At 43.7% G+C, this 288358-nt stretch overlaps 2 protein-coding genes and 1 long non-coding RNA gene across 4 annotated transcripts; 1 reads left to right on the top strand and 2 right to left on the bottom strand.

Annotated features, from left to right (window-relative positions):
• Positions 1 to 55920: 55920 nt before the first annotated feature.
• LOC144379113 (uncharacterized) lies at positions 55921 to 58895 on the bottom strand. Its single transcript, XR_013441390.1, has 2 exons — positions 58353 to 58895; positions 55921 to 56191 (listed from the first exon to the last, which is right to left on the bottom strand). It is a non-coding gene; the product is annotated as an uncharacterized LOC144379113 (long non-coding RNA).
• Positions 58896 to 58977: 82 nt separating this feature from the next.
• On the top strand, positions 58978 to 83717 carry TXNDC5 (thioredoxin domain containing 5). The gene is made up of 10 exons (XM_036120647.2): positions 58978 to 59286; positions 63133 to 63282; positions 67949 to 68054; positions 72361 to 72457; positions 74729 to 74844; positions 76735 to 76821; positions 77404 to 77544; positions 80451 to 80533; positions 82061 to 82190; positions 83472 to 83717. The coding sequence occupies exons 1-10, from the start codon at positions 59018 to 59020 to the stop codon at positions 83592 to 83594; spliced, it is 1302 nt and encodes a 433-aa protein (XP_035976540.2). The 5' UTR covers positions 58978 to 59017; the 3' UTR covers positions 83595 to 83717.
• Positions 83718 to 84950: 1233 nt separating this feature from the next.
• Positions 84951 to 244961, bottom strand: BMP6 (bone morphogenetic protein 6). Of its 2 annotated transcripts, XM_078055683.1 has the most exons (7): positions 243457 to 244961; positions 112757 to 112949; positions 98612 to 98760; positions 97778 to 97975; positions 87505 to 87581; positions 86587 to 86697; positions 84951 to 86490 (listed from the first exon to the last, which is right to left on the bottom strand). In XM_078055683.1, exons 1-7 carry the CDS (start codon positions 244088 to 244090, stop codon positions 86341 to 86343), a joined length of 1512 nt encoding a protein of 503 aa, XP_077911809.1. In that variant the 5' UTR covers positions 244091 to 244961; the 3' UTR covers positions 84951 to 86340. The 2 variants fall into 2 exon arrangements, with proteins under 2 accessions (XP_077911809.1, XP_077911810.1); XM_078055684.1 differs by lacking the exon at positions 97778 to 97975.
• Positions 244962 to 288358: the final 43397 nt, after the last annotated feature.

The following is a 288358-nucleotide window of genomic DNA, read 5'->3' as shown; positions in this document are numbered from 1 at the left end:
AGAAGCAGGCCCCCCGCAGAGCAGGAAGCCGGATTCGGGACTAGATCCCAGGACCCTGGGATCGTGACCTGAGCTGAAGGCAAATCCCTTAACGGATTGAGCCACCCAGGCGTCCCAAGAAACACTCAAAGTATTCTGAAGTCCATTCCCTGGATAATGATCTGAGGATTTGGCTCTTTTAGGACATGTGATTATTTCCTCATGCTTGTTCTCTTAACAAGGTTTGCAGCATAACTATCCCAAACACATGAAAATTATGTAAATGTCTTTTCCTACTAGATCAACTGTAACCAAATGACTGCATTTTTGTGTGTTTTTTTAAATAAACTTTATTGAGGTTTACATTGTGTACACTTAATAGTTCTATGAGTATTAACAAATATATAAATCCACGTGATACCACCTGAATCAAGGTACAGGACATTTCTGTTAATCCAGAAAGTTACCCTGTGCCCCTTTTTGCAATTGCTCTCCCCTCCGCCCACCCAAAAGCAACCAGCCATCTCGTTTTATCACTAGATCTGATTTCTATCACTGCACCATCACGAAGTAGAATCCTACATACCAACATGAGCTCTTTTATTCCTGGCTTCTTTCACTCAGCCTGAGGTTTTTGAGAACCATTTCTGTTGTTCTATGTATAGTAGTTCATTCCTTTGTATCAGTGAGTGGCTTTGTGTATTTGTATGAACATCCCACAGTGTTCATCCATTTGCTCATTTGAGTTGTTTCTATTTTGTGGCTAATATGAATAAAGTTGCTTTAAACAGAGACAAATCTTATGTGGGCATGTAATTTCTTTACCTTTTTGTAAAAACCTAGGTTGCAAGTGAAGTGTATACCTAACTCAAGAGTGGTTGTGCGAGAGTTTCTGTTGTCCCCCGTGTTTACCAACCCTTGGTGTTGGTAGATTTTTTATTTTTAGCCTTTCTAGGGGGTGAGTACTGGTATCGCTCTGTGGTTTTAAGTTGTGTTTCCCAGATGACTAAATGTGTTGAGTATCTTTTCATGTATTTTTGGCCATCTGGTTATTTTGGGTCATTTTTGGTTATTTTTGTATGCCTTTTTTGGGAAGTACCTGTTCCTTTAGTTTTAGCTCATTGTTTTTGGTGGGGTTTATCTCATTAGTGAGTAATAAGAGGTCTTTATATATCCCAGATATAAGTCCTTTGTCAGATTCATTTATTACAATGATTTTCTCTTGGTTTGTGGCTTGCCTTTTTTGCTTATTTCAAATTTTTATTTAAATTCTAGTTAATTAACATATAACGTAATATTGGTTTCAGGAGTAGAATTTAGTGATTCATCACTTACATATGACACCCCGTGCTCAACATGACAAGTACATGGCTTGCCTTTTTATCTTCTCAACAATGTATTTTATTTTTAATTTAATTTAATTTTTGCATTAACATATTTTTATTTGAATTAAAAAACAAAGTCAGACTTTTAAAAACAAAGGAAGCCTCATTGGCAAGCCTTTTTTTTTTTTTTTTTTTTTGATAAATAGGACTCGGCTGATTGGATTATATGGTGGGCATTTTCCGTAAATTCAATGAACTTAAATCAGCAGCTTAAGAGTTTGTTTTTTTGTTTTTTTTTTTTTTCAGCTTTAGGATATAATTAACACATAATATTATATAAGTTTAAGGTGTACAAAGTGCTGATTTGATACATTTATAAATTGTAAAATGATTATCACTATAGTATTACTTCTGTCACATAGTAACCAGTTTTGGGGGGCAATGAGAACATTTAAGATCTTTTGTCTTAGCAACATTCAGGTATATGATACAGTGTTATTAGCTATAATTACTATGCTGTACATTAGATCCCCAAACTTGTTAATCTTAAAACTGAAAGTTTATACCCTTTGACCAACATCTCCCCATTTCCACCACCCCCCAACTCTTGGTAACCACCATTCTGTTGATTTCTTCAAGTTTGTCTTTTTTAGATCCAACATACAAGTGATACCAATACGGTATTTGTCTTTTTCTGTCTGACTTAACTTCACTTAGCATGGTGTCCTCAAGTTCCATCCAAGTTGTTATAAACTGCAGGATTTCCTTCTTTCTCGTGGCTGAATAATATTCCATTGTGTGTATATATATACTGTATCTTCATTATCCAGTCATCTGTTGATAGGCACTTGGGTTGTTTCCATATCTTGGCTATTGTGAGTAATGTTACAATATACATGGGAGTGCAGAGATCTCTATGAGATCCTGATTTCACTTCCTTTGGATATATACCCAGGAGTGGGACTGCTAGACCATATAGTGGTTTTATTTTTAATTGTTTTTGAGGGATGTCCATACTGTTTTCCACAGTGGCTGCACCGATTTACATTCACCAACAGTGCACGAGTGTTCCCTTTTCTCTACATCTTTGCCATCACTTGTCATCTCTTGTTTTTTTTTTTTTTTTTTTTGATAATAGCCATTCTAGCAGGTGTGAGGTGATAATCTCATTGTGGTTTTGATTTGCATTTTCCTGATGATTTGGTGATGTTGAACATCTTTTCATGTGCCTGATGGTCTTTTGTATCTTCTTTGTGAAACTCTACTCAGTTCCTCTGCCCCCTTTTAAAAAGAACTGTTAGGGGCACCTGGGTGGCTCAGTCAGTTAAGCCTCTGACTCTTGGTTTCAGCTCAGATCGTGATCTCATGGCTCGTGGGATCAAGCCCCACCGAGTCTGACTCTTCACTCAGGGAGGGGGTTCTGCTTAAGATTCTCTCCCTTTGCCCCTCCCCCTACTCATGCTCACTCACTCATGCTCTCTCTCTCTAAAATAAATCTTTGAAAAAAATTTTAAAAAAAAAGAATTGTTCATTTTTTTGCTACTGAGTTGTATGAATTCTTTTTATTTTTTGGATATTAATCCCCTACCAGATATATGATTTGCAAATATTATAAAGTTCTACAGTTTCAGGTCTTAAACTAACGTTTTTAATCCATTTTGAGTTCATTTTTCTGAGTGGTATAAAATAGGTGTTGAAGTATAATTGATGTTAAATAAACCACATATGTTTAAACTGTACAATTTGATGAGTTTTGACATATATACACCATTGAAACCATCATCACAATCAAAATAATGAACATTTCCATCAGCCCTTAAAAGAAAAGTTTCTTTTGAAGAAAAATAATTTTTAATTTTGCAGTTCAGTTTATCAAATATTTCTTTTATGGTGATTTATATTTTACTTATTTTTTTTTTACTTATTTTTTTAATAAAATCTGTGAAAATTTTTACCTAAGAGAGTAAAAGTTCTAGCCCATGTTTTCTTCTAGAAATTTGTATTTTTTAGCCCATACACTTAGGTCAAAGAACCATCTTAGATTAATTTTTGTGAATAGAGAAGTAGGATTCAAGGTTCATTTTTCCCTGTGTGGATATCTAATTGTTCAAATGCCCATTTGTTGAAAATGCTGTCTTTTCCCCCATTGAACTACCTTTGTGACTTTGTCAAAATTGACCATATATGTGTATCTACACATTTCTGGACTCTCTATTTTATTCCATTGATCTACATGTCTACCCTGATAGCAATACCACACTGTCTTAACTACAGTAGCTTTATAGTATGTTTTGAGATCAGTTAGTGTAAATTCCTCAACTTTTTCAAAATTATTTTAGCTCTTCATTCTTTCATTTCTACATAAATTTTAGAATTAGCCCATCGATTTTGCAAAAAACCATCTGCCAGAATTTTGTTTGGTATTGTGTTGACTCTATAGATAAATAGGGGGAGGATTGACATCTTAACAATATCCTATGAGCATGGTAGATTTATTTAAACTTTCCCATTTATTTATTTAAATCTTTTATTTCTACCTTAGTAGTGTTTTTTGGATTTCAGAGGTCTTACATACCTTTTGTTAAATTTATTCTTATTTTTATGGTTTTGATGTAATTTTAAATGGTATTGTTTAAAAATTCAGTTTCTAATTATTTTTTGCTAGTGTATAGAAAGATAATTCATGTTTATATATTGACCTTGTATCTTGTGACCTTGCTAAATTTACTTATTAATTCTAGTATTGTTTTTAGATTTGTTAGGATTTAAAAAATTTTATCATCTGCAAATACAGATAGTTTTACTTCTTCCTGTCTAATCTGTATGCTTCCTATGTATTTATTTATTTAGCCTTCCACTGGCTAGTACCTCCTATCCAATATTGAGAAGTGGTGATATTGGGCATCCTTGCTCAGTAACTGATATTTGGAGAAATGTATTCGATATTTCACCATTAAATATGATGCTTGCTATAGGTTTCTCCCCAATGCCCTTTATAAAAATGAGGAAGTTTTTTCAATTCCTTGTTTGCTTAGAGTTTGTGTGTGTTGTTTTAATCATTAATGGATGTTAACATTTGTAAATGCCTTTTCTGTGTATCTTGAGATCATATGATTTTTCCCCTTTATTTTATAATGTGTTGAATTTCATTGACTGATTTTTTGGATGTAAAATCTTGCATCCCTGGAAAAACCCTCACTTCATCGTGATGCAATACCCTTTTTATATATTTCTGGATTTTATTTGTTAATTTTTTGAGAGAATATTTGCATCTGTTTATGAGAGATAGTGGGTATTATCTTTGTATGTGCTACTAAACTTTCCTCCTTTTGTATTTCCTGGAAAAATTTGTTTAAGATTATTATTATTTCTCCTTTAATTGTTTGCTAGAATCCACCGGTGATACATCTAGGCCTCAAGTTGTCTTTGTGGGATGGTGATGGTGGCGATGATTAAATTTCTTTGATAGGTATAGGACTATTTAGAGTTTCTGTTTTATCGTTGAGTCAGTTTTGGTAAGTTGTGTTGTTCAACCATATAGCAGCTATTCTCCGCTAAGTCCTGTGTAGTATAACCCTATACATGTGCAGCCCAGCATTTGGCAAAGGACTCGAAGGGAACTTCACACAGATTTTTGCCCACATCCATCTCCCAACTCCTAAGCAGCTCCCTCTTCTCTTGTACTCTTCCACATAAATCCCAGCAACTTTAACAGCTCTAAACTCTGATCTCTGCCTCCTCAGCTCAAGGGGACTATCATACACTGTTGGGGCTCCAGCTCCCTGCACCATGATCAGGAAATTGTCCCCGGAAAACAGCCAGACTAATCGAAAGACACATTCCATGAGTTTTCCTTCTTTCAGCGTTCACAATCTTGTATTACCTTGTGTCCACTACCAGAAAACATTTCTTCATATATTTTGTCCAGTTTTACAATTGTTTATAGTGGGGAGGCTAGTCGGATACTAGGCATTCTATTAGGGCCACAAATAGAAATCCTTTTTTGTGTTTATAAAAACAAAAATTATTAGTGAGGATGTCCAAACTTCTATATGTAACCTCTGTGGCCTCTTGTGACCCAGCTTGTCTACCCTGCCTATCCATCTAATCTTTTCTGTTGCCACACTGCCAAGCAGAAAAACTATGCTTCAGAAAAACTATGCTACTTAGCATTACTCTTTGCCACACATACACACCAATGAGGCTGATGTGATGTGGTTGTTCCTCTGGACTCTTGGGTGTTTGGTATACGCTGCCCTTTTTGCCTCAAATGTTTCCTTCTCCTTCTCCCACTTGACTTATGTTTTTCCTTCAGAACTTATTCCAACCCATATGGCTGGATCACAGGGCCCGCTTTTTCTTCTCTATGTTTGTTCCTATCCTAGCACTCAGGATAGCAAATTAGACTTGTCTGTCCATCTTGTTTCTGCCTGTCCCACTTGTGGACAGCAACTATTTCTTATTTGTCTCTAGATGAATAAACAAATAAAAATTTGTCTCTAGAAGAAAATAAGGACCCAGAAGGTCCTTAATAAATAAATATTTATAAATATTTGCAGAATGACTAATGCAATACCATTAATAGGTACTTTAATTTAAGGCATGTGTTTTAGTGCTTCACTGCTTAAAATAATCAGCTTTATTAACCTACCTTAGTGTGCCAAACTAGAAATAAATTACAGTCTTTCAAGCCCAGCTCCTGCCTTCAACCTTTCTTTAGGAAGTAGGGGGATGGTGGTATCCCATAGGCCAGACTCCATGGCAGTCTAGAATGAGACATTTTGTGACTTTTCACTTTTATATTCTTGGCTCATTTGATATCTTGATTCATGATCTTGGGCCTGGTGGCTCTTTGCTCTGACAGGTCACCTGAGAATCTGGCCACCGTTACTTCTTCAGGACTCCTGGTGCTCCAGGTTCCAAGGCAGTCCCACACTGTGTTTTCCATTGCTTCAGGCATTCTGCAATGGCTGGTTTCCTTTGCTAGAGGTTAGATATCTGACATCTGAACACCAGGCTTTCATTTTCTGGGGACTTCTTCTGTTTGCATTCCATTTTAATGTGCCCTAGTTTTTCCTTGCTCTTTTATCTAAGAGGAGATGATTTCTTTCTTGGGTGCATGACTTTCTTATTTTCAAGAACATTCTACAAAGGATTGGAGTGTCTTCTGTCTTAGAATTGCTCTAAGTATGACATTCTGAATATAGACTCTGATACTGAAACTAAAACTTTCTTAGAAGTGTGACTTCTCCCTCAAAAGAATGACTGGTCAGGGCGCCTGGGTGGCTCGGTTGGTTAAGCGACTGCTCAGGTCATGATCCTCGAGTCCTGGGATCAAGTCCCACATCGGGCTCCCTGCTCAGCAGGGAGTCTGCTTCTCCCTCTGACCCTCTTCCCTCTTGTGCTCTCTATCTCTCATTCTCTCTCTCTCAAATAAATAAATAAAATCTTAAAAAAATAAAAGAATGACTGGTCAAAACCTCTACTTGCTGAGAGATCTTGACTTTCTAGAGCTTCAAAGGTGGGTCCTTACTACTTATAATCAATGCTAGCCAGCTTCTGCCCTTATTCTAAGGACCATGATGCCTTCTTTTGTACCTTAAAACCGCCGGCATTTATATGGGCAAACACAGCCATCTAGGAAAGAGCCCATGACTTAACTACTACTTAGGACTAAACTTATGGAAATTGAAGTTGATTCCATTAGCAATAGACAGATCAGTCTGTTTCTTTACTATTTTCCCATAATAACAGTAATTTTATATTTGCTTTATGAACATAAACATGCTTTATAACTTTCTGCCTTCCATATTTGAGAACAGTTGGATGAAATCCACCACTAGAAATGTCAGAACCTATTGGAAAGATTATTTGATGACTTTCTACATTTTTTTTCTTGGTATTCAGTCTATTCAGAATTTCATCAATTTTGTTCACCATTTCTTCCAGAATTTTTTTCTATCTCTGGGGTACCTGGGTGGCTCAGTTGGTTAAGCGTCCAACTCTTGATTTCAGCTCAGGTCATGATCTCGGGGTCCTGGGATCAAGCCCCACATAGGGCTCCCTGCTCAGAGGGGAGCCTGCTTCTCCCTCTCCTTTTGCCCCAGCCCCTGCTCGTGCTCTCTCTCTAAAATAAATAAATAAATCTTTTTTTAAAAAAGGATTTTTTCCTATCTCAACAAGTTTGTTGAACCTGTAAGCATGCACTTATATAGACTCCTCTTATAATTTTAGTGAATTTTCTGGTTATTTTTAGAAATTGAGAAAAGACCAAGGCGTTGGTTTTTCTGATTGTTTTAATATGTTATTTAGCCAGGAAATCCAGAAATCTCCAAATCCGGCCTTGGCTCAGCCGGTCTTCTTTTCTGAAGGGACTCCAAGAAAAATAAAAGAACAGGGAACAATAGCAAAGTGACACAAAGGAATGCAAAGTTGAGGTTCAGCTGGGACTCTGCCTTGGCACTGCAGAGTCGAATGGCAGTAGGCTGCACTGGGTCCGTGTTGCCCAGCCAGGTCTTCTGTATAACTGAGAGTGGGTTGAACTGGAGCAAGTATCTCATCATCCCACTCCAGTGATCCAGAAGACACAGGATTTGCCCCCATAGCTAGCATTGCCCTAGGACATTTCTGCTAAGCCAGTAGTTTCCTGCCCAATTGCCACATTGGAGAAAAGATAGAGGAGAAGATAAGAAAAGAGATGACCAGCCACAGAAAGGGACCGTGTCTTGGGGGTAGGGGAGGGGACAGTGGAAGGAGTGTACAAGTAATCAATGGGGGGAGGTAAGAATACCTGAACTGTCCATTTTATTTTAAGATTTTCATTTAGTACAACTTTATTATGATGTATTTTAGTGTTTTAATGTTGACATTATAGTGGAAACACAATTACTTCTCAGCCTTGTCAGCCAGTTTGCTCCTGAGTCATTGTAATGTGCATTTTGGTTACAAAATGGGCACTCACTTTCAAATGAGGCCAGAGAAGGGCTATAGAGTTAGGGGTTGCTTCATTTTTGTTTAATACTTCCTTCTTCTTTTCATTTTTTATATTCTTTAATGTCTGGTTAAAATATGATTTATCATGGATGATATTTTACAGGATTTAGGTGTCTTCCCTCCTTGTGAAATTTTGAGGTGGCACAGTGGACATTCTGCTTTGAATTGCTCTTCACAAGATGTGAAGAATTGCCAAATAGGGTTTTTCTCTCGACTTATGACCTAAACTGAATGAAATATATATATTCTACTTTCTGTCTCTGTGAGTTTAATATCATCAATACTAATACAACAAACAATTCTGCAAAAATAGGTTTATGATCTAATCTCCGTTATTCTGCCTTATATTGTTACTGAAAATTTTAGAAAATGAGTTAGCTAAACAAGAATTAACACTTTTCCTAAAATTATCTACCTAATACACCGTCTTACACAGTTGTTTCAATTGTCAGTCTTGTTCGCTATTTAACTGTTGAGAGTTCTGTTGTTTTTGTACATAAATTGTTTTTGCAGTCGTTTATTCTTGCATTGCAAATATTCATCTATATTTTAACTGACTGATAGAATTTCAAGCTGTAAGGTATATAAAAAGTTTCATCTAAGTTTCCTTAAGTGAGCATTCAGAATGTCTTTGCTGCTTAGGAATTTTGGTCACATGGTCATCGATCATTCTTAAGGAAGACTGAAAATGAAATAGAATTCAGCTATTTGACGTTCCATATGACCATGAGCAAAACTGAAGCATGTTTATACCTAGTTGAAAGTTGCAGCAGAAATTTGGTGCATCTTAATATTTACTTACATTTTTTCCAAATAATTATAATTATGATGTTATATTCTGTTTAACCATGTTATTTGGGAGACTTATTTTGGAATTTCTCAGTACTTATTTCTTTTAACCAAACTTTTCTTATTAGTTTTAAATTTTATTATATTATGATCAAATAATGTATACTTTTACCATATGATTCATTTTTATATTTTATTCATTTCTTATGTACTTAGTCTGTTTCACACGTTGAGCGGTGAAGGTTAAAATGGTCTTACGGTGATTGGTTTTATAAAATGTTCTGTGAATTTTTTAAAACAGATTTTCCTCTGTATGTTTTGATACCGTGTTATTCATGTGTCAAAAGTTCACGCTAGGGGGTGCCTGGCTGTCTCAGTCGGTGGAGTGTGTGACTCTTGATCTTGGGGTTGTAAATTCGAGCCCCACGTTGGGTGTAGAGGTTACTTAAAAATAAGAACTTTAAAAAAAAAAAGTTCACTCTGCTGTTTTCTACCTATGTGACCATGGCAAGTTGCTTAAATTTTCTGAGCTTCTGTTCTCTCTTTTGTAACCTAGGGTGGTAAGACTTAATTTTCTGTAATATTTACTGGAGGACTAAGTGAAATAATTTGCACAAAGGGAAGGTGCACATTTAGTAGTAGTTATTGTATGTTCTTTGTGTTTTATGCATTTTATCAATGGAATTTTTTATTCTGTTTGATGCATTTTTCAGTTCTGCCTGGTGTCAAATTAATATTGTTGTACTTGTTTTCTTTTGGTTTCAGTATGCCTGAAATATCATTCCCTATTGTTTTATTTTTTTTTATTGTGATAAGATATACATAACATAAAACTTACCATTTTAGCCATTTAGAAGTGTACAGTTTGTTGGCATTAAGTACATTCACAGTGTGATGCAACCTCTACCACTATCCCTTTCTAGAACTTTTTCATCATCCCAAGCAGAAAGTCTATACCCATTAAACGGCTCCCTATTCTCTCCCTCCAGCCCCTGGTAATCTCTATTCTACTTTCTGTCTCTATGAATTTGCTTTTTCTAGGTATCTCCTGTAAGTGGAATCATGAAATATTTATCCTTTTGTGTCTAGTTCATTTAGTGTCATGTTCTGTCTTCAGAGGTCATTCATGATGTGACCTATATCAAAATTCCATATATTTTTATTGCTGAATAATATTCCCTTGTATGTATATTTGTGTTTTGTTTATCCATGTATCTGTCAGCGGACCCTTGGATTGTTTCCTCCTTTTGACTGTTGTGAATAACGCTGCTATGAATATTGGTTTATAAGTATGTGCTTGAGTTCCCTGCTTTCAATTCTTTGAGTATGTACCTAGAAATGGACTTGCTGTGATAATTCTATGTTTAACTTTTTGAGGAACTGCCAAACTGTTTTCCATAGTGCTGTCCTATTTTTTTTTTTTTTATTTTTTATTTTTAAGTGTTCTGTGTTAGGTGTATCTGTTTTAGGTGTATCTCTTGTGAGCAGTAGATAGTTGGTTTCTATTTTTTTCAAAATTTTACATATACTTTCATTTCATCCTCACTTAATACACATGAGATATGTGTGATTATTTTTAACTTACAAAGAAATAAACTTTCCCTGATAGAATATAATTTCCTCAAGCCACACAACTGATGAATTTCAGAGAGTTTAAGTGATTCCAGACCTCTGATTCTAACTAGATGGTGCTCTTTTTATATGATGGTTCCCATTTCTCTCTCAACAGATTTTAAGTTACTAAAAAATGGGCCTGTGTCTGATGCATTTTTATGATTCTCTGCACTTTGATGAATACTTTGCAAACAAGAGAAACAAACACATACTTGTTGGTTGTCAAATTCATCATGCAGCTCTCCCTCCTAGAATATCCACATTTCTGACCAACCTTTAACTAAATCCTATGCATCCGCCAAAGGAAATATCATATTTCACCTAATTCATTAGACCATGGCTGTATACAACATTTCTCTGAGTCTCTGTCCTCCTAATATACTTGCTTTCTGTTGGGCACCTGATCCTATGACACCTTATTACCTGCTTCGTATTTCATATGTCAAATATTTTATAAGTTTGTTATTCTATCATTCTTTCCTGTGCCCGGTCTAAGATACTTAATACCTGCAAAGAGGCACAATTCTTCTTCTTTAAGGTTTTCTCTTAGTCTTTGATTCTCTGCAGTTTGCGTGTGATCTGCCTAGGTATAGATGTTTTTAGTGTTTATTATGCCTAGTGTTTTCTGAGCTTTCTGCCTCTGTGGTTTAGAGGCTGCCATTAGCTCTGGAAAATTCTCAGTCATTATTTCTTCAAATATTTCTTCTGTTCCTTTCTTATTTTTTCTTCCTGTGCTTCCCATTATAGTTTTAGGATATTCTGTTCCATCTGTTTCATTCTTTTTTCTCTTTACATTTCAAGTTTGGAAGTTTCTACTGACATATCATTGAACCAACAATGATTCTTTCACTGGCCATATCCAGTCTACTGATGACCTCATCAACTACATTTTTTCATTTATGTTACAGTGTTTTTTATTTCTAATATTTCCTTTTCTTTATTGGAGTTCCCATTGCTCTATTTCTATTACCTATCTGTTTTTGCGTGTCATCTACTTTTTCATTAGAGCCCTTAGCATATTAATCATAGTTATTTTAAATCACTGGTCTTATAATTCTAAACTCTTCCATCTATGAATCTAGTCCTCAGGCTTGATTTGTCTCATCACATTTTGTTTGTTGCCTTTTAGCATGCCTTGTAATTTTTGGTTGAAACCAGGCATGAAGCATCAGTTAAAAAGAACTGATGTTGGTAGAGCTTTAGTGTCAAGTTTTATTTTTATCTGATTAGGAGGCAGGCTGTTTTTATTCTGCTGTAGCCTTGGTCTTAGACACTAACCTTCTCTCTCATATCCTTATTTTGGTCTCTTTTGTTGTTTTGGGGTGGCCCTAAAACTTCTCAAGTCAGATCTGAAGCTCACAGTTTTGTTTTTGTTTGCTTGTTTGTTTTTAAGCTGTAATCCCCTACTTTTTATAGGAACTCTATCAATGTGGTGGTAAGGTGAGGAGGGAGGGGAAGCATTCTATAGTCCTATGATTAGGTCTCTGTCTTTTAGTGAACTTGAATTGAGTATCTCCCTTCCCCCACATGAAAGGCTAGAGGGGGCTGAAGTTGGGTGTTTTCTACCGCCCAGGGCAGTCTGGCTTTGGTGTAACCCCAGTGGGTTAGGCTCTGATAAAATAGTTTCCTTTCAAGGCAGGCCTTGTTAAAAAGAACAGAAAGCTCTGGGCATATTTCAAAATGGTTATATTTCCTCACTTTCTGCTGGAAGCACTAGGGGATTATTCTATTATCTTCACAGTAAGAACTGATAGGGCAAAATGTGGGCGCTCTTCAAAGACTGGGCCCCCTCGGAGATTTTAACTCTCTAGAGAGTCTACAGTGGGCCTCCAGCTATCAGTCAGTTGTAGTTTTAAATGATCCTACAGGGGCACCTGGGTGGCTTAGTCGTTGAGCATCTGCCTTCGGCTCAGGTCATGATCCCAGGGTCCTGGGATCGAGCCCCACATCCGGCTCCCTGCTCCGCGGGAAGCCTGCTTCTCCCTCTCCCACTCCCCCTGCTTGTGTTCCCTCTCTCACTGTGTCTGTCTCTGTCAAATAAATAAATAAAATCTTTAAAAAAAAAATAAAATAAAACGTTCCTACTGATTTTTGTCTCCACCTGTGGGCTTCTGCCTCTGTTTTGCTCCTGATATGCTGTGATTATCTGTATCCATCTGTCAGATGAGTGTTCAGGGCAGTTTGCCCTTTGACCTCAATCCTGATGGATCTAAGAAAAGTTGTTGGTTTCCAGTTTGTTCAGTTTTTTTTTTCCCTTGTAATGAGTATGGAAGCATTGACTTCCCAGCTATTTCCATGTCAGACTGGAAACCAGAAGTCATATTTATAAATATTTTCCCAGGGGATTGGATCTTCATTGCTTTCCCATTCACCTGCGATGTCTCTAGAGCAACCAAGACCGAAGAGAATGGGTGAGAACTTTGTATGTTTTTATGATGTTAATTAGCATTCTTTTACTTCCACTCAAACAATTCCCTTTAGCACTTCTTGTTAGACAGGTTGGTGGTAATGAAATCCCTCCACTTTTGTTCATTCAGGAAAGTCTTTATCCCCACCCCCCATCCCGCCCGCCCCTTTTTGTTTCCTGAAGGATGGCTTCACTGAGGATGGAAGTCTTGGTTGACAGTCATTTTCTCTTACTCTTTCGAACATGTCATCCCATTCTCTCCTGGCCTGAAAAGTTTCTGTTGAGAAATGTGTCACTAGTTCCCTTGTGTGCAACTTCTCTTTTCTCTTGGTGCCCTTAAAATTCTTTGTCTTTGTCTTTGACTTTCGACAATTTAATTATAGTGTGTCTCAGTGTAGCCCTATTCAGGTTCAACAGAATGGGGGCATTTGGGGCGTCATGAACTTGGACATCCATTTCTCTTCCTAGGTTTGGCAAGTTTTCAGCCATTATTATTTTAAACATACTTTCTGTCCCTTTCTCTTTCTCTTCTCCCTCTGGAATTCTCATAATGTGAATATTGTTTCTTTTCATTGTGTCCTATAATTCCTGTAGGCTTTCTTTACTCTTTCATTCTTTTTTTCATTTTGTTCCCCTGACTGAGTAATTTCCAACATCCTGTCCTCCAGATCACTGATTCTTTTGTCTGCATGATCGAGTCTACTCTTGAAACTCTTGAATTCTTCAGTTCAGTTATTGTATTTTTCAACTCAAGGATTTCTGTTGAGTTTTTCTGGTTTGTTTTTGGTGGTTGCTATTTCTTTGTCAAACTTCTCATTTTGTTCATGTATTATTTTCCTAATTTCATTTAGTTGTCTGTGTTTTCTTGTAGTTCATTAAACTTCCTTATTAGGATGGTTCTGAATTCTTTTTCTGACAGTTCATAGATCTCCATTTCTTTGGAGTCAGTTATTGGAGCTTTATTAGTTTCCTTTGGTGGTCTCCCATTTACCTCATTTTTCATGACCCTTGATTCCTTACGCTGGTAGTATCTGCACATTTGAGTAACAGGGCTCCTCTGCCAGACTTTACAGGTTTGTTTTGGCAGACGTAGTTCTTCACCAGTCAGCTCAGTTTGGATTTCTGGGTGGGTCTGCTGGTAATGTTCTTGGGCACATGGGACCTACTAATATGGTCTACTGGGGGCAAGACAACTCTCTGAGCTCTGAGGATAGGGATAGGGGAGTGTGCTACTGGCTAAGAATAGTGGGGTAGAACTACTGCCTTGGTTCCCTACCCAAGTGAGGCTATTGGATTGGCTCAGCAGTTGCTTGGATTTTCTGGTCCTGCTTACTAGATGGTCAGGACTGGGTACTATATTCAGTAGTAGTTGGGGCTCTGAATTAGGTTTCCTGCCCTGGCAGGGCAGCAGGATAGGACCCTGGGCCCATATAGCTTTGGGGATCTGAATCAAGCCAGAGTGTGCACTGAATTCCCTGATTAGGTGAGGCGACCAGTTTCACTCTGCAGATGGGGGGAGCCATGGGCTGTACTCTCTGTTCAAGTGCCACTGGACATAGGGATGTTGAATGGGCTACAGAGCTTCTCATGGGCTCTGGTTAGGTTCCCTGTGTGGACGGGCTGATGGCTGTGTTCTACAAGGAGCAAGATGGTTAATAAGATCCCCTATCTGGGCACAATGGGGAAAATAGCTCTAAAGCCAGTAAGGCTGTTTGTTTATTGCCTTAACTCAAGCCAACCTGCAGCACAAATTCCACGACCAAACAGGGCCACTGGCTTTTCTCTGCAAACCATCAACTCTGCTTACCACCCCTCAGCATAGGTACCATTGGGCTGCGCAGCTTCTAGGACTTATCTCCAGCCCTTCTGGTCAGATGAGGCCTGAAAACACCCTCCACGGTGGGTGGGGCTGTGTCTCAGCTCCATGGCCTGGGTGAGAGGGTAGGGGCCACTCCAGGCTACTCTCTGTTTCCCAAATGGGATCTCCAGTTTGGAGGGGACAAGGGCTACCCTCAGCCTTGCCTATGAATGAATCCTCCATGGGAATGCTGCACAGCTGGTATTGGCTTTGCTCTGGGGGCAATCAGCTCTGCCTGCCCACCTCTTGGTTCAGGCATCATGGCCCACACAGCCTCCTGGAGTTGTTGCCAGCCCTTTTGCTCAGATGGGGCTGGAAAACAGTCTCCACAGTGAGTGGGGTAAGATTCAGTTCCTTGCCTGGGTGTGGACAAATCATGCTCTAGGGCCGACAAAACTCCTTGTTTGAGGATCAAAATCAGCAGATCTGGACCCCACTGAGTTCCCTGGTCAGAGTGTACCCCTGACTTGGTTCTGCAGATGAGCAAAGCTGCTGGTTGGGATTACTATTTGGTCACTACAGGCATGAACTCAGTCTGCCATGATTCATGTGCTGGTTCTTGCCAGCCCTCCCCCACTTCTCTATCACCGTCAGATTTCCAATGGTTGAACTCCCCAGATTCCCCTACAGTCCTGGTAGTGCAAGATCAGAATAGGGCCTCCTACAAAGCAACCCACAATGCTGGGGTTGGGGGTGGCCCTGGTTGACTTTTCCCACTGGAGGAACCAGAGGCTCGGGGGAGACCTCTCCACATGGTGCTGCACTGTCCTGGGGGAGGGGCAATGTGGTCAATGTGTAGCCACCTCTCTTATCCATCTAATGCAGTCTTCTCGGTCTCTGTGGTGCAGGCATGCTTCAGCCTTATACCCATGCTTTAGGATTCTCACAGTGCTGTCTTGTTCTTGAATAGTTGTTGTTCTTATGAAGGGATCTGAATTCAGAAACAGCCCATGTCACCGTCTTGGTGATGTCACTTAGCTTTACTTTTAACCCCAAACTATCTTCGATTTTAACGATACCAGTCTTTTATTAGAGGTTGCTTTTACTGTTTTCAAAAATATTCTCCAATCTCCATTTTCTGACTCAAAAATTATAAAGATGCTTTCTGACCTACCCTCCTACCCACAACTCCCATGGAAGGTCTGAAATTTAAATCGTTTCTGCTTCTTTGTTATTACTGTGCACTAATCTCAGTCTTCATTAATATAATCAGGAATTTGAAACTCAGGTTATTGTTATTATTTTATATTTTGTAAATATATGCATGTTAATTTTCAAATGTTATATCTCACATTTGCCTTGAGTTTGGCAACCCTATTTGTGATAGTGTTCTTTCCTGTCTTTAACTGCCTCTAGTGTTCACAGCTAATGCTTTTAGTCCCAACTTTCCAGCCTCGTGTTTATTTATTATCTTAGTCAACTAAGTAGACTATACCTTCAAGTAATTTTTTCAAGAGGGAATGAATGCAGTTCAGACCAGAGGTGGCTTTACCATGTGCTCCGGAAGGGTAAGCCACAGGTCTTCTCCCTTGTAGTGCCCTGGCCCCTGGAGCATCTCCAGAGCTGCATTTGTAATGCTACAGATTTTTTTTTGTAATGCTATATATTTTTAAAGAAGTTCCCCCAATTGTATTAGTTTTAGAATCCTCAAAGGCTGAATCTGCCTTTGATTCTTATTCATCAACCTCTGAATATTTGCACCTGTTACTTTCACATGGGAAAGATTTGTCAAGCTAAAGTTCAAAACCAATCAGATTTTTAGGGGTGCCTGGCTGGCTCAGTGTTAAGCTTCTGCCTTCAGCTCAAGTCATGATCCCAGGATCCTGGGATCGAGCCCTGCACTGGGCTCCCTGCTCAGCAAGGGAGTCTGTCCCTCTCCCTCTGCCCACCCCACCCCTCACCCCAGCTCATGCTCTCTCTCTCTCTTTCTCTCAAATAAATAAATAAAATATGTTTTAAAGAAAAAAATCAGATTTTTAAGTCTTTCTAGGAAATACCCTATCTGAAATTCATGTGAGATCTTTTTTTATTCTTAGAATTCAAAAATGTTGCTAGACTATGCCTCCCCCCCCCCCCTTTCCTGTCCTGGGTATTTTCTTGCAGTTGTTCTTTTTTTTTTTTTTTTAATGTTATGTTAGTCACCATACAATACATCATTAGTCTTTGATGTAGTGGTCCACGATTCATTGTTTTCATTTAACACACAGTGCTCCATGCAGTACGTGCCCTCCTTAATATCGATCACCGGGCTAACCCATCCCCCTACCCCCCTCTCCTCTAAAACCCTCAGTTTGTTTCTCAGAGTCCATAGTCTCTCATGGTTCATCTCTCCTTCTGATTTCCGCCCCCCTTCATTTTTCCCTTCCTTCTCCTAAAGTCCTCCATGCTATTCCTTATGTTCCATAAATAAGTGAAACCATATGATAATTGACTTTCTCTGCTTGACTTATTTCACTGAGCATAATCTCCTCCAGTCCCATCCATGTTGATGTAAAAGTTGGGTATTCATCCTTTCTGATGGCTGAGTAATATTCCATTGTATATATGGACCACATCTTCTTTATCCATTTGTCTGTTGAAGGGCATCTCGGCTCTTTCCACAGTTTGGCTATTGCGGACATTGCTGCTATGAACATTGGGGTGCATATGGCCCTTCTTTTCACTACATCTGTGTCTTTGGGGTAAATACCCAGTAGTGCAATTGCTGGGTCATAGGGTAGCTCTATTTTTAATTTTTTGAGGCACCTCCACACTGTTTTCCAAAGTGGCTGTACCAGCTTGCATTCCCACCAACCGTGTACGAATGAGGGTTCCCCTTTCTCCACAACCTCTCCAACATTTGTTGTTTCTTGCCTTGTCAATTTTTGCCATTCTAACTGGTGTAAGGTGGTATCTCGATGTGGTTTTGATTTGAATTTCCCTGATGGCTAATGATGATGAACATTTTTTCATGTGTCTGTTAGCCATTTGTATGTCTTCTCTGGAGAAGTGTCTGTTCATGTCTTCTGCCCATTTTTTGACTTGATTATTTGTTTTTTGGGTGTTGAGTTTGAGAAGTTCTTTATAGATCTTGGATACCAGCCCTTTATCTGTAGTGTCATTTGCAAATATCTTCTCCCATTCTGTGGGTTGCCTCTTTGTTTTGTTGACTGTTTCCTTTGCTGTGCAGAAGCTTTTTATCTTGATGAAGTCCCAAAAGTTCATTTTTGCTTTTGTTTCACTAGCCTTTGGAGATGTATCTTGAAAGAAGTTGCTGTGGCCGATGTCAGAGATTACAGCCTATATTCTCCTCTAGGATTTTGTTGGATTCCTGTCTCACATTGAGGTCTTTCAACCATTTTGAGTTTATCTTTGTGTATGGTGTTAGAGAATGGTCGAGTTTCATTCTTCTGTATGTAGCTGTCCAATTTTCCCAGCACCATTTATTGAAGAGACTGTCTTTGTTCCATTGAATATTTTTTTCCTGTTTTGTCGAAGATTATTTGACCATAGAGTTGAGGGTCCATATCTGGGCTCTGTATTCTGTTCCATTGGTCTATATGTCTGTTTTTGTGCCAGTACCATGCTGTCTTGGTGATCACTGCTTTGTAATATAGTTTGAAATTGGGCAACGTGATGCCCCCAGCTTTGTTTTTATTTTTCAACATTTCCTTGTGATTTGGGGTCTTTTCTGATTCCATACAAATTTTAGGATTGTTTGTTCCAGCACTTTGAAAAATGTCATTGGAATTTTGATCGGGATGGCATTGAAGGTATAGATTGCTCTGGGTAGCATAGACATTTTAACAATGTTTATTCTTCCGATCCATGAGCATGGAATGTTTTTCCATCTTTTTGTGTCTTCTTCAATTTCTTCCATGAGTGTTCTGTAGTTCCTAGAGTATAGATCCTTTACCTCTTTGGTTAGGTTTATTCCAAGGTATCTTATGGTTTTTGGTAGTATTGTAAATGGAATCGTTTCTCTAATTTCTCTTTCTACAGTTGCATTGTTAGTGTATAAGAAAGCAACTAATTTCTGCGTGTTGATTTTGTATCCTGCCACATTACTGAATTGCTGTATGAGTTCTAGTAATTTGGGGGTGGAGTCTTTTGGGTTTTCCACATAAAGTATCATGTCATCTGCGAAGAGAGAGAGTTTGACTTCTTCTTTGCCAAGAAGTTTTGCAGTTGTTCTTGTCTCGAATAATGGTAGAAAGAGAGCAGTGGCCTGGGATGTGGATGGAGGGCTTTATTCTGGTTGTCTGAGGTAGAATAACCAAAGCATAGATGGCCAGTTTGAGTCCAGGTTTTGGTGCCAGGTTTCAGACAGTTGGGTAGGGGATATTTTGGCCTATCTCTTTCCAAACACAGTAGGGCTGCCATAATTTGTAAGAAGTGTGGGCTGTTTTTCTAGTCCAGTCCCACTAGACTTGTAATTTGTGGCAAGATCAGCCTGACTATTTTTTTAAGTAACAGTTTTATTGACATATAATTCATATACCTGATGACTCACACTTTCAAAGTGTACAATTCGGTGGCTTGTTGTATATTCACAGATATGTGTGAAGTCCATGACAATCAATTTTAGAACATTTTCATCACCTCAGAAAGAAAGCCCATACCCCTTAGCTACCACATTCATCTCCCCTGTCCCTAAGCAACCACTAATCTACTTTCTAAATCTATAGATTTGTCTATTTTGCACATTTTATTTATTTATTTATTTATTTATTTATTTATTTATTTATTTATTTTTAAAGATTTTATTTATTTCTTTATTTGAGACAGAGCAGAGCAAGAGAGAGAGCATGAGCGGGGGTGAGGGCCAGAGGGAAAGGGTCAAGCAGGCTCTCCACTGAGCAGGGAGCCCAATGCGGGGCACGATCCCAGGACCCTGAGATCATGACCTGAGCCAAAGGCAGACACTTAACTGACAGAGCCGTCCAGGTGCCCCTGTAACTATGTAATTTTTGAAATCAGGAAGTGTTAGTCTACTAACTTTCTTCTTCTTTTTTTAAGATTGTTCTGGCTATTTGTAGTCCCTTCCAGTTTCAAATGAATTTTAGGACCAGCTTGTCTATTTCTGCAGAAAAGCCAACTGCAGTTTTAATGGGGATTGCATTGAGTTTGTAGGTAATTTAAGGTAATTTAAAATTGCCATTTACCAATGTTAATTTTTCCAATCCATGAATGCCTATGTTTGTCCATACATTTAGGTCTTTTTAAATTTCTTTCAGCAATGTGTTGTGGTTTTCAGTGTACAAGTCTTGCACTTCTTTTGTAAAATTTATTCCTAAGTATTTTAGTCTTTTTTTATGCTTTTGTAAACTACTTAATTTTATTTTCAGTTTTTTCATTGCTAGTGTATAGAAATACAGTAGGTTTTTGTATATCAATTGTGTATCCTGCAACCTTGCTGAACTTGTTTATTCTATTTTTAAAAAATATTATTTAGGATTTTCTATTTGGGCAATCATACCATCTGCAAGTAGAGTAGTTTTACTCCTTCCTTTCTGTCTAAATGCCTGTTATTCCTTTTTCTTGCCTAGTTGCCCTGTCTAGAACCTTCAGTTCAATACTGAATACACGTGGCGAGAGCAGACATCCTTGTTTTGTTCCTGATGTTAGGGGCAAGTTTTCAATCTTTTACCATTAAGTGTGATGTTTGCTGTGGGTTTTTCACAGATGCCCTTTATTAGATTTCAGAAGTTTCCATCTGTTCCTAGGTGGTTGAGCGTTATTATCACGAAAAGGTGTTGGAATTTGTCAGGTGCCTTTTCTGGATCAGCCAAAATGATCATGTGTTTTTGTTCTTTTTTTTTTTTTTTTTTTTAAAGATTTTATTTGTTTGACAGAGAGATACACAGCAAGAGAGGGGACACAAGCAGGGGGAGCGGGAGAGGGAGAAGCAGGCTTCCTGCTGAGCAGGGAGCCGGATGCGGGGCTTGATCCCAGGACCCCAGGATCATGACCCGAGCCGAAGGCAGTCGCCTAACCACTGAGCCACCCAGGCGCCCCTGTGTTTTTTGCTCTTTGTTCTGTTAATACGGTGTACGGCATTGATTGATATTTATATGTTGAAACCATCTTTCATCACTGGGATAAATCCCACCTTATTATGGTATATAATATGATTTATATGTTACTGGATTTGGTGTGCTAGTATTTTGAATATTTATGTGTCCATATTCATAAGAGATATTGGTCTGTAGTTTTCCTTTCTTGTGATATTATTATCGAGGTCATATTCTTAGAATGAATTGAAAAGAACTCTCATCTATATTTCGAAGTGTCTGTGAAGGGTTGGTATTAATTATTTAAACATTTGGCAGAATTCACCAGTGAAGACATCTCATCCTGAGCTTTTATTTGATGGTAGTTTTTGATTACTAATTCAATCTCTTTACTTGTTATCAAACTATTCAGATTTTCTATTTCTTCTTGAGTTGGTTTCAATAGTTTGTATCTTTCTAGGAATTTGTGCATTTCATCTAAGCATACAATTGTTTATAGTATTCCCTTATAATCCTTTTTATTACTGTAAGGTCAATAGTAATGTCTCTTCTTTCATTTCTGATTTAATAATTTGAGTCTACTCATTTTTTTTTTTTTTTTTTTTTGGTTAATCTTTCTAAAGGCTTCACAATTTAGTTGATCTTTTCAATGAAACAACTTTTGGCTTTAAAAGTTTTGTCTGATGTTTTCTATTCTTTATTTCATTAATTTTTACTCTCATTTTTATTAGCTCCTTTTTTTTCCTGTTTTCCTTAGATTTAATTTGCTCTTCTTTTTCTAGTCACTTAAAGTGGAAGTTTAAGTTATTGTTTTGAGATCTTTCTTCTTTTTTAATGGAGACACTTACAACTATAAATTTCCCTCTACACATGGCTCTATCTATATCCCATAAATTTTGGTATGTCTTCATTTTCATTTATAACAAAGTATCCCTTAATTTCCTTTGTAATTTCCTGGGTAATAGACATTGGGGAGGGTATGTGTTATGGTGAGCATTGTGAATTGTGCAAGACTGTTGAATCACAGATCTGTACCTCTGAAAAAAATAATACATTATATGTTAAAAAGAAGAAGAAGAAGAAGAAGAGAGCAGGAGGGGAAGAATGAAGGGGGGGAATCGGAGGGGGAGATGAACCATGAGAGACGATGGACTCTGAAAAACAAACTGAGGGTTCTAGAGGGGGGGTGGGTGGGAGGATGGGTTGGCCTGGTGATGGGCATTGGGTGATGGGCACGTTCTGCATGGAGCACTGGGTGTTATACGCAAATAATGAATCATGGAACACTACATCAAAAACTAATGATGTAATGTATGGTGATTAACATAACATAATAATTTTTAAAAAAAGAAGAAGAAAGAAAAAAAATTCCCTCGTAATTTCTTCTTTGGCTCATTCCTTATTTAGAAGTGTGATGTTTAATTTTCACATATTTGTGAGTTTCCTAATTTTTTTGTTACGATTTCTACTTTTATTTCACTGTGGTCAGAGAACATACTTTGATAACAATTCTTTTAAATTTACTGAGACTTGTTTTATGACCTAATGTATTGTTTATCCTGAATAATGTTCCATGTGCGAGAAGAAAGTGTATTCTGCTATTATTGGGTATAGCTATCCATTAGGTCTAGTTGGTTTACAGTGTTGTTCAAATCTTCTGTTTCCTAGTTAATGTATTTTATTTTATTCATTATTTAAAGTGGGGTATCAAAGTCTTCAAGTATTAATTGTTGGAATGTCTCTTTCTTTAGTTCTGTCAGTTTTTGCTTCATGTATTTTGGGCCTCTGTTATTAGGTACATACATGTTTATATTATTATATCTTCTTAATACCTTGACCCTTTTATATTTATTATATGTCCTTCTTTGTCTCTGTCCTTAATGTCTATTTTTTTGTGATAGTAGGATAGTCATACCAGGTTTTTTTGTGTTTACTATTTGCATAATATATCTTTCTCCACCCTTTTTCTTACAACTGATTTATACCTTTGAATCTAAAGGATGTTTCTTATAGACAGCACATAGTTCCGTCATTTTTTAAAAATTCTTATCCATCCTGTCAGTCTCTGTATTTTGATTGAAGAATTTAATTCATTTAATGTAATTGTCAATAAGGTGAAATTTAGGTATACCATTTTCTATTTGTCTTATGTCTTTTCTGTTCCTCTGTTCTTCCATTACTGCCTCCTTTTCTGTTAAATAGATGTTTTCTAGTGTACCATTTGTAGTCTTTTTCCTCATCTTTTACTACATAAATTTTAGTCATTCATTTTAGTGGTTGCTTTGGTAGTTACAATTAACATCTTAACATAACAATTTTATTTAAATTAATACCAATTGAATTTCAGTAGTATACAAAACTTTGCTCCTCCATAACTCCATTTGTTTTATTATTTTCATATAAGTTCATCTTTATACATTTTATGCCCATCCACACAGTAGTTAAGAGGAAAAGAAAGGGGGGGGGTTGCAAAAAATACATTTATCCTGTCTTTTATGTTCATCTATGTAGTACTTTTACTGATACTCTATTTCTTCATGTGGATTCAAGTTACAGTCTATAATCTTTTCATTTCAACCTGAAAGAATTTCTAATTAATTTCTGGTAGAGCAGTCCTGCTAGTGACAATTCTGTTTTCATTTATCTAAGAGTGTCTTAACATTTTCCTTTTGAATGGATAGTTTTGCTGGATATAGAATTCTTTGTTGACTATCTTTTTCTTTCAATGCCTTGAATATGGTATCCCACTGCCTTTTTGCTTCCATGGTTTCTGATAAAAAATCTTCTCTTAATCTTATTGAGGATCACTTGTACATGATGAGTTATTTCTTTCTTGGAACTTCCAAGTCTCCTTTTGGCTTTAATTTCAACAGCTCTGTTATGAAATGTGTAAGTGTTCGTTTTACTTAGTGTTTGTTGAGCTTCTTGGATGTGTGTATTAATGTCTTTCATTGAATTTGGGAAGTTTGGGGCCATTATTTCTTCAGTTACTCTTTCTGCCCCCCTCTTTCCTCCTTGGATTCCCATTATGCATGTGTTGATGTACTTGATGGTGTCCTAGTAGTCTCTGAGACTCTGTTCATTTTTTTTTCATTCTTTTATTTTTTTTTTTTCTGTTCAGCAGACTGGATGATCTCAATGGAACTCAGTTGACCTTGGAATTCTCAAGTTGGCCTCATGAATTCTTTCTTATGCCTGCTCAAATTTCCTGTCGAACCATCTAGACTTTTAAAAATTTCATTTAATGTGGGGTGCCTGGGTGGCTCAGTCATTAAGCATCTGCCTTTGGCTCAGGTCATGATCCTGGAGTCCTGGGATCGAGTCCTGCATTGGGCTCCCGGCTCCGCGGGCGGCCTGGTTCTCCCTCTCCCACTCCCCCTGCTTGTGTTCCCTCTCTCGCTGTGTCTCTCTCTGTCAAATAAATAAAAATTAAAAAAATAAATAAAAAATAAAAATTTCATTTAATGTACTTTTAAGTTTTAGAATTTCTATTTGGTTCTTTTAATAATTTCTATCTCTTTATTGATATATTCTATTTGGTGAGACAGTGAAACATCATTCTCATACTTTTGTTTAGTTTCTCTTCTTTGATATATTCAAAATAGCTGACTTAAAGTCCTTGTCTGGTAAGTCCAATATCTAGGCTTCTTCAGGGACAGTTTCTATTGATTGCTTTTTTCCCTATATAGGCCACTTTCTTCTTCCTCTTTACGTTTTAATATTTTTGTTGAATATCAGGCATTTTAAATAATATAATATTGCAAACCTGGAAAGGAAATTCTCCTCCTCCCCAGGGTTTGTTGTTTTTGATGTTTGTTGTGGTGGTGGTGGTTGTTCTTTTAGTGACTTCTCTGAACTGATTCTGCAAAGTCTATAATCTTGTGTGTGGTCACTGAAGTTTCTTTTCAGTTATTTTAGTGATCAACTAAATGATTGGAGAAATATTTCCTTAAACATGAAAAATAAGTCTCTCAGTCTTTGCTGAGAATCTCTGTGTGCATGTTGGGCATGCCTTCAACACTCGGTCAGGCAGTTGACAACTGCCTTAGGCTTCAATTACTGCTTGCACGGAGCTTCAAGGTCAAGAGGTAGAGCCTAGGACCTTCCCAGGTCTTTTCTGAGCATGCACACAGTCTTCTAGAGCCCCAGGAATTTGTTAGAGATTTTCAACCACCCCCCACCCCGACATGGACATTTCATTCCCAGCTTTTCTTTCTTAAGTGTTTTTGTCAACCTGTTTTTTGGCCCCAACTGTTATTTCCACCTCAGGCAGCTGTAATATTAAATAGCCACTGATTTTTTTTTTTCAACAAATACCCTCAGAGGAAAAGCTGTTTGTATTCAGTGATCTCTGAGTCGCATCAAATGAAGACAAGTTCTCTGAGTGAGGTTTTCCAAAGAACTTCCAAGTAGGTCACATAATGGCCATTCTTTAGGTATGGGGATTTGGAGGTACTCCAACCTCATGTGCCCCCTATAGCAGCTGCTGGTCTTCTAATATTTACTGAGATTGTGGGACTGGTTGGTTACAAGGCTACCCCAGAGGCTGGTAGAGAGGGGTGGGTACAAAGCAAGTTTAAAAACACCTGAAAGTTGCTCTTATAACTAGAATTCAGGCTTTTTTTTTTTTTTTAAGAACTGTTCCCCAGATTGTTGCAAGCCTTTCGTTAATTTCCAGAGTTTGAAAAAAGTTGATTTGGACAAATTTTGAGTCCTCTCTTTGCTTTTATGGAGGGAGATGATTTTCAGAGGTTTTTACTTGACCATTCCCACCCATGTCACCCTTTTAAAAATCTTTAATCAGATTGTATCACTGCATCCTTATAATCTTCCAAAGGCTACTCTTTATAGTTCAAATCCCAGTCCCTTAGCAGAGCCTGTTAGTTCCTGCATGAGTCTGCTCCTGCTGCCCCTCTGCCTATTGCTCTGTTCCTCTCACTCTACAGCCTCTCTGTCCTTCTTTCCATTCCTTAAATACGCCAGGCTCTTTCCTTCTGGTCACTCATGTCTCAGCTCATTGCCACATCCTCACAGAGGTTATGCCTCCCCCACCCCCTCTCCGTCTCTTTATCACCTTTCCCTGGTTTATTTTATTTATAACATCTAACACTACCTGAAAAGATCGTGTCTTTATTTCTTTATTGTATATGAGCTCTCTCCTTCATGAGACTGTAAACCCTATAAGAGCAAAGGCCTTGTCTGTCTTCTTCTCTGCCACATCTTCATCGCTTGGAGTGCTTTTTTGGCATATAATTAGATATTCATTGTTGAGTGAATTAAAAGCTAAGTTCATAGTTTCACAGGCCCCCTAAAGAGACCCACTCCAGTTCATGAAGAGGGTTATAACTTTGTTTTTCTCCCCTAAAATTTCTCAAATCTGTATTCTAGCTGTTAAAGTGTAGTTAATAAACTTTCTCTTTAAAGACAGTTAGTTGTTACAGTTGTTTTATGAAACTAGTTATAGTCTATATTAGTCATGCCCAGTATACATTCTTAACCTCTTCTCACTCCTGGCTTTGTATCTTAAGACCTATGTTTATTTTAGAATTCAACTTCATATGTTATATAACCCTTCCTTCCCTTAACACTAGAAAAAAAAAAAAAAAAATCACAGAAAATTCTGAAGAATTTCAGTCCCTAAAGTGAGAGACCATGAGATCTGAAAGGAAATTGAGCTATAATAACCTGTCAAGGGTAAGACCTGTGGAAGTTTTGGTTGTAAGTTAGGCTCCTCAGCAGACAAGTCTATTCTTCATGCTATCACATAATACACTTAGTGCTACATTATTCCCACAGAGTAAACAAACCAAATCTGTATTTGATATAAGAACATTTTCCATCATTCCCCTGCCACTCATGTCTAAGAACCATTTTTCCTCTTATGGCACTCTTTGCGGAGATGAAATCTATGAAATTATTGTGAGCCCTTTATTAGTGTCCTAGTGTTGAGCACACTGAGGTGTGGCATGATGACTCATTCTGTGTAACTAGCTCCACTCTATCCAGGAACTGAGCCGTATCCATAAATATAAGAGATCCAACACCAGATGTCAAAAAGTCAATGTTTATTTAGGAAAGGAAATATGTCATTTTGTGATTAACTCCTAAAAGCAATAGTTAAACTTTTGAATCATTTGAGTTTATTTTAAAGTGGCACTTTTCTTCTTTACGTGGTAGTTGGGATTATGTACCAAACACTAGGTTTTCAATGAGAAAACAACATGAGCCCTTGTCAGCATCACGAGTTTCCTTTTGATGGTTAGTCCATCAAATTAGCCTGCGAATTTCAGAAGTTAATAATTTCTTGCTTTGAGAGAAGCTTTTGAACCTTATCAAGATTGTACCAGGGTGGATTCCACTGAGGTATATACTCTTAGAGTCAGGGAGTAACTTGTATGCATGGAAGGAGGCTGGAAACCAGAGCCATGTGGCAGTGAATGGCACAGGCAGGTTATAAGAAAAGGGTCATTCAAGGAACATGTGATCCCCAAAGTCCTTCCATTGTAGACGAGTTGCAGACATCTCATTGATTCGGCACGTACCAGGCTGAGAGGCACTAGCAAGCTTGCTCAGTTGGTTAAGTGGGTTACAGCATGATATTAACAGTGTCCAAGGACCCCCTCTCTGATTCCTCTCAGGTCAATTTGCTTGGTTCAGGGGAAGACAGTCTAACCCAAGGCCATAAACATTACCCTTGGTTATTCACCTAAACCCAAGCCATTTAAAATTCTGTTACACAATTATGATCTTGGTTCTATAGGAGATAATGGTAAACAGCCTGTAGAAGTCATTTTCTAAATGCTATCCTCTTGGTTTGTCCACGTTCCAAGTTTTTTTCTAGAGAAATGTTTCTTAATGTGAATGAATAGCTACATATGGGAGAATTATACGGATTGTACAAAACATATCTAGACATTTGTTAGCCTATTCATTCAGTATAGAGTATGTGTTTAGGACGAGGTTCTAAGAATACAAAGCTAGTAAGAAATAATTCCTGTTGTCAAAAAACTTACAATAGGGGCACCTGGGTGCCTCAGTCAGATAAGTGTCTGCCTTTGGCTCAGGTCATGATCCAAGGCTGGGCTCCCTGCTCAGAGGGAAGTCTGCTTCTCCCTCTGCCCCTTCCCCCGACTTGTGCATTCTCTTTCTTTCTCATTCTCAAATAAATAAATAAAATCTAAAAAAAAAAAACTTACAATATAATTAATACCCAGTTTTGATTATTTGGAATATACAAACTTTTGTGGAGGAAAACAATCATATGAGGTCACATGAAAGTCAGATATTCTCACACAGTTCTACAAGTAAGCTTTTTATTTTTTGCCTCTTATTAAAAATATCAAATCTGTTTTTCTTGATGTTGCAAAATAAATGGTTAATATTTTTTAAAAAACTGTATTTCTGATAAACATAATATATACGTATTATATATTATATATATTTATATATATTATATATACATAAACATATACATATATTAACATACATAAATTAGTTTCAGGTGCTTTAAAAAAGGAATTTAAATTGAGTATTCTATTTAAGAATATAGTTCTGAGATGGATAAAATCAGCAACATAAGAAACAAAAGGTGGGACACCTGGGTGGCTCAGTCGGTTGGGCATCTGCCTTTGGCTCAGGTCATGATCCCAGGGTCCTGGGATTGAGTCGGGCTCCCTGCTCTGTGGGGAGCCTCCTTTTCCCTCTGCCTCTGCCTCTCTGTCTCTCTGTCTCTCATGAATAAATAAATAAAATCTTTAAAAAGAAAAAAAAAAGAAACAAAAGGCATTGGCAAGGATGTGGAGAAAGAGGAACCCTCATGCACTGTTGGTGGGAAAGCAAACTGGTGCATCCACTCTTGAAACTAGTATGGAGGTTCCTCAAAAATTTACAAATAGAACTACCCTATGATCCAGCAATTGCACTACTAGGTATTTACCCAAAGAATACAAAAATTCTAATTCAAAGGGATACATGCACCCCAATGTCTATAGCAGCATTTTCTACGATAGCCAAATCATGGAAACAGCCCAGGTGTCCATCGACTGATGAGTGGATAAAGAAGATGTGGTATCTATATACAATGGATTATTACTCAGCCATAAAAAAGAATGAAATCTTACCATTTGCAACAACACAGATGGACCTTGAAAGCATTATGCTAAGTGAAGTAAGTCAGTCAGAGAAAGACAAATCCCATATGATTTCACTCATATGTGGTATTTAAGAAACAAAACGTATGAGCAAAGGAGGGAAAAAGAGAGAGAGGCAAACCAAGAAACAGACTCTTAACTCTAGAGAACAAACTGATGGTCACTAGAAGGGAGGTGGGGAGGTGATGGAGGGAATAGGTGATGGGGATTTAGGAGTGCACTTGTGATGAGCACCAGGTGTTGTATGGAAGTGTTGAATCACTATACTGTACACCTGAAACTAATATTATACTGTGTGTTAACTAACTGGAATTTAAATAAGAACTTAAAAAAAAGAATACAGTTCTGGGGAGTAGTAATTTTTATTAGTTTTTTTTTCTTACATAGTTCTTGTAGGAAATTTAGAATGCACAAATCAAAAAGAAGAAAATAAAATCATCCATACTCCTATCACTCGGATACAATCAAATGTCACTCAGATGTATGTTTCAGAGTATGTTTTCTAGCCTTTTATTATGTATATAATGATAATTACCACTTACTGTATATATATCAATAATTTAAATCTTGGCATACTGCTAATCTTATCACATGCAGTATCTCATGTAATAAATAGCTTCAGGTTCTGCATGGTTTTTTTCTTTTGATTTTTTAAGTTGAAGTATAATTAACATACAGTGTTATATTAGTTTCAGGCGTACAACATATTGATTCAACAATTCCATACATTACTCAATGCTCACCACGGTAAGTATAGTCACCATTCAATATTATTACAATATTATTGACTATATTCCTTATGCTGTACTTTTAATCTCTGTGACTTATTTACTTCATAACTGGAAGTTTATACCTCTTAATCCCCTTTGTCCATCCCCACCCATCTCCCCTCTGGCAACCACCAGTTTTTCTCTGTACTAAAGAGTATATTTGTTTTATTTTTTGGATTACACACAGAAGAAAAATCATATGGTATTTGTCTTTCTCTGTCTGATATTTTACTTAGCAAAATACTCTCTAGCTCCATCCATATTGTCACAAATGGCAAGACAACATTCTTTTTTATGGCTGAGTAATATTCCATTATATATCTATATATACCACATCTTCTTTATTCATCTATTGATGGACACTTGGGTTGCTTCCACATCCTGGCTATTGTAGATAATGCTGCAGTAAACGTAGGGGTGCATGTATCTTTGAATTACTGGTTTTTTTTCCTTTGGGTAAATATCCAGTATTGGAATTACTGGATCATACAGTAGTTCTATTTCGAATTTTTTGAAGAGCCTCCATACTGTGTTTCCCAGTGGTTGCATCAATTTACATTCCCACCCTCAGTGCACAAGGGTCTCCTTTTCTTCACATCCTCACCAACACTTGATATTTTTGTCTTTTTGGTACTAGCCATTCTGACTGGTATGAGATGATATCTCATTGCGGTTTTGGTTTGTATTTCCCTGAGATGATGAGTGATGTTGAGCATCTTTTCATGTGTCTGTTGGCCCTCTGGATGTCTTTTTTTTAGAAAAATGTCTATTCAGGTCCTGTGCCCATTTTTTAATTGCATTGTTTGTTTTTTTAATGTTGAGTTGTATAAGTTCTTTGTATTTTTTGGATATTAACCCCTTATCAGATATATCATTTGCAGGTATATTCTCCCATTCATTAGGTTGCCTTTTTGTTTTCATGTTGGTTTCCTTCACTGTGCCTTTTATTTTGGTATAGTCCCAATAGTTTATTTTTGCTTTTGTTTTCTTTACCTGAAGAGATATAAACATGTGGCTAAGGGCAATATTCAAGAGATTATTGTCAATGTTTCTTTTAGGAATTTTATGGTTTCAAATCTCACATTTAGGTCTTTAATCCATTTTGAATTTATTTTTGTGTATGATGTAATAAAGTGGTCTAGTTTCATTCTTTTGCATGTAGCTGTCTAGTTTTCCAAACATCGTTTACGGAAAAGACTGTCTTTTCCCCATTGTATAATTCTTACCTCCTCTGTCGTAGATTAATTGACCATATAGGTGTGGGTTTATTTCTGGGATCTCTATTCAGTTTCATTGATCTATATGTCTGTTTTTGTGCCAGTACCAAATTGTTTTGATTACTATAGCTTGGTAGTATATCATGAAATCTGGAACTGTGATACCTCCAGCCTTGTTCTTCTTTCTCAACATTGCTTTGGCTGTTTTGTGGTTCCATACCAATTTTAAGATTATTTGTTCTAGTTCTGTGAAAAAAATACTACTGGTATTTTGATAGGGATAGCATTGAATCTGTAGATTACTTTCAGTAATGTGGACATTTGAACAATATTAATTCCTGCAGTCTGTGAGCATGATATATCTTTCCCTTTGTTGGTGTCCTCTTCCTCTGCATGTGTTTTATGGCAGTTTTTAATTTAACATATTGTGTGACATTTTCCTTTTCATTAAATATTCTACCACGGCATCATTTTAAGGGGCTACGTGGTGTTTTATTTATTTATTTTTTTTTTAAAAAGATTTATCTATTTATTTGAAAGAGAGAGCGTGTGCATGTGGGGGGAGTGGCAGAGAGAGTCTTAAGCAGATTCTGTGCTGCTTACAGAGCCCGAGGCAGGACTTGACCTCATGACCCTGAGAACAGGACCTGAATCAAAACCAAGAGTCAGCTGCTTAACCAACTGCGCCACCTAGGCACCCCCATGCACTGTGTTTTAACCATAGACATATTTAATCAAATTTTTAAATTTTTTGGACTTTTTTATGTTATTATGTAAGTGCTAATGATGACCATGTGTTGTTTATAATAGCAAATAAAACAAAACCCAACAAGCAAGAAAATATTTTGTAACCTCCAAGTTTATTTCCTTAGGATGAATTCTTAGAAATAGTTCTGAAAACAAGTACTTGAACAATTTTGCGACTTTTAATAGAAATGCCGAGAGCATATCCTTTTTGCATTCAGTGTCTATATTTCCAGAACATAATGGACATAATGACGATCTGATATTTTTCCATTTCAGTCCATTCATTTAGTACACAAAGTGAACCAGCTACTCCTCTTGGGTTGTCCCTTTAGCAGCTGCAGCTTTTGAGTTGCCAGGAACTCACCCAACTGGCAAAACCTGGGAACACTTTATTGGGCTCAGGGTACCTACTTATAGCACTGGGGGAGGTGATGCATTTTTTTCAGCTCAAAGAAATGAATTCAAATAAGTTTGTATAAGTTTAAATGCCAAATGAAGGTTTTTATAGGTTAAAACCTACCCTGCAACTTTTTTTTTTTTTCCATAGCCCCCTCCTATCACCATAACATCTAGGTTCTAAGACATATGACTGAGGAATTATCAAGAAAAATTAGAAGGAGGAATAAGTCTAGTCCAGGAATGTGGGGATATTTAAACTTGGAGATCACATCTGAGGATCTTACAGCCTTCTGGGCTTGGGCATCTTGAGACATACAGCATTTACCATCAGCCCTCGAAAAGTCCCTGGAAAGTTTTGGAAGCTCTCAACATTGTCACCTAGGAGATTTAAGTAATATCCTTGCCAGTGTCCTGCAACTATTGATAAAATAAATACAAAGATCGTATGTAATGTGCTTATCAAATAGTGAGGACATTAAGAAGTCAACTCTAGGTCGCCTGGGTGGCTCAGTCATTAAGCATCTGCCTTCAGCTCAGGTCATGATCCCAGGGTCCTGGGATCGAGCCCCGCATCGGGCTCCCTGCTCCGCGGGAAGCCTGCTTCTCCCTCTGCCACTCCCCCTGCTTGTGTTCCCTCTCTCTCTGTGTCTCTCTCTCTGTTAAATAAATAAATAAATAAATAAATAAATAAATAAATAAATAAAATCTTAAAAAAAAAAAAAAGAAGTCAACTCTAATATACCCATAACACAAAAGGAGATTCTATTTGTTATTTAAGACCAAAGAAAATGCCGGTCTTGGCTAACTATTGGAGAACTGTAAAGATTCCCTCTAGGGAGACAAAATAATAATAATGATGACGATGATGATGATAGTGGTCAAGGCAAATTTGACCTCAAACCTCTCCCTTACTCATAATCTTTCCAGTTCCCTCATTGCTTTGGATTTTATTCTAAAACTTTTCTTTCTGGAATCATTTGGTCCTATATTTGTGCATTTGTTTTGCCCCTTAGAGAAGATGGTGTAATGTAATTGGAAACTTAAAAACTATTTTCTCACAAAAATACTAAGCACATAGGTTAAAACAAAACAAAACCCTAACTAATTATTTGAGTCTCCTCAACTCCAGCCATACTTGAGTCTCAAGTCTCATGTATGGATTCTACAGAAAAGGAGTTAATGCACATTGGTGGGCTTATCGGTATTTTGAAACATTCAATCATATTTCCTGTGTTAGCTTAGAAGGTGGGGAAGCAGTTGCATATTTACTTTGGTCTGCTGTGGGTGCTAGTTGCGAGTTCTAGCAACTCATTGTGTCCCTCATTATATTGCCGACGAGTCATTCATAATGGGCTTTCTGACTTCATACTCTACCTACACATTTCAGAGAAGCACTTAGAGTCAGTCTGGAATAGTTTCTAAGGTAATAGCATTTTTAAGGCTAAAAACCTTCTTGTACCATCCATGGTACATGCTATAAATATCCTTTGATAAGCTTGTGGTTTAAAAATGAACTTTTTGCCTTGAGGTGGAAATAAAATCATGGATTTAGTTTAAAGCAGGACACTTTTCTGGCTTCTGTAGGTTTAGCTAGACACCAGGGAATATAATTCCTGGTATAATATTTTAAGTCTCAATATCATACATTGAGTTATAAATGTTGACGTTGCTTTTTAAATAGGTTTTCCATTAAAAGCATGACTTTTAAAAATTTGCCTACACCTTCATCATGATTTTTGTTGCTTGACTGTATCACATGTTGGAATATACCTTCAATTTTGTAAGGAAAGTTAATGGTGATAGAATAAGCATAAATTTACTTTCACAAAAGATCTCTATTCCATAAAGTGAGGTATGACTTGGCTGGTGTGAAACCTATCAACTTGTAATGTAGATTAAATGGTTATATTTAGTATTTAGCAATATCTTTTACTTTATTCAGTACTCCTAAATTTAGTACTACTGTTGTTTATGGCATACATATTTATGTGTGTGTGTGTGTATACATATATATGTATATATGTAATTCTTCTTAAAATTGGAAATGATACCTTTTAAAGAAAACATGACTCATACATTCAACAAGAACATTTGTTAGTCATGTATCAAACACTGATTATATCCCAAGTCCTTACAAATAATTTCTGGTTAGAGATGATAGTAACTGTGAAAAGTCTTCATCATGCCCTTTTCAAGGGCAATTGAGCATTCAACTTTAACATAGTACTTAAGCTGCTCTAGTTATTTAGGGATGCTTCTATTTTTAAAGACATCTTTACTAACAGTTTTCCAGATACACGGGAATGCTTAATATAGGATTTCCAAATTGCTAATGATGTCCTCTTATGATTATTATTGCGGCTGCCTGCGCATGTGTGTGATTGTGTGTGTGTGTGTGTGTGTGTGTGTGTGTGGTCATTCCTTCAGCTCCTTCATTCTCCCTCAAGTTCCCACTGTGTGGTTGGATTATGAGAAATTATATGCCTTTGATATACCCAGTGGTGTTGCAAGCTACCTCTTTGTGACAGTTCTCCCTTCTTGGATGGATTTTCCTTTTAGGTTCTCTCCTTAAAAGATGCTTGTGCTTGCCTATATTAAAACTAGGACTTCCAAGAAACATTTGGGTAATTGAAAGAAGATGGAACTTAAAATGGAGCCGGGGTGACTAGCTTCCTGGCCCCCATCTCTTCCCCGAGTACACCTCTTGCTTGTAGCACATTCACATAAAAGCTGCTTGTCTCCCATGTGATATTCCACAAGCAGGAGAGATGGGCGGGCATCCTCCCTGCCCCCCCTTGCTGTTCTTCACAAGGAAAAGGAAAAGCAGTAAACTAGAAGCAGGCTTTCCACCCTTAAGCAAAAGCCCTTTTCTCCTTTGGAATGGAAGAAATGCCACCTTTGTGGCAGATCTTTATTGAGGGTGCCAGGATGGGGTTAGGCCTTGGGGAAACAAGATTGAAGAAAGCAATCTGACATGGCAGAGCTTCTGGGATAGACAGTCCACAGATAATGATGGGGGGATGCTCCCCAAGAGGGGTGAAGAGGTAGAATTAGAGGACAGAGAAGTGTCTGCTTGACTTGGGGGTCAGAAAGTCAGGGAATGTTCCTGGAGGGAGTCAACGCCTGAGTCTCACGGAAGGATCTGGCCTTACCGAAGGGGGGATTATAGACGCAGCACACAGCCTGGGCAAAGAACCGGACAGGAAAGAGAGAACCCATGTACCCTCAGGGACTGAGAGCCTTCAGTGTCTTGGGAATGAGGCTGGGAGGCTAGGAACAGCAAGAAATGAACGAGGCGGAGGCTGGGGATCGGGAATTTGGATCTTACCTTAGCCATCATCAGTTTGCAGCGAGGCTGGGAGGCACTATAATTTGCACTGGAATTTAAAGGATTGGCTGTGGGCAAGACTGAATGGTGGGACATTGGTGAGGGGAAGCATGCAGCTATAACACTAGCAGGCCACAGAGGCTGAAGGGCCCAACTGAAGTACTGGGCTAAAGGGCGGGAGAGAAGAGCAAGCACACTGAAAAGAAGCAAAGAGGAGGTCAGATGGGGGAGCTCGGAGCTGACTGGGCCAGACTGGTTCACTGTGTTCTCTGCTTGTGCAAAACAGTGGTCCCTTCTGATCCACTGGGGGTATGTGCTAAGACCCCCAGTGGGTGCCTGAAACCACGGATAGTACCGAGCTCTATACATACGATGTTTTTCCTATACATACGTACCTATGATCAAGCTTCATGTATAAATTCGGTAAGAGAGTAACAACAACAACAATAATAAAATAGAACAATTATAACAGTAGACTGTAATCGAAGTTATGTGAATGTGGTCTCTCTCTCTCTCAAAATATCTTCCTGGACCGCACTCACCTTCTTGTGATGATGTGAGGTGATAAAATGCCTACGGGATGAGAGGAAGGAAGTGAGGGGAAGGATGCCGGCTTTGTGACCCGGGATCAGGCTACTACTAACCTTCGACAGATTGTGATGACTTGAGGATCATCTGCTTCTGGATGGAAAGTGGAACTGTGGAGAAGGGCTCACTGCTGTATGGGTGGCTCCCTGGACCAGAGTGCCCTCTCTCCCTCCCTCCCTCAGTCCCTCAGCTCAGCCTCACCACTTCCCTTCCCTCTTGCCCTTTCTCCTCCTTCTCCTCATCTCCCAGAATAAAGCCAAGGTATTCTGTCAGAGTGGCTTGCAATCTAGAAACTTCAGATTCCCGCTTACCTTCTCCCTCTCGCACAACCCCGTCTCCCTCCTAGGCACCAAACTTTATGGATGCTACTGAGAGTTTCCCAGTCGGGCTCCTCTCAAGCCCTGTCTGGTGCTACTCTGAGGGAGGCTTCCCTCTGCTTCTTCATCCCTCCCTGCTCCCTGCCATCTACCATTGAAACCCTTGTCAGCACTGATTAGCATGAAGAACAATCAGAGAGGTGAGGAAATACAACTCATTCCAGGAAATAGCCAATTTCAATTTCTGGAAGATTTAAGCAAAGGGCTAATGACCTTTGGGGAGGTTTTTTGTTTTGTTTTGTTTTTTTTAAATCACAATTTAATCTGCCTTTTCAGTTCTATAAAAGTTGATCGAATAAAAGAATTAGAATTAGAACAACTTTTTTCCCAAAACACAATGAATTATATAAACAGTAGGTCTTTTTTATGTGGCTCGGTCGGTTGAGCGTTTGCCTTCGGCTCAGGTCATGATCCCAGAGGCTTCTCCCTCTCCTCCCCACTGGTGCTCCCTCTCACTATCTCTGTCTCTCTCAAATAAATAAATAAATAAATAAATAAAATCTTTAAAAAAAAAAGAGTGAGATCATTTGGGTTCTAGTACCATTGTTTCCATTCATAGGCTCTTTGTCACACACAGCAAATATCTTAATGTCTTTCACTCTGATTTTTCTCATCTCTAGGCATGGGGACAAGAGAGCATTGCTTATGTATCACCAAAAATGTGGCAAGGAAGGGTCAAGGGAAAAGCTGGAAATGAGGGTATGTTGGGAGCGGACTTTATAAAGGTGATGTGTTGCTCTGTGCTTTGGTGTGTGCCTGCAGAGCTTCCCGAAGTCAGGGACTCCTGTGAAAGTAAAACTGAGATGAGAAGGGGAGTCACTCCAGGCTTTTGCTTTATCTCTGTCATTGGCATTTTAAGGAGAGAACGTGTATTAGTAGATTATTTGTAAAAGTTTAAAAACTGAGAGTTATGGAAATAATACTAGCATTTTTTAAAAGAAATATTTTATCAGTTATAGAAATTTAATGTAAAAGAAGTAATTCATTTGTTTTTCTCCTTGAATATAGGTCTTTGGTCCTTCATTGTTCTGAAATCCAGAAAGCTTTAAAGACAAAGAGTTTTAACAGAAGTTTTCAGCAAACTTATTTGATGGTGAAACATAACCTGAACTAAGGTTAGTCTTTATTCCTTTTCTTAAACTTTTTGTAAGTGTACACACTGAGATCATGCTACATAATACATGAGCCATTTTAACCTGTGACAATCCAAAAAATTCTGATATATCTTGAAGTTTTCATATAAGGAATGGTGTCCCTGAATATGTATATTAAATGCATGAATAGAACAAATACTCTAGTGGCTCTCTTTCTCGAGATTTAGTCAGTAGAAATCCAGGTGCCTCAGATCTGGTAGCTTTCCTGAGGGCATAATTCAGTACAACAAACATTTACTGAGTTGGTACTTTGAGGAGAATATCAAGATTAACAAGAGGTGATTGTTGGGGCACCTGAACGTCTCCATTGGTTAAGCGACTGACTCTTGATTTTGGCTCAGGTCATGATCTCAGGGTTGTGAGATCCAGGCCTGCATGGGACTCTGGACTGGGGGAGGAGCCTGCTTAAGATTCTCTCTCTCTCTTTCTCTCTGCCCCTCCCCTGCTAAAAAAAGCCCCAGAAAACAAGAGGTGATTGTTGTCCCCAAGGAATCTGCATTATAGTGAAGAGCACACTTCCACATAAATTTAATATAAATTACATCGAAATCAGTGCTGTAACAGGACTATAATCAGAAAGCAAAGATGGGTGAGAGCCCAGGACTCCTGGGGGAAGAGGATGGGTCTAGACTGGGGGACACTGAGAGAGAAGACAGTTTAAAATTTTGATAACTTAATTCCTTTTTTCTTTCTAAGTAACACGTTGTGTTGTTGACATCCTTTCTGCAAGATCTAAGAGGCCCTATGGAAGCAGTATTCCCAAAACGTCCCCCAGAGTTATGAAACCCATTGAAAGCATAAACACTGGGGAATGCTGGCCCAGTCATTCAGAATTCTGCAGAGTAGGAGTCAAGAGTCTTCCGAACCAGAGGTGGCGCTGTAACACAGGGGCCGTCTCACCCAGGTTCAGGAATTCCCGTTGTCCCCGAATGGGTAACGCTAGAGCCTCACGTTTTTGGTGGTTGGTATTGAAACGCATTGGATGTAAAGCCACCGAAAGAGTAGTAGATAGTAAAGAAAGAAACTGATGATTAAAACATGATTATAGGGGCGCCTGGGTGGCTCAGTCAGTTAAGCGTCTGCCTTCGGCTCAGGTCATGATCCCAGGGTCCTGGGATCGAGCCCTGCATGGGGCTCCCTGCTCCGCGGGAAGCCTGCTTCTCCCTCTGCCTCTGCTTGTGTCCCCTCTCTCGCTGTCTCTCTCTCTGTCAAATAAATACAATCTTTAAAAATAAATAAATAAATAAAACATGATTATAACCAGTTTTTGCAACAAAGCCTAAACGGGCTACACCAAGCCCTGAGAGTGAGCAAATGAGAGACTTACAGATATTTTTCCCCCCAAAAGCCTCATTTGTGTCGAGGGCGCCTTATGACTTTAGTGCCATCTGTTCCTTTCAAAGCGCTTCCTTTTATTTTATTTCCATGTTCATGATTCCCAGCATACATAGTTCCATAATGGGGGTTTCCCATACCCAGAACGCCGGTGCCAGGGATAATGCAGGTGGAAGCATCGCCAGGTGTTGTAAAGAAGGTGTGTGGCCTTTCACGGAAGAGAACTTGAGCATAGGTGCGAATGTGCCCAGCCGTCCAGCAAACACACGAGAGCAGATGCAAAATGAGCAGGCGGGAAACACTCGCTTTGGGACCGAGGACAACCCCAGCGTAGGCGTGGCAAGCCGGAAGGTTGGGTACCAGCCTTAGGGGCGGGGAAACTGCACCACGACTAACAGCACCGCAGCACCTACACCCCTGCAAAGTCAGCCTCGGAGCCCCATGTTGCGAAAGCTCTCTGGGAAAGGGCTCTAGACTCGTGTAACTCCACGCAGGGGGAGCTGTTGGTCGTGGCTCTGGGGACGCTCATGGCTGTTGTCACGGTCGTCATTTTACTGTGGTGGCGGTTGCCAAACCAAAACAGAAAACGAAGAAGAGAACAACTTCTATGAAAATATTTCCTCTCCAGCACACAGAACTTGTTGACTGAGTTGGAGTTGTATTCTCTCTAGGCCTCTGCCATCCTCTGGGCTGTCAAACGCGTAAGATTTGTGGGTGGCAAGATGATGTCATCTGTATTCGGCAGCTTGTAGTAATTTCCACTCCCGGCCCTGCTCAGAGGTTGAGATTCTTGCAGGAAATGGGATCTGAGCTTACAGACGAAAGCCTCACTTTTCTTTTCCATTGAGATCCCAATACTGTCCCCTTTTGCGGATGACAATTGTGCTGTCACCAACATTATGTCATACTATCTCCCTTGAAATGGCGTCATCGAAGCGTGTGAGCGCAGCTGTGAAAACAAAACCGATGTTACCGTGAGCTCTGTAAATCCTCGAGGCACATATTAATGAGTTTGCCGTTTTAAAGTACTGTCAAAAATGTAATGGCAGAGGCGTGGCCACTGCGAGTGAGTCGAAAGCAGGATTCAAGAGGTCGGGAGGCGGTGAGACATCAGGCCTGGCCGCTGGGCTCCTGTCATGTGCGTCCCCAGTGCGGCAAAGTGGGGGCTCCACGGCAGCTTCGGGAAACGTGCCCCCGGACAGCCCGCGGAGAAACTGCCCCTCTGCCTTGCTGAGTCACGCTTAGACCAGGGGGTGGGGGGCCGCTTGTATAACCAGGTCATCACCAGTGGATGACCAAGGGCAGATCAAGGGATGCTATCATATTCGGGACACAGCACTGACCCTAGCGCTCTCCAGAGCTGAAAGGTGGAGTCCCAGCTACAACCTGGGATCCCAAATCTGGAGAAGCATCAACAAGCAAATAGACCAAATGTACAAGGACCAGATACTGTCAGCTGGCGGGGCAAAGCAACAGAAGGCTCCTGGTGTTGGGAAGGAGCTTCAGCTGACAGGAGGTGGTGTTGAGGGACAGGAGAGGATGACGCATGACTAAATGTGGATCGAAACATCAGCCAAAGGAAGGTTCGCTTCCTGTATTCCACAGACGGCAGACACCGGCGAACTCACAGAACTGCGTCCTTCGGGGACCCCGGCAGTGATGTCATCCGTACGTGCTGTGTGAAGTGCCCCTTCCGAGAACCGGGGGCACATACCCGTACGGCCGCAGGCGGGCTGGGCTGTGGGCAGCTGGGGCCGCAGGCTGCCCTGCTTCACGGAGAGCTAGCATTGTGCCGGGAGCTCTCCTAGCAGCTTCGCTTGCTCTCTTGCTCTTTGGTCTCATCGTTTGCAGTGTTAAAATGGGCAGAGAGGACAATAAGGAAAGGAAGGTCACCATGTCGTCAGACAAGGGTGCCTCCTTCAGAGAGCTGCGTCTGGCAGCAGCCGTCTGGTCAGCGGGCATCTCTTCCCAGGACGCATCTGTCCTCCCAAAATGGAAGGCCGTTCTGAGGTGCATTCTCACCCAGTGAAGGAACGACGTGCGTGGTGTTTCACTTTGCTGGGGCTGTGTGACAAGCACCACACACTGGGTAGCTTGAACACCAGAAATTTATATTCTGACAGTTCTGGAATCTGGAAGTCTAAGATCAACGTGTCGGCAGGACTGGTTTCTTCTGAGGCCTCTCTCCTTGGCTTGTAGACGGCTGTGTTCTCCCTGGGTCCTCACGTGGTCTTTCCTCTGTGCACATCTGTGTCCTCACCTCCTCTTCTTTTAAGGACACCCATCCTATTAGATTAGGGCCCACCCTCCATGATCTCATTTAACTCAATTACCTCTGTAAAGTTCTCGTTAACTTACACACAGTCACATTTTGAGGTTCTGGGGGTTGCAACTTCAACATGTGAATTTGGGGGGCACACAATTCAGCCCATCCATAACACATAGAACCCTCAGGGTCTGTGCGCCCCCCAGCTAAATTCAGGCATGCTTACTGCGCTGACGAGACAGAATTGCAGGGGTGCAACCAGGGGGACCACTCAAGAACCTCGAACCCTGGACCATTTGGACCTGGCTTCAGAGCTCTAGTGTAAAATTCTGTCACTAGTCCTTTTTTTGCATTTCAAAACAGCTCTTCATATCTTATGCAAGGGACAAAGTTTCAAGCTGCTGTGGAAATTTTTTTCTGGGGGGAAAGAGTGGATTTCTTCCTTTACTTCATCCAAAAGAAGTTTCCAGGGTGTAGGGCATTTCTTAAAATCCATATGAGGTCTTCATTATTGTGTCTGTTTTGCAGACAAAACACTTTGCCAGGAAGTCTTTGGCAGAGGCAGCCCTGGAGCTCAGAAATTCCAGACTCCTCAAGCCTCAGTGAGACAGATGTGAGCGGTTAGCAGTGCCCACACGCACAGCCTGACTGCACGTAGTGACGAGACGCACCTAAGAAGGCCCTGGGCCGCTTCCTGTGATAGGAGAGGGAGGACGCCACTGCACGTGGAGGGGTTTGGCTGGAACAAAAGGAATAAGACCGCTGTGTTCTGAAAAATGCAAAGAGATTTTTAATGGAGCAGAGAAGTTATAGTTACATCACTGGGGCTTGCCCATCATTAAATGCATTTGGTTTATTTTATATTATGTCTGACCTACGTGTGTGAGGCTGTAGATTCTTCCATGTTTAGTAAAAACACTGAGCAAGAAGGCACAACTGAATAAATATCAGATATTCAAGACCTGATTTTTAATGTTGGTCAAAAGGTACACGCCTTCACAGCTGTCTCATTATTTCGAAGCATGAAGACTGAAGACCTGATTTTGTTGCCTTCATGCAATCAGTTATTGAAGTGTTTTCAACTTCAGTCTTCTTTATACTCATGGGATTTATTTTTTTTTTAAAGAGGGAAAAAATAGACAGTAATGACTTAGGCAGAAAAAAAACTGATTTGGACTAAAACTCCTTAAACCGATATTTTTATTTCTATGGAGACATAAGTTTACTGACAATTTAAAAAGAGATGAAAATGTATGGTGTAAGTTTTTTTTTGAAAACATCTCTCAAAGTTTCCATAAGGGTCTCTGTTTATAAACAACTTTAAAATTAATTTCATTGCCTTAGGTGCCAGGAATTTAGACTCAAACAAGGGACATCTGGATATACTCATTAAATGAAATGGACACTGAATGAGGCATCATTCTATGGAAGTTAAGAGGAATACACTGATGCTTTCTTAAATGCTTGAATATACCAGCGCTAAGTTTTTGTTGTTTTTTTTTTCAGAGATGAATGCTAATTCACTCTGAAATAGTGTACATAGAATAAGTGTTACAATATTTCTAAATTAGCTGTTTATAAAATAAAGTACCGTAGGGGATGAGGAGTCTTCCGTTGGAGAGTGAGGGCATTCGCTTTCACTAGAACTTCTCAACTCAAAGCAAACAAACTCATGCATAGGCTCCCTTTAATCATGAAGGCACTGTCTAACTTACAGGCTATTTAATCTACAATGCAAAAAGGAAATGCAAGTTCTAATTTCTCAAGTTTAGAATGTGCAATTTTGGAAAGGCCGTGTTGTTTCAAAGCAAAGGAAGAGGAAGAAAACCCTGCTGTAATCACTGTGCCTGAGCTAATTCTGCTCTCATTTAAAAAAATGTTCTGAGACTGCTATGCACTGAATATTCATATCCCCCCAGATTTCATCTGTTGAAATCCTAACCCCCAAGGTGGTGGTGTTGGGAGGCGGGGCCTTTGGGAGGTGATGAGGTCATGAGGGTGGAGCCCTTGTGAATGGGAGGGGTGCCCCCCAGAGAGTGCCCTCGCCCCTTCTGCTGTGTGGGGACACAGCAAGAGGGGGCCATCTATGAACCAGGAAGTGGGGCCTCCTCACCACACCCCAAATGTACTACGCCTCGATCTTGGACTCCCCGGCCTCCAGAACTTCGAGATAAACATCTGCTGGTTATAAGCCATCCAGCCTGTGGTGTTCTGTCGGAGCGGCTTGAATGAGGTAAGACAGGCACTTTGGGGTAAAGAGGCTTGGCTTTTGGACACATTTTATTTCTGAACACTCATCACCCACCAAGTCCTAAATTAATAACTTGGAAAAATTGGGGAAAACACCTATGTACACAGAACGCTGAGGAAACAAATCTCAAAATGGCAGAAATAAACTTGTCCCCCGACGCATGGCATGGCTCCCGGGAAGTAAATGGTCAAGTCCTGGCCCCCGTGGTGGTGTCTCTGGGCTGGGAGGGCTGAGTTCTGGAGGAAAGAGTGGGCCGTGAGGCTAGCCTGGAAGGTGCCCTGTGAGGTCTGGCTGGGCAGATCCCCCCAGCCACAGTGCCTGCGCAGGACTCGGAGACCCAGGCTGCTGGGATGAGTGAGGAGCTGTGGTTTCTAGCTCGGGAGAGGACGTAAGTGTGAAGGTGATTGTAACCGTGGTAAGCAGCCTGGTGAAGCTGAACAAGAGGCTGCCGGGAGTGGTGGGAGCAGCGGCCCTGGATGGTGGCCCATCTTTGGGGACACAGCAACAGCTATAGAGAGAGATGGGGCTGAAGTGGCAAGTATGCAGATGCCAGCTAGGAGGCCTCCCCATCATCCCGGTGCCAGGCAGAGTGGTTCCACTATAGATAGAGACCAAACCCCCTCGTCAGCAGAGCCTGTTGCTCTCGGGCTCTCCCTGCTACCCTCAGGCTGGCTCACTGATTAGCAACAATCAGCAAGCAAGAATAGAACTAATAGGCCGTCCACGGAAAGATTCTTCCTCATGAAATCCGACCGGTCAGATTCAGAGAAAGTGTATATTTTTGAAAAACATTTGAGGCAAAAAATACGAATTCCAGACAGCATCTACTCTTCACTGTCAACATTAAAAAAATATGGTCTCCATAAAATTAGATGAACTGTAAAATGAGGTGACAGTGGAAAGATTATGCTGAGATATAGACAGAACCATACAGAGAATTAAATGAGGTTTTGAATAAATGTTTTAAAACCAAGCAGATAATATCAGAGTGTCATAATGCATTCAAAGCAATGAAGAGCAGAATTATGCCAAAAATGCCAGAAATTATTTCAGTGATAGAGAATATAGCCTAGGAAATATATATATATGTGTAATGCAAAAAATAATGAAAAAAAGGAAAAAGAATATGCGGTATTTCATAGATATACCATGGAGATCCAATATGTGGATAACTGTATTTCTGAAGAAGATACCAGAACAAATGGACCAAAGCAATATTCAAACACATATAAAACTTCCTAAAGACCTCAATCTCCCAATCAAAATAGCTCACTGGGTACCAGGCAAAATGAAGAGATTCAAACTCTTAATTAACCCTGGTGAAAGTTCCAAAATGTATGTAAAATTAAGAACTCTATTAATGCCCTGAAAGAAGATTACATACAAAAAAAAAAAAAGGAAATGCAAACTGGTCTCAGAGTTCCTTTTTATTTTTTTAAGATTTTATTTATTTATGAGAGAGACAGACAGAGTGAGGGGAGGAGCAGACAGAGAGGGACAAGCAGACTCCCCACTGAGCGTGGAGCCCAACATGGGGCTCTGTCTCAGGACCCATGAGATCATGACCTGAGCGGAAACCAAGTGTCAAGACACTTAACCGACTGAGCCACCCAGGCGCCCCCAGAATTCCTTTTTTTTTTTTTTTTTTAAATATAGATCCTAAAATCAGTGACACAATCCATGTCTATAGAGTTTTGAGGGAGAAAATTTGTGACCCCAAATTCCTTATGTAGCCAAGCTGTCTGTCACTCTCAAGAACATAAAAACATTTTCAGAGATTCCAGGGCTCAAAATATACAATCTGTGTACTTTTCATGGGGGGAACCACTCAGATGTGGTCCACAGTCTGGCACCATCATGTCACCTGGGACCTTGTTGAGAATGCAGAATCTCAGAACCAGGCTCTACCCCAGATCTACTGAATCAGAATCTGCATTTTAACAAGATCACCATGTAATTTATATGCACATTAAAGTTCAAGAAGTACTGCTTTAATAAACCAAGTAATTGATCAAAATGTAACCCCCCCTCCAAACAGTAAAGTCACAGCTAAGGACTGCAGTGACATTTAAATTAAATACCATAGACTCAAATCTTAATAAATGTATATTGAAAGTTTACACATACATTTATATAACATAAAATCATAACCTGAAAATTAATGTCTAAAATTTAACATAAATAGGGAAAAGGAGTAGATGACAGGAAATAAAATGAGCCTATTGTGTCTTATGGTTCAAAGATATTCAATTGAATTCTTAATTTGGGACGTTTTATCCTTGAATTGGTAGACAAGTAGGTCTTCAAATATGTTCTTGAAACTCTTAAAGATAAATGATGACCAAAATATAAAGTAGCTATGTAACAAACTATTTGAGAGGGAAAAATTCATAATTCATAATGTAAAAGAAAAAATAAAAAATTTAAAAATTGAAGAATGAACCAGAATACATTCTTTGTGAAAATAAAGGTAAATGGGATTAGCTCCCTTATTGAAAGAATTAGTCAGATTTTTGTCAATGAAAATAGTTTTATTGCTTATCTTCAATTCAAAGAAAATGGGAAGTACAAAGCAGACACAAAAATTCACCTGAGGTGCCATTATACACAAATAATCATTATAAGTGTTCTGATGATCATCTTTCTAGAAAACGATTCAGTTTTTAGAAATGGGACAGTACTATGCATGTAGTTTTTAAACCTACCCATTGGATATGATGTGTGTAGGTGTATTTGTTATTGTTATTTGTTTGGTATTTTCACAGTTAGATTCCCTTAGATCTGTGGTTTGGGGTAGTTCATTAATTTTGAGAATTTTGTTTTAAATATTTTTTTCTACACAGTTACCTTTCTCTTCTCTTTGAAGGTATTTTTCATCCAAATTACCATGGTTTTCTTCCCCCTGGTATTTCTATTTGACTTTCCCTAATAGTTCCCATTTATCTGCTGAAATTTCCCATCTCTTTATGCATTTCATATACTTTTTTCCCCTAGAGCATCTAACATATGAATTATAGCTATTGTAAATTCCTTTTCTGATAGCTCCAATATATGTGTTGCCTCTGAATCTGGTTATATTTATTGCTTTGTCTCTTGACTTTGGTTTTTGAATTTATTATTATTATTATTATTATTATTTGATCTTGTGCATGTGTCTTGTAATTTTTGGTTGAATGTTGAATTGAACTGAATTGAATTCATTTTGTTTGAATATCATGTATAGAATAGTCAACACTGAGGCAAATAGTATTTATACCTGTAAATGGGCACACCTCTTCTGTTAGATCATTAATATTGAGGAAGTGTGCTCAGGAGTTCAGGGAGCTTTGACTTGTACTGTTGTTACAGTTACCTTTTATACCCCACTGGCTTCAATTACCCTAGGATTACCTTGTGCTGAGGTGGGGCTGGGGTTCCAGAGGGTTTTTCTCAGTGTTCCTGCTCCACCTTCAACTTTCAGTCTTCCTTGTTTGCCTGCTCTCACTGTGCTCTTGTCCCCTCCCCAGAAGTTCTTGCTTATTGCGTGGTGCCTGTTTGCCTGGTGGTGGGGAGAGGGAAGGAGCAGCTCTCTGTTGTGCTGGTCCAGCATCCGTCTTAGGCTCGGCCTATCTGCCTGGGTCTCAGGAGTGGGGCTTTCTCAGTGACCCTGCTTCTCTTCTGGAGAGCCCAACTTCCCTGTATCTGTGGTGAATCTCGAATGGGCCAGTTCCCTGCCCCTCCTTTGGATGTGGGAAACCTCTCTTCATACTGGTATGTGATCCTGGACCCAGAATTGCTTCCTGCTCCTTCTTCAAGGGTAGAGGATGTTGCTTTTTCTTTTACCTTTCCCCTAGCTGCTCCAGTTTCCCATCCTGCCCCAACCACTTTCTCATGAGCATCTGGTTGAGGTCCAGGTGCAAGATCCCATGTGTGAGTGCAAATCCCCTTCGTGTCTCTGCTCCGGGGTTTGTATTCTCATGCTAGCCCACACTTGGCCTTTGCAATTCATTTTAAAATCTAGCTGAATTCTTCTTACCCACACGTACAGTCCCAGCATTTCTTCCCCCTGTGCTCTGGCCAGAGCTGAGTCCATGCTTGCGACCCATCTTTCCTTGGAGGAGCCTGATTTGAGTTGGATTGAAGGATACTTGTTGGCCCTGCGTCCTCAGCTCTCTGATAAGCTCATGAAAAGTTACACTGTTACAGTTTATCTGGTTTTCTTTTGTTGTTAGGATGGGGAAATACTTTTTCCTGCTTTTGACATCCTTGGTGGAACGAGGCATGGTTTGGAATGCTTTACACGTAACAACTCACCACTGCCTTACAGCAAATCTATAAGGTAGATATTATTGTAGTCCCCATTTAGCAGATGAAGGAATTGATGCACAGAAAATTTTCATTACCCCAAAGTCACATAGCCACAAGGGTGAGAGCTGAAATTCAAATCTAAATTGTCCTATGCAGTGGCTGCAGCATTAACCACTAAAATGTACTGTCATGCACATTGTGAATGGTGTGAATATACCTTTTTTTTTTTTAACTCAGTCCCCTCCTAAGGGATATAGGGTTGTTTGCTATTGTAAACAATGCTGCAATGAACTTGTGAAGTTTTCTCCCAAAGATGAGGTCCTCAACCAATTGCTCAGTCAAGGGGTGTGCTTATTTAGATTTAAACTACCTATTGACAAATTACAACTAAGAAGCATTTTTTAAAATGAAATTTAAACTGTTTCCAATTACAAAATTACAGAAGTGATATGAAGACAGTCTCATTGCAAAAAATTCAAATGAAAACTGTTAACTGTGTATGTATGTGCACACACACACGCACACACACACACGGCCCACTCTAATCCCACCCCTCTCCTTGTGTCAGCCAGGATCACAGTTTAGTATGTATAGCAGATAGGATTTCGAAAGGCAGAGAGAGCACTTCATGCAGAAAGCGTAGCATGAGCAACATCTGGCAGGGCAATAAGGAGACCAGCCTGTCTGGAGCAGAGTTACACAAGGCAAGACATAAGTTTGCAAAAGCAGAGGGATCTGTGAACCCCAGGCAAAGGATGTGTGGTGTCATGTCATAGGAAATATAGAGCTGTTCTTTATTTGGGGGCAAAGCAGTGACATGACAAAGCTGCTTCTTAGATTCTTTTAGACTATCCCTTTATTAATGTTTATTATTTATTAATTATTAATTTATTGGCCATTAATCATCAATTAGATTATCGTGGCCAAAATTGTTGTGCATGGAACTGGTAGTAATAGCCAAGATCCTGGGGAGAGAATCCGGGCAGGAAGTGGTGAAGGCCAGAGCCAAAGAGTGGTAGGAAAACTAGAGGAAGACATGTGGAAGGAGACTTCTCCATAAGCTGACAGGTGACCTACTGGAAATTATCAACATGTCAAAGAAGTAATGAGCTTGCGTACTGTATGGATACATGGCTGAACATGACAGCTTCTTAAGATAATTGTTCTCTTCGTTTACCCAGCTTCCATTCCATTGTCAAGTGCTATCATATCCTCCCTACTCTGACGCTGTACCTCTCTCTGCCTTTGCTCCCTCGTGACTAAACCACCAGCCTGGCCAAATCCAACACCTTGTCTACCCTGTGGCTGCACTACCCAGCAGATTCACTGCGGAGCTGTGGCCAGAGAATATTCCGGCATGTCACATTGACTTCAAATGGGTCCTCAAGGCCACCAGGCAATCATACCAACCTGCCCTGGTCCCTCACTTTCCCATCCTTTTCTAGACCTCTATTTCAGACTTCTCTTCCCTCCCCAAACCTCTAGTACTTCTTCCCCCATCTTGGGTTTCGGCTCCTGACCTTGCTTCCCGTTACCATGACAAAGGAGAAGCAATCGGAAGAGAGTAAATGCAGGTTCCCACCACAACCACAGCTCCCCACCTCTCTGGACCATTGCTCACCCCTGTGCTTGCCTCCTCTTATCACAGGCAACTGGCCATGCTCCTTGGGCCAGCCCACCTCTCCCCTGTGCAGCTTGTGACATCCCCCCACACTCCCCCGGGAATAGCGCCCCACAAATCCTCCCCTCTCTCTCCCACACCATCACTGCTTCCTTCTTTTCTGGACCAGCCTACAAACATGCTGAATTTTCTTCCATATTAAAGAAACAACTCACTCTCCCTTCCTGTTGTGTTCCTTTTTTTTTTTACAAGAGAAGTTCTTAAACTTTATATATACTCATTTCTCTGCTTCCTGTCTTCCTGCCCCTCTTGAGGGCACCCAATCTGATTTTTGCTGCCACCTCTCCACCCAGACTTACCACGATCAAGGTCACTGTGACCTAAACATTGCCCCATTCAGAGCCAAGCGTTCATGCCCATCACACCTGACCTATCAGTCGGATGACATGTGAATGCACTGTCCACCCTGGCACATATTTGAGAGGGAAAGGGGTTCTCGTGATGATTACACCTGGTCCCCAGGTGCAAACGGGGATTATCCAGGGCAAGTGAAGACATATTAGCAGATTTGCAGCGTCTATGCACTCCTTCCTCGTTGAAACATTTCCACTCTTGCCCTTCAGGGCAATGGTTATCAGCTGTCCTCCCACTGTGCTGGCAGCTCCCATCAGTCTTTTTTTCAGGATCCTCCTCATCTGCCGGTCTTCTCAACAGTGAGGGGTCCCAGGGCTCAGCCCTTGAACCTCTTCTCTTGTCTAGACTCTCTCACACAGGGATGTCGTCCTGTCTCATAGCCTTAAATTTCACCTACATGCTAATGATCCTCAAATTCCAATCTGGCCCCATCTCTCCCCTGAACTCGAATATCCAACTGCCTACTTCGTGTCTCTACAGACATCTCCAATTTCACATGTTCAGTTCTGAGTGACTATTTCCCCCCAGACCTGTTTCCCATCAAAGTGAATGACATCTTGATCCTCCCGGTTCCTTGAGCTACAAACCTCCACGTCCTCCTTAACTCCTGTCTTTGTCATACAACCCTCATCGGCTCAAGCAGCAAATCCTATTGGCGTTTACATAAAAAAATGTGACTCACCAGCTGGGATGCCCGTAACCGTGCCCTAAACCGGTCACATCACTTCCACGCTGCCCTCCTCCTGTTCCTCAACACAGTTCTCCTCACGATGCTGTGGAAACCCTCCAGTGACTTCCCTTCTCATTCATAAAAGCCAGCCTTCCTTCTCCCTCTGAACTGCCTGACTCTGGCTGTCACTTCTCTGACCGCCTCTGCTGAGACTCTCCCCTTCAGCCCTTCCGCTCCAAGTCCCCTGCTGCCGTGCCCTCTGCTGGGATGCTCTTCCTCCAAATAGTCACTTCTGTTACTCCCTCGCTGCCCTGATGTCTTTACTCAAAAACCACCTCCCCAGTGCACCCTTCTTAAAATGTCAGTCCCAACCGAACGCTAACACTTCACATCCCCCTTCCCTGCCTTCTGTTTGCTCCTTGCCACTTACCCCGGACTAACAGTCTATATCTCCCTGATCTGGAAGTTCTATGAAGGCAGGGTTTTTGTCTATTTTAGCCATTGCTGACTCCCCAGCACATAGAAATGTGCCTGACACAAACTACACACTGATACATGTTCGAGTGAATTTTCCTGCAACTGGGTACCCGACGTGGAGGAAGACATGCAGCTGTTACAGCAAGTCAAGGAAACCAGACATTTATCTTTGCACGTGAAATACTACCTAACCTTAATAAAGCTGTTCACGAAGACTTCTGCAAAGCATTAATGGCACAAGATATACCACAAATAAAAAGCAGTCTGTGAGCAAATAAGTTAGGGAAACACTGCATTGGATACTGTTGGGGATTCACAGGATGTGTTTTCATATTCAGATCGCTGAGAAATCCTTTGGTGAGCACACTTGTATCTTCTCATTTCTTCCCCATTCTCACTTCGTCTGGCCATTCTTTTACTCTTCCCGGCTTCTTGGCACACCTTCCCTGGGTTTGTAGTCACATCCCCAAGTTTGAATGAGAGTGCGGGGCACTCAGCCCTAATGCAGGGAGACCTCTGTAGGAAGCTAGCTTAGTGAAGAAGCAGGTGTCATGCAGAAGCCATTCCTGCAAGGGTGATGGCAGGGTGGCAGCTGCAGAGGTTGAATCCAGTGTCCTGAACCCAGGGTGGGATAAGCAGAGTGTGCACCCAGAGGTGGTAGCAGGGGCGGCTCCATCTGAGCAGCACTGTGGTGTGATCTGGGCATTGTTCCTGGTTGTTTGTTGAAACCCAGTGTTCTGCAAACATGGTGGGGTCAGAAGGTCAGAACACTTTTCTTTCTTTCTTTCTTTTTTAAAGATTTTATTTATTTGAGAGAGAGTGAGAGAGAGAATGCAAGTAGGGGGAGGGGTAGAAGAAGAGGGACAAGCAGACTCCATGCTGAGCTCAGAGCCCGATGATGCAGGGCTGGATCCCAGGACCCTGAGATCATGACCTGAGCCAAAATCAAGAGTTGCACGCTTAACCCACTGAGCCACCCAGGTGCCCCTAGAAACCTTTTCTCAAGAACCCCCCCTATTAACTTCCAGCAAATACCAGAATCCCTTTGGTGGTCTGTTCCCCGCCTGTATTCTCGGGGTCCACCAGGACCCCCTCCAGGAGCCCAGAGCCAGAGAGCCCAACTGTGCATCATCTAATCCCAGGGCTTCTCAACACTGGGTGCAGGGCCAGGGTATCGGTACTCTTTTCAAGACCCAGCTGATTACAGTTTGCAGCCAGAGTCGAGAACCACTAGTTTAGGTAAACCATTTTCATGGATTCTGACTTTGGAATCGTGTTCTGGGACTCAAGTGGCCTCGAAGAGCTGCTTTCTAAGCACCATGAGTGTAGTATGTCCCCCTGCTCATATGAAACATCACAGACCACAGCCAAGGCCACCGCTGCCAGCTAGCCCAACCAAGAGAAGAGTGGAACTGCTGAGAAGACCTCGGTGAGAAGTCCACTCTCCTGCTCCCAAGCCCAGGCGCTGACGTGCGAGTCTCTGCATCAGCCTGTCGGCCTTCCACCCCGGGAGTGTGTGGGAGAATGTGGGAGAATGGCAGGATTGCTGCCACAATCACACCCACCGGATGAGGAGCTGGGAGCATGACCGGTCAAAAGGAGCAGAAGGAGCAGCAGGTGCAAGGACTAAAGGGAGCCATGGTGAAGAGCCCGAGTCAGATGCCCGTGGACTTGCACAATGGCACAGTTATTTCCGCTTAGTGGTCACGAGCCGTTCAAGAACGTTTACAGTGTTCCCCCTGGCGTGGATCCCACGTGGATTGTGATCTGAATCTATTATGTTACAACGTGTTTCTCCGTGCTCATTGACTGTCCAGGAGGAGGTGGGCCGTGTGGCCCAAGGAGGTTATGTGGGCAGCGAGTAAATATCACACTTTCAAACACTGAAAATAGCTCTTCTTCTCCGGGTGAGTCCAGCCTGGGACATTGCTTCAGTCTTTAGACTGCTTCTGTAGACATTCCCTGATGCAAGCAGTCCTCTAGCTCTGCCCTCCTCCTCAACCATCACATTTGAACAGTCACATAGGCTCATTGAGAAAAATGGTTTCTCCTCTTTAGATGCACCTTCCAGAATGTTCTGACCAACAGAACAACAGGATGTAAACGCTTTGAGTACCTGCCTAAAAGTATCATTTTCAGCCCAATAATAACTCAGGATGCACCTGTTAAAGTGGTTCCAATGGTGGCATTTTCGTTTCTGTATTAACAATGTTCTGTGGGGTCCTCTTCCCAAAGTAACAACACACTGGGGTTTCATTTTACTCTCAGGAGGTGGAAAGTGCAAGCTGTAGTTTCCCTCAGCAGCAGCTCCTCCCATTTCAGCTCTGATTGCACTCACTGGGATGAGGACAGCTTTACAAACAAGAGGCTTTGCACACCGCGTGGGCTGCCCGTTGGGATGAGGGCACAGCCTTTGAAGGCTAAAGATTTACAGTAAAAGGGACGTGTAACACCACCATTTGTTCACAGTGGTAATACTTGATACTAGCCTCCATACCTCCAGCCTCCTCTGCTTGGGACAAGGCTGTGATCGTAAGGGTCCTTCCTGAAGGACGCCCTCATCTGAGAGCCAACAACTCTGACTTTTCATTTAGTCCTTCATGCATTCATTCAACAAACACATCTAAGCGGCTGCACCAGACATCATGCTCACAACCCGTACCCCGTGAAGCCTACAGGGGAAGCCGGACCCTAAGCAAACAGTCACACAAACCAATAATGACTGTTAATGACTGTTCTGTTCAGGGGAATGGAGAGAAAGGATAGTTATGATGAGAGCATAGCCGAGGTAAGGGCTGAGCCCTGGCACTCAGCAAAGTCTTCCCTGAGAAAGTTGTATTCACTTCCTGGTGTAAAAACTCCATGTTTCCACCCACTCTTAGGCTTCCTTGAGCTGGAAGTCAGGCTGCTCAGAAGTGGGATTCTAAGCTGGGGCACTCACAACTGCCACCCTATGAAGTAGCACCTCCATTCTTCATGAGGGCTGGGAGCTCAGAGGAAGGGGCCAGTGATGCCGAGCCACTCAGGGGGAAGGGGTGCTGGATGGCTCGTGCAGGAAACGCAAGGCTGTGATTGGCCTGGATAAGGGAGAGTCCTTCCAGACACAGGGAATAGCCTGATGTATATTTGGAAAAGAGTAAGTCATTTAGTCTTCCTGGAGCCTGGGAGAGAGACGTGGGTGGAAAGATGGGCTCCTTCACCCAACACTTGCTGAATGTCCACTATGTGCCAGGCGTTTGGGTTCTAGGGAGTGGTGACCGTGACAGATAGGGCTATCCTTCACGGGGCTTACTGATGGACAGGAGGGCCAATGAACTAACTTAACACATGCATCTGCAACAGAAGGACATCAGATTGTGCAAAGGGCCATGCGGAAACCACGCCACAGTGACGGTGACAATGGAGTGAGCAGAGAGGGGCTGCGCCAGAGGGATGCTTGGGGACGGTGTCCCTGAGGAGGCGATGTGGGGGCTGAGAGAGCTGAGGGGGCCACGAGGCCAGTCACAGGAAGGGAGAGGAAACAAGCCTGGGGCACTGTAAGTGGAAGGTGTTAAGAATCATCCAGAAGGGCTGGAGTCTAGGGGAGCAGAGGGCACAGGGGTATGGGAGGAGACCACGTCTTTCCTGAAGGCCCTTGGAAGCCAAGGCAAGGAGTTGGGACCGCATCCTAAGAAAAAAGGAAGCCACCCAAAGGAAGTTAAGTGACAGTGTAATGGTTCAATTCTAGCTGCTATATGAAAACCAGACTGGAGGGACTCAAGGGCGAGTTACATCAGGAGGCTCTCATAGCAAGAGAGTGGAAGGGAGTACGTTGTTGGAGATGTGTTTCAGAAATGGAAGGGACAGAGCCCGCTCGGGTGAGATGGGGGCTGGGGTGGGGCCCAAGACACAGCCATAAGGAAAAGGGAAAGGAAGGTGTGCAGCCTGTGAGCAAACCCCCCGGGAAGCAGCACTTACCAAGTGGAGACACTGAAGGATGAGCAGACAGCTATGGGGAGTCCTGAGTTTGGTTTCGACCATGCTGGTAAGAGAAACAAGCGGTGATATCAAATAGATAGCAAGAGCTTGGAGAAAGGTCTCAGCTGGTATATGCACTATGGAGTCATCATGGAGATAGTGTCTAAAGCCATGGCTCTGAGTGAGGTCACCTGGGGGTGGGGGGTGAGTGTAGCGAGAGGACAAGTGGGCTGGAGGCTAAGCCCTGAGAAACAAACACCTTAGGGGTTGAGATGAGGGGCCTGAGGAGTGGCGAGTAAGGTAGGAGGCAAATCAGAGAAGCTGCCACCAGTCTCGATCATGAGTGGATCCAGATGCAGCCGATGTTCTTGTAGGAAGCCCGGTAGGATGAGGAGAGCAAAGTGTTCCTCTGACTCGCCAATGTGGACACCTTTGGTGACTTTGGTGTGGTGGGTGTGGGAGCCACAGTGGCCTAGGCTCAAGAATGAGTGGAACATGAAATGCAGAGAATTCTTTTTTTTAAAGATTTTATTTATTTGAGAGAGAGAGAGAGAAAGCATGAGCCGGGGGAGGGGTAGAGGGAGAAAGACAAGGAGACTCCCTGCTGAGTGGGGAGCCTGAGATCATGACCTGAGCCAAAGTCAGACGCTTAACCAACTGAGTGACCCGGGCGCCCCGAATGCAGATACTTCTTGAAAGATTTTGCTACGAAAGAAAAGTAAGGAATTGGGATAGTAGCTGGGATATTGTGAGGTTAAGGGAGGTTTTTTATGTTTAAGTTGGGAGATCTAAAGTATTTTGTACATGCATGGAAATGTCTAGGAGAGACAGAGCAGTTCATAATCCATGCCAGAGAGAGAGAGAAGATCCTGGAAGGAGCAAAGCCCTTGGAAGGATGAGCTGAGATAATGTCAATTTCTTCTGGCTGCTCTGAGAAACCACCATGAACTTGGGGGCTTAAACAGCACACATTTATTCTCTTACAGTTCTGGAGGTCAGAAGTCCAAAATTAGTTTCACTGGACCCATTGTCAGTAGGGCCACAGATCCCTCTTGGAGCCCTAGGGGAGAAGTCATTTCTTTGCTTTTTTGTTTCTAGAGCTGCATTCCTCCACTCATTGTTGCTTCGTCCATCTTCAAAGCCAGCCGTGAAGCATCTTCAAATCTCTCTCTGCTCTGCTTGCCTCCTGTACTCCTCGTGTAGTCAAATTTCCCTCTGCCTTTCCCTTATAAAAACACTGTGATTACATTTCAGGCCTATGTAGATATTCCAGAATAATCTCCCCACCTCGAGATCCTTAATCTAATTACATCTGCAAAGTCTCACTTGTTCTATAGTAACGGTCAGAGGTCCCAGGGATTAGGACCTGGATATCTGGGGCAGGGGAGGGGGTGCATTATTCAGCCAGCCGTGGATGTGCTCTAGAGCACTATAGAGGACTGTCCTTTGCTAGGAGGGGGATACTTCTTTCACTCTTTTTTTTTTTTTTTTAAGATTTTATTTATTTATTTGACAGAGAGAGAGAGCATAAGCTGGCGAGTGGCAGGCAGAGGGAGAGGGAGAAGCAGATTCCTGCTGAGCAGAGAGCCTGATGCAGGGCTCAATCCCAGGACCCTGGGATCATGATCTGAGCCAAACGCAGACATTTAACCGACTGAGTCACCCAGGCGCCCTCCTTCACTCTTTTAACCAGAAGGAAGGAGAAAGGTCTCATGCAGGTTTGTGTAGATTTGGTGGTGCCTTGAGTGTTTTTTTACCATGCATGTGGGGGGCAGGGAGGGTATTGAGCAGAGAGGGTGAAGAGGGGAGTGCAGGGGGGTTGTTGGTAGAGCTATGGAAGCACGGCACAGAGTGGGAAACCAAACTCTCGCTCGGGCCTTGCCAGTATCACTGCAAGAGAACGTGGCAAGGCATCAAGTATGAGAATTCATGGGATCCAATTTGGTCAGGGGGCAAGGAGCACACAGCAATCTGGATTGTAGTGAGCAGATGGGATCAGGAGCTCAGAGGTCATGATGAGGGGACACTGAGCAAGTGGGCTCTAAGTACAAGAGGTGTTGGGCAGAGTGCGACGCCTTCAATTCAGATTTTGGAGACAGTGCAGTTTCAGGTTATAGCAAGTTCAAGGGTTTCCCTTTGGGAAGGAGTCACTGAGGGACAGAGAGGTGGGCCATCCACCTGGATGCTGAAAACACCAGGAATGAAGACACCAAAGGGGTGGCCAGGAACCAAATCTTCAGTGAACAGGAGAGAGGGCGGGGGGAGCCACCTGGTAGAAGTTAGATGACAGAAGTGGGTGGGTGACTAGGATCAGAAGAGCAGTGGATGGCATACCCAACAGCATCGCTTGAATGGCAGCTAGGGGTTTTGCAGGAGGAAGGGAAGAGATGGTTTGGAAGGAGCAATGGAGAGCAAGGAAGCCACCTGCTTTACTTCCTGGCTCTGAGGGATTCAAGGTGTGAAAGAAGAAGAGGCTCCTGTGGTGGGAGGCCTCCTGTGTTTCTGTTTGATTTAAGCTAAGGAAAGACGTGTGCTAATCTTGTGTTGGCCTCTCTTGGTAGCACAGGTGAAGAGTTTGGGGGGGTGAAGTTTGGGGGAGCATGGGGATAAAAGTCTGGCGATAATAGATTATTGGAGAGGATCCCTGGACTTCTAGTGGTGAGTGAGTTTCACAGGACACAAAGCACATGGAAGCTCCTCATGGAGGGCCTTGAGTGTTTTTTTACCATGCATGTGGGGGGCAGGGAGGGTATTGAGCAGCAAACTATCATGGTCAAAGGCAAGCTTTAGGAAAATGAATTGTCCAGGTATGTGAACAAAGGAGGCCCTTAGAAAACTACTGCAGTAGGCCAGGATTAAGGTCTAGTCAGAGTAGGAATACTCAGAATGGTGGAAGGAAATGATCATTGCAAGAAACGTGGTTGGTCTGAATTACAGATAAAGGAAATGAGGGAGCAAGTGAAAGGTGAGCCCCATTTTTCAAGCTTAAGTGGTTGGGAGAAAGGTTTTGAAGGGAAATTGACGGTTTGGTATTTGGCAAACCATGGTTCAAGATTTAGTAGTTGCTGACCCCAAGAGTGGAGCGGGATAATGACAGGTGAGTCAGTGGGAGCTTCCGCTGCCGTCAGGCCGAGTGTAACTGCCTGGAGTTTCCCAGATTGAGGATAATCAAGGACCAAGCAGGATCCCAGGAAGCAAGCCACTGATGCTCCCTAATTTATCTTCAGATCCCCAGGGTAGAGCCCGAAACGCAATCACCATATGCAGTAAGGCACGTGTGCAGGTATGAACGGTGAGGTGCCCAAGCCCAGGGGCTACCTCTCAGTCATTCCACAAGGGGGGGGGCGGGCAGCCAGAGTAGGGGCGTCCTCACTCGTCTTTGTTACCTTAATGCAGGGGGTGCGCAGGAGGCCACCAGCCGGTGTCTGGAGGATGAACCCCGCAGGACTTGTTTGAAAGAGGCCACTTGGACCTTCTCTCCTTTTCACCCCCAAGTGAAGGCGGGGCGGGGATAACAGGCCAGGGTCTCACTTGGAAAGCGCGTTTCATCACACCTCTGAGCACAGGCCCAGAATCAGAGCTGAGGTCTGGCCAAGCATTTGACTCATTCAGGTGCAAACCCCACCCACTTTTGCTCAAACGCTTCCATTCCGCTGACGGCAGCTCTTTTCTTCCTTTCGCCCGAAATCCCCGGGGTCTTTGTGTGTGTGGCTGAGCTTAACCGACGCCGGCATTCCTGTCTGTGGCTTCCCGGCCTGCCCTCTCCGGCCCTCCACCGGTCACCTTCCTCCGGGCTGAGCGGGCCCTGGGAGCGTGCTGGCGGCCGGGACCACTCACCGTTCCCCGCGCCCCCTAGGCAGCGGGGCGCAGCGGGCGCGCGCCGACTCGGCCTCCGCCGGGCAGCGGGCGCGCGCCGGGCGCGGGGCGGGGCGAGGAAGGGGCGCGGCCTCCGCGGGGCGGTGCAGGGGGCGGTGCGCGGGGCGGGCGGCAGCGGGCGGGCGCCGCCGAGGGGGACCAGCCGCCGCGGCGAGAGCGCGCCAGCCCCGCCGTGATGCCCGCGCGCCCCGGACGCCTCCTCCCGCCGCTGCCCCGGCCGCTGGCCCTGGCCGCGCTGCCGCTGCTCCTGCTGCTGGGCGATGGCGGCGGGGGCGGCCGCGGGGGCGCCTGGGCCCAGGAGCCGGGGGCGGCGGCGGCGGACGGGCCCTCGGCGGCCGACGGCGGGGACGGGCAGGACCCGCACGCCAAGCACCTGTACACGGCCGACATGTTCACGCACGGGATTCAGAGCGCCGCGCACTTCGTCATGTTCTTCGCGCCCTGGTAACTGGCCGCGCCGCGCTCCTCGGGGCCCCGCACCCTGCGCGCGGGGGGCGGCCGGACCGGGCCGGGCCGGGGGGCGCCGCGGCGGGCCGGGGGGGCGCCGGGCCGGGGCGCGGGGTGGGCGCGGGCTCGGACCGGGGGCGTGGGCGCTCGCGGCTGACGTGGCGCAGGGCGGCCGGGGCGGTGCAGGAGGGGGCGGGCCCCGAGGGGACAGCCGGGAAAAGGCCGTCCCGCCCCCCGCTCCCGGTCCTCCCGCCCCCGAATCCCCGGACCGGGGGAGGGGCAGGTGGCGGCGTCGCCCAGTGGGGCCACCCCGCCGGTCCCCAGCCCCCTCCTCCTCCGCAAACTTCCTGCGCCGGCCGGAGGCGGCGGCCTGCCGGTGCGGCCGGGACTCGTGGGCCACGTGCAGCGGCCGCCGGCCACCGGGGTCCGGCCGGGAACGCCCGGAGGTCTGATTCCGTGCACTCGCTGCAGGGCAGATCTCCTACACGGGGGATTAGTTGAAAAAAAAAAATAGGAACTCGCAAAGGTGGGATAACCCACTTTGTGTGTTCACTCGGTGGGAAGGGGTGGCCCAGGCAGAGGGGGGTTCCTATACTACCCCGGGAACCCGAGAGTAGTGCAAATGTTGGGGACCCCTAGGCAGCTCCGTATGGACGGGGAGGTGTGCTCTCGGGCCCCTCCACTCGAGGCTGCCCTCCGGCACCTCCACCCCTCTGCTCCCTTGGGGCCTGGTCTTCTGGTAAGTGTGAGCTGAACAGACGGTTCCTCCTGCCTTGGTTCTCCGGTGGAGGCGTCGCTGCGGGCCTCCGTGCCAACACCAGAGCCCCCTTCCCTGGGAGTTGTCCAACCGAAGGACTTCCTGACGTTCACATAAGCACAAGTAGTGCTTTCCTTCCACGGCCTAGATGCCCCGGGGAAGGGCAGTTCTCGTGGGGCAGAGCAGAAGGCCAGTTCTAGGGCACAAGGCAGTTTGCAGGCTTATGGCAGCATTTGGCATTCTTCCCCCGAGCAGGAGAGAGGCTCTCGGAGATGTGGGAAAGGGATGTAGGAAGGAAGAGAGAGAAGATGCCCAAGAAAAACGGCTTGTTCAGAAAATGTGCGGGCGGAAGTTGGAGGAAACTTTTTTTTTCTCTTTCCATATTGAGGCTGTTACTGTATTTCAGTTCGTTTGGAGTTAAGTTATCTTTGGGGGGGCAGGTCTGGGTCAGAGCTATCATTTATTAACAATGGATCTCTGGGGTTCATTGTGTTTCAACTTCCCAAGAAGCAGCCCGACTTGAAGTTTTGGAGCTACCAGTGGTCTAGAAATACTTTGTAGCATAAAATAATCTTTCATTATTAATAGTTATTCTGTGAAGGGATATTCTCAGAGTAACTATTCCAATTAAATACACTACTTAATTGGAGCCTATTTCAGTGGAATAAGTCCGTGGCTTTTTTCTTGTTTATTTTTTAAAGAAAAACTGACCTGTAGATATATAAAGTCCATGCAATGCCAATGGAGTTTTAATTTTGGAGTCTGTGTAGTACCAGCTAGTCCCAGACTGAGTGAGGGACAAGACTGGCAAATCTGGGCACTTGATATTAAGTAAATTCCTTTTTAGATGGATGTTCTCAGAAAAGTTACTTGTAAAGTTTTTGTTTGCTTCTTAATACTCTACTACAAAATACTTAAATAGAGGTGTGTGGGTTTCTCTGATGGCATTTAAGAACAGATTGGAGCTCAGATAGAATATGTTGTGGGCTACCTCTTTCCCCCCATCTCTTTCCAGTTTCCGTTCTCTGGGATATTGGAAGCCCACGTGTGGCTTGGGGGCAGGGGTGGTATGTAACAAAAATACTGCCCTGTATATTTTTGCTCTGAACTTGGTAGATGTAAGGTTGTCCTACTGCTGTGGATTTTCTGCTAACATCAGGCCACAGCTTCTGTCTGGCCAGTTGCAGGTCACACTGAATCTGGTGACGATGAGGTCAAGGCTGGGGCCACCTCCTTGGGAGGACCAGAGGCTTTGCTGTATTACATGGCCACCAAATGAATTCAGCTACTGTCTCAGAGGTTCGTACTATAACCACAGGGGTCCCAAACCAGAAGCTCTGACTACACGGCACCTGTGGGTCAATCCATCACTAAGAAATTGCCAAAACTGAGTCCCTGCCGAGCATGTGCTAGGTACTGGGAATACAGCTCTAAAAAAGAACAATGCTGGTCTTCGTGGCCCTTGCACCATTTAAATTATATAACTGAATATGTAACAGTATAACTTACATGTAGCACTACTCTTCCTTCACAGTTGTCTTCAGGAAAGAGGGAATCATCCTATATTCGAGTTTCTTATAAAGCAGGCATTCTCCTGGCTGCCCATGAAGTGGTGCACGGGGACCTGCAGGAGCGGGAAGCAAACCTGTCCAGTGCTGCCTTTCAGTGCTGATTACGCATGTCCCCTGTCAGAAGAGAAAAGAGGCAAAGAAATTTAACACTGATTTTGTTGAGAAGTTACTCTGAGGACAGATTGACAATTTTAAGTGTTGGGTGTTCTTAGAAGCAAGCATTTTAAAGATCACTTTGAAAAGCAATACAGCAACTTTGTTACTTTGTAGACATCATGAATACACACCAGGTGAATGAAAACAAACAAACAAGCAAAAAAAAAAACACAAAACAAAAGAAAAACCCTCCATGTGCCATAATTCTGTGTGAGCGTACTTGAAGCTTGAGACAAAGTCTCCAGTGCTGGCTCATGCAGACTTTAAATAGGGCCTTGCAGACGGCTGATAATTAAAGAAGATCAGTTAAATGACTGAAAAAGTGATTTAGTGATGGGAGAGATGCTGATGCTGTCAAGAAATGGGAAGAGTAGCAAGAAGCAAGAATTCTAAGTTAATGTATTATTTTAAGTAGGTGATTTAAAAATGTACTGTTAAATTCATACAGTCAGTACACTTGGTGACATCAAATTAAGAAGTTTGGGTAGCCATAGACTTTTTTTTTTTTAAGATTTTATTTATTTATTTGACAGAGACACAGCGAGAGAGGGAACACAAGCAGGGGGAGTGGGAGAGGGAGAAGCAGGCTTCCCGCGGAGCAGGGAGCCTGATTCGGGGCTCGATCCCAGGACCCCGGGATCATGACCTGAGCCGAAGGCAGATGCTTAACGACTGAGCCACCCAGGCGCCCCGCCATAGACTTTTCTAAATAAAGCTTCTCATTAGAGAAAGTGTAGAACTGCATGAAATTTGAGGTCGCCTTGCTGTTGCAGATACTTAGTTATTTAATAGTCCTGACTAAAAAGGAGCAATCATGGTGAGCAGGGTGATGTTGCTGCAGAAGACGGGGGAGCCAGGGAGCTTTCCAGAGGAAGCAGAGAAGGGCACCAAACAGCCTGGGGAGTCAGAGCTGACTTCTTGGAGGAAGTGACACCCAGACTAAACCTGAAGGGCAAACAGGAATTTGCCAGGTGGGTCTAGGGAGTGTCCGAGCAGGTACTGATCCCCGGAGGGCAAGCCACGCTGTAGCCCTTCCAGAAAGCCGCAGGTGGTCCCATTTGGCTCCGGCCCGACTGCCAGGGCAGGAGGGTGCAGGTGTACGGAGCGCAAATGGGAGGGCAGCCGGGGCCAGAGCCAGGCAGATGGTGGGCACAGGATCTTGCTGAGTTTCAGTTTCCTGCTGAGAACAATGCAGGGGCAATGGAGCGTGTGAGGCAGGGCAGTGAGGTTGTGACTTCGGTGGGGATGGTGAGCCGTCCTTCCCTGCGGGATCAGAGAGGTTCCCCCAGCTGTCGGGTCTGGAAGGGGCTGAAGAGGTGGGTCGGGCGCTCCCTGACCGGTCCCCACCCCCTGCTCCAGGTGCGGACACTGCCAGCGACTGCAGCCTACCTGGAACGACCTGGGAGACAAGTACAACAGCATGGAGGATGCCAAGGTCTATGTGGCCAAAGTGGACTGCACAGCCGACTCCGACGTGTGCTCTGCGCAGGGGGTTCGAGGATACCCCACGTAAGTGGGAAGGGCCCTTGTCTCCTGCCTCGCCCCGAGCTTCCCGCAGCCGTTTGTCAGCTGTGCTCGGCCAGAGGAGGTTCACGCCGAGCTTGTGGTAACTTGTTTGGTAGTTCCGAGGAGTGAGGAGATGATGAATTTAAGCGGGCCGTCCCTGTCGTTAGGGAAAGGGCGCCTTGAGCGCTGGGTCTTGTCTCTATCAGATGCCTCCTTGTGCTTTGTTTGGAAAAAGCCTTTCATTAGCCAGTGGTGGGTTTTCCTGTTTATTAGAGAATGTGTTCGTGTGACAAGAATGGCGGTCTCCATGGCGTCCTGTCAGGCGTGATGCTCACAAGAACCTGGACAAGACAGTGTAGCTCATCATCAGTTTTGAGTTTTTGGTCGCTCTGTTATTCTTCAGCATCCTTCCTGGAGCAATTTCCCACGCGCCGAGCACAAGGGCCGTTTCTGTTGGCAAGAAAGGTGACAAACTGGAATCCAGAAGTTCTGACAAGCGATGCTTCTTACTCCCTTGACAGTTAAATTTTTTAGTTTTAAGAGATAGGAGTTGAAACTGGCTTAAGTAGCAAAAGAGGGGATTAATTAGAAGGCCTGGAAGAAGCTCTGAGACTCCGCTCGCAGGGTTTGGGGGCCTGTCTTTCCTGCACTTCCCTTAAGGTGACTTACCTCTCCAGCTCTGCATCTCTTTGCTGTCATGCTGGGCTTGGGCTCCCCACTGACTGGCCCTGCTTGGATGGAGTGTTCATTCCAGAAACAGCCCTTGTGGCCGGAGAGGCAGGATATCGTAGGAGGGCAGCAGCATTCAAGTGAAGGGCCCTTCTCCAAAAAAGAGCAGGTGCTGTTTCCAAAAGCACTGGGGGTGGGGGGGGGGGGGGTTGGCCATGGCACTCCCAAACTTTTTGTTCAAATTGATGAATGAAGTAAATTCTTATAAAACCTGGGCCTGTCTGCAAACCCAAGAGGCAGCATGGAAAAGGGGAAGGAACTCTGGGCTGGAACCTAGAAGCCACGTCCGAATCCCAGCTCTACCATTTACTTATCATGCAGCCCTGGCCACACGGTTTAACCTCTGAGTCTAAGGTAGGATGTTGATACATGATTTCATGATACGTGAAATAACATGTTTGCAAACACTGATCTGAGCATACCCAATAAATGTTAAGGTTTTCCCTAACATTTGGATATTTGGCATTGTCATAAAGGACACTGGACTTCTTGGTCTTTGGTGACTGCCGCTAATCTAAGTGCCATCATGCAGATCAGATCAGTAGAGAGAAAATTTCCTACCATGTGTACCTGCCCTAGAGGCATCACTGTCCTGTGCTTCATAGCATCGTCTTTAAAGGGAACTCAGCTTAGACAAAGAGCGTTGCAAAGAAGCCATCCGGGAGTAGTGGGAGCAGGTGAGGAGATAGAGGTTTACCTGTTGAGAGCCTGTCGCCTTCAAGGTGCAGGGGCAACCAAGATGGTTGGCGGTGGTGTCCGCTCTTCAACAGGCAGCCGTGTGGGGCCATGGGGCCGTCCACCCCCAGCCACACCCCTGGGAAGTGACACCGGACTCGTGATAGGCTGAGAAGGGCAAGTGTTAGGGGCGTCAGAGGGTTCCACCTGGACCTGGTCGTAGGAGCTGTCTGGCTGCAACAGCAGTTACCCCATAGATGTTATGCACAGGTGTTAAAGATTTTATTTATTCATTTCTTGGAGAGAGAGAGCAAGCGAGCAAGCAGGGGGAGGAGCAGAGGAGAGGGACAAGCAGACAGACTCTGTGCTGAGCGCAGAGCCCGCCACAGGGCTCGATCTCATGACCCTGAGATCATGAACGGAGCCGAAATCAAGGGTGGGACGCTCCGCTGACTGAGCCCCCCAGGCGCCCTGTTAGTCACAGATTTTAAAAGAGCCACATTGGATCACGTGTCCTGATTTAGAAGATAGGGTTTCTCCAAGAACACCATGCACTGGTTTTGTGTCCTTAAGAAGAACTGGAAGTGAGCTCACACTACACTGAACACGTTGTTTGGGAAGGAACCTCTGTGTCCCTCACAGCCCCGCCCAAGTGCCTGAGGGCAGGTTTTTCTCCTAGAATGCGGGAGGCAGGGTGTGCCCCGGGAGGGCATTCGGGCATTGACCTGTGGGCATTGACCTGTGAGCGTCTGCTTCCTCTGACACGGTGTCCCCCCGCAGGCACCCGCAGCAGGGGACGAATGCAAATGCCTGAGCCGGTGGGTCAGTGCGGTCGTCTTTAGCCCTCCCAACCCTGGCACCTTTAACTGAAAGAAAGGATGGCACGGGCAGGGGGTTTGGGTTCCCATGCTCCCAGGGGTGGTTCCGTGTGCTTCGAAAAGTGTTTGGAGGTCATGCTGTTGAGCCGGTAAGGAGTCTGCATCCTCTGGGGAAACCGTGAGCCGGGCAGGGCTGGAGGGGGTTTGCTAGGGCTGCCGACGAGCGCCATGCCCCCGGCGGCTGAAGAGGACGGAAATTTATCCTCTCACGGTCCGGGAGGCCAGCAGCCCAGCTTCGAGGCATCCGCAGGGCCACGGTCCCTCTGAAACCCAGAGGGGAATCCCTTCCTGCCTCTCCCTGGTGTCTCTGGCAGCTGCACCCAGTCCTCCGTCCTCACAAGGCCTTTCTCCTCAGTGCGTGTCTCTCTCGCTCTGTCCAAGTTTCCCCCTTTTTATAAGGACCCCAGCCATACTGGATTAGGGCCCACCCTGATATGCCTCATTGTCACTTGCTGACGTCTGTAAAGATCCTATTTCCAAATAAGACTGCACCCTGAGGGACAGGAGGCTGGGACTTCAACAGATCTGCTTTGGGGGACACAAGTCAGCTGGTAACACGATCTCTTCTGTAGTTCTGGGACCTTGATCACAGGTTTCCAGAGTGACCCACATGTGGAGATTTTCTCCTTGAAAGAGAAACAGATCACCGGGAAAAGCAAATACCCATGTGGAAGTTTGGGGCTGTCCTTTGGGCTTGTACCCTGTGGCCGCCTCCCCATCACCTCCTTCAGCCCATCCACAGTGAAGATTGGGGCCAGATGCCCCGGCCAGGCTGGAAGGCCTGTGAAGGAAGCCCTAATTCTATCCCTAGGCTCTGTGAACTTAAGGAAGCACCTCAGGCTTGGGCAGGCTGGAAAGGTTGCCAATCCAACAAGAAGAGATTTTTAAAAAATTGTTTATTTGTGTGTTGCTCACTACACTCCAGATCAGAAAAAGTCACAGGTTAGTCACTGCATTTAAACGTTAGCAAAGAAATGGGGAATGGGTTTGATAGTGCTGGTCCTCCTAGTATTTTGAGGATCCACGCCTTTTCCACTCTGAGGAACTGTGGTGGGGGAGGCACCCACTGGAAGAGAGATGGGGGAAGGGGGGGGCGAAGGAGTGCATGAAGCATCTATTAGTTCTCTGTGGGCATAACTCATTTCCAGAGCTTCCTGAGGTCCCAGGGGTGGGTGCGGGCATTCATAATTGTGAGATCATACTTTGGAGTCACTCAAAGTGTTAAAGTTCGTGAAGTAACGGATATACTAGTCGGACTGGTTAGAGGTTGGCTTATTGTTAGGCTTGGAAAGGTAAAAGCTATGAGGAAGCAGGGCCTCTGTTCTTCACCGGAGGCCCATCAGGGACGTCCCCTAAGTCTGTCACAGGATCTCAGGGTGGCTGAGGCCTGGAAGCCTGTGGTGATTTATTCCAGCCAACGTGCTGGTTTTCGTGTACAGCTACGAACCTTCATTTTAAGGCCGTTGGGGAGTTCACTCCTCAAGCCCACAGTCCTGATCTCTGCATATCTTGGCTTTTGACACTCGGCTCCCGCACACCGAGCGTCCACTGCCGGAGTCCACGCTCGTGCCACAGAAGTGGAGGGGCAATATGGATGCATAGCTGGCCGAAAAATGCTCGTCTGTGTTTTGTTTCTTCTCTCACTAGCCACATACTCCCCTCCATGCTTGACACCTTCTATTCAGTTTTCTCTAGAGCATGTTTTTCCATTACCAGTGGGATGATACAGGATCTGGAAGTTTCGGCCTCTGGCAATGTCTTGCTCACCCACTAAAGGAAGTGCTACGCGTCCTATCCACAGATACCTTCAGAGGCTAATATATGTAGAAAAAGAAGATTCCTTCTCTGTGGGGAAGTGCATAGACCAACCAACCGATGTCAAGGCTGTTCTCATAGCTGGAAACGTGAATTCTCACAGAACCTGGACATTCATGCTTTACGAGAGTTGAAGAGCCGACAGGGTCGCCTGGGAATACATTGATTGCCCAACAGTGCTATTTCTAGTACAGTTTTGTTTTTTTAACAAATGCGGAATGTAAGAACTACTAAAGCCTAGGAGGGATGACAAACACCCAGCAGGGAGAAGCTTGAAAGGCCTGTCACCCTAATGCGCTTGGGGTTTCGTTCACAGTCTCGTAGGCTTGATGTGTTCCGCTCAGTCTTATTTTTCTTGAATAGATGAAGAAAGTTTTTAAAAGTGTGGGATTCAATGGATATGTGTTCTCCTAGGACATTATTTTCCTTTTTTTCCAAGTTCTAGCAGAGAGTGGCAGGTCTGTGCCAGGCTGAGGCCCACTGACCGCATCCCGACGGGACAGCGCCGTCTACGTGGAGCCCTCTGATGGGTTGAAAAATCTGCTCTGTCTTGTCCTCTTTCGCCCTTTCAGCTTGAAGTTTTTCAAGCCTGGCCAAGAAGCTGTGAAGTACCAGGGGCCTCGGGACTTCCAGGCGCTGGAAAACTGGATGCTGCAGACGCTGAACGAGGAGCCTGCGGTGAGTGCACGGGAGGCCTCCCTGCCTTCCACGCTCTCTCCCTTCCGACACTTCGGGGGCGATAAAGAAGCCAGTTCAGGGGAAAAATTAAGTCTCCCATTTCAAAGCAACTTTATAGCCTTTAGAACTAATTGACCTTTGTAAGTAAAAATGAACTTTTTTCCCTTCCCAATTTTTGTTTATTGTGGTAAAATACATATGATACAAAAGTTACCATCTTAGCCATTTTTAAGCATACAAATTCAGTGGCTTTAAGTGCGTTCACGCTGCTGAGCAGCCATCCCCAGGACTCTTCATCTTGTAGAACTGAAACCCTGTCCCCACTGAACACCAGCCCCCCGCAACCACCGCAGCTACTTTTGCTCTCTGTTTCCACTGCTCTGCGTACCTCAGTGGAAAAAGATGAACTTTTACAAGGCTTTTTATTATGGAAATATTCAAAGATGCACAAAAGTAGAAAGGGTAGTGAGTGGCTCTTGAACGAGGAGGACGGTAATGAAGATGGTCCCTTGTGCTGCTCCCCGACTTCGGCGGGTCTCCCGCCTTGCCGACCTTGCCGGTACTGTGTTAGCGGCCTTCCTGGCCCCCGTGCGGGGGCAGCGTCCGCCCTGGGAGACTGTCGTCTGTGACTCCTGCGGGGCGCGGCTCACACGTCCGCTGCCTTAACATCGGCCTCTGTGCCGCTCCCACGTGTATACGGTTGACACAGATTCTTTAGCGTCACAGGTTGACTTGGGGTCAGGAGCAGGCCTAAGCCCGAACCTCCCGTCCAGGCCAACCTCGGCCCTCTCTGGACACCACGGGCTGTCCCGCAAGGTGACCCCTCCTTTCCCTCTGGACTCTCAGTCCCTGAGGTGCTCACTGGCTCTGCCGATAATGTCATCGAATAAATACCTTCGCACTCTGAGTCTCCGTGGCCCTCCCTGCACTGAGGGTAACAATGTCAGGAAATTGTGGAGAGTTATGACTTCTGAAATATTATGTAAAGACGTGGCTGTGTGTAGAAGGCTACCAAGAAAATTTTATTACCCCCCCTCCACCTCCAGTTGATGTTGGGAGTCTTCGTTTTGTTACACGTCATTATGGTCATGAACCATTCATTCATCCCTCCATGTGTGGTACGTTCTGCTTCCCGCAGAGCGCGCAGGCCCACGGAGGCTGGGTTGGAGTTGACAGTTCGTGGCCGTGTGTTGGTGAGGGTCTGGAAAGATGGCCAGTGTCCGGTGCTGCATGAGTCTGATGACTCTGTAATTTCAGTGGAACAGTTCAGTAAGACTGCTTTATTGTGTGAGGTAGGGGCTCACTGCCTTGAAGGTGGTCCGTGCCCGTGTGTGGTTCCAGCAGGCTCTGGGGGGCTCTGCTGCTATTGGAGTCACTTCCCAGGGTGACTGTGTGGTCCTTTGCCCCCCCCCCCCCATTCTGTGTAGATGTCACGGTTCATCAGAAACCCACCTGCTACTCGGGTGCTGTTTTCCCTCCTGTTCTATAAAGTCTGTAATTGCATGGTACTGAATGAGTGTGGAACAGAGACTTACCTAATTTTAGGTAACAGGGAAAACCACAAACCTCTCAGAGAGTCAATTTGCATCTTTGTCATGGCAAGAGAGTTACATGAGCAGGTGGGACTTTCATATAGATTTAAACTTCAGATTGTTCCCTGTGTGAAAATGTTCTCTGATTGGAGGAAGCCAGTTTTAAAGAGGGGCTAATAGTCTCAAAGAAACTTTTCAAGGTATTTATTTTTTTGCCAATATTTTTTTCCACCAAAAAGCCAGTCTTCTGTGACGACTTTATTCGAGAAACTAATAGCCAGTAAGTATCAGGACGGCAGAAGGACTGCATCTGGTGCCCCAAGCTCCCCTTTCGGGCAGTGACAGCCCCAGCGCAGGTAGAAGGGGCGTGGCTGCGTGGGACCCACGTGTCAGCAGTAGAGACCTCCCATAATTGCTGGAAACAGTGATTGATTGTAGGAAAGTTCAAACACTAAAACCTGATACTGCAAACCGGAAATTCTTTCCAATTTAAACTTGTTTTTTATTGTACGTGAAAACTTTTTAAAAAGTTCTTCATCTGTGTTTATACCTAAGTAACTTGATGTATACATTTGCATATTGAAACAGGATAAATGTAGATACCCCTCCCCCCACCACCGTGTTGTGGCAATACTAAAGAAACTCAAAAGAAACCCACTGCTTCCAACTTTATTTATTTTTTTTAAGATTTTATTTATTGAGACACAGAGATAGAGAGAGAGAGCATGAGCAGGGGGAGAGGAGAGGGAGGGGGAGAAGCAGACTCCCCGCTGAGCCAGGATCCCGATGCGGGGCTCGATCCCAGAACCCTGGGATCATGGCCTGAGCCGAAGGCAGATGCTCAACCATCTGAGCCACCCAGGTGCCCCTACTTCCAACTTTTAGATTTCCCTATTTGCTTCTGTATTATTTTTTCTTAAAGAGTTATAATCATATAAACATGGTTTTTTCACGAGTGATATTTTTATATAGTTACATCTTTATATTGATCATATTTTATATTGTCATGTGGATTTGCCATAATTCAACTTTTCTCTGTCAATGAATATTTAGGTTATTTATAAATATCAGAAATGCATAAGGAACATGTTAATCTTTGTAAAAGACTTTTTTTTCTACTTTTGAATGATGTTTTTGGAATCTATTACCAGACATGAAATTACAAGGCAAAAGGAAAAAAAAAAAAAAGGTCACACTACAATGATGGCTGCTGATGACTATTGTCTGATCACTTTCTTAAGACTCTGTACGCTCACGTTGTCAGCGGGGGAGAGAGGGCCTGTGTCTGTGCCCGCGTGTGCCCGCGTGTGCCCGCGTGTGCGCTATGCCGTGTTGTTGCCACGGCGGGGGGCACTGCCCTGGTGCGTGCCACGGGGCCCAGGAAGTGACAGTGCCGTACGTGAGCATGTTAACACTGAAAAGTACTGGAAGCCCTTTGAACACCTTATAAAGGGGGACATAGAGTGTCCCAGCTTCCGGGAGCTCACTGTTCACCTCGCCACCGTTCTGCCGGGCGTCTCTCCGCGTGGGGGCTCAGTGGGCACGCCGAAAGTCTCGGCAGGCCCGCAGCCGCACGGACGCCTTCGTGGTGCTTTCTGATTACAGCTCTGCGCAGCTTTGAGCTGTCGGCACTTTTAGACTTTTAATGACTTAATTGGGATATTATTTGTCTTTTTTTTTTTTTAAGATTTTATTTATTTGAGAGAGAGATAACGAGAGAGAGAGATAACAAGAGAGAGCAGGAGCGGGGAGGAGAGCGAGAAGCAGGCTCCCCACCGAGCAGGCAGCCCGATGCGGGGCTCGATCCCAGGACCCTGAGATCATGACCTGAGCTGAAGGCAGATGCTTAACAACTGAGCCACCCAGGCGCCCCAGTATTCTTTTTAAAAGAAATATGAGCTGCCAGATAAAAATTGAGTAACGCACATCCATGTGTCTGTAGCAAAATGTGATTCTGTGATCTTTTTGTCACCTCTGGTCACTTTGGCTGGAGGCCACCACTGTGGAACCGAGAGATCGAGAGTCACGTGTACTGTGGTAACTGTCCAGTTGCACACAACGGTACCCGCTCAGATACTGGCAGAAGCATCCTTTAAAAAGCCACTTCTCACTCCCGCGTTGTGTGTTTCTGTCCCAGACTCTGTGCTGTGAGTTAGCGCAGCCCCGCGCTTCTCTCGCTGCCACCTGTCGGTCCCTGCCTTGTCCTCCCCGCCCCCTCTGTCCCTTTACCAGCCCTTCACGGTCTTTATCACCAGCTGTGTGCACGGAGCAGGGCCAGGCCTCCCGTTCTCTGATGGTCTCTCCTTCTCGCCCCGTCCGTTCTGCTGCCTTTGTACCTGGAGGTGCTCTGTCCTTCAGAGCCAGTCCGCCAGGGATTTCATCCTGAGCCCCACGTGGAGTGAGAGGTCACACTGCGAACAACAGGGCAGCGAGCCCGTTTGGCGTGGGCCTGTCCTTTCGGTTTGCCTGCTCTGTTCTGGGGCTTGGGGGCAGCAGAGGCAGGTTGGGGTGGGGACGGCTGTCACTGGCGGCCTTGAGTGACAGTCCTAGGGTGAGACTGACAAGGAGCTTCCCGCCCAAGGGTCCAGAGCCCTGAGAGTCGATTCCTGCCTTGCGTTCCCTCCACACAGCAGCATCCCACAAAGGTTTGACGTAGCCAGATGAGGGAGGAGATCTGTAGAAGGTTCTAGACAGACACAGGTCCCCTCCTCAATGGATTTCACTCTGCCTTCGCATACAGACCCAATGACTGTTGTTGTGTTTCTCTCCATTAGGTACCAGAGCCTGAAGCCGAGCCCCCCAGAGCCCCTGAGCACAAGCAGGGACTGTATGAGCTCTCAGCGAGCAACTTTGAGCTGCACGTCGCACAAGGTATGTTGCGTGCATCTCAGGGCTGTTCCCAGTGGGATACACACCTCTCAGAACCATCCACCGTTTGTCACTCCTCGATTTGCCGGGCTTTCCCTTCCTGGCACTCGAGGGCTCCCGGATGACCTCTGTGGCCCTGAGCCGTGGTGTCTCTCTTCGAGACCCGTGAACATCCTTGTGCAGGGCTCTTCCTCTTGGAAGGGATTTCTCCTTTCCTCTCTGTCCTTCTAGAAATGCCAGTTGTAATGCCAGCCGAAGCCTTAAGTTGTGGAAAGCTCACAAATCATGAACGGGCACACTTACTTTGTACACTAGCTGGACAGTGCATCCTTGGATACGAAAGGGTTTATTTATATTAATGTGAATCATACAATTATTGACCTGAGGGAGAAACAGAAGTTTCTCTTGTTTAAACCAGAATTTAGCAGGACCATTATAACTTGCGAATCAGAGTAGGTGTTCTTTACACTTAAAATATTTTTCTGTATCACATCTTTTTTGAAAATGGTCTCCTAAATATCAAAATGATCTATATACAGTCTCTAATATAAATGACACGTAAGTCCTTTATTCACACGTTTCTGAACCGTTGGCTCAGCATCGAATGACTTGAAAGCAAATTCAGCTTCCTTGCTGGTCTCCATTCTCAAATGCTGCCATGGAGAGAAATCCTCCCAAAAGACTGGGTTGGAAGCATCGAGAAAAGGGCTTAAAATTGTGCCTGGCCTTGTAACTTCATGCCCGCTGCGAGTCGAAACCCCACCACACTTAAGGTCTAAGAGAACTTTGCTGTGATGCCTTCAGCTATTTTCCCTGTGTGTTGAAGGTTGTTATTTGGACCAGGGCGCTGACAGTGGGATTTCAAGGTGTTTTCCCCAAAAGGGGATTCCCTTCAGTTCCCACGAGCCCAGTTGGGTCCCTCCCTAAGCAAGTCACGCCTAAAGGGCAGAACTGTAGAGGCACCACTTTGGGCTGCTCGCATGAGGATCTGTCCTCAGAAAGCGACAGTGGCCTCCTGCCCTCACAGCTGCCCCTGATGCTCTAGTAGGTTCCTTCCCGGACATCCCGTCCCCACCTCCCAGCACAGGGTTAGTGCCATACCTGTCTGGAGAGACAGGGCTTCAGCCTCGCAGGTCAGTTGCTAATTTTTTGAATCAAGTTTTTCACCATTTCCCTTAAACGTGTCCTCGCTGTGGTGATAAAGCCCTGCCACGAGCATGTGGCGTGGCAGTGTCCTTCTGTGAGCGTAGGTCACGTCTTGGTGCCCGTTGGTTTGTTCCCTCCCGAGGCACAGCCTGATTTTGGTCTGGTCTCAGCCTGACATCTTTTAGGCCTTTGGCTGGTCAAGGTAAAACAGCCTAGAAAAAAATCTTCAATATCCAAGTAATGATGTTGTGTGGGTTTGTTTTGTTTTGTTTTGTTTTCTTCTAGCCAAGGGAGTGTTACTCAGTTTCTAAAACCTTCTATTTTATTGTCAAATAAAACACAAATACAGAAAACAAATGTAGAGCTTAGTGAATTGTGATGGAGTGGTCGCTCTGTAACGTCCGGTTCAGGGAATAGAACCGCCAGTCTCCCTTCCTGTCCAGGTCCCAGCCCACCTGGCCTCGTGGAGGTGCTGTCCGGACTTTATGGGAGCCACTCCTCACTGTATCATCCGCCACCCGGATGTGCACTCCTAACCCTACAGTTTAGCTTGTTCTTTCTTTAACATACGTCCCTCTTGAGTCTCAGTCTGCGTGTTACTCCCCAGCGTCTCTTTCTCTGCATCCTGGTGGCTGAGCACATGGGTTATTGGGCCTGTAGAATCCTCCGGTCTGGACTTCGCCAGGCGTGTCCCCGTGGTGCGGTTAAACACGTTTCCCTCAGTCCGTTCATTTATTAGGGTTGCCAAATGCTGATGTTCTAATTAAAACATCCTTTCTTCATCGTTTTAAGGAGAGAAACTTGCCCTCATCTATCACCTGGTTACCCCCTGGCACGGTTCACATACGACAGATAGGATAATTGCCTGATTCTTCCCCTTTGTTGCCAGTTCTTCAAATAATGAGTTGGTTCCCTCCTGTCCTCTAGGGATGACAGATTAGATTTTGTTTTGAGGATCCCTGTGAACTCACAGATACAGACTTATTCGATGGAGTCACTTTTCACCAGTTAAAGGGCTCACACTGAAGCTAGCAAGAGGACAAAGATCACATACTTGCATTCAGTCTCTAGTAAGGGATGATGCCAGTCACCCTCCTTCTCCCTTCTCTGCCCGGCTCTCCACCGAAGGCGACCACTTTATCAAGTTCTTCGCTCCGTGGTGCGGTCACTGCAAAGCTCTGGCTCCGACCTGGGAGCAGCTAGCTCTGGGCCTTGAACATTCTGAGGCTGTCAAGATTGGCAAGGTAAGTGAGAGCCCTTATTAAACTGGAAATAGACCGCCTTTGGCTGGATTAATTAGCAGGGTAGCCCATTATTCATTCTGTGTGCAAAGTCGCAAACTTGATTTATTAATTCCATTTAGTGTGCCACTTGATAATTCATTTCACCTTCACAGATGGCAGCCTGGTTTCAAATGTGCTGGCTTTTCCACAGCCTAAAGATAAATTACGGCTTTGGCTCCTTTGTTTATTTTGAAGCGATGGCCAATTCTGAATTGGCAGCCCCAGAGCCCTTTCTGCAAAGATACGGGGCAGAGCCTGTGAATGTTCACTGGCCAGACTTGGAGGCCATCCACGCTTGACCTCACCCGAGAGCTGTCAGCTCCGTGCTCACAGAGGCCTGCAGAAGGCCCCCCCCCCGGTGAGCCCCAACTTTCACGGCTGTCTGGGAGTCTTTCCAGCGTTCCCCACTTTGCAGAGAGAAGCCAGAAGTGGTGTCTAACAACTTCTGTGTAAGTGGATTTTCTGGAAATATCCAGAGCAGCTCCTGGGCCATCAAACACTTTTAATCTCACCCAGCCTTTGGCACCCACCAGACATCCGGGCATGGGTTTCCTTTTATAAAAATCTCATTTTTCACTTTGCCAACGGACTGATTTGTATACAGAAGTAATGCTGCGTGTCCAGGAACTGCCGTTAGTGAGATGCTCTGCCCAGTGCAGTGAGACGGTCAAGAGCGTGAGCTCGGGAACCACGAAGACCCGGCCGGCCAGCCTTCGGCCACTTCGCCACACCCCGGTCTCCCCTTTTGCAAAATCACGATGAGACCTGACTGGTGGTGGGTGGTGTGGATGAACGTCAGGTGCTTAGTAGGATGCTTGGCACGGAGCAGAGCCCTGGTAAATTGTAATAGTTGTTGTGAGTTCAATGGATTTTCACTGTTGCCTGTTAAATGCTTCCAATTATATATTCTAGTTCTACATGTTATGCTTTTCTATTTATTGAACATTTCATGGAAGTAGTCATAATTTTCTTGTCCTCTTCTCAATTCCTCGTGTCTTTAAATTATTTTATGAATTTTTATGGGCGCTTATTTCCAGTTTATGTCAGTAGGGGTTTCTAGTAGAACCAGGCATGAGCGGACAGTCCACCCATCCGGGCTGTGGCCCTTCATCCCTGGACATGCATGTGGCCCCGTTAGACTGGACCCTGTAATGCCCCCTACCCAGACGTGAGGCTTCCGTTTAATACTTTAACTGCTGACTTCAGTCTTACATGTGAAAGTGTTATTTTTATCCTACTTTGTAGACACGGTGAAGAACAACTTAAGTGTCCCACATAGCTGATTTTAATGACCGTAGAAAATCAAAAAGAAGTGACTTAGGATAGACTGTTTCATGAAAATGTTGCACAGGCAGAATCTTGATAAGATTTAAATGAAATAAATTTAAAAAGCGGTGATAGTTGGTAAATTGAGCTTACAGAATTAAGAACATATTATAATCTTAATTTGGCATCTTTTCAGTTGTCTTTACACCAAATACTCCTATTTAAAATTGACTCCTTGCTCCTCCTTGATCCCAAAACGTCCCAGTTGGAGCATGAGAGTCAGTAGGCAGGCTGGCATTGGCGTGGACCTCGGTCACCGGCAGCCAGGCCTCCCCGCCCCAGACGTCAGGCCAGGCTCCTCTTCTCCAGCTGCTCACCCGCTCAGGTAGACTCTGGCTTCCTAAACATCAGCGTTTTTAGGTGAGCTGAGTGTGTCATTTCTCTGAAGGACATTTCGTCAGCTGCTCCCTTAGCTCAGGTGTTACTGGGCTGCAGACCAGGTACGTGAGGTATGGAGTGTCCAGTAATCCGTGTGTCAGGAAGGTTCCCGAAGAGACGGACTGTGAGTGTGGTCTTACTTTTTAGGTTGATTGTACACAGCACTATGAACTCTGTTCGGGAAACCAGGTTCGCGGCTATCCTACTCTTCTGTGGTTCCGAGGTGGGCGGAAGGTACGTCTTCAGGTCGTGGTATGGAGAGCGGGCGTTTCTCTAAATCCCAGCGGGCTGTGGCCCGGGGCTTCCTCAGATGTGGCGAGGAGCCCGTGTGGACTGTTTGGCGCTGGTTTAAAGGCATACGTAATGGGACAAAAGTGTCTTTCCCTTGATAAGATCTGGGTGGTTGACAAAAAGTGTCAGTCGTCCTACTATTTTGAAACATTTCGGTTGGCTCAAGTGGGTGCTAGACTAACCCAGAACTGCCTTGGAGCGGGGGTAACGCTGGCTGCCGGTAAGGGGCTCACGCACACCCTCGCGTCCGGCCCCGCCCCACGGTCGGCTGCTCCGTGGGCCGGAGCGGCTCCCAACTTCGTGACCAGATCCCCGCAGAAGGCAGGTGCTCTGGTTCTGTCACCAAAGCCGAAGCCCTCCCGTGTAAATCTGAGCGTGCAGACATTGCACAATTTGCACCAACACAGCGAAGATGTCCGATGGAGGGCTCACGTGGGCGAGTGGGGCCGGGACGAGGTTTGAGCGACTGAGAGCACTAAGTGTACTAACCTGACAGCATTTTTGTGTGGCCCTTCCCTCGGACAGATTGACCAGTACAAAGGAAAGCGGGATTTGGAGTCGCTGAGAGAGTACGTGGATTCGCAGCTGCAGAGCACGGAGCCGGAGGCCCCGGACACCGTCGAGCCTTCAGAGGCCCCGGCGCCGGCCCCTGAGCCCGTGGCCCAGGTGGGTGCGTGCTGCGGTCAGGAGGGCCAGCCGTGGCCCCCGGAGGGCACTCTCCTCCCGCGCTTCGGGCCACGTGACAGTTGGGGGTCACGTCAGAGGACTTCACATGGCCGGCTGTGGCTGACTCTTCCACATGAAAGGTTTTCTTCAGCCACTTTCACACGCTTGTAGGGCCTACACCTGGAAGCTTCTCTGAAAGAGACGTGAGACCGAGCCTAAGAGCATTTGGTGGCAAAAGCTCTGGAAAACTCATCCCTTTGATTCGGTCATCACTATACTCGAGAGCATTTGCTAGGAAAATTGACTGCTGCCAGGTAGGCCCCCCACTCCCGCTTCTGTTCTTTTCCTTCACCTACTGCAGTAGTTGGACTTGAACCCCGGGGTAGGGCCCTGGAAGAGCTGCAGCAGCGAAGACAGACACGCTGGAACTTGGCCTAGCGTGTTTCATTTGCTGAGGCAGGCGGTCTCTGACTGTGGCCTGTCTACCTTCCCAGCGTGGAATGTTCCAGATTCACTTGTGCATTTATTGAGCATATTTCAGGCACCGTCCCAGGCCACCAGGAAACAAAAGCAAATGAGACCACCTTCCTGTCTGTGAAGGGGGCCGAGTCTGGTGGGGCAGACAGAGGAGAACACATACAAGCAGGTGCCCCGTGTGCATGCCGGGCGGGTCACGGTGGTTTGAGAGAGCTGGGGACAGACGGGCAGGAAGTGTCGCAAAGAGCTGGAAGGTGAATTGGTATTTGCCGGAGAGACCTGGCGGGCACGGAGAGACCAGGCTTGTCCGATGGAGGAGAGAGTGAGCAGAAGCCCGTGGGCGTGAATCGGCCGGGCACGTTTGGGGCAGGGCCAGCAGTCGGCTGGAGGGAAGAGGGCGGAGAGGAGGGCGAGGGGTGCGGCGCAGGATGCCAGAGTGGAGACGTAGGGGCTGGGTCCTGGAGGACTTCGTCGGCCAGCCAAGGATTTCGAGCTTCACCCTGTATTTATTGGGAGCCAATGGAGGGTTTTGAGCAGATGTGAATTTTAGATGCCTGGTAGAAAGAGCTGGAAAACCAGTGTATTTGGCCAACAGGATGAGGAGACCCCCGAACGAAGGTTGTGGCGGGGGGCGGAGGGACGGAGGCAGGAAGCATAAGGAGCTCACTCTACTGAGCGCAGTGGGGAAGGTGGCGTCTGAGGGGACGCCCGGAGCCCTGGCGGACCTGGTGGGCGATGGGACACGTGTGAGAAGCACTGCGGTGGGGACGGAAGATGGGGAGTTCAGGTTTCCGGTTGTTGATTTTCAGGGCCGTGGTGGCGATCAGGTGGGGAGGTCCAGTGGACGGTAAACGGGGCTCTGGAGCTGACAGCGGCAGGTTGGTGTGTCTGCAGTGTTAGGGAGGGAGAGGCCAAGGCTGAAGCCATGGGTGAGAAGGACAGTGTCCAGAGAGAGTCAGAATGATGTCTTCCCGGGAAGACCGTGCTTGATGGCCTAGCTAAGAACCATAAGACCTGTTTGTCGACGTATTTCCAGAACAGAATATTCAAGCTGCTGCTTCAGTTTCTACAACTACACTGCATAGCATGCAGAGTTCTTAACTGGGACACCGGGACACAGTGGGCAAAGGAAGGGGCAGTGAGTGGGCAGATGTGTGCAAACACCCCCCACAATCCTTGAACCCTCCGCATATACTTACCACATCCTGACTTGCTGGGACCATCGCTCCCTGAGCCCTAGTTATTTGGGATTGGAAAAAACAGAGTCATCTACCCCATCCTCCTGGAGTGGGGACAGTAATGGGCCTCCTCGCCCCCACAGCCCATCCCTTAGTGGGATTCTTAGGTTGGGGACTACCTGGGTGTTGGTTCAAAGTTGAAGTTTTGGTTTAAGAAGCAAACAAACGATTCTGTAGTAGCTGCAACCACGTACGTTAGAGGGGTGTGTGTGTCAGCGTGGTTCTAAAGGTCATCCCAAACGGAATATAATTACATACTGTGGAGGGTTTCATCAAGCTCAGACCAGTTTCTATTTATAATCCAGTTTTCCAGCATGAAGTAGGTCTTTCAGTGAGCATGGCGTCATGTTTCTGGGCATAAAGAAAGATGGTGGGGCTCCGCAGCGGGCCCCTTGGCGGCTTCGCCTCCCGGTCACTGACGCGCGTTCCCCGATGCCAGACTCAAGGGGAGCAGCCCTGGTGCGTGTAGCCACATGATAAATCATCGCGGTCTTGCTCTCGTGAGACAGTCGCAGACCCGTTTTTGGAGAAGCACATGGACATAATTCTGTAAAGAACCGCCCAGACAAATTGCTTTAGCGCAGACCGCCCTGGGGCACCTTCCCCCGACATCCTCCGGCCAGGGCGGAGATGAACAGTTTGCACGTTCCCTCTGAACTTAGAGATGGAAAGCGGCCTGTGATAGGTCACACACACATCCTTGCGTGTGGTTTGGCGACTGTCAGCTGTGGGGACAGCACACAGAGACGGTACCTTTTACAAACCCACACGCCGGGAGAGCGAGGAAGAGCGCGTGGGCGCCCACATCGGGTGGGCCTCCCGTCGGTGTGCGAGGCTCCGAGCCTGGGAGCTGCAGGCCGGAGCCCGGGCCGCCCAGAGCCCACGGGTCCCCAGCCCAGGGTCCCGGATGGTAGCAGCTGCACCTGAGCCCGCTCGGGCTGGCCAAGGGCAGTGCCAGCCTGGGGCCTGCCACCTCCTCGAAGCAGCTCCTGGGCTCAGGACCTGGGGAGCCTGTGATGAATCACGGGCCCTTCTTGTGTGGCTTGTGATATGCGAGTTGTGTATTTCTGTGTCACCTTGCATGACAGCATTTTAAAAAACATGATTGCTCTGTATTTCTGCAACCCCAAAGCATGGCCCTGCTCTGCTCTAAGTGATGCATTTGAACCGCGGCTTTTCCCTCCCCTGCAGGGCACCGTGTTGGCACTCACGGAAAAGAACTTCGAGGACACCATTGCAGAAGGAATAACCTTCATCAAGTTTTATGCTCCGTGGTAAGTGGCTGTTTAATTAGAAACCGCTCGGCCGCAGCGCGCTCCAGCCCCGACCCCGTTTCCCCCTCGTTAGCCCGCGCTCTCGGCGCAGCGCTGGGCAGATGCTACGTTTCCGCATAGGTTCTGCTGTAGGAGGTAAGAAAAGGGGGGTGTCTGCGCCTCTGTTCAGCTTGGTTGAAGTTTGGTTTGGTGGTATTCATACACAGTTATTTATGGAGAACGAGGCCAGTTTATTTTAAAGTTGAATCTGTTTTGGGGAGAACATGAAAATGGAGTCAGGATGGCCGTAGAAAACTCCGGTTTTGTGGTATCTGTCCTTTCCTAAGTAGATTGATTTTTTTTGGTTAACTAAACCACGAACATCATGATGTAGCTTAGCTCCTTCGTCTCTTGGACGGTGTCGAGAAACGCAGCCGAGCTCTGGCGGGGCCGTTCTGTGTGTTACCCAGTTACCAGAAGCTTCCTGCTGCATGGCCCCCGGGTCTGGGGCACAGGAGGACACCCGGTCTGTGACCAGGGCTGCCTGGGGTGGGCGGACGGCAGGCGCCGAGGCTTTCCTGCGCAGCTGTCACTCTGCATGCCCTTCTTGCCTTTGAACCTCAGTTTTCTCAGCTGTAAAATGGGAAGAATGCTTTGTCTTCACAAACAATCCACTTAGAAAAGCAGAGTCTCAAGGAGAGTGTGAGATTCTGTTTCTGAAGAGACGTAAGTAGGCTCTTCTTCAGTTGGTGCACTCTGCGTGTTCAGGAGAAACCGTGGCGGCAGAGAGAAGTCAGGGAGCACGTGACCCCCATGCACTGTGCAGCGTTTATCCTTAAAGACCGGACACACGGGGCGCCTGGGTGGCGCAGTCGGTTAAGCGTCTGACTCTTGCTTTCTACTCAGGTCATGATCTCAGGGTCGTGAGATCGAGCCCCATATCAGGCTCACTCTCTCCCTCTGTCCCTCCCCCTGCTTGCTCGCTCTCTAAAATAAATAAATCTTAAAAAAAAAAATAGAAACACTAGTCAATGATGCCTTTAAATCTGTTATTTTCTATTTTTTTAAAAAAACAAAACCCTGAAGCTATATAGATCAAATAATGGTTAGGAGGGCAGGTGCTCAGGGAGGCTTTAACGCTGTCCTGAAACTTCGAGACCACAGTGATCAAATCTAAAATGAAGCATTTTTTAAAAAATGTGTGGAGTTGGTTTTGCTTCCTGTCCTTCACCTCGTGCTCGTGGTGCATCAGATTCATTCATAGGCCAGTTAGCTCCGGTCACCCCATCCTGGAAAGGGTCTTGGAATCTAAACTTGCTTCCAGACCAGCTTGCTTCCACTAGGCTATCCACACGTCTACTTGGGATTGACTTTGACTCCCTTGTCTGGGACGGATGAGGAGGAAAGGTTAGGGCGCCCAGCGGGAGAATTTGATGTTTTATAAATTTCTAGGCCATACAGAAGACGCTGGGCTGGGCTGGGCAGCAGACTGTAGGTGAGGGAGCGAGACCCAGGACTTCCACAGCGCTGTCGTTGTTCTCTTCCCAGGTGTGGTCATTGTAAGAATCTGGCTCCGACGTGGGAGGAACTCTCCAGAAAAGAATTCCCTGGTTTGGCAGAGGTCAAGATCGCGGAGGTGGACTGCACTGCAGAGCGGAATATTTGCAGCAAGTACTCGGTGGGTACATGTGGCTGGAAACCCTCCCGGGGGCCCCGAGTGCAGGGAGCGCACCCACATGGAGCCGTCCTCCGGCGCGCTGGGCTCCACCCGGCGACCCACACTGCCCGCATCTTCTCAACCAAGTGTTCCTCGTGTCCCGTTGAGGCTCTTGCTTTGTTCTCATTTTGAAAAGAGAAGTCTGGGCAGTAACGAGAGTCCAAGCTTGAGAATGGAGTGCCACCTCCACAGCCTCTTCGGCGGGCTCAGCAGTCAGCTGACCTTAGCCTTTGTCTCAAACCCCTAAGTGGCTTATTTTTCAGACATAAGCCTGTGTTCTAAGGTATGATGGTTGAATAAAGGAAGCAAGTGAACTTCCTCCTGAAAGGGCCATCCCAGCAAGCTAGTTTGTGCTTGGGTTTTTTTTAACTGTTTCCACTTTCTGAGCTGTTAGCACAATCTGAGTGCCCAGAAGATTTGTAATTTACGTTTTTGTTTTTGTGTTGTTTTCTTAAAGCACTTTGAGGCTCTGGAGCTTCATACCGCATTCATTTGAGAATAGACTTGGCGCCTGGGTGCTCAGTTGGTTGAGCGTCCAACTCTTGATTTCGGCTCAGGTCGTGATCTCAGGGTCGTGGGATGGAGCCCCACATCAGGGTCCACGCTCAGCGGGGAGTCAGCTTGAGATTCTCTCTCCCTCTCCCTGTGCCCCTCCCCTGCTTGCGAGTGCATGTTCTCTAAATAAATAAAATCTTTAGGGAAGAAAAAAAAAAGGATAGACGTAGCAGAGACATTTACTTCTCACTAGAAGATGCCATTTTTTTGGTTCCTTAACGTCTTAGGAAAGAAGTGCATTGCAGCTGTTGCAGCTGGAAAATGTGTATTCTCGAGGATGTTGCTGCCATGCGGTGTGGCCCGCAGAGTGGCTGGGTGTCACCAGGGGGCTTGTCAGAAATGCAGAGTCTTAGGCCCCAGCTGGACCTGCTTCATCAGGATGTGTGTGTTCCCGGGGTCCCAGGTGATGCCCTGCGCACAGAAGCTCCAGAAGCTCTCCTTTTGGGTCAAGTCCTTCCTTTGACACTAATCTTGAATGTACTTTTGGATGGGAAAGCGAGGAGCCCCAAGGCTTTGCTTGCTGGTACTTTTTAAATGGTCTGTACCTATTAAAAATTTAGCCACAAACTTTCCTGGTCACAACTTTAGGAGTTTTTCTGGTTTTATTTAAGAAGCAATCTGCGTGTGACCTGGACCACTCGTCTTCATACTTCTGTTTTTTTTTTTTGTTGTTGTTTTTTTTTTAAGGTACGAGGCTATCCCACATTGTTGCTCTTCCGCGGAGGGCGGAGAGTCAGCGAGCACAGCGGCGGCAGGGACCTCGACTCGCTGCACCGCTTCGTCCTCCGTCAGGCCAGGGACGAGCTGTAGGGCCCACTGGCCCGTTGCCCGGCCTCCCGCGCCCCTGCTATTGGAGCTGAATCATGCCGGTGTTGTGGACTCCCACCTGGTGGTTTTTCAGAGAGCTGAATGTACTAAACTTGTGGTATCTTCTTTGTGTGTGTGTTTTTTAAGCCAACACACTCTACAGATTCTTTACAAAGTTTCTCTAAGTAAACACATAACTCACGATCCCTCTACGAACTATTTTCCGTGGCGACCTGTCGTCCCCTTCACCCTTCTCTTGAGGAATCTCAATGGTTTCCTTTGAGACTAAAATAGAGTTGAGGAAAATCAAATTGCTGAACTATTTTTGGCTCCTGAGTGATTCTGGTGCATGATGCATCAGCTAAAGCATCGTTTGTGAGCTGCTCACGAGTTCTGGACGGTGGCAGTAGTGATACTCCTGGTCTGAAGGTCAAAACTGACTTCTTAATGACGTGTTGGTTGGTAGCTTGGAGCAGATCTAAAAACAGGAAGCCCACACCTCCGGAAGATACCTCCACGTCCTCCCCTGGCTTTGCTGTTTCTGTCAATGCTCCTCTCACAGCGAGAGGTCAGCCATAATGAACGCAATGGTACTTCTGACACGTGCCTGAGTAAGAGAATGCTGGGGCCGTAACCTCATGTGTGTGTGTCAATGCTTCTGTCTGTTACCCCATGGGTGGAAGTTTCTTTCTTCTTTAGTTAGGTCATCACGAAGACTTGACGTCTCCCACAGAAAATGTGGGCATGGGAAGTTCCACAAGGCTTGTCCTGACTATTCTGTTAACTCCTAGAACAATTCTGGTTGTTGTCACCTGGGGCGAGAGGGCTCAGGTGAGCCTTCCCAGGCCTGGGTATCGGAACTAACCAGGGAGGCCCCCCAGCTGGAAGCAGCTTCAGATCCTGCTTCTGGGTAGTTGTTCTAGAGGCTTACTGTACTTTGCCTCGGAGGAGGTCAACTGTGTGTGTGTGTGTGTGTGTGTGTGTGTGAAGAGTGGGATCCAGTTGGCCTCAAGACCAAAGACTGAGCTAGGCGGGGCTGGGTCAGGGCTGACTCGGGCCCCATTCCTGCCCCGGCCAGCACCCTTGTCGGCCACGCCATCCTCGTTGTTCAGTTTTACTGTCACACTGGAGAACAAGCACCCATCGGACTAGGCTCCCTGAAGATACGTACCTGTATGTTCTTGGCCATCAGGTTACTTCTCATCATAATCCCTCCCTTTCCAATGCTCTTCGCCCCACTTCCCATGCTCGGGGTGAGTGCGGCCACTGGACACACGGTCACTGGGGGTGGGACCCTGAGAAACAAGATCGCTTCTGCTGCCTGCGGCAGAAGACAACAGAGCAGGGTCTCGGCCAGTCTCTGCCTTAAAGGAAATCTTTATTAATTATGTATGGTTCACAGATGGTCTTTTAAAAACCCCAACTTTCTAAAGAAGCACAATCCTCATGAGTGGCTTCAGCTTTGCATCATGAGTCTTGTATTAAAAGAATATCCAAGTGGTACAATTTGTTTACACTATGATACTTTCTAAATAAACTCTTTTTAAAAAAAAAAAAAAAAGTCTGGTCTTTCCTTAAATGTTACAGCAAAACAGATATAAAATAGACAATAAATTATAGTTTATATTTACAAAAAAGCTGTAAGTGCAAACAGTTTTAGATCATAAATGTATTATTTAATCAGTTTAGTATGAAATTGGCTTCCTAGTACATGATCGTGAAAAAGACACTTTAAAAATATTCTACGATTTCATCTGAGTCTTCCTTTCTACAAGAGAAAACTGGGATTTGGGTTCATAAGGGCATGCCTATCCAGACCCTGTCCTGGCGGTCCTTCCCTGTTTTGTTTCCTTTGCTGGATCTAACCCCGCCACTTGGCATGCTGTCGAGGAAAAGGCAAAGAACCATTTTACTGAAATAGGTGAAATAGTAGAGCCGGCGTTCCTGGAGTGAATGTGCTTTTCGGAGAGCCATCCCAGAAGAGAAGAGGTGCAGCGCTGGTTTCCCGCGGCGCCCGGCTAACATGCCCCCCCCAGCCTCCCCAATGCCCGCTCGCTCTACTTTGGGTGCTAGCAAGGAGAACAGCTAATGGGGGGGTAGGGACTGAGGTGTGGAAATGACACGGTTGGTTTGACCGAAGTGAGTGTATTTTCACACGGACTGAACTCCAGCACAAACACTGAGGGCAGGGGCGGAGAGAAAAGGCACTTCACGCAGCCCCCGGGTCGGCCCGGGCTGCTGTCCCTGCTTGAACCTGCCCTGCGCCGAGGCCGTCTGTGAAGGGAGGCATTTCCGCCCAGTTCCAGTTGTCTATATAGATCTACCTCTGACGGACACTACTGAACCGGCTGGTACTTTAGCCAAGAGTACTCTTACTCCTTTAAGATTATTTTCCCTATTGACTCACTAACACCACAAATAGCTTGGTCTAAAGCTAAAACTAATTTTGGTGGGCTCTTCTTTTGGGGGGGGTTGGGGGGAACCCTTCAAAGTTACGTTTCCGTAGTTCCCAGACTTCATACTACAGACATCCGAACCCCGCTTCCTGCAGACCAGCAACTGCCCACGTTATCTACTGTGTGAGCAAATTCTTAACGAGGCCCTTCAAGTTCTTCCTTGGGCGGTAAGGCACCAGCCAGCCCGGGGCGGCTTCAAAGGCTTGCCTCCCCCTTCGCCGTGCTTCTGAATGTTTGTTAAGGCAGATGTCATCTGGGAACCCAAGGCCGTGTCCCCAGCAACTGGTTTCGAGTTAGTGGCACCCACAAGCTCTGACAACCATATTCCTGTATTTTTTCAAGATGACATTCGAGTTGTCATCAAAGTAAAGAACAGAGATGGCGTTTAGTTTGGTTGGCGCGCAGCAGGGTTTGGGGACATACTCAGGATTCATAAGGTGAACCTGTTACAAAACAGAAGGGGAAAGGCACCGTTAGAAGCCACACCTGGTCTCGGCTTACTCCTCCCTCTAAAGCGAAAGGGGTCCCCGGGAGCTCACCAGCGTCTGCACAATTGCGTGGTTCGTTGCGTTCATGTGCGCGTTGAGTGGGAAGGAGCATTCTCCATCACAGTAGTTGGCGGCGTAGCCCTTGGGTGCGATGATCCAGTCCTTAGGTGAAAGCAAAAGGACCCCACATGTGATCAGCATACACTCCTTACATCATCTGCGCTCCAGGAATCCTGTGACAATGGACTCCTCACATTGGACAGCTGGGCCGGCAGGCCCAGGGAGGCCACGTTCATGTTCCAGTGGCAAAAGCAAGGGGGTGAGCCTAGTTCATCTGGCTCCAGGGCACCCTCCCCCTTCACAGGCCCACAGGCCTTAGCTGCTACCCACCTGCTAGGCCCGGAAGCACAGGGGGCTGGCGTTATGCACCCGGACCCAAAGGAGCCTCGAGTACGCCCTGTCATCCTAACGCCATCTGCATATACAAACTCGATTTCCTATCACTTGTCACCTAGAATTCGCTTCTTATAAACTAGTGGTGGCTCTCAGGTGTGGGGCTAACCATTTGTGCTCTTCTAGATAATTTGGGTGAGTCAATGTATAGCCATTGGATAACTGTTAGATCAGTTTCTCCAACCCTTTCTCAAAACACAAACGCCAAAGTCCATGCCTCATGGATTCTGAAAGAATGGAAGAAGAGCCCTGGGAACCGTGGGACTGATTCTGAGGTACACGGAACTTGGGAACCTGGCTCCCCGGGAAGGTGTAGGGGTGGGGGGGAGGCGGTGCTGGTATACAAGGAGCCTGGCCCTTCCTCTGCCTTCCTCCAGAAGCCCAGGCATCCGGAAGAGCTCCCAAGTACCTTCACATGGGAATCACCTCGGCCCTAAAGCCCAAGTTCTTCGAGGACAGCCCCTGCCATGAAGATGGGAAAGGACATTTGTCCCTGTTGTTGTCCAGAGAACTCACCTGCCAGCCCAGGTCTTGGAAGCTCACATAAAGCTCATGCTTCCTGCAGGCCGTTTTCAACTCACTGCTGTTGTAATCTGTCGGTGGAGATAAGATGCGCCCGTTAACTCATTCATTCTTTCATTTAAATACTGACATGAGAGGCTTTGCCCTGGGCCAGGCCCTGTACTAGGCTCACGACAGCAGCGAACAAGGCCCCCGCTCAACACAAATGTGGGCACCAAACAGCTCCATCAGGTTCCGTGGCTCCCAGGTCCTCACTCACGCCATCTTGTTCACTCTGGGGTGCATGCTGGGCAGACTGGCACACAATGTCATCATGGACCTGAACGGACTCGTGAGCAACAGATGTGCACTGTGAGCCCCTGGTGTATGCAGGGCCTGTGGGAGAGGGTACACCAAGGGGCCCTAAAACACCCCTTGGGCTCCTGACTTGGAAGACATCGTGTTCACGGTACAAGACAACTATACCAGGCAGGATTTGCTATAATGCACACAGGACAGTCTTGAAGCTGCACAGGGGCCGTGAGGATAGCTGGGTCAGGAAAGCATCCTGAAGGAAGGGTAACGGAGCGGCGCCTACCTAAGAGGGAGTCAGAGACAGACGGAGACCCAGAGCAGAGCTGGCTCTCTCTCCAGCATTGGTCCCCAGGCTCACTTCCAGGGTTGAGCCTTTGACCTGCCCCAAAGCAACGAGTCCTAGGAGAGCGGTGTCCTGTGAACCCGCTAAAGCCCGTGTAACTCCCCTGTGTGAGGCAGGAGCCGCTAGCCTGGCCCAGCCTAGAGGAATGGGAGGGCCGCGGTTCATTTAGGCCAACTGGAGCAGCTCTTCTGGGAGCCGTCCTCTGCTAGGCAGCACGGAAACTGGAAAATAAGTGACACGAGGCTTGCAGCCTCCAGGGACTGAGAGACTCGAAGGGGTGGCGTGAGACATGGACACAACTAACGCAGGTACACAACAGTGCAGCTGCTATGCGCCAGCGTTATGGAGAAGGCCCGCTGGGAGTTCGGACAAGGGTCAGTTAAGGGTGGGGGCGAGAGGAAGAGTGAGCGGTTTGGGTGGAATGAATTTAAGGATATGTGAAGATGAATCAATCAGGTGAGATAAAGCTGGGGAAATGAACGGCCTAGAATGCCAACCAAAATGATGCGGACTTTCTACTAGAGGCATTAAAGTAAGCCTGTGAAGAAGGGGTTTGAGCCAGAGAGGGCCATGTTTGGAACGATGATTCCAAAGGATCAACCTGGTAGTGGTGTTTCAGACAGATGAAAAGGAAGACTCCAGAGAAAGGCTCTTAATCTACGATGCACTTTGACGGATACAGGAGCCTGAGGTCATGTGCGTGCCACCTCTGCCCTTTTAAATCCCATAGCCAATTACCTAATTGTTTAAAGCCTATTTGCACTAGGTTTCTGTTGCTTGTACTCCTGGGCCTCTTGGCACTGAAGTAAGACAAGACATGCAGATCTCACGAGTTTGTGAGGCAAAGAGACAAACAGTACTGACTCAGCTCAGTCACCTACCCTGGGAGGAGAAACAGGCTACCTTTTGAAGGTGATTTGCTCATCCTAAATTTGTTCATTCTCCCTTCTCGCCTTCTTCAGCTTGCAGAACAACCCGAGCTATAATTCCAAGTACCCAGAAGAAGTGACTGCAAAGCCACGCTGGAGGGAAGTTTTCACAATGGAGGGCACCGAAGACTCTCAGTAAAAAACAAAAACAAAAACAACCCATAAACCACCACCACCACAAAGCAAGACAAAAACCTTCTGCTAAAAATAATCCCTTAAGAAAACATCAAGCACACAAAGTAACTATCCCAAAAGGAAAGTTAGAATAAGAAAAAACACAGGGACCACAGGCAAGAGTAGTCTCTGAGTGCGATTACAAAAAAGAATACATAAAATAATGGAAGAGATAAAATAAGAAACAGAAACCCTAAAGCAAGGACATTACGGAGAAAAAAATATCATAAAAGAACAGGCGGACATGAAAGCGAACAAAATGGAACTTTATAAAGTTCTACTGAAGGTAAAAATGAAATGGATGGGTTAAACATCAGATTAGACACAAATGAAGAGAGGATTAGAGAACTGAACAACGAATTTGAAGAAATGTCCCCAACTATAGCCCAGAGTGCAGGCTCAAAAACAGGACTCTCTCTATATATAGAGACAATGGAAGACAGAATGAAAAGGCCAATGAATTTCTGAAGAGAATACTGGGTGAGTAATAATTGAATATAGGGATGTGTGGGAATTTTCTAGAAGTGAAGAAAAGCAAACATCTTTATTTTGGAAAGGCACAGTGAGTCCTAAGCAGAGTAAATAAATTCCTATCTAGCCACACGTGGTGGAACTGTAATATATTAAACGTAGGGGAATTCTTAAACGCTATCAGAAGATAAAAAGAAAATTCACCACAAAGGAACACAAGGCAGATGGACAGCAAACTTCTTTGCAACAAAAATCTACACCATATGAAGTTTAATACCGTAAGAATGATGCCATCAACTCAGAATTCCATACCTGGCTATGGTGGATATTTTCTCGTGTGGGCTACCCGGCTTCCAGGAACACCTCTCACGTGGAGAATTCCTAGACAGGAGGGAATCAAGTCCCCATCTCCCATCAGAGGGCTCTGGCCTTTGTCCCCTGGCCACTGAGTACAGGCTCTTGACTTCCCTAAAGCCATGTAGATGCCCCCACCTTTGAGGGAGTGACCCCAAGGGGAAACCAAGAATGGGTGGCATGGCAGCAAGTGTCCCGGGTGATGGCATCCAAACTACATTGTCCTTGTGACCAGGTCTGAGCTGGATCACTTGATTCCCTATGTTTGGTTCTCCAGCCTTCTTGTCAGTTAGATGGGTTCCTGATACGCTTATTTTTCATTTTAATTCGAGTCTGCTTCTCTTCCCATGTAGTCAAGAAGGGCCTTGATGGGCTAAGTTATCACTCAGTAGTTAGGGGATAGGGAGTACAGGGCGCAAGGGGAGGGGTCACCATCTATAGGGCTTGGTGGGCCCGTCTCTCTGGTAAGGTGTCTTCTAAGCAGAGACCTGCAGGAACGTCAGGGGCGAGGCAGGAGGCTCTCTGGGGGAAGAATAATCCGCATAGTGGGAATGGTAAATGTGAAGACCCTGGGGCGGCCTGTTGTAGAACAGCCTGGTGAAGGCCGCTCTGTGTTCATTAAAAAGCCCTATCTTCTGTCTACCCACTGGGCACATGGCTAGTGGACATTTGCCATTGCAGTTCGGTGTGGCTCAGCCCCACCATGCCCATGGGGACATGGGAGTTGTGCGCTCGCGGCCCTTCTGACCTCGCCCGCAGCCCTCTGGCCTTGCACCTCTTCCTCTCCTGCCAACAGCAAGTCTGAAGACTCCACGGCCCTGGTTCCTTGCACTCTTGAAGTGGTCCTGGGTTAGATGATAGGTTCTGTGATCCCCCTACTTATCGTCTCTATCTGGAATTTTCCCTGCCCGACCTCAGTTGGCTTGGGTCCCCACAAAGTAAACATCCCCCCAGATGCCTTCTCTGTGCTGGGGACCATGATCTCCCCAAAGTCCAGCTTGGAATCATTAGCCATGTGAAAGGCAGGGATTTCTGGGATACCTTTCCTTCCCAGGTCGGTGGACATGGGCAGTGTGATATAATAAGGTATATTATATCCTGGCAGAGCTAGAAAAACCACGAAATTGCCTGACACTTCCAACTCTCATTTCCCTCCATACGTTCAGGATGGGGGCTAGCCACCAGGAAGATCAACCAAGATGGCCCAGCAAAGGACTCGGCTTCTACCTTCACCAACAGTTCTAGCTGTCTGTGAGCCTCCTGTGAACTGGACTCTCTCAACGCTCATCAAAAAGAACTCTCTCGGTAAGAACAGCCATTTCTTTTAGAGCTACACACTGGAATTTTTGTTGTTAAGGAGAGATCGGGGCCAGAGAGAAGAAAGGCAGGGTGGGGATTCAACTCTCCTGGTTTTCCTCCTACAGACACTTTCAAGCCGCACTTAGGTTTCCTTATGACTCCATGTTACGTGCTGGCAGAGGGTGTATAAATATTTGTGAAGGTCAGTGCTCCTCAAAATACCTGTGTCTGCCACTCAGGGGTCGGTGCCCTGGGTTCTACAGTGGAATTACCCTGCCACACACTGTTTTGTTTGGTTTTTTAAGGACTGACAGATTGCAGAAAAACATTCTCCCACCCTGGCCCCTTGATATTTGTTTAGATGAATGGTCTGGATAGGGCCGGCGACAGGAACACATCCGCTTCAGTGGGGATAAAGGCAGGCAACACAGCTTTGTCCAGATGGGTTCACCCGTCAAGGGGAAGGCAGAAAGAAGAAGCCATATTGCTGGACATAGGCAACCAACCAACCAACCAACCAACCAAACGAGCAACAGGCCGGAGGCCAACACAAACATCCCAGAGGGCAACTGTCCTCCGTCTGACTCACGGAGTCAGACTGCAGTCTGCGGCTGCAGACACGGGGCACCGGCGTGGTGCCGTCGGTCATCCGGCTGGGAGCGCAGCACGGGCTCCGCGGATGGTGGTCCCGGCGGCGTCGCTCTCCCGGGCCCAGCGGGTCCCGAACCTGACACCCTGGCTAATGTCCGAGCAGGCGCACCTCACTGGTGTACGGAGGCAGGTTTACCTGGAGCCCAGCGGACGGGCAGGAGGGGAGGGTGACCACGCATCCTGTCCTTGCACTTCCGACACAACCTCCTTCCCACATCCGAGCGTCCCGCTGGGAGGGGACGGGGGTGGCTTTCCCATTCGGGGTGGGCCACTGGAGGCCGGTGCTGCGGGGCCCACTGCCCACGGCTCTTCGCTGACCCTCTTGCCAGTGCTCGGCCCCTTCTGCCTGCCCCTCGAGGCCCCCGCCTCACCTTCCAGGGCCTGTCTCACCTCCTCACGGCCTCCCCGTCCCCAGGCGGCGGCCCCGTGCCCCGCACGTCTGTTCTGTCCCGATCACGAGGGGCACATCCCATCCAGCATTCCTTGCAGGCGCCTCCTGAAACGCCGCGCACACAGTGAAGCACAAGGGAGCCATAGGCTAGCAGGGCTCGGGCCTGGCTGCGGGCTTACTTCTGCAGCCGAATGGCTACCGGGAATGAAACATGGCTTCCCGGGCACCAGGGCCCGGGAGAGTCCCAGGGGAATGAGTCCTGGAGGAGAAGGGACCGGCGCAGCACTGATGCTGACTTGCAGGGCAGGCAGCGAGCGGGAAGGCTGCATGGGCCTGCTCGAGGGGTCCATCGAGGGGAGAAAGGCCGACAAAGGACAAAGTCAAGGCAAGCACAAGAAACCAGGTGAGAGGGAAGGAGGCAAGAAGGGAAGGGGGCTTGTGGCCACCTTGCGGGCCAGGGTTTCTGCAGAGGGGCTGCGCAGCTGTGCTCGCCCGACCCCCGCAGGCTGGCGACCCTGCTCAGTAGGCCGCACAGGGGGCAGCTGCTGGGGACAGAGAGGCATGCTCCACACTGGGCTCCCAGTTTTTCTGAGCCCAGGCTATGGAGTCTTCCCAGAGGAAACTCGTTTCCCTTCTCTCCCAGAATGACAGGGCCAAGTACAACACCCAGCTATTAAAAGGGCACCTCCGTCTCCCCTGATCTCTCCACATCTCCCAGCCTCCTCAGCCCGTCTCATCCAAAACGAGTCTCTGGCTCCCCCTTAGCCCATGGAATCAACATGGCCGTTGGGCACATGCTGGAGAAAGCCCAGCTCCTTGGGCCCCAGACACTGTGGAACTACACTGAGATTTTGAGTTCTGGTGTCAATAATCTCATCGAATGCTGGGGGGCGGGGAGCTTGATTCTCAGAATCTAGATTTTGTTAACAACCAGGATGGTTAGACTGAGAGGCAACAGGGAGGTCCTGTTCTTTTGTGGGGCGGGGATTTCAAGATCTCCTGCTTCATTTAAGTTGGGTGGACTTTGGCCTCTTCTCAGCCTTTATCTTGATTATCAAAGAATACAGAGATTAAGTATCTTGAAAATAGACAAAGGCTTCTCTCAAAGACTGAACACTAAGACTCCCTGTACTTTAAGTACCTCTGCCCTCCCTGTTCCCTCCTGGACTGAGTCTCCTGGCCCCCAGCACCCTCTCGGGAGTTGGTGGTAGTTGGTGAATTATTCAGGCCTCTTAACAGCTCCTGTTTATGCCTCTCTCTTACTGCCTTTCAGCATTACTGGCCATTAGTACATTCATAAGGGGTAAACCGAGGGATGGGGTAGAAGGGAACCTATCACTCCTTGATAACTTTTATCCCAAAGGAGCTTAATGGCAAATGAGAGTCAAGTATTATAAATATGGAGTTTGAAATGATTCTAACTTTTGAATCACTAATGCCATGCCTGTCCTCCACAGCTGTGGAAAATTAAGATTTGATTTCATTTAGAAAGCCCTGAACAAGCCTCTACCTCTTGACCAAGACATCTGGAAGCCAAGCAGCAGGCCCTAAAATTTTAATTTAAGATCAAAACGACAAATGACAATTTCTAATTCCTTTGAAGAACCATAAACAGCTAACTCAAAACCCTGACCCAGATCCATTCTTCTCAAGCTTTGGATGTCCATGGAGGGTCAACTCACTCAGCATTGGCATGCCAACCCATGGACGCACACAATGACCTAGTGGGGACACCTGTCAGGAACTAAAAGGCCAAATAAACATTGATCTGTCAGGATTAACCCCCCAGCCTACTGACTGGAGCTCCCTGAAATCTACAGCAAGATTTCATAGTCATCATAAAGTTCCCAAACCACTGTCTGGCAAGCAATGAAGTCCAGTTACCTTTCTTACGCTGGAAGCATACTGAATGGTCCTGGGAAGTTCAAGAGACACACAGCTAAACTATCAACAAGGTCAAGAGCATATCTAAATGTACCAGAGCCACACTCCCCCCTCCCCCAGGATCCTTAAAGACACATGTTTGGGTGGGTTGGAAAGAGGTAGAAGGAGAAAGGACTCTGAAATGTTAACACACAGCATCGGAAGCAACAAAGGTCTCATTCCAAAGGACAGAGAGGGTCATAAGGACTCTCTGTTTTGCAGATGGTTGGCAGAGGTGCGTGGTGGCCACAAAAACATCAAGGATGAAAGAGGCCGGAAGGTCGTCTAATTCTACATGAACTGTTAAAAGTGGCAGAAAAGCTCCCAAACTGTCATCTGCCAAAACAAAGAGCAATTCCAAGTCACAGGGCTGGCAGCCAGCAGGTTGGCCTGGCAGAGAACCTCAGACTCCCCATCTGACTTGACATGGCATTAATGACTCCCTCCGCAGCAAGGTCTTGGGAAGATCCGAGAAATTAGCTCGATGGGCATCTCAAGCCCCCCCCCCCCCTCCCGATGGAACCATCCCTCAAGGCCATTTGTGCACAGCCCTGGTGATGAGCCAGCCAGGTGGTGTCACAGGTCCCCAGAAGATGAAGCAAAGGACCCCAAGAGAAAGCTACTCTAGAAGAGGGTGGACGGAAGCAACCAGAAAGACCAGCACGCGAGAGCTAATGGACCCGAGGGCAGGCTGTCCCAGGGCAATAGGCTGGTAGAAATGGAGGCCGAGAAAGAACTGCCGGATTCACTGGAATCCCCAACAGGGCTGCACAGCACGGCTTGGACCATGACTCCTAAAACATGTGCAAAAGCGATAAACAATACTGTCCAGATGATATCCGAGCCCACTGGAGAAGGGCGACACAGCCAACATCCATTATTCACTGGGAACAGACAGCTGCAGAGAAGCAAGGGCAAGTGAAAACCATCCAGGATGCCTTCGATCCAAACCCACACTTTCGTGCATGTGTTTGCAAAGTCCGGCTTGAAGGCCAAGTACAGATGTGAGAGCAGATTCTGGTGGGGAGGAGGAGGGGCAGGGGCTCTTGGCGACTCCCTCGTGGTGGACTTGCCCTGCCGGCCCAGGCATCTGCAGCTCGGTTCCAAAAATAGCCCCGTATTTCCCTGCCATGTTTCACCCTGATGACAGGCAACTTGATGGATTATGTTCACTTCTTTGCCCAGATGCAGGATGGTCTCTGATGGGCTTCCGGTGGTGGTGGTTTCAACGGAGAAATATTAATTCCCTGGGAGCACTCTGCGGAAGAAGGGGGGCAGCAGAGGCAAAGTAATCTCTTCCTTCAAACTTCCAGATGATTTGCAAAGGGAAAGTCCTGCCTGGAGTCACACCAGAGACCACAACGTTTTGTCTCGGCCGCATCTACCCGGTCCACAGAGGCCCGGCAACATCCGGTCCCAGAGTGGCCAGGAAAGAAAGCACAAACTGGATGACCCATTTCTCTAGGGAGTGGGCCGTCTCTCGGGAATTCCCTTCTCCAGGAGCAACCTCTTCCATTGTCCATCTGCTCCCATTAATGGCAAGGATAAATTAGGAAGAAAATGCCAAATATATAAAGTAGCACTTCAGTGGGCCGAACCTGACCAATTTCTCGGACCAGCCTGAGAGGGTCTCTGAAGCTAGTAAGAGGGAAGGAGGATCCTTCTTGGTAAATACTCTCTTGCTGGTAGTGGTGGGCGGGGAGGGGGTTCTGGGCCTTTGAACAGGTGAGGCTAGAGATACCTGTCATGAACCCTTTTGTCCTAGTACCACCGGAAGGAGCAAAGCATCTTTACAAGTACCAGGTTGGGAGGTGGGGGTGGGAAGACCAAGAAAAAGCAGATACACTTGCCTCTTACTACACATTCGATCAATTTTAATGCTCATGTTTAATTAGATTGAAAAAAGAAAAGTGGAAAGGGACTTGGAAGAGAATAATTGGATGACACGGGTAAAACCAAAATCAGAGACATGTTTTCCCAGTTAAAAAATCTGGTGTGTGTACTTGGGGGAGGGGGTGTTGAATAAATCAAGTGAAATTTCAACTTTAAAAAGCAATCCACATTTCAAGAGCTGCCTTCATGTCTGGGGCCCCAGCACCAAAGTGACCACAGTTCATTAATGAATTGAAGCCTACCACCAGCAGCCTCCATCATCATGCCCTGAAGGAAAACACGGGGCAGGCTTCCTCTGAAGTGAATAAAGGAAAGCAATCGTTTCTTCCTCTTCTTTTTTCTTTTTAAAGCCCAACTGTTTCCAGCGGTAAACACGGGAACACCCACACTGTGCCATGCTTCCAAGAAACACAAGGATGACAAAAGCAGCAAAATGTCACCTCACACTGGGTCCTCAAGCCCCACAGCTAAGTTACTCATAAGAGAAATGGCTTATTAAGTCAGAACCTAAAATGGAGACACTTCTTCCCAAAGAGAAACAGTATTCAGGGAAGTTGCATGAAGTCTTTCCGGCCACTGAAGACGACACTTTACAGTCACCTGGAAGAACCAATGCATCTTCCAGAAGCACTGTACATCCTTTCCAAGGGTCCTAACATATGCCCTCAGAACCTGCTTCCTTCAACTGGATGCAACTTGTCTGTGAGCATTATTAGGGACCGGATCAAATATTTCTCATTTAATTCCAGCAAATCTACCAAGTGTTAACCATCCCCACTTAACAGATGAGTAAACTGGAAGCTGAAATGGATTTGCTCAAAGTCACGAGTGCACGGCCTCAGCCTGGCTTTCTGCTAAAGCCACAACCATGACAGAGAGGTTCTCTTTGGAAGCTGAGGTTACCAAGAGGGATAAGATCCTGGGACGACCGCTGCCTTCCTTACCACCATGCAGACCTGGTCTTTCTGAGAATGCCACCAACAAGGGAAAATAGAAGAAGAGAAAGCGAGATTCCGAACACCATGTGAGCCCATGAATCTAGCCAGGCCTACAGCTAGAACCCTCGACTTCCCAGTTCAATGAACCAACGAAATCCATCAGAGACAGTTGTTTGAGCTGACTTCCCATCACTTTCAGCCAAGAACACTGACCGATATGAGTCCATCTTACACAAATAGACAAAATTTGTTTGTTTGTACACCACAACCTCCCAGGCCTAACACCACAGGAAGAAACTCTAGGTGTTCTCAGGATCTTTATGTGAATGAAAGAGGAGTTGGAGAAATCTTATCGAATGGAAGGACGCTCTTCCAGAAAACCAGACACCCAGGATGTCTTCAGCCTGCAGACTCAGTCCTTGGAGAACAAAGGTCCCCTCTGACGGCCCTAAGAACCCTTCTAGATAGTTGGTGACCAGGCACCTGTGAGCCTTTGTACTTCTGGGCAGAAGCCATGCAAAGCTGACACCATCAGCAGGTTCTTGTTCTCACTGAGGCCGACGCGCCCACCAGGCTTCCTGCAAACAGGGGCTCCACGCACACCTACCGGAAGCACTGGAGCCCCGCGACACGTCCTGGGACTGGGTGGAGCGGTTGCGGTTCTGCTGTCGGCGCCGCCCGGGGGCCGACCTGGTGGTGCGCACGTGGACCTCGCTGACCTTGAAGAAGGCCACCATGAAGGGCTGCTTGTCGTAAGGGCCGTCTCTGCCCACCAGGCCTGCCGCTCGAGGGTTGACGGTGAGTCCTTGAATGCAAAGCACAGCACAGCTGTGTTTATCGCATGGAAACTGGTTCCTACAGTTCCCTAGCCGCCCAAGCACCCGGCGCAGAGTGAGCGTGAGGGAAGAGCACTATGCATGCTCAGGGCAAAATCAAAACACTCCTTCCGAAGGTCTGTGAATCAAAGCAAGGCGTGGTGTGAACTCCCAGGCCTCCCAGTCCCGATGGACTTTTCCCTACACAACCATTCTTCCCGCTCATATGCCTCCCAACCAGCGAGGGAACAGACTTCACAGGCAGAATGCACCCCGTCTGAGGACCGGTGTGGGGACCCTGAGCTGTGGAGCTTTGGTGTTGCAGGAGGAGGGGGCGCTGGAAGGTTCTCGTGCAAACCTACCCCCCTACCCAACAGTCAGAACGTAGACTGGGCTCCCCCTGCCTCTGTGAGCCGTCTTCCCATGGTTGCCCCTGGAACTCAGACCACCTACTTATCTCCAAGTCCTTCTGGAGGCCTCCGGGAGAGATTTTGCTTTTCAGTAGCAGTTACGAGGGAACAGTAAGTGCGGTCATCCCAGAGCCGTGGTCTCCACCGGAAACCAGGGTTCCACCGTAACTTGCAAACCAAAGGGATGAACGCTGTTCGCCATGTTGGCAAACTTACCATCCCGAGTCACCACGCTCAGCTGAAGCCCCATGTTGTGCTGCGGGGTCACCACCCACAGATTGCTAGTGGCTGTGATGTCAAATTCCAACCAGCCTTCTTCTGAGGCCCACACCACGCGGGTGTCCAACAAAAATAGGTCAGAGTCTCTGAAAGAAAGAAAAGATGGTGTGGTGAGTCGCGCACCACCCTCTCGGCCCCTCCGCTCTGTCCCGCCTTGGCGTTAGAATGAAAATGCCACTATCAGATCAGGTCCACCCAGGAGGCATCACGCACAGTGCCCTGCCACGTCTCTGGCTCATGGGACACCCCGGACACATGCATGACACGATCTGGAGAGGCATATGTGCTAGGGAACTTCCCAGAAATGAATTTTCTCCCAAGCATAGGTGGATCCCTCAACTTCATCAAAGGCCTTGCCATGGCCGTGCATGCCGAGTCTTTCTTGGAAATAAGGAAGCAGGGAAGGGAGGGCAGGAGGAAGAAGGAAAGTCATATTGTTACTTTATGGCCAACTCTAAAAAGAGAGCAGGGGGTGGGGCATGAGGAAAAGCGTTAGGAAAATATTAAAATTAGGATTCATATGAACAACAACAAAAAAAGTGGCTTTGTTCATTTTTTTTCTTTTTGTAAAATGAGGACCCGATAATCTTCATATGTTAGTTCCTGTGAAATAAGGAGAAACAAGAAGCCACATGGTATTTGTGAGTAATCATCAGTTCCTTGCTTTTAATTAAGGCCTTTGAGCGGTCCACGCTGAGTGTGGGCTCCTTTCTCCTGTGGACGGGGTAGCTGTGGGTGGATGTTGAGTGATTTTAAAGTTCATCCCAGGGGCGCCTGGGTGGCTCAGTCGGTTGAGCATCTGCCTTCAGCTCAGGTCATGATTCCACGGTCCTGGGATCCAGCCCCACATCCTGCTCAGCGGGAAGCCGCTTCGCCCTCTCCCCTCACCCACCCCACATGTGCTCTCTCTCTCTCAAATTAATAAATAAAATCTTTAAGAGAATAAATAAAAATGTGCAGTGTTAGCACACGTGGAACTTTCTAAAAAAAAGTTCATCCCAGCACAGCCATGAGCCGTGGCTGGGCTTCTTGTAGGCAAACTTGGAATCCATTCCTTCCACTGGGCTCCACAGGGAGTAGTTTTATATACACACACACACACACACATTTATTTATTAATATATATTTATTTATATATATTTATATATAATTCATATTTTTTATTTTTATATATGTATAAAAGATATGTATATTTTTTACAGTTCTCAACTAACATAACCCTAAGAGCTGTAAGAAGATGGAGTGAGGGTTTCTTCCCACTCCTGCACACGTCGTGATAGAGCAGTGTTAGGGGATGCTCCCCTTTGTGTATTTTGGGGATACTCTGAATCTGAGTTGACATCCCAGGGTCACTGACATGAAAATGGCTGGGAATTCCCAGGACAGGGCAGGGCACCATTTTGGCCATGCAAAGATTCAAATCCCCTTTTATAGGATAGAAAAATTACTAGAACACTGCATTTTTTACAGGATAGAAAAATTACTAGAACACTGCATTTTTTACAGGATAGAAAAATTACTAGAACACTGCATTTAAGATGAGCATTACATACAGATACTGTACACTGAAATTGGTTATAGGGCGCCTGGGTGGCTCAGTCGGTTAAGCGTCTGCCTTCGGCTCAGGTTGTGATCCCAGGGTCCTGGGATCGAGTCCCACATCGGGCTCCCTGCTCAGCGGGGAGTTGCTTCTCCCTCTGCCTCCCCCCTCTGTCTCTCACGAATAAATGAATAAAATCTTTAAAAAAAAGAAATTGGTTATGAGGCGCTTTCATGCATTTTGCTTTCCTTAAAACAACCCCAAGAGCTGGTAGAATATCATGATCCCCATTGTACGGCTGGGGAATCAGACTCGAGGTTGCAGCCATGCGACCTCGATCCAACTAGTGAGAGCGCTAGCTAGCGGAGAGAAGCCCGCCGCCTCAGTTTCCCATTCCAGCATGCTGCCGCTTGAGTTTATTAAGAAAGACCACCTGTGGCAAGTGAATACAACTTCTCTCGACCCCATCAAATACTTGTGAGACCCGAGTTAAACGTCTCAGATGTCTGAGGGGAAACAATTTTTCCTGTTTACATGGCTTAGAGTTAGAAGGCCGCTCTAGTGTCATCTTTTCCAAGCTTCAAACAGTAGGTACAGCGAAAAGGAGTTTACTCAGCTGCTGACCAGAGTCCGCGGGGGGCCACGCGGAGGCCCGCCACGGGTAAAGCGCTCTCCGACGACGTGCATGCGTCATACCTCCTGGTGACAAATTACCCCCCGGCCCCGAGGTAACTGTGAGCAGGGAGGCAGGGGGTGTGCATGGAAAACAGCGAGAGGGGACTCCAAGTCCAAAGCTTTGAAGTGAAGATATAAAAAGACATAAATTCTGGAAATTCGGAGAAGACCCTCATCCAGGAATAACACAGACACTGTGGGAAAAGCGGCCCCGGTCCCGAAGGCAGCCCGGGCATGTCCACGGCCGAACGGCACCCTCCGGAATGAAGACGTGGGGAGACTCCCAAGGCGCCAAGCTGCACCTGAGGGAAGGGGGTCACTTGTCGCTGCTTCCAGAGCTTGGGTGACGCACCTGGCAGACGATTCTTGAAGACTTGTCACGAGGATGCAGAAAAATACAGTCCGAGATAGGAGTGTGGCAGAGCTGGTACAAAGAGCTAGAATGAGCTTTTATTTGGAAAAAGTAGTGTTGATGAAAAAGGAAATGGGAGTCTATTACAAGAGAAAGTGCGGGCTGGGACAGAAGTCTGTCATCCGAAAAAGGAGAGAAACAGAGAGAAGGAGAAAAGGGCATGAATTAATTTGGGAAAACGTGAATCCATTTTTTAAATTTTTTAATTTTTTTTGTTTTTAAAGATTTTATTTATTTATTTGACACAGAGAGAGAGTGAGCGAGAGAGGGAACACAAGCAGGGGGAGTGGGGGAGGGAGAAGCAGGCTTCCCGTGGAGCAGGGAGCCCGATGCGGGACTTGATCCCAGGACCCCGGGATCATGACCTGAGCCAAAGGCAGACGCTTAAAAACTGAGCCACCCAGGTGCCCCCCCCTTTTTTTCATTTTATATTTTTATTTTGGAAAACATGCATCCAAAACTAAACTTGGGATAAAAGTGGAAGGCGCTAAGGAGGGTACAATTGTGAGGTGGAAGGAATGAAATCCGCAGGGCAAGTGGGGACTCGTGGACGCGGGCAGCCTGGCTTTCTCTCCTGCCTGCTCCTCAGTCACGCTGGGTCCCTGGGCAGCTGAGTTGTTTCTCCACCACCTTCCCTGACTGTGCAACGAGGAGAACGCTGGCCCTCACCGCCTAAGAGACCAGGGGCATACACAAATGCAGGCAGACAGCTAAGCCCAGAAAGATGAAAAACAACTCTGTGGCTCACCCGCAGTGAGGCAGCCTCAAATTTTGATGTTTATGAAATCAAGGATGCTCAGGTCCATGGAAGGAAGAAGAGGTACAGCATGCACTTAAAATAACTGGACAAAATAGAGGAGGAGCAACAAATACATACCGTGTGCCTTCAATATGCGGGATGCACCAAGAGACTTTCCTTTATTCCTTGGGGACCCCAGAAAGGCAGGTCCTACTACTATCTCTCTTCTACAGCTGAGGGCATGGAGCCTACAGAGGTTAGGTGTAGGAAGGTCGCACAGGTATTAAGTGGGGTGACCAGAACTTACAATCAGAGCCCACACTCTTAGCCACCACCTATCTAAACAGCAGAGTCCAGAAAAGCACGGGGCACAGGTTGAAAATCCTGAACGAGGGCTCAGAATAAGGTAAATACTCAGAACTGGCACGTGATCGGAAATCATGAGCAGGTTCTCCTATCAAGGCCAGGGTCGGAAGGGGTGAAAGGTACATGCAGGAAGGGACCCAAGACGGCTGCTGCCTGCGGCTGGAACTCCCGTGACCTTCCCAGTCTTGCTCTACTCTTCCTCCCATGCAGAAGATTCTCTGTCTAGCCTGAGGAACTTAAAGAAACAAAAAAAGAATGACAGAATTACAGCTTTAGGGAGCAAACTCATTGGCTCACCCTTGGTGCTTCCTTCCAATACATGAAAGTCAGTGAAACGGGTCGGGTCTGACCCACATCTATTGACTTGGCGTCAATGACATATAGCCTGCGTAGTCTCTTGACGGTGAAAGTGTAGCCTCTAATAAGAGGCACCTGATTCTGCCATGTAAAAAAAAAAAGAACAAAAAAACAGAGGTTCCCTTCTAAATCGCACTTCAGCACAGTCAAGATCTGTTGCTCTTATCTAAAACATGTGTCACCAGTGGATAAAGAATCTTAAGTTCTGGCCAAAGTGACCACCATGACTGGATTATTTGGATCTTCCTATTGGGACGACTGACATGCTCAAGTTAACATACCATGAAAGAAAATCCTGAAGCCAGAGAGAGGATTTTGAAAGAATTTACTGCTTATTTTGTTCTCTATCAACTCACAGAACCCCATGTTTCATGATGAACATGCATTCTATCTTCAAGAATACAACAATTTTATGTTCGGTGTTATCCTACTTGAGGGCATGAGTTCCCTCCTACTGTTATCTTCCTGGGAAAATTAAGTTGTTAACAATTAATAAGTCTAACAAGAGATTTCTAGAAAACCTAGAAATTTCTAGCAAATTTCACAAATTCACCCTGGGGCTAGAGTTCACTGACCAGCAAGTCACTCGTAAGACCTGTAGAACTGGTGTGTGTGGGCAAAGTCACCCCATGTGGTCCCTCCCAATTCAAGCCTCCATCATGCTGAGAGGTAGAAAGCACCTTGGCAAACACAGTGGGTCTTTTTCTTTTTCGCCCTTGGAGAAGAGCAGGAAGTACCCAAGCTCCTAGTGGCCAGCTTTGGTCTTTCCTAACAAATGGCACCCATTAAGGTCACGCTGCCCTAAACAAAGTGCAGCTCTGCTTACTACTAAGCACTTTCCTAGCAAGAACTGTTCTTGATAAAGTGGAATTTATATGTTGGAAGCAAACAGATTTATGAGATATTTGATAAAGTGAGCCTGTGGTCTTGTTCCTTTATTTCTTTAGAACATCCCTTCACCATTAATGGTGCACTAAGATATAAAACAACATTCATAGAGTGATGAACTGATGTTATGCAATGAGGCAAACTGACATTTCAAAGAGAATGGAAGTCAATAGCCAATCATTTTAGAAAATTAGTAAAGCAAGTGTTTTTACTTTCTTCTTACATATTGTATCATATATGGAGGATTATGTTTAAACGTGTGCCACTAAAAGGATAGGAAAGAATAGGATATTTGAAAATAGAGCACCACAACTCAGGGTAAGCTGCTACCCACACATGGATTTGAGTAAAAAGGGCAAATGCACATTATTCTTAAATAATTAGCTAAGCTCTCGTTGATTTTATGCCACTGGATATTAACCAATTTCACCTCGGGGATTAGCAAGGTATACAGAGGTGTTTCAAATATCAAAGTCACCTTAGCTCTGTATGGAATATTTCATCTTCAACAAACAAATACAAATCACTCTGCTGACAGAATATGAACCTAGCTAGCCCTTACATGGTGTTTCCTACACAGATGCTTTTAATTATGCTAACTCCTCACAACCACCATACTCTTATGTGTAAATACTATTCATGCCATCACAGGCTTACAGATAGGGAAATTGAGGCACAAAGAAGATAAGTAGCTTGCTCACAGTCCTAGAGCCGGTAAGTGCAGAGGGGGGAACTGAACCCAGGCATCTCGGCTCCAGTGTTGCACCCGCTTTCATCATCATAGCAGTGGTTCTCAAGTTCAGCCTATGTTGGAGTCCCCTGGAGGACTTGTTAGCACAAAGACCGCTGGGCCCACCCCCAGAGTTTCTGGGGTGGGGGCTGAGAATTTGCAATTCTAAGGTTCCCCGGTGATGCTGCTGGTGGTCTGGGAACCACACTGTGAGAGCCACTGACCTACAGCATAGTCCTGCTCCCTTAAATATGACTAGTATTACCCTCACCTGGTTTTTAGACTTCAGGTTCAAAGCTAATTGCTCTCAAGATTTCTTGCTCCTCTCCCTCAAATAGTACAAAGCAAGTGTAGAATGCTCCACAAGTAAATGTTTGATTGTCTTACGGATTGGCCTTACCCTCAGGGAGTTATCAAGTTAGACTAATAATCAGAATCACAAGTAAGATCAAGTCCAAAGCAGCAGTATTATTAGAAGGCCTGCTTCTCGGTGTCCAAGACAGGGAGGGAGGGAGAGAGCAGGTTACTTTATGCAAATTCACGGCTACCTAACCTGACCTCTTTGGCCACATAAACAAAACAATGTTCTCCTTCACTGGGAAACATGCCCTAGTGATCAAGCACAGACTGAATGAGAAGTTCTGTCACATTTTAAACACGTTATGTGCAAACGTTATGTTTTATTTTCAGAAATCACCAGTCCTACATTTCCGTATCCTGTACAATATGGGGAAACAAAACAGGAAAAATGCTGTTCATCTGGGACTTTAAAAAAAAAAGAAGATGTCTCCCAAGATAATCTTAGCTACCACCATGGCCGGCCTCCCACAAGGCTGGACATCCTGGTAAGAAGATGCACGTAACTAAAGCAATGTGTTTCTGGGAAAGAATACAACAGAAGGCATAGTTTCCAGAAATAAAGACGGATTTTCTTTTCTCTTCCATGTTTACCAAGTGGGTAAACCGTCCCCAAACAACAGTTTCTCTTGCCCACCACACCCTGACTCCCCCTCTCCCCCAAATGCAGCATTCTTTTGAGTGTATACACCTCTTGTGTATGATAACCTTAATTCCTCTCTGCAATATTCTCTTCTACACTGTGCCTCTGCAAAGAACAGAACTTAGGCTAAGGAATAAGATTTGGTAGCTGCTTGCACTTTTTGCTTTAATTTCAGGTAGATCATTCTAGGTATAATAGGACTTGACTAAAGAGACAAGACTAACTAGTTACATAACCTGAGCTGTGGGTCAGTTGTATTACCCCTTTTTTCAGGGGCAAAGGAACAAATACAGAAACGCTCAATGCTTACTGGGGCCCACACTGAGCGTGCCAGAGATTATCAAATCAGCAAGTAAGATTTCAGGAGTCCCTGAGGATCAAACTTGTGAAAGGCAGGTACAGAAAGAGAAACAGGTGCGGCTGGGCACAGCGATAAAAGGCTCTGATTTCCCTCTGCCCCAACTACAATGAGGTTCTCCTGTCCTGGCTTTCTCAAATTTGCCCTTCTCTTCAAAAAAGAACACAGTGTCAGGTATCTCACTTATACCTCAGTGAAGATAAAGGTTCACGTCGCTTCACTTCAGCAAGCAGCACCAAAAATCCAACAGTATTCGTAGAGCAATCAATCCATAAGAAATGCTATTCTAAGGAAATTACTCTTCTAGATCCTGGAACGGGATCGACTGCCAGGTTCGGGTCTTGTTTCCCGAACTACACCATTTGGTTAATGAATCACATATCAACATTTGTGGGGATTCATTATAAAGATTTCAAAATAAAAATAATAAAAATCCTATGTTTCAAAGACATAGCCTTCTGGTTATGATGTATCACACTAACACTCCCGCTAAGGACAACTGAAAAAATAAACTTGTTTGTTGTCATCTTAGAGCAACCAAGACAGTCAACACTTGATGGGTCAAGATCACAGAGAGAAGAAAAATACATGGAGGTGAGCCCTGCATTTGTATCGTCTTTGCATTGCCTTTTCATTTCAGGGGATTTGATCTTTCTTGGCATGATGCATGAGTATCAAACAGAAAGGAGCAGCAGCCTAGAGCTTGGAGTAATATCACTGGCTAGGAACAAAAATTGGAGCTTCAGGAAGCTTGGACCTGAAGGACTAAGGTCCCAGGGGGAAAGGGGCTGCATAAAAATGAACTCAGAAGTTTGGGTTCACTTCCTATAAGACCTTGGCTCTTCAAGTCCTGGCTGCCTTGAACTCCAACATTTCCATCTGAGAGATTTGCCAAATATTAGGCTGTGCATGCATGGAGTAGGAAGCTGAGAAAACAAGCAGAAAGAAACTGCTTAGAGGGCAAAAAGCTAAGCAGAGTTTTTGGCAGTTTCTCAATGCTGGGGAGTTAAAAATTAGAGTTCAGAGCCCACCAAGGAAGAGAGAAGCTCTGGTAAACATCCTAGACCTTCAGCTGAGACCCCTAAAGGGCTAAACTCTAGGAGAAAGGGAGAAACCAGAAACAGATAATCCTTAACAGATCCTTAAATACCCCCAACTGGAACAAAAGAATGAGGCGATCACCCTGTATTTTGTCTGCCTTCCAGAAGAAAATGAAATCGACTCTGGAAAGAGATAACAGTATCTATAAATATTTTCCATAGATAATGACCAGAATTTAATTTAAAAAATTATCAGGCATTCAAAGAAATAAAACCAAATGAGGAAAAATCAAGGGAACAAATAGATAATGGGAACAGACCCATAGGTGATCCAGGCAATAGAGTTATCAGACATGATCCTTGAATCTAGCCTTATATAAAAAGGATAATAAATCACAAGTGGGCTTGTTCCAGAGATGGGAGGTTGGTTTAATCACTGGAATCACTGGAAATGATTTAATGTAGTATATCACATTAACACTTAGGGGAAAAGATCAGATATTTTTTTAATAAAATTCCACACCGATTTCTAATTTTAAAAACTCTTAGCAAGCTAGAAATAGAGAATTTCTTTATTCTAGTAAAGTATCTACAAAAACATTTTTAGCAAACATCATTAATGTTAAAATATTAAATCTTTCTCCTATTAGATTCAAAATCTGATACGGATTTCTAATCTGAGACAAAATTTTGAATCAAATTCAAAATTGTACTGGATGTCCAGTCAGCACAATAAAACAAAAATAGAGGAAGAAGAAATATAATAATTATAAAAGAAGAAATAAAACTGATATTTATAGATGACATGATTATATTTATAGAAATTCCAAAATTTTGTACAAAAATTTGTTAGAATGACTACGCGAATTTGCAAGGTTGCTGGATATAAGAGCAATATACAAAAATCAATTGTATTTCTATATGTGAGCAAAAACAGACACCGAAATTTTTAAAAGCTAATAATACTATTTACAATAGCATAAAAAACCTTCAAAACCTGGAATATTCTAATGCTCTATAAAAAAATAATTCTAATGATCTATAAGTTAAAATATTAAAGACACAAAAAATTATAAAATATTATTGAGAAAAGTGAAAGAAAGCCTAAATAAATGCCACAGTCTTAGACTGGAACATTCTATATTAGTAAGAGTCAATTCTTCCCAAATTGATCTCGAGATTTAATGCAATTCCAATCAGAAGCCCAGCAAATTTCTTTGCAGAAATTAAAATGCTGATTTTACAATTTATGTGGGAATGCAAGAAAGTCTCAAAATTTATACACCAGTTATCAAGCCTTCTTATAAAACTAAGAGAATGAAGAGTCTAAGATTGGTACAAGAAAAAGTCAACCCATGGAACAGAATACAGGTCTTAGAACCAGACCCACACATACATGGTCACCTGATTTATGACAAAGATGCCACTGAAGTGCATGGAAAAAGGATAGTATTTTCAATAAATGATACTAGGTCAATTATGTATTTCTATTCTTACACAACTAGGCTATTTAGTCTACTTCACTAGTTCACTTAGGATCTCAAATATCTACTACTCTCGTTAGCTCATTCTGCTGGGCTAAAAAGTTTCATATCTCACTGCCTCTTGGGCAACTACTCCTGTCTCAAACATGTCCAAACCTGAACTCATTCTCATTCCCCTTCCCTCACTTATTCCTGTGTTCTCTATCTCTGTGAATGGTTCAGAGGAACATGATCAAAAGAAAAATTCTGGAAAAATGTGTTTTTGCCCTTTGACAGTTATGTTCTCTCCTGAAACAATTACATTCTATCTGTAAAATAGGTCAGAAATGGTGAACTTTGTCAAAAATTTAGCTTAAGCAATAATTCAGTCTGGGATTGTTCCCAGGGACTCTACTAGCATGGCTTCTGGGTGACCTAAAGAAATCTTTCTCAGTTTCAAAATCCATCTCTAATGCAGCATTGCCCTGTTCCCTTGATTCAAAGATGCATTTCTTCCACATCCTAAGGATAATGAAGTTAAGATAAAACATGTGACCTAAAAAAAGAAAAAGAGAAAGAAAGCGAGAAAAGAAAACTTTGCCTGTTTCGAAACAGAGGAGTAGGTTGTGATATTGCTTACACCAGGAGGAAATGAATTTTAAATTTGGGAATTAATTCTCGCTCTACATGTCTTCCACAGACTGCACCATGATAGAACGCAGAAAAGTCATCATATACACGGAAGACAGACCATCACCACCAGCAATGCAAATGCCAAAACATATAGAGTAGAACATGGAATTTCAAAACTAGCAGGAGCAAGTGGGCTAATTCATGTACCAAATAGGGCCATCTTTCAGACACTGAAAACATTTCTGGCTGGCTTTCAAGAGGTGCTGTTTGACTTTGACTTCTAATTATACGAAATTCAATTAAGAACAGTAAAAGAGTGTCTTTAACCAAATAAGAAATGTAGATGAAAATGGTATTCTTGAAAGGCCTCAAAATTGCACTATTAATCTGAAAGGTGCTATAAAAGTAAAGATCATGAGTACATGTTCCGAAAAGCAACATGCTACCACCATAAATATAGGTCAAAGGTATTCAGAGCAGCCTTTACACTTCAAGCACGAAGACAGCTTAGTGTGTATGAATTGTGGGAGAACGTGGTAAAGTCAATGGACAAATAGATAACACTCAGAATAAGTACAAATACTTTCATATAAAATTTATTCTAGTCTTTTTTTTCGTCCACACCCTTCCTCTAGAAAAGTTGCTAACAGGTGAATGGTTGCTCAATAGATCAACAATAGAAAAGCCTGGTAAGTCAAAGAACCAGGGCCTGAATTCTAACTGACACATCTGCACCCCCAACAGAGCCATCTCACTGGACATCCACACAGAAGCATCCTTGGGATGTCTGCATCACAGCTAAGAGCCATCTCGTTGGACATCCACAGAGAAGCATCCTCGAGGTGTCTGCGTCACAGCTAAGCAGATGGAGATGAGAGACATGCCCTCAGGGGATTGCTTACCTCTTTCTGGCACTTCACCTTTATCTTGGGACTGACCCCATGTCACCGGGGTGACTTTTGGGAAACAGCAGACAACAATGCAGCCCTAATTTGGACTTGGCAAAATTCATATGTGCCATGTTTCATTCTCTAAAAGGTAACATGCCTGCCCTGCTTATCTGATGGCGTCAGTGGTTAAATCCTAGCAAGGGAAGAGGTGAGAAGACTCTTTCCAAACTCTAAGTGCTATGCAAATGCCAATTTTTACCAGTGTCATCATAAAAACATAATGATTTATTACACCAGATATTAACACCCCTGCTACTCTGATTTAACTGTACACGCTGTTGAGTTACTGATCCAACTCTGCTCTATTGGGGTGCTCCAGATCTTTTCAGGTCTTAGATTCTATCTCAGGGCTTATTCTCAGGTTTTGAATAAAGTATCAAATGTTTCCCTGTTCTTATTCAAAGCACCATCTATTCAGGTAGTCACTTTTTTGAACTTACCTGGTCCAGTGATTTCTTATCAGTAAGAGGAATATGTTTCTGCAGAATTCATAGCAATGGCCTATCATCCAAGAATCTTTTCTGACCATGCCCTGGGTTAGGCTTCTTAGCTGCCTTTTACATCAAGAGGCCCAACACATAACTTCTTCTGCCTTCGCTGAGGTATGACTCAGCATTGAAAAACCTGCCTTTTTGTATTTTTCTTTTTCAAGGAGGCCAACTATTTTTGCAAAACAAACATTTGTTATATTAAGTTAATCCATCAAATACTACAAATTTCACTTACACACAGATTAGACAAATACGTTTCTTCACAAGCCTGGAGGATCATTTTTAGCCAGGACACCCCAAGACGGTACAGATGGGGAGATCAAACCTTCCCCAGAAGGAGTCCTGCAGTTAAATCTGGAGGCCTCTGGAAGAACATCAGGAGACAGCAGGAGGCCTGGGCTCCTGGCCCACCGATAAGAAAAGAAAATCTCCTGTTGGCCAACCTGGAGCCCTTCAAAAGCATGAAATTCTCCCAATCCTCCCCGTATTCCCCCTTCCCTATGCACAGAAGTTAAACACACCCAATCGCCAAATACTCCTATCCTAGAAGGCAGAGAAATTACAAGTCTGCTTTGACAGAGTCATCAAAGGTTGGGACTGTTTGGGATTTTGTTTTCCAAACTCACTGCTGGCCTCGAGGAAGTATGACACCACCATCTTAAGCACAAGGCAGCTGTTCATCTTTGGCTGGAGTTCAATATAAACCTTACAAATGGTCTGCTAGCTCTATTTTTTAAATAATAATAATTTTGAAAAATCCCATAGTTACAGAAATCCCAATCTGGTGTTTTCACTATAAAGCCTTTCCTGCAGAACAGAGAAAACCATGTATTCCAAACAAATGTCTGAGCCAGAAAGGTACTAGTAGGTTATTTCCACCAGATAAATGCAGTGGACAGATAATTAGGCAGATTGAAAATCAATGGCTAAAGCAGGCCCAAGGAATCAACACTGAGTATCAATTCTCTCTGAAATATCAAAAGACAAAAATCTACCAGCGAATAATTTATTATTCCAAAAGAGGCCCTTAACGGTTAAGTCACTGATGATACTTTTATTTAGGGGTAAAACTCAGACATCAGAAAACCTTCCCTTCATTCTGAAATGTTGGTCTGTTATAGATACCACAGTGGCTATATTTTATTTATAACTATCCCTACTAAGAACTCACATACAACCATCAGTGCATATATTCAACACCATGACGTGTCCCCAAAGCCTGGCATGTGTCTCCTTCTTCTTTGTTTCCCTCATTACACACTGGAATATGCACAAGGGCCAAATGTTGGCAATGCGCTCAAAATAAGCCTTTTATGGGGCAAGTTAATGTTCGTTATTATTTTAGTGTGCATATTTGTGGCAGAGCTCTACGCACAAATCTGTAAGTCCAGGAGAAACCAAAGTCATTCCTAAACCTTTGGACATCCTTGGGAAATCAATAGACTTCCAAGACCAAAAGCAAGGATCTTGACTTGGTGTATGAAATGAAAGCTGACAAATCCCTTGCAGAGTGTGTAAATGTGGGGTTCCCTCCCTCTCTGTACTCTCTTCCTTTGATTGTTATCTGCCCATTTCCCATGTAATTGCCAGGCTGTCCCACCACATGCTGTGTTTATACGTTAAGTGCACTGAGTATGCAGTGGTGCTCATCTCTGCATCAGGCCCACCATTCTCACCTGACTACTGACTGACCCCCAAATACTAAGCACAAGTCAAGGTCACTGGCTTGCTTTCTGTGTGCTACAGGATTGAACTAGCTGTTGCAGTATTTCTTCCCTTGACCCTTCTAATCCTCCAGAAATCCCTCCATGGAAGTTCTTCCTCATTGGTGGACAGCCCCAAGAGCATACTCTGTTGAAGTTCTTTTGTAAAAAGAGTCTGGCCTCATTTTCAAAAAACAAAAATATTACAGACATGGGTGGGGGGGTAGTCTATTATTCCCTCATATCCAAATGAGAAGAGATACATTCGAGACACACACACATACACACACACAGATATACTATATATTTGTATATATTATATGCAAACACACAGCTTTCCACTAACTTGAATTAGTATCATTTGTAAGCACCCTTACATGACTTCCATGTACGAATTTATTTTCACCACCCTAACCCATTATTCAAAGTAGGCACTGAGCAACGGTGGGAAATGTTTTATCCCCAATCAGGTACATATTCTCTGATCACAAAGGATGCTTAGTTAATACTGTCCATTGGCTTGCTCAGGAAAAGAAAGCTATTTGGAAAATCTTCATTTTAATAACAAAACATTGTCTTGCTGGCTAAACACTACCATTCAGAACACATCCCTCGTCATGCTCATGTCCTGCCCCTGAACTCCAAATCACCTTCCACAGACATACTCGGGGTTAGATGGTGGCAGGGTGAGAAATGGGGGCCAGCCCCACCCGTTGGGGTTCCTTGAGCCTTCATACCTGTGCTGATGCTCCTGCAAGACTTGATAAATGCTGATAAGAAAAGTCTGGTTTTTAAAACTCCCCACAACACAGTCCTTGTAGATGCGGAATTCTGCAGCCGTCACCGCCTCACCCTCAGGAATCTGGGATAAGTTGAACTTGAACTCTTTGTGGTGTCGCTGGCCAGGGGAGAACTCCTTCTCGGACTCCACTATAAGATTAAACAAGAGAGAGTGACAACTATTGTTACTGGACTAAGTGCCACAGGCTCCCCTCACGAAAGCTGCCCCGTTTTCACTCAGAAATGGATTACCGGTTACCATTGGCTTAGGAGAGGGATTGGGGGCAGGGGGTGGCAAGAACCAACAGTGGCTGTGCTGTCAGATGGGCTGAGATTAAAATCGCTCATTTTACCCAAGGATTAAATAAAATTCTTAGATTTTTATTTGGTTTAAATACCTTACGTACTTGGTTGAAGTAAGTTGCATGAAAGCGAGTTACCTAGACTCTTGGCTTCAGTTTTCCTCACCTACAAAGGCAGGAATTAACAGGGCTTCCCAAGGAAGTTGTGAGAATGAAGAAAACGATGAATAAGAACGTCCCTGGTGATCCTGGCCCCGGCCACCCCTTCCCGGCTCCCTTTCCTTCCTGCTGCCTGGCCCCCTCCGGTCTGGTCATCTCCCCCCATCAAGCAGTTGGCATGACCCAGGGTAGCCCTGAGGCGAGCTCTGGGAGGGGTCCTCAGGGTGGGAGCGGGGTGAGCAGTGCATTCGGCCTCAGCCTGAAAGATCCAAGGGTCCTCGCATTTTGCCTGTTGTTCCGTAGAAAGTTTTGTGGAGGGGTTTAGGGTAAAGCTTCAGAGAAAATGCCGCTCTAACCCAGGTGCACTGCCCTCCCATCTCCCAGAACAAAGGGAGGGCTGCTGGCCTCTGAGGCCAGGGCCCCCCCACTCAGTCTGCATGCGGAACCCAAGTGTAAGGATAGACACGTGGAAGCGAATGACCAACAATATACCTTGCTATTTTTTCTAATGCTTTTCTAAAAACTGGGAAAGAATGGAGTCTGAAATCTTTTTTTTTTTTAATGAAATCTTTCCCCTGCACCAAGAGAAACTATAGAAAACTACAACCATTGATGATCATTTCTCAGTCAGCTTCCAGTTTTCTATGTAAAGTCCTGTGTGAGACAAGTGGTATCAACCTCAGATGCTTAACTCATAAACATTGTAAAAGAGAAAAAGGACTGCTCTGCTTCCCACCATAAATTCTTGACTCTTTTCTCCAGGGTTTGGAAATGTTTCTACCCTACTGTTCCTGCTAGTTTTTTTCTTAATGGCAACCGCGGTGAAGTCTCATGAGCAAATTAATCCTTTATGGCAGAGTGTTCCCAGGGCTGTGGGTGGGGGAAAAAAATCAAATTATTGGCCACCTCCAACTGCCCATTTTCTCCCACATATGTTGTTCTCCATAATCACCAGAGAAAAGCTTTGGAGATTTAGCTTCTTTAAAAAAAAAAAAGAAAAGCCAATAACTCTTTTTTTTTTTTTTTTTTTTTTTTTTTTTGTCTTTTTATTTAATTTTTTTTATTGTTATGTTAATCCCCATACATTACATCATTAGTTTTAGATATAGTGTTCCATGATTCATTGTTTGTGCATAACACCCAGTGCTCCATGCAGAACGTGCCCTCCTCAATACCCATCACCAGGCTAACCCATCCTCCCAACCCCCTCCCCTCTAGAACCCCCAGTTTGTTTTTCAGAGTCCATCGTCTCTCATGGTTCTTCTCCCCCTCCGATTTCCCCCCCTTCATTCTTCCCCTCCTGCTACATTCTTCTTCTTCTTTTCTTTCTTAACATATATTGCATTATTTGTTTCAGAGGTACAGATCTGAGATTCAACAGTCCTGCACAATTCACAGCGCTTACCAGAACACATACCCTCCCCAGTGTCCATCACCCAGTCACCCCATCCCTCCCACCCCACCCCCCACTCCAGCAACCCTCAGTTTGTTTCCTGAGATTAAGAATTCCTCATATCAGTGAGGTCATATGATACATGTCTTTCTCTGTTTGACTTATTTCGCTCAGCATAATACCCTCCAGTTCCATCCACGTCGTTGCAAATGGCAAGATCTTATTCCTTTTGATGGCTGCATAATATTCCATTGCATATATATACCACATCTTCTTTATCCATTCATCTGTTGATGGACATCTTGGCTCTTTCCACAGTTTGGCTATTGTGGACATTGCTGCTATAAACATCGGGGTGCACGTAGCCTTTCGGGTCCCTACTTTTGTATCTTTGGGGTAAATACCCAGTAGTGCAATTGCTGGATCATATGGTAGCTCTATTTTCAACTTTTTGAGGAACCTCCATACTGTTTTCCAGAGTGGCTGCACCAGCTTGCATTCCCACCAACAGTGTAGGAGGGTTCCCCTTTCTCCGCATCCCCGCCAACATCTGTCATTTCCTGACTTGTTAATTTTAGCCATTCTGACTGGTGTGAGGTGGTATCTCATTGAGGTTTTGATTTGGATTTCCCTGATGCCGAGCGATATTGAACACTTTTTCATGTGTCTGTTGGCCATTTGGATGTCTTCTTTGGAGAAATGTCTGTTCATGTCTTCTGCCCATTTCTTGATTGGATTCTTTGTTCTTTTGGTGTTGAGTTTGATGAGTTCTTTATAGATTTTGGATACTAGCCCTTTATCTGATATGTCATTTGCAAATATCTTCTCCCATTCTGTCAGTTGTCTTTTGGTTTTGTTGACTGTTTCCTTTGCTTTGCAAAAGCTTTTTATCTTGATGAAGTCCCAATAGTTCATTTTTGCCCTTGCTTCCCTTGCCTTTGGCGATGTTTCTAGGAAGAAGTTGCTGCGGCTGAGGTCAAAGAGGTTGCTGCCTGTGTTCTCCTTTAGGATTTTGATGGACTCCTGTCTCACATTGAGGTCTTTCAACCATTTGGAGTCTATTTTTGTGTGTGGTGTAAGGAAATGGTCCAGTTTCATTCTTCTGCATGTGGCTGTCCAATTTTCCCAACACCATTTGTTGAAGAGACTGTCTTTTTGCCATTGGACATTCTTTCCTGCTTTGTCGAAGATTAGTTGACCATAGAGTTGAGGGTCCATTTCTGGGCTCTCTATTCTGTTCCATTGATCTATGTGTCTGTTTTTGTGCCAGTACCATACTGTCTTGATGATGACAGCTTTGTAGTAGAGCTGGAAGTCTGGAATTGTGATGCCGCCGGCTTTGCTTTTCTTTTTCAACATTCCTCTGGCTATGCGGGGTCTTTTCTGGTTCCATACAAATTTTAGGATTATTTGTTCCATTTCTTTGAAGAAAGTGGATGGTATTTTGATGGGGATTGCATTGAATGTGTAGATTGCTCTAGGTAGGATTGACATCTTCACAATATTTGTTCTTCCAATCCATGAGCATGGAACGTTTTTCCATTTCTTTGTGTCTTCCTCAATTTCTTTCATGAGTATTTTATAGTTTTCTGAGTACAGATCCTTTGTCTCTTTGGTTAGATTTATTCCTAGGTATCTTATGGTTTTGGGTGCAATTGTAAATGGGATCGACTCCTTAATTTCTCTTTCTTCTGACTTGTTGTTGGTGTATAGGAATGCCACTGACTTCTGTGCATTGATTTTATATCCTGCCACTTGACTGAATTCCTGTATGAGTTCTAGCAGTTTTGGGGTGGAGTCTTTGGGATTTTCCACATAAAGTATCATATCATCTGCAAAGAGTGAGAGTTTGACTTCTTCTTTGCCAATTTGGATGCCTTTGATTTCTTTTTGTTGTCTGATTGCTGTGGCTAGGACTTCCAATACTATGTTGAATAGCAGTGGTGATAGTGGACATCCCTGCCGCGTTCCTGACCTTAGGGGGAAAGCTCTCAGTTTTTCCCCATTGAGAATGATATTCGCTGTAGGTTTTTCATAGATGGCTTTTATGATATTGAGGTATGTACCCTCTATCCCTATACTCTGAAGAGTTTTGATCAAGAAAGGATGCTGTACTTTGTCAAATGCTTTTTCTGCATCTATTGAGAGGATCATATGATTCTTGTTTTTTCTTTTGTTAATGTATTGTATCACGTTGATTGATTTGCGGATGTTGAACCAACCTTGCAGCCCAGGGATAAATCCGACTTGGTCGTGGTGAATAATCCTTTTAATGTACTGTTGGATCCTATTGGCTAGTATTTTGGTGAGAATTTTTGCATCCATGTTCATCAGGGATATTGGTCTGTAATTCTCCTTTTTAATGGGGTCTTTGTCTGGTTTTGGGATCAAGGTAATGCTGGCCTCATAAAATGAGTTTGGAAGTTTTCCTTCCATTTCTATTTTTTGGAACAGTTTCAGAAGGATAGGTATTAATTCTTCTTGAAATGTTTGGTAGAATTCCCCTGGGAAGCCATCTGGCCCTGGGCTTTTGTGTTTTGGGAGATTTTTGATGACTGCTTCTATTTCCTTAGTGGTTATAGGTCTGTTCAGGTGTTCTATTTCTTCCTGGTTCAGTTTTGGTAGTTGATACATCTCTAGGAATGCATCCATTACTTCCAGGTTATCTAATTTGTTGGCATAGAGTTGCTCATAATATGTTCTTATAATTGTTTGTATTTCTTTGGTGTTGGTTGTGATTTCTCCTCTTTCATTCATGATTTTGTTGATTTGGGTCATTTCTCTTTTCTTTTTGATAAGTCTGGCCAGGGGCTTATCAATCTTGTTAATTCTTTCAAAGAACCAGCTCCTAGTTTCGTTGATCTGTTCTACTGTTCTTTTGGTTTCTATTTCATTGATTTCTGCTCTGATCTTTATTATTTCTCTTCTCCTGCTGGGTTTAGGCTTTATTTGCTGTTCTTTCTCCAGCTCCTTTAGGTGTAGGGTTAGGTTGTGTACTTGAGACCTTTCTTGTTTCTTGAGAAAGGCTTGTATTGCTATATACTTTCCTCTTAGGACTGCCTTTGCTGTATCCCAAAGATTTTGAATAGTTGTGTTTTCATTTTCATTGGTTTCCATGAATTTTTTTAATTCTTCTTTAATTTCCTGGTTGACCCATTCATTCTTCAGTAGGATGCTCTTTAGCCTCCATGTATTTGAGTTCTTTCTGACTTTCCTCTTGTGATTGAGTTCTAGTTTCAAAGCATTGTGGTCTGAAAATAGGCAGGGGATGATCCCAATCTTCTGGTACCGGTTGAGACCTGATTTATGACCTAGGATGTGATCTATTCTGGAGAATGTTCCATGGGCACTAGAGAAGAATGTGTATTCCGTTGCTTTGGGATGGAATGTTCTGAATATGTCTGTGAAGTCCATTTGGTCCAGTGTGTCATTTAAAGTCTTTATTTCCTTGTTGATCTTTTGCTTAGACGATCTGTCCATTTCAGTGAGGGGGGTGTTAAAGTCCCCCACTATTATTGTATTGTTGTCAATGTGTTTCTTTGCTTTTGTTATTAATTGCCTTATATAATTGGCTGCTCCCATGTTAGGGGCATAGATATTTACAATTGTTAGATCTTCTTGTTGGATAGACCCTTTAAGTATGATATAGTGTCCTTCCTCATCTCTTATTACAGTCTTTGGTTTAAAATCTAATTTGTCTGATATAAGGATTGCCACCCCAGCTTTCTTTTGTTGTCCATTAGCATGGTAAATGGTTTTCCACCCCCTCACTTTCAATCTGGGGGTGTCTTTGGGTCTAAAATGAGTCTCTTGCAGACAGCATATCGATGGGTCTTGTTTTTTAATCCAATCTGATAGCCTGTGTCTTTTGATTGGGGCATTTAGCCCATTTACATTCAGGGTAACTATTGAAAGATAGGAGTTCAGTGCCATTGTATTGCCTGTAAAGTGACTGTTACTGTATATTGTTTGTGTTCCTTTCTGGTCTATGTTGCTTTTAGGCTCTCTCTTTGCTTAGAGGACCCCTTTCAATATTTGTTGTAGGGCTGGTTTCGTGTTTGCAAATTCCTTTAGTTTTTGTTTGTCCTGGAAGCTTTTTATCTCTCCTTCAATTTTCAATGACAGCCTAGCTGGATATAGTATTCTTGGCTGCATATTTTTCTCATTTAGTGCTCTGAATATGTCCTGCCAGTCCTTTCTGGCCTGCCAGGTCTCTGTGGATAAGTCTGTTGCCAATCTAATGTTTCTACCATTGTAGGTTACATATCTCTTCTCCCGAGCTGCTTTCAGGATTTTCTCTTTGTCTCTGAGACTCGTAAGTTTTACTATTAGATGTCGGGGTGTTGACCTATTTTTATTGATTTTGAGAGGGGTTCTCTGTGCTTCCTGGATTTTGATGCCTGTTTCCTTCCCCAAATTAGGGAAGTTCTCTGCTATAATTTGCTCCATTATACCTTCTGCACCTCTCTCTCTTTCTTCTTCTTCTGGGATCCCAATTATTCTAATGTTGTTTCGTCTTATGGTATCGTTTATCTCTCGAATTCTGCCCTCGTGATCCAGTAGTTGTTTATCTCTCTTTTTCTCAGCTTCTTTATTTTCCATCATTTGGTCTTCTATCTCGCTGATTCTTTCTTCTGCCTCATTTATCCTAGCAGTTAGCGCCCCCATATTTGATTGCACCTCATTAATAGCCTTTTTGATTTCTACTTGGTTCGATTTTAGTTCTTTTACTTCTCCAGAAAGGGTTTCTCTAATAACTTCCATGTTTTTTTCAAGCCCAGCTAGTATCTTTAAAGTGATGATTCTGAACTCTAGATCTGACATCGTACTAATGTCCGTATTGAGTAGGTCCCTGGCAGTCGGTACTACCTCTTGTTCTTTTTGTTGAGGTGATTTTTTCCGTCTTGTCATTTTGTGCAGAGGAGAATAGATTAATGAGAGAACAAAATGCTAGCAGGGTAACAACGTCCCCAGAAAATATACTCTAAACAAATCAGAAAAGACCTGAAGCAGTGGGAAAAGAAAGGGAAAGAGAGAAAAAAGAAAAGGAAAGAAAAAAAGAAAAAAGATAAAGATAAAGATAAAAACAAACAAAAGCAGAACAAAACAAAACAAAACAAAAACAGAATGTGATCAAATATGATCAGGCTGGATTATAGATCAGTGCCACACACTAGATTTTGGGTGTATTTTGGTCTGTTAAAAGAAAGTCCCTCCCAAAATTTTAAAGAAAGAAAAACTTATATATGTACAAAAATAAGGGTTGATATGATGAAGGGATGGAATATGACTGTAAAGATGGAAATTATAAAAAATTTTTAAAAAGGATTTGATAAGTTGTTTGAAAAAAGAAAGAAGAGGATTAAAAAAAAAAGAAAGAAAGAAAGAAAAAAGGGAGAGAATGTGATCAGGCAGGGGAGTAGAAAAAAACCATACACTAGAGATTTAGAGTATATTTTGATCTGTTAGAAGAAACTATCTCAAGATTTTAAGGAGAGAACAACTTATATATATATGCCAAAAATACGGGTAACTACTATGAAGGGATAGAATATGACTTTAAAAATGAAAAATAAAAATGTTTTTTTTTAAAAAAGGGATTGATAAGATGTTGGTTGAAAAAGGGAAAAAGAAAAATTCAAAAAAAAAGAAAAAAGGAAAAAAGAAAAAAAGACAGTTAAAAAAAGTAATTAACTTTGAAAGACTAAAGAATCATGGTAAAAAAGCCATGAATTCTATGTGCAGTGTTCCCCTAGCGCTGGAGTTCTGCCGTTCTCATTGATCGGTAAACTTGGTCTTGGCTGGCTGTTCTCGCTGATCTTCTGGGGGAGGGGCCTGTTGCCGTGGTTCCCAAATGTCTTTGCCGGAGGCAAAATTGCCCCGCCCTTGCCGGTCCGGGCTAAGTAATCTGCTTGGGTTTGCTCTCCGGAGCTTTTGTTCCCTGCAAGCTCTCCGTACAGCTTTGGAGGCGGAGAGTGAAAATGGCGGCCTCCCAGTCTCCGCCCCGGAGGAGCCGAGAACTCAGGGTCCCGCTCCTCAGTGCGCCCCCAGAGAAAAGCAGTCAGTCACTCCCGTCTCCCCGGTCTCCGGCCACACTCCTCGCTCACCCGGCCTGTGACCGCGCCTTTCTATCTGGCACCCGACCCCGGGTGGAGTCTCCAAACCCAGCAGATCCCCGCGGTGCGCTCCCGCACCTCTCCTCCCGGGGGAAGAAGGTGAGTCTCCCCGGATCTGCCGCTTGTTGGGTCCCTGCTGGAGGAGCAGTGGCCCGACTGTGCCGCGGATCACGGTCTATGACAACCCCGAGCTGAGAGCCCGCGCCTGGGCTCTGTCTCTGCAGCCGGCTTCCCTGCTCCGATCCCTGGGAGCTCTGCCGCACTCAGGCACCCCCGGTCTTTCTGTGACCCCGAGGGTCCTGAGACCACACTGTCCCGCGAGGGTTCCACCCCCCACTTCGCCACCAGAGTGACGTCCCTCGGGAGAGCAGACTTCTAAAAGTTCCGATTTTGTGCTCCGTGGCTCTATCACTTGCCAGAAGCGGCCGACGGAGGCCCCTCCCCCGCCGTCTATCCTCCCGAATATCGCCTCGGATTCACTTCTCCGCACGTCCTACCTTCCAAAAAGTGGTCGCTTTTCTGTTCAGAGAGTTGTTGCTCTTCTTTTCTTTGATCTCCTGTTGAGTTTGTAGGTGTTCAGAATGGTTTGATCCCTATCCAGCTGAATTCCTGAGAGGAGACGAAATCCAGGTCTCCTACTCCTCCGCCATCTTGCTCCGCCCCTCCGCCAATAACTCTTTATAAGAACCTAAGGCCTCAATGGTATTTGCGGAAGCTAAGGAAAGCTAAGCCATCTATAGGTAGGAGGTTTTAAATAGAGTTTCTGAAACTGCCGTGGGACTATGCTAAATCTTTTAGATTCAAGTTATCTCTTTTTGGCAGGAGGGTTGTAAAAAAAAAATAAGCTTTGGCTTGTGTAAGAGCTTGATATAAGTAAAAAATATATATATATATATTAAAATATATATATAAATATATATTTACATATTTATTAAATTATATATATATTTATTATATATATTAAATATATATATATATATTTTAAAAATTAAAAAAAATATCTAACCAGAAAGTAAGCCATGGTTCAGTCCCAACAAGAGAACAGGTTTTCTAATTAGTGGCTAAGCATGAAAAGCAATCTTGTTGGTGAGTTCACCAAAGGACACCCATACATGAGGGTGTATTGCTTTTCCCTAAAACTGATCTGCCTTTTAAGTGTGATATGTTATCATCAGTGGTTAAAAAGTGAATCAAATCTGATTCCCAAAGGGACTTTGTAAAAAACAACAACAACAACAAAAACCCAACAAAACAAAACAACAAAAAGCAGTCACATAGCTTTTTTTTATAGGGCCTTTTGGGTGCTTAAATTTTAATAGCAATAAGTAAAAATATATTGTTAAGATACACTTGAAAGAATGCATAAGAATTCCTCAAAGAAGTCTTTCAATTGCTATTAATATAAACAACAACTAGAAAAAAGAAATCATAAATCATGGATGTGATACAAGATATAAGACAGTAACTTAAGACATTTTGGTCATAAGGAGTAAACAGAGATTTCAATAAATCAGAAATGTGGTAACTAATTTGGAGAAGTGCATCATCCCCACACCTCCCTGTATTCATACCATTGGGTGGTCCCCCCTCCCCTGGGGTGGGCTCTGTGACCTTCTCTGCACCAATAAAATGCAGCAACAGTAGTGCTGAGTGACCTCCAAGCTTTGAACTTCCTTCCACTTAGGTTGCTTGGAATGCTTATCTGGGGGAAAGATGGTTACCATGTGAGAAGTCCAACTACTCTGAACCTCCATGCTGTAAGGAAGCCCAAGCTAACCAGAAGTGAGGCTGTATGGTACATGAAGAGACAGACGGAGGGAGAGAGGGAAGAGCCCAGGCAGCCTTCAACCACTTCAACCACCACACCTGTTATAAAGATGCCATCTTAGATGCCCAACTCAGTGGAGATGCTGGGGGCCTCCAAGCCCAGCCAGCATCTGACTGCAACTGCAGGACAGACCTTGCATAAGAATCACCCAGTTGAACATGGTCATTTCCCAAGACTGTGGGAGATGACAGCCCATTGTTTTAAGCCACTGTGATTTGGAGTGATTTGTTACACAGTAAGAGGCAACTGACACAAGAAGAAAAGGGAGGACAGGAGAGGATGAGAGAAAGAGAAGGGGAAGTCCGACCTTGCTAGGAAGGGGAGAAACCGCATACAATTCTTAAGGATTTTGAAATGCTGGGAGGCAGTATGTATGACTGAGGAGGAGTCCTGGCAAATGCTCACAGACAAATGTGAAGAGATAAAGAATCTAAAAATGAGAAAACAGGAGCATAGTTCAAAGCCTTCACTTCACTACAATATGAATTAGAACACATTGCCTTATATGAGCATTTTCCTATTTCCCTTTACTGAGACAACATTATCTTGAAGCACTCCGAATTTTCTTTTGCCTTTCCTTTTTCTCTGAGGAGATTCAGGAATCTGATTGCCCCCCACCTCGTTTTAAGCTCTCTCACTCAAAAACTTCACTCCACTGTCTTCTGAACCTCTCTTTATGCCTCTTGGCTGGAAACTATACCATCTTCTTCCCTCTTCCCACGATACCTCAGCCACCAGGCACTGGAGTTTGCCTGGAACTCTTTTCTCCCCTAGTCTTTTGCCTCCAACTGAATTTACATAATGTATCTGCTGATGTCTCATAGGGACACAAGAAAGAAATGCAGTTAGGTCACTGCCTACATGTGCATTTGAAGACCTGGGTGGTAAAACTGTAATGTTTCCAGTGAGCTTTGCATCCCCTGCCTTCAAGCTCTAGGATTCTGGACTATTTAAATATCAGACAATTCAAAATATGAGAGGTACTGAAAGGGACCAGGCTGAGTTCTGAATTCAGCACTCAGGACCTATTTTGCAGCCCTTAGCATTTTAGCTTTTCACGGGTGGTACCACACGTGGTATCCAATTAAGTAATAGCTATGAGTGTTGATGAAGTGTCATACTGCCAAACTGGTTCTGAATTCTAGCTCCCCTTTTTCTGACTTATGTGATGCTAAGCAAGACATTAGCCAAAGTTTCAATTATCAGTTAAATGGCAAAAATCAAATTTCTTAGGATTAAGTGGGACAATCTCTACAAAATAGTCAATGGTAGAGTATTTAACTCAAATGTTAGTTGTGATCATCATCAGCTGATATTTGAGAGTCTAGCTCTACAGACTTAGAGTATGTCTCCGCTGAGTAATTCAGATTTATTCAGGAGTCTTTAGATAGGGCCGATCAATGGTTCCTCTAAATTACCTGTTCAAGTTGAAGAGATGCATTCTGTGTAAAAGGTAGTAAGTAAAATCACTACACTGAGTGTCATCAGCCTTGGTGTTTGGCTAATGAATACAGTTCTGTGTTCTCTGAGGCAACAATTCCTAGAATTTTTCATTTCAAGGACCAGCGAAAATATTTTTCAATGGTAATGACCTTATACAAGGTCATCTACTTTTTCTGTTTGCCATTTGTAAAGACAATAAAACAGACAACAAACTGCATCCTTTTAACTCTATGATCATTTCTGAAGTTTCTCTTAACACCAAATAAAATAGAGAAGATATAATTGAAGAACATACACAATCCTTGAAATTGAATAAATTTAGCTTTATAAAACTCACTCTCTTCTCTCTTTCTGCCTTAGACTATACCAGCTGAAATTTCAGACCAGCACTGGACCTTTGACCAACAAGCAGGAACCACAGCCCTAATGAATAAAAGTTAGTAGTTGAGGATTAAAAATGTAAGTTATGTCATACTAAATATACAAAAGGATATACATATGCAATTTATGGAGGTAATGAGGCATCATAATAAGGAACTAAGGAAACCAGCACCCAACTTAAAAACCAGAACATGAGCAGAACATTGACCAAGACTATGGTGCCATCCCCCACTCCTGTCCAAGAAGTATCGAGAATCATGAATAATGTCTAGTGTTTTCTTGCCTTTTAAAAACTAATAGTTTTATTACATATGTACATATCACTAAATCAGAGTGTTTTCCTTTTTCTCCCTTAAAGTCTTTCAGGGACACAGTGGAAATTTTATAGGCACACAGGGCACATACAGACACGGTCACAGCTAAGAACAAAGGCAGCCCAAGCTGATGGCCGTACTGCCTGTCAGCTGGTGGGGACCTGCAGTGCCATGGGCGGACATGGCTGCTCTGTAGGCAATGAGTGACTAGTAATTCTTCTTCTTCAGCTCTACTTCATATAAATCCATTACAAACACGGACACTTTCTCAATAAGCAGTGGCAAGGATGTGGAGAAAGTAGAACACTTGCACATTGGTGGTGGGGATGTGAAATGGTGCAGCTGCTGTAGAAAACAGTTTGGCAATTCCTCAAACACAGAATCACCTCATGATCCAGCAATCCCACTTTTAAGTATACATGGGTATCTGAAACAATTGAAAACAGGGACTTGAACAGATACTTGTACACCCATATTCCTAGCAGCATTCCTAGTAGCCAAAAAGTAGAAGTCACCCAAGTGTCCATTGATGGATGAATGGATAAACAATGCGGTAGACGTATACAATGGAATATTAGTCAGCTTTAAAAAGGAAGGAAATTCTGACACAGACTACAACATGGATAAACCCTGAAGACATTACGCAAAGTGAAATAAGCCACTCAGAAAAAGACAAATATTATATGCATTTATATGCAGTACCTAGAGGAGTCAAATTCATAGAGACAGAAAGTAGAGGATGGTTTCCAGGGGCTGGGGTGGGAGGGCTGGGGAGTTCGTGTTCAATGGGGAACAGAGTTTCAGCCTGGGAAGATGAAAACGTTCTGGAGATGGACAGTGGTGATGGTTGCACAACAATGTGAATGCACTTAATGCTGCAGAACTTGTACACTTAAAAATGGCTAAAGTGGGAAATTTTATATTAGGCATATTTTACCACACAAAAACTAAAAACAGACTTTCTTACATGATCACAATGCATGACCACACCTAAGTTAAAATGATTCATTGTTGTTCTCTAATACCTAATCCATAATCAAATTTCCTCAAATACCTCAAAAAACTGTCTTTCTGCTTTTGGTTTATTGGAATCATTAGCCAAACAGAATCCACTCACTACACTTGGTTGTTCCGTCTCCTAAGTCTCTTCCAAATGAGCAAACCAGAAACAGAAAGAACTCCACTAATCTGATCAGGAGTCCATCTAACAAACCTACAGCTAACAACATTCTTAATAGTGGCACACTCAAACCATTTTCTTTAAAATCAGCAAGAAGGCAAAGATGTTCATTTTCAGTCTTGGAGTCCAGTTCAGTGTTGCTAAGATTAAATAATAGTAAAGGAAGAACTCTATTCCAAATTGTTGAAACTAATAAGAAAATTTATAGCAGACTGCTTCCTTGACTGTCTCAGTGAGTTCGAGCTGCTATAACAAAAATACTATAGACTGGGGGCTGAAACAACTTATTTCTCCCAGTTCTGGTGGCTAGAAGTCTGAGATGAGGGTGCCAGCATGGTTGGGTTCTTGCTGAGGGCCCTTTTCCTGGCTAGCTCCTCACTTAGCCTTCCTTGGTACGTGCAAGCAGAGAGAGATGGTGTGAGCTCCAGCCTCTTCCTCTTCCTGTAAGGACACTAATCCCATCATGGGGGCTCCACCCTCATGACCTCATCTAGACCTAATTACCTCCCAAGACCCTACCTCCTAATACCATCTCATTAGGGATTAGGGTTTATCCATATGAATTTTAGGGGACACACACAGTCTATAACACTGACCTTAAAGGTCTCAGATTATTTGTTCCATTACCTTTCGAATTTGTGGTTTGGAATTTTTGCATTTGTGTTCATAAGCAACACTGATGATGATGGACTCACCTCATACAGCGTTGTTCGATTTCAAGTTATACCTGCTCTTGGAATAAGTTGGGGGAAATGATCTCTTCCTTCAAAGTCTGGCAAACTTATCTGTAAAATCATCTAATCCTGGTGTTTTCCTTTGGGGTAAATTTTTAATTACTCATTCATTTTCCTTTCAATGTAGAGAATTATTCAAGTTATCTACTTCTTTTTAAGTCATTATGCATTTTCTAGAGGTTTGTCAATTGGGGCAGAATTTATCCAATTTATTGCCATGAAATTTTTCAGAGTATTCTCTTATTATTTAATCTCTGCTCTAACTACAGCTTTTTCATTCTAATATTATTTGTGAATTCCCTTTTTCTTGATTTGTCTTACTGGAGGTCAAATTTTTTTCTCATTATTGCTTAATTTGATTGTAATATTGATATTTTTCTTTTTTGAAATGTTGAAAGCAAAGAGCTTTTTATGACTTGTTACAAATAAGGAGACAGGGTCTGTAATATTGATATTTTAATATGTTTTCTGAATAGTGTCCTGCTAAGTCTAAACTATTTTAACTAAAGTTGTCTAGAGAAAAATAAAGATACAACCTGTTATAAGTGAAAATATAAAAGAGAAAAAAGAGGGGAGAGTGAGTGGGAAAAGCACAGAACAATCTTCCTATTTAATATGTTTAGTCACATATTCATTACTTTCTCATTAACTGGACTCACTCAATGGTTAATTCAGCATGGCTTAGTTAAGGCAAAATTACATTCATTGACAATAAATTCTGCATTTTCCAAATGTTTCATGCTTCCACTTACAGTCATACACCAAACTTGAAAAACTTGAGTCTTTTAAAAAAAACAAAAAACAAAACAACAATAGTAACAAAAATCCCTGCCATTCCCTTGACTACTGTAAACAATTTATTATGCTATGGCACAAGTTTATTTAACTTTAGGCAACAAGGACAGTTCTGGCTGGTCTTTCAAGGCTTGTAACAACAGTGGCTTTCTGATTTTTATGTTGTAAACATTCAAACTGAAATAGTAATAGAGACACTAAGCTGGACCCTCCAGCTCACTTGTTTAACACAATGAGCTAACTCATTTTACCCTCTGCGGTGCACCAATTATTTCCAAATATTCATTTCTATTAATGTTTTATTAAAATCACAAATATCCAGAAGAATCTATTTTCCTGGATGCCATTTTTTTCCTAAACTGACTTTTTCTAAACTTTCATTTTTATTTTAAATAATGATAGACTCACAAGTAGTTGCAAAAATAGCTGAAAGGAATGAAAAAACAGTAGAGAGATCCCATGCAACATCTTCCATAACTAAGTAACAATAACAAAACCAGGAAATGGATGTTGATATAATACCTTAACTAGACTACAGACCCTACTTTGAGCTCACCAATTTTTACATGCATTTGCTGGTGTGTATGTGTGTGTATAATAATAATTCTGTGACATTTTATCACATGTATAGATTCCTATAACCACCACCACAATCCAGACACAGAACTATTCTGTCCCTGCAAAGGAAATCCTTTGAGCTACCCTTTTAATTCAAATGACTTTTTAAGACTAGACCCAGCACATACATTAGAAAGAGCTGTAGGACCAACGTGAAGCGCCTAGAGATCATTGTTAGTAGTAAGGGTTAACCAAGTCACTTTCTATTTTTTAAAACATTTTAAAACCACTTTCATACAGAAATACAGATGTTACCATCACTCTAGGTTGGGAAGATGCTCAGTAGCCACAACCATATACATGTCTTACAGTGGAAAAATTTGCAGACTTCAGCTAACATAGGAGAATACACTCAAGCACTTAAGTCAATAAATGTGTCATGAGGAAAGACTTAAACTGAATAATTGCAGCCTTGACAGAGTTCCATTAATATCAAATAACCACATTGTTGCCCACTTATAAGGACTACTATAAAGAAGCAATCAGACATTTAGTAAAAATCAATATATACAACATGTATTTTTTTCACTATCAAGAAAAATTTAACATCTTCAACCATAAATGGGACAGCATAAAAAGAATGGTGTCTTTTTTTTTTTAACATATATTATTTGTTTCAGAGGTATAGATCTGTGATTCAACAGTCTTGCACAATTCACAGCGCTCACCACAGCACATACCCTCCCCAATGTCTATCACCCAGCCACCCCAATGAAGGGGGGGAAATCGGAGCGGGAGACGAACCATGAGAGACTATGGACTCTGAAAAACAAACTGAGGGTTCTAGAGGGGAGGGGGGTGGGGGACGGGTTAGCCTGGTGATGGGTATTAAAGAGGGCACGTTCTGCATGGAGCACTGGGTGTTATATGCAAACAATGAATCATGGAACACTACATCAAAAACTAATGATGTAATGTATGGTGATTAACATAACATAATAATAAAAAAATAAAAATAAAAAGAATGGTCTCCCATACCTCTGATTTTTTAAAAAATTAATTCATTTAAAATTTTTAAATAAAAAGAAAAGAAAAAAGGAAAAAAAAAAAAGCAGTTCACCCATTTCTCCCACCCTCCGCCCCTGCCTCTTGCAACCACCAATCTGTTCACTGTATCTATGAGCTTGGGTTTTTTTGTTTTGCTTTAGATTCCACATAGAAGAGAGATCATATGGTATTTGTCTTTCTCCAACTTATTTCACATTGAGGCCTACCCATGTTGTCACAAATGGCAAGATTTCATTCCTTCTTATGGTTTGGTAATATTGTATATATATATCTATATATAGATATAGATATAGATATATATATACACACAATTTCTTTATCCACTGATGGACATTTAGATTGTTTCCATGCTTTGGTTCTTGTAAATGATGCTGCAATGAATATGGGGGGTGTATATATTTCTTCCATTTAGTGTTTTCATTTTCCTTGGATACCTAGAAGTGGAATTGCCGGATCGTAGGTTCTATTTTTAATTTTCTGAGGAGCCTCTATATGGTTTTCCACAGTGGACGCACCAATTTACATTCCCACCAACAGTGCACAAGGGTTACCTTTTCTCCACATACTCACCAGCGCTTGCTATTTCTTGTCTTTTTGATACCAGTCATTCTAAAAGGTGTGAGGTAGTATCTCATTGCGGTTCTGATTTGCATTTCCCTGATGATTAGTAATGTTGAACATCTTTTCATGTGCCCGTTGGCTATCTGTTGTGTTGTTTGGAAAACATGTCTATTCAGATCTTCTGCCCATTTTTTAATCAGATTTTTTTTTTTTTTTTGCTATTGAATTGTATGAGTTCTTTGTATATTTTGGATATTAGCTCCTTATCAGGTATGATTTGCAAATATGCTCCCATTCAATAGGTTGCCTTTTCATTCTGTTGATGGTTTCCTTTGCTATGCACAAAGTTTTTAGTTTGATTATTAAGTCCCACTTGTTTATTTTTGCTTTTCTTGTTTTTGCTTTTGGTGTCTAGATTCTAAAAATCATTGCCAAGTCCTATGTCAAGGAGCTTACTGCCTAGGTTTTCCTCTAGGAGTTTTATGGTTTCAGGTCTCACATTTAAGTCTTTAATCCATTTTGAGTTAATTTTTGTGTACAGTGTAAGACAGTGGCCCAGTTTTACCATTTATTGAAGAGACTATCCTTTCCCCATTGCATATTTCTTGGCTCTTTTGTCATAAATTGACTATATCTGTGTGAGTTTATTTCTGGGCTCTTTATTCTGTTCCACTGATATATGTATCTGTTTTTATTGCAATACCATACTGTTTTTATTACTATACGTTTGTAATGTACTTTGAAAATCAGGGAGTGTGATATCACTATGTTCTTCTTTCTCAAGATTGTTTTGGCTATTTGGGTCTTTTGTAGTTTCATACAAATTTTAGGATTATTTGTTCTATTTCTGTGAAAAGTACCACTGGAATTTTCATAAGGGTTGTACTGAATCTTTATATTGCTTTGGATAGTATGGACATTTTAACAATTTTTCCAATCCATGAGCATGGAATATCTTTCCATTTATTTGCTTCTTCAATTTCTTTCATTAATATCTGATAATTTTCAGGTCTCTGAATTCCTTGATTAAATTTATTCCTAGATTTTTTATACTTTATTCTCATTACCAAATTTTAATTTTTGCCAAAATTAATGTGTTTTTTTCTTAGTATAGTTGACACACAATGTTATATTAGTTTCAGGTGTATAACACAGGGATTCATTCATGGCAATAGTGATTTATGTTTTATGCTATTTTATTCTTTTTAATGTAATTGTAAATGGGATTGTTTTCTCAATCTGGTAATTCATTAGTGTTAAGAAATGCAACAGATTTTTGTGTATTGATTTTGTATCCTGCAACTATACTAAATTTGTTTATTCTAACGGTTTTTGATGAAGGCTTTAGGGTCTTTTTTTTTTTTTAATACATAACATCATGTCTTTTGCCAATAGTGGATGTGTCTTTTTTCTCACCTAATTGCTCTGGCTAGGATGTCCAATACTACATTGAATAAAAGTGGCAAGAGTGGACATTCTCATCTTATTCCTGATCTTAGAGAAAAAGCTTTCAGCTTTTCACCACTGAGTATGGTGTTAGCTGTGGGCTTGTTATATATGGCCTTTATTATGTTGAGGTACGTTCCCTCTATACCTGCTTTGTTGAAAATTTTTATCATAAGTAGTTGTTGGATTTTGCCAAATGCTTTTTCTGCATCTATTGAGATGATCATATGATTGTTTAAAAAAGATTTTAGAGAGAGAGAGAGAGAGAAAGAGAGAGCACAAATATGAGTGGGGGAGGGGCAGGAGAGGGAGAGAGAGAATTTTTTTTTTTTTAAAGATTTTATTTATTTGACAGAGAGACACAGTGAGAGAGGGAACACAAGAAGGGGGAGTGGGAGAGGGAGAAGCAGGCTTCCCGCTGAGCAGGGAGCCCTATGTGGGGCTCGATCCCAGGACCCTGGGATCATGACCCGAGCCGAAGGCAGATGCTTAACGACTGAGCCACCCAGGCGCCCCTGGAGAGAGAGAATCTTAAGTAGGCTCCATGCCCAGCACGGAGCCCGACATGGGGCTTGATCTCAAGACCCTGAGATCATGGCCTGAGCCTAAATCAAGAGCCATCTGCTTACCTGACTGAGCCACCCAGATGCCCTAGATGATCATATGATTTTTATCCTTTGTTAATCACATTGACAGATTTGCAGATGTTGAATCATCCTTGCATCCCTGGAATGAATCTCATTTGATCATGATGTAGGATTTCTTTTTTTTTGGCACCTCTTACCCCCTTCACCTATTTTGCCCATCCTCCAACCCCCTTCAGTTCCCTCTGGCAAATACCAGTTTGTTCTCTGTATTTTTTTATTTTGCTTCTGTTTTTGTTTGTTCATTTGCTTTTTAGATTTCACATATAAGTGAAATCATATAGTATTTATCTTTCTCTGGCTTATTTTGCTTAGCATAATACCCTCTGGGTTTATCCACCTTGTCGCAAATGGCAAGATCTCATTCTCTTTTATGGCCAATATTCTGTTGTGTGTATGTATATATGTGTGTGTGTGTGTATTTATATGTGTGTGTGTGTGTATAGTATCAATGTCTGTCGATAGACACCTAGGTTGTTTCCCTATCTTTGCTATTATAAATAATGCTGCAATAAACATAGAAGTGCATCTCTTTTCAAGTTCGTATTTTTATTTTCTTTGGGTAAATACCCCATGGTGGAATTACTAGATCATAGGGTATTTCTACTTTTAATTTTTTGAGGACCCTCCATATTGTTTTCTACAGTGGTCATACCAATTTACATTGGTGTATGATCTTTTTAATGTGTTGTTGAATTCAGTTTGCTAATATTCTGTTGAGGATTTTTGCATCTGTGTTCTTCAGGGATATTTCTGAAGATTCATACTTCCAATTTCAACTGCAGAGTACTAATGGGAAGAATGTCTTCACTGTGACTGAGAAAAGAAATTTATGTCTGTAATTCATTATATCAGACTAATCTTTTTTTTAGATGACCTGGTTTCTCTGGTTGCTTTTATAATGTCATTGTCCTTGGTATGCTGCAGCTTCACTGTAACATGCCCAGCTGTATGTTTCTTTTTATTTATTCCACTCAGATTACATTGCACTTCATGTATCTGTGGATTCCTATCTTCCATTAGTTCTGGAAAATTCTTAGCCTTTAGCTCATTGATTAGGGCTCTCCTCCATTCTCTTTAGTGTCTCCTTCAAGAGTGATAATTAGATGTGTACCAGAATTTCATCCTAATTTCCACTGCTCTTAACTGTGTTTTTTTTTTTTTTAAGTCATCGATCTCCTCGTCTCTTGGCTGGAAAATTTCTTTAGATTTATCCACAAGTTCACCAGTTCTCTCTTCACCCATGTTTACTGTATAGTTTAAGCCATCTATTAGTTTTTCATTTTAAGAGTTTTAAAATTTTCTACTCATTCCATCTGTCATCATTGTTGCTATGTGGTCTGTCATTTTCAATCATCAATTGTTCTGTATCACCATTATGCATTGTACTATTCTTTATTCTTTATGTATTTCCTAGATAGCGATCTTGTAATTTCTCACTTGGTGTCTGTTTTCTGTGAAATCCTTGGTGAACTTAAATCTGCATTGCTGTCCCATCCCTCTGATGACTTCCATTCTGGTGGTTTATCTCCTTGCGTGTTTGCAGATTGTTAGGTAATTTTTTATTGAAATTCATCCTCAATGTTTAAATTGTTTGCTTTTCTCCAAAAAAAGAAAAACGTGTACATTTGCTTTTATGAAGAACATTATTGACCTGGACCCAGTTATCTCCCCTTTGGGGGCTTAATGTGGGAATCCCCGGGACAGTTCTCCCACCTCAGCTTAGACCCTGAGCTGGTCTCACGATCTGCAGGAGTGTTGGTATTTGCATTCACAGAAACCCAGCTTTTATGGTTTTTTTTGCTCACAGTAACACACTCAGGGGAGTCCTCAAAGATGTCCCTGTGTCCCTGACATCCATGCTGTAGACTTATTTGCTTTTGTTTATCCTGGATCTAGTCATATTTTAGCAGGAGGGCCTTACAAATTATCTAGTCTGCAATATTTCCAGAATTTGAAGTCTTAATTTTATCTGTTATGTTTGGAAAACAACATTTGGGACACATTCCTCTCAACTCCTAAAGATGTTATAAAACACGCCTAATGTTTGAAGAGTTTACAAGCATTTTCATACATATTAGCTCATCTGTTTCTCAGGATAGTCCCAGAAGGTAGGCAGAGCAAATATTATCACCATCAGAGCAATACGAAGCTGAGGCCAAAGTCAGTTAAGGGGCCGCCCTATGGCACTCACTTTTATGATTTCAATTATTCCTTTATGCTAATGCCTCCCACATTTCCATCTCCAGCTCATTGCTCTCCCTTAAGGAATGTGTTTATCTTACTACCTGGTACACTTCATCCAGATGTCCCTTATGCATGTGAAGCCAACATGCACAAAATGAAACATCTTCTCCCCCACCAATGTGCCCTTGTCGCTTTACCGCTGTCCACCGTCACTCCGAACTGACCAATTCATCACCAACTCTGTTTGATTTTAATCTTCTGGAACTATACCGTCCAATATGTCCAATATAGTAGCCACGTGCACTAGCCACATGCTGCTATTTCAGTGTAAATGAATTAAAATTTAAGATTCGGTTCCACAGTCACATTTGCCACACGTAAGGGGTTCAATGCCCACACGTGGCTGGTGGACACTGTATTGGCAAATACATCATAGAATGTGTCCATCATCGCAGAAAGGTCTATTGGATGGCACTGTTCTGGAGGTTTCTCTAACCCCCCTGTCCTGCCCCCTCCGTGACCACTGTCCTTGTTTGGAGCCGTCCCGCTGCCTCAGACTGTGCCCCTTGCCCACCCTCTCTCCACACTGCAGTTAGTACTACAGTCCCAGACCCAGACTTGTAAACTACCTGCTTAGATGCTTCAATCTATTCCCCTGACATTCCAGCCTCGCTCTTGACCTTTTCCTGCCTCAAACTTCACTCTTGGGAGGTATTAAACTGCTCTATTTTTCTGAACACCTTCCCCAGGACCTCATGCCTCTCCCTTATTTATACAACCTCCTTGTCCCTTCAAAGACCTTCTCCTTCCTCACCTCCAAATTTTGAAGATGCTTTGATGCTTCTATGGAATTCTAAATAAAAACAATTTATTAAAGCCATACCTACCATTAAAGTGCTCAATTCTCCCATGATTTTGAGTGCTTTGGTGAAAAAAATCAAACTGAAACTCTTTTTAAAGTATATGTCTCATGGAACACTACATCAAAAACTAATGAAGTACTGTATGGTGACTAATAGAACATAATAAAAAAATAATAAAATGTCAATATGGAAAAAAATAAAAAATAAATAAAATCCTAAAATGTGATTAAAAAAAATAAAGTATATGTCTCCACTCAGTGCTAAATGTTCCTCTTTTGTAAAACTCTCACCATTACTTGCCATACTTATTGGGTAATGCAGCAAAATTTTAAATCTTACCTCAAGATTGAATTCCAGGAAGCCTTCCTTAATTGCCTTCCTCTACCCTCTGTATCCCTGGTTGGTTTGGGGACCTCCACTCTAGGTTTCTATAATGTCCCACACAAATTTTCAGCATTTGCCCCACCTTATATTAAAATCATTGTTCGTGTGTCTACCTCTCCCACTGGACCGCAAGCCCCTCAAAGATAGGGTCCATGTCATGTTCACTTTAATACCTCTGATAGAGGAGAGGGTTCAAGAATGTTTGTTGAATGAATGCATAAGCCAGGACTGAGGTCTGCTCCATGCTCTTTCCTGGGCACAACAGTATCCCCAGTGGGCAAAAGGAGCCAGGACAGAACTCAGGCTTTGGACTCCAGCCCTAGCCCCAACAATCTTTCTTCAAGACCCAAGGGCATTCTCCAGAGCACAAACAGCTAAACTAAGGGACCGACTCAACACATCTGTGCGGGTTTGTTTTTTTGAAGGAGCAGCACTATAAGCCCGGAATACCAATTAGCATATTGCTTTGCACTCTGAGTTCAGGACGCAGACTCCAAGCATGTGAAATTTTAAAAAGCTAAAGAAAGAAATTAATCTGTTCAAATTACTTCAATTATACTCAAGCCATATCACAAGGTCATCATGCACAAGAAGGACGGAATGAATTTTAAAATCATATCCTCAATTCAGAGAAACAGACCTCTGATACACACACACATTCCCTTTCATTGTTTTTTTAAAAATTGAAGTGAAATTTACATAACATGAAGCTAATCGTTTTAATGTGAACAATTCGGGGGCATTTAATACATTCACGAGGTTGTGCAATCACCACCTCTGTCTGGTTCTAAAACATTTTAATCATCCCAAAAGCAAGCCCCCTCCCCATTAAGCAGCAACTCCCCATTCTAGCCCCTGGCAACAACCAACCTATGTTCTATCTCTATGGATTTTGCATGGTATGGATATTTCGTATGAGTGGAATCATACAATCCTTTGTGACTGGTTTCTCTCACTTAGCATAATGTTTTCAAGGTTCATCAGCAGTGTTACCATGTATCAGGACTTCATTCCTTTTTACAGTCATGGAATATTCCTTTGTATGCACACATATTTTGTTTATCCATTTGTACACTGATGGACACTTGGGCTGATTCTACCTTTTGGCAATTGTGAATAGTGCCTCTGTGAACGTGTGTGTACAGGTATTTGAGTGCCTGCTGTCAATTCTATTATGTTTCTCTTTGGCTTTTCCTCTTCAGTTTTCCTTCTCAGCCACTGATTCCCTAGAATGAATACTGGATGGGTTGATGATTATCCATCAGAGTGAAATCATAGCCTGTCCCAAACACAAGGGTGGTTAGCTAGGCATCCTCCTCCCCAGGGCCAAGCTATGCAGGACATCTGGGAAGAGGCCGGGGAATGAATAGGTGTCTAGTGAACATGCCCAGCACAGGCTGAGACACACAGTAGGTTCACAGTAAGTGTTTGCTGAGTCTGAATATAAACAAGGTTACTCCAGAAGAGTTACAGAAGAGATGAAGAGGAGGAGACTAGATGTTGGAGACCAACAGTCAAAAAGAAGAAAAGGATAGATCAGAGGTCAACATGGCGGAAGGGGTGACAAGAGAGACTTAGGATCGTGCTGGGGAGAGAGTGTCTTGTCAGAAGGAAACCCTGGGAATGTTGAAAAAGAGCCTAATCAAATGGCTCGCTTACTTTCTTGAAAGCCGGGAGTCTAGTATCCAGGAAGGAATGCCTCAGCCTTGAGGTGAGGTCAAGATGCATCAAGTTACCTGCTTGAGCTCTTGCAATAGCTACACAGTGGCCATAAAATCTGGAAACAAAGGCAATATTATTGTATCATGTATTAGGATGTAATATTAATACTTCATTTATGATGGATTTGCCTGTGCTTACGGATTTGGTGACCACCCTCTATGTGGGCGGTAGGAACGAATCTAATTTGATCCATGAGGGGGCGTGAGAGGCAATGAGAGGCCTGTGCCAAAATGCCCCGTAACCACCCAACGGGGTTATAAAGTGCTAGATGAGGCATTCCTTTTATCAAGATCACTACCATCAGGATTTTTCTTCATCTTCAACCCTTATTCATTCAAGCCAATAAATTGTACGGTTTCCATCAAAACTTTTGCAGAGAAAGAGCGTGTGCAAATGAGCATGTGAAAAATCCACAAAACGAAAAATCCGTCCTCAAATGATTGAGAATTGAACTACGTTAGGCAACAGTTTCTCTCATTGGGTGGCAGCTTACATAAACACAAAACCCTGCCTTTCTCCACGGTGGACTTCTGACCATGACAATGGAGCTATCTGGTTTAATGAAACATTCAAGTTCTAAAAGTTAAAAGTAACTGACAGGCCAATTCCTTGCTTTGGTTCCCAGGGTTACCAGGGTTTCATATTCCTATCAAGTTACACTGCATCAGATGACCTGTTAGTATTCAAAGCACAGCGTCGAGAGTGCCAACACGGGGACACGGGGAGAGTCCTTTCTCATGATCCCTCCCGACCTCTCCTCCCCGTGATTGGTCCAGGGTGGCCTGACCCCGGGAAGTCGGGGCCAGCACACATCCCTACTTGGAGGCATCTTCACGGACCTCCCTCTTCACCTTAACAACACCCAAACCTACAGAAGAAAATGCAGGCGTGTTACTGCTGATGGCTAGAACTCCCCTCAAACGTATGGCCCACAGGGCAGGGAATTTGGTTCTGTTCCCTTATGTGTCCTGGGTGTACACAACAGTGCCTTGCCCAAGGCAGGTGGCCAGTGCGTATGTGATGACTGAGTGAATGACTCATCCAGAGCCGATGGAACTGCACTTCTCAAGCACTGGGCGGGCTGGCCTGGGACAGACCCTTGACTCTTTCCTGGTCAAACGAGGACCAGCAGTTCCAAACTGAGATGTGACCATGGCTGCCAGGCTATGTGGGGGACGTGAGCTCATCACGCCCAGGGGTTCTAAACAAGAGAATGGAAAAATACCACCATGGGGTACCAGACGCCTCCGTAGCACAGCCGTGTGATGTGGACACACGAACAAGGAAAAGAGCCATTCCTTTCCTTTAATAGACAAAACTTGGATCCCCACATCCTTACAAAAACACAACAAATGCTTCTCCCAGAACCGTTCTCAGAGAAAATCTTTCCTTTTCTGGGACAATAAGCCCTCCTGGTTCCTTCTGAGCGATGCTGTGCTGGTCCGTCTAGCCCTGTTTGGTACTAAGTGTTTGTAGGCGATGCTTCCTAAGTCAAAAAACAACAACCAAAAGAAGCTCGGCAAGATTCAGCGCTTGAATGTATGGTTTGGGGAAAAAAAAAAAACACAAAAAAACAAAAAAACCCAACAAAACAACAAAACACAACAGCCAACACCTACAAGAGGCTTTTAAAGCATGGGAAAAGCGGTTAGAAATGCCTATGGCTCCCAACTTCCTGTTCCTAAAAATATCATGTAACTTCTCAGTTAACCAAATAACCCTTACCCCCAACAACATCATTTCTGCCAGTTTTACTTCTAAGACTAAAATCGGGCCCAATCCTCGAGGTACTTCCGGGTGCTTTTACTCCCCAGTGAGGACAACAGTGGATGATATGAAATCAGAAAGACAGGACGATGCTGGGAAACACTCAAGTGTGACAGATGTGTGATATGCTCTTATTTGTGTTTTTCATTTGGTTCTGATTTACTAATTAACAAATGGAGCAAGAAAAACATATTTGGGTTGGGTTGGAAACGTCTGCTTTCACAGCTTAGCATCTCCACTTCCTGGAGCCTTCAGTGAACTAATCATCTTGGATTTGTTGCTCTGTGATAATTCCCATGTCTAACGTGGCCTTGTCATTTCACTGCAGGATTGAGTTTAGGAAAAACCAAGCTGGAGAAGAACATTCTTATCCAAGCATATATCTGAGGGAAGGAAGGGGGCGGGGGACGGGGGAGGCAAAAGGAACAACAAAGTAACCAGCCAAAGGTTTCTCAGTTACTCGCTCTCCCCTTCTAATTCAAAACATTATACTTTATTATTGGGGCAGCACCAGAGAGCACATTCCTTACTCCGGTGATTCACTTCATTTTCCTGAGAACACAATGGAGAGAGTCTCTCAGTGTAAAGTTACTGATTTGCCTCCAGATTAAGTCCAAGCTAAACTGCTCACTTAACATTTTGTTTCCCCTGAAGCACAGCAGGTCCACATGGCGGGAGAGTCCGCAGGGCGGGTGGCTCCTGTCTCCAAGTCACAAGATCTTGATTCTTTCAGGAGCTCAAGTCACAGATGGATGAGACCAGCAAACAGGCCTGGCAAACATGGGCTGGGGAAAGAGCTGAGGAGTGCTATAAAGATGACAGAAAAATCGCCAAGGACATTTGCTGTTGGTTTTCAGATTGACATGGGGCTGTGATTTATTTGGACCAATATTCTGGCCTCGTTAGGGTGGACTGAAGTGATCAAAAGTCATGGTTCATAGGACGAAGAAAAAAAAGACAGATGAGAGGAAATGAGTGGATGGGGGGGGCTGACTAGGGGTCCCTAGGAGCACCCCACATAAGTCAGAAAGCACATGTTAACAAAGGAATCGACCATGCAGCTGTGGAAAGACAGTGGAGTCCCATTCCATGGGCGACTGTCCTAACCCCCAGTGTACCCTCGTCTCACGCACCTGTGTGGCTCATGCATGTGCGGTTCTACCTCGTGCTGCGTCTCAGTTCAACCACATCAGGCTCTCTTGCTAGCCTATTCTCTTCCCATCTGGTATTGGCAATAACCAGGCAAACCAAATTAAGAGGAGAGTAGGAAGAAGAAAAAGTCAGGGTAATTATTCAAACTATCTTTGTTCAGTAGTGCCTTCCCCACGAAAACCTTCCACCAAAGTAATTAGTAATCAGGGCAACTGATGGTCTGAATTCTTTTTTTTTTTTTTTTTTAAGATTTTATTTATTTATTTGAGAGAGAGAGAGCACATGAGAGGGGGGAGGGTCAGAGGGAGAAGCAGACTCCCTGCTGAGCAGGGAGCCCGATGCAGGACTCGATCCTGGGTCTCCAGGATCATGACCTGAGCCGGAGGCAGTCGCTCAACCAACTGAGCCACCCAGGCGCCCGATGGTCTGAATTCTAATCTTCCTCTTCTCACGGCTTTTGAACGCCCAGAAGTTGGCAGTAAGGAGCCAAGTGCAAAATCGACCACGAATGAAACAAGGAGGCCTCGAGCCATTCAAACTCACAAAGCCCACAAAGGGCATTTCCATAGGCCCTTCCCAGTGTGGGATCACGCCAGCCCTCTGGACTTCCTGGGAGATACACACACCACCTCGGAGGAGAGTAAGAACAAGAGAAAGGAAATGTGAAACCTCCAACAGAAAGGATTTGACTTGGCTGGAAGTGACCTCCCGAGTAACAAAAAGGAAGCTGCTGCCTTACAGCCCTTCGCAATCAAGAAGGAAGTCCACCCAACGGGGCTTGGAAACAGAGAGAGAATGACATGTAACACAGCACAGTCTCTATCAACCAGGCCCAAGCCTCCCTGAGTAGTCTGGAAAGATCCGCAGCCCCTGTGATGTGGTCTCCACTCAGAAGACACCCAGAGTCCCCTCCGTCTCTGGGATCCTCCCAGTCCTGCTCCTGGCTTGAGCCAAGAAGGGAAAAGGAAAGCTACGGCTGCAGCATGGGGTAACTATATGACAGCTAGGGATGACCTGCCTTTTCTGTGGCCTGCCGCAACCAAAACGCTGACGGGGACGAATAAGATGACTGGGGAGCTTTCTCCAACAGGCTGCCATTGGATTGTAGTTGATGGAGTCTTTGATAGCCACATGGTTGAAGAAGCAATGTGCACTTCAAATTAAACCTTGGGAAAACATTTTGTCCCTTAAAACCACTAAAGTTCTAAAAGTTACCAGAAATGAGCAGATTTTATCATGACCTGACAATGTCAACAAAGTCCAGTCCAGCAAAAGAAGACCCTAGAGGGTGAGCATGGGTTGATGTTTGTACATTTTCAAATGTGTGTGGATCCCCAGAACAGATGCCTGGGATTCAGCTGGAAGATTCTCCTGCACGTTCTCAGCTCCAGGGATGAGGTGCTAATGGCCTCATCCAGAGCAGTTCCCCCATTTCTCACCTCCTCCCATCTCAGGTCCTCACTGGCAAAGTGCTGGAAACACTAATCCCACCTGAAAGTGAGGTGTGGCGCTCGCTAAGTGCCAATATTGGAAAGAGCATCAAAATAGACATGTTTCAGAACAAAGCAACACTCCACATTTAACTTCAAAAATCACTAAATTCAACAGATACTTACTGAACATCTATGATCGACAAGGCATGTGGAAAAACCTTTGGGATTATTGGATCATCCTCTATATAGTTCACACCTGCACATGAAGTAATTGTTAAGGTCATCAGTGGGCTTGCAAAGATACAACAAATACACTAAATGGTATATCGTGATTTAATTGGATATTCGGTTAAGGCCACCCTCCCCCAGCCATGACCTTGAAATAAATTAAAAGATTACACAGCAATAGCTTGCTAACTTCCTCCCTCTACTGAGTACCAATCAGCAACAGTCAATAAATGTCTGTGGTCCAAAGTGGGTTTGACAGAGAGAGAAAGGCCACAGCCGCATCCATTCTGAGAAGGCTCACAATGGCCACAGGGAGAAGGGGCCAAGCCAGAGGAAGACCCCGGCTACTCGCTGACCCTTGCTCAGAGTGTTCTGGAAAAAGCACGGGGACATCCGGGGTAATCAGGAGGGGTCCGGACCTGCCTCCAGCCAAACAACATCATTATTATATCACTTCTTGAATTCTTCCTCTGAGCTTAGAGCCCCCCCTGGGCCCCTCTCTTTGTCTCACACCTGCCTCCAAGACACCAGAACAACCTGTCCCATTCTATCTTCAAAATCTATCAGAATGCAATCTGCTCACCATCTCCACAGCCACCATCTGTCACCTAAATGGTTGACGCAGCCACCTGACTGCCTGACTCTACTTTGCCCTACAGCCTATTATCTACACAGCAGCCACAGTGATTCCTTTAGAATATAAAACAGATGTGTCCCTACACATAAGTCTCTGGTGCCCTCCTTGCTCAGAACAAAAACCTCTTCAGAATAGAATTCAAAATCCTCAGGGTAGTGCACCAAGCCCTGATTTAGTCCCTGGCTTGCTCTCTGACCTTATTTCATACCACCGAAGCAGCTTTTCAATAGGGCAATTCCATGAACACACCAAGCACACTCCTGCCACAGGACCTTTGCACATGATACAGCCGCAGCAGAAACACTCTGACTCTGATAGCCATAAAACTCACTCTCTCCCTTCTCATGCCTATCTGCTTACATGTCACCTCCTTGGACAGGCCTTCCCTGACCACCAATAACAGCACATCTAGTTACTCTCTGGTCCCCTCGAAAGGCCTGTTTTATTGACCTCCACTGCACTTGTCACCAGCCTGGCATTATACTGAATTTACTGCCTGTCTCCTTCACTAGAATGCATGTTCTGTGAACACAAAAACTTTGTGTTGTGCACTTTTATATCCTGTGCCCTTAAAACTGTGTGTGGTACATGGATGATGGTTCTTTTGAGTGAATGAGTAACTGTCTTGAATTTAATTTGGTGAAAGGGAGGTAATAATTCATCTGCCTCATAGAGCTGTTCAGTGCTTACGTGAGATAAATATGTGGAAGCATCTTGGAAAGTACAAAGTGCAATGCTCTAAGTGAAAGATACTATTCACTTCTTTTTGCCCACTTGCCTTGGAAGGAAACAGAGTCAGTAACTCCATCTGCATCACTTTCTACAAGTGTGATGCGTTGATACTCAAGGGAACAGAGCCAAAATGTCCTGGTAACTGCAATCCCTCAACTTAAAATTTTCTCCATGAAGAAAGGAAATCCGGGTGAACGTAGGAAAGTCAAGAAGGTAGAAAAACCTGGGGTATGGATTGCTACGGAGAACGTCAAGCAGGCCTTGCTGTCATTGGCAAATTCCAGACTCAGGAAGGTTACAGTGAATGGATGCCAGAAAAACTGGAGGAAGTGCGCTCACTCGAACAAATGCCCCAGTCCCCATCCTGCTGTGCTTTCCATAACTAAATGGCACCGAGTTGCTATGGCTTAAGATCCCAGCACGTCAAAAACCTCCTGACTGCTGGCACGGGTGACTTCTGTAAGTCACTTCTGAAAGCCACACCGCTCTTTTGGTGATTTGTCCCATTTTGCTTCATTTTGTACCGCTGCTCCCAGAGGAGTGGTAACAATGAGGAGGGAGAAAAAGGAGAGCAACGGTGAGAAGGGTGGGGGGGGCGGACCGGAGACCTCAGAACTGGGGTGAGCCTGAGGGGTGGGAGGAGCGTGTTTCCACACAGCCTCCCAGGAGGAAAATAAAACCCAGAGAAATAGGTCGGGGAGACAGCACGGCTTCAGGCCAGGATGGGGTGGAGGTGAGGCGGCAGGGGCAGGGCTCCAGGCGTTAGGAAGTGATGTGCTGAGCAGGAAAGCTTCAGGAACCTGATGGAACACGCCAAAGAGGACAGAGAAAAGAAGACACCACCTGTCTCTGCAGCCTGTCTCCCATGCCAAAGGCCACAGTCCCCTTGGAAAGTCCTCTCCGCAGTCCAGGACGACCTGCAGGCGGTCCTCGCTTGCACAGGGAAGAGGGAGGGATGGAGAGGTGAAGTTCACAACCCTAGACCCTACATTAGGTTACATCTCGTTCCCGGCAACTTTTGCCCGCAGATTCCAAACAGCAAAGTAGACGATGTCTTGCTTAAATAAGAATACATCGAATTTTGACCGTGTGCCAGCTGATCTGCAAAGAGAGATACATGCATCATCCTCCCTACTCTTCCTAATGCCTGCACTCAGTAGTCACCATTACCACACCCACTGCACGTCTGGGGAAGAAGACTCTCAAAGAGGGAAGAAACCTGCTCGAGGTCACGTGAGGGGTAAGGGCACCACAGGGACGTGAGCCCAAGCCCAGGCAGTCTCATTATGCCACCGTGTCTCCAGGTAGCTACAGGAGAGATTCTGAGAACGCAAATGGCACCGTAGGTGACCCCAAACTTGGCAGTCTCAGTGGGCACAAGGTAAAAATCAAGTTCTCCTACTCAGACCAGGAGAAGCCAGCCCTCAGATGGGGATGGGAAAGTCAGAGCCCAAGACCCCAAAGCTCTCCAATCTTGGCTCCAAGAGCCAGACCTGGATGGAAGAGTAAGGCAGAGAGTGCCAAGAAGCCTGGGCATCCTACTCAGCTCTAGAAGGTTGAGGTTACCCTGGAAGAAAGGAACACATGGGGGAAACAGCCCACAATTACATCCAGTGGGTCAAAGGCACCTGGGGAAAAGTAAAACATGAAGGAGTAATTTAATGACTAGCGAATGGGCCTTCCCCCTTGGACAAGCTCATCTGCCTCAAGGAATGAGTGGACAGGTTAGGTTCTGGCTGTCTGTCCTCTACCTGACTCCCTTCAGGAACACAGGGACTACACATGTGTATGGCACCCTGGCCACAAAACAACCACAGGACTAGAAAAGCTTCCAGATACAACCTTCTCTGGGTGGGGAAAGAAGGGCCACATGAAGCAAAAAGGGCATCTAATCATCAGCAAGCCTGAGACCCAAAGAGCTTCTGAGCTTTCCAACCCACTGCAAACCCACCTGGGTTTGACTTCATCACCCACAGGTAAGAGATTGAGACCTGGGTGGGGGAGCACTACAACACCCAAAGCAATCTTTGTAACAAAAAAGGACAAACCTGTACTGTATATTTGGAAGTTGCTAAGAAAGTAGATCTTGAAAGTTCTCATCACAAGAAAAAAATATATGTGCTGATGGATGTTAACTAGACTTCTTGTGATCATTTTGCAATATAGACAGATACGAATCCGTATGTTGTACACCTGAAACTAACATAATTAGATCTCAAATTTTTTTTAAAAAAGAACAAACCTTAAAAAGTATCTATTTATAAAACTGTATACATATGATACTATTTGTATGCATGCACATATATTAAAATGTACACATACATACACTTTTTAAAAGACTAAAAGGGTATGTAACAAACTAGTTAGCTGGGATGATAGGATTATGGATAATTTCTATTTCCTTTTTTTTTTTTTAAGATTTTATTTATTTGACAGAGAGAGACACAGCGAGAGAGGGAACACAAGCAGGGGGAGTGGGAGAGGGAGAAGCAGGCTTCCCGCCGAGCAGGGAGTCTGATGCGGGGCTCGATCCCAGGACCCTGGGATCGTGACCTGAGCCGAAGGCAGATGCTTAACGACTGAGCCACCCAGGCGCCCCTAATTTCTATTTCCTTATTTTTCATTATCTCTATTTTATAAATAATTCACAATAAATACATTCTATTTACAATAAAAATCCATTATTCAAAACAAAAACATTAAGCAGACCACAAATGTCCCCAATTTCACCAACTTTTCACTTTATTTCTCAAAGTTAAATACTCTCAGATGACTAGAAACATAGTTCGAATGCCTCTTTCCATCTGATAAAAAGATTACTTACTGTAGTCCAATTTATGTTAACTCTGCTACCCAAAAAAAAAAAAGAAAAGAAAAGAAATGTAGCTTCTGTTTCTTGGTGAAAGTCACAGTATTACCTCAACTCCAGCTGGACGATGGAAAAACAACATTTAGGATTGAAAGACCATCTTCATTTACATGCTGAGTTTTGGAAGAATATCGTAATTGGAAAAAAAAAAATTAAATACAACTAAAAATGATTTCCAGAACAGACTCTTGGTTCCCATGGTTGGCCCTCCTTTGGTCCGGTGACATTGCTGGGACCTTCTCCATACGGCCCAGGGGCCTACGCCCTCCCCCGCTCCTTCTCTTGCTTCCTTGCTCCCTTCGTACTTTCCCTTTGTCACTCTTCTGCCTATTTAAGTTTGCCAAAGTCAAGTCTAAACGACGGCTAGATCTCCAGGTCTGACGGTAAGAAGACTGTTGACAGGCACACCATCCCTAAAACTTTAGCACAGAACCTGACCTGGATGAACTCCAGCCGGCAAACTGTGAGCAGGACAATGAGACAGGGATGCAGTTCTACCAGGTTTGCATCTCCTCTGGACCATTTTCACCAGCTGGATCCTAAGGATGAATCAATACATAAGAGGTACAGAGATCATCCATGCTGGTTTGCCAGAGACGGAGGGATTTTCCAGGACACAGGTGTTTGAGGGCTAAAACCAGGATGGTCCCAGGCAAACTAGGCCTTTGGATATCTACTTCAATCCAACCTCAGACTCCAGAAGATGCCCAGAATGGAGATCACATGTGTACACAGCACAAGCACGCACACACACGGACTCACCTATAGTCACATGTATTCACACGCAGGATCTCTCTCACACACACACATGCACGTGTAACCTGGTCACAGCTGGTCCCTTTATTTCCCTCATTCTCTTTTCTGGCCAATTTCTTACAATTCACCTTGTCATCGTGAGGGAATTTTCTCCCTCTGAGAGCTCATGTTCTCACAACTTTCCCTGGTTGGACAGGGGATATCCCTCTCTGAAATCTGAAAAAGAGCATCTTGCCAATTTCATGTATTTATGTTTTTAGACAATGCAATCATCAGCTCATTAAAAGCCTCTCCTTTCCCCCAGAGAGGGATGGCCTTTTCCTGTTTTGATATTATCAGCATGTCTACAAATGACCTCTGACCCAGGCTGTAGGACCTCTGACCCTGGCAGTCATATGTGACAGGGTCCTAAAGATCATGAGGCTGCATCCCCTGTTCACTCAGAAAACAAAGGACGCAGAGCAGGGATCCAGAAGCCCAAGCCCAGAATGGGGCATCCTCATTTGAGAAGAGAGTCAGTGCCAGCTAGCCAGCCAGCTAGAAGCATTGCCCTTTGGTGGCTGTTTTGTGATTAGTGTTTAATTGCAGACAGCACTTGTCTACATAAAAACACTCTGGAAGCACCAGGCCACAACAAAGAACTTGTCCTGTTGTGTACGTTGACAAAGCGCAAGTTGTATAAAGATGTTTGTTATTGCCTACAGCTGCTAGCAAGTTTGGGGGGAAAATTCCCCAAATCAGAAGTGCTGAAATACTCCACAAGTGGTGGTAGTAAGTTAAATAATACGATTCTACAGGGAGTATTAAAGATTCCAAAATGTCTTCTACTTTTTTCCCAAAATCCCCTTCAGCAGAATATAAAATGCCCCCAAAGTACAAAACAAATACAATGTTCCCACTCTTGTCTTACATAAAAAAGACATGGTTAGGACCTTTTTTTTTCTTTTTTACTTCCATGGCAGTGAGATTAGGAAATCTGGAAAGCTGTCCTGGCTCTAATTTGTTCTTATTTGCTTATTCTTCATCTACTGTGATTCTTTGTATTTTGCAAATTCTGAGAAAAATCAGCAGAACAAAAGAGTGTAAGCCATGGACTTAGTCTATTTTATGCTTTTTAAAAAATTTTCGAGGAAACAGTCCAGTTGCAAATGTGCTAAGAAAACAATGTGTGGGCATGGAGACATGATCTAAATTTATTCACCTGTCGGATCCATAACGCGATTGTCAGTAACTGTTGGGGGCTGGCTGGCTGAGCAATGTTGGGCAGACGGCCGGACATTCAGGACCTCCGTCCCCTGACTTTGCTATGTGAGGTGGCTGTCCAAGATGATTCCCCAAACCCATTCATTCCAACACACAACATTGCTATTGTTACAAGAGGTGTTTGGGATCATCTAATATTCCACATGAGACTCCGCTAATACTCAGCTGAAGGGAACTTGATAAATAAAAATTTTAAATCAAACTTCTTAAGACACTTTTAATTCAGGCTTCAAGGGTGAGACAGTTTTCTGCCTCGATAAACATAGGATGCATCATTCTTTAACGGCCAAGGCTCCTACAGAACGTCCACATTAGCATCTACTAAGAAAGAAAGATGGAAACGAGGTCGTTTGGTTGAAAGAACCCTGAAGATCAGAAGACCAGAGCATATGCTCAGCTCCATCACCAAAATAAAATGCAAGAATCAAATGAGCTCACTGACATGTGTAAAAGCACTTTGCGCGTGATGAAGATGAAAGGCAAGGTATTCTTCTTAAATTTGACAGAATACTTGGTTGGCCAAGGATTTGCCTAAAAGTCGATTTCATCGAGTGAAAATGGTGGTGGGCATGGGAGGGGCCTAAATCTCAGCTTGCCTTTTGTTTTCGAGTGTGTCTGTCTTCTCTAAGTACAGTTCCAGAATATAGACAGGTCTGGTGAACTGAAGGGTCTGATGGTAGAAACGGAAGTATCACCATAATAAAAAGACCAATCAGCTAATAACTGGTATCAGACATAGGGTAGCAATAATTTCTTGCTCTTATAGCCTTCTGTAGTATTTCCCCCTAATGTTATGGTGGCTTTTCTTTTTCTAACCTAATATACAACCCCTCTAGGGAAACCTGACATTAACAGAAAAAAGTAAAACCCAAACCCCCCACGACCAAAACAAGCTATATACTCTGATGCGCTAATGCACTTTAATCAGGCTGAACTGGTCCTCACAGTTTAATTAGTCCATCTAAAATAAGGGTCAGCAAGGACAGGAAATGTAATTATGGATAAGACTCTGAGAGACATTCTACTGGGAGGGATTCTCTCAAATACTGGTTCAACCTCATCTCTCCCCTCCAGTGTTACCATGGTGAAATATATTGATGTTTTTCTAATTATGAATTTTACTTTGGCTCAGAATCCAAAGTTGTATCCGTGGAAAATGTGTAGGTTTTGTGGCCAGATCTATGTTTAAATTCAGCTCTCTCACTCTTCAATTCATGTGACCTTTAAGAGCTATTTGACCTCTGAGCTGCTTACTTACCTTTAAAATGGGGAGAGCATAATTCTGTGGCTTGTTGAGAGGATCAAAAGCAAAAGGACCCAGGCATTAGGCAAATGTGAAGGCCATGGTCTGTCCCCACCTCCTCTACTTTCTCTTTTCCCACTCTTCCAGCTTCCTCTTCTAATAGATTTGTCATGAAAACATACACACAAGTCTCTCTAGCAGTTTTCCATCTCACTAATGGATGGCTCTGCAACCCCAGGGGGCAGGACTTCCTTAGGGCCTGTCGGAAAGGTCCTAACATAAAAGCAGAACCCCACCCTGAAATGTCAAAGTCAAACTGTAACCATTTTGCCAGCAAGCACAGCTTAAGCCATACCAATACACAAATGATTAGTAACATCCCCCTGCCAACCATTTGGTTTCCAGCCAGAACTACTATTTCTATGCTATGTTCTATTTCCTCTTGTCCTATTTTTGGATAAACGGGCTGTTATTAGGAAGTCCAGGAACTGGAGACAAAGGAAAATATTAATACTAAGCACATCTTTGCTGTTAAATGCTTATTATTATAGTTGGAATGAACGAAGCCATTTTCCTCCATTCTGAAAGCCCTTATTATAGTGTGCATTCTCCATTTTTAAAAATTTAGTATTAACTCATGATTCAATGATATGGTCTCTGATCATTTTAACCTTTAAAACGTTTTATTAATAATGTAATTTCAACCAAGACTATGGCATTATTATTACCTCCATTAATTCTTAGCAAAATAATAATAGCCACTATTTACTGAACCCTTATTATGTACCAAGAAGTGATAGGCTCTCTACAAACATCTAATCTGTTTTTCTGCAACTCCTGATATTCATCAACTGATGAGAAATTTGCCCTCATTCCTAAAGCTTATCAGCATCAGAGCAAGGATTCCAAGACAGATATTTTTATTGTGAAGGGTGTGCTCTTTTGCATGCATCGAGGTAGTTGCCACACATCCAAAATCATTTCCACACTCGTCAGTTCATCAGTGTTTTGTTTTCACGGCACTTGGTGAAGGTCTGAAATGCGCGGCTTCCAGGAAGCACTTTGAGTAACTGCTCTAATTGCTCCAGGAGGCTGATCCCTTGATTATATCCTAGGAGGTCTCGCGCTGACCATGAGACAAGGGACCCCAGAAAGGGGAGAACGTCTCACAATAGGTCACTTGGGAGCCTGGCATCACATAATTTGAATGTGTTAAGAAAAAAAAAGCAAAAACATTTATTTTTTTATTTTTACAATTTTTTTATTATGTTATGTTAATCACCATACATTACATCATTAGTTTTTGATGTAGTGTTCCATGATTCACTGTTTGTGCATAACACCCAGTGCTCCATGCAGAACGTGCCCTCTTTAATACCCATCACCAGGCTAACCCATCCTCCCACCCCTCCCCTCTAGAACCCTCAGTTTGTTTCTCAGAGTCCATAGTCTCTCATGGTTCGTGTCCCCCTCCGATTTCCCCCCTTCATTCTTCCCTTCCTGCTATCTTCCTTTTTTTTTTTTTTTAAACATATAATGTATTATTTGTTTCAGAGGTGCAGGTCTGTGATTCAACAGTCTTACACAATTCACAGCGCTCACCCTAGCACATACCCTCCCCAATGTCTACCACCCAGCCACCCATCCCTCTCACCCCCCACCACTCCAGCAAACCTCAGTTTCCCGAGATTAAGAATTCCTCATATCAGTGAGGTCATATGATACATGTCTTTCTCTGACTGACTTATTTCACTCAGCATAATACGCTTCAGTTCCATCCACGTCATTGTAAACGGCAAGATTTCATTCCTTTTGATGGCTACATAATATTCCATTGTGTGTGTGTGTGTGTGTGTGTGTGTGTGTGTGTGTGTGTGTGTATATACCACATCTTCTTTATCCATTCATCTGTCGATGGACATCTAGGCTCTTTCCACAGTTTGGCTATTGTGGACATTGCTGCTATAAACATTGGGGTACACGTGCCCCTTCAGATCACTACATTTGTATCTTTGGGGTAAATACCCAGTAGCGCAATTGCTGGGTAATAGGGCAGCTCTATTTTCAACTTTTTGAGGAACCTCCATACTGTTTTCCAGAGTGGCTGCACCAGCTTGCATTCCTACCAACAGTGTAGGAGGGTTCCCCTTTTTCTACATCCCCGCCAACATCTGTCATTTCCTGACTTGTTAATTTTAGCCATTCTGACTGGTGTGAGGTGGTATCTCATTGAGGTTTTGATTTGGATTTCCCTGATGCCGAGCAATGTTGAGCACTTTTTCATGTGTCTGTTGGCCATTTGGATGTCTTCTTTGGAAAAATGTCTGTTCATGTCTTCTGCCCATTTCTTGATTGGATCATTTGTTCTTTGGGTGTTGAGTTTAAGAAGTTCTTTATAGATTTTGGATATTAGCCCTTTATCTGATATGCATTTGCAAATATCTTCTCCCATTCTGTCGGTTGTCTTTTGGTTTTGTTGACTGTTTCTTTTGCTGTGCAAAAGCTTTTTATCTTGATGAAGTCCCAATAGTTCATTTTTGCCCTTGCTTCCCTTGCTTTTGGCGATGTTTCTAGGAAGAAGTTGCTGCGACTGAGGTCAAAGAGGTTGCTGCCTGTGTTCTCCTTTAGGGTTTTGATGGACTCTTGTCTCACATTTAGATCTTTCAACCATTTTGAGTCTATTTTTGTGTGTGGTGTAAGGAAATGGTCCAGGTTCATTCTTCTGCATGTGGCTGTCCAATTTTCCCAACACCATTTGTTGAAGAGACGATCTTTTTTCCATTGGACATTCTTTCCTGCTTTGTTGAAGATTAATTGACCATAGAGTTGAGGGTCCATTTCTGGGCTCTCGATTCTGTTCCATTGATCTATGTGTCTGTTTTTGTGCCAGTACCATACTGTCTTGATGATGACAGCTTTGCAATAGACCTTGAAGTCTGGAATTGTGATGCCACCAGCTTTGCTTTTCTTTTTCAACATTCCTCTGGCTATTTGGGGTCTTTTCTGGTTCCACACAAATTTTAGGATTATTTGTTCCATTTCTTTGAAAAAAAGTTGATGGTATTTTGATAGGGATTGCATTGAATGTGTAGATTGCTCTAGGTAGCATTGACATCTTCACAATATTTGTTCTTCCAGTCCATGAGCATGGAACGTTTTTCCATTTCTTTGTGTCTTCCTCAATTTCTCTCAATAGATGCAGAAAAAGCATTTGACAAAGTACAACATCCTTTCTTGATCAAAACTCTTCAGAGTATAGGGATAGAGGGTACATACCTCAATATCATAAAAGCCAACTATGAAAAACCCACAGCAAATATCATTCTCAATGGGGAAAAACTGAGAGCCTTTCCCCCTAAGGTCAGGAACACGGCAAGGATGTCCACTATCACCACTGCTATTCAACATAGTATTAGAAGTCCTAGCCACAGCAATCAGACAACAAAAAGAAATAAAAGGCATCCAAATCGGCAAAGAAGAAGTCAAACTCTCACTCTTTGCAGATGATATGATACTTTATGTGGAAAACCCAAAAGACCCCACCCCAAAACTGCTAGAACTCATACAGGAATTCAGTAAAGTGGCAGGATACAAAATCAATGCCCAGAAATCAGTGGTATTCGTATACACCAACAAGACAGAAGAAAGAGAAATTAAGGAGTCGATCCCATTTACAATTGCACCCAAAACCATAAGATACCTAGGAATAAATCTAACCAAAGAGGCAAAGAATCTGTACTCAGAAAACTATAAAATACTCATGGAAAAAAAAAAAAAACCATTTAAACGATCTCATTTTATTCCTCAAACAGGTTAACAGAGGCATATTAGTTATTGCCAGCTGAAAAAACTAAGGCCCAAAGAGATTAAAGCACATACTTGCCCGAGGGACAAGGGACTCTCATATCACTACATTTCTCCTCCCTATGGCCCCAAACAAAGAGACAGCTACAAAGAGAGAAAGACAAAGGTGGAGAGAGACTCCCTGCGGTTGCTAGTGAATAATTCAGGGATGGCGTGAACGGACTAAGAGTGCACTTCATGCGGAGGAATTAAAAATCCTGCAATAAAACCACAGAACAGCAGAAGCTAAGGCCCGACAGAAAAACAGAAATGGAGAATACAATAAATACCATCTTAAGGATCAAGAAAAGTAAAGAGTTTTTGGCTTTTGGCTGTGGTAGGTAAATTCCTAAAATGCATCCCTGGCACTTCCTGCCCTAATCCCCTGGGACTGTCAAATGATGAGAGATCATGTCCTGATAACATTAGATTACATGGCAAAAGGGATTTTTGCAGATGTAATGAAGGTTACTAATCAGTTAACTTGGAATTACTCAAGGGGGAGATTATCGGTGAGGGCCTAAGGTAATCCCAGGAGCCCTATAAAGGCAGAGTTTTCTCCAGCTGGTGGCAGAAGTAGAAACCAGAGAGAGTCCAGGCATGATGTGCCGCCATTGGCTCTGAAGATGGAGGGGACTGCCTGTTGAGGAAAGGGGATAGTTTTAGAATCTAAGGGCAGCCCTGGCTGGCAGCCAGCAAGAAAATGGGGACCTCAGTCCTATGACCACAAGGAACTGAATTCTTCCAAAAAAAACCCTGTATAAACTTCGAGGTAGATTCTTCTCTGGAGCTTTCAGATCAGAGGCCAGCTTGGCCAGTATCTTGACTTCAGCCTTGGGAGACCCTAAGCAGAGTACCCAGCTACACCCCCCAGATATCTGATCTACACAACAGTGAGCTAACAAATGGATGCAGTCTTGAGCCCCTAAGTTTGTGATAATTTGTTATGTGGCAGAAGAAAATTAATACACTGCCTGGCTTGGATTCAAATCTTAGCTCTACCTTTTTATCAATTTGTTCAGTCAAGTTACTTAATCTCTGTGTTTCCCCATCTGTAAATGGAGAGAATTATACGCAGCTCAGAAAGCTGGTGGGAGGACTTAATTAGAAGCTAACACCTGTTACCTGTGAAGAAGAATCTAGATAGCTGGATTCCTCTCCCCCCCAAAAAAACTGGCCCCCAGGTGGTGCCACTAAACAAGGACAGCTGGGTTTTCACTCCAAACCCCTGGGAGGACTGGGGTGGGACAGTGGGGGCAGCAACAGGAGTGGGGGGGGTCATCATACAGCTAGCTACTTACACACAAGACTTTTTACAACTCAGGTGTACAGAACAAGGGAATTCCAAAGATAGATTGTAGAGAGATGCTATAGAATACATGTGTTAAAAGACATTCTGTGTAATGATTTACCTATATCATTTTTAAAAGTATTTGAGGTGGTTTACAAAATAAAACCCTACATCCAGTTAAAAATTAATAAATGAGAAAACAGGGAAAGAGAAAAGCCAGATGTGTACAAACTGCATGACATGAAGATCTTTTACGCACACTAAGGATGGCGTTTGACCCTCCTGGCAAACACTGAAGACGAGGAGGTGTGGCCAGGGGCCCAATTCACAGAGAAGAGCTGCTCAGAAAAAAGCCTAGTCCTGGGGTGGGAGGGGGTCCCCGTGTGGGTCCTTAGAAGCAGGACAGCACACCATATTGTGAAAGATGTCTGAAAGTACACCAGGGATATTCATAGTTCTTTCTCAATCTCTTTTCGTGCCTTTTGCATACTTTAAAATCAATTTTAGTATTTTTCTTCATGATTTGTATGGGTTCATTACACAAGAATAGCTTTTTGTCATATTTGTTGTCTATCATATGTGCAAATATACCAAAGAGTTAATATCACGAATGTATTTACTTTGTTTATAGTTTGACATAAGTGAGATTTTAAAAGCTTATATGGTCTAATATATAGGTATGTATTTGCTGACATAATGTGTAAGGAATATGTATATATGTACAAATACATTATACAAGCTCATATTACTTTACAGCTAGAAAGCATTTCTCCATCTAGAGACAAGTTAACCTTGGGGCACCTGGGTGGCTCAGTCAGTTACACGTCTGACTGGATTTCGGCTCAGGTCATGATCTCAGGGTCGTGAGATCGAGCCCTGCATCAGGCTCCACGCTGAGCCTGCTTAAGATTCTCTCTCCATCTCCCTCTGCCTCCCACCCCTAAAAATAAAATAGTCCCCTTCACTTCCTTCCAGGTTGTAATGGTTTAATTTTGGAGGTCTGTCTCCTAAAGCATACTGAATTTCAAAACGTACCTGAGGCTCAGGCCAGTGTTCATCAGAACTGGAATGGGTAGCGTTCTTCAAGCAAATAAAAAGGAGATTTTTTTTTTTTTCCCCTAAGACTGAAAGTTTAAAATAGATATTTGTTATCTGGAATGAATTCACTATCAGTCCCGAGAACAAGGAGGCCTTATTTCCTTTCCTTAAAATCCTTCCATTTCCTCAATCCAATTATAACACAGCTCTATCAAAGTATATAAAATGTACCAAGCCCTGATCTAACTCAACCTTAACCCAAAACAACTAAATCCATGTTGAATTTGGAATCTCAGTCCTGGCTTGCAACCCGCACCCTGTTTTCTCCACTTGAACACCTGCCTATGTTGACACAAAGCTCTGAGCAGAGAGGGACTGCCCTGTTCTCTTAGGACCATGTGCACAGCGGTCATTTCATATATACGCTTTTTTCATTGAGTTAAGAAGCCCAGTTCGAAAAACAAAAACATTAAGGATTTTCATCGCTGGAGGATTTTACTGCCCAAAGAGAAAATTAGGTGCTTCCACCTACAGAAGCTTCCTATAGAGGGTTCTCACCTCTGCCAGAGTTTAACGGGAAGAGGTTAACAAGAGCAAAGGGAACCCATGTGCAGGAAGGTGGGGATAGATGTTAGGGAGACCATGAGGAGGCCTGGAATCAATTAGGTCAAATCATACCCTATATTACATGTGCAGCACTCCTCCTGTTACAGTCAGATGTAAGAGCAGAAAAGACGACTACCCTGAACTTAGAACCTATTTTTGGACGCGGAGTGCTTTATAAACAAAGTCTCCTTAATCAAGCTGTTTCAGTTAGAGCAGGTCAGAAACTGCCAGCTGAAAGGGCTTTTCTTGAGGGGCTATACACTGATCCGAACAGGGAGCCCATCCCCACGGCACCTAGTTACCAGGCCAACCCTTAACCCTACAAGCCAGAACCTTCTTCCTACATGTTTTCTCATTTCCTCTTCCACCACTGATTTCTTCCTCCCCTCATTTTATCCCTCAGGCAAGCGTTTCCCACTCCATAACCCACCAGATACCCCGAATTTTCGCCCCCCCCCCCCCCCGCCGACCTCCACGCCCGTCTAACCCTTGCTCCCGGAACCCGGCCCTCAGGACTGCCCCATGCAGGGGTCCAGGAGAGCCAGGAATGCTGAGCATCTAGCAGGGGATGTCTAGGGGCTCGGGGGACAGGATCCAGTGGGGTGAGGGTGTAGACCTGTTCACTCAGGAATCCTCGCTACAGCCACTGAGGCCTGAGAAGGTGTCAGGAGCCTGTGATACAGGGACAGGCGGGTGCCTTCTCAAGAAGAGAGCAGTCATGCTTTGCATACTGACTTTTGATACCATCTAGCATGAGCTTTGTGATTTACTAAATAGGGCTCTGGTCCCAAAGTGTGAGCGGTAAGGGGGTAAGAGCATACTTCTCTGGACCTCAATAGGGCATTCTTCAATCAAGAGAAAGGCAGCATCAGGGGGCCTCCGTCAGACACTGGGTTTCCAAGTATGGCTGTGGCCGGGTTAGAATTCCGGTGCGGGCAGTCGGGCTCCGGACTGTGCTGTCCCCGTGGGAACACACCGGAAGCACGTTTCATCTCAAACCCCCGCCCCCGAGATTCAGAGTTGGTTTAGGGAGCAGAGAAACATCTCCCACATACTTTGAGAATTCCCTTCTCTCAAGAACAAATGGATTTTAATGCCTTATAAACCCTTCTGGTAAAATACAAGTGCAACTATTAAGTATAATCCTTCAGAAAATCATCTTTTTTAAAAAAAGATTTTATTTATTTGAGAGCGAGCGAGCGTGCGCGAGGGAGCATAAGCAGGGGAAGCTGCAGGCAGATGGAGAGGGAGAAGCAGACTCCCCTCAGAGCAGGGAGCCCGATGTGGGGCTGGCTCGATCCCAGGACCCTGGGATCATGACCTGAGCCAAAGGCAGACGCTTAACGACTGAGCCACCCAGGCGCCCCAAAATCTTTTTTAAATTTAAAATCTTTTTTAATGCATCGAAAAAATATTTTATGTAGGACATGCCCCTTGATTTCTCATAATAATGATTCTTTTGGCATATATTCTTTAAACTTGATTTAAATATTAAATACAGTTAAATGGAAATAATCTTAATAGATCCTCTGGTTAATTTTCACACTTCATAAGCTTCTGCTTTGTAACCTTTGAGGACGAAAGGTCTATGACAAATACAATGCGTGTGTGAGCTCAAGGACAAAGACTTTTGATTTCTTTTATTAGTCACCGGATCCAGCTCAGGGGCTGGAGCCAAGTCAGAGCAGCCATAAGAGTTTGGTGAGTGTGGAGCATCCACCCTGAGGGAAGCAACATGGCCCCTGTGCTTGGCTATTCCACCAGCCGCCTCTGTAGTCTTGGGACAGCCACTTGAGCTAAGCTCAGTGTGCTCATCTGTAAATTTAGGATAGTGAACTGGATGTTCTCAGATATCCCTTGGAGCTTTAAGATTCCATGATGCTATGTAGCTGTTTCCTTAAATTTTGAGGGTCACACAACTTGAATGGAACCATTTTGCTATTTATGGATAAGATGAACAACTCAGAATAGAGCAAATGTTTATTTTGTATTCTTCAGGGAACCAAATAAATGTGTATTTTTGTTTTTTTGTTTTCTCCTATCAATACATATAATTAACCAAAAAAGTTAGACCCAACTTTGGGAATTTGTAGAGCAAGACCTGTAAACATATTTATACACATATACTTTTAAATGGCTTTAAAACCTTCAGCTAACAATATCTAGCTTTGTACATAATAAGCAGCCAACCAATGTATAAATAAGTGATCTCGTAGTGTAGGAGATTTTGGAGAATGCAACATATTTTCATGTTCAGATCCAGTTTCCTTTAATTTTGCTGTCTTTGATGATGTTTTATTCCCTAGAAACTTCCTGAGCATTCAACCCAATTAGGCAAGTTTGCACACAGTCTTTTTCTCAAGCTGAGTGTAGTATAAATTCAAACACAATCACACACTGTTCACCCATTGGGCTATAAGCCCTAAAAAACAACAAACAGCATTTGCAGTAATAACCGTGGCAGCCTATCTTACAGAGTCTGAAGATTTCCACTGAATGGTGGTGGGTGGAATGTGGTCAATGGTCAGGAGTATCTCCTGGATTAAATGTTTTCTGGTGTTTCTCAGAGGAGAGCAGTTAGTCTGCATTTAATTTTTAAACCGCATTTCATCCCCTTTCTGCCTCTACACAGCCACACACAGGAAAAAAAAAAAAAACAACCCTGTTGCTCATGCTACGCATTCTTTTTCCAATTCTTCTGGGCTGTTCTTCCATTTCTGTTTAGAACAGCTAATCTTCCACAAACCTGGATTGAGTGCAAGAGGCACATCTTGCACATCCCTAATCACACAAACATAAATACGGTTTGGACACCATTGACCCCTTGAACAACAGCTTTTTCCTGGCCACTGACCCAGGAAAGATTCAGGAAACATATGATATCTATTTCCCACTCATTCCGATGAGTTTATTACAGGTTGCAAAAAGCTACCAGAGGGTTCCATTTAAATAAATTCAAGCCAAAAGTTTACAGGATTTAAGGATGAATGTTCAAGCCATAGCTTCTTAAATCTTTTATCAACACAGACATTTTAAAGAGTATATTTCTGTACTGTACACCCATTAGAAGAAACAGGGCCCCTGCCAAAACCTTTTATTTTAAAAAACTAGCTCTATGGGGTAATTAGGTGAAGGGCATTAAGGAGGGCACTTGATGTGATGAGCACTGGGTGTTATAAGCAACTGATCAACCACTAAACTCTTCCTCTGAAGCTTATGATACACCATATGTTAACTAACTTGAATTTAAATTTAAAAAAATTTTTTTTAAAAACTAGGTCTAGATTTTCTTTACGGTCACAAGTTCTCAGGAGTCTCAAGACCCAGGAGTGCTAATGGGAAGTGGATGCTTCTGATCATAGGAGTTGAATATTTGCCTGGCTTGCTCTTTCAAGGTAAGTAAAATCTGACACGTCTGGTGTCTTTTGGAAAGGAGGAGGGAAGCTGTTTCAGGGACGATCCAAATCTTCTTTAGACCTCCCATGTCCTAAGAATAAATGCAAAATTTAAAACGGATAATTCAGAACTTGTAGTCTTGAAAAGTGAACCGCAGCACAGAAATCCCAGCCAAGTGGTTTTGGGAAGATTGCAATGCGCTCCCCCTAACTCCAAGGGGCACTGAGCAGTTTCTGGTCAATGAAATGCACATGGTTAATAGGTCTATTTGAGAAAAGCTTCTCCATCCATCAGTCAATGTTCAGACTTTATAGAAGTTTGTCTTCTACCAACCAAAAGTATGAGCTGACTTTAATTATAAGTGCACTTCTTCATATGAATATTTTTTTTCACTTTAACACTTCAAGACTTTAGGTTAGGAACACATGAAAGAACTGGGATCGTCCACAGGGAGGAGGTTGAGTATGGCTGCATCCCATGGTTGTCTTCCGATGTGCTTGGAGTGTGATGGAGGATGCAGAGGGTCTGCTCTTCCCACGGTGGTTTGAGGTATCCTCTCTCCTTTAGGACGGCTTTTCCCCAACTTTCTATATAGCCAGGGTTCTCAAACCTTGCATGCATCAGAATTATCTGGAGGGTCAATTAAAACATCAACTGCTGGGCCCACCCCTGGAATTTCTGATTTAATAGATCTGGGGGGCGGGAGTGGGGTCCCCAAAATCTGCTTGTCTAATAAGGTCCCAGGAGATGCTGATGCAGCTGATCTGTGGCCCACACTTAGAAAGCCACGGCTATGTGCCTGTCAAAAAGGCAGAGATGGGACTGGAGATGCAAGATTCCTGCAGAACACTGTTCTCTCCCCCAACTCTAATCATAAGGAGAGCATTACCAACAGTGACCCACTCTTCCCTACTTATAAGAGTAAATGGCGAATTGACAAACTGAAGCATAGTATGTTGGGATTGCTTGTTTAGAGAGTTAACCACCGCCATGGATGACAGAGGGATTGTGGAATTCTCTTGTCAGGAAGTTATCAAGACTAGGGGTGACCCTTAATTCAATGGTTGGATTTAAACTGAAGATGGGGGCCGTTAATCCATCCAAGTCTCTCGATAAAGCATGAAACTTTCATTCTAAGCTACACTTTTCTTCTAAAAATTTAGTAACCCAATCACAGTTTAAAAAGATGGACTCTTAAATGGAAAATATTAATTTCATTAGGATGTAAAGCCTTTAGAGTTGCTCAACCCAGAGAAAGAACAAGGTAACTAAGGAAAGACCATACTAAAAATTCTCTAGACTACTTTGATATACTCCCTTATTTAAATCTCTTTCTTTCTTATTTGTCAGGACCAGAAGTATGTGTTCCTTAGAATCAGAGAAAATATCAAGAGCCAAGAAATTTATTTACACAACCACAAAAGCCATACAACAGATTTTGCAAATCAAAAATGTGGAGAGGGGAAAGGAAAGAAGTTACGATTTACACGTGAGAAAAGCTGCATAAATTTTCACAATGAGAATGTGAAGGATTATAAAGATATTTGTATAAAAGGAAATTAACTGGTTAGCAGTTCTAGAAATGGGTCATAGGGACTGTAACTTACAGGCTGTTTATGCTAAGAAGTGACCACTATAATAGAAATTGATTTCATCAAGCTGGGTTGGATAACAACGTATATATCATTCTCATTTGAAGATCCTTCCCCACTCAACACCCCCCCCACCACCACCAAGTGAGAAGCAGAGGAGAAATTCATCAGGGTCCTGGAAATCCAGAGGGCAGCACTTGTCTCATGTTCCCTGGGCCTCTGAAGGCTGGCACCAAGTGATTTAACTTGATGTGTTGAGCAGGCTTTGTAGAAAATGTGTTCAATGTTAATCTCCTAAAAAAGCATCCAACCACATTGCTGACCCCACATCTCAGAACGCAGCAATCCTTATGTGTGGAAGACTGCACGCATTCTTTCCAAGTGGACACTTCCACTTCAGCAGTAATGAGACTAAATGTGACTGTAGTCGTGTCATTCCAACTGGAGATAAACAGACTCAAATGTGCCTTCCATGGTGACCTCGCTTAGTGTGGGAAGCCTCACTGGGACATTTTTCACATTGTGGAGCAGTTAAGACTTTAATGGCCTTTTGACTTCTGTGCTAGAATATTTTATGGTCTCTACTGACCCTCAAAATGCTCTTGGTGGGGTTTTATTTTGCCTTACATGGTCCTACAAGTGCTCTTCTAAAAGTGATAAGCTCTCGATCTAAATATCGACACCATTTTCCCCAGTCACAATGAAATATGTGCTCAATTGATTCACACTCATTCCTGTTACTTGAAACCTCTACAAAACTCTAATGGGGACAGATCTGGTTTCCTTCCAGAGTATCTGATGCATCTATAAAATTAAAATTCCATCTATCCTAAACCATTAAAAGAGGACAGCAGGATAGACTCGGCTCTTTAAATGAACCTAACAGAGAACCACAAAGAATAGCAGCATGTTGGTGTTTCACATCAAAAAGACACAAATCTCATTCTACTTGCTAAGATGACTGCAGCCAAGATAACTATCTTGTATGTGTTGAATAGATACAGACCACTTCACATACCTGTATGTCAGTGTGTAGCTCTGTAATCCAAAAGATAACATTTATGTATTGACAGTGAGCTCAGGATTATTCTGGCTCTGCTGGAAGGGTGACAGATGGCATGGCCAACAAAGCTCTTTCACGGGGAAGACTTAGGTGGACTCCTTTGCATGGCTCTTTGTCTACTGGATCGAACTGAATCTCTAGGGGAGGGATGAAAAACCAAATCTTGCAAAGAACGCTTACAGCAGATCAGCATTGGTACTATGTAAATAAGGTTACATTTTGAATAATAACTTGCCTTCTATGAAACACTGGATCACTCCAGTGTGACCTGAGAGTTTGCAAGCATTTGGTGAAGAAGAGGGGACAGTATTTCTGGGCAATGGCTGTTTTTTATACACTAAAACTTGGTCACAGAAAAAGAAGATATTTTTAAATCACCCAGTCGGTGATGGAAATTTAAACCCTCCCAGAACAGAAGGTCATCCATGCGTGATTACTAACAATTCTGAGCATACTCTTTCCCTCCCTGACTCTGAATTACTGACCTACTAACCGACTCTCTTTGTGTTTAGAATAGAAGCTGCTTGAAGGAAGGAAGCACATCTTCATTTGTGTCTTTCTGAACCCAGCATAGTAACTGGAATGCAAAAAACACCAGATGTTTTCTGAATGAGTGAATGAATTTTCCAATGATGGGGAAAGAAGACTTCCAGCATTACCCATGTGTCTCTGGGTTCTAAAATCCTTATCCCTACTGAAGTTCAGGTTGAATGTGAAATTAATAATTTAAATAAAGGACTTAGGTAATTGGTCCTGACAGTCATAGAGCTGCCTGAAAACTCTGCCTTGACATTCACTATATATAAGACCCTACTGAATAATAAAGAAAAAAGCAAAGGAAAAAAGAAAAGGAAATGTTGAAAAACCAGTTGACATGGCAAGACGGCTGGTGGCAAAAGAAGGTAGGTTTTTAAAAAATCTACAATGTTTTAAGTGGGGAGAATCATGAAAAGAAGAATGATCAGAAGTGAGGGTTAAAACCAGAAGAAAGGGGGTAATAATAACCCCCTTGAGCTTTTTACTTCTTACTTAAACCTATGCTTTACTGTCCTATCTCAGGGGCTGTCTTAGTTCAGGTTGCTCTAGCAAAAAATCCCACAGCCTGGGGGGTTTATGGACAACAGAGATTTATTTCTCCCAGTTCTGGAGGCTGGGAAGTCCAAGGTCAAGATGCCAGCAGATTTGGTGTCTGGTGAGGGCCGACTTCCTGGGTCACAGGTGGAAGGAGGAAGCAAGAGCTCTTGGGACTTCTGTAAGGACACTAATCCCATCCATGAGGGCCCCACCCAGATGACCTCATCTAATCCTAGTTACCTCCCAAAGATGCCACCCTTATTATCATCACATTAGAGTTTCAACATAAGAATTTCGTGGGGACACAAGCACTTGGGTGACAACAGTGACTTTGCATCGAACTTGCCTGAGATTCTGCAAGAGGAGATCAGAATTCTTTAGCCTGGCATTTGGGCTCGCTATTAAATGGGTCACGCACCCCATTCTAGACATTTCCATCTCTTATAACGCTCCAGTTCAGTCCCTCAGATCGAGCTGGAGTAAATACCTTCTTGTTTCCTACACATTTTTCTCTCATCATTTTCAATTCGTTGTAGAGCAACTTTGCAAGTGTGCTTACTTTGGGATATGAAAGGGGTAGGTACCATGTGGTCCCTGAGCTCAGAGCCCTTCTTTCGGGAGGGGAAAATGCAATTATATTGGTTACAATAGTATATGGTAGACTGGTTACCATGTTTCATCTGCTCTAAGATGCCACTGATTGTAAAACAGACCTCATTTACACAACCAGATGGAGTTAAAAGCACTTCCAACTAAACTACATGGGCATCAATTGTTTGGCACAACCTAACTTCAGGAGTTGAATGTGGGGAAAAAACACGCACCTTGGAATTACTGAAATACAGTGGTACTTGTGAATTACAAAAGGCTCGTGGAGAAGGGAGAGCACATGTGGGCTGAGAAAACTATGAAAGAGGGCATTGTGATGGGGATGCCACATGAGCTGGGCCTTGAAGGTGATGAGTTTTCTGGACACAGAGATAATGGTTCGGCCAAAGACTTGAAGTGGGAGAGCAGAGGGAGTGGAGGTGGGTGTTAGGCTGGAAGTTAGTTTGCATGCAGGCAAGAAATGAAAGACAAGACAAGCTGAAGGACACTGAATGTCACTTGGAAGTCGGTGGGGTGTCCCTGGGGATTTTTGTGTAGCGTAGTAACCCACAGAGACCGTTAATCTGGTAGCCGTATCTAGGATGACATCACAACAGCATTCAAACACTTCAATGGATCCTAGTCAGAACACATCCAAACTCTTTTTCAAGAAATCCAAAGCCCTGAATGATCTGGCCACTGTGTCTCTCTGCAGCTTAATCCCTCTCTCCCCCCTCCACCATGGATCCAGCCACACTTCAGCCACCAGGGTCACCTGCTTTCGGGCATTTGTACCTGCTTCTCCCTTTGTCTGGGGGGCTCTTCCCTGGGTCTGCACAAAGCAGGTCCTTCCCGTCCTTCAGTTCCCTACTCACCTTCTCTAATGGGGAGGGGACCTGCCCTGGCCAACTCCAACCAAAGTCTGTTATTTCTCTATTCAGCTTTTATAATGCTTCTTTCCTAGCACCCATCACACCTTGAGGTGGTTTCCTTTATACTGTTTACTTGTTCAGTTTGCTTTCCTCCTTAGAATGAAAAAGGTTCATCATTACAGGGACCAGGTCTCCCTTAGCTTCGGCTATCCCAGCACTAGAAGTGTCTAGTGTGGAGCAGGTGCTCAGTGAGTCTCTGTGGAGTGGCTACATGAATACCTATCACACGCCTCCCCTAGAGCATACACACTCTAAGCCAGAGTGCCAGATGGGCCCAGGTCCACTTGGTCTCACCATTGGAAAGAGGGCACTGCCTAAGACTTCCTCTCTGGAATTAAAAAACAAACAAAAAACCATGAAGATGCTACAATGTCAGATGACAATCCAAAGGAGAGATCTCAGGGCACTCAAGGGCATTGCCGCCTCCCCCTCCTTTTAGCAGCCTGTTCTGAAGAAGCACACATTGTCGATGGCTACACCTTCTCTGCTGGTCAAGAGACTGCCCTGTCCTTCCCTCTCCCTGATGGGAGGCCTAATGCAAGCTTATCAAATAGTGCTCTTCCAACTCAGCCATGCCGTAAACCCAGGGTCTGCTGAAGACTCTGCCTATTCCATTAATTCTGACTACGATCAAAAAAGCCCCTTACTTGTAAATATTACAACCCCTGGAAATAAGCGTTCAAGAAAGATTAACTGTGAGAGCTATCCTTAGTCTCTGAATGATGCTCCATCATATGAATCAACAAACTGCACAGAGGACAGGAATATATCTGTTTAATTCACCACATAGAGCTAGTACCAAGAACACAGAGGCACTCAACTAGTATTTACTGATTAAGTGAATGAAAACTTCCAATAAGACATTCTTCCCATTGGGCTTAATCACAATTTTCTTTTAAATCTAAAATATCTGTAAGCAATACAACTTTTTTCCTTAATAACGGATGTTAATGAGAGATGAGCTGAATTAGGTAGTAAATTCACTGGCTCACATAAGGCTCTTCTTCAAGCTGAAGATCTCTGGAGCATTCCTCCCTGTGTCTTCTAAATGGCCTGTTGACAGATTCTCTGTGTTCAGGAAGCTGATTAGGAACTGACCCCCTGGACCTCTATCTAGTTAAAGGTATTCCCTACGTCCCTGATAGAAAGGGCTTTCAACAGATTTCTGGGCAGCACATATGTCTCCCTGACCTAGATCAAGCTGACCTCATTCGTGAATTCTACTGTAGAACCATGTGTACCCCAACTTGCTAGATGTCTGGGAGGTTGTTGCTTCCGCCAGCCAGAACCACATCACTAGGTCTGCCATGGCTCCGGGGCCCACTAAGTCATGAGAGGCAACCTCACGTCTAAGTTCTCCATAAACCTTTTGGAGATACAGAAGACATCTGTATTCACGTGGCATTCTGTAAGCCACCTGAGCTTCCCACCCACCCCAGTTTGGCACATATCTCCCAAACTGAGAGGGAAATGTGGAGGGAAAATATTTCCTCTGACACTGCCCTATTATCTGGACAGACCTTTCCAGGCCCTGAACTATTTCAAGAAACCACCTGAGATCATGGGGGATGCCAAGCCTGTGGGCGAAGCATGACTTGGCAGCATCCAATTGTCCTGGGCCCCAGCATTTGATCACTGTGGATCTCAGAGCTCACTGTTGACCAGAAGTAAATGATTTCCTGTTCACCTGGGTTTGCTCTTAAGCATGTATTCAGATCCAGCCTGGCAGAGTCTGGCCCAAGCGTCAGTCCCTGCAGGTGCTTCTCTCTCGAGTTTCTCAGTGCGTCACTGCCCCATGATGAAGAGCTGGCTTTAAGTCCAGCCGTATCGGGCAATGCCAAAAATAAGAGGACTGGTCTTCAAGAAAACAATAAACAAAGCAGTTTGAAAATTCTTCAGGAAAGTTTTTCAGAGGACACAGTTCGCGTTAATAAGTGCGCTGTCAAAAAGTTAATGCCAAGCTACCAGAATGAAGGAATGCTATTCATTTGCATGGGAGGGATCATCAATTTAGAAATATTTTGCTGCATCATCTTAGCCTTCATTGCTACATCGCAAAACAGAGACACATTTCTTCTTCCAAATTAAGTGGCCAAAGGAGAACAATCTCAATTTCTTTTTTTGTTGTTCTTTAAATTTATTTATTTTTGTTTTTTCATTTTTTTAATTTAAATTCAATTAACATATAATGTATTATTGGTTTCAGAAGTAGAGGTCAATGAGTCATCGGTCTTATATAATACCCAATGCTCATTACATCACATGCCCTCCTTAATGTCCATCACCCAGTTACCCCATCCTCCCACCTCCCTCCCCTCGAAAAGCTTATTATATACAGCTTCCTCCAACCTGAGGCAAGCTGACCCTTTTCCCTGAAACTGAAACAGACACGGCTGGCAATGCCCAGCTCAAGTGATTGGAATCAAGGTCAAGGCTTTGTGGCCCACCTTTGATTTGCTTCATTTTATGGCCACAACCCTGTCCAGTTTAGGTAAAGAAAAATCAGTTCGGGTAAAGAATCATGGGTTCTAGAAAATATGGGTTGAATTTTTTAAACTAATGATGTCTTACTGAACCAATTTAATCAGTTGGTTTGTAAAATAAAGCCACTCTGATAAATATTGCCACTATGCTCCTGAACGTGGAAATAAAATGCAACAATAAAAGGAACCCCAGAATAACTAAAGTAACTACAGAAACTCACCCTCAATCCCCAAAGGAAAGAAAAACTTCTTTGGTCAGTAGGGAGAGCTACTCAGAATCCCTAAGCTTAATAAGAACAGATGCAAGAGATCCTGCCATCCAGATATGGTTTAAGACCTGGCTTCCCAGAACTGTAGGGCAAAGGAGAGGGGCGGAGGAAGAGCTTCTTCAGGATATAAATATTAACAGATTCTGTGAGACGGGCTATGGAAACAAAGGCCAGTATGTGGGGAAAGAGGAGACTGAAAGCACTACTTTTTTTTAAGATTTTATTTATTCGAGAGAGAGAGAGTGTGTGTGAGCAAGAAAGGGAGAGAAGGAGCAGGGAGAGTGGCAGAGGGAGAAGCAGACTCCATGCTGAGCAGGGAGCCCAATGTGGGGCTCGATCCTGGGACTCCAGGATCATGACCTGAGTCGAAGGCAGACGCTCAACCGACTGAGCCACCCAGCCACCCCTGAATGCACTACTGTATGGATACTGATTATCTACAAAGTTTTCTGCGGGGATTACTCGATTTTATGAGATAATTTTTAAGTCTGTATTTAAAATCTTTCTCAAGAGTTCAAAGAATGTTCATGTTTATGATCTCATTTGTCTCTACATCTTACTATGAAGGAGGAAAGAGAGGATTATATCTCAATTTATAGTCTTTATCGGAGATAGAGAACAGCAATCAGTGTGATGTTTGCAGGTGGTCCTGTGTGGAGGAGGAAATCTTGTGGCAAGGTGGCTATTCTTAGATAAAACACACACACCTTCCTTTATTGTTTAGTAATATACATAAAATAACAAACAACAGAAAAACTCAAAAAGCATCACGCACTACTCAATGTCGCTCGGCATCAGGGAAATCCAAATCAAAACCTCAATGAGATACCACCTCACACCAGTCAGAATGGCTAAAATTAATGAGTCAGGAAAGGACAGATGTTGGCGGGGATGCAGAGAAAGGGGAACCCTCCTACACTGTTGGTGGGAATGCAAGCTGGTGCAACCACTCTGGAAAACAGTATGGAGCTTCCTCAGAAAGTTGAAAATAGAGCTACCATACGATCCAGCAATTGCACTACTGGGTATTTACCCCAAAGATACAAATGTAGGGATCTGAAGGGGTACGTGCACCCCGATGTTTATAGCAGCAATGTTCACAATAGCCAAACTGTGGAAAGAGCCAAGATGTCCATTGACAGATGAATGGATAAAGAAGATGTGGTATATATATACAATGGAATATTATGCAGCCATCAAAAGGAATGAGATCTTGTCATTTGCAATGACATGGATGGAACTGGAGGGTGCTATGCTGAGCAAAATAAGTCAATCAGAGAAAGACATGTATCATATGACTTCACTGATATGAGGAATTCTTAATCTCAGGAAACAAATTGAGGGTTGCTGGAGTGGGGGGTGGGGTGGGAGGGATGGGGTGGCTGGGTGATAGACATTGGGGAGGGTATGTGCTATGGTGAGTGCTGTGAATTTTGCAAGACTGTTGAATCTCAGATCTGTACCTCTGAAATAAATAATGCAATATATGTTAAGAAAAAAAAAAAGAAGAAGATAGTAGGAGGGGAAGAATGAAGGGGGGGAAATCGGAGGGGGAGAAGAACCATGAGAGAGGATGGACTCTGAAAAACAAACTGAGGGTTCTAGAGGGGAGGGGGGTGGGAGGATGGGTTAGCCTAGTGATGGGTATTAAAGAGGGCACGTTCTGCATGGAGCACTGGGTGTTATGCACAAACAATGAATCATGGAACACTACATCAAAAACTAATGATGTAATGTATGGTGATTAACATAACAAAAAAGGTAAAAAAAAAAGCATCACACACTAGCACATCAATTCAAGACTTCATTAATTTGGAATGTCTTTTATTTTTTTAAGATTTCATTTATTTATGAGAGAGAGAGAGCAGAAGCAGGTGGGAGGGACAGAGGGAGAGAGGCTGAGCAGGGAGTCTGACATGGGGCTCGATCCCAGGACCCTGGGATCATGACCTGAGCCAAAGGCAGACGCTTAATGACTGAGCCACCCAGGCGCCCCTGGAATGTCTGCTTTCTAGATGGCACCTGACCCTTCATCATTTGGACTTACCAATAAACAATGGGTCCCTTAAGCAAATAGAAATGACACATATGAAGGGAAGAAACAACTGTTAATGAGGGTGTGGACTAAAATCAAGCTCCTTTCAAGTTTTAAAGATCCTAAGATTATATGCTTTTAAGCCCTGTAGACATTTTTTTTTTTTTTTCCACAAACACTGTAATTCAGGGACCGTAGGTTTGGCTGGTGCTATTGTCAACTATAAATGACTATTAAAGTAAGCTAACTGGTTGGGATGCTGGACTAACTCACTACCAGTTACTGCAGGTATTTTAAAGTAATGGTCCTATGCTTATAAGGTGTTGGCACTGGAAGAGACCTGAATATTCATTTTGGTAAATGAATGAGTGGATGGTCAGAGGATTTGTTCGTTCGTTCATTCATTCCTTCTCCTTACTTACAGGGAAAATCCAAGGCCCAGAAGAGTTAAGTAACTTGCCTAATGACATTCAGCTAGAATTAAATAGCCTTTCTTTGGGGGGGGAAAATCATAACTTTAATTTCTTCAATAATTTCATCACGCCTTTCCTGAACTAATCCAAGTTACTGGCAGTTTTCTGAATTCTACTTTACACACAATAACTGATTCGGCGTCTGACCCTGACCCCCTGCTTTGATTGGCTGAGACCCGGTGACCATTGAAAATCCACAATGTAAATAATCCTTGAAATGGACAATTGAGAAGTGAGTACAGTAATTTTAACAAATTAGCTTGGCACTCCGGCCTCAAAATGAGGTTATTCTGTTGAATAAGCTGTTCTCTCCTCTCTGCCTCCTTTGGAGTCCTTGCCAGATTTTACCATCCAAAACCCTGGAATTCGCAGTAGCCGAAGTTTTCATGCTCTATGTTGGAAAGTTCGCGTAAGCTTGTTACTCTTAGGCTACTGACCAATTAAAATCAGTACATGATGTGGTGAGAGAAAGTGAGTGAGTGAGGTCAAGAGGTAATAATTAAAAATGATGTAATGAGATGATCCAATCTCCCGAAGCCTGCCAGAAGGCCCATTGGTGACCACGGTCCTGGTTTCCCTGTATCACTCTGGCATCTGGCCCGAGAATCTGTGAAATAGAGCCACCTCCAATCCCAGCAGGGGTTTCTTTGGTTCCTGAGCCAAGGCCAGTTGTTGTTAAGTCTGAATCTAAGGAAATTACTTTGGAGATCATCTTCCTCAGGCTACGTGTGGTGTGGGGATCAAGGACCATTTAGAAATACTTCATATTGACAGGTGTCTGATTTGTCCTTGAACTCCCACCCTTGGCCCAGCGTGTGGCACACAGCAGTCTTCAGTGCAGGACCATGGAAGGGATATCAGAGTCCTTACCCTCACGATGAATGGGAATGACAAAATGTCACTGTCTTTGGGAGTAGGAAAATAGATTGTTGAGAACATGGGAACACATGGAACAGGTGTGTTTTTGCTTGCTTCCAACGATGATATGGGATATTTGCTGAGATATCTGTGTGCCCTATACCAGAGAACTGGATGGAAGGTGGTCCCCCAGTACCAGCTCTGAGAGCCGGTGTGACTGTGAACATGGACTGGACGTCCTTGGGTCTCAGATCTCCATCTGTAAGGTGAAGAAAATGACCCAGATCACCTCTGCTACAGACGGAAGGTGTCTCCCAAAATTCGTACATTGAAATCCTGAATCCCAACCCAAAGTGATGGCATTTGGAGGTGGGCCTTTGGAAGGTGCTTAGGGTCACCAGGGTGAAACCCTCTTGAATGGAGCCACTACACTTATAAAGAACCCAGAGAGCTGTCTCACCCCTTTTCCAGGTGAGGACACAGCAAGAGGATGGCTGGCTAAGCCTGGTCGGGAAGTGAACTCTCACCAGACACCAAATCTGCTGGTGCCTTGACCTTAGACTTCCCAGCCTCCAGAGCTGTGAGGAATAAATGTCTGTTGTTTATAAGCCCCCCAGTCTATGGCATTCTTTTATAGCTCCCCAAACAGACTAAGACAATCTCTGTGGTTCCTGCTGATCCCAGAGTCCTCAGTTCTCTGGCGTTGCATCCAGTTCTATCTCATGACTCATGGCAAGGAACTGGATGATTTAGCCTAAAAGTGTAGCTTATGGCCTTAAAATATAAGGTTAATGGACTCTACGGAGATGAATGCACTTGGTACATTTCCATGCATATGTGAAACTGGAGTTGTATATTTAATCTAAGACGGTCTCCTTAGTACTTCATGCAACCAAACAAGTCCACTAATTAAGAAACCAAGATTAAACTACTAGACGGTTTCTAGAGGCAAATTTCGCTTAAGGAAAATAATGTTAGAAGAAGCACAAGGCCCACAACATAATGGCAAGCGGAAGTCACTCTATCCCAGGAGGATGGACCAATCAACATGTCTGACCTTTTCAGTTGCTAGTTTATACATTTCTCAAAGCATCATGATGGAACAAATGATCATAGAGGAGTTCACTTAGTAAAAAATACACATAAATAAAAAAAGAAGAGTCTAAAATAATTTTTTTTCACTTTGGGGTTCTCTCAAGCTTGCGTCAATCCACTTTTTTGTTGTTGTTATTAATAAAGTTGAAGTCTAAGAGATGAACCAAGCAATCTCCTGGCACATGGAACTTACTACTCATGCAATTTGTACTCCAAGAAAGAGATTTACAAACCCAGTGAGAAAAATAAATCAAAGGTACGCTTGTGAATGATGTCCAGTAAAACAGTGGTGTGATGACATGTTGCCATTTGAAGTTTGATGGTTTATTACTCCCTCTCAACACCCACTCTTGTTTCTCATCTAAAACACAATTTCACACTGAAATAATTTATAAGCATCAATTGGCCAAGGTCGATTGCTAACCTTAACTTTTCACTCAATGAATTCTCAGGTACTTATTAGGATTAAAATACATCACCTCTTAGAAGATTAGTTCCATAGCTTTATATGCCAAGAGAAAGTTGAAGCAACTATACACTTCACTGCTTGGGCATGGTGACAGCCCATGTTTTGTGTAGTGGATGACAGAGGGGGTGCTGCCTGTGCTGGATTTATTTTGGAGTCTGTGAACTTAGGGACACATTAAATAGAGCATACATTTAAAAATAAGCACCACCTGAAATTTCCAGTGTGTCATCTCCACAAAGAGTATGATGATGTATATTTGTTGTACTTACTGCAAAGTTTCCTATTGCTTTACCAAATCCTCATTATTGGACTTGTGAGTCTGCAATGAAGCTTATTGTGAATAGGTAGTACTTCATAAAGTATTCTTTAAAGAAGATACTTTACAGGTCCAGAGTTTTAGGATTTAAATTGATGAATAATAAAAATAAGCCTCAACCCACCCAACAATGAAATGACTTGGACTTCTGTTTGGGAGCCTAAGACCGACCATGCTGATATCTGGAAAGCAGAATCAATCACCCAGAAAGATTTGGATAGCTGTGAATTGAGAAGAAGAAGATTATTTCAGGGAATTATTGCACTAATTTACAAAATCTAAAGATGTGATTTAATTGTGAACCCAATAGCCTTCTCTTGTTAAAAAGAAGTCTGCCGCTAATTTGCTTACAGAGTAAATATTAAATGAAATGAACCTAAAATTCCATTATGTATCAATTATACTAAGAGGTAAGTAATAAAAGAGAAAATATTATTGTGTAAGTATTACCTTTTCTGGCAAAATAGAAACTACTTCACCATGAATTCTAGGCCCCATGGAAGTTAAAACATTCAACACATACAATTTTTCTTCTCTAAACAGAATGTCCATAATATAACTGACAAGAATTTAGGAAAAATTAGCTAAGATATTCTGGCATCAAGACAAAGTCCAGAGCAAATACTCCTACACATGAGGGAGAAATACTATTAAAATGCCTTAATGCAACAATGTGGAGAACAGGGTGAAAATAACATTTTTCCACCAAACACTGAAAGGACTTTCCTACAACTAAACCAAGACCTTCGTGGCCACAATGGCTAAGTTGGTCTTCATCCTCCATGTGTCTGCCAAAGCATTCCTCCCTCCAGTCACCAATGAGCTCTCCCATGGCAACAAAGATGGCATTCTTCTTTTTCTTTCAAGGTCCCTCTGCAGGATGTGACATTACCCTTCTTGAATGCTTGCCTCCTTTGCTTTTTGGATCCCATGAGTTTCTGATTCTGTTCAGCCTCTTTCCCAGGATCCTCTTCTTCCACTTCCATCTTAATCTACCCCAGGAGCTATTTTACCTTCACCTTGGGGACTCTCCCTGGGCAATCACACCCATTTTACCGTAACAACTAGCACTCCATGCCATAGACTGCAAATTCCAAACCTATACTTTTGACCTTTCTTACAAATTACAGACTTGATTCCAACTGCCTACTTGATATTTCCCAAGAGTATCTCAAACCCAACATATTTCAAACTGAACTCAATCTTTCCCCCAAACCTACTGTTCTTCCTCCTCATGATGGTTAATTTTATGGGTCAAGTTGGCCACCAGTGCCCAGACCAAACACTGGGTCTGGGAGGGGGTTTCTGGATGAGACCTGCATTTGAATGGGCAGATGCAGGAAAGCAGACTGCCCTCTGCAATGTGGCCAGGCCTCATCCAGTCTATGAGGGCCTGAATGGAACAAAAGGTGGAAGGAGGAGGAATTCACTTCTTTTTTTCTTTGTCCAGCTCAAGCTCATTGCTTGAACTGGACATCTCATCTTCTGACTTCAGACTGGGATTTACATCATTGGCTCTCAGGCCTTTAGACTCTGACTGAATTACTCCACCAGCTTTGTAGGGTCTCCAGCTTGGGACTTCTCAGCCTCCATAATTGCATGAGCCAATTCCTCATAATAAATCTCCTTTTCCATCTATATAATATAAATTTATAATACATATTTTATATAGTTATAATCATTGTAATATATAAATATACAATATGTAAATTTATATAAGTATATAAACCCAGGATATATCTTATATATAAAAAATTATACATTTATACACATGTATAGTATGTATAAATGTTATAAATTTATAGTAAATATATTAAAGTACATAAGAATATATTATAAATTGATATTATATATACACATATATGTATATGTATTTTATATATAAGTGTGTATATTTGTAAATATCTATTTTATATACAAATATGTATATATATCTCCTAATGTTCTGTTTCTCTGGAGAACCCTAACACGCCCCTCATTCTCTAACTCATTTAGAGGTATCACCCTCCAGCTGTGCACCCAAGACAGGTGTCTGGGGGTCCTCTCCAACACCTCACTCCCTAACATCCCTTCCCCTTTCCAATCCCTGCTAAGTCCCATCAGTTGGATGTCCCCAGTACCCTTTGGCTCTGCTCTCCATCCATACTGTCACTACCTCAGCCCAGGCCTGCATCTCTCTGCTGGACAATAGGAGAGCATCCCATCTTCTATCCCATCCACCCTCCTCACAGCCCCCCAGCAGTGCACCTAAAAACACAAATATGGTCATATCACTCCTGATTAATTTCCTTCAATGGCTTGTCATCACCTACAGGGTTGAATCTAATTAGCTTCATGACAAACTGGCCCCTTGTGACCAGGACCTTGCTTCCTTGTCCAACCATAATGCTCTGTGTTGGAAATCCCTGAACTAACAGGGCTGTTTTACAACTCCATAACCTGCTCTCCTCTTCTCAGCCTGGGACCACCACCCACCCTCTGCCCTAGTCACACCCTCCAGATCATCTTCCCGGGCCAACTCTTCTTTCCTTGGGACTTGACTCCACCCTTGGGGACCTGCACCAACCACTTCAGACTGAGCCAGGTTCCTTCCCTGGGGCTTCTGTGCCCCTGGTGCGAGTTTCTTTCAAAATCCCAGATTGTGTGTAAATGAAAATGTCCTGCCTCTCTGTTTTTTCCCCAGGAAAGGTTCTAGGCACAGAGACTATGCGCCTCATTCCCACTGTGTCCACAAAAGAAAGCACACAGAAGGTGCTTTACCTCTACTATCTAGCAAAGTATGTTTTTTTTTGGTTTTTTTTTGACTGGGCAGCAGTTACGCTATTTTGTAGTTTAATAAATACTGAGAGAGCATAATTGTTTATATAACTCTGTTTCCTGCACAGTACTGGGATTCTGAGATCTAGAAACTTTTCCCTAGGAGTATAAGGACAGCCTGCTCTCACAGTTCTTTTCACACTGTGTCAGGTGTCCCTGGGAAAATGATTCCTCCATGGTCTCTCTTTACAAACAGTATGGCATAGTGAAGTAAGATCAACCTGTGTCCAAACCCTTGCCCTACCACTTAAGAACTTGGGCAAGTCACAGCTCCTCAAACTCTCTGCATTTCCTCATCTTTAATTTGGGGGTGAGAGTGCTATTTCCTGGGATTGTAGTAAATGTGGCAGAATTTATTGTAAGATTTCAACTAATGTATTAGTTGTATTATTTTCCTATCTCCCTTCCTATTCTTCAACACTTTTCCACCTGGGATACTAGACATTGGTTGACATATATCAACCCATTTCACAGAGAAATCAACAAAAGAACAAAACAACCCAACTTTTGCCTTTTCTGTTTCAAAAGTCAAGATCCTTCCATAAACAGGTCTGCACAGAACCAGATGGATCTCCCTCCACTCTTTCCCAGACACCTGAAAGGAAATTCTAGGTCATGGGACAGTAAGGAGCAAGAGGGAATACCAAAAGGACAGACACCATTGTGGGTTTCTGGGAAAGACCTTACCCATAGGCAGAGCTCAGGGATGAGAATAACAACTTTCAGATGGGTCTGGGGATACAGATGGAAACAAAGGTCTGAAGCCCTAAGGGATACAGAGTCCCCAAGAGCACCAGGGGACAGAGAGAGCAGACTACTAAAGTGGTTGCATAGGTGAATGGGAGAGTCACAGAGAATTTCCTAGAGATCCCAGAGGGAATGGGAGAAGGATACCTTCCCCATATGCTTGAGAATGGAATTAGTGGAGATGTAGCTGGCAGCTCTGAAAAGGCTTTGCTGTGTGAGAGCAGCAGATCCTGGCCTGGGCTAGATGGCTGGAGTTCAGGTACAATCACAGACCCATCAGCAGACATCAAGGTAGAGGTAGGACAGTACCTGGGGACGAGGTGAGAACACCTACATCCCAGTGGGTATTCCTGGAAAGATGGCAACTGATGACGGATGTCTTCCCTCACCTCTTTGAAGTTATATGAATGCCCCACAAATGAGACGCAACCCCACAGAGAAGGACTACTAACATTTAACTGAGAAAACTTTGAATTGACTAAGTTTTCCTGGCACTTAAAGACTCTATTAAGTTTCTGCCATCAGGCATACATGGGGATGAGAGGCAAACTCATTTATAGAAAACTAAAGAAATTATAATTCTTGAACCCCAAAATGAATGACCTAATTGATACATAATGAAAAATCATGTGACCATTTTTGAGTACTTGATATGGTACAGATAATTAGTAATTATCATTACTAGTCTCTTAAGTATGAAATATTTAGGGGCAAAGTGACCCATCTTTTCTTTCTCTCTTGCAGTTTATCTGCTACCATTGGATCCTAGGCTATGGTAAACCCTGAAATGTTGTTACTGACCTGGCAACTGTCTGCTGCCATCAAATGTCATTTGTCAGGGTGCCTGGGTGGCTCAGTCCATTAAGCATCCAACTCTCGATTTCAGCTCAGGTCATGATCTCAGGGTTGTGAGATCGAGCCCTGTGTTGGGCTCTGCACGGGGCATGGAGCCTGCTTAAGATTCTCAGTCTCCCTCTCCCTCTGCCCCTCCCCCCACTTGCATGTGTGCAGTCTCTTTCTAAAAAAAAAAAAATGTCATTTGTCACTGGTTCTACATTTGGGACCATTGTCTGCTGCCTACAGATAATCCATGAAAACACAGACTAAGAAAATATTCATACATTCATTTTACTCCTACATATGTATGCATGCATGTGTGTATGAGTATATGTCTGTCTGTGCATTCCTATTTTATGCAGGCATTGGGTAGACAACATACAATCCTTGCCCACAGTCCAGTGGAGACACAGATGAGTACTCAGCCCATTTCCATAGAGTGAAACACAGGTTCAGAGATGTGTGCTCTGGGAACATCCACCCAGAAGGAGAACTATGATGGTTAGTTTTATGTGTCAACTCAGCTAGTTAATAGTATCCAGTTATTAATCAAAAACGAGTCTAGGTGTTGCTGTAAAGATGTTTTATAGATGTGACTAACATCTACAATCGGTTAAGTTTAAGTAAAGCAGATTTCCCTTGATAATGTGGGTGGGGCTTGGTCAGTTGAAGGCCTTAAGAGCAAAAACAGACGTTTCCCCAAGTAAGAAGAAATTCTACTTCAAGACTGCAACATCAACTCCTGCCCGGGTTTGTAGCCTGCTGGCCTACTCTACAGTTTGGGATTGTTGGCACTCACATATGCATGACACAATTCCTTAAAATAAATTCCTATGCACCTATCCATCCATCCATCCATCCATCCTACTGGTTCTGCTTCTCTGACCGATGCACAAACCCAACATGTTTTTGTGAAGACAAGGAAGCCTTCCAGGAAATTGACTTTTAAGTAAGAGATGAAGTGCGGAGAAGGATAAAAACAAGAAGACAGATGTGAAATGTTAAGGAGGTAGAATTGATACGATTTGGCAGTTGAAATTGGTATGTGGGGGGTGGCAAGAGGAAGGAAAGAAGAATCTAAGAGAATGCCTTTTTGCCAGCTTAGGAAGCTGAGCGTATAGCAATGCCATTCTCTGGACAGGGGACAAAGAAAGGGTGGTAGGCTTGGGGACAAGATGAAATACGTTTCCTACATGCTACATTTGAGAGGTCCCTGCGACTTTCAAGCACCAGTGTTCAGAGGGCAGTTTGAAGGGTCTGGAGGCAGAAAGAGAGAGGGAGGAACTTCTGGGTTAGATATGCAGACTTCACAGACAACAGCTCAATGACAAATGGAAGCCTTGGGAGAAGATGGGTTGCCACTGAGAGCCCGGAGAAGGCATGAGGGCCAAGGGCAGGGCCCAGAAACTCTGACATATAAGTGCTTTATATAAAGAGGACAGAGCAAGGCAGGAGCCAGAAAGAGCAGAGAGAAGACCAAGAGTGGGGCAGCATAGAATCCAGAAGATGACAGTGCTCCCCAAAGGAGAAGAGATGGAGCAGAAAGAACATCATGGCGCAGTCTCCCCAAAGTGCCAGGAGTGAATGCAAATGCATGAGGGGATAGCTAATGCGTCTGCTGGAAATACTCCAGAAGAGTGCCCGGGTATTGTAAAAATCTCAGAACTTCAACAAAGAGAAAATAAAGCTTTGCCAACCTCCGCTGTAAATATCCACTCCCCGTCTACCCTGTGATGGGGGAAGCCAGTTGGGGGAGGGAAGGCAGAAAGAGGGCAGACAACCACTTTCAGGAATTCTGTCCATACAGGGGAGGAGCAAGACGGCGTGTGCGTGAGGATGGGACGGTCAGGGAGGGCTCCTGTGGGAGACTGGAAGACGGAAGCATGTTTAAATGCTCATGGACAGGAGCGACAGGATGGATGAACAAGAACCTGTGCAGGAGAAGGAAGGTAAGTGGACTTGGAGCAGCAGGAGTTAGAGCCCTTCCACGTGACGAGAGGAAAAGGAGAGAAAGACGTTCCTCGGAGAAGCTGGGAAGCGTCGTGGTGGGAAAACGTTCCAGAGGCAGTATTTGGACATTTGGACATCTGGCAGTGCCCGATGCAGGGACATCTGACATGCCTTGAGAGAGGAACCTGGTGGTTTAGGTTTTGTTCTGTGTTGTTTTTACTACAAAGGCCTCAGGACCGTGATGGGCAATGACAAACTCTATCAGCACTGTTGCCTTACCCTCTCTGCCAGATGCTAGAAAAATCCCAAAGTGGAGGGGGCAGGAGGAAGGGGACCATGTGAAGAAAATACTTGAAAACAAACTTGAACACACACACACACACACACACACACACACACCCACCAGCAAGAACAGCTGTGTGAGTTGAGCCAACATCAAAACAAGTGGCACGGGTTCAGAAACCTGGCTGTGGCAATTGGTAAAACACAAGAAGCTTCCGGAACACAGGGTATTGCTCAGAACTGACAGAAGGAATGGCCTCAAGCGAAAACCTGACAAACCCTGAGCAAGCAAGGGACACAGGCCAGCCCAGCAGCCCCCACTCCTGGGGACCATTGGAGGGTGTGAAAGCAGCGGCCTCTAGGTCCGGCGAGGCACGCTGCAGCCTGGCCATGGTCATCAGACCGCTTAAAGCCTCTTCTGAATCTTAAATAGAAGGGTCATTTTTAAAAGGCCAGCCGAGGAGAGTCTCCGAAGAAATCCTACAAGCTGGGAAAGAAAGGATTACCAGCCCAGAGTACTTCCAGAAAGGAAGCTCTCAAGACATTTTGGAACTGGCCACTTAGGAGCACGTTACCCATTCTCCATGAGACTCATGGAGCCTTTGCCAGCCTGTCTGCCTGTCTGTCTCCCCCTCTAACTTTATCTACACATTTTCAGTTTGAGGATCCATGTGAACTAGTCTCGTGGGTCTCATTTTTCTTTGCATTCTTCTACCTATTTTTAAACTTCTGTCTACTCTTTGGTTAATTTTTCAGTGTCTTTGGAGACGCTTTCCCTTGACCTTTCCCTCTATGTATATGCCGGCGAAAGAGTCATGTGCTCTAAATCAGTAATCTCCCAAACGGGATCCACAAACCCCTGGGGAAGGACAAAGATTTTTCTGGAGGGGGTATCAGCATGGAGGATTTCTAAAAGTAGATTACATTTCCAGAACCTTTTTCGATACAAATTCTTTCCTAAAGCTGATGAGCATGAGATTGTGCTGGTTCTCCTTTCTTCTCTCCCCTCCTGAATCTTAAAGCACACTAACAGGAGTGTAAAAGCTTTGGGGTGCCAAATAAAAGGAATAATTTGAGAATGCATTCCCAAGGGAGAGCCCTGAGGAGCAAAGCACAGAAAATTTTCTTTTTAATAAATATATCAGATAATAAGGGTATGTGTGTCTTATTTATCAAGTTAATATGTAACAAATATATCATGTAAATAAGGGTGTGTGTCTTATTTTATATTAAATTCACTGCAAGGCCCTTTTTCTTTTTTTAAAAAATTTTTTTATTGTTATGTTAATCACCGATTACATTACATCATTAGTTTTAGATGTAGTGTTCCATGATTCATTGTTTGTGCATAACACCCAGTGCTCCATGTAGAACGTGCCCTCTTTAATACCCATCACCAGGCTAACCCATCCTCCCACCCTCCTCCCCTCTAGAACCCTCAGTTTGTTTTTCAGAGTCCATCGTCTCTCATGGTTCGTCTCCCCCTCCAATTTCCCCCCCTCATTCTTCCCCTCCTACTATCTTCTTTTTTTTTTTTTCTTAACATATATTGCATTATTTGTTTCAGAGGTACAGATCTGTGATTCAACAGTCTTGCACAATTCACAGCGCTTACCAGAGCACATACCCTCCCCAGTGTCTATCACCCAGTCACCCCATCCCTCCCACCCCACCCCCCACTCCAGCAACCCTCAGTTTGTTTCCTGAGATTAAGAATTCCTCATATCAGTGAGGTCATATGATACATGTCTTTCTCTGTTTGACTTAGTTCGCTCAGCATAATACCCTTCAGTTCCATCCACGTCGTTGCAAATGGCAAGATCTCATTCCTTTTGATGGCTGCATAATATTCCATTGTATATATATACCACATCTTCTTTATCCATTCATCTGTCAATGGACATCTTGGCTCTTTCCACAGTTTGGCTATTGTGGACATTGCTGCTATAAACATCGGGGTGCACGTACCCCTTCGGATCCCTACATTTGTATCTTTGGGGTAAATGCCCAGTAGTGCAATTGCTGGATCATATAAGGCCCTTTCTTTTCTGACCTATATCCTTTAGATTTAAATCCAGAAGTTAGGGGCGCCTGGGTGGCTCAGTCGTTGGGTGTCTGCCTTCGGCTCAGGTCATGATCCCAGGGTCCTGGGATCGAGCCCCGCATCGGGCTCCCTGCTCTGCGGGAAGCCTGCTTCTCCCTCTCCCACTCCCCCTGCTTGTGTTCCTGCTCTCGCTATGTCTCTCTCTGTCAAAAAAATAAATAAAATCTTTAAAAAAAAAAATCCAGAAGTTAAATGATTGTTTGAAGACACATGTCAATGCGTTTTTTTTTTTTAATTGAAAACCAAAGTGACCACTTCTGATTTGCTTGATTAGTTTTATTATGAGGGCCGGTTCTGCCACCATTTGTTTTATAATGGTGGATGTTTTCCAAATATGAAAATCCATACCTCCACATTTTTTAAAGTAGGCTCCATGCCCAGCGTGAAGCCCAAAGCAGGGCTTGAACTCACAACCCTGAGATCAAGATCTGAGCTGAGATCAAGAGTTGGACACTCAACAGACTGAGCCACCCGGGTGCCCTCATAAGTTCAACATTTTGATGAGAATATATTTAAAGCATATATACAGTGTTACAAGGCATAGAAGACTGGAACTTTAAAACTACTCCAGTTCACAAAAAATCTTTAATTGCTGGCATAAAAATGTGTGAAGTGGTCCGTAGTTCTTTAGCATATACATGGCAGACGGTATTTAGAGCCTGTGACTGATCACTTGTGTTTCTTCTTACTCAGAGTTTATACACAGGCTAGCTGGAAAGACTAATGTGTGAACTGGGGAGTTCTTTCCATATTGGATGCAAACGAAGACTCTTCTCTGTCTAGTGCCTTCAACTAATGGTTACTGAGCCTCTGCCCAGGCACACTTGGAGGTCTAAATTCAATTGACTGAGCTCTGGCAAAACACTTCCAAGGACTCCATCTTATTCTGCTGATTCAAGAAACATACTCCAGACTTGTGCGAGGACAACCCACACATGAGGGGCTGAACCACTCTTATAACTGAACATTGATCATCACTCTCTATTATTTCTAATAGGTCACAATTATTGCGTGTGGTGTGGAGCTACATTTGCAACAGGCACCCTGGCCTGATACAATGGCATCAAAATGACTTTTGATTAAAAAAAAAAAAAATTAGTCTACCATAGTCAGCAATCCAGAAGGTGGGTAAACCATGCCAAACATAAATGTGAACCCACCAATCAGTAAAAAGGAAGGAGAGCCCTAGAAGGGAAATGCCAAGATCAAATGATTTATGGGATTCTGGGTAAGAAATCTTGTTATTACCATAATGAAAGTAATAAACATTCCATACGAGTTAGGAAATAGGAATTCCAGAGACGTTCCACCAGTGTCTAATATTTACTAAATCGAGAGTCTTCATTCCAACCTAACACACAAATATGCTAGAGTCGAATGTGGCCTTGACCCTTTTAGACAGAGCAGTCTCAGCTGAGAAAAAAGTAGCAAAGTGGCACACCACACAAAGCAAATGAGCCCTTGGTTTGCTGACAGGGATGCAAGCAAATAGATCCCTGCTCTGAGTGAGGAGTCTAACAGATTCCTCTTAGAGCTTTTTCGCAGCCTGCAACAATTCATCTGTCAAGAAAGTGCATGAATGGGAAAAATCCAGCATCTGAGCCAAGGACTGTGTTGCAAGTGTCTAAGATTTTTGAGAGCTGGCCAAACACGCCTTTATGGATTGTTTTCACTCTCTTGGCTTTGTAGCACCTCATCCCTAAATACTTGATAACTGTCTTAGAGGTGTAACTCCATTTCAGACACTGACTCACTTAGCCTCTTCAGAGAAATCCATGCACATTTCTCAACACAGATGGTGTATTTGCATATGTAAAACTGGCAAGAGGACAAATAAACACATTTTCCTTTTACTAAGAGCACTTAGCTATTCAAAGACTGATTTCCCGAACTCCTTACTCCAGTTTCTTTCCTAACGCTGCCCTTCCCTTCCATTGGATTTTTGCTTCTCCCCAATATCTTTATCAGAAGAGTAGTAGCAGTAGAAAGGACACTGAACTCAAATTCATCAATTTATTTCCATATGGTAGCTCCAGGGGGAAAGGCTCATGAGAGGAGGATGTGAAAATCATTATCAAGATTTGAAGATTATTTGTGGATCTTAATTATTCCTGTTCTTCCTATTTTGGAAGGTCAGGGATGATTAAGAGCTGGCTGCTGGTAAAGTTCAACATGGGACAGACTGTCAAATTGGTGGACCCTCAAGGAAATCCTTCCCTTTGACCCCTGACCTGGGTCACCTGCATAGGGTTTTCTACCTGATGCTCTGAGTGAGCATTATAAACTATAAATCACTGCTTTCCTTTCTACTTTCTGGGTTGTCTCAGGAAATGTTAGGTAGGGCAGGCCTGTCACAGGGGGCTGTCTGGTCAAGGCTGATTGAATCTACAGTTTTGATGCACATACACAAAATTACTTCTAACTCACAGAACAGCAACCTGCTAAATTAATGACCTGCCTATAGTAACAGGTGCTGGTCAGGAGAATGTCATGGCATGGAATGTGAGGGCCTTTACTAAGGAAGCATTGCCAAGGATGTGAGCTGAAAGGTTTCCAGAGGGATTTTATTTAAAAATAATAATAATAAAAGGCGGCGGGGGTGGGGGGAGGGTCGGAAAAACAGACTAAAGAAGGGAGAAGCAGCTGTTTGGAAATAAACTGTAAAACATCTGTAGCACACGACCAGAATTCTCTAAGTATGAGCATGAACTTTTAAAGGGACCTCAACTTTCAGAAACAACACCCCAACTGCACAGCAACCAACTGCACACCAAAGGCAACGAATCCTTTGAAGTGCTCCTAGCAGGAAGGAAGAAAGGTGCACCAAGATGTGCTATCATGCAGTGAAGTCCATTTTCCTGGCAGCCACTGAGCATAAATGCCCTTTGCTGCATCAGGCCACACAGAAGGGACAACTCAGAGAAAACGTAGCTCTAGGGCATTACCGTCTATCGTGGATGGAGTTTAAAGAACGAAACACACAGAGACCTGCTCTCCCTCTACTGGGAAGCCTGCACTTCTGCTTCATGCATCTTCAGGACTCTTTGGGGGTACATGAGTCAACAAAAGAGCAAACAAACTTTCTGCACTGTTTCTCTGGCTTCATTTGCATCACTGCAATAGAATTCAGAGATTTTTTTTTAAAAAAATCAAGGTTCAAGGGTCTAAGTAGCTCGATTTATTTTTCAGTAACTAAGTTACCAGAAACTTGTAGCGTGGCTGTATTTATTTTCTGAAGAAGGCTCCAAGTTGGCAAAAGGGTCCTTGGAAGGACATATTTCTTCACGTTCTCTTGATCTCAGTGTGTGGAGATTCGCTTAACAGCTGTTTTATGTACGAGTGTTTTTTCAGCCACGTCCTCCCCCTCCATAAACAGACTTTTTTCAGGCAAAAGAAGTCTGCGAGACACAACAAAATACTAGGCTGCTCTTCATGCTTCTTACAGCAGAAGACACAGTAAGAGTTTAAGACGATCGTCATGTTGCATGCCTCCATTTATTCCTTTAATCGTTTAAGATGAAATGCGTTGAAAACAAAAGATGCTCCTTTCTCCTGTGTCAGCTAGGGAGGCCTGTCCAGGCTCATCATCACTCAAAAGACAATCTTGACGTACAATCATAAGAAACACCAATTTTACTAAGTGTTCGGCAATTCTGAATTTCAAAAAGGAAACAACCCTTTTCTCATTTACCAGGGAGACTAGTAACCAGGAGTCAAAGTTGTGACACGTAAAAAGAAATGAAGAGAAACAAGTAAATTAATCACATATATATATATATATATATATTTAAATTACAGCAATAAATTAACCCTCCTTATATATATATATAGGTTTGTATATATATATATATATATATATATATATATATATATATATATATATATATATATATATATTACAGCACTAATTCCTTGCATTTTTTAAAGGTCATTTATTTGAAGAGTACCAAACTCAGTAAATCCAGGCTTCTCTCCCTCAGCGGCATTGGTGGTGGAAGACAAGCACTGTTTTTGTAAATACTGAAAGTGGACCATCACAGAAAGCTATCTGGTATACCATCACACTCTTAAACCTCCAGTCTTCCTCTAGCTGCCTAGAACACGTGTCTAGGGAGGAAATCTGTTCTCACTGGAATTCATTTCAACTTTCTCGTCTCTGTGACTACTCTTCTTGGTTCGCCAGTAAAGTATTAACTATCCCTTGCTAAGTAGGTGGCAGATGGTTCTAGGGACTTCCCCTTCCAGGACTGAAAAGTTCACCTCAGACTGTGAGAAACACAAATGCTCCTTCACTCCCTCACTACACTCTGGAGCCCTGGGAAGGAGGAAGGGGCTGTGGGACTGGCAGTCCAAGGTAGGGAGCAGCCCATCTCTGTGGAGACAACTGGTCCCTCCTTCCCTCAGCTACTTTTATAAGCTCAGGGTTAGCATCCTACTGAGAAGTAAGAGGATTTCTTACACTTCTTCCAAGATCAACTTCCTACACTTCCTTCTCTTTTGTGTTTGATCTTCCCACATGCTTGTGTCAAATACTATCATCTCAAGTTCAAAGGATTTTGTAAGAAAAAGTGAATTTTGCCAAATGTGTTAATTAAAAAAAAAACAACAACCAGAAACTATGGAGAAAATATTTGCGTTAAGGCATGATGAATGTAAAAAGAAAAAAATTATCCTGACACAGAATAGCTTTATTTTGTAATACTTGTGATAATGCCCTGACCACTTTATTATCACATGATTTGAACATACCCTCAGACAGATCTGTATCTATCGAGTTATACTTGAAAATGGCCAATTAATTTGTTTTAAAATAAACTGTCACTAAAGATTACTGACTTTCACATTCTTAAAAAAATAAGATGAATTTAGATAATAAGCAGGGGGAGGTGCAAGAGGATGAGTCACACATTTAATGATGAAATGCAGAGTGTCCATAATCACAAAAGGAACCTGAAGAAGGAAAGAACACTTTAGGTTTCTGTGTGCAATAGAGAAGGTGAAGGTTAGGAATAATGGCACCTTCCATTTTTAAATATACAAAATGATTGACCCAAATCACTAAAGGATGTTCATGTCCACTTACCAGATAATAAAAAAATACTGAATTAACAAAAAGATTAGAAAGAATGAAAATCAAAAGGGACCATTTTTCCACGTAAAAGAAATAAAAGGCAAAGAGAAATCAAATGAAAATTGGAAGTTTTCAGACCAGAAAGATGGAGCCTTAAAAAGAATCCAATAAAAATATACAACAGCATAGAGGATGGGAACATCAACTGTTTTGAGAACTTCACGTGTTATCTAATTTTCACAATAATCTTATGAGAAAGATATTTTCATTTCAGATGCTCAATCATCTGTTCCCTTTCTTGGAGCGTCAACCACTCCCTCTCAACCAGATCCTTCCCAGGGACAATTTAAACATATCAAATCTCTGCCCAGCATAGTCACACACACACTCTCATCCTCTCTAGTGCATACCTATTCTCTCTCTTCCCCTTCACAAGCCAGATTACATGAAAGTTGTCTCAACTCTAGGTGAACCTTTCCTAACCTCTTATTCTTACCCTTGCCCATCCCAAATTGACCTTTGCCTTGATCTCTCCATCAAGTGAATCTCAGTAGTCAGTGACCTCCATGTTGCAAACTTCAGTGGACAATTTTAAGTTCTCATACTGATCTCTCAGCAGTATTTGAAACTATTAGTCACTCCCTCCTCTTCGATACACCCTCTTCTCAATGATCCTGGTTTCTCTCCTACCTCCCTGGCTACTCCTACACAGCTGCTTTTGTAGGTTCTATCCTGGGCCCTCTTCTTTCTCACTCTTCACTCCTTCCCTGGGTGAGTGCATCGATGCCCACTGCTTCAGTTACCTTGCATCACTCATGGACCAACTTCTATCCCCACCCCACATCTCTCCTTTAGACGTCAGATCTCTAGAAACCAATGAGTTCTCAACAATTCTCCTGGGTAACTCACAGACCCCTCAAAACTCAACATGATCATGACCCAAACTATAATCTACCCCCCACCAACCCAGTGTTCTGGATTTCCCTATCTCCGTGAATGACATTCCCTCCGTTCAGGTCTGCAAGCTAGAAACCTGTGCATCACCCTCCATGCCTCCCTCCCGCTCACTCCTTCATGTCTTATGTATCACCAGATCCTATACGTTTACCTCCTAAATCTCTCAAATTCACCCTCTCCTCTCCATCTCCTCTACCATTCAAGCCACCACTTCTCAACCCAGCTACTAAAATTGCTTCCTCAGTGGGCACCCCATCCATTCCACCCCTCCATTCTGCCTGTTCTCTGCACCAAACCACAGTGGTCTTTTCTCAAATGCACACTTGACCAAGTCAGCCCCCCACCACCAGTCACTCAAAACCTTCCCCATTGCTCTTGGGATAAAGGTTAAAGTCCCAGATACAGCCTGTAAGACCTTGCACTTACTCGCCCCCCACCTTTCAGTTCTTCCAAAGATCCACACCCCCTGTTGACAGAGCCTTTGGCCAGGCACCATTTATTCCAGGATAGCGTCCCAGAACTCCCAGTCTCACTTAATGGCTTTTATTCCTTCGGAGCACTTAACCTCAGTTTATCATTATACTTGGTAGTAAAATTACTTGGTTGACACTTATGTAGGTTCTTTATTTAATTGCATCTCCATGCACAGTTCCTAGCACTCAATACACAATTGTTAAATGGACAGATGAATGAATGAGAGACTCACTTAAATAACGTGCTAATTCAGCAGGTGACAGAAGTTTGATTCAGAGGCAGGCCTATCAAATGCTAGAGGTCATGCTCTATAAATGTCATCCGCTATCCACCACACTGCCTCCCACAGAAAATGCTCACTGTGTGCTTGTTGAGCCTGAATCCATACAAATCCAGTAAAAATGGCCTAACTCACAGAGTCTTGGTCCACATCACTAAGGGGCACGCCTTGAAGTTGGCAGAGAGAACAATGTGACAGGTGTGAAGGCACGTGGGTGTGGGCACTTACTGGCTATGTGAACTTCAGCACGTGAACCTTTCTGTGCCCTGGTTTCCTCATCTGTACAGTAGTAATAAGAATAACTAATACAGGACTTTGGTGAGGATTAAATAGAATGCAAACAGTCTCTTGACTACTGAATGCTAGGCATTCAATGAGAAGGGACCAGAAGCAGCAGTGGAAGGAGCTTTAATGATAATGTTCGGGCAAATAAAGACAGTCACATAGTGCATTATACTGTTTGGATTAGAAAGTTGCTAAGAGGTACGGGTTAACAAACATAGTCTCACATTTAACAAATATCCATTGATCACTTACTAAGTAGAAGCTGCTTGGGATATAAAAGAAGGATTTAGATTAATTCAAGGATTAAGGAAAACTAAGAGTTTGAAGGTCTTACTTTTTAAAAGGAATTAAAAATGCTATTGCGGTGGGTGAGCAGTCTGGTCCCAGCAACACACACCAGGAGATGTGAAGTTAAATCGGTCACAGAAACTCAAGGGTGAGAACATCTCGATTCCCCAGAATAAGTCATGACAAATTAGTACTACAGTTAAGTAGAAGCAGCACAGAAATAAATCACTGGGTGTGTGCTCTATCTAGATTCTACTTAATTCAAACACACACTTAGCCACATACAGCCTATGAAGTAAGGTAGAATGAGGTGAACCAGAGCAGCAAATTGGTTTCCCAAAGGCAGCCTGTGGTTTCAGGGCGGAAAGCCCGTACGCACCCAAACACTCTCCCCAGACACCACAAAAAGACACAGCGAGCACCAAGGAGCTACCAGAAAAGGCTGTTTTCTCATCAATCCCTTCATGACCTCAGATGGCATCTCTTTGCTATTTAAGTGTCCTTCCCCACTTTGGTGTCCCCATCTCTGAAATGGGGTAGGATGGCCTCCTGAGAACACACTGCAGATGAAGTGAAACACTGCAGCCGGGAACCCCGCGGAGAACAGGGAGCTCTATGGAAGAGTATTAACATTTTTGTTATCATTGTTAGTAAGTACACTATTTGCAAATTGAAGCTCCTTAGAGATGCAATCCACCCAGGTGAGGCGTGGAGGCAGTAACCTGAGCATCCCCCAGAGGGCACCGCGGGAACTTGGCACTGGCCACTACCCTGGAGCGCAGTGTCAGGTTACTCGGGCGCCCACCACAAACACCTCCAGGGCTGTAACGTGGGTCTTAGGGCAAGCACTTGGGTCCTCCCGCTCAGCTCCACAGGGAGACCCCCAGGGATCCAGAAATTGCCAAGATAATCCGCCTACCAGCCTCCGGGTCAGGAATTACTGCTCCCCAAGAAGCAGAGCTGTATGGCACGCCTAACAGGTACATGAAAATCAGAAATATTTGAATGACTACATGTTTGATGCACTGGTCTATGAGCTTGGAGAAAACTAAACAGTTCGACAGTACCTGCCCTCAGAACATTTATCATCTTGTTGGAGAAACAAGACATGAATAGAGAAGACGGTCCATGAGGCGAGATGACTGCATACCAAATGAGCACTGGAACTACCAGAAATAACAGAGAGTGCCCTCCTGGAGAGGACAGGATTGAGGCTAAATGGCATAAGGGGGTAGAGTCCAGCATCCCAGACTCAAAAACAAGCTCTGCTCCTGACTCCGTGAATCTGGGAAGTTGCTTCAGAGAACCGGACTCCAGTGAACAGTGGGGGGTTAATCGAAATCATCTCAAACTCTTTCCTAGCTCTAAAAACCTAAGGCTATAAACATCAGTTCCAATTTCTCTACTTCTTTCAAGTTTTCCCTGTTACTCAATTTCAGAAACTTACCAGTGTACAGCCACAGAAACAATGTCTAGGAAGCAGCTCCATTCTGCTCATTTTGAGGGAGGCAGAAACTTCTAGTGGTCAAGGGATGGGTTTTGGAGTCAGACACACCTGACTGCTTACTGAATCCGTTGTTGCTGGCTATGTAACCCTGAGCCAGGTGCCGAGCTTCTTGAAAGCCTCAGTCTCCTTATCTCTAAAATGGGGATGACATCAACTATGTCAAGGGTTGTCATGGAAATCAAGTCAGAACATTTAAATAACAGAGTACAACGTTTGGTGCATTATACTCAATACACGCTGGCTGTTAATAAAGGTTGTGTTTTACTGTTACATTTCCCTATAATGTGCATTTGTCCCATGCACCCTCATGCTTTGAGATGAGGGTACTTAAAAGATGAGTTTCGTCTCCTGTAATACACCTCTCCCGACAAAGTTTTATACTGTGCTCTGAAGGTCGGCTGGCAGTCAGTAAACAGTTATTGGAAATAATTTCCAAATGGCACAGTTGCTGACTCCAAGGAGATGCACCTCCGAATAGGAGCATGTAACCAGACTTCTGAACTAACAGGTAATGTTCCTCATATAGAAGTTATTAGCGCTCATTTTGGGAAGGAGGAAAAAACAGAAGGCAATGCTATCACTAACATTCGGTAAGCCAAAGAAAACGCTAATGTATACAGACGTGTCTCGGGGTGGGGGGCCCTGAAGAGGGTTGGTAGGCTGGAAGTCACTGCTGTGCAGTCAAGCAAGCAAGCTCCAAGAAAGGTCACTCCCCAAGTGGTTCCAGCTCTAAATATAAAGGTATGTTTGCACAGAGTACTAATTTGGTAGTTCTCATGTGTTTACTAGGGTTTTATGTTTTACTTTCAGCTTTTTCTCCCCTGTTTATTAAAAAAAAATAATGATTCCAGAAAGATACAGTCTTCATTAGGTTTATGTGTTTGTTTTGTTTTAATATTGGCCTACGTTCCTCCCACTCTTCCCGGCTTCTCTCTCCCGCCTAACCCTTCCTAAACCTGCAAATGCCAGAAGTCTTCTAAGAAACAAGGCACTTCCTATTTCTGCAATCGGCCTCAGGGGAGCTTGATCGACTCTGTATCTTCCATGTTCCAGTACCTGCACCGGAGCAAGAGAGGGGGCATTACATCTGACACAGAGTCACTCTGGGGGAGCTTTAATGTGTTTTAAAGAGCACACTCTTATAAAGCAAGTATTCATGTATTACTTGTATAATTTTTAAAACCACAATGTGTAAAACTGTGTCCCGTCCATTCTCTGCTAACTTGATGGTTGCCTAGTTGAAGTACTCATGCATAGGTGTGCATGTCCCTGTGCAATGCACGTGCAGGCTAAGTGTTAATTGTCTGAAGCTGAAGTGCACCCAGGGGCCACCTGCCAGCACCCATGGCTAATCTGGTCAACCCGGCCGGCACCTCTGTCCTTCCTTCACATTGCCATGTCCCCTGACCCAGAAGATGCCTGCCCACTCTGAGGACAACCTTCTCGGGTGTAAGATACCCTTCCTTGACCAGGGGCATAGGAAATGCTCCACTTCCCTGCTAGAACCCTTGGGGAGTCTTATTTAGAAAGCGAAGGGGCCATTCCTAGCTCCACAGCATAAACAGTTTCTAGTTATGACCACCCCCTATTGTGGTAACATGGGTGTCTGACCTTTTAAGAAAAATTCTGAGACTAGGTATTCAAGTTGTGACCAGATTAAAACCCCAAGGACTTGATTATCACCTTATATGTATCTTCATATATATATGTGTATATATATATATATATATATATATACACACATATATATTCATATATATATAGTCTCCTTTCTCTTCACTCCTACCATCATCAAGTAACTAGGATAGAGAATTGAGGGGCTTCCCATATCAATAAAAATGATAATGTAAACTACATTAACTATATTGTACTTACACTCTTTTAGTTTGACAACAACCAATAGTAAAGTTGGGGAATGAAAAATAACAAATTTGGGGGAACAGACCATCCTGAGAAAACAGCCCTACTGACTAAATGTTTGACTGACCCTGAGGTTGTTCCCCCTGAAAGCCTGGGAATGGACAGGAGACTCATTGGTTGACTAAAAAAGAAGAGGCTCTTCAGGAACCATCATTTTTCCTAGACGCAAGAAAGCAGGTTATACAAACAAAGTAGAAAACCAAGCTTTATGTTACTTTCTCTGTGAATTTCTCTTTTATTACTATAAAAGTCTCTTTTAAATGTTCTGTCCAGTTCCAGATAGTTAAGGCTCTTGGGCCAAAGTGGTGGGGGGGAGGGGGAAGCAGTGTGAGAAGTTCTGTCAATGTCTTCATATACTACTTAGGCAACTATCTCAATGACTAAATTTCTTATTTCAGCTCTGAATTTTGTTTAATCAAGTTGGGAACCACTCCTCAAAATTATTTATTCCTGCCCTTGGTTATATAACAAATTAGGGGCATTGATTAATGCTTTAATATTTTTAAAACTAAAGAAAAATATAGGAAGTTTCATATCTGAAGTGCTATTTCATCCTAATGTGAAGAGAAAGAGTGGAAAGTAAGTTACTAAAAAAATATATATAACTTCTTAAGAGTTAATGGAGAATGATGCCTTCTTTGCTACTCCAAATGTTTAGTTTTAGAATTGTGGAAGAGAGATTTATCAATACTGAACTAAGTCACTGGAATTGATGAAGAATATTAGCAAATTTATGTCCAATAATAATAATAATAATAAAGCTAATCTAACCTGGAATGCCAAACAGAGAAAGTCATCTTGATTGGGAAGCGAAGAAGTGGGAAGGTGACAAAATCAGAGAGCTGACCTTTCCTCATTCTTCCAAATGGGGACATAAACCCCAGGTCCCTTGACTCCCTGCCAACAAGTGAGCAGTTTCATAGGCTAAATGGCTCATCTTCCTGGGGAGTCAATTTCACTATCAGGATATAATTTAAAACATCATTTTACATTAAAATTAAACAAGATGTATTATGGACAGAAAGCAAAACTTGCACAATTTTTTGAGAGAATGCAAGAAATTTGAAAAATATCACAGGCTTTTGGTGCTGGCTGTGGGTGCTCCAGATCTTTCTAGAATACAAATTGGGTCTGCACAGTCACCAAAGCTGCTGCAGCAGCTCCATGATTCTCAAAATTTTCCACTAATTTCATGCTTGGAGCAGAGGAGAGATGAGTTTTATGACACAGATATCTTCAGCTTCTTAGCTAAGTCCACAGTTTAACATTTCATGTCTTATCTTAAACATTCATGTGAATCTCCAGTAGGCTCCACAATATATCCATGTTTATTCTGATAAAGAAATAATGTTTTAAGGTCTTTATCACTGAGGGTCTGGGAAAATATGCTGTGTTGATCCCTTATACCTTAGGAAATCTCCAAGGATATGTTCTCCTACTGTAGAAGGAGTAGGCAGAAAGAACCTTGGACTGGAAGATGTGGGCTCTATTCCAGTTCCTGACCCAAGCCAGCTGTGGGACCTTATATCAGTCGCTACCTCTTTGGACTACCTGTGTTCCATAATGGTTTATTTGATGTGTCTACTTAATTGGGCCATGGGGTGCCCAGATATTTGGTCAACCTTACTCTGGGTGTTCTGGCAAGAGAATTTTGGAACGAGGTAAACAATTAAATTGGTAGACTGAGTAAAGCAGATTACCCTCCCTAACATCGGTAGGCCTCATATAACCAGTTGAAGGCCCGAATAGAAAAAAAGGCTGACCCTCCCTGGACTAAGGGAGAATTCTCCTGCCTGATGCCTTCAAAATGGAACATCAGGGGCACCTGGGTGGCTCAGTCGGTTAGGTGTCTGTCTTTGGCTCAGGTCATGATCCCAGGGTCCTGGGATGGAGCCATGTGCCCAGCTCCCTGCTCAGTGGGGAATCTGCTTCTTTCCCCAGCCCCCGTCCCTCCCCTCCCCTGCTCGCTCTTTCACACGCTCTGTCTCACAAATAAATAAATAAAATCTTTAAAAAAAAAAATGGAACATCTGTTCTTCCTGCCTGATCAACATTGGCTCTTCCTAGTTCTATAGCAGCTTCCAGCCTTTGGACTTAAACTGGGACATTGGTTCCATAGATGCTGGACTTGCCAGCCTCCATAATTGCATGAGCCAACTCCTTATAATAAATCCCTTTCTATACACACACACACACACACACACACACACACACACACACACACACCCCTATTGGCTCTGCTTCTCTGGACAACCCTGACTAATACAAACTCTAAATCTCCACCATTCCAAAATATTATAATTGGAATTACACATTCAATGTTTCTCACTGCCTCTCTCCCCCACCCAAATTCTAAGAGTAATTGGACACACTTGGCTCCTTCCTTCTTCTAGTTTTTATAGTCCTAGAGCTAGTGTCACAGGGGAGGCCAGGGAGGCAGGGGTGGAGGGGGGCTCAATTTTTTTTAAAAAAGAAAAATACTACATGTTTTAGAATTTCATAATGCAGTTTAATGTGAAAAGACTAAGTCTTGCAGTAAAAGAGTCTTTTAAACTGTTTGGAATCCCTTTTTAAAAAAGAAAATATAGGGGCGCCTGGGTGGCGCAGTCGGTTGAGCATCTGACTCTTGGTTTTGGCTCAGGTCGCGATCTCAGGGTCATAAGATCAAGCCCTGTATTGGGCTCTGTGCTGGGCGTGGAGTCTGCTTGAGATTTTCTCTCTCCTTCTGCCTCTGCCCCTCCCTGCCATACACTCACTCTCTAAAATAAATAAATAAATCTCAAAAAAAAAAAAAAGAAAAGATGTCTATTAACACCACCACAATAGCTCTTCAGCACAACATTTTTAAAAACAGCAAATTGGAATAACAGTTCAGGCCCCATACATTGGCATCTCTCTCACCACCTGCCATCCTGGTAATGCCGACACCAGGTGACTCAATCGTGATTCACCCAGGTGGCCATAAGGAGGAAGTACATGGCTCAACTCTTACTGAGAACATTGGTATGAACTTGGCATTCCATAATTATCCCTGGTACCTCTCTTTGGTACTAAAGCTGCAACAATGCTCAACTTACTCCTCCTGACTTCAATTCCCTCCAGCCGCCCTTGGTTTTCAATTGAATCTAAACTCACCTATAAGATCCAGGATAATTTATCCTTGACCCCCATTAGGATAAGCCTGCTGGTCAGAGCTGGTATTTATCCTCTACCTCGATGGGGCTTTGTCCATCCCTTAACCCCTAGCATAGTGCCTAAGCACATAAAAAGCACATATGATTTCACTCATATGTGGAATTTAAGCAACAAAATGAACAAAGGAAAAGACACACGCACACAAAAACAAAACAAAACAAAAAAACACAGACTTTTAACTCTAGAGAACAAACTGGTGGTTACCAGAAGGGGGGTGGGGGGGATGGGTGAAACAGGTGATGGGGATTAAGAGTACATTTATCTTGATGAGCACTGAGTAATGTATAGAATTGTTAAATCACTACATTGTACCCCTGAAACTAAGAGAACACTGAAAACTATAGTAAAAACTTAAAATAATGGCCAAGTAGCAAATGGGAGGAAACATTAGCAACAGATATTTTTTTAAAAGAACCTAATAAGTATCTGTAGAATATGTTAATGAATGAATAAAAGTGCAAAGCTGCACTTGAACTCCCGGAAATTCCCTCCAGAGTATGAACTTAACTCTGACTCAGCCTCGGTTTATGACAAGAAGGAATAACAGCCTCCTAGGATCTGCGGAACACACAAAAGCGTGCCGCACAGTATACTGGGAGGGCGACGCGGTGGATTTAGGCCAATTTAAGCACCTCTAAGGGAGGCCTCCTCTTGTCACCAGAGTCGGGATGGGGGCATCAGAACAATCTGAACTTGGCGGGCACAGGGGTGTGTCCCACTGACCGTGTGCAGTGGATCTGCCCTCAGCTGTCCCAGAATCAATCAGACAACTGATGCCATTAGGGTGATAGCCACGAGGGCCAGTAATCAATTACAGATTGAAGCACTGGAAGCCAGGACTCCAGAATTATCCATCCAATCCCTAGCGTCGTACAAACAAGAAAACCAAGGCCAGGAGTTGTTAAATAACTCACTGAAAGTTTAAGATTTATGAGCCAGGACTTAAATCCAACTCTTCTGGTTCCCAGTCCAGTATGTTTCCTACACCACCACCCTGCTTGGGCCTTGCTCAAGCCTTAAACCTGTCGCTAAAGCTTTTAACACAAATGTTTTGAAATTGTTTTAAGAAATTCTTGGAAACATCTGCTTACATTCTTTCAAGTTGTCGGAGTATCCGGAACAGAACAGCGGCAGAACCCACGCACAATGCCCCCATCGCAAGGCCCAAGGTGACAGACTCTTCCCGCGCTGTTGCAGGAAGAACATCAGCCATCTCCATCAGGACATCCGAACCACTGCGGCTAAATGCTAACAGCAGCACCTCGCTCATCCATGGCCGCACATCGAATTATCACAAAAGCATGTTGCTACTAAGAGCGGTGCCACTAATGGGGTCTTGGGGAGGCCAGGTAGCAGGAACGATATCCGACGGGGGAGGCCTGGCCTTGCTACCTCTACGTGCTCATCACACAGCATATGCACAAACTGAGCCAGATGCCAAACCCAGGTGCCTTAGACGGATTTTGTTTCTTTTCCCAGTACTTTGGAAATGTTTTTCTTTTGATTGGAGAGATGGAAAAGGAAGATCTAGGCTTCAGGTTTTGCTGTGGCAAAACATGCATAATGCTATGAATTCTTTCATCCAATTAGTTCAAACCATGGAACAGACAGGACTTCAAGCTTTTGTGAAAGTCTAAGCTTATTTCAAAGTAAAAAGTTAAAAAAAAAAAAAAAAGAATGAAAGAAGACATGAAGAAAGAAAGAAAGGACGGGAGGAAGGAAGGTGGGAAGGTGGAAATTGGCATCTGAGAAGCACATGAGGCCTTGCATGTTTTGCAATCCAAGCAGGGAGAGTATTGGGGTCCTGCCATGCAGGGACTCGTCCACACAGTCAGGGTGCAGTTGCAGGTAACACAAACCAACGGAGCGACTTGAAACAGAAAGGATCTTAACTCAGGCAAGTAGGTGCTTATAAAATTGTGGAAGACCTGGAGGTGCAGGCCCTGGCCTGGGCCTCTAAGAATGAGGCCTAGAATAACACCCCAGAACTGGCCTGCCAGGGAGCTGTCAGCGGGACATCAGAAATCCATGGCTCCAAGACCATACAGCATCTCAGCCCCCCCAACCCCCCCAGGGAAGAGGAAGCTGCTGCAGGGGCGTACTAGGCTTGCAGGATCTGCACCCCCCATCAGATGAGTGCCTCAGGCACCTGCCTCTCCCCCTCTCAGGTTGGTTCCAACTTCAATTCCTCCACAGGACATCTGACCAGGGAATGAAATCACATGTAGAGCTGGACCTGGCTGCACTGGGTCCCCCAGGCTCTGCAGCACAGCAAGGGACACCAGGAGGAGGACGGAGAAGTACATCCCACATCCACCCACCGGAGAAAGCCCTCCTTCCATGGAGCAAATACCTCAGCAGGCTGGGGTGCAGGGCAAGTTCATCTTCACTCTGAGTCACCTCTTTCTAGAGGACCCCGAGCTCAAGCCTGAGCCCTCTTCCGAGTTAGCCAAACCTCCACAAAAACAATATGCCCCCAAAGAACAAGATCCAAAGAAGACAGAGATGGCCAACAGACACATGGAAAGGGGCTCAGCATCACTAATCTTCAGGGAAATGCAAATCAAAACCACCATACCACCTCACACCTGTTAGAGTGGCTATGATTCAGAAAGACAAGAAACAGCAAGTGTTGGTGAGGATGCGGAGAAAGGGAACCCTCGTGCACTGTTGGTGGGGATGCAAACTGGTGCAGCCAGTGTGGGAAACAGTATGGAGGTGCTTCAAAAAAGTTAAAAGCAGAACTACCTAGGATCCAGAGATCCCACTTCTGGGTATTTATCTGAAGGAAACAAAAACACTCAAAAAGATAATTGTACCCCCATATTCATTGCACATTACTTTACGGTAGCCAAGACACGGAAACAACCTAAGTACCTATCAGTGAATGAATGGATAAAGAAGATTACACACACACACACACACACACACACACACACACACATAGTGGAATATTACTCAGCCACAAAAAGAATGCAATCTTGCCATTTGCAACAACATGGATGGACCTGGAGGGCATTATGCTAAGTGAAATAAGTCAGAAAAAGACAAATATTATATGATCTCACTTACGTGAGGAATCTAAAAACAAACAAGACTGAATTCATGGACATAGAGAACAAATTGCTGGTTGCCAGAGGCAGGAAGGGTTGGAGGGTAGGGAGAGGGTGAAGGGAGCCAACAGGTATACACTTCCAGTTATAAGACAAATAAATCCTGGGGATGTAATGCACAGCAAGATGACTAAGCCAACAAAACAGCAACGGGCACAGAGCGGCCTTGCTGGAGTCAGCTGCGGACCAAATCCTGGAACACCCGCCCGCCTCCACCACCTGCTGCCCCGGAGAAGCCTGATGAGCAGGGCCAGCAGTTTCCCTCAGTCAGGCTCCCTCCTGGATACCGAGACCTCCTGGGTATGGCTTTTGAGACAGGGATCCCGCCCTCCTCTCCCCTTCCAGAAATCCTGAGGACTGCTGTGCTTCCCGGACCCCATGCACCTGAGCGAGATTCCTGCCGCCTGCCACCGAGTAAGCAGACGGCTGTAACATGGTGGCAACGAAAGAAACGGGTTTAAATCCCGGCTCTGTCACGGACTGCCGAGCGGACCTAAGAGAGACAGCGAGAGAGGGAACACAAGCAGGGGGAGAGGGAGAGGGAGAAGCAGGCTTCCCGCGGAGCAGGGAGCCCAATGTGGGGCTCGATCCCAGAACCCTGGGATCACAACCTGAGCCGAAGGCAGACGCTTAATGACTGAGCCACCCAGGCGCCCCGAGCTTTGGTTTTCTAACACAGAGAACGATGAGTCTAGAACCACCCAGGGGGTGTTCAAAGGAGAACTGCGACAAGATGTCTGAAGGTGCCAGGTGAACCAGGTCTCCAGAAGCACTCACATCAGCCCTTGTTCTCCGACTGGGCTGTGCTCATGCCCATCGCTGTCTCCTCTCCTCTCCCGCCCGCACGTGCCTGGGGAGGACCAGTACCCACCTGACATCCACTGCCCACCTCTCTGGATTTCTTCCTCTGCTTGCCTGCAGCTGCCAAGCAGGATCCCAGCCTACAGCCCCTCCTTCCAGGGCCCCTTTTGAGCCCAGTGGTTTCTCAACCACAGTGAGTCATAACCAGATGTAATAAAACACTAGAGTCTGCAAAAGATTCACATTTCTCATAAGTTAGATGAATCGAGGCTATCCCCAGTCTCACTCACCTACTTGAAGGGGAGCTGGCCCGCAGAGACTCCTCTCTGCCATGGGCCTGAGGGAGCCACCCAAATCCTGGAGTGGACTGGGTGCCGTGTGTGAGACCCTTCACCTGGTGGTGAAATCCAGGTTCCACCACAAATGGATGTCCACACACCAGCTTGGCTCAAAACTAGCCCTCCCTTGGGCCAGCAAGGCTGGAATGATGTAGGCCCCTCTGGAAATAACAGGGGTGATGGTTAAAGACATTCATGGCTTCTGGCCCTTTCATAGAGTCCCAAGAAATCATTACCAACTGGTTAATAGGTCATTACCCCAGAATTCCAAATAGGCGCACGTAAAGGGTCTCTCCCAGGAGGATGAACCGGGGGTGGGGGTGGGGGGGGAGGAAGAGAATCTGTCCCATGAACTCTCGGCCAAATATGAAGACCAAAGTAGGATGGCAAACACATGGCCATTCCACATGATCTCCTCTGCTGCTTCAGCAGAAGTCACCTGCATATGCTTAGTTTAACCCTTTGTTCACGTTTCTCTTCATCCCTCTTCCTTTTTAAAGCTTTGGCTTTAGGATACTCTTTTGAACGTCTACAAATGCACATACGTATTCATGGAATAGATTCATGGTACACATCCTAAATACACGTGGATAATCTGCACATTCATTGTGAGCCTATGTTTATGCACCACACAGGCCTGGGGCAAAGTGTGGCTTACCCATCCTTTCCCTGTTCCTGAGCTGGTCTGTAGGATACTCGCCCCAGTGATCTTTGCTTTCCTGTTCCTCCCTAGAACCCTGCCCAACCACACTCACTAGGAAAATGCTTTGTGATGAATGAACACGATTAATAGCAGATGTTCTCTGTTCTCTTGTTCCTTCCCTAATTCCCTGTGGAATATGGGAAGTAATGTGGCTTTGCCAAAAATGCCATAATCAACAGTAAAACTGGGCCTATTGGGCTGTATACATGCGTGTAAATGTAAATGAAGGGGAGAGGAAGGTTTATACTGGGGTTTTATGTGCACCCCTTGAGAGCATGTGCAAGTGGAAACCACTGGAACGGTATCAGGCATTAGTTGGGGAAAATTCTATAAAAACAGAATCTAGGTTCTTCTAAGTAGCTTTCTTCTATCATTTTCCTAACTGTGAACAGCAGATAGGGGCGAGAGTGAGGAATCCCCTCCAAGCATCTGAAAAAAGAGAGAGAGAGAGAGAAAACTGTCCTTGGAAAATGAAATTTTAAAAATGAACCCATAATGAATCCAGTTAAGCCACCAGAAAGAGAAAGATTGGTTCCCAGGCTCGCAAGGCATGAGAGTAATCAGATCAAATGTTCTATAAAATACCTAAAGAAAGAACGTAAGAATGTGCTAATCAGGAATGGGCAGAAGGGGTGCCTGTCACCTGTTGGTCACTGGATCTTAGAAAACGAGGGCGTCCAGAGATTATGACACGCAGGTTCTACCCAATCTCTGTCCAGAGTTAGGGGACTGCTGCCCCTGGGAATTCGGGGAAGAATCCCAATTTTAAAAGTCTAATTAACTCTTGCATTCGAGTTCCCGTTGTGCCTAACCACGTCCCAGTTCTAATTTGACTCTCGTGGCATCAGCCCTCCAGGAGAGGACATACTGGCAGGAGGACACAAGTGCTTAGTCCCCCTGGCAATTATCCTCACTGTAAATCAATAAACTGGCATCACGTGTGAAATTTGCCTGGCTCCAGCCCCCAACTACAGGGAGAAAATGCTCCACTATCTGACTACATTCGTCTGGCCCTCCCAGGAGTTCTAATCTGCTCATAAGTTCATTACTGGCAGAATGAGCTGTGAGTCCTTACAACGATGGGACAGGCTCTATCTTGACCAAAGAAAAGAATCCCTGATAGGCGGGATTCTGCCCATGAGACAGCAAGAAAAAGGACACATGGGAACACACCTTTGTTAGGAATAAGGACAACCAAATGGAGGGTGTCTCTGTTGACGTGGGACCTGGATGCATTTGGTGATGCAAGGGGAGGGTGGAAGTGCTCTAGCAAATAAAGGAAGACAACTATGGAGTTCCCAGGGGGGATCCCAAGGCGGGAAGATGGGGAGGGGGTTACTAAGGCTGACAATGCCAGAGATACAGACCAAGTGACAAGCCCCTTTGAGCGACAGCTAAACGGACCGCTCAGAAAGCACTGACTGATGAGCAGTTTCTGGCTTCCACCAGGCCACCTGCTATGACATCATTCCCTGTGACACCCCCCTCGCCGAAACCCCTGACCAAAGGCTTCCATAAAATCTACTGAGAGGCAAGGTGGCGGGACCTTAAAAAGCATCAAAACACAGACAGACTCCGGGGCTGGGATGCCCGGGCTCCAAATCTGGCTCCACTATCTACTGACTGCAAAATCTGATGGAATAAGTTATGTGAGCTCTCTGCTTCAGCGTCCCCATCTGAAAAGTGCGGATAATGACAGCAACCACCTTACATAACAATGCCACACTTCTTTTGTACTTACTTACGAGGGAGGGATGATTTCACAGATGGGTCAACTCAACTCAGAAAAGCTCTAGGCACAGAAGCAGCCCCCCCCCCGTTCCCGGGGGGCTGCCGCCAACAGAACCACACACACACTGAGGCAGCAGGAGGTTTGAAGAGGGCCGAGCGGAGACTCAGTGCAGTCAGGTCCAGAGCGTGAGGCGCTGGAGAAGCCCAGCCCACATCTGGATTTTACCAACAGTAATGAACATTTATCAAACATATGTGTCGGGTACACATCTGTTTTCCACAGAGCTTTAACTTGGTTGACCAGGATGGTTTTTAAAAAGAATCACGTTGAAGAGAAAGAAAAGTGAAAAAATAAAAAAAAGCAAGAATTGGAGTAGAATCCTTCCTGTTATGCAACGACACAGAATCTACTCAGTGATACCTAGTCTTGATTTTCCAACGAGACAAGGAATCAACAATGATCTCCCAGAAGTCCACTCAGTTCTCAAGAATGCTGAAGGTCAAGGACTCCCGGCACTAGCACTGAACATTGAAGAAATACTGCTGCCCGGGACCTCATTTCCAGAGATGCAGTCACTTGGTGAGGGAGGCCTGGGCATCAGGATCTTTAAAGCCCCCCACTTGATTCATATGTGCAGTCAAGCCTGAGAACCACTGGTATGATGAATTTTAATCTATTTACACATAGGTTGTTTCTCAAACTTTCCTAACAATAGAGATGACCTGGTATAACTGGTGAACATACAGATTCCCTGGGTCTCCCCTCCCTGGGATTTCCGAATCAGTAAGTCGGGGATGGGACCCAGGAATCTGCATGCTTACCAGCCCCCTGGGTGATGTACATAATCAGGGAGGTTCAGAACACAAGGTGCAACTTTCCAGAAGGGTGTGGACAATACTGGAAAATCAACAGAGGCGTGAAGAATGACTCTAAGTATACCTATTTGTATCCATAAATCCAGTCTCTCCCTCTGTGGTTTTGTGCCAGTCCCAATCTATGTCCAGGACACAGATGACAGACAAAACATGAAAAAAAAAAAATTTCCCAGTTCTGCAGATACTCGATCCTTAGTGGGCCACAGGCCCAGAGAGAAGAGAACCAATTGTTACATGTGGTTTCTGTCTTCCCTTAAGGGATCATTTCTTTTCACTATTATTTGAACCAAATCACCAGGACCTAGCATTTAACAATGATGTAAGCTATACACACATCACTGAACACGCACTTAGATATCAATTCACTTGAAAGTATGTTCAACCACTTAAAAACAGGATGTGGCTTCTTTATTTTAAATGTTTTATACTGTATTATTAAAACTGTTCCATGCATTTAAAAAAAAAAAAAAGGCAGAAGGCTTCCAAGTTCATTAAGTTCACACTATAAGTGGTTATATAACCCTGATATCAAAATTGGATGACAGAAAAGAAATGGAAATGTATAGCAATCTCATTTGACTATATCAAAAGATCCTAAAATAGTTTATTAGAATAATTATATTATAAAGGTTTATTCCAAGATGCAAGAATGATTCAACAGCAGAAAATCTGTTTGCATAAATTGCTACTTTGAAGGAGCCCATTGTTGCTTTATGTATTTTGTAATAAAATATTTTTAGAATCTCTTAGGAAGTCCTAGACAATGAAAAGGAAAATACAGTTATTAATATTGGAAATAAAAATACAAATTTATCTTTTCTGCAAATGGTATGGTGGTATACCTCAAAAATCCAAGAAAAATCAACCATGTTGCATTGTTTTTCTCATTTAAATAATTGTAATTATATATTACAGTTCAAAAATTATCCTTTCTAAGTTGTTTTCCTGACATTCCATAACTTTTTTTTTTTTTAAGATTTTATTTATTTATTTGACAGAGACAGAGATAGCGAGAGCAGGAACACAAGCAGCGGGAGAGAGAGGGAGAAGCAGGCTTCCCCTCGAAGAGGGAGCCCGATGTGGGACTCGATCCCAGGACCCTGGGATCATGACCTGAGCCGAAGGCAGACGCTTAACGACTGAGCCACCCAGGCACCCTGACATTCCATAACTCTTATGGAAACTACCTTAAGTATTTTCACATGCTTGATCTCTCTGTGACCCTACCAGATAAGTCTTTGGGTTTTAAATTCAAAGGCCAGAAAATGCAGAAAAACAAAAACCCTTCAGAGGTCATAGCAATAGGGATGTGAAGATCATACACCTGTGCTGAACTTGACCCCAACTCAACACATCCATGGTTCTCCCACTCTGCTGCACACAGGAATCTGCTAGGGTATCTATAACGGAGCCTGATGCCCCAGACACCAAGACTGATTTAGGATGTATAGTCTGGGCATCAGGCTTTTTTAAGCTCTCCAAGTGGTTCTAATGCAGTACATAGTTTGGGAACCACTGGCTTGAGCAGTTCTCAGGGTGCTCATTTTTTTTGGCAAAAGTAGGCTATGAAGAGCCGGTAAGCCCTTTCCAATAGTGAACTCGGTTCCCTTTACTTATAACCACTCTCCCTTCTAATTCGGGAGGGACCCAGGACATTTGAGTACTCTGTTTGTTTTTGGTTTTGTTTTTCCTATCCGCATTACTGTACTAACTCATTCGTACTTACACAGTCTGTTTGGTTTGGGGAGGACATGTGTATCCCTTTAGAACTGTTTTATCTAGTCAGTACAATAAAGCTTCTATCAGATTTATTGATAGCCTGCCATGCAGGTGCTGGAGGGGCTGGTAACAGCGATGAATGAGACCCACTCTCAGGCCCCCCAATGTGCACAGTTTACAATGTGGAGAAAAGGAAACAAATGACCGTAACATGTGATAGAGCATCATGAACTGTGATGAGTTCAACAAGAAAGGAACAAAGTGTAGCAGGAGTTCAAGGGAGAAATATTCCTTTGCACTGCAAAATGTTGAGACAGAAAAAAGTAGCCAAGCCTGGAGGGGCTGTAGAAATATGAAAGAGGAAACGGCCAGACCCCTGAGCAGGACGAAGAGGTGTGACAAGGTGATGTGAGGGGCTGGGGTGACGCTTTTCCAGAGGAGCAACATCTATCAGCAAGAACAGGAGAAAAAATGGGACTGGTGAGTGCAGGTGACAAGGATCCTGAGGTAAGGCCTCTTTGAGGCTAAAGACCTGGGTTCAGTGCAGGAGACCAGACCAGAAGACAGCCTCAGGAAGCAGATGTGAAGAACCCAGCTATGATGAAGGCAGGGCACCAAGTGCAAGTGACATGAGTAATTTTCACTTCTGGTTCCCAGTTTGTCACTGGGATCTTGGAAGTCACCAGTTCATCCTGACAAGTATCGTAACAAGTAAAAAGCTGAACAAACTGAAAATCAACAGCTCTTCTTTGGGGCCTCAAAGAAGTGAGGTCACAGGACAAGCCCTGCCCCAGAAACTGGAGACACAGACAGGCAGATACAGAGACTCAAAATTTACCAGAGCAGAAACCTCCAGGGGAGCCAGGACCCAGGAACCTGAACTGTAACTGACCGATTGCTGGAGGCTCCATGTGGACAAGTCTGAGAATTTACAACTCCAAGGGAACCCCATACTTTTGTGAATGTTACCTGCTTTAGGAATTTGACTGGGTTCTCACAGTGAAGATCAGAGAAAAATCCCCTTATGCTTCCAAGAGGAGCAGGGAAAGTACTATTTTGAGATGAGTATTCTCTTTCAAAGTACTAGAGCACTCTTTTTTTTTTTTTAAGATTTATTTGAGAGAGAGAGCACAAGCAGGAGGGGCAGAGGAAGAGGAGAGGGAGAAGGAATCTCAAGCAGACTCTCGACTGAGCATGGAACCTGATGTGGGGCTCAATCTCATGACCTGGAGAACATGACCTGAGCTGAAACCAAGAGTCCCACACTTAAGCGACTACGCCTCCCAGGCGTCCCTAGAGCACTCTCTTCTTAAGGCCTGCGCTCATGAGAAATTATTTCATGAGAGCCCAACCAACCTGGGACAAAGGAAATACCAACTCCAGCCCCTCTAGCCATCATATCCCACCTAAGCAGAGAAAAAAACTGAGAAGCACTGGTGACGTTCAGAGCCCAGGGGCACAAGCTCACTAAAAGACTGAGACCTAGTCTTAGGACCATAGAATGAGGTGTCCCTGCCCCAACACCTCACCACCACATTACTGAGTTCCTTTTATCCAGTACATCATGTCTGTCTTTCAACAAAAAGTTACAAGGCATACTAAAAGGTCAAAACAAAACAAAACACAGTTTGAAGAGACAGAGCAAGTATCAGGATGAGACTCAGATAGGGCTGGGATGTTGGAATTAGGAGATCGGGAAATTAAAATAATTATGACTATCAGGTAGAAAATATGTGCCATACACTAACTGTTAAATTTTCACCTAACAAATAAAACAAATTTTGTAATTAGCTTTGTATCTGGGAGAAAAACAGCTGAGAACTGAGTTTTATGAGTACCCCCTGCCCCAAACCTGTGGAATCTGAATCTCCAGGGTGGGACTCAGAACTCTACACTTTACAAAGCTCCCTGGGTACCCTGATGATCAGGCAGTTCACAAATAACTGCTCTGTTTCAAAAGAGGCTCAAAGTTTACTGTTATCTTCTCTAATAAGCACAATAAACATAAAAACATCTTCCAGATACAGCTGACCCTTGAACAACACAGGTTTGAATTGTATGGATCCACTTAAACCTGGATTTTTTTTTTATAAATACAGTACTGTAAATGTATTTTCTCTTCCTTATGATTTTCTGAACATTTTCTTTTCTCCAGTTTACTTTATTGTAAGAATACAGTATATAATACCTACAACATACAAAATATGTGTTAATCAACTGTTTATGTTATTGGTAAAGTAGTTAAGTTTTGGGGGAGTCAAAAAGTTCTACATGGATTTTTGATGGCACAGAGGGATTGGCACCCCTAGCCCCCACATCATTCAGTGGTCCACCATACTATGCTAGTTTCGTACCCTTTTGGTTTGTTCTTTATTGGGAGATTTCTAATTGTCTGAAGGTATCTTTTTTGCTCTTGTTTGGAATTTAAAAAGTCTTCAAAATGGGACAGCAACCTCACCAATAGGGTAGGGATAGTATCTAAAATATCTTTATACGTGTCACCCTGAAAAGTCTCCTGCATAGAGGATATGCCATCAAAATATATACTCGTTTTATTTGTATACATTATTCTAAACACAGCAAGCCTACATTTAGGCACAAGGAAATAATCTGTCATTACATACCTTCTAATTAATGATTTCTGATAAACTACTTTATTTGGATCATTAAAGTAGATTGTAAAATCACTCCAAACCTGCAAATAAGATATAATCATCAAAACTCTCAATAGGATCTTCTTTCCTTCTGTTTAAAAAAAAAAATTCCATGCTCATGGATCGGAAGAATAAACACTGTTAAAATATCTATGCTACCCAGAACAATCTATACTTTCAATGCCATCCCGATCAAAATACCAATGACATTTTTCGAAGTGCTGGAACAAACAATCCTAAAATTTGTATGGAACCAGAGAACACCCCAAATCACCAAGCAAATGTTGAAAAAGAAAAACAAAGCTGGGGGCATCACGTTGCCTGATTTCAAGCTTTATTACAAAGCAGTGATCACCAAGACAGCATGGTACTGGCACAAAAACAGACATATAGACCAATGGAACAGAATAGAGAACCCACGTATGGACCCTCAACTCTATGGTCAAGTAATCTTCGACAAAGCAGGAAAAAACATGCAATGGGAAAAAGACAGTCTCTTCAATAAATAGTGCTGGGAAATTGGACAGCTATATACAGAAGAATGAAACTCGACCATTCTCTTACACTATACGCAAAGATAAACTCTAAATGGATGAAAGACCTCCATGTGAGACAGGAATCCATCAAAATCCTAGAGGAGAACATAGGCAGTAACCTTTTTGACATCGGCCACAGCAAATTCTTTCAAAACGTGTCTCCAAAGGCAAGGGAAACAAAAGCGAAAATGAACTTCTGGGACTTTACCAAGATAAAAAGCTTCTGCACAGCAAAGGAAACAGTCAACAAAACAAAGAGACAACCCACGGAATGGGAGAAGATATTTGCAAATGACACTACAGATAAAGGTTTGGTATCCAAGATCTATAAAGAACTTCTCAAACTCAACACCCAAAAAACAAATAATCAAGTCAAAAAATGGGCAGAAGACATGAACAGACACTTCTCCAAAGAAGACATACAAATGGCTAACAGACACATGAAAAAATGTTCATCATCATTAGCCATCAGGGAAATTCAAATCAAAACCACATCGAGATACCACCTTACACCAGTTAGAATGGCAAAAATTGACAAGGCAAGAAACAACAAATGTTGGAGAGGTTGTGGACAAAGGGGAACCCTCATTCGTACACGGTTGGTGGGAATGCAAGCTGGTACAGCCACTTTGGAAAACAGTGTGGAGGTTCCTAAAAAAAAAGTTAAAAATAGAGCTACCCTATGACCCAGCAATTGCACTATTGGGTATTTACCCCAAAGATATAGATGTAGTGAAAAGAAGGGCCATATGCACCCCAATGTTCATAGCAGCAATGTCCACAATAGCCAAACTGTGGAAGGAGCCGAGATACCCTTCAACAGATGAATGGATAAAGAAGATGTGATCCATATATACAATGGAATATTAGTCAGCCATCAGAAAGGATCAATACCCAACATTTGCATCAACATGGATGGAACTGGAGGAGATTATGCTAAGTGAAATAAGTCAAACAGAGAAAGACAATTATCATATGGTTTCACTTATTTGTGGAACATAAGGAATGGCATGGAGACATTAGGAGAAAGAAGGGGAAAATGAAGGGGAGGGGGAATCAGAGAGGGAGATGAACCATGAGAGACTATGGACTCCGGGAAACAAACTGAAGGTTTTAGAGGGGAGGAGGTGGAGGGATGGGTGAACCCGGTGATGGGGATTAAGGAGGGCACGTACTGCATGGAGCACTGGGTGTTATACACAAACAATGAATCATGGAACACTACATCAAAAACTAATGATGTACTATATGGTGACTAATATAATTTAAAAAATTATACTTAAAAAAAAACAGAAGCATATACTACATGCAGAAGGAATCTCCCACTTAAAAAAAATGTAAATCATACAGGCATCAAACTTACTACAGCAGTCAGAATAGTGCCCCCCCCCAAAAAATGCTCAGGTCCTAACCCCTGGAACCAGGGAATGTGTTACTTTATATGGCCAAAGGGATTTCGAGGGTGTGATTAAGTAGGGTTTTGAGCTGGGGAGATAATCTCTGATTATCCAGCTGGGCCCCAAGTAACCTCAGGGGGCCTTGTACGGGAAAGAGGAAAGAGGGAGATGTGACAAAGACACTACACTGCTGGGTGTAGTGTAACATGGAGGAAGGGGCCATAACCCAAGGAATGAAGGAGGCCTCTAGAAGCTGGAAAAGGCAAGGAAATGTATTTTCCCTGGACAGCCTCCTGAAGAAACACTGCCTGGCTAACAGCTTGAAATTAACCCAGGGAGACCCACATCCAACCTCTGGTCTACTGCAGAACCATGAGAATAAGCTTGCAGTGACTTGTTACAGTAGCAACCCGATGCATCCTAGCCACCTGCCAGTGTGTCCTGAACAAGGGTCAGTGACTTACTGAGACACCAGGAATCGGGATCTGTCACCTTGGGAGGTGCTAATGCTCACGAGGTGAGGAATGTACTTTGGTCAAAGTGTGCTTCTGACAGGCTTATAACATACATAGTTGTTACTATTAGGTGGGATCATGGGACAGAATTAACCCAACCGAACCAAGCAAGTATTGACCAGCCAAATTGCTTGTTTTCTCGAGAAAGGAGAGGGATTTTTTTTCCCCCTCTTAACCTGGAATGGTGAGAGTTGGTGCAATCGTGCCCTGTCCCTCCTACAATCCTGAGAAGAGGCAAAACGAGAGATACAGTTGAATATAATGGGGTTTCCCCGTGGGAGTAAACTAGTGTGGCCTTTTGAGAAATAAAGCCCCAACCCCCAGACATCCCTGTGCCAACCAACTAACTTAACCAGTCAGGAGGGAGGTGCAGGAAACAATTGTGGGGAAATTTGAGGCTTTCAAGTCTCAAGACTGGTCCATTCCAGGAATATTTTATCAGCCACCATTGGTTAGGAGGACAGATTTATAATGAAAGGGAATGAGCTACACACCAGTGAGAGTGAAACAAGGCATTTATTGTGTGTGTTCGACCAAACCATCATGAAGGTGGAGCCCATGGTCAGAGTCGCCACAGCCCCAGAGTGCAGTGGTCCCGCTCACCACAGCAGTATGTGCTCCAAGCTGGTCTCCACAAAACCAGTCATGAAACACCAGGGGATCCTTCTTAACCATTCCAAGGAGCTGTTAAGGAAGAAGACTGGATATGCATGCTGGAGGGGACTCAGCTTATTCAAGTCAAACATTTTCAAAGTTCAACCTACGCTCCCTGTTTAAAACCAAGAGCTCAGGACAGGGACTCATTGAAAACCACAGGGCAGGTTGGAGGAAGAGGGAAGACTGGTGGGGAAGGAGACAAAATTCAAACTTCTCATGAGCCTCCCGCTGTTGAGAGAGGACTTGGTCTTGAAGTCAACTCACTACCTGCACACAGTATTTCATAAGTATCTATTAAATAAGTGAAGGCCTGAATAGAACCCTTTGAGCTGTCCGTGGCCAAGGTGGCAAGGTCTTCACGCACAAAATGATGCCCCCCCACCCCCTGGCTTGGCTCTTCCCTGCCACTCAGGCTCCAGCAGTAGGGACATGCTGGGTGACAAGACCCCGACTTCACCCTGATGCAGAAATCTGACGTCTCTGCAACAGGTCATCAGGGAGCACACAACCAACATGCCAAGGGTGGGCCCATCACAGGGGCACGCTCCATGCACAAGAGAGACCATACCGTAAGCCTCCATTTGGGCAGCTAGGAACAAAGAAACGGGAGTGTGGTCCAAGACTTATTCTTAGCAGGAATAACTGATAGATATAGGCTGCCGGGCCCATGAACTTCTGAAGTCCTCTTCCCAAAACTGCAGAGGATCTTAAAAACGAGAATAAGTAGAGAAAGATAAAACTTGCCTTCCATCGCCTCCAGAAGAGGAAAGCCCGGGGCTTGTGTATTAAACAGAGGTTAAATCTGAGGAAAGCAGATGAAATTTCAGAACTCCCTTTCCCCCCAAAGCCTTCCCACACTAATCATTCTAAATACTTTAACTGCCTCAGCTGAAAACACAGAACTGTCTCTCCTCACACCCAGCTCATCCTGGAAGACACAGCAGTTCTATCCCCCACCCTTCCCCCCACCCACCGCAGCCCTGCTGAGGACCGCCTGCCCCCCACGCCCCCCACCCCTGCAGCGCCCTGACATAGAACGCCTCTCCCCTGCCACGGGCTCTCTGGCAGGGCAGCGTGGTTTCTCTCTTTTTTTTTTTCCTTTTTCTTTTTTTCACCATTTCTGAGGACAGATCCTTCACTCAACAGCTGTGTTTGTTTACAGGACTAGGACTGAACGCAGGACACACACACTTGACCCAGAGTTTTACCTCTGGCTTCTCCCGGTCCAGATCCACAAGATACCCAGCCTTGTCGTCCAGTTGTAATTGGCCATCGGTGAGAGCCAAGAGGGTGGGCACAGAGAAGGTCGCCGTGCAGGGGGGCCTTGTAGTATTTGCTCTACATTCTCTAGAACAGATTTTTCCTTTAAGCAGGGCCAAGAGGTCACACCTGCACTTCCATCGGAACCTGCCGTTTCCTTACAATGGAGGGACAGGGTCCCCGCTTTTCAGACACAAGGGCCTAGTGAATAGCCCTCTGAGTCCATTAGAGTTTGTGCAGATGCATGAGTGAGCCAACTTGCTTGTCAAAGACGACAAACCGGCCTTTCTTATCTGGCAAAGTGTCCCCTGCAGCAAATGGGGACTTTCTGCATGAAACCCACTAGCCTTCATTTTGCATGGTGTTTTAAAAGGATGAGGGTAAAAGTCTGGAACACAAAAGAAAATGTGGATGTTTTCCTGTCCAGAAAAAATACTTTTTGGTTTTGGTGGGGTTTTTTTTGTGGGGTTGTTTTTGTTTTCTTATTCCCATAAGAGTGCCCTCCCTCCTTTGCAACTTTTTAAAAATAAAATCATCTAGAAGAGAACCATTATTGTCTGTAAAAACATAGAACTTTTATCATTACTTTTCAAAATGAAGAGTTATGGTCCTCTTGTTTCAAAGTAAAGGGGTGTCTTGTGCTTTCATTTCTTTGAGATTCTTTTATATTATTCCTCCCTTGGGGTTGGCTGCAGAGAGTGGAAGCCGAAAATATCGGCGAACTTTTTCCAAGTTCTAAATTTGCTTTTGAGATGTAGGCTTTGTACCTCACAACATGGGTTTCTAAAAGCCAACCTATTTATCCAGCACTTTCGGAATATCTGCAAAGCAGAGTGTGGGGTGCAAACACACGTGGGGCTTTAGGGGTCAGATGGGAGGCAGGGCCTGTTGCACTAGGTCACATTTTACGGGCTGTGGCTGACTCTCACAGTTGTTCAAAGGCTTCTCTTCCAGGCTCCCAGGATGCCGTGACTGCACAACAGACTTCAGCTGGCCGCACAACTGTGCGACCAGGCAGCTTCCCCATCCAGCCAACTACCAAGAGTCCCCTGTCACCTCACAGTGTACCCCCTAAGGGGGAACTGTGAGAATATGGATGCACAGTCAATGTTTTGCTAGGACCTCATGGCCACTGGAGAAACACTGAAAACGGATGGACACACACTCAGGCACACTGAGCTAGATATTTTGATTCAGTCAGAATTGTTGTAGACACTATAATGTTTAGAACTGGAAAGGATATTGGTGTGCCATGGATTACATGGACATTTCAACAGTCTCTATTGACTGTTTCATTCAGCTAGCATTTAGAACATATTTATGTCCTGCCTTTTATTGTGTATTTATCTTATCTGCCCTGACATGTTGTAAACTCTGAGGGGCAAGAACTATTGCATAAGAGTTAGAATCCCACACACAGCACCTTAGCAAGAGATGCTCAGAAACACTGGGAGAGACAACTCATTATTAAAACAAACCAGGAACTTTGAATAAAACTGTCGAGCCAGGAGGTCACTGGCTAGGCCTGGACATGTCCTTTGAAAAATAGAACATTTCATTAAGACCTGGCTGCTCACATCCTAATGAAGGACATCCTCTTTCCTGTAATGAATACAAGGAGAGGGAGACACTGTTCTTACCACCAAGAAGGTTACAGACAAGTAGGAGCAGCAAAGAACAAATGACAACTAAGCAATCAGAAAATGCTATGAAGACTTAAAGGAGGGGCTCGTGGGTGGCTCAGTCAGTTAAGCGTCTGCCTTCAGCTCAGGTCATGATCCCGGAGCCCTGGGATCGAGCCCTGCATCGGGCTCCCTGCTCAGTGTGGAGTCTGCTTCTCCCTCTCCCTCTGCCGCTCCCCCTGCTGTGCTGTCAAATAAGTGAATAAAATCTTAAAAAAAAAAAAAAAAAAAAAAGACTTCAAGGAAAGGGAGTTGGAGTCTACTCGGAAGAGCCCAGTAAAGACTTAATGAAAGGTGTACAATTTGACACGGGCCCTGAGGGTTGGCCAAGAGCAAACAAAGGAGAACCAGTGTCAGTGGGTGCCTAAGACGTAGAGAGACAGCGCCTGTGGCCCAGCACTTCCCTGGCTGGTTCTGTGCCCTGGCCCAATCCATTCTTCCACCCACTGCCTCCAATAAACATCAACCACGGCTGGGCGTGGTGATCCCTCAGCGGTACTGGAATTTTCTGTGCTATTAATTGATCACACTGAGTCTATTACAGAATATAATATGTCCTTCTCAATCTTACAAAAAGAGAAATGCACTTGGAATTCTACATTAAAATAATATAATGTGCTCCTTCTGTCTACTGCCCAATTATATTAGGTTGGAACACTCTACTGGAAAACTTACTATAATGACCAGCCAAGTGCTGAAGGGGCATAATGTTTTGATTGTCAGACAGGTTGTACATGATGCAAATATATGACTTAAGAAGTGATTTCACAAACATTTTGGTAACAGTAATCTGAGTCATAAGCTCCAACGTAGTCTCATAAAACAGCTGTGTGTATAAGTAATCCAAAGATGGTCCTTAAGAAATGTTACAGAGAAAACCCTTAAATAAGAGGAGAAAGTTTGAATCTTGAAGAGGATATCATTTTACACTATAACTTTAGTGTTAAATGGCAGAGGTCAAATTGTCCACACAAACAAAACGTACCATTGCCGTTCAGATTTGCTGGCACTATTGATCCAGGGAGAAAGAATATACATGTAAATACAAATTTTACAAAATTTACTGGAGATTTTCCACCCACTACTTACAGAACTAGGCAAGGAAAACACATTTTGAGAGGCCCCGTTAAGATAATGGCCATTTCACAGAAAAGTTTTTGATCCATTCCAAACTTTTACTTTGACTTGTAAATTTTATTCATTGGGCATCCTATTTTTACGTGTGAAAACACTATGGCTCAGGAGAGTTAAGTGACTTGCCCAAGGTCACCCAGCCACAAAGTCAGGGTAGGAAAATGGTGTTCCTCACTCTACTCGGATTCCTTTAATCCATATGCAGGCTGACAAAGATACTCAGGAAGGGGGCCAAATCAATTATAATTCTGCATTTTTAAAAGATTTTATTTATTTATTTGACAGAGAGAGCATAAGCAGGGGGAGCAGCGGAGGGAGAGGGAGAAGCAGGCTCCCCACTGAGCAGGGATCCCGACGTGGGGCTCGATCCCAGGACCCTGGGATCATGACCTGAGCCGAAGGCAGCCGCTTAACCAACTGAGCCACCCAGGCGCCCCAATAATTCTGCATTTTTCTGTGTCAATTCCATTAGGCTCAGTTTAATCACGCCAGCATAAAAATTTTTGAAATTCTGGTTTCTTAAAAACAAGAATGGAGGTTATCTAAAATGGACTTCTTTGTTCTTTTACTTCACACTTTTAAAATCTGATTTGTTGGGCACCTGGGTGGCTCAGATGGTTAAGCGTCTGCCTTCAGCTCAGGTCATGATCCCAGGGTCCTGGGATCGAGCCCCGCATCGGGCTCCCTGCTCAGCGGGGAGCCTGCTTCTCCCTCTCCCTCTGCCTCTCTCCCTGCTCATGCTCTCTCTCTCTCTCTGTATCTCTGTGTCTCAAATGAATAAATAAAATCTTTAAAAAATAAAATAAAATAAAATAAAATAAAATCTGATTTGTTTCCTCCCATATAACGTGTCTTTTATTTAAATTTCAAAAGCAAATTCGAGCCAAGAGTTCAGAGTTAGAAGAACCTTAAGGAGCATGTGTTTTACTGATGAGGCAACTGGGACCTAGAAAGGTTAAGCCCAAGGTCACCAGCTAGTTAGTGGCAGAACCCAAACTAGAAACAAAGTGCTCTGGATTTCAGCATGCGGCGCAGTGGCTGAATTTGAACTGTCTACAGCATAGAGCTTGCATGTTTTCCATTCATGCTCGGACAGGTCCCCTCTACTTCCAGTTGCTCAAGGAACCATCTGGCAAACTCATCTGGGGGAATTATTCTGGGGCAATGTATAACCTCCCTAGGGACACAGGCTCCTGGCAAGTTTGAAGGCCCTGCTAGTGTTGGGGATACTTACACGGTCACGAGGGAGTTAAAAAACATGTCATTCAGGGGGTACCTCCTGATTCACTGAATCAGTCCCAAAGCCAGCAGGGAGCGGGATATTCTGAAAAAAGGAAGCCTTCTTTGTACCATTTAACCACTCGGAAGAGAGTTCAGTGGCTATCATGTGCCAGGCTATGTGCTTAAACATACACAGGAATTACAGTTTCTGCTCTTAAAAGCTCTCGCTCCAGTGGGAGGCACTGGTAAGTAAACAGACGACTTGTGTTGGTCTGACCTGAGACACCTCTACTCCACTACTGCCACGTGGCCTCGCCTCAGAGCGCTGATGCACCTGTGGACAAGGTGAGCAAACAGAAGGGTACGTGGGCTCCACCTCCTGCTGCGCACGTAAGCACGTGGGAGGCGGGTGCAGAGAGGGAGAGGGGCTTTGCGGCTCGCTCAAAGACGAGACTAGAGAACAAAACTGCTGGGCACAGCCTGACCCAAAGCCTGTGGTTTCCTAACATGTCAGGCTTGGCAACTGGCCTCCCGTGACCAACCCTTCTAAAGTATCCCAAAGTTTCACCTTCTAGCCACTACCACCACAGCTATTCAAAAGAAGTCAAAATTAACACACAAAGACCACAAGGCAGAGGAGGGAAGACAGGGGTCTTGTTGATCTTGTTTTAAATAGGCTTGGTTGCAAACTCTAGCTGTCAGGACGGCCCTTTTCCAAAATGCAAATCTAGTAAGGTCCTGCAAGGACCTCATAGAAACGCAGATGAATTTCTTGGTCTTTACAAAAACGCCTGGTGGTGAGTGCTCAGCCCAAATTCACTCAATCTGTTCCTGCTTCTGCCAGTAATTTCTAGCCTTCAGTGAGAATCACTGTGCCGTTGTTCAGCTCCCGGCATGGCAGTGGGAACAGCACTTAGGTAAGTGTGGTGGCCACTCTACTGGCATTCGTGTTCTCAAGATGAATTCCCAGAGATGCAGGAACCTGCACAGATGATCAGCTTTCGGAAAAAGCAGCTGAGCTACAGAACTCTGTAAGGTAATACGTGAATGGGTTGTGAAAAATGTTAGATATTTGGCTGGTGTCTTCCCCATGCACGAGCATTCTTCTCCAACCAGAAAGAGTAATTTGCCAGGATTCTGTTTCTCGTCTGTCTGTGGAACTCTGATCTGGAAAAGGAGCCACTTCTAAGGAAATATGTCACAAAGGAAACTTGCAAAGGTAATTGCCAGTGAGATTCTAAACTCCGTGAACCTTCGGAGAATGGCCATTGTAGCCGAGTAGAGAGTAGTGACCAGCAGTTATGACCAAGGTTGTGGAAAGAATGGAGAAAAATGCTAGATGAGACTTCTTCCCTGTTCTGCAGTGCAGTGAGCCTTCAAAGGGAATGAGTGCAGAAATAGCTATGAAGATGAAATTTTGAGTGCACTGTGTATAAAAGAACACCAAGAGATTGCTGGGTAGGTGGCTCCCAAGTAAAGGAGAAGTCTGGAAATGAAGCAGGTGGTATCTTTGAAACCGGTCTTGTTTCGGCATAAAGAATTTCCTTACCAAGAGTAATACCTGATGAGAGGTCCTTTTCCTCTGAGCTATTTCACAGCTTCAAAGGATCAGAGGAACTCTGAGGACTCACGGTTGCCAAATGTATTGGATAGTATCCCCCCAAAATTCATGTCCTTCCCAAAACTGCAGAATGTGATCTTATTTGGAAATAGGGTCATTGCAGTTATAGCTAGTTAAGACAAGGTCATACCAGAGTTGGGTGGGCCTTTAATCCAATATGACTAATGTACTTGTAAGAAGATGTGAAGAGACGCAAAACAAACAGAAGGCCACATGATGACAGAGGCAGAGACTGGGGTGACACTTCTACAAGCCACGGGATGCCAAGAACTGCCAGAAGCTAAGAAAAAGGCATGGAACAGAGTCTCCCCTAGTATCTTCAGAGAGACAGAGAGAGAGCTCAGCCTCCCTGACACCTTGATTTCAGACTTTTAGCCTCTATAACTTTAAGAACAAATGATAAAAATGATGACTTCTCATCAAGCCATTGAGGGTAGAAGTCAATAGAATATCTCTAAAGTGCAAAAAAAAAAAAAAAAATGCTGCCAAATTGAATTAGATTTTGAAAGTGAAATTTTTTCAAAAAATGGAGATACTTTTTCTGACAATAGAAGCCAAAAGAATCTATCACCAATACATCTATATTATATGAAATGTTAAAAAAAAGTTCAAATAGAAGGAAAATAGTTCTAATGGAAATTTAGATCTACACAAATAAAGAACACGAGAAAGAATATGTAGATAAATACAAAACTTTTAAAAAATTTCTTTAAAACATAATTAACTGCTTAAAATGTAAAAAAATAGGATATTAAAGGATTTGTAACACGTAGATGTAATATGAATGACAACAATAGTACAAAGGACAGAAGGGGGAAATTGAGGTAAACATTGTAAAGTTCTTACAGTACACATGAAGTGGTAAAACATTATTTAAATGTACAATGTGATAACTGCAAATCCTATAGGAATTACCAAAAAAATAAAGGTATAAGCCAGTAATAGAGATAAAATCATAAAAAATACACAATCCAAAAGAAGGCAAAAAAGGGGGTGGGGGGTGGGAGAACAAAGAACAGATGGGACAAAATAGAAAATAAATAGCAAGATGGTAGATTTCAAGTCAAGCAAGGCCATAAATCATATTAAATGCAAATGGTCTAAACACTCCAGTTAAAAGGCAGAGATTGCAGATTGTTTAAAAAAAAACAAGATCTAACTCTATGCTATTTATGAGAAATCCAATTTATATATAAATACTAAAGACAGAACTGCTAAAAGTAAAAGGTTGGAAAATTATGCCATGCACACATTGATCAAAAGAAAGCTGGACTGGCCATATTAATTACAGGTACAAGATGGCTTCACAACAAAGAATATGACCAGGGATTAAAAAAAAAAAAAAAAAAAAAAAAAAAAGGACATTTCATAAATGTTAGAGTCTAGTTCATTAAGACACATAACAATCCTAAATGTGTATTCTCAAATACTACAAGAAAAAAATGATAGAACTGAAAAGAGAAGTGGACAAAGCCATAATTATTGCTGGAGAGTTCAACATCCAGTAATCATCAGAACGAGTAAACAGAAAGCTGTAAAGATATGGAGGCCTGAACAACACCATCAACCAACTTGACCTAATTGCCATTTACTGAATGCTCCACCCCACAAGAGCGGACTGTATATTCTCTTTAAATGCACAGGAAACATTCACCAAGACAGACCATACAAGATTCAAATTCAAAATTACTGAAGTCATACAGAGTGTTCTTTGATTACAGTGGAATTAAAATGGAAATCAGTAAATCCCCAAATATTTCAAAATTAAACAGCATACTTGTAAGTAATCAACAGGTCAAAGAAGAACTCACAAGGGAAATTGTAAAAAATATTTTGAAATGCACGCAAATGAAAACAACAAAAACTGGTGGTTAGAGGGAAATGTATACCATTCAATGCTTATTTAGAAAATGAGAAAGGTCCACATACCAGAGTGATGAGAGGACTTGTAACTTGGGCACTCAGAATAATCGTATTTTGTAGATTTGTAGGCAAAGTCTCAGTGCCGTGGGAAGTATGACTTCTTTCTTCCACCTTATCTCCCTAAAAACAACTCAGGCTCTTTGTAAATATGGGCATTTTGAAACAAAGATTACCTTGCTGTGTCACCTCTACGAAGAGGGCTGTAAATGAAACCAGTGGCTCTCAAACTTTAAGGGGCCTGCGAATCACGTAGGGGTCTTATGAAAAGTGAGATTCTGAATCAAAAGATACGGGGTTAGGACGGAGAAGATGCATTTCTAACAAACTCCTTAGTGAGGCAAACCACACTTTCAGTAACAAGAAACAAGAACGATCTCCCCCAAATACATAAGCTCATTTTAATCAGGAACGATTTCTCCCAGCAAATCTGAGTTTTTACTTTCTCTTCTGTACTCTTCCTCTTTGGAGGAAAATGCCAAGAAAAGGCCAGTGGGTGATTAGGGCAAAATCACTTGAAATATGGATGAGACAGAGCTTGCCAGTGAGCATTTGATCAATTAAGTAGCAGGTGCATGACTGAGGTCAAGACTGGCTTAATAACCATTACTTAAAATGTTCTGAAACCTTTCATTTAATTACTTTGGACTCAGACCAGTATTTCTTTTTAACAACAGCAGTGCTCTTACCATATATAATGCAAAATCTTAAAAATGAAGCAAGTTCTGTGCTTAATATTACCTGCTTCTGCAGTGTGATAGACTCTGACTGCTGGCTGAACCTGTTTCTTGATCCTCTGAGCTGTAGGTGTAGGTGTTTATTATGCCCAGCAGTCAATACTCTGGCACTTCCATGGCCCTACAGAGGATGTTAATCAGTAAAGAAGAAAACCCAAAGGGCAAGAGGAAAGGGGAAAAACCATGTGAGCAAGGCTTCATGTAGCTATCCTGTGAATCCATCTAAACTATGATCCATAGCTCTCAAAGGATGATTGTATTCAGAACCATAAACATATTCTGCACTCTGGGGGGGCAGAGACTTTTGCCCAACTGCATCTTCCTCATCTCCACGTTGCCAACTCTCAACTGGAAAAGCTCAATGATCAAACACTAAAAGCACCTTCTTGAAGTTACCGCTTCCTGACATTAAAAATTACGTAGTATTAAAATCACCCCCTCTGGAAAAAGAGAAAACTATCTTACAGTCCACACGAATACCATGCACATTTAGAACAGGAGATAGTTCTACTTAGACATTCATTTCTAGGACATAAAGACTTTACATGGACATTCCAATAATTCATCAAGCAGAACAGGTGGAAACCAGCCTGGAATTTAAAGTTTAAGTAACTCACCTTCATAGTAATTCACCTAGGTTTTATACAGCTCTAACAGAAGCCAGAAAACGATGGCCCATGAGCCAGCCATCTCATTTGGTAAATATAGTTGAACTGAATACAGCCACTCTCATGTGTTGAACTACTGCAGCAGAGTGGGGCAGGGGTGACAAAGACCATGTCCTCAGAGCCAAAAATATTTACTATCTGGTTCTTTCAGAAAAAGTTTTCCAACCCCCGCTCTACAAGAATTAGCAAAGATCAAGAATTTTTAAGGAGGTGGAAAAACTATTATACTGAGGAGACAGCTATTGACTAGGACAATACAAAGTTTACATGAAGTGTCTTTTTGAAATAGTGAGTTTCCCGTTACTGGAAATGTTTAAGCCACTCTTAGAGGATGCTCACCATCTCAGAACTGTGGTAAAAGGGATGCATGCACCATTCAAATGGTTTCTTAGATCACTTCTGAGATTTTGCATCGTTTTATGCTATCATTGCACAGAAGTCCACATTAACTTCTTGAAAAATAGTCTCACTTGACTCACAAAGAAAAACATCTTACATTATACCTAAGAGAATCTAAAGAAAACATGCATCCTGCAAAGGAGAGCCCTGGGTATCTTCTGGTGGCCAGTTTGTCTGTAATAGGCCCATAGAAGTGACTCTGCTGGACAGAAGCCATGTCTAATTCTGTGGCCATTATAGCTCTTAACATGCTGTGATTGCCCCACAGAGATTTGTAAATATAATTTAATGATGTCTCTGTGTAATCCAGATTGCCAAATCTTTCCGCAATCTTACTCTTGGGCAGAGAATGTATGTGTCAACACAATTACATACTTTGAAATATCTGCTGCACTGTTGGATCTCTTAGAACAACAGTGAGTACTGTTTCCTAGAAATCCAGGTGGGTGGGCTAATGGAGAAATAAGGTAAGGCTTAAAAAGTCAAAGATTCATCATTGTTTTTCATTTCTTAACCAAATTGCTTTCATAATATAGCAAATTAAGAGAGTTCTTTAAGTTTCCAAATTAACGAGTTTGACATGTCTACTACATTTTAGTTAGGGAGCCCCAGGAGATTGATCTGGGCTCCATTCCTCTGCCAGAGGAACACACTTTGCAATTCTCAAGCCAATTCTTTGACCAATTTGGCAGCATGATTAGCTGGGCTTGCAGGTAGTAGAGCGAGCCCTCTCAGCAAAACGTTCATTTTTATGGTGTTGGCTTTCACCTAAATATCAGCGGGAGGCAATACCACTTGGTTAAGTCCGCCTTTAAGCTACATCAAAGGCACGGAGCTTAATGTGGCTGAGTGCAGAGGAATCCAACAACATTCAAGGCTTTAGGTTGTAGGCAAGGACAAGTAGGTTGAGCATTTTAGCTCTGGCTCTAAGTTAAGAGTAAATTAAGCAGCATCCTGAGATGGATCCATCCACCATCCTATTTGATGCAGTTAGAGAAGGCATGCAAGGTAGAGAGAATTAGAGCTCAGACATGGCAGAACTGGAGACAGGAGTTGAGTAAGGAGGTTACCTGACATTTAACCTCAACTTGTTTGATGACCACAGAAACCAGATTTACAAGAAAATAAATAGCAGCCAGGTTATTGAAAAGCTTACTATTTATTAAGTTTCTCTTTCCAATAAAGAATGTTCATTTTGTTTTTAATAAATAGAGAATAGGGGCCCCAGGGTGGCTCAGTTGGTTAAGCACCGGACTCTTGGTTTCAGCTCAGGTCATGGTCTCCTGGTCGTGGGACCAAGCCCTGCGTTGGGCTCCATGCTCAGTGTGGAGTCTGCTGGAGATTCTCTCTCCCTCTCCCTACCCCTCCCGCACTGCGTTTTCTCTCTCTTCAAAAGGAAGAGATTTTTTTTTAATTTCAAGTTCCAGAACCACCTGGAAAAATCTCAAGACACACCTAGTCCCCATATTTATACAGTTCACTTAGTTAAGCAGCAAAAAGGCAGATAGAACACAAGCAAACCACCCAATAAAAATTAAATGTTATTGCAAAAGTCACTGTGGGGAATCTCAAGCTAAATCACCGCCTTGTACAATGTCAAAAACTTCCAAGGAAAATATCTGCACAACTTTGTTTCAGAATCCCTCTGCTTCCTCATCCTACCCTTAACGTTCCCTAATTGATATATGCCAAGTATGTTTCTGTCAGAATACCGGCTACACTCCAGAAGTCCTGTGTGTCTACGCATCGGCCTCTCCCTTCTCAGCAACCTGCTACTGCTGGAAGAACGTGGCCTCTCTGTTTTAGAATCCTTGGCACGTGGCAAAGCAGCTACCACACAATTGGGACTCCGGTGTTTACGGGGATGGATATACAGGTGGCACGGACAGTAGGAAAAATGCCCGCAACATACATGGTATCCACACGTCCGCCTCCCGGTCTATCACCCATCCTGGCCCATTACCATGACTTGTGCTTTTCCTTCTGCTAGTGCACCGCCCCTTGTCTCTTTAAATCCGCCCCACCCTGTGAGGCACTGTTGCTCCAAGTCTGGCCCATGAACCACTTGACTAAAAACAAGTTAGGATGCTTCGTAATATGCAGATTCCTTGGTCCCACAGCAGACACAGTAAATCAAAACCTCTAGGAGGGAAGCCCAGGATTGTGCATTTTAAGTAAGTTCCTCAAATGATCCTGATGCCCATTATCCACCTGTCACACTTAAAGTTTAATATCAAGTCAAACCTGCCTTCAGACTTAATCAACCAGGCAATGTCCCATTGTCCCATCTGACCTGAGGACAGTGTGTGACACATAACCGCTTGGCAGAAGACTCCAGCCTTGCACTCATAGTGACATAACAGGGTGTCGGCCATTTCTTTAGAGAGGAGTCCCAAAAGCATGGCCACAGAATAGGTGTGGGACCTACGGTCTCCCATGACAAGAGGCAATGGCTTCCAGGACAATTCATTATTGATTTTGAGCAGTAATTTGTTTCTCCCTAGTTCTTAAAAAGAGACCTGAGACAATTTACAGAAAAACAATTTTACAGAATAAACATTAAGCAGCTATGGAAATAGGAATAAAAGGGGAAAATGGCAAGACAATGAGATTTATATAGGAAAATAAATACCATAAAATAAATAGAAGTAGTTCTGAGTTTCCTAGTGGCCAAAGAATATGAAAACATGATCATTTATAATACTTCTATATTCAGAAAACACAAGTCAGAGGGCGGAAAAAAACCCTGAATTTCCCTGGTATTGGCAATCTGACCTAAGCACAGCTTCATGCTCTGAAAAGCATATCAATAACATGACACCCCTATGCCCACCGCTCCCCAGTGGAGGTACAGTGCTTCCTCTGTGGTTGCCTCTGGTACGTGAAACACACAGTAGGCAATGAGTATCTACAGGAAAGTTATAAGCTCTTGTTACACCGAAGGACAGAAAACCAGTGGCATCTATGTGGGAATTCCAAGTGGTGATACTAGAGATTTTTCCTATTTTTAGTAGGACTCCTGATTTGGCTCAATGAAAAAAAAGTGGGAAATCCCTACATCAACAGGCTCATCCTCTGGATACCAGCCTTAGGAAATCATGATAACACAGTAGCATACTTGAAATCCTAGGGACTAGGACCATCACTGGGTGCAAGAAAATTATAAGACTATGGAAATTATGAGACTGCGGAATTTCAAAATTATAGGCCTACAGAACTGGAACGTTCCTCAGTACATGCTGATTATTCGGACATCGACAGGGATCTCAATCACTCGGCTTGGGTAGGCTTAATAATGGCAAACATCTCCACCCACTCAGAAGCTGGCTGTAGGCACTAAGCTAATTCACAGGGTATCTGTGGTCCCCATAATTGGTATAGCCCCGCAAATGTCCGGCTTTATTTTAAGTGCACTGGCATAGTGCTTTAGCTTTATAAATTTCTCTCAAACATTATTTCAAGTTCCAGAGAGTACATCATGTATATGCTCATTCCAGAAGAATATTTACTGCCTGAAGTTTCCCAGGGTTGTTTTTTGTTTTTAATGGTTTCCTACCCTTAACATAAGAGGATGTGTTAAGTTGTATGACAGGCAAAGAACATAAAGATTTTTTTTTTGTAATGGTCCCTTATTGCAAACTAATCCAATAGCTTATAACTGAGCACTTAAAACGTACCAAGCAGTGTGCTAAGCTTGTTACATGTAGCATCTCAATGAATCCTCACGACCACCCTAAGAACTAAATGCAATTATTATGCCCTGTTTTTACAGGTGACAATACCGGAGCACAGAGAAGGCACCAACCTAATGCTGCCCCACTAAGGGATAAAGCCCACATCACAAATGCAGGCCATGTGCCTCCAGTGACCATTGGTACGACCCCTCCAGAAGACCACCATCCAATCACCAACGGAAGGGATTTCCAAGGGAACAAGAATGGTATCAAAGCCCTCTATACAAATAACACCATATTCATTTTTTATTGTTGCCTTAACAAATTACCACAAACTTAGCAGCTTAAAACCACCACAGTTCCATAGGTCACAAGTCCGACATGGGTCTCACTGGGCTCAAACCAAAGTGTCCGCAAAAGTGCTTTCCTTGCTGGAAGCTCTAGGGGAGAATCTGTTTCTTTGCTCATTCGAGTTGGCAGAATTCAGTTCCTTGCGGTCGTAGAACTGGTGTCCCCATTTCCTCGCTGGCTGTCAGCTGAGGGCCCAGGCCACTGCAGCCCTTGGCCTGAGGCTCCTTCCTCCATCTTCAAAGCCAGCAACGGTGGGATGAGTCCCCTCCCCCCTCCCCCCGCACTCTGAATCTGCTTCTTCCACTACATCTCTCTGCCTCTGCTGCCTTCGTCTTCGGTTTTTAAGGGCCCCTGTGACTAATCATCCAGGACAATCTCCCAGTTGAAGGTCAGCTATTCAGGAATCTTTATTCCCTTCTGCCATGTAAGGTAACAACACATCCATAGGCTAACACCAAGGGGCAAATGCTATGGGGGACAGAATCCCACCTACCACAAATACCAACACTGGCCGTGGTCACATCTCTTACCCATCTCTCCTACACATGGCTGTCCTGGGTTTTGTGTACGGAGGTAATGACGTTTTGTGAACTGGGCACTGTGAATAAAAATTCTTAGGAGTAGGTCCTCATGTGATGAATTAGGGAAGTAGAAAGAAGAAGAGCATGTCACCTACTTGAATTGACACTGGCTAATTCCCAGCCCCAGAAGAAGACACCTCTCTTTCACGCTCTCTGTTACAGGTGGGGGTGGGGTGGGGGTGGGGGTTGGCCAACAGAATGGAGACAAACCAGGTGGGAAATCAAGCTGAATTTCAATCTGGTCAGTCCAGTTGGGCTGAGCAGCCGAACAAGGCTTAGTTCATTACTCCCCAGTCTCCTCTTGAGCCAATTAGTTTCAAAAATGGAAACATTCTCTGCAGCTTGACCACAATTCTAAGCTCACAAACTGCTGTTTTTAATTGTGAGAAGAAATGAGGGAAAGAGTTCCAGGAAGACCAGGTTAAGTCTATTTAAATGTCTATTTAAATCACCACATTTCAGATTTTAGTTACTGGAAGTAGCACTTTTTCCACAAGTTATAAACTCTTAGGTGCTATTCATGAATTTGTCACCTAATTTCCCTTCTTTATTAAACATTCTAAACTTAACTGAAGGAAGGAAAAAATGCAAAATACTTTTAAAATTTCAAAAAGCCCCTCAGATGCTGCAGATACAGATTAAATAGGGGGAGGGGTTCTACCCAGACAACTGCAAAAATGTCCTAGCTGGTCTCCCCATTTCCAGCCTCTTCCACACTGCTACCAGAAATATCTTCCTAAGCACACATCAGTCACTCCACAGCCTTACTGAAAATTTGTAAATAGCTCCTCACTGCCTACAAAATAAAGCCCGAACTCCTCAGAATTGCTTCAATATTCCTCAGGGTCTGGTCTAAGCCTACTTTTTCAACCTCCTCCCCCCACTGAGTCCCATACCACTTCCAGGCCCACTTGCCCTCGGATCCAGCACCTCAGACCTCACTACACCTAATGACCCACCACCATTCCCCTCATAGCTTCCTCAGGCAGGAAACCCCGTGCCTTCCACATCCACCAGCAGAAAGCCAACTCTTCTTTCTACACTCAGCCTGAATGTCATGTCCCCCCATAAATTAATCACATCCTCCTTGGTACACCCATAATATTCTGCTTTTAGCTCTATCCTAGACACCACCATATTCTGTTTGGAGTAGAGTCAGTGATTAGCGTGGTGCCTTGAAAGAGCTCCATGAACATACCGGACAACCAAACTAAATCTGTCACTTCTACACTGAAGACACTCCCTGGGTTTAAGGAACTCTTTCATCAGAGTAGGTTACCCAGTGCCTCAGCTTCCATTTGTTCAGAGGCACACTGTCACTGTATCTTCCAGAATTTAAAAGGATAGGACAATAGAACCTATATACTTTTGCCTTCATGTGCTATATGGGATCCTTTTATAAGTAGATATTTTTTGCATTCTTTGGGGGGGATATACAGTCACTGTAAAATCTTTCAATTTTTCTGTTCAAACATTTTCGCAAAATGTTGGCAAAAATTAAAAGATGAACAGCAACTTGGAATTTGCTTCCTCAAAAAGGTGTAGAAGCAAATCAAAATATTTGCTGAAATCAACATGGAGGCGGCCAAGAATTCATTGTGGAACTGTAAATGAAAAGCACTTAGGTAAGAGTTTGGTAAAACACGCTTGCTGCCCGGTAGGAAAAAGCACGTATCGTAGTTGACCTTAGAGAATCGTGGAAATAAATCCCTCATGCCAGCGAAATGTTCTGGTGACATCTTTTATTTTTGTAGTGTTAACAGGGCTATCCCAGTTGTCTCTGTGGTTTTAGTGATGCAAGGTGGCACTTCAGGAGAAGTTTCAATTCTGAGTTTGGCTTCCTATGAGCCAGGCCCCAAGCACCAGAAGAGTCATGAAAATATAACACCCAATGAGACAGATCAAGTGCATGAGAATGAGCTAGCATTTCTACTGTCCTGAAAACACAGGTGGGAAAAAAAGTCAAAGGGATGACCATTTGCTTCAGAGAAGAGTGTCTCATGTCATCCCACACCAAGAGAGCACAAGTTAGATGACGTACTACAAACACAAGATGAATTGCGACTCCAACAAGAGCTGGTCAAATGGGAAAAAAGTGAGAGAGAGGACAGATATTACAAGAGCCAAGATACCTTAACAAGTCCTGAATAATGCAACATTACACACTATTACTTATTCCTAAACAGAGCCAAAAAAAAAAAAAAAAAAAAACCAGTCAAGATATGGAAACAATCTAAGTATCCGTGGATAGATGAATGGTAAAAGGAATGTGGAGTAGGCAATAGGGTATTATTCAGCCTTAAAAAAGGAAACCCTGGCACACCATAGATGAACCTGGAGGACATTATGCTAAGTAAGGGAAGTCAGACACAGAAAGACAAATACTGTACAAAACCACTCATATATAGAATCTAAAATAGTCAGACTCAGGTGGGTGGGGGGGATAGGGTAATTGGGTGATAAGTACTGGGTGTTATAAGCAACTGATAATTTATTGAACACTACACCTGAGACTAATGATGCACTTACTATAAGTTGGCTAATTGAGTTTAAATTAAAAAAATAAATTAAATAGTCAAACTCAAGCCAAGAGTAGAGTGGTGGTTGCAGGGGCTGGGGGCGGGGGGGGGGAGTGGGCAGGGAAATGGGACGGTGTTGGTCAAAGGGTACAGTCTGTTATGCATGGTGAGTTCTAGAGATTAATGGACAGCATGGTGACTATAGTTAATACTGTGCTGTATACTTAAAATGTGCTAGAAGGGTAGATCTCAAGTGTTCTCACCCCCATTCCCCCCTCCACACACACACACAGAAAATGGTCACTATAGAACATGATGGATATGTTGATTAGCTTGATTTCACGTTTTCTTATTTCACAATTACTTATGTCAAGTCACCATGATGCACGCCTTAAATATATACAATCTCTATTTGTCAATACTACTTCAATAAAGCTGAGAAAAAAATAAAAACTGTCTAATTGGGTGGGAGTCAGGTAAAGGGAGTATATACTGCATAATACCTTCCTCTACATTGATACATATCTTAAAATTATAAAATACACAAGCTCATCACTTACAAATAGGAACCTGAAGTTATTTCATATTCCTCTTGGCTACACACTTGCAGTTCATCAGATAAAACCTGGAGAACTGGATCTGCTACTTTTATGACCTGTATCAACTCTCTCTCTCCCCCTCGGGCTAATCTCTTCTCATCCTAAGGCTAATATATATCCTGGAAATGAAAGTGTTTATGTCTTGCATACTCTGGTAGGGAGAGCAAATTTTAAGTGGGATGAGGGGGGAAAAAATGTTTTCTGTTCCAGGACCTACCTGTCTCATTACACATAATTTAAGTACTGAAGAGCTGTTTAATTTTAAACAACTCTTATAACAGTCTATAAAAAAGAGAAACATCACATCTCGTATGTGCTGACTCTAATTTGATATTTTTTCCAACCTATTTGGACATACTTGTGCCCACTTAGGCAGTCTCTCTGGATCGGCTGCTCAGAGTTGAATTCTGCCTGATTCATTTCACCAATGTTCTGGAAATACAGTGAGGCAATAATGCACGACTGTTCAGGCAACCAACCAAGAGACCACCCTCCCCCGGCCAGACCTCTCTGCTCCTGGGCAGGGGTATCTCAAACCTGCCCATGGCTTTGATCGGTCTTTGGGTTTTAAATGCTCCCTGTTGCCTCCTGGGGAGCTAAGTGAGTTTGCTTCAATAGACATTATGTCACCCCCTCAGCCCTTACGTAAACAGAATGTCTAACACCTTCGCGATGTAAGCCGAGCCATCGAGCCTAAAGTACAGGCTGACAAGATAAGTATTTTGCGTCGGCACCTGCGGGAATCGTGCCTCCTTGCGTGCAAGCTTTCTGCATGGCACAACCAGAAAATTTAAATTTAGACTTAGCAGCAATTCTTTCTGACTCCTATTAATACTTATTAAAGTCATAATGACACCAGATAGAGGGAAAAGAATACTTCTCCTTTCTGAAGCCTTTTTTCTTCTTCTAAACCATCCAGAAAGTCACAGAACATAAACCCTGAAAGGAGAAGGCAAGGTAAGGTCCCTTTTTAGAACCACTTTTGTGAATAGAAAAGTTAAAGAGTGTTTCTCCTATCTGCACAGCGTTTCACAGTTTATAATTCTCTCACTCAAAGGTTTGATGTTATTAGTGATGAGAGAAAGAAAGAAGACATGCATACACCAATTTTATTTTGGACAAACTGACCTTCATTCTCCCAGTGAGCACTTACTCAGGATCAACGAAGGTTAAGGCACCACCTTAGGTACTTCGGGGTGGGAGGTGTCAAGATAAATAAAATATTACCCGACAAAGAATCAGAGAGGTTGGTGCTGAAGGTGATTTGCCCAAATCTGAGCCAACAATGGAATCCAAGGTTCCCAAATCCTTCCTAAGAGCCACACGGAGTTCATCTGCAAACACATATCTGACGTTAGCAAGCTGCTCTGTGGCGCTCGGCACTAAGGCAAAGCTCCGAACATTCTTCCAAAGAGTCATGCATAGCATGTGGGTCAGCCGATGTCCGAAAGGCTACCATGAGGAGATGGCATTCGAACCGGGGTTTGAAGGACAGAATTGAGAATGTGGAAATGGGCAGCTGTACAATATAAACGTTAAAAATCCGGAGAAAAAGGCCAGGAGTGGGAGGAGGAAATCGCTCAGCAGTTGGTTAGCTGAAGGACAGCACACAGAGATGAGCGCGGGAGGTAAAGCTGGACGACGGGGTGGGAATCAGAGTGGCACTGGGGCTTCATTCAGTCCGCCGTGAGGATCCAGGGAACGGGAGGGAAGAGGAAGAACAGAAAGACGAGCTACCGAAGGACCAGCCGGCGGAGATGCAAGGGTGGGTTAGCCACAGTAAGTTAGCACAGAAGTCTAGGCCAACATCCCAGTGACCCGGCGCAGGGAACTTGGGGAAGGAGTGGAGAAACCCCGTGGGACTGAGAGGTCGCTGAAGCAGAAACAGCGAGCCTGGCGATTGGCTGGATGTGGGAAGAGGGCGGAGATTAGGGCGGCACCGGGGTGCCTAGCTCCCTGGTTCGCAGACCCTTGTAGATTCCCTCACCAAATGCCCCAAGTCAGCAGGTTGGTCCAAGAAGCTGCTCCCTAGAAACAGGCTAGGTCTGGGCGCCTGGGTGGCTCAGTCGGTTAAGCGTCTGCCTCTGGCTCAGATCATGATCCCAGGGTCCTGGGATCAAGCCCCACATGGGGCTTCCTGCTCAGCGGGGACCCTGCTGCTCCCCTGTTTGTGCAACTGCACTCTCTCAAATAAATAAAATCTAAAAAAAAAAAAAGAAGAAACAAAAAAACTTGCTAAGTCTGTGCTGACCCAACTGTCACCAGCCCGCAACAAGTACAGAAGTGGAGGCTGTTCAGTTTGACAACTTGATTATTTCATACCAGTGGAATCTAATAACTAAAGATTGAGGCTTGGTTTTCTATGGATTGGGGCTGTTTTGTTTCATTTTGCTTTTCTAATAACTCATCTTTGGTGGATTTTACAAAAGCATACGTCCACAGAAATTAAAAACAAAACAAAATCAAAACTGGTTCTTGCGCAAAGACAGCTTGAGAAGCGCGACCTCACACAGTTCTGGAGCCACATCGTGCCTGGACCGCACTCCGAATACACGCACGGGTGCTCAGCACGGACAGACCTCCCCGTGGCTGACTTCTGGCCTTCTGACTACACCAGCTGCTGGGCTCCCCATCACCATGGCCCGGCAACCGCCAGGCCGCCACGTCTCTGTGGCGGGGCACCTTTAAAGCCCGGCACCTGCCTGCCATCGTGCCCTGTGGCCACATGTCACCTCCTGAGTTCCGGGCCTGGGTGTGCCCCCGGCCCCCTCAAACCCCGTGGCTATCTCAGCCCCGTGTGTAGCTCTCGTGCCACATGCCAACTCTTCTCAATCTTTTGCTGCTTTTCATGAAATGTCCCCAAATAAAGCAGCAGTCTACAGGATAGAAAAAGAACCAAGAAGGGAGCAAGCAGCATTACAGAAAGGAGAGAATTTTTTCACCTTTTGGCTGTACAGTCCTTTCAGAGGAAGAAAAAAAAAAGGTCTCAAAGTGACAAAGTCTTGTGGAGAGCAAGATGAAGACCTGGGACAGCAGAGTGATGGGGACAGAAGTCAAAGGGAAAGGAGAAAGTGGGTGGAAAGACAAGAGTAGCTTCCCCTGGTCTGGAGTTAGGACATGGTCAGGTAACTTCATGAAGCTGTTCCATTATGTGACCAGCGCTATTAGGAACATCAATACAACTCCCAGTAACTTTCTCCAAATTCTCCCCTATCTTACTATCTATGAGTTTGCAGCTATAAAAGTCTGTTTTTGCCTTCAGATAATAGGATAATAAGTGACATCGGTCATTCTTCCAGGCAAAGGCCATAAAGAAATACAATACTTATGTTTTCTTGCAAAAAAAAAAAATGCAGTTTCTACTTAAGCTTACAGAACATTTGGAGAAGGATGAGCATGGGGGAAGAGTTGGAGGTAAATTGGAGTCTACTTTCGTAAATTTCTTGGACTTGTGCCCTACCTAAATTGCCAGAATTTAAAACAGAAACACAGGAAAGCATCTTTGTGATGTTTTCCAGAAGGATCAGATCTTTTAAACTTGAGTATTTAGAAACAAGATGTCAATAGGATCACAAACAACCCAAAAGTACCCCTACATGCTCAATCTCAAAATTAAGAAAGAGAACTTACCTATTTTTACTATTATCTCCGAAAATAAATATGGGAGGTGAGATATAGGATAAAAGCCAATCACAGCTGCAGAGAGCAAGCTTGACCCCAGGAAGGCTTGACTCCACAGTTCTCGGTTCCAAGATAACCATTCACAAACATCTTCAGCAAATTCCTTTCTTAAGGATGTTCAAGGCTTGTAAGATGAATGCATGAAAAGCAACATCATCCATGAAAAATGGGGAGTTTTCACTGAAGTTCCTATGCATTAGGATTATTGCATTCCCTGGCATAGGTAATTGTCTAAAAGAATAGCTCAGGATATATGTTCACTATCTTTTTTTTTTTTTTTTTAAGATTTCATTTATTTATTTGACAGAGAGAGACACAGTGAGAGAGGGAATACAAGCAGGGAGAATGGGAGAGGGAGAAGCAGGCTTCCCGCGGAGCAGGGAGCCCGATGCGGGGCTCGATCCCAGGACCCTGGGATCATGACCTGAGCCGAAGGCAGACACTTAATGACTGAGCTACCCAGGCGCCCCTATGTTCACTATCTTGACTGTGGGGATGGTTTCATAGGTACAGGTCTATGTCGACGCTCATGAAATTGTTCACTTGAAATAAGCAGCTTGTTCTGTCAATTATATCTCAAGAAAGCTGTTTCAGAAAATAAAGAATCAGTCAGAGAAACACAACAGGGAACACTCCCAGCATTGGATTCTGATACTCTCTAGTTCAGAGTTTATCTTCGTGCCACTGAATTAAGAGGTTATAGCAATGTATGGTGATTCACATAACATAATAATAAAAAAAAAAAGAATGAAGAATGGTAACAAGAACAACAACAAAAAAGAGGTGATAGCAATCAAGAGTCCAAGCAGGGAAAGCGGAATCCCTGCCAGTGTTTACAACGGAGGGAATTTATTTATTTTTTTAAAGATTTTATTTATTTATTCATAAGAGACAGAGAGAGAGAGAGAGGCAGAGGGAGAAGCAGGCTCTCCGCTGAGCAGGGAGCCCGATGCGGGACTCAATCCCAGGACCCTGGGATCACCTGAGCTGAAGGCAGACGCTTAACCATCTGAGCCACCCAGGCACCCACAATGGAGGGAATTTAATGCAGGGAACTGGTGGTGTAGATAGCTGGGACAGAGCCAAGCAGCCAAACGGGTTATGGTGAGACAACCCATGGACTGTCAGCAAGAAGCCACTTCTACCCTCAGGAGGGAGAGCCCCCGGGGCCACCAGCGGCATGTGGAATACAGCAGCTCATCCAGAGCGAGCTGGAGTCACAGAAGAGCAAGTAGCAGCTAGAAATGCAGCTGCCTGGAGTCCCAACCCCGCTCCACAAAGATGACCAGGGGAAGGATCAGGAGTGGATCTGGGGGCAGAGGCGCCTAAGGTGGACATAAAAAGCAGTTACAGAGCAAAAGTAAATACAAAGAAAGCTCTTCTAAAGCAAATCAGCAGACTTCTTCACTGCTGGGCTTGTCAGAGCTTTAATATGCTGATTGACTTGTAAGTTTCAGAGGGCAGGAGGATATAAATGATATTCTCCATGATCATCTTCTGCAGAATATTTTGGAAAAGTAGTGTTCCATGAAACACTATTTGGAAAATGCTGATCTGGCCAATGTGCTCACATTTTACAAAAAAGGAAAGATAGTTTACAAGGAAAGAGACCAAGAAATTCACTTCAGTGGCTTGACCAAGATATCATAAAAAGGGATAGCCCTAAGACTAGAGCATAAATTCAAGCTTCCTAAATCTTGATCATGCACTCTTTCCTCAATTCTATATTGAATTGGCCATAAGCACTTTCCAGCACCAACAAGAAAACCAGCAACTCATCCATTCTAGGGGCCAATGAGTCATTTTGGTGGTATAAAACCACCAGACACCGTGGAGATGGCATACAATCTGCTGTTAGGTCAATGACTAACCAAAGGCACCAACACTGTGAGAAAAGAACAGATAAGAAAGAGGAAATAAATGCAATGGAGTTGCTAAATTTACTAATGGGAAGAAAAGGGAAAAGCAAAAGAGAAAGAGGGAAACCAACCTCCACTGGGGACGACCTACATCCCTGAAGCTATGCTGGAGTCCACATCTTATAATGAGGACGCAAATGTGCACATGTAACAAGAGGCGTCAAACACCCTCAATTAAGGAAATGAAATAACCAAGGTGCTGGATTTGTGGGAGCAGTTCCCAAAGCTGGTGTTAGGGGATTCCACCCTACACAGACCCCATAAGAATGCAAAGGCCTGTTCCATGGCCCCCTGGGAGAAATGCAACTCTCCAAAGGTCTTTAAAGCACCTATGTCCTCTTCACCACGGCCTACCCTGAGTCTTAGTCCTACCCTGTGGTATCATTTCCCTTAGGGCTTGAGAAGCTTCTATCCTACCAGTGGGGTACTTAAACCACAGCACATCCTAAGTCAGAGGTTACTAAAGCTAAATTTCTCAAGCCCATTGATACCGCCATGGTCCCAAGATCTCCCCTCTTTTTGAGAGGTTTCATTATGGGGAGCAGGGAGACTTAGCTAGTATTCAGTGAGAAAATACCCCACTAAAATGGAGAGTTGCAGGAGGAGAGTTGAGGAGAATTTATGAAGCGTCTCACCTGTATAATGCTTATAAAAAAAAAGACCCACAAGTTCCAAAAACACCTCAAATGAGTCATTATTTGTTCAATAACAATCTTTCAGAGTTCTCTTTTCTTATTTACCATTAATCTGTGTAGCCCTATCTCATAGAAAACAGTTCAAAGCAAATAAGCCTAATCTATATATCACTTTACAAGGACCTCTGGATTTATAGAGTCTCTATTAATTTAGTGTTAATCTGGTCTGAACAGTTTCTCCTGAGGAAATCTTTTAAGGTCCCCTGACCTGCCTCTAGGGCCAGTAAAACATTTTTGTGAGTTTCTCAATCCAAAAGCACACTAAGTTCTAATATGTTTTCAGAAAGGAAGGAAAAATACTTCATCCTTCCCCTAACCACCCCCCAAATTTCAATAATTAACCAGCACAGAATTCCTATAATTCTTGTTCATTCTTCAGGCTTATTTGACTCCCCCAAATCCTGCAGAGCATGGATCAAACAGGGCACAAGCCAGGGAGAAATTTAATCGCTCATATCTCTGCCTAAGGGATTGTCTAGGTACTATGGTGACAGACACCTCAATGAAAGTATGTGGAGGAAAAAAGATTTTTAAACTCCCAGACTTAAAAAAAAAAAAAAAAAAGGGTGGGGGAGGGATTTCTAATGGATTTGGGGTCAACACACAGAAGCACAAAATCAGGTCTTCAGAGTCCATCGAAATTACTTATTTATATACCAATGTGGTAAGACCACAGAAACAAAACATTATTCAACAAAGGCATTTTATTTTTCTCCCCACAAACTCTGCCTATTTGGGGACTTTTCATATTTCCATTGATTTGTTTTTCTGGTTACATGTACAGCTTCTCCACAGAAGAGTTTTAGGGCAGTGAAAGGACTCTGTATGATACTGTAATGATGGATTTACGCCCTTATACATCAGTCCAAACCCAGGGAACACAGGACATCAAGAGTGAACCCTACGGTGAACAATGAACTCAGGTGATCAAGGTAGGTTTATCAAGTATAACAAATGTACCACTCAGGTGTGGGATGCTGACAGCAACTGAGGCTATTGTTATGGGGGCAGGGAGTATATGGGAAATCTCTGGACCTTCCATTCAATTATGCTATACACTGCTAAAACTGCTCAAAAAAAAATGTATTTTTTTGTTTTAATGCACAGCTTCTCTGTTAACTTACTCTGACATGGGAGTGTTCAAATAAAATCCAGAAAAAAATAAAGTCAAGTAAAACTCTTAGTCCTTAATTCTGTAGTTGACAAAGCTCTATCTTTAGAATATTTAAATGTAATTCATAGATTTGAAAGAGGGAGGAGAAAATAACTGGTCTCGGGGATTTAAGCAAGCCCACTTATATAAATCTCCCAACCTAATCAGCACATAAAATAGCTCATGCCGATGATATGGTTAGTTCACACTCTGCTGATACACGAATCAGAATTTTTTTGCCAGCCCATGTTCATGTACAGGAAACCAACAAGACTGTAAACACAGGAACAACAATCAACACACACAGATGTCTAAGGCTGGAAGTCACATTCTGGACAAGGTGAAAAGGGTAAGTGGCAGGAGAGTCATCATAAGGATCGAGGCGGATATCAAAGTTCAGTGTGTAGAAGGCTCGGGGCTTGGCTCTGCTCTGGAGACACTGTTTTCTGCCTGCAGTCAAGCTACTGCACTCACCCACCCCACCCCCACGGAGCTCTCTGATGATGAGAAAACAATCTGAACATCAAATCAGCAATATGAAGCAAGGACATTTCAGGCCTAGGACAATCCCAACCTATTCAGCAGGATCAGTAATCAAGGGCGTATGCCCAGGAACCTGAAAGTCAGGAAGGCTCTCCCACTCGGAACCAGAACCTCATTCTGCAAAAATGTTTGAAGGGGAGTCTTCTACCCAGTCATCTGGGACTGGGTTAGAGATAACAAGACCATGGGGACCCATCAAGGAATTACCTGATGTCATTTAGATATCATTTCTATTATGGACCCAATCATTTTAATAATGGACATGGGAAGGGCAGGAAGAGACTCAGTGCCTGCAGACATCAGTGGAACAATGCCACTCACGGCAACCTGGTTTTCAACTCACTTTCAGAGCAGAGAACAATTCTTTGGGGTCTGCAGTGCTTTGGCATGCCAAACAGGGGATATTTATAGATATGCATGGCTTTTTCTTTTCCAAAAGCAGAGTCCTAGGAGAGAATGCTACCCACGAAGAGAAAAACCCACAAAATTCCAGATCTGGGCTTCCCCACCTCTCGCCCAGGGCAGTGCTCTTGCATGCTTTTGTAATTTCTCCTTAATAATCCACTCCTGCCTGACCAATGGCCCTACGGCCCTATTCCTCTGGTGCATTAGGATCTCTTTGTGGTTGTCCCTCAGCCTTAAGATAAAACAGCAGTGAAGAGGAAATGGTCCTGAATAAATCAAACAAATTTAATACAAACATAAGTGACTAGATGATATTCAAAAACCTTTAAAGCTCTAAATTCTATGATCTATAGATAACAAATTTGCCAATAATCCCAAACTTCTGTTAATGATAGTGAAAGCCCTGCTTTAAAATGGGGTGTCGGTTGCTTGGGCATGTTTCCCCAGATAAAACAATGTTATGGAAGGGAGCCATAGTCCCCAGCCAGCTCCAGAGTCTAACTTTACACATAGAGGACTGAAATACTACATATTTACAGTGGCGGAAAAAAAAAGAGAACAGAATTTTTTTTTGCTAAAGATTTTATTTACTTGAGAGAGAGATCACAAACGGGCAAGGGGCAGAGAGAGAAGCACACTCCCTGAGGAGTAGGGAGCCCAATGCGGGGCTCAATCCCAGAACCCTGGGATCATGACCTGAGCCGAAGTCAGACGCTTAACAGACTGAACCACCCAGGCACCTAAGAACAGTATTATCAAAACACTAGTAACTGAGCAAAACATCCAGTCAACCTCAGTGAACTACAGTTTCTTATTTCTAATGCTTCCAGGGGAAGATGAGCAGGCACAACCGAGTTCTGAGAATTTCTGGCACTCTCAAAAATTTCAGAAGGGTGATGGCCCTGGTTCTTTAGTGAGTCTAGTTTCAATGACAGTGAGAATGGTTTTCCTTCTCTTTGATATAACTGTCACCACTTTCCTATCTTCCAGGTAAGACTGGAGCTATTTTCTGGCTTACCAGTTCCCAGAGGACAAGAGTTGGAAGGGAGCACGGCCAACCATGGTGTTAGAAAGTAAGGAGAAGAGGAGAGAATACGCTTGAATAAAAGCAGCTGAGCTGTCATGATGGAAACAGAGAAAGGAGGCATCAGCTTTTTTGTGAGGAACACAAGTCGGCAGCCGTACCCCACGCCAGGCCCTGGGTGACACCCTGTGGCCAAGGCAGCCATGTTGCCTGGCACCTGGCTGGGTTGGGCCATGGCCACAAGGAGGGTGGGGACAGAAAGGTTAATGTGTAACAGCTGTTTGCATACATGAGGACTCTCAATTGTTCATCTCTCCGAGAGTTTCTATATTGATTTCTACTCCCTTTACTTGGGTATTTATGGAAGCTTCTTGTCAGGAACACAATCGTCTGATTAAATTCCCTATTGCCTGCTTTCCTTCCCACTGCTGGAAGCGCCAAATAGGATGTGACTAAAATTCGAACAAGAGGAGAGAGGGGAAAGGCAGGACAAGGCTCACAACAGAAAAATTAAGAGAAACCTGTACTGGTTTTATATTAATTAAGGAAAAAGCATTCTATGGACTAATTCATTTTCAAATACAGGATGGGAGGCAGAGAGTGAAAGAGTTATGAAAAATTAGAGAACGCTGGTGAATCATCCAAGAAATTTTACCCTCTTCGTGTTCCTTTTCTAACTCCGTTCCTTCAAAAGAGAGTGAGGCAGGATCACCGGGAAGTCATCTTCGAGAGTCTGCTAACCACCTTTGATGCCCAGCATGCAGCCACCCACCCACCCCCATATTCAAGTAAAATATTATTTTGAAATCCAACATTTAAAGTCACTCAACTCTGAAAACAGTGAGGACATGTTGAATATTCAAGTGCTGAACGTTGTTGACCTGCTCGCCTCCCCCCAGACACAGATTTTTTTTTTTTTCTATCAGTAGGAATCCTTCCTCCATGGTAATCAGAGGTAAGCTTTTAAGTAGAGGAACTAAGCATGATTCAGCACATTTAAAAAGGATTTATACCCATTCTTAGAAGGACAACCAGAGGAAACACCATCTGAAGTCTAAACAATGATATCTGCTTGCCCTTTGATCTGAGTTTAAGAACACTTTGTACAACTTTTTTTTGTTGTTGAAATACCACTGAATTTCACATTTACTATTTGAAATTTCTTTAGAACATCCACTGCTCCTTTGAACTACACTCTTGCAACCAAATTCTCCAAATTGTATTTGCTATGAGTAGCTTGCAGGCAGGGATTTATTTTCTGCTAACAAAAATCTTCATAAGTACAGGCAGCCTCCATGAAAAATAGTACCACTGATCCTATGTTTATGAGAAAAAGACAGTACAGTGTATCTGGTTACAAATACAAGTAGGGAGTATTCCATTTTTCTTCTAATTTATGTTTCCCAAGGGTAATTTTGTTCAGAAGATTGCCAGTATTTTTAGTACAATAAGTTTCTTGTTACTTGTACTAATACATACTGATTCCCTTTTCTGAGCATATTTTGAGTTTTATTTCCTTTTTACCCTAGCATCTAGAGATCAACACCTCATTAATTCAAAATAAATGAAGTCTGAAATGCAGAGATTTAAAGAAAAATTTTGCACTACTCTCAAATGTGATGCACATTAGAAATATACATATGGGTAACTAATAAAAAAACAGGTATATTAATAAAGCATTATGATATACATCGGATACCATTAACGTCCATGTCCTAAATGTCTTTACTTTAAATATCTTTGACTTAACAGAAATCAGGTGTGCCATTTCTAAGTGATCAGATCTTCCAGATCAGTGAAATATGAATTTTAAATGAAGGATAGGTCTTTTTCATTAATTCAGTCTTTATTAAGCACCTTCCATGTGCTCAGCATGATATTAAGACTTAGGTTTCAATGGTGGATAAAGGCCTGGTTGCCTTTTGAGGCTGCCACCCAGAGGAGTGACATGTGAATAAGCAAATTTTAAAGAAAAAAAAATTATACACACACACACACACACACACACACTTTGTGATAAGTGCAACCAAGGGAATAAGCAGCATTCTGTGACGGTAAAGAAGTGGTGGGGGGGGAGCACTCTTTGATATAGAGGGGTTAGAGAAGGCTTTTCTAAGAAGGTGAATTTTAAGACCTAAAGGATATTTCAGGATACTTCTCCAAGGTCACCAAATTGGCAGTCCTGCTTATTAGACTGCCAAGACATTTTTAGCATTAGAAAACAAGAATAAAATGGCATCTGGGGGCCTGATTGAATGCAGCCGCTCTGCCAGGCACCCTGCGCACCAGCCCGTCAGTGCTAAGGAGGTTACACATCTCCAACCTATTCGCCCAGAGAGAGTTTCAAATAGTCAACATCAACAGTAGTGAGCTGGTTCAATAACCAGCATTTGGGATATGTGGGAGAAACCTAATTCTGTTGATTCATACTTCCTAATAGCCACTCCAGCTGAGAAGGCTCAGCCTGTTTCAGATGTATTTCATGAGTAAATTATTCTCCCTTCCCCGGGGGGAGGAGTGGGGAGGGGGGGCGGGGGGAAGAGGTTTACAACTATGTATCACTTTCTCTTATACTTTCAGTTTATTTATCTAACTCACTAGGTGTAAAAGTACTTGAAAACATGTATCTTTCTGCAGGTTCTTTAATGAGTCAGGTAATGCAGCCGCTAACATGCCATGGATGTGGAAATCGGCAGAATTCTCCAACATCCTTAGAGAATCCACATTGCTAAGCAATTACTTTCTTCAAATGAACTGTCCTTAAGCTCAGAGCTATGATAATCAGATTTTATCACATTTTAGCCTCTCGTTCTGAAATCCTCTTTCCTACTGCTAAATGGATTAAGATTAAATAGAATTACTGGACTAGCAGGTGGCACGGCTTGTGACTTGGATTCTACTTACCTGAAGGTTTCCCCCTAACTGCCCCCGTGGAGTCCAGGGCTGGACCTACAGACAGTGACAACTCACAGTCAGAAAGCCCCGTGCTATGACAGGTGGGGCCTGGGGCAGAGTTTCCTACCCAGGAATCTCTTCCAGTTCCACATCAGCCTGTCCCAGGCCCGAGAGGACACTCCTGTTGAATTCTCTTGGAAATTTTTCGGTGGTGTTTTTTGGACCTTGAAGTTTCCCTTATGAGAAATGTAAGTTAAATCATCCCCTTAGCAGGATTAGTTGACAACCAGCTTCAAGCAGTGTGACTCAGAACCAATGTGTACCTGTAGACCAAGAAAGGTCAGACAAGCAAGGAACGAGGAGCATTTAGAGGTCACTAAACACAGTAAATGTCACCATCCTTTACAAACCTAGCCTGAAGCCAACTCTAACAATTTCAAATATCACTTCAGGCAGTGGTTCCCAAACACTGGATTCACATGAAGAATCTTAATTTAAAACTACGGACACCTGGCTTCCACCGCACACATTCTGATTTCATTGATACGAGGTACCACCTCAGCATCTGGGTTTTTAAAAGCCCCTGGGTGATTCTAATGTGCAGCAACATTCCAGAGCCACTAACATAAAGAAGCATTGCTCTTAATCTCTCACTGGAATGATCTGATTTCCTTCAGACATCAGGATCATGTCAGTGTTTCTTGACCATGGTGGCATATTAGAAAAACCAAAGACACTTAAAAAAAAAAGATGCCAGAGCCCACCCTCAAAGACTCTGACTTAACTGCTCTGGGAAGCAGCCCCAGCATCCCTTAGTTCTTTAAGTGTCCGCAGGTGATGCTAATGGACAGCCAAGGTTAGAACCGCCCGCCATCTAAGCCCAGGCACAGTTCCCCGGAGACCGTAAATGATTCTCCGTGAAAGAGCCGGAAGTGCCATTCATCCTCCACTTTGTCCAGGTTGGGACCACCCCAAGAGGCAAGGAAACATCTCCCCAAGGCTGTCGGGGAAACAGGGGAGGGGGGTGGCAAGAGGTGGAATTCTACTAAGCCAGAAGCAGCACGGAAGTTAGAATGAGGAAGAGCGCTGGCCCTCCCCGCTACCCCTCCCCTGCAAACTTTATTGATGGCAATGAGAGTCCTTAGAATATTTCCTGGAGGTGCCTCAACCTTGGATTTGGTTGCAATAAATGGTGAAAATTCTTATCCAATCAGAACTCCTGGCCCTGCAAGCAGCAAGATTGGCAGGCCTTGAGCCTCCACTCCCTGTGAGATTCTGTTTCATGAATTTCCCAGGAGGATTTCTGCACCAGTTGGATGCCAGTCGGACCTCCCTCTTGGGCCCCCACTCCTTCCTTCCCCCAAAGCCCAGCAGAGAATCATCTCATAGATACAGTTGTAAAGAACTCGCTGAACTATTTTACATGGTAATCATTCAAGTAAATAATGTCCAATGCAGACACCTTTGACGTGGCTTTGACAAGTGTCTGGTAACCCACTTTGGGGCCTGGGCAGGGCCACGCGTCTCACACAGGAGGAAGTCCGCGGAGACCCACCCCTGGCGTGGCTACGGCGCCCCCATTTCTCCCCGCGGAGAACTTGTCCCCTGCAACCCTTTGTCTACGCTAAGCTGAGTCAGTTTATGAATGAAGAGTAGCACAAATCAGAGGCACTGATCCTGAAAAAAAAAGTCTTCCTTACACCGTTCTCATTTACAGATGAGAAAACTCCGGTGGGGGGGGGGGGCGGGAGGGAAGGCTATGTGACTCCGTCCGGGTTTGCCACAGAACATTTGTGGCGGAGCCCGATTTAGCCGCCCTTGAATTTCCATTCTGTTGCCTGGCAACCAGTTCAGACCAGCTCAGCGCCCAACCCCGGCCCCTAACCCGCACCCTTTCTCTGCCCGTGCGGCTCGGGGCAGCAGTGATCAGAAGTTCAGCCTTTGGGGGCACCCGCCAAAGGCATGTGAACTAGGATCCCGGATGGGTTACCCCAACTGGGCTGGGGTCCGGTCCCAAACCCGCGCGAACCCCGTCTGGCATGCCTTCCGAGGTCCTTTTGGCACCTTCCTCTGCAACCCTCCTCCCCCAACTCCGTGGATACCACTTAACACAATCACGTCAAGTTTCCAAAGTTCTCCGTTGCTATCAGATTCTCTGAAAGTCCCGGTGGAGAAACTGGCACTCAGAGCTTTAAGGGTGCAAAAGAAATGAGGGGAAGGAGTGTTGAAGAGCCTTCTCCTTCCCTGCTGGCTACACTCGGGCGGGACTTTTCTGCTAAAGTCGAGTTAACCTGGTCCCGGCATTATTGGAAAAAGCGCGGAGTACGCTCGGACGCCGCAGTCCGAGAGTCCGAGAGCCCCACGTCCCGGCGCGCCCCAGCCCGCCCGCCGCCTCCCGCAGCCCCAGCCCGCCCGCCGCCTCCCGCAGCCCCAGCGCGCAGCCCGGCCCGCCGCGCGGGGAAGCGCACGTGCAGCCCACCGCGGCGCAGGTGGCGGGAGCGCAGCCCGCGGGCCCTCGCGTCCCCGCCGCGCCAGCCGGGCCCCGCGTGCCAGGGGCTCCTCCACCCTCTCGCCTCCCTCCCCGGGCCCGGGAGACCGTTAAGGGGAGAGTGTATCCGTCGTTACGCTACCCCAGATCCTTACCCAGGTTCACAAAGCTCATGACCATGTCCGCGTCGTTGAGGAAGGCACTGTCCTGCGCGCTGGTCAGTGGGGACGCGCCACCGCCGGGTCCCGCGGCCAGGAGGCTCTTGCTGTTGACCGGGGGCGCCGCGCCGGGGGGCGGCTGCCGGGGCTGGGACGAGCCGACCGCTCCGCGGGGCCCGTGCTGCCGCCTCTCCTCATCCGACGCCCAGTCCTCGTCGTCGTCGGCGGCCAGGGCGTTGTACAGATCCAGCATGAAGAGGGGCGCAGATTTTAGCCGCCCGGGAGGGGGCTCCCCGCGAGGCTGCTGCTGCGGGAGCGCAGCGGGCTGCGGCTGCTGGAGGCCGTGCAGGGGCCGGGGCCGATGCGGGAGCCCCAGCACCGAGAGGATCTCCTTCTGCATCTCGCGCTTCTCGTGCGTCTTGAGCCGCCGGTAGAGGAAGCCAGAGGAGGAGGACTGCGGCGGCGGCGGCGGCTGCTCCGCGTGGCCCGGGCTCCCGCCGTCCCCCAGCAGCGCCCCCCCGCCGGCAGCAGCGGCGGCGGCGGGCAGGGGCGGCCGCAGCGGCGGGGGCCCGCAGCAACTGCACAGCAGCCCCCACCACCAGCACAGCCACTGCGCCCTCCGCCCCAGCATCCCCGCCCGGCCGGGCTGGCCCCGCGGGCCCCGCGAGGCGTGGAGCGGCGGAGCGAGGCCGGAGCGCGGCCGCTGTGGCCCTTGGCGTGAGCAGCCCCCGCCACCTCTCGGCGGGCTCGCTTCCCCTTCCTGGCCCTCAGTCCTTATCTCTCATCGTCCTCTGGGGCGCCCCCAGTTGCCCAGGCTGGAGCGGAGGCGAAGGGGGAGATCACCCGGAGAACCACTTGGAGGGGAGCCCCAGACTCTGGCGCAGGGCTCTAGAGGCGCAAGGTCCAGGCCAGGTGCGTCCGAGTCCCGGCTGCGCTGCAGCCGGCGCCCTCGCCCCTGGGCGGGTCACGGCGCGGTCACTCTCGGGCCTCGCTGCCCGCGCACGTGCGCTGTCCCGCGCCCTCCCGGGCGGCTGAGTGGGAGCCGGGGCGGCGGGGAGGCTCACCAGCTGGGGGAGATGCCCGGCATCATCCCCGCGCACGCCTCTCCTTGGCTCGCACCGCCGCCGCGAAGTTTACTCCGCGGTGGGGCCCAGGCTGTGGCGACACGGCGTCCCGAGATGCCAGTCTTCTCCGCGAGGCTTAACTTCCTTCCCGCTCACAAACTCCGCGCCCTCCGCCCTCGGGCACTGTCGCTCCCCCTCAGAATCTCGGCGCGCCGCTCGACCCCCCAAGCGGAGGCGGCAAGGATCTTGCTTTCCGTTTAGAGCTCTCCCGGCTGCCCCGCAAACGCCGCTCGCAGAGGGGACCGGAGGGAACAAGACCCGCGCGCGGAGCAGTGACCGCGGCGACGGCGCGGGAATTCGCAGTCTCCCGCCTCTCCGCGCTGCGCTCCCCGCAGCGGCCAACGTGGGCTTTCTGGTGCGCGTCTCGCTCAGGTACCGCACTCCAGCCCCCGAGAGTCCCTGCCCTCCTGGGTAACAGACAGGCTGGCAGCCAATGAAGAGGCGCGTCTCGCCTGTATTTAAATAGGCCCGCCCCCTTCTTTCACCCTCCCTCTCCAGGGAGGCGTTGCCTCGGCCGCGCGTAGGTTTCAAGTACCGAGAATTCTTGGAGGCACCCAAAGTCGGCGCGAGGTAGCAAAGGCGAAGAGGTCATCGCTAGTAAGGACGATCAATACCCTAATGTAAACCTGTCTCTTTTACAATCACATAAAAGGCCTGAATTGACGATTTAACTAAATAAAAGCAAAATCAGCTGTTAAATCAATGCCACCTGTATTCACAGAGGAAGGACAGGCATAGTTTTTATTACTTAGTGTCTCTTATGGATGTAACATAGGCGTTCAGCGGACACGTGACTTTCAAAGGCAGCTGCTCGAAGTTGGGACACACCCTCCGAGAAGCTGCTCACAAATGGGCCACAGAGAGGGCCAAATGTAAACCAGAGCCGGAGTCCTGGGGGTTTGGGACCAGTTCAGCCTTGCCTTGGCTTCTTAAGCTAGCACCTTAAAGAAAAGGGGTAATTAGGTAATATCAGAGAAAAGCCACCCTCTACTTTTCTTGGAAATATTTCAGTGCTTCTCCAGTTTTTCTATTAACTTTTCATTTTAATGTATTGAAATACAATAGAGCTTTCATGATGCTAGATAGATAAAACTTGAGGAGAGGTGGTATAGAAAATTCCAGCCCAGGTAGGGGCTTGGCATGTTCCCATTCAGGGTAATAGACACAGGTGCTAAAAAGTCAGGTTGCCAGGAGCATTCGACAAGATCAAGATCAAAAAGACACAGGTTCCATGACAGGCACACTGCTCAATCACAGAGAGGGACCCTTCTACCCAGACACCACCACCACCATCGGCCTTTCAGGATGCAAATCCACCTGCTCTCACACTATCCAAGAATGCCTGGTAACCTACAGATCCTACAAACAAATTCACTTAAAACACTAGGATCTTTTACTTGGTGAAAAATGTACGGACTAGGAAACAAAAACTTCACTGATCGTCTCAGTTCACATAGTCCAAGGCATTTCTGAGCCAGACCAAATAGATATAAACTGTGGGATTCGTGGACTTATGAGATCATGGGGTTTCTGATTATCGAAATCTGATAAGCGTTTCTGTCTTATTTCAAAGAATCTGTTTTTCATGGGGGAAGGGTCTTCACCTCCCCCCAACCCACTGGACTGCTCTCTGGTTCTCTCTTGGCCCAGACACAGTGATCCTTTAGTCTTTAATTCTACAAATGTAATTTCTTAATTCAAATTTAATTCTACAAGTGAAGTCTTTAGTTCTACAAAGGTCCAAAGCCATTGACCTCAGGCAACACAGCTTCAACAAAACTGAAGACTGGTCTTTAGCGGGGATTCTTTTCTCGTGAAAAGAAGACGTATCACTACTTGGTCTGGCACGCCAGGATCCTTAGAATTCAAAAGCCCCCATCACTTCTTTCTTCTCTATGGGACTTGTTTGGGCATAAAAATCACTGCAGTGCATAAAAATCACAGCAGCCAAGAGCCCTGATCAAAAGATCTGAAATCTCAGCAAGTATATGTAGGCTTCCTGCCAAGATCCTTCTCCCTTCGAAAACGTAGCACACCTTCGTCTTAAGACCTCTAGTGAGACAGAAGCAGAGTAAAAGCAGTTCCAAACTTTGAGGGCACAGGGAACACACTGGAAAACTGTAAAACCCCTGAGTATAGACAAGGGCACTTATGTAGGGCTGTGCCATTGAAAACACAAAAATAGGTTGCGACCCATCTATTAGATATGCACTTATTGTCTATGCACATAGGATCTAACAGAGAACACAAACAGGTGTACACACATACCATCTTCCCCTTTTCTTAAACACTTGGTTAAAAGTAGATGGACCTTGTGACATGGGTCAAAAATGGCACTTAATGACTCTTTATCAAACATCTGAGCAATAGCCGTGAGGGCCCCCAGTTCCTGGGGAGGAATAGTGCTGGAGAAAGGAGGTGCTGAGGGTGCCCCCAGATGATGGACGCAAGAGCACACAAGTCTCGTAAGAGCCAGAGGGAAAATATGTGAAATGGAACATGACAGTGATCATAAGGGACATTCAACTGAGGGCCACAAAAGAAGGTGTGCTCTCCTCGTGTCCCCACCACTCCCAACAGGTGCACATGTTTGCTGGAAAATACTAGGAAACCCCCTTGGTTTGGATATTGGGGCAAAGGGGGATAAAGAGATGCAGTTCTAACATTTCTATAACCTCAAAATTGGGACCACTGTTTTTTCCAAGACAGCTGGAATTCTGGGTGACTAAGACCTCTAACCCACCACCTCCCCCACTCCCCGCTTCTTTGAACCCTCCCCAGCACCCCCTGAGAAGTCTCAGAGAGCTGGACAAAGTCCAGATGTGATTCTGGAGGGATGGGGTGACGGAGAGGAGCAGGTTTGGCTTTGGAGTCCGCTGGAAATATGTGAACCGACTGGAGAAAATCAGAGGTAACTTCGCCCCCTACAGGACACCAAAATATCACCGCCCCTTCCTCTGTGCGGGAACAACCCTCATTAAGTTCTCTGTGTGTGTCTCCAAAACATCTGGGTGGAAAGAGGAGGAATTCGGTCAAGAAGCCGGATGTGGGAGCCAATCCACATCAAACATCTGGTTGCTTGGCTGACATCTCATGCAGATGGCCTTCAGTTTTCTGGAAATAGGTTGCCTATCCCACTCCCGCCCATTTAATGAAGGAATGAGGAACCCCTCACCATCAAGCATAGGTTTATCCCCTGACTTCAGTGACGCTGGGGAGAGGGCGAGAAGCCCATACCCAGGTGTTATTAATGCACAGGGTAATTCACACAACAAATTCTTTAAAACAGCAGTTCTTGTTTCTTTTATGAGGATTTCTGTTATACATTTAAAATACACATGGCCAGATGACTTCTATTTTTTAAATATTTTAAAATAAATTTTTAAATTTAAATATTCTATATTCCACACTTCCCTTTGGATTACATTGTTAGCAATAAACTGCAATTGCCGTCTTTGATTTTGTCCTAAATCACACATTGTCCCCTTTCAACTGTCTTGCAGATGCAAGTAGGCTGCTTCTAGAATGAACGTGTCATAACCCACATTGCTCTTGTGTCAAAAAGCCTGAGGTCCAGTCACTCTGTATCCTTGGGAAACTCCACTTAAAATACTACATTTTAATCTCTCATGTTTGTGTAAGGATTTGATTATTTCCTAACATTAATTTCTAAATAGAATAAAATGATCTGATTTCAAAAATATCGATTTGGAGTTGAGTGAAAAGGAAATATGGTGAGTAAATGTTTGCAGAGTGTGAGAGATGAAAATTTGAGAGTTAAATACCGCTTCTGAAAGCTACACCTGCAGGGTAGTCTTCAAAATACGTGTCTCATCCAAACGTCTGTGCTAGCAGTTACATGCACTCACACTTTCCTTTCTCTGTCAACTATTCAAAAATGCTGGGCATTCACACTTCAAAATATCATTCGAGCCATCATATTTTCCTACTCGTGAAGGACATCTGGTGGCAAAGTGAAAAACTAATACATAAATCTGTTTCCAGAGATTTTTTTTTCCACACTGTAACCCAAATGGCAAATCTGTTACTTGTGTGTGCTTCAAACTTTTTGGCCAAGCTCAGATCTTTATTGTCCTAGGATTTAGGCTGTCTACATAATATTAAGCGACAGAGTCTTCAGAAACATCCAAATGATTAAGTGGTTTTTAAATGTTTCATTGGATAATGGACATGTGCAGACTAAGTCTTAAACTCTTTTTTTTACTGAGCAAAACAATGCTTAAGACATTTCCATGACTAGTTCTACTGTCCCTGAAGAGTCCTGTTCCAAGAAATCCTTGGACACTTGGCTCCACGGGGGGGTGCCCGAGGCTCCACAGCCTGTGCTGGCCTCTGAGCTTCACTCCATTCTGTGGTCCCCTCCGTACCCCAGGTCCTGGATGTGTCTCTTGTGGCAACTGGGAGGCTCCATGGAAAATATGACGTTATCGTGCTACCAAGCCCCTTAACTAGCAGCATGGTAAGCAATGGTGTGTGGGGATCAGGGAAAACCACACTGGGTAAAATCAGATTGAAATAAAAGCCAAGACCATCTCTAAAAGAGGAAGAGAGAGTCTAAGAAGATGTGTACCAATGGAAAGGCAGAGGTTGACACTAATCACCCAGACTGCATTCATTCATTCATTTATTCATTCATTCAACAAATATTTGCATGCCTAGTATGTGTCAGGCAGTCAAAGATCCCTGCCCTCATAGATTCTAGAAGGGGGGAGATGAACAATCAACAAGACGACTAAGAAAATATATTATGGTAGGCAGGATGTTGTCCCCATGATTCCTACCTGTAGTGTTACATCTGCGAATATGTGACCTTATGTTGCCAAGGGGACTTTGCAGATGGGATTAAGATTGCGAAACAGGTGGTGTTAAATTGGGAAGATTATCCTGGATTATCCGAGTGGCCCCAATGTAATTACAAGAATCCTTAAAAGCAGAAAAGAAAGGCAGAAGAGATGTAGCAGCCTGAGAGGGACTCGGTCTGCCTTTGCTGGCTTTGAGGGTGAAGGGGCCACAAGCCCGGAAATGCAGGTGCCCTCTAGAGGGTGAGCACAAACTTCAGCCAACAGCTGGCTAGAAAAGAGTGACCTCGGTCTTAACTCTGAATTCTGTCTACAACCTGAACAAGCCTGGAAGTGGATTCTCATCCAGAGTCTCCCAGACAAGAGCCCCCAGGTAGCTGACATCTGATTTTGGCCTGGTGGGACCCAGGGCAGAGAAAGCAGCCAAGCCTAATGGACTTCCAAACTACACAACTATGGGATGATATGTTTGATTGTTTAAACCACTATGTTTGTGGTATTTTGTTTCCCAACAACAGGAAACTAATATGTATTATAGCATGTTGGTAAGTGCTATGGAAAAAAATCAAACCAGGAAGAGGGGGTAAGGAGTATGTGGGTGGTCTCCTGACAAGTCTTCACTGAGAAGGCAACACTCGAGTAAAGGTGTGTCACAGTAAAGAGAGCCAGTCATGATGATATCTGGAGAAAGTGCTTCCCCAGCAGTGAAAACAGTAAGTGCAAAGGCCCTGAGGCAGGGGCATGTACAGTAAATCTGAGGAAGAGAAAGGAGCCAGTAGGCTAGGGCAGAGGAAACAAGAGGGGATAATAATAGGAACTTATGACAGAACACCAACGAGGGTGGGAATTGGAGGCCAAGGTGGCATAGGGCCCTGGGCATCCTTGTAAAGTCTTCAGATTTAAAAAGCAAACAAACAAACAAATCATAAGATGGACAAATCTCACAGATGTAATGTTGAGGAGAAGATACCAGACACAAAAGAATACATATTGTAACTCTACTTATATAAAATACAGAAACAGACTATACTGACTAAACTAATCTAGAAGTCAGGTCAGTGGTTACCTTTGGGGAGAAGAGTAGGAATAATAATTGAATGAAACCAAAGAGGGATTCCCAAGAGTTGGCCTAGTTCTTTACCTGGGTGGTGGTTACACGGGAGTGGTCAATTTTGACAATTCACTGAGTGGCGCATACATATGATTTATATACTTTTCTGTATGTATTTTGTTATATTACAATAAAAGGTTTGACTAAAAAACAATTAAGGACCACCACCAACAACAACAACAAGGACAAACACAAAGAAGGGATGGTCATTGGATGGTCTTGAGCAGAGTGACATGCACTGACTTAAATTTTAACAGAGCCTCTCAGGCCACTGTGTTGAGAATAGGGCAGAAGCAGGGGGGACCAGGGAAGGAATTTATGATGGTGGCTCATAGGGGGCCTCAGATAGAAGCAATGGAGAGAAAAAAATGGTTGGATTCTGCACATATTTTGAAGGCAGGCCCCAATGCCAAGAGGGTGTGCTAATTGCATGTAAAAACAAGTCATGCCAACAACGTCTTTCCCTGTATGGTGCGAGCGAAGTGTGGCTTCCCCCGTTGCACAAGGCCTGGGGCAGCAGTGGGAATTTGCTCTGGGTGGAGGAGAAGAGCATTCATGTTCTGGTGACTGTGTGTTAATCCACTGATTAATAAGGAGTGGTCTGAGGGATTTTAAATAACCCATCTCCATCAGCACCCATGCTACAAAAGCCGATCAGAATAGAGTGTGTTCCCAAGAACAGCTTCAAGACAAGTCCCCTAACCGCCTTGCAACAAGATTTCCTATGTAGTAATATAGCAGCTCCACCTCTGAATATCAAATCTCTTCTAAGATGAGAAGTTTGGCCACTGACACTAATATTATAAGGACTCCTATAAATGTTGTATCCTGGATGGAATACTGGAGCACAAAAAAAAAGGATATTAGGTAAAAGCTAATGGAATCTGGGGGCGCCTGGGTGGCTCAGTCGTTAGACGTCTGCCTTCGGCTCAGGTCATGATCCCAGGGTCCTGGGATCGAGCCCCGCATCGGGCTCCCTGCTCTGCGGGAAGCCTGCTTCTCCCTCTCCCACTCCCCCTGCTTGTGTTCCCTCTCTTGCTGTGTCTCTCTCTGTCAAATAAATAAATAAAATCTTAAAAAAAAAAAAGCTAATGGAATCTGAATAAAATATGGTGTTTAGTTAATAATAATATATCAACATTGGTTTATTAGCTGTGACATATGCACCATAATGATGTAAGATGTTAATAATCAGATGTACTGGGTGTGGGATTTATAGAAACTCCCTGTACTAACTTGGCAACTTTTCTGTGAATTTTAAATTATACTAAAAGGGTTTATTTTAAAAATTATTCCTATAGCTTTAATCTTAGGATGAAATAATTAAGGCTTGGCCACGCCCTTTGCTATAGAAAGTGTCTTTATTCCAATCCAGTGAGCGTTTTGTATCTGTAAGTATATTCTTTCAGTTCTAAAACTTCCATTTAGTTGTTTTTTTTTTTTAATAACCTCTGTTTCTTTGCTGAGACTTTCTACTTTTTCATTTGTTTCCGGAGAACTTGTAATTGATTGTTGAAGCATTTTTTTAATGACAGCTGCTTTTAAATCCTTGATGATTTGGATAATGTGGGATAATCCAACATCTGATTGATCTCGATGTTGGGGTCAGCTGATTGTCCTTTCTCATTTAAGTCAGGATTTTCTTGCTTCTTCATATGACAGGTGATTTAAAAAAAAAAAAAACTGAATGCGGGGTGCCTGGGTGGCTTAGTTGTTAAGCGTCTGCTTTTGGCTCAGGTCATGATCCCAGGTTCCTGGGATCAAGCCCCACATCAGGCTCCCTGCTCAGCGGGAAGCCTGCTTCTCCCTCTCCCACTCTCTTTGCTTGTGTTGCTGCTCTCGCTATCTCTCTCTATGTCAAATAAATAAATAAAATCTTAAAAAAAAAAAACTGAATGGGAAGTCATCAAAGAGGGAGAAGAACCATGAGACACCCATAAGTATAGGAAACAAACTGAGGGTTGCTGGAGGGGAGCTGGGTGGGGGATGGGGTAACTGAGTGATGGGCATTAAGGAGGACATTTAATGTAATGAGCACTGGGTGTTCTATGCAACTAATGAATCACTGAACTCTACCTCTGAAACTAATGATGTACTATATGTTGGCTAATTGAATTTAAATAAAAAAAATTTTTTTTAAAAATTGTATCCTGGACATTTGTTCTGTTACATTAGGAGTCTCTGGGTCCCATTTAAATCTTTTATTTTACCAGGCAGTTGACCTGTTTAGGTTCAGCATGTAGGTCCTGGCCTACTTTTGTAGCCATGGTTCCAATGTCAATTTAATTGTCAGATTGGTGGTGTTATTTTTATCTTCATGGTTTATCTGGTGCTGTTGGGGTTCCCATTGTTCCTGCTGGTACTGCCTGAAGGGACAGGTGAGCCTTCCCCAGTCCAGACTATCAGGTGTCTCTTGGTGGGGAAGGGAGGCCTTCAAGATGAGGAGGATATCTTGGAGCCAACTTTTAAACACCCACATGTTGGTTATCTACCATAAAATGTTGGTTCCATGATATCTTCCTCCAGCGAGTGCATAATGAATGCGTTCACTCCTTCTCCCTATTGATGAGTACACGTCCATTTTTCCTTTTACCTGAAAAAGCCAAATCTCCTCCAGTATGGCTCATGTGGTATATTCCAGAAATAAGTAGAAATTGCCGTTTGGGGGATGCTTGGGTGGCTCAGTCAGTTAAGCATCTGCCTTCGGCTCAGGTCATGATCCCAGGGTCCTGGAATCGAGCCCCGCATCGGGCTCCCTGCTCAGCGGAAAGTCTGCTTCTCTCTCTCCCTCTCCCCCGGCTTGTGCTCTCTCTCTCACTCAAATAAATAAATAAAATCTTAAAAAAAAAAAAAAAGAAATCTAGACTGTAAGCCCTGTTGTATCTCAGCACTAAGCACAATGCCTGGCACATAGTAATAAGCATGAGTTTAATGATAGAATTTTATTGGTTAGGAACTTGGCTGGGGAAAGAGAATACATAGGACCCCTTCCTGATCACATACTTTCTCTACAGTGAGAAGACCCCATAACATAGAAACGTATGTGCATTTATAATAGTTAAACTAACTTATAGCCAGTGATAATAAATGTTAAAATATTCACTAAATATAACTAAAATGTTAGGGCTTTAAAACTTTGTATATTATTCTCTTCCTACATAGACATTAGTATGGGATAACAGAAACTAATTTTAGCAGTCACCTCTACTACTTAAATCACACCCATAAAAATGAGACTTTCATACAGAAATAAAACTAAAATTTGCCAATACATTTCCGAGTAAAATGTTATTTAAGGATTAGTAAAACATTTATTTTCCTAGCATGTGAATAGGACACTTGTTCTCATAATTTTCCTTCACGTCCCTCACCAGAACTGAATCTTCTGGCATCTGGAATAGATTCTTTCAAATGCATACATCCACCTGTTTCAAATTCAGACTCCCCAGAATCAGTAAAAGGAAGCTCTTCCAGATGACATCAGTAGGATGGGGCTCCTGTCAGCCAAGCACTCTGCCAAGGAAAGAATGGGATCTGTCCCTGTCATTAGAAATGAGCTGAAGGGAAATAAAAATGCTACTTATTAAACTAAGAATAGTGTTATTATCACTTACCAAGTCTACAGAGGTGTGTGTGCCATATAAAGCATTTTACCGTAATAACCTTTGCTCAATGTCATTTTCTCTAGCTTTTTAGCAGGGCAACTCAGACGTTTTCTTAAGACTGTTGTGTTCTAGTTATGCAAGATGAATAAGTCCTGGAGATGTGCTGTACAATATCGTGCCTATAGTTAAGCATACTCTATGGTGCACTTAAAAATTTGCTGAGGGTAGATCTCCTGTTAAATATAACCCCATGTCCTGGGAAAGTTGTTAAGAAGACAGTTTTTCAGTTGAGACTGGAGCACAACAAGGAGATCGTTCATTTATGCCCATATTTACTAAGTACTTACAAAGTACTTGGTGCTAGGTATACCATTGTGAACAAAGCAGACATGGGCTTTGTCCATATGGGGCTTACAGTATGACAAAATAGGCAATAAATAAAGAAATGTCTAAATCTGTAATTACGAGTTTTGACAAATGCATGAGCCCACCGGGAGGGAGCGGGGCGGAGGGGGGACAGTGGAGTGAAGGAACGCATTACAAGCTGACGGAACAGCCTGTGCAAAGACCTGGAAATCACTGAGGAGAACTCAGTGTGCTTAAGAAATGATGAGAGCCAATGCAGCTGACAAATAGTAAGTGCAGGGCGAATGCAATGATCTGAGGTTGAAAAGATAAGCAAAAGACATCATTAAAAAATTTTGAGAAATTTAGATTTTACAAAGGATAAGGGAGCAGCACCAAAGGGTTTTATCCAAGAGAAACACAGCCTGACACAGTATTTCTAAAGTATTTAATTGGCTCCTTTGCAGAGCAGGAAGGCCAGTAGGGGATGACTGTAGTAAGCTAGGTGACAAAATGGTGGCTTAGATTAGGGTAGAGATAGTAGAGGAGAAACGGATGGAGTGGTCATATATTTGGAAGTAGACAAAGTATAGGACTCAGTGATAGATTGGAATGAGTGATTAAAGAAGAAGAGGAATTAAGGATTTATACTTGAGCAAACAGATTGGCTGGTGGCTCCATTTACTGAGGTGGGGAACTCAGGAGAGAAATAGTTGGAAAACAGAAGATCTGTTATAGACATTACATTTGAGGTCCCCTTGAGATTTCTAAGTGGAATTACCAAGTAAGCAGTTAGAGAAACCATTCCAAAGTTCAGAGGAAGCATTGGCTGAACAAATTCATTTCAGGTTCATCTACATATAAATAATATTTAAAACCCCAGGAGTGGGTGAGGTCACTTATGGAAAGAGGGAGAGAAGGAAGACACAGAACTGAGCCCTGGGAAACACCACCATTTAGGACGGGGATATAAGAGAAACCAAGAAAAGAGACTGAAAAGGAGTAACCAGAATGATTAGAAAAAATATGTCACAATGAAAACATAGTGTTGTGGGAATCCAGAAAGGAGGAGGGTAGGAATGGTTAACCATGTTGAATGCAATCAAAAATAGGGGAGTGCTCCTTGGATGTAGCAATATGGAAATCATTGGTGACTTTGATGAAAATAATTTCAAAGAAGTGACGGGATGGAAGCATGGCAGATTAGGGCCAAGTGAATGGGAATTGAGGTGTACAGGGACCGTGTAAAAGCAACTTATTCAAAAAGTTTTTTATAAAGGAAAGTAGAGCAATAAGATGATAGCTTGAGGAGGACAAGAAGCCTAAGGACATTTGTGTGTGTGTGTGACAAGGGAGGCAGGAGGAAGGACAGTTTGTCAGTGATAACAAGAGGAAAGATGGAGAAAATAGCTAAAAATGAAGAAGACGTGAGACTTGGTTGCAAGAAGATAAAAGGTGACTTATCTATTTCCTTAAAGAATAGGAGGCCAGATTGTTAGGTAAGAGTGGGAGTTATCAAAGGCAGAGAGTAGAGATACCTTGTGTTGTGAGGAGAGAGAATTTGGTAGGAAGCCACTAAAATGGCTCCCAATAAGCCTTACCTTCTGCTTTTTGTGAACTTGTGTAATCTCTTCCCCTTGAGTGTGATCTGAACTTACTAACCTTTAATGAATACAAAATGGCAGTGATGGGATGGGAAATGATGGAATGTTCTTTCTGAGATTTGGTTATGACAAGAATATGGTTCCCTCTTGGACACTCTCTCTCACTCACTCGTTCTGAAGGAAGTCAACTGCCATGTTGTGAGCTGCCCTGTGGGGAGGCCCACCTGCCAGGAACAGAGGGGGCCTCTGACCAATAGCCAGAATAGAACTGTGGCCCTCAGTCCAATGGCCTATGAGGATCTGAACCCTGCCAACAACTACACAAGTGAGCTTGCAAGGGCTCCTCCTTCACTTGATCCTTCAGATGAGACTGCAGCCCAGGCTGGTATTTTGCCTGCAAACACATGAGAGACACTCAAGTCTGAGACTCCCAGCTAGGCTGTCCCCAAATTCCTAACCTACAGAAACTGTGAGACAGTAAATGTTTGTTGTTTCAGGTGCTAGATTTTGGGGTGATTTGTTACATAGCAATAAAAAACTAATACAGAGAAGAAAATAAGGAACAGAAATCTTGAACAATGAGAAATTCAGTTAACTAGAGAATTGTGGTTAGGATTGACAGCATTACATAACATATTTATTAAGAAGTCTCAACTCAGGGGGCACCTGGGTGGCTCAGTTGGTTAGGCGTCCAACTCTTCACTTTAACTCAGGTCATGATCTTAGGGTCATGAGATCGAGCCCCACCTCGGGCTCCAAGCTGAGCATAGAGTCTGCTTGGGATTCTCTCTCTTCCTATCCCTCTGTCCCTCCCCTGCCCTCATTGTCTCTCTTTCTAAAAATAAAATAAAAATCTTAAAAAAAAAAAAAAGAGGGCGCCTGGGTGGCTCAGTTGGTTAAGCGACTGCCTTCGGCTCAGGTCATGATCCTGGAGTCCCTGGATCGAGTCCCGCATCAGGCTCCCTGCTGGGCAGGGAGTCTGCTTCTCCCTCTGACCCTTCCCCCTCTCATGTGCTCTCTCTCATTCTCTCTCTCCCAAATAAATAAATAAAATCTTTAAAAAAAAAAAAAAAGAAGTCTCAACTCAGTGGGTGTCTGGATGGCTCAGTTAGTAGAGCATGCAACCCTTGATCTCAGGATTATGAGTTCAAACCCCATGTTGGATGTAGAGATTACTTAAAAATAAAATCTTGGAAAAAAAAAAAGAAGTCTCAACTCCATGGGGTCAAAATATAAAATATTTTATATTTTTTTTTCCAATTTATGCATTCAGCTTTGTTCTCTTAAGTCCTCATTGTCCATTCCTCCACACAGCTCGGGACATGTCATAACTTGCCACTCACTTGCAGTTTAAAAGCCCAGACAGTTTAACATGCCAATCTCTTAATGTCTGACTAAGATTTTGAAGGAGCACCCCAAAGTCCTCTGTGTGGTTTACAGGTTGGATAACCAGGCTCTAAACCTTATAATAATGTTTCACTGAGGATATGCCATGGAATACAATGGCTCCTTAGCATATTCTTTAGAATTCTGCCAAAACAAAACCAAAAGCATGTGCTGTTTTTTATTTTCTCTAGAATTCATTTAAAGTATAAGAAACATGTCTAACTGCATTACAGAGTTGTGTTTCTTCATTCTTGATAACCTGCCTTTAAAAATGGTGTGCCCAATCAGTAAATGCTGAGAACTTTTTAGTGTGATTGCTTTGTGTATGACTGCATGGCTTTAATCTTCTGATTGATGGATAGGAACATTTCTAAATTTATTATTGCCTTGATGTATGTCTTGATTTGATGATCATTGATATATATTAGATATCTTAACATTCAGTGTCTTTGACACTGTTTTTTTCTTTAATATCTCTAATGTTTTAACTGATATGAATACATTTGGAATGATTTTTTGGAGGGATTAATTTGTCAGTGAGAGAATACTTGTTCACTACTTTTGTCCAAGTTTGCAAAATATCTCATGTCCTCCTGCTAGCATTGTATCAATTTTATAATTTAAATGTATTCAGTGTCTAAGAAAGCCTGGGATATGCTGACCTACAGAAATCTCAAGCACTGGAATTAATGTTTTTATTTCCAAATATATTTTCTTGACTACTGAAACTGTGTGTGCACACGCATACATGCGTGTGTGTGCGTGCGTGTGTGTGCGCAATTTAAAGCTACTCTCCCCCTACCTCCTCCTATTCCAGCATCTTGAATTGGACAGAAGGATGTGGTCTAGTTCTGTGACACATCTTTCCCCTCTCTCTTTCTGAGTCTACCTCCTCCGGGGATGAGGACTGGGAGAAACAAACAAGAAAGCAGAGGTTATCCTAAGCAACTGATGTCTTTCTGGTGGTGGTGATGGGGAGCATCTCTGATCCACTTTGGCTCATCTGATGCTGGTACCCTCTGCTAATATGATGGTTTCTATATACCCAGTATGTGTGGTTGGGGGTTGATGTCAGGTTCACCCCTATCTTCTTCATTAATGAGGATCCCTTCAGAGAGGGGCACCATGTGTCTCTTTGTCTACACCCTCAATCACCTCCCCAAGCTGGGCATCCCCTGCTGGCCCAGAGGCTTCCTGGAGAGCCCCTCTTCCTGCCTCTCATCTGATTTCTGGGCTCCTTTATGTTAAGCCATGGGAGCCACTGCAATCCTTTTCCATATTCCCTGAAGGCCAAAGCAGTGACACTGAGGTTCCCCAGCATCCAACTTCTTCAAGCAAAGCAGGTTAAACCATGGTCCTTACTCACCCTGCTGGCAAGGGTTAGAAAGCCTCTTACCTTAGAAATTTCCGGCAGAGGAGACACTGTTTCTATAGACATGTATGCTCCTAAACTCCAGGGGACACATGTCAAGCTCTCCCACAGATCCCTTCATCATGCTCCTCTCTGGTTCTATGGCAGGCATCCGAGTGGAAAGACAGGTTTCCACTTCAGAAGCATGAAGCCAACGAGTGAGACATCAGCCTTCTCTTCTTGCGATTCACTCACCTCTGCGAGTGATTCTCTGGATGCTCCCTGCGCACACTCAACGTTGTGGGAAACAGCCCCCCAGCTCCACGGAGAGGAAATAGAAAAGGCACACATTCCCCCACCAGGCCAGTGACTTCTGACTCCAGAGAGTCCCCCTCTCTGCCCTGCTTAAGAATATGGGGGCAGGATAGGAATCGTGGTTGAGAATTGTAGGGAAGCTTCTGGTAACCTCTTTAATAATCCATGACGGAGTGTCCGCCTCTACATGTGGGTGGCTGCTGGCACTGTTTCTCTATCCTCCACTTTGGAACCCCAGCTCCTGAGCCAGGAAAATAGTAAATGTCTCACTTTGTGTGGCAAATGATCATTGGAGGATATTACAGGGAAAGAGAATAGCATATACAAAAGCCAAGGGGCCTTTCAATAGCATGAAAGACCACGGGTACAGATAAGTGGATCCATATGCTTGATTTGCAAGGACTTTGAGACCTGAGTCAAACGATGAGGACCAAGACACAAAAAGAAAGCCAATTGTGATGAGACCTATGTGCCTTTCTAAAGAGTAAAACTTAGGTAATAGAAGGGATACAGAGTCACTGAAGAATTTTTTGCAAAAGAATTGACAAGACCCAATTTGCATGTTAGGAAGGTGACTCTGTGGCAGTGTGTCAGGGAGATTATGGGGATGCATCTAGAAACAGGACAACCTGTCTCAAGTGAGAGGGGAGAAGGGCTTGCCCTAGAGCTTTGGTGGCTATGATGTGCAGCATGAATGGAGGTGAAAGGCATGTAGGATATAGACCAGACAGGTCTTTGTGAGTAATTAGACGCACAGGAAGAGAGAGGAGGGGACACTTACAATGGTCCATTGGTTTCTGGATTGAGGAAGCTGGTGGAGGATATTTGCAAAGACAGAGAGCTCAGCAGAAGATGGTTAAGTTCCACTTTGGACATACTGAGTTTGAGATCTTTATGAGACATTCACATGGAGCTGCTTAGTTGGATATTCAGGAATGTCCCTCAGTGTCAGCCTGGCTGGAGATGTTGATTTGGAAGTTGGAGCCATGAGCTTGAGTGGGGTAAGTATAGAGCGATAAGAGGACTTGGGATAGAGTTTTAGGGACCACTGACATTTTAGGAGTGGGAAGAAGAGGAGGAAACTACACACAGACACACGTTCCCGCACACACACACCACTAAGAATTTACCCCTGAGGCAGGGGGGAAACTAAGAGAGAATAGTGCCATAGAATTTGCTAAGGAAGAGTTTACATAAAATGCTATAGGAAAGGTCAAGTAAGATGCCATTTGAAGATCTTTGGCTCATCTGATGCTGGTACCCTCTGCTAGGATGCAACCACCAGAATGTCATTTGACATCTTGGGAAGTGAAGAGCAGAGGGGTGGAAGCTGGTGTAGAAGGTGCTGAAGAATTAATGGAAGGTGAAGGAGAGAGGGCAGGAGAAGAAGGTCTACTGGGAAGGAAAGAAGAGAAAGAGACAATAAAAGCTGGAGGGGGATGCAGGGTCAAGAGAGGATGGTGTGTGTGGGCAAGAGGGTGTGCTGGGGGGTCCACTTTATTTCAGAGAAGGGGCCGGAGAGTGACATTGAGGGCTTCCTACAGTTCCATATGCTGAAATGACCATGAATTCTGGAGATGCATACTTCTAAACTAGCGTGGAACTTGCTAAATTTTACTTACCCATCTCATGAAGTATGTGATACTTCAGTAGAATTTAGTAGCCACAAGTTTCCAACATCTAAATTTCAATTCTTTACATTAGCCAAATTATGGAAGCAGCCCAAGTCTCCATCGAGAATATTACTCAGCCAAAAAAAAAGAAAAAAAAAAAGAGATCTTGCCATTTGCAATGACATGGATGGAACTAGAGAGTATAATGCTAAGTTAAATAGTCAGAGAAAAACAAATATCATATGACTGCAGTCAGATGTGGAAACTAAGAAACAAAACAAGTGAACAAAGAAGAAAAAGATAAACAAACAAAAAAACCACAGACTCTTAACTATAGAGAACAAACTGATGGTTACCAGTGGGGAGGTGGGTGGGGATGATGGGTGAATTAGGTGAAAATAAATAAATTTAAAAATTAATTAATTAATTAATTTCAATCATTTGCCTAAATCTCTACTTTTCCTCCCAACAAAAGAAGTAGAGAAACCAGGAATCCTATTGCCAGTGCCATGGAAGACCTGTGAATTCACTTAGTCTTGCAGCATAATATTGACATCTAGCTAGCATTTTGATAGAAACCGTGAGCATCTTTGAAAGCATACCTAACTGTAAATGATCAGTCATCTGAAGCAACTGATAACTCTTCCAATATTCTCCCAAACCTAGATGAGCCCCAAACACTGCTCGAGAAATATACCCAATGTGGAGACTGGCCATCAGGATCTTGCTCAGCAGTTTCCCCCCAACACTGCCTATGGAACCTTCTCTCCACCTCCATGCAATGCCAGGGATCATACCTCCTCAACCTGCTGTGAAGCCAGCTCCCCTTTTGCTCTTCACTGTGGCCTTGCTTCACACCTTATAGAGGGTGGGGGGGAACCTATTGGGAAAAAAATGTCGTCACCTTCCCACATCAAATCTTTAAACTCATTTTCTCTTTCTTCCTTCATTGTCACAGTGAAGGAGGGGGCTCTCCTCTTATTCCAGGAGCAGTATGAAATAGAGCAGAATGCACCCCACGCACTTGGTCACATCCCCTTGTGACTTCCCGAAAACTTTGCTCTTTTGATTAGCCACCAGCATGTGTCTGTCTGACACTCCCTCATCCATACACCATTATCACCATCAATCCCCCACCCCCTCCAAAGGCAGATGACTTTCCTTACTGGGCCCAAATGCTTTAGTATGTTCCACGTGCAAGACCTTCCCTTCAATCCCCACCCAACACACACCCCCACCAGTTCCCCTTCCCTAGATGGCTAAGTTCCTATAAAGTGGGATCTGCTTATGCTGTCTCCACGTCAACCACCCCAATCTGGCTTCCACCCCCACTAGGCAGGGTCACTACCTGCCTCCGCATTGTCAAAGGCGGGAGCAACTTTGGAAATGTCTCAAAGCCATTGATTTGACCTCTACCTTATTCTTGAGATCCTTTCATCTCTTGGCTTTTATGAAACCCTCTTCCCTTGGCTTTGTCTTTTCCCTTCTTCCAGTCCATTCTCCTACAGCCATGACAGTCTTCAATGTAAACTGTACCCCTGCTCAAATCTTCCAAAGGCCTCCAAAAATCCTGCTGAGCTCTCCAGCCTCAAAACCGCACCCCTCCCTCCAACGCTCGCCGCCCTCCTAACACCATGGTGTCCTTCCACTTCTGAGAATGTGGCAGTCTCTCCTGCCTCGGAGTCTTGACACATTTTGTTCCCTCTGTCTAGAATACTCTTTTTCTCTCACCCCGACTCTTCACCTGGGTGAGTGCTACTTCAATGCTTAAATGTCACTTTCTCAAAGAGGCCTTCCCAGTCTATATTTAGCTCCCTGTAATGATCTCTCATAGATTTTCTTTGTAATATTTATCATAGTTTTAGCTATTTATCTATTTGTGCACCATTGCTTAATGGTGTCTTGCCCACCACCCTATCACCTCCGGGAGATCAGGGCCTGTTTATTTTCCTCCTGGAAGCCATTGTGTGGCTCCCAGGAGGTGCTCAATGAATATCTGTTGAATAAAATAAATTACTATGTTGAAATAACTTTGTACAATTTGAAAATTACATTCGCCGTATCCTCATTATATCATATCATTTGCAAAAAAAAAAAAAAAAAAAAAATTAGGAAACAATTCCTCCCCTCTCTGGTCATAAGATGGTATGGTGTCGTGGAAAGGATGTAACCCAGCTGGGGACACAGGGAGACAGCTCTGGCTCTGACCTCTGAGTCACAGTTTTCTCATTTGTAAAATAGGGGTAACAATCATACTGAACTAGTATCAATAGAGTTATCGCGAGGATTGAATAAAGAAAAAAAAATAGGAAAAGTGCTTTGTAAACTGCAAAGTGCTAAATACACATAGTTATTAATATGATGCTGCTGCTGGATTTAATTCTGTTGAGAAGGCTTATTTCCTTACTCATTTTCCTTCCAAAGAAATAGACCAATTAGTTGCTTAAGTATTGGAAAAAAAATAGACCCTGTCCCCTGGCTCTAATTCACACCTATTTTTCGATTCACCAGAAATACACCCTGTACCTGCTGTTGAGGAGAAATCATGGAAAGTCTCTATTAAAAAAAAAAAAAAAAGCTGTATTTTTTTGATTCATCAATTGGATTAACTTATTGAGACCAACGCATTGGAATGGGAAGTCACCTACAATGTAACATATGTTGATAAATGAAAGGAACTGGGCCATTAAAAGTTTGAAGGAATAAACAGCTTAAACAAAAGGATTCTTCTGTTATGGCCAAACTGAAAGGCTTTCTAGCTCAGAGCACAGTGTATTGGGGAAAAAGGAAGGGCTGTGTTCTTTTTTTTTTTTTAAGATTTTATTTATTTATTTCACAGAGAGAGCAAGAGAGCACAAGCTGGGGGAACAGTAGGAGGGTGAGGGAGAAGCAAGCTCCCCGCCAAGCAGGGAGCCCAATGCGGGGCTCGATCCCAGGACCCTGGGATCATGACCTGAGCCAAGCAGGGAGCCCAATGCGGGGCTCAATCCCAGGACCCCGGGATCATGACCTGAGCCAAAGGCAGACACTTAACCACCTGAGCCACCCAGGCGCCCTGGAAGGGCTGTGTTCTTGCAGGAGTCTTGACTGTATACTTCTTCAATTCTAAAAGATGGCTACATAGATACACATCAGCCTTTCTCGGAAAAGAGTGGGTAAAAACCCTACACAAGTGATTTTTTTAAGTTCAGCCACTGACAGCCCCAAGAAAGTTTCCCATGAGATAGTCATGCACGTCCTCTACCCATGATCCCTGCTTCCTTTCCCTTCAATGCCTCACAGGACATTCTTGCTGCAACCAAGGGGGGCATTTGGAAGTCAGAACTGTGATTTCTACTCTCATGTCAACTTTGAGGGGCATCAACTGTTTCTTTTAAAAATTCTGTTTGATACACATTAATATGTCTAACATATCCTTTCTTAACGTGGTATTTATTTAACTGGGACTTTTCAAAAACTGATTTACTAATTTAGAAAGATCAACCTTCAACACTCTGTATTTAGTCAATTATGTTAAAAGTGCTTTCTCATAAAGCTTACAAAATAATTCAGTAGACCAGCACAGTGCTTTACGTTTGCTGCAAATGTCTTCAGTTTTACAAGATCATGGATATATAAGCCCTACCAATATCTGCAAGTGTCGCAAGTATCTGCAAGCTTAGACATCATCCTGAGGTCTAAAACATGCTTTGTAACTGCCCCATATGTGATAAAACTGTCAAAAGTACATGGGGGCAGCTGCCTACATTTTGAAAGCAAAGTCAAGTTTCTATTTATTCTGTGACAGTGTAAGAGTTGCAAATTTTACAACATTATGGAAAGTAAAACCCTCATCCCAACTTCTGCTTGTTTTTTTAACTCATGCTATGGGGATTTCTCCCAAGTGCTAAGCATTTATTAAGTGGCTGTGTTTCTAAGATGAGATACTACACATATTTTTAAACTTTTTGTTGAATATACATTCCTATAGACATACACTACATTCAGAAAAGTGCGTATACACTCAGAAAACATACATTCAGAAAGGTGCTAATGTTGTAACACAAAATTCAATGAATTTTTACAAACTGATCACATGTATATAACCAGCACCCAGATCAAAGAAACATGACCAGCCCTTCGGACCCCCTTCCAGCAACTACTCTTCCTGAGGATAACCACCATCCTGACTTCTAACAGTCTAAGTAATTTTTTTTAAAAATTTATTTATTTATTTGACAAAGAGAGAGACAGCAAGGGAGGGAACACAAGCAGGGGGAGTGGGAGAGGGAGAAGCAGGCTTCCAGAGGAGCAGGGAGCCCGATGTAGGGCTCGATCCCGGACCCTGGGATCATGACCCAAGCTGAAGGCAGACGCTTAACGACCGAGCCACCCAGGAACACCCTGTCTAAGTAATTTTGCCTATTTTTATACTTCATATAAACGGAATCAGGCAGTATGCTGATTTGTGCCTGGCTTGTTTTGTTTAACACTGTGTTCTATACACTTTATTCATGTGTCTACAGTCAAATGCTTATGACCACAACACTGTTGTTCTTATCCGATCATTCAGTACATCTTTGTCGACCTCCTAATGTCTGCCGGGAACCAATGAATCTTCATTTCTAGCGATAATGTTTCAGGATTCACTTTATAGAAAGTCAGTAAATGAAACTTTAGTTTACCAACATCTTTCAAAGTTAATTGCTTTAGCAAACTGAATTCAACTGAAAAAATAATTTAAAAATCATTATACACATAAGGATACAGGCAACACTTTTTCCTTAAATAGCCACAACTTCCACTGATATTAACAGTCTCAATGTTTACTCAATAATCAGTGCTTTCTTTCATGACATCTGTGATACAAATAGTTTATTTTGTTGTAAGATTTGTAAGTCCAAATTCTTTGAAGCAGTCAGTTCCTTGGACAAATTCGTTCTTGAAAGCAGGTGGTGCGACTCAAGGACACACTGAGCCTAGGCTGTGAGTCCCAATTTTGCCACTGTAGCCATAATAGCTGTGTCACTTTAGGCAAGTTTCTCAACCTCTCTGAGCTACTTTCTGTATTCTATAAAAATAGATGGTAAACCTACATGATTTCTGCAGTCTCTCCTAGCTCAAAAATCCATTAATCTTTGTTAGAAGTAAGGCCTATTTGCCAAACCAGTTGAATTTTTCTAGTTTTCAAGTATAGGCAAGAACTTGCTAGAAACAAGAGAATCAGGTCAAAGGAAACAGAAGCTCCATCAGTTTGCCTTAAGGAGGACTAGCTGCTGCCATGTACTGAACTGGTCCTGGACCAATCCAAGATGAGACATTCACTCAGTAGAGTGTCTTCTGTTTTCCCAGTTCAGCACCCAGAGGGTCCCTGGACACAGTGCCTGAGGGGTTTATATACTTGCCTTGTAGAGGTGGCTCCCTACCACATCCAAAGGGTAGCACAGAAATGTAATTTCTTTTAAGCAAACGCCCCTGCTATTGGAAGGGAGGCTCCAAAATTGTATTTCCACATCTTAAACTTACATTTAACTACCCAAATGAAGAGCTGAATATGATCTCAGTGGCAGCATTTGCTACAGACAACATTTTCTTTTTTTTTTTAAGATTTTATTTATTTATTTGAGAGAGAGTGAGAGCACGAGCGGGGAGGAGGGGCAGAGGGAGAGGGAGAAGCAGACTCCCCACTGACCAGGGAGTCCGATGCGGGACTCGATCCCAGGACCTGGAGATCATGACCTGAGCTGAAGGCAGACGCTCAACCGATTGAGCCACCCAGGCGCCCCGACAGCATTTTCTAAGTGGCAAGCCTAAGCAACGAGCCTAACCATACAACACAGATTCTGGATCTATTTTTCCAAAGAGAAAAGTGATCAGAGGTGTTGTCTTTTTCCTTAGCTCTAGGAAACATTTGATTAATGACCTAATCTAGCAAATAACAACAAAAAATAACACCACCTTGGTATTTCCTTTAGTCCTTAGGATGCTTAAGTCTAACCACAAAGCTTAAAAATTGTAGTTAGTAAATAAGGGACAAGTTTCATCATTTTTTTCCGCGTCCCCCTTCCTACACACCCTCAAAGGGGAGAATTGGGATATGCTTCAAGTTTAAGGAGTAATTAACAAAATGAAGCCCAAACTCTAAAGGACGTTGATAAATATACTCATACATCGTCTACTGAAGTTCATGCCTACTGTCCAGTCCATTAGCTCCGAGCTCGTGGCTTCCTTGAATTCATAGAGATGGAGGAAAAACCAAAACCAGGACCCATTGAGAGGGGCTTTCTGTCCTCTTCCAATAGGGAATTACAAACATTTAAATCAAACCCTAATCCTATTTTTGGTTTATTTGAGGCAGAAATACATCAACACAGATTTTTCTTTTTTAACCTCTGAAAAGTAAGTCACTACTTACGTAAAACAAACACCCCAGAAAGGAAAGCTTCATCATCCCCAGCCTGCAGTGGGATTTGGGCAAGTGTGCTGACGCAACTCAGGATTTCATTTGCCAAACAACAACTGAGCTCATCTGTACGGAGTTGGTAAATTTGAAAAGGTAAACTACTAGAAATGTTGCATAATGACACCCTAAGAAAAAAAAAGTCACTTTTGAGTTTGCTGTTCTTTAAACTCTTTGAATTCTTGCTTCAGGGGCTCTGTTGAGTCACAGCTGTGATCCATGTTGGCATGAACCAAAAATAACATGGCTAGCTGCAAAGGTTACGGGGTTTGGGCCAGCTTTTTATGGCCACACAGCAGTACCTTTCTGTTGAGTGGAAATGTAACATTTAGCTTGTAAGGGAAATCTTTCTCAAGCAGGTTCTTATTCAAAGTTGCCTGAGGTCTGCCCAAAGTGTTTGTTTCTGTTCTGCTGAGAGCCAGAGTGAGCAGACCGCTAGGGTATAAAATCTACAGCATGAAAAGAACACACTTATCTTCAGGGGACTTCCTCTGAACATCCTATGCTGGACCAGACCACTAATGGAGAAAATGAAGCTTGTTACTCAAGCAACATAAAATCAGCTCTACATCTGACTTTGATTAGAAAACATAAGCCCTTTTCAGGACCTTTTCCCCTTCTTTCCCCTCCTCCCCCCAACATGGCACTACAGACTGCTTCACTTTTTCCAATCATACAGTGATATTTGGAAAGTTCCATTTGCTTCCATTAAGAAAAATACAGAGAAGGAAAAAATACATAATAGCCATCTATCATTTTGTATGTGAGGTTTACTTATGGGATTCTAAAAAAAAAAACAACCTGTGTGTTATATGAATAATGTAGGTATTGTAGTGACAAGGCTATTCTCCTTTAAAGAAATAATTTGTATATTTTTGTAATGTTTTGTTTTGAAATCTCTCAGCAAGGGTTTGTTTTGCCCTGATCTCTTTTGCATTCATCTTTGTCATTTATTCAGTATAGATTCATTAACTACCTGTTGTACTCCAGGCATTGAGATACAAAGGTGAGTGGCATCAGCCCTTGAGATGGGGAATCTAGTAGGAAAGACTAATGTGAATCACCAAATGAGTTTGGCAAATCAATCCTGATAAGGACTCCTCAGGAGAACATCGCACTTGGTAGAGCATAATGTTGAGAGGGTTGAATCTCATCATAGAGGTCAAGAAAGGCATCTCAGAGTAATGGGACACCTGGGTGGTGCAGTCGGTTGAGTGTCTGACTCTTGATTTTTGGCTCAGGTCATGATTTCAGGGTCATCTAACTCTTGATTTCAGCTCAGGTCATGATCTCAGGGTCATGAGATCAAATCCGGTGTCGGGCTCCACGCTCAGTGCAGAGTCAGCTTAAGATTCCCTCTCCCTTGGCCCCTCCCCCCACTCATGCTCGCTCTCTCTCTCTATATATATAAATTAATTAATTTAAATTAATTTATTAATTAATTAATTTTTTAAAAAGGCATCTTGAAGTAAGTAGTAGCTGAGCAGAGATGAAAGGGTGAGACAGAGTCCACTGGGAATAAAGAGTGAGTGAAGAGCAATCCAAGTGGAATGCTGCTTCCTGGTGCAAAGCCCCTCCAGCTGAAGAACTAGAAGCTGGTCTGGGTCGCCCGAGGGCACAACAGAGCCCCAGAGGGACATGGGGGCTCAGGGAGGAGGCTAGTGAGCTGGGCAACACAGAGACCGTGAAGGGGCTAGTAGGCACTAAATGAACATCTTAGTCTTTCTCCCCAGAACAGCAGGGAGAGAAGGAAGGAAGCCATTAAGGTGTAGTAATGAGTAAGTAGTGAGTGGCTTAGTCAGATTTCAATTTTATTCTTGTCATGTAAGCGAATGGTTGAGTAAAAGAAAAAACAAAATCTCCAGGAGATCCAAAAATGAATTATTGCCTTAATTATTAATTATTGTTAGGAATACCCCCTAGCAACGCATATTGAGGAAGAACTTGGCACACACCAGTTTCCTAGCAAGGACAGACAATGATTCTTCTCTTTATCGTCATAGAAAGTTGACCCAAACCCTGGTAACCTTTGCCATTAGTCATGTCGGTTTTGGCCAACCCAACTCACCTGTTTCCAAAACACTGGGAGGTACTCTGGCAAGACAGGTCCAATGCCCTCACTAGGCCAGTGAATCCAAGTAGCCTCAGTCCCTGGATATCTCCAAATAGAACACTCGCATAAGGCAAGGGGTGAATCTCAAGAGCCCAAGCAATGACTGCTTATCAGGATGGTAGAGCATTAGCTGGTGCTATCCTTCCAGAAGGTATTTTTGTGTTCTGGTTTGCTTTGTGTGAAAGAGAGCCTCAGACTTTGTAAAACTAAACTATGGTGCACCTCTATTTCTACCTTCCCAAGTGGACTTCCTCAGGAAACCCCACAAGCACCCCATTGTGCATCCCACACCTTGGAAGTCCGCTTCCGATGCCTTCCTCTCTTTCTTGCCTACTTCCTCCTAGTAAAGGCCTAACCAGATTCTACCCTTAAGACATCCTGCAGCAAGAGAAAAAACTGTAAGCAAAGTTCTTACAAAGTGCTTTTTAAGATTTTTAAAAAATATTTTCAAGAACGAGGAGAACAGGATGATAATGTGTCGGCAAGACCTCCCTCCCCAGGCACAAGTCAGCCGGTCCCTGCCAAGTAGCCCCATTCAGCTGTGGAAATCAGATAACCACACAAAACTGAGTAGGCCCTTGATAGACAATGAATAGAACGCTCTTAGCAGACCTGGAAGTTGGACTGAAGGAACACACGTCACAGGTCACATAGCTCGTAGTGGAACCCAGTCCAAGGCCCAGGCAAGGGCTTTGCCTTACAACAGGTTCATCCAGCAGGGACACGTTATAACTCTCATGGGTGCCAGGCCTTTCTGGTCCCTTCTCCATTCTATATATAATACATTTATATACAATCATTATGTATATTATATATTACATGTATATATACTGCATTGGTGTAAAGAGAAATATTATATATTAAGACAAAATCTTCAACCTGAAAGTTATTTTTTTTCTTTTGACTTAAAAAAAGTTCAGATATTTTCATGAACTCTTAAAAGTATTGTAGCCTCTCAGCACTGAGCCCACTGTGCCCAGTGGCTCGGCAAGAAAAACCTTCATACATATTAATGCTTCTCAGGCTCAGTGTGCCAGGGGGCCTGCGTCCACACTCGTCACAACACTGACCGTAGCATGAAAATTGCTGTCCCACTTCCCCATCGGTCTGTGAGTTCGATGAGCACAGAAGCTGATTTGGGGCAAGTTTTCTTTCTTATCACTTTGTAAAGTGCCTAGCACTTCATAGGGATGCCCTAAATGTTTGTGACATGAGTAAATTGAATGAGCCGGGTTTGGGCGTGGTGGAGAAGATCATACAGCTATACTTGTTGGGCTCGGAAGGCCGGTAAGTCCGCATTCAAGGCCCAGCCATGACCCTGTGTGACGTCCTTGGCAGGTTGCTGAAGGAGGCAGGGTCGGAGGAGGTCTGCCCGCATGGGAACTCAAGCTGTAGCAGCTCCCGGCTGTGGGGCTTTGGGCACATTTCCTAGCCTCTCCAAGCCTCGATTTCCCCACTTTTAAAATGCAGGGGCGCCTGGGTGGCTCAGTCGGTTGAGCGACTGCCTTCGGCTCAGGTCATGATCCTGGAGTCCCGGGATCGAGTCCCGCATCGGGCTCCCTGCTCAGCGGGGAGTCTGCTTCTCCCTCTGACCCTCCTCCCTCTCGTGCTCTCTGTTTCTCATTCTCTCTCTCTCAAATAAATAAAATCTTTAAAAAAAAAATTAAAAAAAAAAATGCAGGATCCCAGAATTGGGGTAAATGTCAAGAGGGATAATAGCGTGGGGAACTTAGTGCCCAGACATAATATGGAATCAGCACATGTCAAATATTAGGTCAGTTCTCCTGAATCTCTTCATTTGCATAATCAGAATGAATGTATCTGTGTTCCCCGGGCCGTTGTGCGAATAAAGGGAGACAATAAAGACCTTCTTAACTGTGACAGAGTGAGAGAGTACCAAGACAGACAGCGTAATGCATCACCAGAAGACCTGAATCTATCCCGGCTCCAAAGCTTATTGGCAGGACACTACCGAGCCTCACATTCCTCATTCACAAAATGGGGACAATGCTAACCTCAGAATGTAGCTTTGGGATGAAACGATACTGTGAATGTAAAAAAAAAAAAAAAAAAAAAAGAGCTTTGTAGGGCACCTGGGTGGCTCAGATGGTTAAGCGTCTGCCTTCGGCTCAGGTCATGATCCCAGGGTCCTGGGATCGAGTCCCACATCGGGCTCCCTGCTCCTTGGGAGCCTGCTTCTCCCTCTGCCTCTCTCTCTCTGTCTCTCATGAATAAATAAATAAAATCTTTAAAAAAAAAAAAAAAGAGCTTTGTAAAGTCCAAGGTGTTATTAAAAAAGAAGAAAATCACTGCCCAGCTCATGTTATGGATCACAAGTATCCAAAGCAATCATTTCACAGTTGAGGCTTAACAATGGCAGCCGTTATCTCATCCTTCTCTCCTGTTTCCAGTCTCCCATCTTTTCCCTCCTCTGCTGTCAGCCTCCTTTGGCTTTTAGCGTTCATTCCTTAAAGAGGTCTACCTTGCAGTTTCTTTGTGTTCTTAACCCCTTAGACTTTGGCTAACCTGAGCCTCCTCCCCGCCCCCATGTGCCCACTGCTAGGCTGAGGTCCCTTAGAATCACCTCGTTTCTCTGCAGAGCTTGACTTAACTCGGCGTGAAAGCCTCTTGCGATTTCTCACTTTGCAAACTGAACAGCCCCGGCCTGTATTCAGTGAGATAACATAAAAGGCACCAACCAGTCTATTTATTTCCCTTTCCCTGCAATAGACACACGTAAGATTTCCTGCCCGTTTATAAGGCTATTGTTCTAGGTTTCGGAGGAAGTTGTAAAACAGTAAAACAGAAAAAAACCCACAAAAAACAAAAAAACCCCTCTCTGATAGCTTTCTCCTCTATGGTAAGGTCAAAACGACCCCTCACTGCCATTGACAGTTTTAAGCCCCCACAAGGGGCGCGTCTGACTCTGCTCTCAGACTTCAGACGCTACCACCCCAGCCGGTGACTCACCCTCCCAGAGGAAAGGGTGCGGCTGCCGAAAGTCAACAGAGCAGGACACCTAAGTCTGAGAACCCCCGGGAAGGCACTATCTGGGGAGGAAGCTGCCTGGCTCCAGCGGAAATCAGCAGTGTGGAGATCTGGGGTTTGAAAGAGATCACTGTGGGCGAGCGGTCATCCACATGGCCAGTTTGTAGCTTCAAACACTAGAACAGTTCGTTGGTGATTCAGCAAAGAGCTCTTTTCGGGTTTATGGTTACAAAGCAGAATTTCCTCAAATTTCTGAAATTATTCAGAAACAAGGATTCTCCTTTCTCACCCATGCCTCCTGCATCTTCCCCCCGCCCACCCCCAGCATCTCTTTCTCTGTCCTCCAGACCTGAGACCTCCAGTCCAGTAGAGGGGAGGCAACTGGGGAAAGAAGTCTCCCTCGTGCAGGCATTGGACCAGGCTCACCTTGGAGGACAACCATCATCCAGGGCCTAAAATCCCTCTGCTAGTGGGGTCTTCCGGGGTGCCCTCTTGGCCTGGCTTCTCTAAGAGCCACCGGCCCCGCCACGTACCCCATCCTGCCCCATACCACACAGGTGGGTCCCGGCAGCCTTATCTGGACCAGTATGTCCTGTCTATGTCAGGCAGGTGCCTGACCCGAGCTTGCCAGAACAGATTCTCCCAGGAATGAGGAACTGGAAATCAGAGACCACTAGTCAATCTCTGTTTATGTGACTGAATGTGGAGGAACATAAATATTTAGGAGTTGAGAGATAGCCATCTTCCACACTGAGGCACAGGATCCGATGGTCTACAGATAAACACTAAAACTCCCGTGATGAGGCGTGCCTGGGTGGCTCAGTGGGCTGTGTCTGTCTTCCGCTCAGGTCCTGGGATCCATGATCTCTGGGTCCTGAGATCAAGCTCCTCGTTGGGCTTCCTGCTCAGCAGGGAGTCTGCTTCTCTCTCTCTCTCTCTCTCTCTCACCCTCTGCCCCTCCCTACCACTCATTCTCTCTCAGATAAATAAATAAAATCTTGAAAACAAAACAAAACAAAACAAAACTTGCCATGATGAGATAAAGCCAGAGAGAAAGAAAGGGGGAAAGGGAGAGGAGTGGAGGGGAGAGGGAGGAGAGGGAAGGAGAGAAAGGGAGAAGTGACAACTTGGTGTCTGATGGCTCTCAGGTTCTTGACTCCTGACCCTTCCCCCAACCACACTCTTCCCCGTCCTCGGGTTCCATGAGACACACCTGTGTCCGTGTAATTCCTTCCCACCCTATACTTAAGCTAGCTCAGGTTGATTTCTGATATTTACAACCTTCATAAGCATTGGGGCTGCCTCCTTACCTGCATTTCCCCTTTCTTGGCAACTACCTTGATTCTGTGGTCCACATTTCCGCCAGGGCCATATGCCATGCTTTAGAGGAATGTGACTTCGGAACAATACATATAACTCGGGGTTAAGTTAGTCAGCATAACCTGGTCCCCTGACCACAACTGTAGGTCCAGGAATGACCCATCAGCCATTGAGGCCAATGAGATGTGAGGAGCAGTTTGACGAGGTCCCTTGGGGGCTTCCAGAATGACCCGTCACTCACGCCTTGGATCCTGATGAATAGGCATGAACACCAAGGAGCTGATGGCAGCCATCTTATGACCATAAAGAAATGACACCATGGAAGGCTACATGGGAAAATGGAAAAATGGGGGAAAATGCCTCGTCTTGGAAGACATCATTGAGCTGTGAAATTAAACCATTTCTAAAGTCTACCCTCTCTCAGACTATCATCACTAACACTATTACGTGGTCCAATAAATCCCTTTAAATATCTTAACTAAAATTCCAAGATACTACCACAATGTACACATGTCCACAGCAGTAATCCCAACCTACCTGTGTATTCTAGAGAATAAAAAGTAAAAAAGGAAAAGACTGCTTGACTAGAAACTCAAAGCCTTCCTAGGTACTACCCTTCCTCTGCCACTAATTAGCAATGGAAACTTCAGCAAGCCAAGAACCTACCTGAGCCCAATAACTCATATGCTGAATGAGAAGAAGCAGACTTCCAACACCAACATTCCCTAATTGAAACTGTAGACCCTTAGCTCCAACTTTTATTGAGTCCTATGGGGTAGTTTATAATTATATATGTGAACTCTGCCATGTTCTCAAACTCAGAAACTAACAACAACAACAAAACATTTTATATGCATTAAAATTCTGTGAGGCAAGAAACCCAGGGTTAAAAATCTAACACAGAAAGGTGGGAGGGGGAAATGAGGGAACACAACTGAAGAGTCTTCTGGCTGAGCACTGCTCACAAAAGCCAGTCCTTGGAGATTTTTGAGTTATAATGACGGAGAAATCCATGGTTTTGGTGGCCCTGCTGGTCACACCCAGCCAGGGGACACACTTCACTTGAGCTGTGTGGTTGTGGTTGACTCCAACAATGGAAAGAGCAGCTGGTCCATCAGGCTTTGTGAAAAAGGATCTAAGCATGTAATATTTAACTTAGGCTTTGAGTTAGTTAGAGAACACATTGAACCCTTAAAAGTTAGTGTTTGTTATTGATATTATTTTTCAAGACATTTTTTAATTGGCAGAGATTGTTTTGTTTTTCCCTTTTGTGGCTTGGTTACTGCTAAGAAAATAAAACCCGTCCCAACCCAGAAACTCAGAACTGATACTCCAGGTTCTCTCACTGGAAAGAATAACAAAAACAAAGACCGGCATAGTTGACTTACACCACAAAGGGCACCTACAAGATTGCACACACGCACACAGACACACACACTCACACCAATTCATAAAGGATCTTGGCCCCAACCGTGCAGAAATCAAGCTGGGACTAGACCTGCCATATGGATTTACTTTTACTGGAGGTTTCCAAATACTCGAGTTTAGAGCAGACTTCAGTAACGTGTTTTCAAGAAGTCTCTTCTCCCCGCAGCTTTAAATATAGCTGAGCGAAAGTCAAGCATGATCTCAAAAGAACAAAGCAGGAAAAGTTCATAGATCATCATTTGGTGAAGTACCAAGGATGTATCGCATAACAGGATCAGTATATCAGGCCAATTTTAAGAGTGAGGTTTACCCATACTAGGGAATATAATACCAGAGAAAAATATAATTTGGAGATTGTAAAGAAACAGTATGGTGTGCATTTTCCAAATGCCTTTAGATTAGCTTTAAAAAAAAGATGGCTTGTTTGGTTGGCCAAAAATGTATTTCAAACAAAAAATATTTCACAATTTTCTCAACTCACAGACTCCAAATTTGAGAACTAGAAGAAATCGTAGTGATTACCCAGTCCAGTCTCCTCATTGTTACTTGGCATGTATTTATACTTAGTTATATAGAAAATTAGTTTGAAATATAACTAAGCCTAGTAAGAGTGCAATATTCAACACCACATGATTTTATTTACATGAAATTCAAAAACAGGCAAAACTAGTCTATGGTGTTAGAAATCAGAATATTGGCTCCTTCTGGGAAGGAGGAAGGAGAGAGAGGAGGGATCTCTGGTGAAGTTCTATCTCTTGATCCAGGTGATGGTTAGTTCGGTGCATGATAGTTATGACATTTATAATCAAGCTGTACATTTATAATCTGTGCACTTTTATATGTATGTTATGCATCAATCTAGAAGTTTACTTCCCCAAAAAAAGAGCATAGATAACCAAATCTAAGTAAAAAAAAAAAAAAAAAAAGATGTTATTTTGTTCTCAATCCAACATTTAATTTAGAAACCCATTAGCTTTTTATTCACCTTTTAAATTCACATATAGTCAAATTCACCGTTTTTGGTGTCTTCTGTGAGTCAGACAAATGCATGCAATCAGGCCACCATTATGAAGATACAGAACAGTACTTTCATCCCCAAAGATTTCCTTGAGCTGCCCCTTTGCTGTTGACCCCTCCCACACATTCACCCCTAGCAACCGCTGATCTGTTCCTATAATTTTGCATTTTCCAGAATGTCATATAATTAGAATCATACAAAATGTAGTCTTTTGAGTCTGGCTTCTTTCACTTCGCACAAGGCATTTGAGATTCATCCATGTTGTTACGTGAACCAGTAATTTGTTCTCTTTTATTCCGTTCTGAATACTCTCCCAGTATTTGGATGTGCCATAGTTTGTTTATCCATTCACCAGTTGCAGGATATTTGCATTGATTCCAGTTTTTGGCATTCGTGTACAAGTTTTTATGTGAACAAAAGTTTCCTGTCCTCTCGGGTAAAAACCTAGGAGTGGGGTTGCCAGATTATATGGTTGGTATATGTTTAACTTTATTAAAAACAAAAAACAAAAAACAATTGCCAACTTTTTTTCCAAAGTGGCTGTGTATTTCATTCCCATCAGCCATGACTAAGAATTGCAATTGCCCCGCATCCTTGTAAGCACTTAATATTGTCTCTTTTTTTAAAAGCCATTCTCAGGACACCTGGGTAGCTCAGTCAGTTAAGCGTCTGAGTTTGGCTCAGGTCATGATCCCAGGGTCCTGGGACCGAGTCCCTCATCAGGCTCTCTGCTCAGCGGGGAGCCTGCTGCTCCCCCTGCTTGTGTTCTCTCTCTCTCTCACCGTCAGATAAATAAATAAAATCTTTTAAAAAAATTCTTTAAAAATAAAAATAAAAGCCATTCTCATTGGTGAAGAGGTCAGGTTCACAGAGAATACTTGCCCAAGATTCTGCTAATGATACACATAATAAGGTTAAAATTAAGGAAGAAATATATACATTAATATAGTTCTGTGGGCCGATTGAAATGATTATACTTCCTTTAAAATGATGAACTTTCTTTTCAATCTGAATCTCTTTAATAATTGATATTGAGTATATTACATTCATTGGCCATTTGTGTTCCTTTCTATGTGAATTGCCTTTTTAGATACTTTGCTCCTTTTCTATTAGTATTTTAAAAACTAACTTGAAAGAGCTCCTTGTGGGGAGCCTGGGTGGCTCAGTTGGTTAAGCGTCTGACTCTTGATTTCGGCTCAAGTCATGGTCTCGGGGTCATGAGATTGAGCCCCACCTGGAACACTCCCCCTCCCAGGCAGGCTACTGCGCTCAGCGGGGAGTCTGCTTGATTTTCTCTCTCTCCCTCTGCCCCTCCCCCCGGCCTCGAGCAGGCACACACATGTGCGCTCACTCTCCCTTTCAAAAATAAATAAATAAATCTTTAAAAAAAAAAGAAAGAAAGAGCTCTTTGTGTTTCATGGAAATCAGACTGTCGATTGCCATTATGTTGTTAGTAAGTTGGTGCTTTTACTTTATGAAGTTTGCTGCTAGAGATTTTCTTAAATTTATAGTCAAATTTATGATTATTTTTCTTTGTGGTTCCTGAGTTTAGTATTATAATTAGAAAACCCTTTTCCACTCAAAAATTCCACTCAAAAATTATAAAAACTTCTCACCAATGTTCTCTATTATTTTTTTTTACTTTATTTTCTTCTGTGTAAACACTGATCTACTTAGAATTAATTTGAGGGGGACAACTAAGGAAAAGATCCCAACCTACTAAGATTAAAATTAAGGAAAAGAAATTAAAATCTGCAGGTAAAGGTGGAAAAAATTTTCTTAAGATTAATAAACTTCTTTCCCCAAATAATTTTTTAAAATTTAAAAATTTTTAGTCACTTTCATTTGCTACCACATTCCAGCTTTATCACCTTTTGAGATTTTTACTTTCTTCAGCTTTATTTAAAATTGAAAGTAACAGGGACTTCTTGGGGAAATGTGGTATTGAGGTCTGCTCTTAAATTAAATATTTGGAATATAAATGCAAATTTAAATGACACAATTTGATCTTGAGTAGCTGAACAGTAGACCCAACACCATTCATTATAAAAACCCCATTGGGAAAAATGTGGATTCCAATGCAATAGTTTGATCCCAGTAAATATAAATTCAAATGCATAGTTTATCCTAAATATGTAAGAATAGTCCCATCACCATTTGGTAAGAAATTCATAGTTCCCTCCCATTGATTTGAAATGCTACTTTTCTTATATAATAAATTCCCATTTGTTGTTGGGTTTATTTCTAGACTCTCCAGGATTTTTCCTTAATCAGTCTATGAAATGGACACTTGTAGAGTTTCATCACATTATGCCTTTAAATATGAAAGAGATTAACCTTCATTTTTTTGTATTTTATTGCAAAAATTAACATAGATACAGAAAAGTGTATAAAATATTTAAGATCATTTAAACAGTTATAAAGGGAATCCCTGGGCAAACACCAGTCAGGTCAAGAAATGGGACTGAAATTTATCTTTTTAAGTTGTCTTCCACAAACTTCCTATTTAAAATAAGAATTATCAGTTAGTTCTGATGGTTAGGCAATTACGTTCATTTAGTAAAAATTGAGATGTAAATTGATAGTGGAACTACCAAAGCTCCAGGAAATAGAAAGCACTTGATTAATATTGTCTTTTTTTTAATGAATAAATGGGGTTTAAACGTCCTTATAATTCCATACTCTACAAATACAATGCAATAATTTTTCCTTATTATACAAAAAGATTTTTCCAAGTTAATCAATCATGTAAAAAAAAAGAACATTTAATCTTGAGAAGGACGGCCCTTCTCAGATATTCAGAAGCGTTTGTTTATTTATAAATGGTTAGGCCTGCGCTGTCCAATATGGCAGCCACTAGCCAAAGTTGAAGCCACACCTTCAACTTGAGTTAATTAAAATTACATAAAATTAAAAATTCAGTTCCTCAACTGCACTAGCCACATTTCAAATGCTCCAGAGCCACACGTGGCTAATGGCTACCACTGGTGTTCAGCACAGATATAGAGCATTTCTGTCTTTGTGCAACATTATGTTGGATGGTGCTGGTTTAGACCCTCCTTGGCTTCCACAAATGATCTGGGGTGTCTTAAAACACACTAATTTGAGATGTCTTTAAAACATACAAAATCTACAATTAAAATAAATATAGGAAAGAGAGATCAGAAATTATAGAGAGAGAGACAAAGCAATGCCTAGGAACCAGTGATATTATACAATGGAGCACTAAATCTTGTTCTAACCTTGTTTAGCCAAAGCTAAACAAATAAAGCATCTGATGAATCATATAGTTCTCATTAGGCAGAAGGAGGCATACACATTTATTTGGCAAGACCTACTGCTTCCTGGCAATAACATTTGTCGAGAAAATATCATGGAGAACCTTCTATCAGTGTAACCCATGGGTGGCTGGACCATTTATGTGGCCTCTGTCCACCCTGCACACCTTGAAGTTGGCCCATCATTCATCACATTGAAACAGTAGAAAAATCATTCGCAAGATTTTCTTGAGGATTTTACGAGATGAAAAAAAAAAAACTATGTTACCAAGCAAAAGACATAACCTCATCCAACTTGTATTAGCCATAATCTGTCCTTGTCCATCCCTCCTCTCTGCTCCCCCTTCAGCTAAGTTTTCTTTTCTTTCCCTCCTGCTATTCCCCAACTCCTCATCCACAGCCTCTAAAAATCCGCTTTACTGGTCCCAGCAATTCAGCTCATGCCCTTCCACCATACCTCACTCAGCAAAGCGCAAGCTCAGTGGGAGACCAATTGACCACCAACAGTACCACCTGCAGCCTACTTCACAGAGGGGTCCCTTTTTTAAAAAATTTTATTGTGTTACGTTAGTCACCATACAGTACATCATTAGTTTTTGATGTAGTGTTCCATGATTCATTGTTTGTGTGTAATACCCAGTGCTCCATGCAATACATGCCCTACTTAATACCCATCACCGGGCTCACCCATCGCCCAATCCCACTCCCCTCTAAAATCCTCAGTTTGATTCCCAGAGTCCATAGTCTCTCATGGTTCATCTCCCCCTCTGATTCCTCCCCCACTTCATTTTTCCCTTCCTTCTCCTAATGTCCTCCATGCTATTCCTTATGTTCCACATAGGAGTGAAACCATATGATAATTGACTTTCTCTGCTTGACTTATTTCACTTAGCATAATCCCTTCCAGTTCCATCCATGTCGATGCAAATGGTGGGTATTCATCCTTTCTGGTGGCTGAGTAATATTTCATTGTATATATGGACCACATCTTCTTTACCCATTCGTCTGTTGAAGGGCATCTTGGCTCCTTCCACAGTTTGGCTATTGTGGACATTGCTGCTATGAACATTGGGGTACATGTGGCCCTTCTTTTCTGTACATCTGTGTCTTTGGGATAATACCCAGTAGTGCGATTGCTGGGTCATAGGGTAGCTCTATTTTAACTTTTTGAGGAACCTCCTTTTATCTTCCCACATAAGAAACACTGAGCAACCATTTGAATAATGCCTTCAACAGCAATTTTGAAGACAATTTTTTTAAAAAGCTATGATTATGACATTAATGTCTAATTTAGTCAAAGCAAATTCTTTGAACAGTCAAGCTCATTTCATCCAGGTATTTTGCTTTCTGGTAAACTTCTTAGCACTCAAGGCAAAACAGAAAAACACAGACACACGTACAAGGGATGATGTGTTTCTCTTCTGGCAGAGAGAAGCATACAATATTTATGGGAGGACATTCTTTTTTTCCAGCTCTACAGCTGGTGACATCTGGGACGGAAGGGAAATGACTTTTCCGATCACAGAGATCAGGAAGAAACAGGTCTGGAATTCCAGCCTATGTCCGTCTGGACAATTCCATTACACCATCCTGCTTCCCCGTTGACTACAGCATGGGAGAGAGCAAGAGATACAAAGTTCATCATGGTAGCTTCCAAAGCTGGCCTCTTCTTAGAATCTAGGTAGCCAACATTGAGCACCATAATGAATTCCTCCAGAGTGGTGGCCCTCTGTCAACACTACACATTTCAGAGGAAGGAACATAAAAGATACGGTCCCTGTGTTTCCCTGGCTTCCTTGCTGACAAAAATTAATTAGAAGTCTATTTAGACACTGAAATCATAGACTTACAGAACTAGGAAAAACTCCAGAGCTCGTCCTCTGCAGCTTCCTGCTCCATTTTATAGATGTGATCAGTGGGGTCCAGAGAAGTTACGTGACTTGTTTAAGATCACCTGTGGATTCGGGCCAGAACCAGAACCAGAACCAGAACCCAATTTGCCTGTAGCTCCAGTTATTTAAATCCGAGTTCACAAATCATTGGCCCATGTTGTGCTTTTAACTTTTTAATCACTTGCTAAAATCTTAAAGTCGGGAAATCGCACTCCCCATAAGTCTGCATTTCTGACTTTAAAAAGAAAACCAGAAGATTTGCTAACATGGAGTACTGGCTTCCTCCTTTAGGGAAGCTAGGCACGCCTTGGTTCACTGCAGTTGCCAAATATTCTCCACTTACTACACCTGCTGACATCACCATTTACATGGCCAGCCTGCCCCCCAAAGTCCTGTGATTTGGCAAGCCCTGCTTGAGATAACAGGTACATGTTTCCCCTCCCCAATCCGGCAGTCAGCTCCCCAAGCTCAGAACCAGGCCCCATGTATTTTGGAAACTCCAGTAGCTGTGGCCAGCCTAGGATTGGTACTTAAGGCACGTTTATTTTTTGAATGAGAGTTGCCTGAATGAGGGATTGACATTTCGTTTGAGAGAGCGATGAGAAGAAACTCCTCTTGCTCTGGTTGATGGTTCTGCTCTCTCCTGAGTTGTGAGCTTCTGAGTGACATTCGCATCTGTGATGACCACCTGGTAGCTTGCCCCCCTCATTCATCCCTGGGCACCTCAGCTCCCGAAACTTCCCCTCTACTGCCTTCACTACCCACAGTTACACACAGAACCATGGGATTCCCCTTGAAGCACTAGATGACCAACATCTCCTCTCTCCAACCGAAGCTCCCATCTTGATAACTTTATCACGCACTTGCTTCCCCCACAGCCAGTCTCAAAATGATGCAGCAACAGACCTTCCATTCTCGGCCACCATCCTGTCCCCCAGCCTGTCAGTCACAGTGCTCCCGATGGCACCGCCTCCCTGGCTAGCCCAGACGCCACTCTCCACGTCACAGAACCTCAAAATGTTTCTCAGACTCAAAAGACGTATTGTGGTCTAATAATTTCAGAGCACTTTTCACCGACATTTTTTGGGTCCAAAATGTGTAATTTAGCAACTTTAAACAAATGCCCGACTTTGAGGAGGTTTCTGCTCTGCCTTTTATCTTTGTTTTTTGTTGTTTTTTTCCTTGTGCACCATAATTTTTTCTTTGTCAACCATAAGGTTTGCATTGTGGGGGAGGGGATGTGTGTTTTAGTTACCCACCAGATAAAGCCATGCACTAACCTTACTGAAAAGTTTGGGTGTATCATTTCTAGAACAACCGTTTACAAGAAGTAACTACCATTAGCTGGGCTGTTCTGCCCACCAGAGAAGCCTCACATTCGAACATGCTGAAAACTGGGGCACAGCTATCAACCACAAAGGGATAACATACAATTCAACTATGTGACAAATATTGTATTTCCAAATAAGTAAAAGTCCACAAGGGGGGAAGAGGAGGAGCTGAAAAAAATCCAAATTTCATCAAGAGTGGTTGCAAACCAAGCTGAATTAACTTCGACAATCCCATTTGCATGAAACATCTGTTACTCCATGTGTGTCAAGACAACCAAACATCTAAAGCTCAAATATGAATGATCTGTTGTTTCATCAGCCAAAGGGTAAGATCGTGTAAGTGAAAACATGATAGGAAAAATGTACAAAAAAGAAAGATTCCAGTGGAAACCTTCTGACAAAAACTCAAACATATACACAGAAACTTTGCCAAAAATAGACAAAGACAGACAAAAATCCTGACAAAGAAAGCAGCAGACTGAGGAAAGCCCATTCAGTGGCTCAACTGCCTGAAACAAAAATAGAAAGGAAAGGTCGGTTGAGCTGACCAGTAGGGAGGGAGGAGTGCACACGGGAGTGAGCAGAGGACTTCAGTCTTCCTCACGAAGCTACTTTGGAATAAACACCCTGGGAGATGCAATGCCAGTCCCCAAGCCCTTTTATACAGGATCAATCCCTACACACTTGCTGTATGAAATTTCTGGGGCTGCCACTTCAAGGAGGCATTAAAAAAATGCTAGGAATGTCCACGATAGCCAAACTATGGAAAGAGCCTAGATGTCCTTCAACAGATGAATGGATAAAGAAGATGTGGTATATATACACACACATACACACACACACACACACACAATGAAATATTATGCAGCCATCAAAAAATGAAATCTTGCCATTTGCAACAACATGGATGGCACTGGAGGGTATTATGCTGAGCGAAATAAGTCAATCAGAGAAAGACAATTATGATATAATCTCACTGATATGAGGAATTTGAGAAACAAGACAGAGGATCATAGGGGAAGGGAGGGAAAAATGAAACAAGATGAAATCAGAAAGGGAGACAAACCATAAGAGACTCTTAATCTCAGGAAACAAACTGAGGGTTGCTGGAGTGGTGGGGGGTGGGAGGGATGGGGTGGCTGGGTGATGGACCCTGGGGAGGGTATGTGCTATGGTGAGCGCTGTGAATTGTGTAAGACTGATGAATCACAGACCTGTACCCCTGAAACAACACGTTATATGTTAATAAAAAAAATTTTTTTAAATGCTAAGGAGTTCCTTAAACAAACAACCAAACAAACAGAAATGAGCAGGCGGGTTAAAAATAAGCAATGAAAACAAGAGGAGGAATGCCTTGTTGCATTATCTTCCTGGCAAAATTGCAATGGCCATTTAGTTATTATGATTATGGTGAATAGCTAAGAATATATATTTCAACCTCATTTGGGTTTCTCTCTATGTTGGCCAAGGAAAAAAAAAAAAAAAGGTAATACAGTCAACAAAGCCGGAACGACTCATGATTCTCCTGTTTCCAACACCGCCTTGTGGGATCGGAGGGTGGAGGTAGGGGTGGGAGGATCATCTACAGCCACTCCCTTCAGAGCCATTTCACCCAGACATGTACCAAACCACTGCTGAACAGCCAAAAAAAAAAAAAAAAAGCAACAGGAGATCAGCCAAGAGGAAAAGCCAAATTCCCCCACCATGCACTAGGGCACTAGCAGACTCTGGAACCTACTTCTGGGGGACACCCTCGCATAACAAGCAAGCAGCCTCAGAGTCTCAATACCAGAGATGTCCCACAGCCACGTTCATTTACCAGGTGCCATCTTTACAGCGTGTTCTAGTAACTAACCAGGCGAAGCAGAAGGAAGCTGTCCCATCACCTGCCATTGCCCAGGTCTTACTGGATGGGTGTGTCCCTCCACCTCTCCTCTCTGCTTTCTGACTTCCCTGTCACATACATCCTCTCTTGTACTTCCACAGAATGTTTAGAGTCAGGTGGGTTCAGTGCCTGTGTTCTGCCTTTGAAGCCCTCCAGCTTACCTCCCCTGCCCCTCTAGACATACGCGGTAATCCTGCTCAAGAGGAACACTCTGAGTTTCTCGCCTCATGAAAATCTCCTCCATCTCTGGAGAGAAGTGAATTCACTACCCTGTGAGCCTCCATTCTACTCCCCTCCTTTCAGCAACCCCTCCTTCCTTAGTTCTAAAATGTCACTATCATGCTATGAAGGAGACAATACTTCCTCTGAGGGGTTCTGGAACTTTCTAGCACTTACTTCATGTCACGCCTTCCACCCTTCCCACGGGTCTGCTCCTTGACACTCACAAATTCACAGACCTCAAGCAGCTAATGCAGTGTCTTGCATGTCTTTTTGGATATTTATGATTGGATATTTATGTTTCTTTGGATATTTATGATTGAACTGGATTGAATTGTAAAATAAAATGTAAAAATAAAATAAAAGCCTAAGCTTTGGGTACCCTGAAGCTAGTTTCACAGAATCAGAATTTTAATGCCAGAGAGACTCTAAAGACCATACAGATGAGGAATCTGAGGCCTGAGGAGATGATTGACTTGCCCAAGGACATACAATCAGAAACAAGGTCGGAGATCGAGAACAAGTTCCCCAGGACTTAATTCTGAAAACCCTATAACATATTAAGGCAAAATACTGATATGTTCATATTAGAGTATCTCTGGAGGAAATTGTCTGGTTTTCAGCCATATCTGGAAGGCTGCTGGATGCCAGGCTCTGTGCTAAGTGCTCAGGGCAGGGGCCCACCACCTTGCAAATATGTAAATTAAAATAGTTATTACTGTCTTGAGAAAGGCAGAGAGTCAACTGTCATTCCACCAAAACCCCCCTGGGAAGGTTACATGGAAGCAAACAGCTCCTTATTCCCAATTCAGTGCTCCTCTTTAATGAACCATTCTCCTCTGGACATGCAAATGTCCTTTCTTTTCCCCCATCTGTCCTCATCTGTGCCTTCTGTAATAAAAGCCGTGGCTTAAATCCACGCCTATATTGCTATCTGCTTTCATTTTTGGCTCTTCTAATACCACTCCTAGCTACAGCTGCATGGCTTTTGTCTTTAATGTGGATGATAAATAAGACTCAGATTTTTGACATTATGAGGTTTATGATGGGTCATTTTACTCTAGGAGATACACACTACCTCACCAGCTTCCAAAGGAGGGGAAAAAAAAGAGAGCACATAAGAATGATTTGAATGATTTTCACTCCTAACTTGGCCCTTCCTTTTGTTTCTGCTCTTTTTAATCCTGCCCTTCCTCTTCAATCTTTTCAAACTCTCCATCTTCTAACATAATGTGGAAAAGAACGGGATGCTTCTTAAAATGTAGCCTAGATTAGACATCTCTAAATGGACCTCTGTTCTATGTAATTATTCACGACTTCTCATTTTGTTTCATTTTAATTCCTTCAGCAGACACGAATGCCCTCTGTTGTGCCCCAAGGACCACTGTGGAAGCAGCGTGACTTCTTTATAGGACATGGTTTCTTCTTCGTGCAGCGTGTAGGAGGTAATACCTCACACAGTACAAATCACCTTCCTAAAGCTGATACTTTATTCTTTGTGTGACCCTTCTTGTTCACATATCCAACCATCTTGCAAACACGGCACATCACACAGAGCGTCAGAACTCCAGCCAAGCCTGGGCGGAGAGGGCTAGGTCAGAGGACTCTCAGTCATATTGTAAACTTCCATTTCTTCCATTGGCTTGTGTCCTAAATGCTATTTAATAGCAGTTAGTGCCAATTCCCTCTGTTTCTGGGGATGTATTGAATGTGTACGTAACGTGAATTTAATTTCTTATCAGAGTTGAAATAAGAGTTTGCAACAAATATGAGCAATCCTCTCCATAGATTTAAGAGGGAGCGGTCTTGGATTTATTGCGGGATTATGGGTTCTCTTACCTAAGAGTGTTTTAGCTGCTCTGCCTTCAAGAACAGAAGTCCATCATAACGGACTTCTATAAAATAGGAGAAACCTGAAGATGGCTGAAGATAAATCAATAAGAAACAGCAGATTCCCGGGGTGCCTGGGTGGTTCAGGCAGTTAAGTGTCCGACTCTTGATTTCAGCTCAGGTCATGATCTCAGGGTTATGAGATTGAGCCCCACATCAAGCCCTGCATCAGGCTCCACGCTGAGCATGGAGCCTGCTTAGGATTCTCTCTCTCTCTCTCTCCCCTCCCTGCTCTCTCTCTCTTTCTCTAAAAAAAAAAAAAAGAAAGAAAGAAAGAAAAAAGAACAGAGAACAACAGATTCCTTAATCAACTGGGTCAGTATCTCTCAAAGAATAGTTTATAGGTGTATAATTTCAAATATTTTAGATGCAAATTAGTAAAGATTGTCTATTTTCCTTTGCTCAGAAAATATCTCTATTAGTCAGCATTCTCCAGAGAAATAGAACCAATAGGATATGTGGGTACGCAAACACAAACACACACATACACACACAGAAATTTTAAGGAATTGGTTCATACAATTGTGGTGGCTGGCAAGTCTGATATTTGTAAGGCAGGTCCACAGCTAGAGACCCAGGGAAGAACTGATATGGCAGCTTGAGTTCAAAGGCAGCCTGGAGGCAGAATTTCTTCTTCCTCAGGGGACCACAGTCTTTTTCTCTTAATGCCTTCAAGTGATTAGATGAGACCCACCCACACTATGGCAGACAATCTGCTTTACTCAAAGTCTACTGATTTACATGTTAGTGTCATCTAAAAATACCTTCACAGTGACATCTAGGCTGGTGTCTGACCAAATATCTGGGCACCATGGCCCAGCCAAGTTGATACATAAAATGATCCATCGTACTGCCATATGCTCAACCTGACGTTCTCTACAAGAAATTAAAACATTGTGCTATTTTATGCAAGATCTTATAGTTTTCAAAGCACTTTATCACTTTGCCCTTAAAGACATTATGACTTGAAAATTTTACGATCAGGATCCCTTGAAAATTGGAAATAATGGGCCCTTTTTCAACAGTTGAAGTCCTTTGTCTGGAACTTATATCAATTGCAACAACTAATGTAATACATGGTTCAACTTCAGCTTCTTAATCCATCATATGCCAGCAAAGTGTGAGACCGGTGGTTCCCTTTCAGGTGTACCTCATCACCATTTGTAAGACTGTGTCTGTGGGGAAATATGTTCAAACCTGTACCTCAAAATACCAGTACTTTGGTATCCTGCCTGTGCCAGCCTCCCATAAATTAGGGATGACTGTGGGGACCCCAGATGAACGGAAATGGAAAGACAGACATGCTCCTGGCTGCCAGTCACTTCTCTGTGCATTTGCACAATCATGAAAAGCAATCACTCTCCCTTTTTGTTAGCTGATGCTCTCTGACCCAAACCGTCCCTAGTACCCAGGTGTTTATCCCAGGAAACAAAGGAAAAATGTTCTGGAGAGGTCCCTTCTTACTAAAACTCTTTCCATATAAAGGTTGTTTACTAAGCAAGGGCCAGCTTGCCTAGATAAAAGTAGAGGAGTCGTTTTAAGTGTTAGAATAACATCCCTCAATTGTGATGTGAACACTGGAGTTAATTTTTTTTTTATTATGTTAGTCACCATACAGTACATCATTAGTTTTTCATGTAGTGTTCCACGATCTATTGTTTTCGTATAACATTCAGTGCTCCATGCAGTACGTGCCCTCCTTAATACTCATCACCAGGCTAACCAATCCCCCCTCCCCCTTCCCCTCTAAAACCCTGTTTGTTTCTCAGAGTCCATAGTCTCTTATGGTTCATCTCTCCCTCCAATTCCCCCCCCATTTTTCCT

Source organism: Halichoerus grypus, chromosome 9 (genome assembly GCF_964656455.1).
Source record: "Halichoerus grypus chromosome 9, mHalGry1.hap1.1, whole genome shotgun sequence".
NCBI classification, from domain to species: domain Eukaryota; kingdom Metazoa; phylum Chordata; class Mammalia; order Carnivora; family Phocidae; genus Halichoerus; species Halichoerus grypus.
This window is presented reverse-complemented; position numbering and strand designations above follow the sequence as displayed.

Coding starts and splice junctions, on each gene's coding strand:
- TXNDC5 (XM_036120647.2), top strand. CDS start 59,018: ATGCCCGCGCGCCCCGGACGCCTCCTCCCGCCGCTGCCCCGGCCGCTG. Junction 74,845..76,734: donor AGGCTGTCAAGATTGGCAAG/GTAAGTGAGAGC, acceptor CTTACTTTTTAG/GTTGATTGTACACAGCACTA. Junction 77,545..80,450: donor CCCCTGAGCCCGTGGCCCAG/GTGGGTGCGTGC, acceptor CCTCCCCTGCAG/GGCACCGTGTTGGCACTCAC.
- BMP6 (XM_078055683.1), bottom strand. CDS start 244,090: ATGCTGGGGCGGAGGGCGCAGTGGCTGTGCTGGTGGTGGGGGCTGCTG. Junction 98,761..112,756: donor TTGCAGGAGCATCAGCACAG/GTATGAAGGCTC, acceptor TCTTTCTTTCAG/AGACTCTGACCTATTTTTGT. Junction 86,698..87,504: donor TCCAAGACCTGGGCTGGCAG/GTGAGTTCTCTG, acceptor CTTTCACCTAAG/GACTGGATCATCGCACCCAA.